The sequence below is a fragment of the Xenopus laevis genome, chromosome 3L (assembly GCF_017654675.1).
Source record: "Xenopus laevis strain J_2021 chromosome 3L, Xenopus_laevis_v10.1, whole genome shotgun sequence".
In the NCBI taxonomy this organism is placed as follows: Eukaryota; Metazoa; Chordata; class Amphibia; order Anura; family Pipidae; genus Xenopus; species Xenopus laevis.
This window is the reverse complement of record NC_054375.1, coordinates 145,654,202-145,942,559: the sequence shown is the minus strand read 5'-3', so window position 1 is coordinate 145,942,559 and position 288,358 is coordinate 145,654,202. Positions and strand designations below refer to the sequence as shown.

The following is a 288,358-nucleotide window of genomic DNA, read 5'->3' as shown; positions in this document are numbered from 1 at the left end:
TGTGTGTTTGAAGTTGTGCAATGGGAAGCACCTATGGTTCAAAACACCCTTCACTTTCACATGAGCACCTATATAATGCAACATGTAAAGGGTAAACTTGAACTCTGGTCAAGGCAGGTATCTCCTGCATCAGAGCTTGCTTCTTCTTCACCATGCACCAAAGTAAGTGAACGCTGGCTCTAGTATAGAGAAAGGGCACAATACATTTATTATCTAGCCCTAGCCATACATACTATACATAAAGAAAAGCCCCTCAAGCTCTTTGGTTAGTTCAAGATTATAAGAATCTTCTGGAGGCCAATATGTAGGCATTTCCCTTGGCCCCTATTTGGACAGTGCAGATACTACACATCAGAGGAGCCTTGTTTTACTCATAAATATAAGGCATACAAAGAAAATACATTAATTATTTCAAAAGTTCTTTTGTGACATTAATTTAACTTTCCCTGCCTAACAAAGACTCATCCATGCATATGCTCCCTCACCGAACCTTAGAACATAATTTTTTTCCCCTAGCTGCATTTTATAGTCTGCAGTGCTTTAACTCATTTAAATTACCATTTTAGCCAAAAGGAACAGAACTGAAAGGTACTGAGATGATGTTAACTGTCCTATTGTTAGCATTCCATTATTCTTAATTGCAACATTGGGCAGCAGAATGTCACTGATAGCCTTGTGAGCTTTAAACAAGAGTCTGTTCAGACTTCCACGTTATTTGTCTTCTGTAGATTTACTACAAGGCTTGAAACTTTGCTGGAGGAGCAATATTTAGTTTATCTTTTTATTATTTTATAATTATAAGGCAATAATTCATCCCAGCATTCCATGTGCTGCAGGAGCAAATTTTTGTGCCTGTTGTCTGAAGGTTGTGAGTTGTGTACATTTGGGAGAATGTGCGTCTCCCATTATGGAGTCAACCAGCTGATCTCTTCCTTCCATTGCATTTCCTCTTTTGGCACCTGTTCTGGGAGTTCTTCGTTCTATTGTACTTCTGCCCTAACTTTGGACCCAGCCTTGTTTTGGGGAGATCTCATACCAAACCATCATTCAGGGGTTACCTGATATCTTCTCACCAACTTGACAGCCTCTTAATCCTGTGCTGTGCTCATTGTAAGACATTCCTTTCTTTATATCACCTTTTGGCTTTGTCATGGTAAATATGCATCATTCCCTTTTTATAAATGAATAGCCAGTAATCATGAAAAAGTTCTTCCTTATATGACAGGTCTATTTAGTTTTTGAGAATTGCTTCCAAATTTTGTCTTCATCCCAAAGTTTGCTCCCTTGTAGGCTGCTGTCATGGACCAGTTATGGTATATTCTTGCATTAGTTATAATGTTATTATAATATATATCTGGAACGGTCTAATTCCTATGACGGACGAATGGCTAGTGTCAGAGGGTTGATATTTGTCACCCCCACCCTCTATGACGCCATAACGCTATAGGGCCCAAGGCAGGATGGACTATAAGGGCTAATGGTCTACTGTCGACAATGGTCACTCATATAACTTATACTAGGCCATACAAATAAATTATCTCCACTCTGTTACTTAGAAGAGTGTCAGCATAGTGTCAGCATGTCTCGTATGCCCTTTTGCAGAAGTGTTGCTCAATAGCTGTCTGTACCACAATGGCTTTGTTTAGCCAACAGATGTTTACGAGGCTGTGGACAGTTGGAACCAGAAATCTCTTATGTTGCAAAACTGCACATCTTACAGGAATGTACAAATATATATGTCAGTAAGTCTCCTCGCCAGACCATGTATGGTGTTTCCGTGAACCCCTTGTCACAATTACTGTAAATGCCTTCTGAAAGTTATATAACGCCTGGACCAAGAGGTGGGTCTTTGGTAAGTCCTTGGCTGACATTCTGTGTGTTACTCCAACAGCTTACCCAGACAAAACTGTTATGCTGTATTACGTATGAATAAATTGCCTGACTATTACTAAAGGTTTTCCTTTACTGAGTTTTGTCTTACACGAGGTCAAAAATGGTACTACTAAAAATACTATCAATGCTCAGCTTATTCTGGTAGGCTGGCTCATGCCCAGGATGACTGATGGGTATACAGCTAAAGAATAGAGTGAAGTGGTTTGGGTTATAATACTGTATGTGCTCCATACCATGACATGCTGCTGTTTCATCACTATAGCTGAATGCCTTGTATGTGTTGTTGTTGTCGTGTTCCTTTTCTTTGACCTTTGTACCAATGTGGCCAGGACCAACAACATAGACTTTGTACTAATAAGGACGCTTTTGCTGTCCTTCAGATGGATGATTTATTTTGTCTTCTCTAGGCCAGAAATCGAAATGGCTTTTCATATGTTACAATGCCAGAGAGCACACAGGTGAAAGATTTTATCTTGTGTTCTATTCCATTGGGTGTAAGTGTTGTACATTGTGCCTTAAGAGAGATAAAGGCCAGGTAGACAATCAGAACTCATTTATAAGAGCTTGTGTTGCCCTGTATGATATCAAGTCCCTGTAGATGTTTATTCTTTCCCAACTGGCCTCCATAACCTTATCTGTTTCTTACAGCTTTCCTTTCTTGTAAAACAATAATCTGGGCATAAAAAACTAGGTCCAAAAGGTTATTTTTTTTACTCTTTGGAATATGTTTTGTCACTTTCTCCCTGTTAGTTAGAATTTGGATGTACATTGTGGTTACTTCTATCTTGTTATTCCAAACATTGTACTCAGTTTGTTGACTTAGGATGAAAGCTCTGCGTAACTTGGCGATATATAAATAAATGATGATGATAATGATGAGGAAATGTCAGGTGCATGACCGAGTTATTGGAAATCCATCACACAATAGCTCCCCTCTTTATTTCTGTGGCTGCTAGAGTCACTACTGGATTGTTTCTGGCTTTATTTTGTATAGTTAGTAGAGTTTTCTTTCTTCCAATGGATTTAATATTTCATTCTATATACTGTATTAATCATCAGTTATGTGCCCCATTATTATTTCTATGGTTCATGGCTCATTTTATGGTTTGATGGTTAGTCAGAAATTTCCACATTTTAATTTGCAAATTCTGTCTGGGCAACTATGCATCACTTATATCTTATATGTATTAATACCAGCTACAGTATAGGAGAAAGTTATATGGAAGAATTAATAGGGAGGCGGTATATGGAGTAATAGTTATTGACAGAAGTAACAAGAGTAATGAGAAGTTATAAAGAAAGTTATATGGAGCAATATGAGGTGTTATAGGGAGGCGTTATACAGAGCAATAGGAGGAGTTATAGGGAGGAGTTATATGGAGCAATAGGAGGAGTTATAGGGAGGGTTATATGGAGCAATAGGAGGAGTTATAGGGAGGGTTATATGGAGCAATAGGAGGAGTTATAGGGAGGGGTTATATGGAGCAATAGGAGGAGTTATAAGGAGGGTTATATGGAGCAATAGGAGGAGTTATAAGGAGGGTTATATGGAGCAATAGGAGGAGTTATAGGGAGGGGTTATATGGAGCAAGAAGAGGAGTTACAGGGAGGGGTTATATGGAGTAATAGAAGGAGTTATATGGAGGGTTTTATGGAACAATAGGAGGAGTTATAGGGAGGGTTATGTGGATCTATAGGGAGGTAATAGAAAAGATAATGCAAAAGAAATGATAACAGTTTAGAACAATATAGAAGATAAATGAAGATAAATGATTCTAGGATGCTTACAATGTTTAGAACAGTGAAAATGAGAATTGGCACCAAAGGCAACCCAGCTGGCCACATCGCCACCCTCGAGTGCGCATGCATGCGTCCGCGAGAATGTGCATGCGCCTTATACAACAATTCGTTGAGGGGAACAGAGCACGCACAGAAGAGCGAACACAGAGGCGCAATTAAGAGTGCCGGTGAGAGGACAAGGGTCCGGACCTGAGGTAGGTGAAAGAAGAGGTCTGCGCTTGGCGCCCCCATTTCCATGGGGTGTCTCTTCTGCCTACCCCTAGTTCCGGCCCTGTTAATAGAAATGCTAGAGAAAGTTACAGGAATAATTAAACACACAGAAAGTCTTCTTTGTATAACTATAATATTATTTTCTCACTAATATTTTCCACCAATACAAGTATGTTAATATAAGCATTAACCAGTTGAAGTCAATCTATGGCAATCATTTTCATCTGAGAATTGACTCGTCTCTCACTCCTCCAGTTATTGATCTGGCAGGGACAGCAATCTAGCAGGAGCATGTCTGAAAGGATTTACGATGTCAGGATATTGATCTGTGTTTCTCGTTAATTTGCTGGAATGCTTAGCCCCGCGCGTCCCGGCGTATTATAAAAATCAAATCTCGAGACAGGGAGCAGTACAGACAGGAAACATTTAGAAGGGAAGTCACATCACAATGAAACCCAGAAACTGATACAAGTAATGGCAGAGACCTTGCCACCCCCAGAGCCACAGAGAAGTCTCATCACTCGGCCATATTGTGCGGTTGGCTCCAGTCCACCTCACTGCACCGACCATTAAGATGGGAATTACAATTTAATTGATGTCTCCAGATGGGATCTATTTGGTGACAGTCACGGGTCAAAGATGTGTAATGCATTGCTAATGCCAATCTCATGTAATCTCATTTGGACAACCCAACTGTCCCGGGGTTACCAGATGTGCTCATTTACCGTATCTGACTTTCTTTTCAGAAGGTGACAAAGTGTAAGAGTACAGTGCAAAGTGCAATTTTGGACACAAATTGTCATGTTTATTTACAAAATGTATTGTTTATCTATCTCTCTATGTCTCTCTTTTTTATCTATCTATCATCTATCATTAGGGATGTAGCGAACGTCGGAAAAAAAGTTCGCGAACATATTCGCGAACTTGCGCAAAAATGCGAGCGGTTCGCGAACGGTTCGCGAACCCCATAGACTTCAATGGGAAGGCGAACTTTAACATCTAGAAAAGACATTTCTGGCCAGAAAAATGATTTTAAAGTTGTTTAAAGGGTGCAACGACCTGGACAGTGGCATGCCAGAGGGGGATCAAGGGCAAAAATGTATCTGAAAAATCTGCCTGTGTGTGCTTGGAAGAGATAGTGTAGGGGGAGAGCTGTTAGTGATTTCAGGGACAGATGATAGTAAGCTTGCTGGCTAGTAATCTGCTTGATACTGCTCTGTATTGGAGGGACAGAAGTCTGCAGGGATTTGAGGGACATTTTAGCTTAGGTAGCTTTGCTGGCTAGTAATCTACTGTTCTCTTTAAACAACTGCCATACGTTGACCTTGTAGGCATTGTTTGCCCAGTTTTTTTGGACGCAGCCACTGAAGCACAGTTGCCAGAAAAAATATGCCATATAAATGCTGAAAATAGTAATTTTTCGCCATACGTTGACCTTGTAGACATTGTTTGCCCAGTTTTTTTGGACGCAGCCACTGAAGCACAGTTGCCAGAAAAATTATGCCATATAAATGCTGAAAATATAAATTTTTTTGGTTGCAGCCACTGAAGCACAGAGGCCAGAAAAATTATGCCATATAAATGCAGAAAATATGCATTTTTTTGGTCGCAGCCACTGAAGCACAGTTGCCAGAAAAATTATGCCATATAAATGCTGAAAATATAAATTTTTTTGGTTGCAGCCACTGAAGCACAGAGGCCAGAAAAATTATGCCATATAAATGCTGAAAATATGCATTTTTTTGGTCGCAGCCACTGAAGCACAGTTGACAGAAAAATTATGCCATATAAATGCTGAAAATATAAACTTTTTTGGTTGCAGCCACTGAAGCACAGAGGCCAGAAAAATTATGCCATATAAATGCAGAAAACATGCATTTTTTTGGTCGCAGCCACTGAAGCACAGTTGACAGAAAAATTATGCCATATAAATGCTGAAAATATAAATTTTTTTGGTTGCAGCCACTGAAGCACAGAGGCCAGAAAAATTATGCCATATAAATGCAGAAAATATGCATTTTTTTGGTCGCAGCCACTGAAGCACAGTTGCCAGAAAAAATATGCCATATAAATGCTGAAAATAGTCATTTTTTGCCATATACGTTGAGTCAACGTATGGCAAAAAATGACTATTTTCAGCATTTATATGGCATATTTTTTCTGGCCTCTGTGCTTCAGTGGCTGCGGCCAAAAAAAACTGGGCAAACAATGCCTACAAGGTCAACGTATACACTACTACAGCGGTGGATACGGATTACGTAAAATATATTATGGCTGCTTGAAAAAAGTCACTCCGGTGTTTTTTCTGGAGACGGTAATATTATGGATATTTAGACAGAATGTGAACAAGGTCACACAGCTAGGTGGCGGGTTGAAGAAAACACTGTGCAAATAATGCCTACAAGGTCAACGTATACACTACTACAGCGGTGGATACGGATTACGTAAAATATATTATGGCTGCTTGAAAAAAGTCACTCCGGTGTTTTTTCTGGAGACGGTAATATTATGGATATTTAGACAGAATGTGAACAAGGTCACACAGCTAGATGGCGGGTTGAAGAAAACACTGTGCAAATAATGCCTACAGGGCAAATAATGCCTAAAAGGTCAACTTATACACTACTACAGCGGTAGTAAAATAAAAAAAAGTAAAATAAAAAAAAAATGAATATTAAAAAAAAAAAATTAAAGTTGGTGCTGCTGAACTACTAGGAGCAGCAGATTAGCACACCAGTCCCACTCCCCAACACTGCTAGACTAATAGCACTGGGCTCTTATAGTAGTAGTAGTAGTAGTAGTAGTAAAACAACAAAAAAATAAATAAAAGCAGTCCTTACAAGGACTACTGTTATTGCAGCAGTCAGCAGATGAGATCAGAAGCAGGACAGCTGCCCACTGCAGCTACATACAGAGCACTGCAGTAGAAGGTAGATTACTAGCCAGCAAAGCTACCTAAGCTTAAATGTCCCTCAAACCCCTGCAGACTTCTGTCCCTCCAATAACAGAGCAGTATCAAAAACGATTACTAGCCAGCAAACTTTCAACTGTCCCTGAAATCACTAACAGGCAGCAGCTCTCTCCCTACACTATCTCTTCAGCACACACAGGCAGAGTGAAAAAACGCTGCAGGGCTTCGGTTTTTATAGGGAAGGGGAGTGGTCCAGGGGAGAGCTTCCTGATTGGCTGCCATGTACCTGCTGGTCTGGGGTGAGAGGGCAAAAAAAAGCGCCAACAATGGCGAACCCAAAATGGCGAACGTCGCGCGACGTTCGCGAACTTCCGGCGAGCGCGAACACCCGATGTTCGCGCGAACAAGTTCGCCGGCGAACAGTTCGCGACATCTCTATCTATCATCGAACATCATCATCTATCTCTCTCTATTTATATGTATATATAGTGAATAAAGTACCCCCTCTTGTAAAATATAAGGATATTATAAGTTACCGAGGAGTTTCATGACCATATAAAATTTTTTACAGGTCATTGAACTCCGAGGTAACTTCTAATAGCCTCATATTTTACAACTGGCGGTACTTTATTTATTATAATACATAAGTTTCAGTGAGTCATGTGACAGAAATTACATCGGAACTCACCGTTTATAACTGATGACATCAGAACTCACCGTTTATAAGGATATAATTTACAAAATATTCATAGCTTTTGTGTATTATAAATATATATATATATATATATATATATATATATATACACTATATTTTAATTTTTTTCTAATTTTATATATATATATATATATATATATATATATATATATATATATATCAAATATCATATATCATATATCTATCTATCTATCTATCTATCTATCTATCTATCTATTATCTATCTATCTATTATCTATCTATCTATATCTATCTATCATCTATATCTATCTATCTATCTATCTATCTATCTATCATCTCTATCTATCTATCTATCTATCTATCATCTATCTATCTATCTATCTATCTATCTATCTATCTATCTATCTCTCTCTCTCTCTCTCTCTCTCTCTCTCTCTCTCTCTGTATATCTGTCTGTCTGTCTGTCTGTATATCTCATCTATGTAAACTATACTGTATAATAAACAGACAACACTTTTCTTTTTTTTTTTATATTTTAAACTGTTTACTGAAAATAGTTTATTACATAACAGAGTGTTTCATATGGATGTTTATATAACATGTTAATGCGTTAATAACATCAATAAATATACTTTCCAAATTGACAATTTTCATTTTGTTATTGTGGGAAAAGGAAAGGGGGTTGGGGGTTGGATAGGGGAGGGGAAGGGTAAAACTGTATTTTACAGGCATCTGACATCCAATTGTATTCCCTTCATAACATAGAGATTTGTTACAGTATGTTTGTCAACTTTTCCAGTAATGATTCTTTGTAAAGCAGAGCCTAATTTAACAGACAACACTTTTCTAATCTAATACAAGGAAAAATACATTCCCCTTGCAGAATTTTCTCTTCTTTCTACAAAGGGGTTTCTTAATATCGTTGTAGCTGCCTTTTAAGAGAGTTTTTTTCCTTATCTTTCTAAAATCTTCCAGACCTTACAAAAACGTAAAAACTATAATCATCTCACAGTGTATTCCAGGGTAGTAGATCTTGTTATGTAGACATTGCATGGCATCTTACCTGCAGACAGCTAGACAAGGTACACTGGAAGATGACGATTGATAGAAAACAGAGAAGAATGCATGACCCAGGTTACTCATTTTATTATTATTATTATTATTATTATTAACATGTATTTATATAGCGCCAACATATTGCGTAGCACTGTAAAGTAAATGTGATTATACAACTAAATCACATGAATTATAGACATAGAACATATGGAGTTACAAACATCACAATCAATACAGGTACAAAAGGTCAGGAAGGCCCTCTGCAGAAAGAGCTTACACTCTAAAGGGAAGGGAGTAATACACAAGGTGTGGGAGTGGGCAAGATCGAATTAAGTGGGTGAGAAATGTGGTATTGTATGTGGTGTTACATTTGGTAGTTAAGCAGAGTGAGGGTAGGCTTCTTGGAAGAAGTGTGTTTTAAGAGATTTTTTGAAAGCAGAAAGGTTGGGAGAAAGTCGGACAGACCGTGGGAGAGCGTTCCAGAGGAGGGGTGCAGCCCTTGCAAAGTCTTGAATGCGAGCATGTGAGGAGGTAAAGAGAGAAAATTTGAGTAGCAGGTCAGTAGAGGAGGGTAGTAAGCGGTTGGGTGAGTATATAGAGATGAGTTCAGAGATATAGGGTGGGGCAGAGTTATGAAGTGCTTTGAAAGTCAGTGTCATTAATTTGAATTTGATTCTGAAAGGTAGCGGAAGCCAGTGCAGGGATTGACAGAATGGCGAGGCAGAGGAGGAGCGGTTGCTGAGGTGTATGAGCCTCGCAGCAGTGTTCATTATGGACTGGAGAGGTGACAGTCTTTGGAGGGGGAGGCCAATTAAAAGAGAGTTACAGTAGTCTAGATGTGATATGATGAGAGATATTTTTTATCATATATGTTGCATGCGATCCACCTTGATATATGGAAGCATCTTGGAATTTGGCAACCGAAATTGCATCCATTCTCCTATGCAACAGATGGGCTGGGGTCTGCCTGATAGGACTGTGTCCTCTTGCCCAGTTTGTGGCACATGGTAGCACTACATCTAACTGGGAGTTGAGGCTTTACAAGCAACACTCACCTTCTCTGGCAGTGGTGGTACCAGGTGCAACATATGGATCTAAGGATCTTAGGTTCTCGAACCAATGGTACAGGATAGGCTCCTACTGCTGTTGTCTAGTGTTTGTCACCATTATGAAACTTTGTGACTAACAAAGGTCCAGTGTGTCTGCAAAATTATCAGTTCCTACATATATATATATATATATATATATATTATATATATATATATATATATATATATATATATATTCCCTTTTTTAACCTAACCACAGATAATTTTCTATTTCTGCACTGCAACCTTGAAAGTATCATCTGCAAAGCAGTGAGCAAGCCAGGTTCCTAAGGTAGAAAAGCCAGTTATGATTTACAGATTCTGGAAGTATTTTAGCAGAAAATTAAGGCTATTTAATTAGTATAATGCTGGACAAATCAACGGTATGAATCTGTAAAGGTGATGACTAAGAAATATTATCAGTTCCTCCTGATATCATATAGATATATTCCCCTTTTTTAACCTAACCACAGATACGATTATATTTCTGCACTGCAACCTTGAAAGTATCATCTGCAAAGCAGTAAGTAGGCCAGGTTCCTAAGGTAGAAAAGACAGTTATGATTTTATTAGTATGTTAGCAGAAAATTAAGGATATTTATTTAGTATAATGCTGGGCAAATCCATTGTATGAATCTGTAAAGGAGAAGCATTATTTTATCTCATGAATCACAGCTCTTTTTGGAACTTTCTTTTGGGGGTCTCCAAGCAAGGGATCATTTTTTGTCTCATGTGTATCAGGGTTTTGCATAGTAATGGCAGTGTACAGGAAAGCTCAGCTGACCATGTAGGATTAGACAATAGCTTCTGGGGTTTAATTGTGACTACCGAATATTTCAAAGTCTGCCTGGCATCATTATCAATGTTCTCCATGAGAGCCACGTCTCAGTGTAAAACACAAGGCACAAGTGTGTGTACCCATTGATGCAGGGCATGAAGGGAACTCTGGAGCTGTCGTCTGGTCAGGAGGTTGCTGTAGTTCCAGGGTTTCCCCACCATAAATAGGTGCAGCAGTGCCCAATACAGGACGGAAGAGAGGAAAAACTAAGTTGCACTATATGGAAGTACCAGGGGTGTATATTGACACCAGTACCATTAATAAAAGTGGTTTCAGACAGTGGCGTAACTATATAGTTACCAGGCGCAGATTTCTCCTCACGGTGCCCTAAGGCCAGTGTTCTCCGGCGCCCCCTCCCTCCTGCAAGATTGCTCCCATGCGCATCTTTTGACACTGGAGCACCCCTTAATTTATGTCGCCCTAGGCCCAGGCCTTTGCAGCCTCACCGCAAATCCGCCCTGGATGTTACTTGGCCCCACTGCAAATTCATTTTAGTGCCCGCCAACATATCTAGAGTTTGTCTTTTTTTTACCAATACTGTATATGTTTAAAGTGCTCATTATTTAGGGCCTCATGGAACCCCTATACCTTCTGGGCCCCTGGGGTTTTTCTGTAGTTACTCTCTTCCTTTAAGCCACAGCTCCATGCAGAGAAAAGCACAAGTGCAAAAGAAAGATGCTGCCTATTGTAACAGTGTGATAATAGTCTCTGGGAAGGGAGTGTGACTGTGGGATAGCAGGTATAGTAGGGAGAGATGGTGCCTATAGTAACAGTGGGATAATAGTCTCTGGGAAGGGAGTGTGACTGTGGGATAGCAGGTATAGTAGGGAGAGATGGTGACTATAGTAACAGTGGGATAATAGTCTCTGGGAAGGGAGTGTGACTGTGGGATAGCAGGTATAGTAGGGAGAGAGGGTGCCTATAGTAACAGTGGGATAATAGTCTCTGGGAAGGGAGTGTGACTGTTGGATAGCAGGTATAGTAGGGAGAGATGGTGCCTATAGTAACAGTGGGATAATAGTCTCTGGGAAGGGAGTGTGACTGTGGGATAGCAGGTATAGTAGGGAGAGATGGTGTCTATAGTAACAGTGGATAATAGTCTCTGGGAAGGGAGTGTGACTGTGGGATAGCAGGTATAGTAGGGAGAGATGGTGCCTATAGTAACAGTGGGATAATAGTCTCTGGGAAGGGAGTGTGACTGTGGGATAGCAGGTATAGTAGGGAGAGATGGTGACTATAGTAACAGTGGGATAATAGTCTCTGGGAAGGGACTGTGACTGTGGGATAGCAGGTATAGTAGGGAGAGATGGTGTCTATAGTAACAGTGGATAATAGTCTCTGGGAAGGGAGTGTGACGGTGGGATAGCAGGTATAGTAGGGAGAGATTGTGCCTATAGTAACAGTGGATAATATTCTCTCGGAAGGGAGTGTAACTGTGGGATAGCAAGTATAGTAGGGAGAGATGGTGTCTATAGTAACAGTGGATAATAGTCTCTGGGAAGGGAGTGTGGCTGTGGGATAGCAGGTATAGTAGGGAGAGATGGTGCCTATAGTAACAGTGGGATAATAGTCTCTGGGAAGGGAGTGTGACGGTGGGATAGCAGGTATAGTAGGGAGAGATGGTGTCTATAGTAACAGTGGATAATAGTCTCTGGGAAGGGAGTGTGACGGTGGGATAGCAGGTATAGTAGGGAGAGATGGTGTCTATAGTAACAGTGGATAATAGTCTCTGGGAAGGGAGTGTGACGGTGGGATAGCAGGTATAGTAGGGAGAGATTGTGCCTATAGTAACAGTGGATAATAGTCTCTGGGAAGGGAGTGTGACTGTGGGATAGCAGGTATAGTAGGGAGAGATGGTGTCTATAGTAACAGTGGATAATAGTCTCTGGGAAGGGAGTGTGACTGTGGAATAGCAGGTATAGTAGGGAGAGATGGTGTCTATAGTAACAGTGGATAATAGTCTCTGCGAAGGGACTGTGACTGTGGGATATAACACTAAATAAATAATAATACTAAAAAACATACTACTATGACTTGGAAAGTAGCTTAAACAAATACAGCTATCTATTAAAAGACTAAATTTTCATCCTCAAATGAGAAGGTCCCACCATTCATACACATAATATTTGGTTTTGCACAAGAACAAGACTATTCATGTCCCTGGAATTAAAGCCGGTTACTGTTTGTTTCTGGATATTTTTGACATGGCCAAAACACAGACCACCACTTACAGAATTGTCTTTCTGCCAATATTTGTAGATACTGGGGCTCATTTATCTACATTGGGCAAATCTGCCCATGGGCTACCTATAGCAACCAATCAGATTCCTGCATTCATTGTTCTCTTGCAGCTGGCTTTAAAAAGCTAATCACTGATTGGTTGCTATAGGTAACAGCCCATGGGCAAATTTGCCCAGTGTTGATAAACGAGCCCCTCTGTGTTTATTTGGTGTGTGCACACTTCTATTGTACAGTGCTCTGGAATATGTTGGAGCTTTATAAGGACAAGGGTGGAGAATTCTAATTACTGGGCCCAGAAATACACTTTGTGTGATCAGAAAGAAAACATTCACTTCAAATGGGTTAAGCATTTTCTAAGACTTTATGGTGCCCATCCATTTACAGACGTGCACAGCCCTGTCCAGCAATTAGCATCACAGAGTAATGTATTGTTGCAATTTCACAAGATAATTAAGGGAATGTCAGTTTCATCAATATCAATCTCTGCTGGCATTTAGTCTTTTAGAGAGCCAGATTTACTAAATCCTGGAATATTTGGGATCCCATTAAGTAAGGCTTCTGGGGTATAAACACAAACCTCGGGCTTGGTTTATTTATTCAAATGGGTTCTTGCAGTAAAATCCATTGAGAGACAGTAAATTCTTATAAATGTCACCCCCCTCCACATCCATGATTTGTCCCAAGGGGACAGCGAGAAGTAACCATAGATGGAGAAACTCCTGGGACGTAAGAACAGACAGTGAGCTAATCACAGGCAAAAATAACCACTGTTCCTCTGCCAGGTGAAGAACGTTATTCTTATTATAACGTTATTATATTTTGTAACCTTACTGGAAATTGGCATTCAGCTAAAGATGGAGGGCTACAGGCTAAACCTTGTCATTTGTCTTCTTAGTATAAAATGTTCTTTGTGTTTTAATACTCCACTCCACCAATACACCACTATTTATTAATAATAATAATAATAATAATAATAATAATAGTGGTGTATGGAGGAGAACTTTGGGTTTTTAGAGAAGTGGGATGATATTTCTGGTGCAGCTGTTTTGAGGGAGAGGATGGCTAGAAGGTTGAAGGACATTGTAGAGATGGGAGCAGTAAGAATTATTTTGGATTATAGGCTGGGTGGTTGCCTGGCATAGAAGATGAGATGGTGGTGAGAATGTGGTTGTACCATATGATAGGGAATGCAGAAAGCCTAGCCTTGTAGGCAAATGAAAACTGTGTACAGGTTGGCACTAGTATGTTCACCAATGCAAGAAGCTTGACTCCTAAAAAGAACACACAAGATGAAATAACATGGTTGAGCAATATGATGTCACCGGCATTGCTGAAAAAACATAGTTGAACAAATTACTTGACTGGACAGATTATGATAATTTACCATTGATAATGACTCTCTGTACGTGATCCTTTAACCAGTTCCTCATTGATTTACAAACAGTACCACCAAGTTTAGAAGACCTTCCCCCATATGTAATAAAAGGCACTAAGTTTGCCCTGTAGCATTAACCAATAGCAACCAATAAGGTATTTGCTTTTAAACATGTGGCCAGTAAATGCAACCTGCTGATTGGTTGCTATGGGTTACGACCCCTGGGCAAACTTAGAGCATTTTATTAAATGAACCCACTTGTGTCTAGAGAGCAAGCTTTTATGCAGCTGTGGCAAAATCTAAGTAGACCTTAACCATTGTCCAACTTACTATTGACAACACCATAACAAACAATTTACTTTGTCTGCCATGATCTGTCCTTTTAAATCTATGTCGATTATTACCTATACTACCATTTCAAGGACACATGAATGAGAGTGATTTCTTAATAGATGTTCAAATAGTTTCTCAACAACAGCTTTACAGGCCTGTAAGTGTCACTATGAGTCTGTAAACCCTAATGACCTTTCCTCCAATCGGTTGGTGCCGTATCAGATCATATGAGTTCAAGAGAGAAAAGTAGAAGTAATGGATGGCTGAAATAAGTTCTATAGGTACTTTTTGGTTTACACTTGCTTATATGTTTAAGAAAATGCCCTGTTTTAGAAATGATATGCACTTGCACAGATACTAAATTACTAATGAAATAGGACCCATTTGCCAAAATTGTTAAGAGGAGGTGATCAATATCTGACAGATAGCCCCAAGCCATGGACATCTTTCTCAAGTGCACCATAACCCTGAGACTTATTGTTTACCAAGGCTTGGGCAGTTTTGGATATGCCAACTGTTATTTACATGCCCGAGATTATAATTTATGACCACAAGTGCAATAATTCCAGAAGCAATTTGCAGTGATTTCTTTTACCCTTAAAGGGCACCAATCATGACCAAAATCATTTACTAAGTAAATACACTATGTGAAAGTTCAAGAAATCTGATTTTTAAAACAGTTTAAAACATTTGTTTGTATAATGTAATTCATCAGCTCACTATTCCTTCTGCAAGATCTCCCCTATCTCCACTGCAGTTCTAACTGAGGCAGCCATCTTGGATTTCACTGGCTCCTCCTACCTATATCTTCCCAGCCAACTGTAGCTCTGAAATCTCGCACATGCTCAGTTGAAATTCCTTGCTTGCTTATCAACCCTTCTAAGCTATTTTCAAATCAGCCAAACCTGTGTGTTAGCTGCTGTTCAGTAGTGCTGCCACCTGCTGGAAGTTAGTGTGTGCCCTTCATTTGCATAATAACATCACCAGCAGGGGACAAGATAGGGAAATCTCATGATACTTCTAGTGGAGGGGTTTACTTAAACAAGGCATTCTGGGTAGAATACTAAAAGCAGTCTTACAATCTAAGCATGCTCCTGAAATTTGCATATTAGAGTCTCTGTTATAGTCACAGTATGGCCTCCCTCAGTGAAAGAACCCATTTGACAAAGTAAGGGATTTTTTTAAAACCTGCAGTTTTTTCAAAGAACTATATACGTAGTTTGATTAAACGTGTTTAGATTGTACTGGTCAGATTGTTAATATGTGTTTGATTTTGGCTGTGATTGGTGCTCTTTAATGCATTATTTGACCAAATCAGTCGCACCATTGTACTTAGTAAAATATATGATTGGGTGCTGCCGCAACCCCCTTTTTTGTGTATATTAAATATTTAAGATCATGTCCTGTGTCAGCCCCTGAAAATGTATTAATTGTGTGTCTTCTTTCATACTACAATACATGCCCTTCCACACTCGCTTTGTATACATATGAAAAAGAAAGTCAATGACAAATTGGTACGTTGATCCATTACTTTTAGTTTGGCCATCATCTTTTTGGACTCAAAGGCAGTCATTGGGTGGAGAGGTGCAGAGGGTGCAGTTAGAAGGAATGACCAAATACTTACAACTGTTCAGTATGGAAGAGGGGTCCTAGATCTTAAATAGATCCTGATAAAAAAAAAAAAATGTTTCTAATAGTGGTCCTGCTCACAGACAAATATATCGTAGAGCAGTGGTCTCCAACTAACATGTTGCTCACCAACCCCTTGAATGTTGCTTCCAGTGGCATCAAAGCAGGAGTTTATTTTTGAATTCCAGGCTTGGAGGCAAGTTTTTGTTGCATAAAACCCCGTATACTGCAAATAAGGGCCCCTATAGACTGCCAGTCTAGGGGCTACTAAATAGCCAATCACAGCCCTTTTTTGGAACCACAGAGATGTTTTTCATGCTTGTGTTGCTCCCCAACTCTTTTTCTATTTGTATGTGACTCATGGGTAAAAAGGTTGGGGACCCCTGTGCTAGGGAGTGGAGCATTGGATCTATACAGTAAACAGGTAAACTATAACAAACAAGGGAAAGTAATACTCAACAATAATTTTTAAACCATTAAGCGGGGGGTGCCATGAGGCTGTACTGCACTCAACCCATTATCAATACATTTAAGACAATGAGACATTTTGTGCCTTGCGCTACCAAAAATGCTCCCCCCTTTAAATAAAACAGGAATTGTTTGTACATATATTGCAATATATATGTCCAACTACGTCAACATCATCAATGTATGGCCAGTCCTACACTCAACTTTTATCTGATTCATAAAGAATTCTATTGCTTCATTATACATTTTACACAGTGATTACGTTTTACCTGCAATTTACTTGCTGCTTTCAAGGTTAAACCTCGCAAACATGGCTGCCCTTTTATTCGGCACCAGTGGGATCACCTGACTATAGCTGGAAAGGGTGGGAGCTACAACATGGAGCTGGTCACTGCTCCTGTATAAACTATGACAGGGAACGGTTTTATTTAAAGGGTAAGGCATTTTTAGTAGCTAAAAATGTCTCAATGTCTTAAATATATTGATAATGGGTTGAGTGCAGAGGACCTCTTGTATTTGTCAATGAAAAGGTAAAATAAGTTGAAGGATAAAAGTAACTAACATTAGCAACTGCCTGAAGCTTAATTTTTTTCTGGTGGAAATAATAAGGAAGAAATTAGTGTCTAAGTGACTTACATTTTAATTACGCAACCTTGCTTTGTGGTACTGAAGTACTTGTTCATGCATCAGGAGGGTCCTTCAGGATATTAACTGTCTATTCTGTTTTCAGGGATAGAATCCTGGACATCATCTTTGTTATCCCAAAGCACCACCCATCGTAAGGCTGTTTTATGCATTCACATGAACACCGAATACGAAACATAATGTCTATCACATTTTCAAGCCCTCCCTTTGGTCCTTGTAGAAGCTGAAAGCAAATGCAACATTGATCAATTGGGTCTTGTTTAGAAAACAGAGTTTTATGGGAAGTGGAAAATAACATTTTCTGGAACAAATGCCTACCTTATATATGGTTCCTTTTGCAAGGCAAGTTCAGCACCTCACTTGGTCATCCTGATGGTCTCCTTGACCAGACATGGCCTTCATGAGGAATATACCTGTTATTTGCCATCAACAAAGTGGCAGCTGTTTTTCCCCCGGAATATATAAGACTAGGATTCTACTTAGTAATGCCCTGCAAAGTTTCCCTAGCATAAGTTTGCTTAATGTTTTCATATTGGTGAATAAATAAGTCTTTATTGCTTTCTTCCCTGTGAGCAGATTCCACTGCTGATATTCGGTGATAAAATGCATCTGCAATTAAGCCTTCCCTGTTCTCCTTTATTTTAGAAAGAGACTTCTACACTGAAGGAAATCAATTGAACTTGATAGATGCATTTCATTTTTCAGCCTCTATAGCTACGCAACGTATCTTTTCAATGCCAGACAACTTTCATTTTATTTGACGTTGACCTGAATCTCTGATACTGGTTGAGTAACTCAGTCTGTTCCCTTGATAGTTGTATAGACAGCTGCTTTTTTTAGGATGATCAAATTCTTCACAGTCAAAATTGGGTGCTAGGACCAACAAAGAAACCTTATATGAAGTGTTCACTTACCCCTCACCCCTTCCATTTATTTCCCTTATCTCTTCCCTTCTACTGTTATAATTTTATCCCACCCTTCTGTTCTGTCTTAGTCTAGCTCTTCTTTCTGTTTTGGATCCTACGTATTTTTACCATTCTTCTCTGGATCACATTTGTTCTCCTTTTCTTTTTCTGTTTACCCATTATCTTCTTTTTTTATTTTATTTTCCCATCCATTTCCTTTTCTATTTCCCTAAGCTGATCCATCCAATGCCTACATATCCCCTTCAGAAGCAAAGCATCTCCAAGAATGCTAGGGGGATGACTATTGTACAAGCTCCCATAATTTAAATTATTATATTTAAATGGGTCTAATAAATCAGAGCAAGGGCATAACTTTGGGGGGTCCAGAAACCCCCCTGAAACCCCCCGCAAAAAAAAAAAAGATTGAGGTCCCTTTTGTATATTTCCCACGATTTCCTGCTGCACATACACTGTGGTCACCCGCAATCCCCTGAAGCACATACCCGTGGGTCACCCAAAATCCCCCCCCCGAGCTCATAATTCTTAGAAACCAGACCCCCGATAGTAAACTTCTAAACTTATGCTAATATCCCATGACAATATTGGGGGAGAGGTAATCAACATCAGACAGATAGCCAAAAGCCATAAACATTGGTGCATAAACAAATGCACCAAAATCGAAGCTTAAGTAATTTTGGATATCCCAACTGTTATTTACATACCCCAGGTAACGAGGGTAATTTATGACTTCAATTACAGCAGTTCCAGAAGCAATTTGTCATGTTTGTTTACCCTGTAATGCAGTTCTCTGTGGGGGCAGAGTAGGGGGCAAACTGGCTAACGCTAGTGACTTTTCGCCAGCGTTGCTACCCACAGGGACATCGCCAATTCACTGGACCGTCGCTAGCGTTCATTCGCACTCTATCGCCAGCTGACTTTATGCTCCACAAATTCACTAAACTGCGGATTTTACTGAATGTTACCTCTTTCGCCAGAACCACCTCAGACCAGGCGAAGTGCTAAAAAGCATCTAGATCTTCCTCAATCTTCTGTCACTTACATCATATCCTGTAGCCAAAAATGCATTAAAGTTAAAAAAAATGCTGGCAACTTTTCCTTTTTTTAAGTGTGATTGCCTGCAAAAGTCCTAACTTAGACTTTTTTTGGGTAACCGGTTTTGTCCAGATGTTTCATATCATATAGAAAATTAATTTTACAGTGGGCTCAGGTGTAGGGCATTATATTAACTCTCTTGTCTTTATTAAGGTTCCCTGGACATTTGTAATAAAATGCGGTAACTTCAAGCATTTGCACCAACATTTATAATAAAGACGTCCATACAACTTTAAATTTCCTGCCGTATGCAAATTGACCTAGATCACTAGCGAATTTTCGGTAGGCACAAATGAATGCTAGCGCATCTTCTCTATGAAATGCTCACACTGCCGAAGTAACGCTAGCGAAAAGTCACCAGTTTTCGATGCCTTCATATTTTAATGAATTACCGTATTCGTAACGCATTTAAGACTGACGCTGGCGAGAATTCACCCGTTAGTGAATCCTGCCCCTTCTGATGATGAATAGCGTCCAACTTCACCTAAGGGTACAATGCAACCCACACTCTGAAAATGCCAGAAGCAACTTGAGTCCATTTTGGCACACTGTGGAAGTGTCAGGGAGCCGGAAGCTCCCTCCAGGGAGGTAGTCAGGATCAAGGAGGAAGCCCTCTTGAGGGAACAAGGTCGCGGTATCCAAAGGGTTAAGCAAGCGGATGGTCAGAGTCCAGGCAAGAGTTCAGTGGCAGGCAGATCAGGATCAATAAGCAAGAGTCCAGGCAAAGTTCAATAACACAGGCAGGTAACAGGAAACACGGCCAGGGAGCAGGAATCAAGGTTGGAGCAAGGATCAAGGCTGGAACAGGGATCAAGCCTGGAACAGGGATCAAGGCTGGAGCAAGGATCAAGGCTGGAACAGGGATCAAGGCTGGAGCAGGGATCAAGGCTGGAGCAGGGATCAAGGCTGGAGCAGGGATCAAGGCTGGAAAACAGGCAGTACAGGAACCCAGGATCAGCAGGGATTTGAATCCTATTCTTGGGCGCCATTCTGGCATCCTGGGCGCCCTTTTATATTTGAATTTGGCGCCAAAACCAGCGTGGCACGCAGGTGACATTGCGCCAGCATGGGTGCCGCCATTTTGGGAGCGACTGGAGATCCTGGGACTGCTCCGGGCGCAATCGTGACAGGAAGTTGTGGATGATACAACTTGGATCCTTGGTGCAATTATGCCAAAAGTAGTGGGGCTAATTTATATGCTTGTTTTTTCCTAAGCCAAAAATATAGCCTGCATTTTAAAAAACTCAATTTGGATCAACCAAATGGTAGGTGAGACTCATCTACGTAACAATGACTACATGTATGTAATAATGTCCCAAATGATAACTTTGGTTCTTCAGGACTTGCACATTTGTAGTAAATTCCACAGCATTATACATCTGATTAAGAACAATATTATTTTAGCTCCTACCCTGCTGGCACTGTATCTTCTGCCACTTTCGCACATTTCTTGTTACATACAGCCGGCTGAAAGGCTGTAAAAGTTATGGAAAAAGCTGAGCTGATTCTCACATCGTCGTCACTTAGAAGGAAACTGAGAATTTTCTTTGGACTTTTCTTTTATTCCTTGTGTTACACTTATTGAGTTGCTCCGCCGTGAAGAAACTGAATCCCCAGAGAATACTCAGAATAGCATGAAAACAACTTCAATCTCAAAACTCTTTTTTTTAAAAAGTCTGAATGTTTTTCAAACTGATCATTTTTTAGAAACTTGGTTTAGTTTTTAATCCCCCCCCCATCATTTTTAAACTATAATTGTGAAACTTACCGTATCATCATTATAAAAAGACCTTGTTTTTGCCTGAAACCCATGTACTGTATAGTACAGATTATTCGGAAACCATTTATCCAGAAAGCTCCAAGTTACAGAAAGGCCATCTCTCATAGACTCCATTTTATTCAAATAATGCCGACTTTTCAATATGATTTCCCTTTTCTCTGTATTAATAAAACATATTTTATTGTACTTGATCCCAACTATAAAATGATGAATACTTATTGGGTTTATTTAATTTTTACATTATTTTCTAGTAGACTTAAGTAGGATATCTGAATTACAGAAAGACCCATTATCCAGAAAACTCCAGGCCCCAAGCATTCTGGATGACAGGTCCCATACATGTACATGATTTAGTGAATGTGATAAAAGTTGTAAGAAAAAAACAATTTGGCTATTCTTCTTTTCTATTCCTGGTACACATATCTACTTCCTTCCAGTCATGAGATTTTGGATTAGTTTTATCCTATAAAAAGTCTGATGTGCATTAGTTGGTTAGAGATATAACAATTTATACAGATATGAAATCCGTTATCCAGAAAGCTCTAAATTATGGGATGGTCATCTCACATAGACTCTATTTTAATCACATAATTCTAATTGTAAGCATTATTTATTTTTTCACTATAGTAATGTAGCGCCATAGTAAACTGCTTTGTATTTAGCAGTTTTAGCTACTTTCCTTTGTGGGCTGATACCACAGATGAGCTCTATTTCTCAGGGGCAAGCCCTCACAGCGGGGTGGAGGCAGGGTGTAGTGTAACTGTAACTGTGTGCGATGCACAAGAGATTGGGCGCCAATAGTTTTATTTTGCTTAAACAATGAACTGAGTTTATTAACCAAAACCAGAGTTCACAATGGAATCATGGAACATAGAGTAACACATAGATCAATCAATGTAACAAGGTATACTCACTGTATCAAACATAGAATGACTCTCTGAAAAGTAAAGAGTACACGTAGAGAGCTAGGCAGCATGTCAGAAGGTATTTCCCGAATCTTCAGGATTACCTTAGGTAGAACTCAAAAGACTACATACTTCCCTGAGCCTAACACTTAGGCCCTACTATGGGGTCAGTAATACCGGGATCTTAATCCCTCTAATATCCTCGTCGGAGCTTTCAGCTGCTCAACTACATACCATATCTATCACTCCTAGAGTGATCTATTAAAAGGTATAACTATCACTTTCTATACTCAGGCTGAGTTCCACCACCCCTAACCTCTGTGGCCTAACAGAGGAAAGGTTCAGCAGCAATGGCCACGACCTCAAGCCCTTTTATATTATGCCACAGTGCCATCTAGCCTCCACTATGAGAACTGCAGGGATGACATAAGCACAAGGCCCCCATAAGGACCCACTTAGGCGTCAATATCAATAAGAATGTGCCTGTCAACAAAGAGTAAGGGTGTCTAAATTTTCACATCCCTTACATTAATAAAACAGTACCTTGTTCTTGTACTAAGATATAATGCCTCTATACCTCTATAGCAATTTTAGCCGTAGAATTTGATTATGATACTTTCCCTTTACTTTCTGTAATCTCAATAGGACACTGGGATGTAAAGAAGGAATAGCTGGTGAATTAGATAAGGATTAATGTTGTTAAACTGGCCGTACATAGTGAGATCTGCTCGTTTGGCGATGTCACCAAATGAGCAGATCTCGATATGTCCACCTTGAGGTGGGCGGTATTGGGTTGAGCCGATCATGGACCCTAGGGCCGAACAATTGGATCACAACGAAAAGAATACTGGTGATTGGATTGAGGGTCACATTAACAAACCAATGCTATCCTCGATCCGACAGGATTTTTAAACCTGCTTGATTGACATCTGGCCGACTTTCGACCAGTAATCGATTTGGGAAGCCCGTCGGAGGGCCCCATTCACTGCCCAATAAGCTGCCGACTTAACCTGTCAGCAGCTTATATCTATCCATGTAAAGGGTAGGGTTGCCACCTTTTCATAAATTTTCTACAGGGGCGGGCCATGATGAAAAGGGGGTGGACCATGATGAAAAAGGGGTGGGTCATGATGTAAAAGGGACAGATCCACATCAAGGCGATGGCCAGAAGGAGGAGAACAGTTACCTTTCCAGTGCATTGGGGGCGGGCCAAGGGGTTTTGTTAAGGGTACTACAAATTTACAAACAACTACACTGCTGGTAAATTTAAACACCGGCTCCGGCCATGGCAGATGTTTTACCGGCTGGGTGGCAACCCTAATACAGGTATGGGACCTGTTATCCAGAATGCTCGGGACCTGGGGTTTTCCGGATAACGGATCTTTCCGTAATTTGGGTCTTCGTGCCTTAAGTCTACTAGAAATTCATGTAAATATTAAATAAACCCAATAGGCTGGTTTTGCTTCCAATAAGGATTAATTATATCTTAATTGGGATCAAGTACAAGCTACTGTTTTATTATTACAGGGAAAAAGGAAATCATTTTTAAAAATTTAGATTATTTGGATAAAATGGAGTCTATGGGAGACATTCATTAATTCGGAGCTTTCTGGATATCAGGTTTCCGGATAAGGGATCCTATACCTGTACTAAACTTTAGCAGCTACTTTAGCAGCTGGCAGATAGTAGATAGACAAACAAGTAGAAAAAAATTGGGGAAATTAAGGGGTGCACAGTGCAAAATATGGATGCTGTCCTCTTTGTGCCCGACTACAGGTCTCTGCACTGCAAAACGAAGAACAGAGGCTTAAATCTCCCTTTATATTCATTGTTCCTGCATTTGGCAGCACTGTATTCTTATGTGGTGGCTGGGGGAAGGCACATAGACAACCCCCTTCCTGCCCATTCCCTAACTTGCTTGTCATTAAGTACAAGTACCTGCTGTCCTATGGCACAGAAACACACATTTTTATATTTATTAACATTATTTAATAATAATATTAAGTCTTATTTTCCCATATTGTAATAGCCAACACTGATAATGCAATATCAAGGCAGAAAAAGAAATGATATGCTACATATAACTATTATAATGTATTTATATGGCACAATATTCTGCAGCCCTGTGTAACAGATTGGAACATACACAGGGAAACAAACAGCCTAATTTTCAAACAATGGAAAAAAGCAGAAACAGACAGAGCAAGACATGAGGTCGAAAGGCCGGGCCCAGGAGCTTACTGTATGATATATATTTGTACACAATGCCAATTTCCCTGTAAACTCATTTTGCCTTTCGCTAAAGTAAGCTGTTCAATCAGACATGTTCAAATTGCGGCTCCCCTGCTGCTGCTGCAATTAGGCCCAGGAAATATCATCTTATTTGCTCGCTGTGACAAACACAGCACTCGTTATGCATATTGGGCTTTGTATAGCAGCCCCGGAAAATTCATTTCAGAGTGTTTAAGTCATTCATCCTATGCTGATATAGAACATAAAACTGTTAATCCTTGCGGAAATACCAAGGGACAAATTTACTAAAGGTCGAAGTGACTAACGCTGGCGAAAATTTTGTGACGTCATTTCGGTACTTCGCCGATTTACTAACGGGCGCTGGTGTAACTTCTCTAGCGAAGGAGATAGACTAGTGGTAGTTCGCTCCCTAACGCAAGGCGAATTTGCGCTCTGGCGAATAGACGTAACTACGCAAATTCACTAAGATGTGGATTTTACTGAATGTTACCTCTTGCGCCACCTTTGCCAAATAACGCTAGCGTCTTTTCCTTTTTTCAGGGTGATAGGCTGCAAAAGAGCGTATTTTTTGGGGGGTTAACCGGCTTCCCCCCTACATTTCCTAACATATGGCACATAAACTATACACTGGGCTCATGTGTAGGGCAATATAACAACTTTATTTTATTTTATTAAGGTTTCCTGGGCTTGTGTAATGTAATGTATTTGCAGCAACATATACGTCCATTCAACTTTAACTTCCGACCGTATGCAAATTAGGCAACACTACTACTTCGCTTCGTGCAGTAACGCTTGTACAATTTCGCAAGCGTTCGGCGCCCTGGACGCAATTTTGGATTTTAGTGAATTAGCATCCTGGCGAATCTACGCCTGGCGAAGTGTTGAGCTGTGAGCAAAGCTGTTGCTGGCGAATTTTCGGAGGTTAGTGAATGTGCCCCATAGGCTCTTACATATATATAACAACACTCTATAAAATGCCACCATTGCTTTGAACTTTATATTTTCACCCTGTATGAAATTAAATCATCCTGTGTTCCTATAGTACCTTGGTTCTGTCCAAGAATACTGGATCCACCCGTGTTTTCCGTTTGGTACTGCCCTGTATGATTTCAACTAATGATGGACGAATAAATTCGCCAGGTGCAAATACATGATGAATTTCCGCGTTTTGCCGCCGACAAAAAATCTGATGCATCAAAAAAGATTAGCCGCGGGCATAAAAATTGCTGCATGTCAAAATTATTTGGATGCCCATTGACTGTAATGCATTTGGACAAAATAGACGCATGTATAAAACTTGTTGTGGGCATCAAAATTGACGCACGTCAAAATAATTTTGACGCCCATTGACTTCCATGCTTTTCGTGAATTTTTTGCCATTTCGCAAATTTTGATGCAAATTTGCCCCCGAGACGGGACAAATTCGCCCAACACTAATTCTTAGTGTAATCTGCTGCTTACCAAATTATTGTCATGTAAAGGTGCACTGCCTTATTTCCATAAAGAATATACCTCCTCTAGTCAAACCATGTTTAGTCTTCTTGTGTCCTTCCAGAGTCTCCATCTTCTTTGATCTTTCTCATTTAAACATAACACATCTCTGCTAGGTCATTATCTAGTTCATATCAACATACCAGTAGGCCCAACCTAAAGAAAATGGAGTCTATTACAACTAGGTCAGATAGTGATGGGACTGACAAGACCAAAGTAGGGAATCAACCAGCAGTTTTTTTTAATACAAAGAGACCATAATCATCATGTTTTGTTGTGATAGTTTGTCCTCTTGCTAAGGGGCACATTTACTAAGCTCGAGTGAAGGATTAGAATAAAAAATACTTCGAATTTCGAAGTATTTTTTTGGCTACTTCAACCATCGAATTGGCTACTTCGACCTTCGACTACGACTTTGAATCAAATGATTCGAACTAAAAATCGTTCGACTATTCGACCATTTTATAGTCGAAGTACTGTCTCTTTAAAAAAGACTTCGACGACTACTTCGCCATCTAAAACCGAGCACCAATGTTAGCCTATGGGGAAGGTCCCCATAGGCTTTCCTAGCAATTTGGGATCGAAGGAAAATCGTTCAATTGATGAATTAAAATCCTTCGAATCGTTCGGTTGAAGGATTTAACGATTTAACGATTTTTCCTTTGATCGTTTGATCGAACGAATTGTGGTAAATCCTTCGACTTCGATATTCGAAGTCGAAGGATTTAACTTCGATGGTCGAATATCGAGGGTTAATTAACCCTCAATATTCGACCCATAGTAAATGTGCCCCTTACTGTTGTTATTGGAATAAAATTACTGCAAATGTTTTAGTGATGAGCCCATTTTTTCGAAATGTATTGTTTGGCCATGAATTTCTGAGTTATACACCAAGTATTTGCCCTGGTCCCCAAGTACATAAGAAAAACATGTGCGTCATATTATCCTCTCCGCTCCTTCCACAGTAACCTAAAGGATTTGAGTACCCAGATATTATCTGTTGGTGGCTGGATTTCTTATTTGTGCCAGGATTTGTAATATATAAACTATAGATGTTACTCAGTGGCGTAACTAGATATTACTGGGCCCCACAGAAAATTATTTTTCAGGCCCACAAAATGTTTAGAGGTTGACTTGTTTCTCCAATATTTATTGAAATTGTATATGAATTAGGGCCTCGTGGGGCCCCTATACCTCCTGGGCCCCCCTGCAGCCGCAGGGTCTGCTTCCTCTATAGTTACGCCCCTGATGTTACTTTTTGGTTAAACGGCAACATACTTACTAAGGCAGTCAATTATCAAAATCCTGATTTGTGTCGTTTTAGTGGTTTTTCCAACCTTGAAAAAAACTCACATTTTAAAATGTCAAGTTATTTATTAAAAGATTCAAATATTAAAAGCACGAAGGAAAAACTAAGAGGAACGAATTTGGAAAAGCTCGAAATCCTTGTTTTAGTAGGCAAATTGCCTCTTCTTTGGGCGACTAATCTCCCCGCAATGCCTTCCCGCCAGCTAGAATCTAAATTGCCTGTGAGATGACATTCAGAGCGCTTTGTTTTCTGTAGTCGTCCAAAGTCTCCTCATGAGGCAACTTCGGACGACTCCGCAAAACGAAGCGCACTGATTTAGTGATTGGCAAATTTATTCTCCAGGTGCGAATTCACTGCGAATTTCCGTGTTTTGCCACTGGCGAATAAATTCTGGAATTTGCCACGAAAATTCACTGACGCCGCCGCCGACGGTTCAGACACCGGCGATGATTAACGCTTATTGATTTTAATAGGTGTCCAATGTCGCCGGCATCGAATTTCGGTGAATTTTTCACGGGAAGCAGGAGAAATTCGCCCATCACTACATGCTAATTCCGCCAGTGATTTACATTCTAGCCGTCGGGAGGCAGTTCAGGGAGATTAGTCGCCCCGAAGAAGAGGAGATTTGTCGCTGGGCAACTAATCTCCCCGTATCTGAGCGTGTCTCTGCCCTTAGAAAGACAACTATAGTTCATGTAAATAGGCTATTGTTTAGCCATGGGGGCCCCTGTCTGACACCATAGCCTTTCTGGTAGTTGGCCAAGACTACATGTTCCAGTAACCTATACCTTGAGTGTGTCAGGTTCTCACCTTACCAGAAAGCCCAGGACCCAAAAGGTTGTAAATAAATAATGATAAGGGTTAGGATCCTTGAAATAGTTAGATGGGACCATTGGTGATCTGGGATTAAATTCTCTCAGCCATCATGGTTCTCTTCCATCTAATATAACATATTCCAGTTTGTGTGTGTGCGTCTAATTACCATGTCCTTTAACAAAATTTGGCAGGTTATGAAATTTCGGACACATTTCTGGGAGTTTTAGTGCAATGCTTTATGTGTTACAATAGTTTTGCTAATGAAGCTGAAATTGCCCTTCAAGCTGCTAGTCTCAGTTCTCCCAAGAGACCTGCTTATCTTAAATAGTTACAATGGTATCTTTGCTTATCTTAAATTGTTACAAAAGTATTCAAGTGCAGCTGCTGGGTGTTCTGGGCTCTCTGCCAAAAAAAAACCTCTTATTTTAATTGTTTCAGAAATTTTGTATCTTTTTTCTGGCTGTTCAGTGCAGGAGATCAAAGAGAAAGTCGGGACATTTCAGTAAGAAACCCAGGACTGCGGGCTGAGCTGTCAAAATCGGAACTGACCTCCAGTTGGGAGGTATGCCTAAGGGGCCCGGCAAACCCTATCACCCCCCTTTTCTCCACCCACACATGTTCTGCCCACTCGCCAATAAATTGCCGCCCGCTCTCCTACCTGACAGCTGGCGAGGAGCAGGATTTCTACAACGATCGAGGAAGCACCAGAACACATAGCAGGATAAATACAGTGTCAGCTTTAATCATATTACCTCCTTCCAGTGTTTTGTAGGAAATACATGATTGTTGATTTTAAATCACCGCTATCTAAAGAAACATATTTATACCTGTGTTTATATATATATATATATATGTCTAAGTTCTTCCTCTTGAGCTGAAACCTCCTCCTGGCGGGATCCTCTGTATTTGTTTTATTTGTTTTTCCCCATTGCTCAGCTCCTCTGAATTTGTCAGCACATTATTAATAAATGATGATAACAACCTTAATGCGCCTACTGAAATCAAAAAAAATCCCTTCTGTCTCTTTAATTGCCTCCAGCACATAAAACACTGGCGGAGACAGTAAATTGGGTTTATTTACACGGATTTCAGACAGAGCTGTTTGCCTGTGATTCATAAAGACACGGCCTTTCTATCTTATAACCTTGATTTGTCTCACGATTTATGTTTAACAGTGTGTCAAAATGAAACCTTAATATCTAATCTCACATGCACATGGGACCGTGGTTGTTTTTAGACGCCATAAATCAAATTGCAATATCTTAGTTAGAGGATTATGCTGCAGATAGTGTCAAAATGTAATTTCAAGTCACAAGATAAATTGTATCCTCTTTAATACAGAATGTGCTTGTTCAGACAGGATTATTGGGATATCCCCATGTAATAGCAGCAACCTACTTAGCCAGACATGTTTAATAGGCTTAAAGGGATAGTGACGCTACAATACCAATTTCTTTTGCAGTTGAGAAGGCATGTGGCAAGACTTCTAGAAGAGGAATGTGTGTTGACCATGTTGTTCTTTTATGTGTTTGTTTATAGCATAGAGACCCCTTATTCATTATATTATCTTTTAAAGGCTTACAGCCATTAAAATAAAAATGATCAGTGACGCTACAATGCAAATTTTTACAATGTTTTAACACATTTGACATGTATGGAGATGGGAAATTTTAACTAAGGATATATGTTCAACCAGTATGAGATTATAGCGGTATTTCTTTATTATATTTAATTTAAAGGGATAGTGACGCTACAATATAAATTGCATGCACAGGAGAAGGCCTGCAGTAGCACTTCTAAAAGAGGAGTTTGTGTAAACCATGTGGTTATTTCATAGAGACCCCTTATTCATTACATTATCTTTTTAAAGGCATATTGCCATTTAAATAAAAAGGATCAGTGACGCTACAATGTGCGTGTTTACAATACTTTAACAGATTTGCTATGTATGGAGATCATCAGAAATTTTAATTAAGGATACGTGTTCCACCAACATGGGGTTATAGCAGTATTTTTTTTTTTATTATGTTATTATTTAAAAGGACAGTGACGCTACAATACAAATTTCTTGCACGTGAGAAGGCATGTGGCAACACTTCTAGAAGAGGAATGCGTGTAGACCATGTGGTTCCTTCAGGTGTTGGTTTATAGCATAGAGACCCCTTATTCATTACATCATCATTTTTAAGGCATATAGCCATTTGTGACGCTACAATACAAATATTTACAATGCTGACAACACATTTGAGATGTATGGAGATCACGGGAAATTTTTTATTAAGGACCCATGTTTCACCAGCATGGGGTTATTGCAGTAGTTCTTTATTATTTTACACAGCCCTTAAAGGGGACACGCAGCATTTTTGAAAATCACCCTAATTACGTGAAGTTATAAATAATATATAGCACCTGATTTAAATGTGGGCTAAAAAGGATCATTACCTTTAAAAATAGTTCCTCAAATGAGCAGGGGAGGTATGCTAACAGTCCTTCCCAATAAATATGGTAGGGTGTGGATAGCACAGTCCCGTCCTCAGTGTATACACTGGCAGGTGGTAGTTATAGGGATCCCTTTGGAAGTTGCACCTACAGATGCTCCTTGAATTGCTTGTACAGTAACTCAACTGCAAACCAGATCCTAGAGACCCGATTCCAAGCCAGCAGCTGGCAATCACAATCACAGGCAGAAGCAATCACCTTTTATTTAATAAACCCTGTTAACACTCCGAGACACAATGTGAGGAAGGTCTAATAGAGTGTCAGGAACATGAAGATTAAGTGACTTTCTAAAGGACACGAGAATGTCATTTTGGATTTGAAATCCCACTGATCATGTTTTGCGCAATTAACCCTTTCCCCAAAACAACACAGGCTTCGAGGCTGCGGGACAAATGAGGGAAGAGAGAAGAATTATGTCATATGGATTAAATAAACATTTATGTATGTCTTTTTTTTTTTATCAAATATGGGGGCCTCAAGGATAACTGGAAGTGCCTGAATAGTTCCAAAGCCAGGCAAGCTGCATGCGTCAGCTCTTACTGATCTGCAATCTTCCTTCTGCAGAACAATTGATAAGCCTCAAGGTGCTGCACGACAGCACTAATCCCCTTATCTATCCCTCCTTCAGGCTCTCTGTCATTTATAGGGTTAAATAACGTGTTCCGCTGAAAGCCAGCTACAATTATTCAAAGCCGACCATTCAACCAGTCTGGCTTTGGAACTGTTCACTTAGCTAATTCTAAGTCCGGTACATCTTTGCCCTCCTGTTATCTTATGGAGGCATCTTAATGTAACAAACATATACTGTATGCTTCTCTAAGGCATGATCAGGCAATCTAGCCAATCCTCTGCACTAACAATAGGAACTAGAAAACCATTGGACTAGCCATAATGGTGGAGTCCAGTCTTTGGCTCTAAGTCCCTTCACAAGAGGAACTTCTTCAACCCTAAAGTATCTCTCTCTTTAGGTGAGGTTGCTCCCAGGGCCGGATTTACATAGCGGGCGTCCCTAGGCCCATTGCCATTCGTTGCCCCTGTCCCTTCCCCTTTATTCCTGCAAATTTTCATCATCGGGACCAGAGCAATGGGGGTTGGTGCACAAGAAATGTAAAAAATTATTATTTCTTATGCGCATCCCCAGTGTTTTTGAACCAATGTGGGTGTGATTGGGCAGCATGCCGCCCCCTAAAATCCTGTCACCCTGGGCCCAGGCCGTGGTGGCCTTTCCACAAATCTGGGCCTGGCTGCTCCTGCCTAACAAGAACAAACACACACACATGGGCCACCTAATTGTAATACTCTCAGTAACAGTACTCACTGGCTTACAGGCTGACTTACTGGAGATTGTAGGCAGCTCCCAAAAGTGGTTTTCGTCTTCTATAGGGTTACCTCTTGGGTGCCTCAACAGGTCCATCTTCCTCTCTGCTCTCCTGGATATTCAGTCTAGCTTCTGGTGGTGCCTTCATATCTCTGGGCACCTGAGAAACATTTAGGGGCCCATTTACTAAGGGTTGAAGTGAATTCAAGTTAATTTTCTAATTCAAAAACTTCGAATTTCGAAGTAATTTTTGGGTACTTCAACCATCGAATAGGCCAAATCGAATTGAAAAAACTTTGAATATTCGACCATTCGAAAATCGAAGTACTGTCTCTTTAAAAAAACTTAGACTTTGACACTTCGCCACCTTAAACATGCCAATGTTATCCTATGGGTACCTCCTAGAACCTATAGCCAGCATTTGGCTAAGTTTTTAAAAGTCAAAGGTTTTTTTTTGAAAATCATTCGATTGATCGATTAAATCGTTTCTACGTTCAATCGAACGAATTCGATCGAAAACGCATAAATTTAATCAAAAAAAACTTAGACTATCGAATTTCGAACTTTTACCACTTCGAAATTTGACGCTTAGTAAATGTGCCCCTAAGAGTGGAAAGTAGAAGGAAAGACCCAGTCAACTCACAGTCAAAGTACAAAATGCGAGGCAGAGTGTAAAAGTACAAGAAACATGGCAGCTGTCTTGCTCTTTGTATATCTTCTTTGCATACAGGTTATTCATGGGTCTTGTCTATTGGAAGAATACATTTTAGGGTGTCTTCATAACGTATTATACACTGTACTTAGACTGCACACAGACATAATGTAATCAGTGCAACAACAGGTCATACTTTATTTAACACAGAGGTCTTCTTCTTGTGTGGGTAAGTAGGCCCTAACATAGGCACATACCTATACATATTGGGATGCATGCATGCACATATCACAAAAGGATGCCTGAAATCAGGGACATATGTAGATACAGTCTATTCATGACAGGGGCAATGTCAATTTAACTGCCCCTCCTAGTCACTTCTGTAGCATTTTTTCAGTTGGCTGCAGTTCTAGATAGGTCTATTGCCAGTGACAGTATTGTTTCCCCCATAGGTCAGTCTACACTACAACATCTTTGAGAAATGCAAATTTGAGGAGATATTTGTCCATAAATGTTTTCCCTGTTGAGCCAACATGAGAAAACTCTTCATAAATGATATGTAAAAGCTCCTCCCACCTCAAGACTATCATAGTTGTATTGAAGGTAAATAGATTATGGCGACCCATGGATAATGATACACATTACCATGACCTATAACCTCATCAGCAGATCTTTTCAGCTCCAGTTGATGTTGTATCGTTGGTACTTTGCATGCAGGAGCTTTTTATAGTATGTTTATTACATGGCTCCCTTATGGTGGCTTAATGGATTGATAGTATCATCTGGTATGTTCTGAGATTTCTCATGGCTTGTGAGTGTGAGATTATGTAGCACACTCCTGCTATCTATAATGTCACTAATCAGCACAAAACACAGATGTATCATAAGGTCGACCCCTATTATTGCATTTTTCTCATGATACTCATAAAATCCCACAGAGGTTTTCTACCACCATAAATCGTCCAACCAGCCAGTCCTTGTGCAGAAGCATTTTCAGCAGTGATCTCAAGAAAGGAAAAGGATTGGGAAAGTCACATGAAAAAGAAATGTTATATCATTATGCTTTAATATCTCATACTGTATGTGCTGTGCTCCTTAGTACAGGGGAAGCATGGAATTACAATGGAAGAACCAACCTTAGAACCCTTTGTATAGGTGGGAAGAGACCTTTCTTGTCCAGAGTCATATGATTTAGACCCTGGCAACTCACAGTAGGAGGCCAAAGACCATGGGTGGGTTAAGTGATGGTGAGATTTGGAGAGTGCTTGTATTTATACCCTGAAAATGTATCCTAATGGACAATTACAGTACAATTTAGGCCCAGCTCTTATTTTCTGTTCTGTACATTCTGGCAATAACAATGTCATCCTAAATCCACAACTATCATAAAAAACTAATGTAAAGCTACAAATTTTGGGGAGCCACACAATAGTAGCATGAAAATCACTGCCCTATGTGCTTAAAGGTTTGGATGAACAGATGGGTGCTTGAAGGAGACAGGTCATCGATCTCTCAGTAGGTCCATGGTTGGGGAACAAGCAGTAAGGGTCCATCAGGTTTGAGAAATACCAACAAATGTCTACAAACTGACTCCAGTAGGTCCACAAGTAGGTCCATCAGGTTTGAGACATACCAACAAATGTCTACAAACTGACTCCAGAGGATGCAACCTTGTTCTATAGTCACATCTTGACCAGCTATTGGTATCTTGTCCTACTGCCTCTATCTTGCCCTACTATAGCCACATTAATAAACCCCTTTCTTCCTGTGTACAACTGCTGCTCTGTAATCCCCACTATGTTAGGGACACAGAGCCCTCAATCATAGTTGAACCCTCCCTAAATTTTAGCTAAAAACGGCACCCACTCTATTTATGATTTCTTCTTAGGTCCATCTGTTAGTATATACCAATATAGACGTTGGGCAGTGGGGATAGAAGAAAAAAGTCAAGTTTCTATACAGGGCAAATACTATGCAGTTGTCACAGATAGTTTTCTATTGGTTGATTTACCAAACAATTGTTATTTGTGTAACAGGTCTCTCAATCAATGGCTGCTTTAAATGTCTAACATGGCTTGTTTCTTTCACCCACGTCACCCACTTCTGGGCCATTTTTCATCCCATTGATTACATGCTCTTTAATATAAATGAATATACAGCTACCCTTGAAGCAAGCCAGCACACTCGCTCCTGCAATTGAGTATTAAGGCAATTGAGGGAAAAAAAGGTTTTGTTCTAGTAAAGGAGGTGAGACACTTACTTTATGAAATCAACGGGAAGTATATTGGATTTTTTCCTTTCTTTTACGCAAAGGCCTCTCCGGGGTTTAACCAGAAATGGGACAATACTGGCAAGCTTAAATATAGGATAATTTACGGTTAAACAAGGTTTCTTGTGTTGTTGATGAAAGCATTTATGTGTGTTTTATAAGCTTTTACTTAAGTGACAATAAAGGTTGTGAATTTACTGTAACTCTACGGTGATTAGATTTTGTGACGGCAAGTGCACAATGGGATTGTGATTAAAGATTTCAAGGGGATTTATTTGAGGGTCTCAGAGCTAGAAAAGGAGCAAGAAGTAATCTATAAGCAATTTGCCCTCTTCTAGTATCCAGCACATTTTATCCATTAGTAAACCTTTTCAATGATCCCAGAATAAAAGGCCATGTATACATTATATTGGTGCTACCTACAATCACGAATTGCATAGGACCTAAAAAAAAAAAAAACTAAAACCTGATGTTATGTTGGAAGTATTATTGCTGTGAACAAAATACAATGGAGTGGGCCTGGACACAAAATTTGCACTTTGGGCCCTTCCCTTGCCTGATGCATTTGACCGGCCAGGTGGTAAATCACCAGCGAGGGCCAGCACCATTATTCCAAATATACTGGCAATGTAGTTGCCAGTAAATCTGTAATGCCCTATAAATCCCTCCCTTCCCTTTCCCCTTCCGATGCCCATCTCGTCTTCTAACCCTAGATCTACCCCAGCCCCACCCATTTCACCATCCACTCCACCCATTTCACCATCCACTCCTCCCATTTTCCGGTCCTATCCACCCTTTCCAACCCAACACACTGATTTCTTGCCCTTATGCCCTTATAACTCCACCCGCAAGTGACGGCACAACTTGCCCCCCAACATGAAGGCCAGTATGAAAGGGGTGGCTCACCTTTAAATTAACATTTAGTATGTTATAGAATGCCTAATTTTAAGCAACTTTTCAATTGGACTTCATTTTTTATTTTCTGTAGTGAATTTTCTTGAATTATTTGCCTTTTTCTTATTATTCTTTCCAGCTTTCAAATAGGGGGGTCACTGACCCCATCTAAGGATACAAGTGTATTTGTATTACTCATCTTTCTAGTCAGGCCGTCTCTTATTCATATTACATCCTCTCATTCAAATCAATGCATGGTCGCTAGGGTAATTTAGACCCTATCAACCAGATTGCTGAAATTGCAACCTGGAAAGCTGCTGAATAAAAAGAGAAATAACTCAAAAAAGAATTAAAGAAGAATTAAAAATGAAAACAATAACAAATTGTCTCAGAATATCACTCTCTATATCATACTAAAATTTAATTTAAAGGTGAACAACCCCTTTAAGGGAGAAAAAAGGTGGTAACCCTACCTGCTCCCTATCTGATGGTTAAGGGATAGAAGACCTTTGAAGTTCCCTGCAAGCTGAAGTTCTAGAAGTCTACATACAGACCAAGATTCAGAGCCATAGTTTTGACCTCTTGGCCGTAGTAGAACAAGATACTGTAAGCATTTAGGACTGGGGTGAACTTTTAGGAGGCCTCTGAAAGATAAACATATTTACAGTACAGGGGTGCAAAAATTCACAATTTTAGAATTTGGCCAAAATTTAATCCACCACTAAAGATTGACCAAAACCAAATCTGAACCTTAATGTGCAAAAAAACTAAAATTGTCAGCCTCTAGGGTTTGGATTCAGGTGGTCAGTCACTGAGATTCAGCCAAATTCAAATCCTGCAAAAAAGAAAAAGCTCAGATTTTGGCAGAATCCCAAACTGATTTCCAAAGATATTGTGCTTTCCTAATTTAAATACCTTCTTCATTTTTGAAATGCTCATTGGAACTTTTTGAAATTAAAGTATGCATAATAATGAATGATAAAAGGATCTACTCACTGGGTGAGAGCAACATTTATTAAAATGGACATACGTTCCATTAGAAAGTGAAGAGAATACCAGTGAATAATTACATTAAGAGCTTTATTTACAAAGCATCAAAGTCGGAATATTTACTTCTCGAATGAACTTTGCCAGTTGCTGTTGATGTTGAAACTTACTAATTATAACGCTTCAAAGAGTTTCCGGCAATGTAGTAGATACGGTAGTATTTGAAGTTCATTATTTTAGTTGCATTTTAATGACTTCAGCTGGAGTATCAAGGGATATTAAAGCACCAATGACATCTCCTCTCACTTGACCAAATTGAAGGAAATACAGTAAATGGCATTTTCAGGGTCTGCTTCCCAGATGTCCCACTAGTCTCTAAGCTTGATCAGTGGTAACTGCTTCTAGGACAGTTGTCCCCAACCAGTGACTTTCAAGCAACATGTTCCTCTGCCCTTTGGATGTTGCTCCCAGTGGCTTCAAAGCAGGTGCTTATGTTTTTTAATTCCAGGCTTGTTGAGGCAAGTTTTGGTTGAATAAAAACCAGATGAACTGCCAAAAAGAGCTTCCAGTAGGCTGCCAGTCTACATAGGTGCTACCAATAGTCAATCACAGGTGATAATTGTCACCCCAGGAACTTTTTGCATGCTTGTGTTGCTCCGGAACACTTTTTTTTTTACATTTGAATGTGGCTTGTGGGCAAAAAAGGTTGGAGAACTCTGTTCTAGGCTGAGATAATGGGGAAGGAAGGCCCCATACAATGCATTGAATTGAAAGAAACAAAATAAGTTCCTGGCTAGCTTTGTAGGGATAACTCTGTCCAGGACTCCTAGTATGCAAGTAATCAGCTACTGAACACCAGGGAACCATAAATAATGAATCTAGTATCGTTCTAGTATCTGGTTATTAGGTGCAAGCCCAAAGCACATGGGAGAACTCAGGTGAACTGGAGAATTGCAAAGAGGATAGCATTTCTTCCTATGGCATGGAGGCTTACGTCGGCCATGTATAAGTTATCCATGGAATTAATTGCATAAGTCTGTTTCAAAAAGAAATCTATAAATCATAACATATTTCAGTAGCTTCCATCCTCTTGAGATAATTCAGGGATTGTTGCAATCCATCAGGCTTTGGCCAAATAAAATGGCCCAGGGCTGGAGGCCAACAGAGACTGATATAGCCTTAAGGCCAGCTTGGATGTGAATATTCTATAATTTAAGTTTAAACCTGGGCATGATGAAAGTATCTATATGGAAAGGAGGGGAACACATTCTGATGGTAAAGTTTTAGCACAAGCCAGTTTTCCAACGGTTATTTCTATGTATTCTTTTTTAATGGACAATGGGGCAACACTGACTCTTGGTCACCATGAAGGCAATGAATAGGGATTGTGCTGAGCATCCACAATTCCTAACGTTTTATGGCTATGAGCTTAAAGGGCATGTAAAGTCTAAAAAAGAATAAGGCTAGAAATGCTGTATTTTGTATACTAAATATAAACATGAACTTACTGCACCACGAGCCTAATCAAACAAATGATTTATGCTTTCAAAGTTGGCCACAGGGGGCTGTCATCTTGTAACTTTGTTATACATCTTTGCAAGACTAAGACTGTGCACATGCTCAGTGAGGTCTGGGCTGCTTAGGGATCGTCATAAACAAAGCTGCTTGAGTTCTGCATGGCTGGGAAGTAAGGCGGGGGCTCCCCCTGCTGTTCATAAGTATGATTTTTTCACTGCAGAGCAGTTAGGGACCGTCTGACAATTCCTATCCACAGCAATAAATGAAGGAAGAATTTCACTGCATACAGTCAGGTTTCTTATAAAAACGGTACACATTTTTTAATTAAAGTATATTGGATATAGGTTTCTTTTTCATTAAAAAAAATAAAAATGGGATTTTATTTTTTTGACTTTACATGCCCTTTAATGAGGCAAAGAGGGAAATCTAATTGTTTCTAACTTCCTGATTCTTGCCTTTGTAAGCCAAAGCAGTCACACGAGGGGGATCATGGCAGGGGTTTGTTTATACAGAGCTATTTGAACTAACTCAGCGAATTACTGGGGAAGTGAAAATGAAACAATTCTCAATTGTAGGCAGAATGTATTTTGCCCATCTTGAAAAAAAATATTGATGCGTATCGATGTCTGTCTCCCCTTTGAGTTTCGTTCAATCCATAGCAACCAATCAGATATTTGCTTTCATATCCCAACTTGTAGCAGACTGTTCAAAATGAATTCCTGGTGAGGGGATAGGGCCACTCTTTGAAGTGCCAATCAACATCAATAAAGCATTTCTGTAGACATTTAAGCTCAACAGAATCTGGAAAACTATAGGCTTCACTTGTTTGATCCAGTTCCTCCAAGACTTGTGCTTTGAGGTACATGAGAAAGATCTTATTAAATTCAAAGAACCTCTGGGCTTTAAGCTAAAGGTCAACATGACAACTGCTCAGAGACAAGCTCCGGGAGGAGTAGAGAGATAATGTTACAACGGCCATTAGAAATGGCAATAAATCCACAAGTGTAGTAGTAGGATCTACTAAACAGCATTCATTAATAGCTCATAGGCAATTCTCTGATGAATGTACCCATCAGATATGTCTGTGCACCTGACAGCCTTTGTCAAATGGAATTGGAATACCTTGTGAGAGGTAATCATTCAGCCGGGGTGATTGCTTACATGGAAATGATATTCTTACTGTAGAGGAATTACCTGTGACCCCCTATATTCCATCATCGGCTGAAGGTCTGCGATTTCCCATTGAACCCAAAGGAAAGGTCTGTTCTTCTCATTCATACTCTTTCCCTTAATGAGCTGTTGGAGAATTAGGGCAGATGAGTGCCTACAGCAACTGGGCTTGAGAGGAGGGGGATCTGCATTCACATCATGTACAGATATCGTTCGTCAGTATTGGAGAGGCTTCTTTCTATTTAAATAGATAATAGATAATATAGACAATAATAGATAATAATTTTTTGTTATATTGGCACGTGGATTCTTCCATCTAGTTTCCAAGGGATTATACCATTCAAGTTACTTATTTTTTTTACTATTGCAAAGCATTCTGGGAAACTGCATGCTCATCAGATCCTTCACTAATGGAGCTAATTATAGAAATACAATCAGCGAGGCTGTGCTGTTCTGAGCATGAAACTCTCACCAAAAAATTCTAGGCATCAGTCCAGAATGTGCCAGTTACATATTTGAAGTCAGCATAAAGGATCTTTCTATAATTTCGTCATACCTTAAGTCTACCAAAAAAATACTTTTTTGTTTTGCCTCTAATAAGGATTAATTATATCTTAATTGGGATCAAGTAAAAACTACATTTTTATTATAACAGAGAAAAATATATTTTTTTTAATTTTAATTATATGATTAAAATAGAATGTGAGATGACCATCCCGTAATCTAGAGCCTTCTGGATAACAGGTTAAGGATAATGGATCCCATACCTGTCTACACCTTTGTTTAAGGTGGTTATTTGCTAAAATGTATCTCATTATTTTATTAATAAAAACATGACCAAACTCCCATGCCCAATTTGACTTTATTAATAAAGAAAACTCGAATTAATCAAATAAAATCAAGCAAAAAGCCAAATTATATGATTTCTCTGTAATTTTTTGCCTGAAAAACCTGAATTCATTGGATTATCGTTAGTGATGGGCGAATTTGCGCCATTTCACTTCGCTGAAAAATTCGTTTTTGACGCTGCCGAATTTTTTGTCGCGAACTTTCGCGGGCGTTTCGCGGATTTATTCGCTGGCGGCGAATCGCGCAAATTCGCCGCGAATTTGCGCCTGGCGAATAAATTCGCCCATCACTAAATATCGGGCTAAACCCAGTGCAAACCACAATAACTAATACAATAGAGGTATCTCCCATTGACTAATACAGGACCTCGGCAGGTCTGAGATGGCAGATTTTCAAATTCTGGCTTTTTGTAGCTTCAGCTACAGCTTCAGTCTTTGCCCGGTTTACTGCGAGAAATAACAAAAAAATATCTTTTTTAAAAAAAATTTGCCTTATTTGGATAAAATGGAGTCTATGGGAGACAGCCTTCCCGTAATTCAGAGCTTTCCAGATGGAGGGTTTCAGGATAACAGATCCCATACCTCTACTTGATACTTTTAAAATACACCAACACCATAAAAACATTCAAAAATGTCATTGATTGCTTGCCTGCCGTATGTGATCCTCATTCTCCTTCCCACCCTCTCTTAAGTTATCCTTGGGGTGCCCATGAAATTGTACATTCAGTCGTGTAGTTATTGCCCTTAATGGGGCAAAATGCTAGATTGAACATTTAATGAAAATCCGGTATAGGTAATTCTACAACAACTGGTCTTGCTGAGTTATCATTGAAGATGTTTCACTACTCATCCAACAAGCTGCTCTGGGTGGAGAGGAGATCAAGAAGCAGTGCAAAGAAGTCTCAGAGTGGGACAGATTCTGGGCCCACTGTTTTTTTTCCAGTCTGACCTGCTCGAGCTTATCCTTTAGTACTGATGTCTATGAACAATTGTGGGGCGAGATGTATGATACAATATCCATTGCAGCTACATTGGACTTCTAAACTTGCTTTGTGCCCCTGCCCAGAATGGACAATGCAGCTGAGACAGTTCATGAAGGAAAGAAGAAGCACACCATCTCCCATTAAGGCAATTGCTGGCCCGGATTTGCGAAAAGGCCACAAAGGCCCAGGCCTAGGGTGGCAGAGTTTTAGGGGGGCGGCATGCCACCCAACCACACTCCTATTGGTTCAGATGCACTGAGGATTCACAGGAGATACAATATTTTTCAAAATTTTCCTGTGCACCAATCCCCAGTACTCCGGACTTGATGCTGAAAAATTGCTCATGTGCACAAAGGAAGGAACAGCTGTGGGCCTAGGGGTGCCTGCTTTGTAAATCTGGTGAGACTCTGGTGTTCTGTACATTCCCTGATGTCCCTTCCAAAACACATTATTCTTGGAGCATCCAATGCAGTAGGAGGGCAATGAGGCTTGGCATACTATTGAAATGCTGCACAATTTGACCTACCCCATGTCTTCCAAAAAATCATTATCGGTTAGAAATGCTGACAGCTTCTGAGCATCTAAGGTGGACTTTTAAGGGTATTACGCCCGGGCAATTCCCTCAAGTTATAAAAAATTGCTCTGCTGAGGACCACTTTGACAAACACGCTTTAGATTTGAGGCAGGCATGGTTTTCATAGAGATTATCCAAAACAATTTGTTGAGTAAGCTGATTTAGGGGCACGTTCCCAGAAGCAATATTTACTGCTAGAAGGCATTCCAAAAACAAATTCAGCGGAGGTATTAGAAAGATTATTCTAAGACCAATGCACATATTATTTAATGACTTTCAGCTTGAACACAACATATATTTACTTGTAAATGGGATTTAGTTTTCCATTTATTTTCTATTAAACACGTAGTGAAGTGTAAGAGCCAAGCTTATTTTGTAGTGTTCCCAGAATGCTCCTTATCTTAAAATTTGTATTTATTTATTCAAGAGACCTGCCGTGCTGCTTGCCAAACAGGTATTCTCCATCATGTTTACATTAACCCGAGTGTGTAATACAATCGCACAGTTGTTGAGTTTGAAAAAATTAGACATATCTACCTCTCACTCCAAAATTCATCCCTATACCAAAACTAAAATCAAACCAGTCACATGGACCAGATCTGCTCTTCCAAAGGACCAGAAAGTTAACTGAATTTTCAGGTGGCTTCTCCACTGAGAACATCTGCAAATGGACAGTCCTATTTCCTCAACAATTACTGATTAAAGAGCTGTAGAGATGGAGTAGGTTCCCTTTACCCCAGCAGAGCTCTTGTTGATATAACTGAGTGATTGCATTGGTTAAAAGTCTTATCTCAACTTCTGTTTCCTGGCATTTAATCTTTTCATGTGACTTCCTAAAGCTGGTTATGAACGGAAAGACATCACCAAATCAATGGATCTTTGCTTGAGTTGGCGCCTGGTGGTGGGAAAAATCAGGATCATATGAATGTTTGACCTATAGTCCAGCGATAGAATCATTACAGAGGTCTAGGCATACCCACCAGTAGAGGACTGAATCCGCATTCATGGACTTTCAAAGATGACAATAGGTTGTCATTTTGGCCCCATATTAAGGCCAGCAAGCTGCTGGTTTGGTCTGGAGTGATTGATTTGACAGTTAATGTTGACCTGTGCATGGTCACTATTGTGAAGGGATAGTAAAACCTTCCACAGACTTGCCCAGTGTTTCTGTAGCCCTAGATCAGGGGTTCCCAACCTTTTTTTCTGTGAGCCACCTTCAAATGTAAAATAAAAGCTGGAGCACAAAACCAACATGCAAAAAGTTCCTGGGGGTGCTAAATATGGATTCTGATTGGCTATTGGTAGCACCTAGGTAGACTGGAAGCCTACAGGAGGCTCTTTTTGGCAATATACGTGGTTTTTATGCTACTAAAATTTGCCTCCAAGCCAGGAATGAAAAAATAAGCACCTGCTTTGAGGCCACTGAGAGCAACATGCACTTGCCACTATTCATCAATTGCAATTACCTTTATTGAATGGTATTGATATACACAATAATTGTGTCTGTTTAAGATAGATCATGCTGACCCTTAAAGTCTTCTAAAACAAATGAAGCTGTGTTCAGATCTATTGTATTAGGCCTTTTTTTAGGCACTATATGCAGCTTTATTGTACCATCTACTGGTCCTATCATTTTCTGATTCCCTTATATAAAGCAACTCAAGATGAGAATGACCTGTAATACAAATTACCTTCCTAGAAAATAATACTAAAGAGACCTGATTGCCCACTTCAAAGTCAAATATTCTTTTTCAATTATTAAATAATTTTTCTTTCTTAGAATGAATATCTGACTCAGACACTCATCTGGACGTTCCTTTTATTTTATGAATAGGTGGAGGACATCTCCCAGAAAGCACTTATGCCTCAGAATAAAGAATGAGAATCTTATCTTGCAGAGCATGAGAACTCAACAAATTACTCATCTAGCTTCTCCATTAATATTAACAAATGTAGAGGTCTATTTTCCAACATTTTTTAACCTTTCCCTACTTCCATGTGTATAGCCACTCGATGGCCAACTTAATATTCACAGTTGTTAAACAGTGCTGATGTAACTTAGCAAAAGCATTGGTGGAAAGTCCTATCTGAACTACTATTGTCTTTTTAGGGTTTTATCTTTTCATGAGACCATACACTGAAAGGTCTTCTTGTTTGGGGTGTTGCCATTTGAGTAGATCTTTGCACAAACTGGCCTGCCAGATATCTACACCACTGATTCCCCAATCAGTAGCCTACGAGCAACAGTTGCTCACCAACCCCGTTATTTTACTTCCAGTCAATGTTCCCTCTAACTCCTCAGCTATGTGCACAAAAAATTTATTTTGTGCGCAAATTTCAAACATTTTTAAAAAAAAATGTGAGCAGGTCAGAATAAATGCAAAATAGTTACATAGATACATAGTTAAATTGGGTTGAAAAAAAAAGTCCATCAAGTTCAACCCCTCCAAATGAAAACCCAGCATCCATACACACACCCCTCCCTACTTTCACATAAATTCTATATACCAATATCTATACTAACTATAGAGTTTAGTATCACAATAGCCTTTGATATTATGTCTGTCCAAGAAATCATCCAAGTCCCTCTTATAGTCATTAACTGAATCAGCATCACAACATCACCCGGCAGTGCATTCCACAACCTCACTGTCCTGACTGTGAAGAACCCCCTACCTTGCTTCAAATGAAAGTTCTTTTCTTCTAGTCTGAAGGGGAGGCCTCTGGTACGGTGATCCACTTTATGTAGTGCTTTCATTCAAATTTCTTTGTGCATGCCACAATTTGTTGTCTGCTCTGGTTTCAAAATTTAGAGGAAACATTGCTCCTAGCGGCTTCAAAGCAGGTGGTTACTTTTGAATTCCAGACTTGGAGGCAAGTTTTGGTTGCATATAAACCAGATGTACTGTCAAACAGTGACTCCTGTAGGCTGCCAGTCCATATAAAAAAGTTTGGGGACCACCTGATCTATACAGACAATGCCTGATGGTATTTTCATATCTGTTGATAGATATCTTGTAATCAAAAAATGACCACCATAGTTCCCTGATCTTGGGGGGGGGGGGTTCTGATGTCAAAGCAAATTCTTGTCAAAGCAAATGAGTAGATAATGTGGAGTATGATAAGATCATCGTGTGTTTGGACTAGGAATGCACCGAATCCACTTTTTTGGATTTGGCCGAACCCTCGAATCCTTTGTGAAAGATTCAGTCGAACACCGAACCGAATCCGACCCCTAATTTGCATATGCAAATTAGGGATGGGAAGGGGAAAACATTTTTATTTCCTTGTTTTCTGACAAAAGTCATGCAATTTGCCTCCCCGCCCCTATTTTGTATATGCAAATTAGGATTCGGATTTGGTTCGGCGGACAGAAAGATCCTGCTGAAAAAGGTCGAATCCTGGCCTTATCCTTAACTGAATCCTGGATTCAGTGCATCCCTAGTTTGGACAGATTTCTAACAAGTAATTGATGGAATGATGCTCTTGTTTATTGGTATCCAGATTTGGAGGGATATATCTGCTGATACCTGATATCAGCAGATATATGACTGATACTCAGCAAGATATATATTGGGTGGGCTGTCATTTTGACCCCATAACCCTGCTTGTAAGCTGCTAAATAGGTGTGTAGGTCAGCAGCTATTGTTCGCCTATTTATTGCCCTCTTTTAGTAAATGGAAGGTAAAACTCTCCAAACATTTGACCTTTAGCCCTAGTAGTAATGTGCCGGTCAAGAAAAACTCTACCCCATTCCCAACCCCTGCATCATCTTGTTCTGTATTTATGTGTGTACTTCTGGTTCCAAGACATGGAATATTTGGGAGTAGTGGAATAGTGTACTTCTCCGTTTTGACCCACACCTAACCATAACCGGCAATGGTCAGACCAATTTCAACCAGAACCTGCCCAACCAGTGGTCAACCTGTGGGTCACTGCAGATTTTGGGCAACTCACACATCACTAAGCCCTGGATACACACGGTCTACCAACTCTCTCTTCTTTATTATATCGTCACCCAAATCGTTATAATGTCAAAAAGAAATATTTGCATTTCTTTATTTTTTTATTTCCTTATATAAAGCAACTTGAGATGACAATGATCTCTAACTAATAAAAATTACCTTTCCAGAATATTATACTGAAGAGACCTGATTGCCCACTTCATAGTTAAATATTCCTTTTCTATTATTAAATCATTTTTCTTTTTCAGGATTCTTTTATGAAGAGACATCTCCCAGCATTCAAACCTGAGTATATAGGGAGGGAATATAATAAATGGTGTTCATGAAAAAGATTTGCCCAATGCCACTGATTTTTTTTGCTGCAACTTCTTATTCCTACTATTAAGCTGCACATGAAGTTTGTCTGTAGTTCTGTCAGGATTTCTTTAGTTGTTGTAAACTGATATTGAAGCCACCGTTCCTGATGGTATTGCATTCAGTTAATGACTTCAATAATGATTTTCTGATGAGAAACTAGTGCATAGTATGGACATCCAGACAAATGGAAGCTGCTTCTCCAAGGGGGGGGGGGGTTCCTATGAGGACCTTGATAGTTCATGCACCTGTACCAAAGCCCTTATAGAATTTAATCTACTTGCTGAAAATAAATGGTGATATTACCAACATACTGAAGTGGAATTAGGTTTTGATAAAAGAATACAATTTTCAATTACTGATTTCACTTTCCATCAATATCAGTGGAACACCTACCAATGGTTTATAACCAGGCAAATCTGTTTTATGCCCCCTAAATGCAGAAATATATGGTAACAGAATTAATTTGTTTTTTAAATCCTTTCCAATAGGCCCTTACTTGTATGTCATGAGTAATTGCACATGGGGAATTTCAGGCATTACCAATCATTTAATAGAGGAGCCATTTCATTATGCAGGACACCACTATCACTCCAAAAATGTATTTTAGGTCAGGGAACCCCAACCTTTTTTTACCCGTGACCCACATTCAAATGTAAAAAGAATTGGGGAGCAACACAAGCACCTGGGGGTGCCAAATAAGTGCTATTATTGGCTATCTGGTAGTTCTATGGGGACTGGCAGCCTACAGGAGGCTCAGTATGGCAGTACATCTGGTTTTTATGCAACCAAACTTCAGAATTCAAAAATAAGCACCTGCTTTCCAACCAATGGGAGCAACATCCAGTGTAGTGATGTACGGGCCGGCCACCGTTTACCCTTGGGTAGGGTGGGCTCGGCCCGAACTCCGACCTTACAATGCCAACTTCTGATTTCCGGGTTCAACTTTTATAGGACGAAGTCCTGCTCCTTTTGTGACGTCAAATATATAAAAATATATAAAATAAATCTATAAAAGGAACCCGGAAATCAGACTCGGACGGGTGCGGGTGGAGGTAGGGCGGATATCGGGCAGGTGCAGGTCCGTTAAAACCCGACCCGCAGATCACTAATCCAAGGGTTTGGTGAGCAACATGTTGCTCACAAGCCACTTACTGAGATCACTGCTCTCGGTTGTAGAGTCAGGGGTTTAAAGAAAATAATCCTATACTGTTATTATTGTCAAGATAATTATTATAGGGACCTTTTAGCAAAAGATATTTATGTACAAGGGAGCCCATGCCTCAGTGGATAAGGAGCTTGACAGTCTTCTGCTGCTCTATGTTTCCAGCCCTTTTTCCAATCGTATCAAGGGCAGCACATGCTCCTATTGCTACTTTGCATGCCCTAGCTCTTTCTAACCGATTAGTATAGGAATAATTGTAATGCCAGCAAATTCGATAAATGATTGGCTAAAAGGTTAGTAAGAGCTGAAGCATGCTAAGTAGAAGAAGATCATACTGCCCTGACTCTTGCAGGACTCAACTACTGTCATATTACTTGTTCCTTTGACCTTGAACATAGATATCCTTGAATGGCGCAAACAGAGCAATGATCTGGAGCCTAACCCCCCCCCCGCCCCAATTGTTGTGCCCTAGGCATGTGCCTCTTCTGCCTACCTTTAGTTCCTGGGCGCAAATTTTCATTAAGTGCTCCCTATATAACAGGGGTAACATTGTAGAATTTTTACCCATCCCTTTTACCCACTTCTGTTGCTAAAATAATATCATACACATGATGCATCAGGCCTGATATTCGAATTGGTTAGTAGCTGATTAGTCTTATATTCAAAAACAGTATATTTTAGGGTCGGTAATGCAAATTCCTTTTGGCTTTGGTGCTTCTTATCTAAACAGTCATGGCCACCATAGTTGCACATGCTCTCCAATGAAAAATGCAATTTATTTGTCATTGCATCTCAATGAATGTGACATTTCCCAAAGGAAATAGCAATAATTAGAAGGGGCAGAGAAGACGCATTTGGCCAGATATCAATATGAGCAATCAGTGAGCTCCCTATCCCACTTAGTCTTGGGCTCAGTGAAATTGTACAAAATCTATATTTCCCATATCCAGCTTTCCAATCTAATGTCATATCAATCGAAGACAAATATCATAGTCCAGTGGTTTAAATGTGAAGTGAAAGACTAAATTGTTTCTTGTTTTGCAGAGGCAGAAATTCTGACAAGACACATTGGGGCTCATTTATCAACACTGGGCAAATTTGCCCATGGGTAGTTACCTATAGCAACCAATCAGCGATTAGCTTTTTAAAGCCAGCTGCAAGTAGAACAATGAATGCAGCAATCTGATTGGTTGCCATGGGTTACTGCCCATGGGCAAATTTGCCCAGTGTTGATAAATGACCCCCATTGGGACCTTGTTGAGGTACAAGAGCTGGAAATGTCCCCTTAAAAATATTAACAGAAATACATGACTCCAAAGCACCGGAGCTCATTTAGGGGTTTCACAGCAAAGAAGTTTCCAATTTACTATTATAAAATATGGGCATTTATCAACATTCTCATTTTAGTGGTCTTAGAGGTTATTAAAACGATCAAACTCTATTGGGGTTCTGTAATAGAAGGCACGTGGAAGCCTATTTATCAAAGGTCAGATTTTCTTGGTCTTAGAGGCTTTTGAAACTGCAACTAAACTTAAAACTAAAACTACGAATGTCATGGAATTCCTTAAAAGATCTGAAGAAAAAAAAGTATGAATGGAAAATATTGAGTTAAAAAATATGAATACCTCAAAAACCTCAAAAAAGTTTACAGATAATTCCTAGCAAAAAAAAATTCCAAAAAGTCCGAAAATGGTCCAATAGGATCAGCGCAACTCCCATTGACTTCTATAGGACTTCGACAACTTTTAACTGGCAAAGTTTTGTATTAGTGGTTTTCATGGTTTTTACACTTGATAAATCTTGAATTTCTAGAGCTTCTAAAAAAAATAGGAGAACCAATCATTTTTAGAGATTCATGGAAAAAAGGAAATTCGATTGTTAGTAAAAGGCCCGCTAAGTTTGCCCAGGAGCAGTTACCCATAGCAACAAATCAACAGGTAGAATTTACTAGTCACATATTTAAAGTTCTCGATTCGAATTTTCAGCCAAAACCCTCCGAAAAAAAACCTTGAACATCAAGCAGGCGGTTAACATCTTCAAATGGTTCCAGGGACCTCTGCCATTGACTCCAACAGAACCTTGACAGGTTTTAGATGGTGTATTTTCCAATTCGAGCTATTTCCAGGGTCGAATTATAATAAATCTTGAATATTCTTGTTTTTTAAAAAAAAAACATGATCAATTCCAGTTATGTTTGACTCGAAAATGTGAGTTTTGACCAATTCGAATTTTCGTAGAAAAAACAACTCGAATCATAATTAATCTGCCACTTAGTATGTTAGAGAATGGCCGATTCTTAACAACTTTTCAGTTGGGCTTCATTATTCATTTTCTATAGTTTTTGAATTATTTGCTTTCTTCTTCTGACTCTTTCCAACTATCAAAAGGGGGTCACTGACCCCAGCAGATAAAAACTATTGCTCCGTAAAGCTACAATTTAATTGGTATTGCTTCTTTTTATTAGTTATCGTTCTATTTTGGCCCCTCTCCTATTCATATTCCAGTTTCTCATTCAAACCATAATGCCCATAAATAAAATGTATTACATAATGGCAGCTACAGATGTTTGTGATTCAAGACTGGCCCAGTAAAAAGAATGTTACTGGAGGTATGGGGTAATATTGATTATAAAAAGTTTATTTTTCTAAGTCCATCCATTTGGATTTCCCGTCAGCTTTACACTGTTGAGTTGGCAGTTGATTTGTGAGGATGTTGTAGACAAGGACAGCTTATAATGGACTCACATCTACAGAAAGGAAAATGCTCTGCTGCACAAGTGGAGAAAGCCACAGAGGGGTCTTCACATGATAATAATAAAGATAGAGTCAAGCAACGGGTAATAAAATACACTTGTATCAAACCGGCAGAGGTCTACTGAGCTTCTAGCAACCATTACAGGCTCCAAGTCCCTCACGTCTGTCTGTGCCATTTTATCAGTTGATATATGTCTTTATCCAAATGGAAATGCTGAAAGTTAAAAATATATATATATTGCTACCTATTCTAAATATATGGGCGCAGGGGTGGAAGAGTGGAGTGGGATTTATGCAGTGTGTTTGGCTGATTAAGTTATTCTAACCACACGGAAAGAGCTCTCGGTCATTATAATCCGACTGTACTGCGAGAAAATGATGATTAAAAGTCACGCCAAGGGAGCGCATGTAAAAGATCATGCCTGATGGATAGCACAGTTTCTTCTATGAAGCAGCCAGTAGAAGACATATTGATAATTCTGCCTTTTTTAGTTTTTTTTTTTTTCAGTCCCCAGCAGTTTAAGGTTATAGATGATCAGAGGGGATTTAGCCTTGAAATCCTTTTATTTTGTCTTTATTTGTGCAATGGACTGGGATATGGAACGATAGCTTCAACAGCAATGTGCTGGAACTTCTAAGAGTACTATAGTTACATGGCAGCTCTGGTGAGAACAAAGACATCCATCAAGCTCAACTTTTTGCTCATATAAATCATTTTTAACTTTTAGTTCATCCAGAGGAAGGCAGAACCCACCTGAAACCTCTCCACTTTGCCTGACTCTATAACAACTACATCAACTTGATCTGCCCATAGTTCAACTTTGTACTAAAACAGGGAGGCCCATGTATCAACACTGTCATTTTAAAATAGAATAAGGCTAGAAATGCTGTATTTTGTATACTAAATATAAACATGAACTTACTGCACCACAAGCCTAATCAAACAAATAATTTATGCTTTCAAAGTTGGCTACAGGGGGTCACCATCTTGTAACTTTGTTAAACATCTTTGCAAGACTAAGACTGTGCACATGCTCAGTGTGGTCTGGGCTGCTTAGGGATCGTCATAAACAAAGCTGCTTGAGTTCTGCATGGCTGGGAAGTAAGTCAGGGGCTCCCCCTGCTGTTCATAAGTATGATTGTTTCCCTGCTCAGCAGTTAGGGACCGTCTGACAATTCCTATCCACAGCCGTAAATGAAGGGAGAATTTCACTGCATACAGTCAGGTTTCTTATAAAAACAGTACACATTTTTTAATTAAATATTTGGAGATATGTTTCTTTTTCATTAAAGAAAGTAAAAATGGGATTTTATTTTTTTGCCTTTACATGCCCTTTAAAGAACATAATCCACAAAGGAGTTCAGGTAGAGATAAACAGGAACATAAAAACAGTAGATAGGCATATACTCAAGCACCAATGGTCAATGTTTAGACCCCTCAGGGCATGATGAGAGAGAAAATACAGTGTAGACAGAGGTACTCCCAGCTATTAACCTTTACTCTAAGCACAGCTCCTGGCTATCTCTCTAAATCCTGGCTCAACACTTAGGAGGTTATTTACTAAACTCTGAATGCAAAAATCAATTCGTCATTTTTTTTATTAAATCTGACTTGTTTAAAAATTACACATTTTTCGGAATTTATTAAACCCAGAGGATGGGAAAAGTCTGAATCAGAAAATCCGGCATCTCAGACCTGTCGAGGTTGCATATTAGTCAATGGGAGAAGTCCCAATGATTTTTTGATGTTCGCTGGGTTTTTGGTAAAACCCCAAAGTTTTCGGGCAAAATTCAGAGTTTTCGAGTGAAAAATCCGATAAAATCGTGAAAATTGGATGAAAAACCCCAAAAAACTGTCAAACAAATTTTCGGGAATGTGGATTAATAAATAAACCCAAAAAACCCGTGCGGATTTGGTCGGGAGTTTTTTTCAGAAAATATTGACTTTGATAAATAACCCCCTTAGTGCCTACTTCTGGGCAATTTGTACCCGGGATCCTAGTCCCACTCAACACTCCTCGGTGGAGCCTGTACTGCTTGGCTAAATAGCCCTGTCTATCACTCATAGAATCACCTGTTTAAGTGAGTAGCCTATCCTTACTGGACCTGACCTTGTCTTGGTTCCACTTCACCCTTCCTACCTGCACATGTGTGCTCAGCTTATATATTACAACACAACTTGGGAAAGCTAAGGGTCATGCTTTGACCCAGGAAATGGAGCCTAGCTCCTATATAACTAAGGGACTCTTCTGTGGCCAAAAAAATGGGGAATACATTTATCAGTCCCCTACAAATGTTTAAATTATTTTTACATAGATAAGGTTAATCTTAAGGTATGGAGATAAATATTATGGAAAGATCCATTTTTTGGAAAACCCCATGTCCTGAACAAATGTGTGAAAGCAACTTTCATAGAGACTTTCATAGAGTTGTAGTTAGTTTATTTATGGGAACTTTAAGAACCTATGGAGAAGGACCTTGTTTTGTCAATCTGCACTTTCCTTCCTGGTCAACCAAAATTACATCTCCTGAGACTTGTATTTACATCTGCAAGGCCTCCTAGGCAGGACTGGACTGGGATTCAATATAGGCCCTGCCATTCCTAGTACACAGAGGCCCAAACAGACCCCAACAGCCCACTTAATAGTCACTTTCTATGGCATCTTACAGCAGCCCCTCTGGCATTTGCCAGAACCCACAGATTGCCAGTCCGGGCCTGCTCCTAGGTGCACTACCTTTTTTTAAAGTCCTTGTCTTGCGTCCTCTTGTCAGTGACATTAAAGATGATGCCAGACATCATGGTCCTTCAGCCTCTACCAAACTGAGAGACGCTAGTAAGAATAGGACAAGTCAGGTCATTGGAATTTGAGAAACAGTTGGAGACCAAATTTTAGCAACAGCTGGTGGGATCCATAGAAATAGCCGGGCTGGTCCGTAGATTAATCCTTTAACCTACATCTCTCTCTCTATTCCTTGTTTTATGGGACAGAATCAATCCACAAGTGTCTTATAACATTAGTGCCTTCAACCTGCTTCTTAATCCCCTTTCCATTTAAGAATGTTTCCCTGTAAGAGGGCTTTTCATTGAAAAGAGGCTTAGAGCTGCCCATCTTGATTTACTGTGTCAGTCTGCTGTCATTAAAATGGATTGCAGCTGGCGAAGCTCGGCTTCTATGTTTAGACATAATGGGTGTAATATAATGTTCTGACTCACCGGTTTCTACATGCCGACTGGCCCTTCCTTGTGGAGCATAGACTAATATTGTACATAGATCACTCCAGGCAGGATGCTAGCAAAGACATTATATTAAGCAATATTAATAGATTCTATTTGTCCAAACAGTGACCTTCATACCTGTAGGAATGAAAGAGGTTGCAATGGAAAATCAATATTTCCAATTTTTTTGGTTCAGCGTCTGTAGCCAGGCTATACTACACACACATAATTTTGCTAAGATCATTCTAACCTCATTCAGCTATAACCATCAGTAAGTGTTAAATTGGAGGCCTGTGCATAAAGCACTTGTGTGTAAGGCTATAACTGCTCTGTACAGCTAGCCTTGCCATTAATGGCTTCCATTGGGGGTCCAATGACTTTCTGTTGTGTCAGCAATATGGAATCCATACTATTTAAGAATTCCTAGCATGTTGGGCATTGAGATTTCAGATCAATCGGGGGGAGGGAGGGGTAAGGGTCTGGTAGGAAAAAAATGGACCCAGGGTAAATGGGTCTAGTTCAGGACTATAGAAGTTGGATCAGTGGTAGAACAAGCCAAAGCCCATTAACAGAAAAGCAATAAAAGAACAAACACACTATTAGGCACAGTAAACAGAAACCACACTTGGGTGCTGAACCCTTTTCAAGGAGATTAACAGTAGCAATTATAATTATGACATATTGAGCAATACATCTGTAGAAATAAGTCAAATCAACTGGACTTGCTGAGTTTTTTTCTTTGAAAACATTTCACCAGTCATTTAACTGGCTTTCTCAATTCAGAATAACTATTTATTCTGAATTGAGAAAGCCAGTTGGGTGACTGGTAAAATGTCTTCAAGGAAAAAAAACTCAGCAAGTCCAGTTGATTTGACTTATTTCTACAGATATACCATGACTTGGATGAATGAGAATCTTCACAAACATTGAGCAATACATTTAAGGGAGAGTCACGAGGATGCAATCAATAGATCTAATAATCCTACCGTTCACATTCAGATCATTCTATCCCTGGTATTTCAACATTGTATTGAGCATTATTTTAAGGACACCCCTTGTTTTCTATATATTGTCTCTTCTAACTTATCCATTCTGCCCCCCTCATGCAGTCATTCACTCTACACTGTATCACCATGTCCATGGTCGGACTGGGCCAGCAAGACATCATGAAAAAACCTGGTGGGCTCCACGTTGGAGAAATATCTGTGTAGGGAAGACCTTATTAAACCAACGTCTTGGTTCTATAACATTTTGTGTCAGGCTTGCCCAGACCCCTTGGCCAAAGTGAGAGTGAAATGGGTTAGAGATATCCCAGAACTGGAGGAGCAAAAGTGGGTAGACACACTCAAAGAGGTTTCTGACATCACAATGTTGATCAGGGACATATACATACAATTAAAATTTTTGAACAGAGTATACCTTACTCCGTATAGACTTGCAAAAATATACCCAATGACTTTGGACCAGTGTGTGAAATGTAATCGTGAGGTCGGTTCATTTATGCATGTGTTTTGGAGTTGCCCACTTATCCAGAGATTTTGGGGAGAAGTTCTGCACTACATTTCCAGCACTCTATCTGTCCATGTGCATTAAGACTCCACTGGTATGTCTCTTAGGAATAGCAGATGACTTAGGGCTTCGGTCCAGTGTCAAGCTTTGCTACCTCCAACTGCTATACTACGCGAAAAAGGCAATTCTGCTACAGTGGAAATCCACTGCTCCTCCAACCCTTGAATTTTGGCGTGCATTGGTAAATGACACCCTCCCTAGCCAAAAACTGACCTATATAGCCCGAGGTTGTGCAAAAAAATTTGATACGATCTGGGGCATGTGGCTAGAAATGGAGGGCACCCGTGCAGATAATTATGTACAATAATGCTGATTTGAATAGAGACATGTCAATGTACAGCAATGTATAACAAAGGTATGACAATGATATTACAATAGATAAAGTTGTATTTTTATTATTTGGCTCCACTGGCAAAAACAATGCTTGTATGTCTTCTTCTTTCCTTTCTTTCTTTTCCTGTTAAAAGCAAAATGCAAAAATAAAAACTTTAAAAAAAACCTGGTGGGCCCCGGCCCCCAGTTCGACCCAGGGCCAACCCAGACCACTCCCCTCCTGAAACCTTGTGCCTGCCCCCTGGCCTCCTGCCTGCCCCAAGGAATTAGGGAACATGCCAGAGGGAGTTGGGGGGGTTGTGGCTAGGGTGGGGAGCCCAGGGAGCTGTGGCTGGGAGTCCGGGGCCTACTGGGGCTGCTGCTTCAGGGGTCCCCAAAGTCCCCCTGGGCCCCAACCACAATCCCTCTCCTACATGTACCTCATACTCTTCTCACAGTCTCAATCTTGGCCCGGTGGGAGATCGGGGCAGCGCACATCTACACATTACAGTCAATCTATCTGGATCTTTAAATCATACTACCCTGTGAATTTCTAATCATTCTGTCCCAATCATTCACACTACACAATATTCAGTAGTTTATACATCCTACACTGTACAGTTTGACCATCACTAATATATATATATATATATATATATATATATATATATATATATATATATATACTGTATATATATATATATATATACTGTATATATATATAATGGCTTAACAAATTCTGAAATCAGAGAAGGTAAAGTCAGTGTTTTTCTGCTTTATGAACAAAATAGCATTTTCGAGAAATATTGGGCTTACAGCTTTGGTTTAGAGTGCAATGAAGTTGTGTGCAACATATACCAGAATAATATGCAGATAGGAAATTAGGACTGTTCAGTATGAGATCCTTCCATTGTTGCCAAACTGAAACCTGTGCTTCAACGCAATTACAGTTGCCATCTTGCCCTATGGTTGTCCTCTAATATATCTGCTAATTGTTCATCTTCCCACCGACCACTGCTGTTTTGGACTCTTGGGACTCCTGAAAGAGCCTTGAAATTAAACATTTATCATATGGAGGCTCTTCAAGCTATTTTAATGCAAAGAGAAGACTTATTCACCTTGACTGTAGTGGGAAACTGAAACCAACATGAACCTTGGCCGTATTACAGTTCATTCCCAGGTGCATCTATCGGTTTTCACAATGTTATTGGTTATTATGAATATGGACATCAATATTTGGGGCAGAACTTGAATTCGGTAGCAGAGGAACCTACCAATTAGAATTGTTGTGATTGCAGTTTATTCTGCACCCAGTGGGTTCACCAACAACTGGACAACCCTTTCTTAACAATAATCTTAATTGGTCAATTGATGGAGGTCACCTCACCCAGAGGCCACAAAGATCTGGGCCTAGGGTGGCAGGATTTTAAGGGCAGAATGCAGCCCGGCCAAATCTGCATTGGTTCAGAAACACCGAGGATGCCTAGAATATTTCATTTGTTTTTAAAAATTTTCACACCCAACAAAGAAAATTAGCTCATGCGTAAAAGGGAGAGTCATGGGCAGGGGAGGTGTCTGGCCTAAGGGCACAACTATGTAAAATCGGCAGTTTAGTTCTGCCACTAATGCTACAAATCAGGGGCTAATAATGTTGCCACTCTTGTCTTCAGTCATAAAGTTGTGTTTTGGGTAGAAATGATTGATATTTGTGTTTTTTCAGGCTCAGTAACTATGCTGCTAAGTAGTTCTCAGAAACAGCTCCAAATCTTCCTCAACCTTTGATTTGTGGGCTAGAGCCGCATGTTGCCTCCCTGTGCAGCGAATAAGATTCCGTCTGCTCTGTGTCTTGCTCAAAATACCTGAAATACAAGCCTCTTTAATCAATGCTTCTTTTGACACTTTTACTTACCAGTGATTAAATATTTATACCACAGCTGCTTTCTCCAGTCTAGGCTTAAAGTCAAGGCTGTGAAGAGGATTAATCACGCTCTCCCATGTGAATTTATCGTCTCTGCAGTGTTATCAGGATGGGGAAGGGGCTGAGATGTCTGGTCTCATCCAGGGCATACAGTATGTGTTTGTGTGTGCATATATGTATTGTGTGTGTATTGTGTGTGTGTATATATGTATACATATAGCAGGAATTCACTCAAAATACAGCAGCTCTTGACTGTGCCAGATTATTCACAAGGCAAGGCATTTTTTATGTTTTGTACAGCTTATGCAACAGACAAATAAAGTTCATCCCTCTAGAATTCGAGTAGTCTGAGTAACTAAGAAACTCTCTGCTTTTTGTATTGTGTCTTATGGCTTGTAATGGCTTGTCCAGCCTCAGTGAACACCACCTCTGATATTCTCCCAGGTTGCTGTGCGTCTCTGCAAACTCCAATGGTGTTCAGCATCCCCTTCATTGTTGGACTGGGCTGGCAGGACACTGGGAAAAAAACCCAGTGGGCCACAGTTCTTTTCCTTGCTGACCCGACTCGCTCCCTGGCTGGAAACCCTTATAACCCTTATAGCAGAGAGGGGGTTGCAGCTGGGACAGGGGGCCCACAGAAAAAGAGGGGTTTGTGGCTGGGGGTGCAGATCCCTAAAGCTCCAACCCCCCAGTCCGACATGAATCCCCTTCCCAGAAAGGAAATTCATTTGGGGGTAGCAATACAGTTTCTGTACTTTATATCTTTATACAGTTACTGTTCTACAAGGCTGAGAGCACTTGGGCCTATTTAAACTTCCTTTAACCCTAGTGGTGACTTTTTTCATTCCTTTAAGTATATACAGTGTCAGACTGGGACACCAGGGGCCCACCCAAAATCCTTAGACCAGGAGTCCACTCTCAGTACTATTATTATTCCTCTCCTCCCTCAAACTCTATTCTCCTAGTCTTTTCTTTACATACTATAAACTATTATTACATCTATATAGCCTCTTTGTTTCCAAAAAAATGGTGAATGGCCTTGAAATATGCCAACTGTTTAGCAGCATCAGGGCCCACACACACCTGGGCCCATCGGGAGTTTCCTGGTATCCCGTTGGGCCTGTCCGACACTGAGTATATATACTGTACATATATATATATATATATATATATATATATATATATATATATATATATATATATATATATATATATATATATATATACATACACACACATATATACATACACATATATAGAGTAGGATATGGAGAATCTCTACTCCCTATCTACCAATGTACAGATAGATAGAAAAAGGGAAAAGATGCACATCTATACAAGGATATTACCTAGGTGTCAGTCTATAATGTAAGAGTATAAAATGGACAAAAAATGTTTGCAACATTTCATAAAACATCAACGGTATCTCACAAATAGGTGCCAATACCTGTTGCTAGGCAGATCCTGCAGTTGGGCTCCAGGGTAGTTGGAGAAGGAGAGCAGGTACAGTTGTACAAAATGATAATCTAAGCAGAACAAGATGGCAAATGGCATGGAATCAGTAAAGCTTCCAGCACCCCTTAGTATGGTAATGACCTGAGGAATTAAAGGCCGGACAGCCCTACAATATTTTTATAAAATGAATGAATGTCTTCATTGTGGTGGGCCCACCACAATGAAGACATTCAGATAGAAGATAGATAATAAATATATATATATATATATATATATATATATATATATATATATATATATATATATATATATATATATATATATATATATAGGGATAGGAACTGAGGTTTCTTTCCCCTTGGCTCAAGAGAAAGATCAAATAAAGTAAGCTGCTAGTTCCTATCAATTAGTTAGTTAGCCAGAATACTTATCTAAGTATAAAATCAACTCTAAATTCCCTCTCTTCATCCACCAGAATCATCTAATTTTTCCCATTTAATATATAATCCATCCCTTGGGTACAACAGCTGGAGAATCAAACCTTGTATGCTCACTGGAGGAGCCAAATGAATGAATAGGCTGGGCAACACAAGGAGAATATTGGTTCTTTTCTGGACTGGTGGCATTTTCCAAATGCTAACAAGCCCCCAGAACAAACCCTATCAGGGTCATGTCCCACAGGTAGCATAGGACAGGCAGAGTATAACACAAACAGGGAGCATAGGACAGGCAGAGTATAACACAAACAGGGAGCATAGGGCAGGCAGAGTACGACACACACAGGGAATATAGGGCAGGCAGAGTATGGGGTAACTTCAGGGGTGGAGCTGATGAATACAAAAGGTAAGGTTATCACATATAGGGCCGGAGTTGTGATGTCAGGGGGTGGGACTATGGCACATCAGTCGATGATTGGCTGACTGCAGCAACAATCAGGGCAGAATCCTGTCCAAAATTCAGACAGTTTTAAACTGGACAGCCCATGCAAAAACAGAACATCTGTAAACCACATGCCCCCCTTTAAGGCACAGTTTCCCTTTGATGTAAAGTATTTCTCCGCAGTGCACCAAAATGATTCCTTGTCTCCTATTTATTGGCCCAGAAATAGAATTTGTACTGATTCACAACCAGAAAGGAATGAGCCAAAAAAACTAAACAAAAATGAGTAGAGAAAATGAAGGAGAAATTGCAGTTGGGTAATTGACGGGTTGTACAGTGTAATCTTTGTACATGACAGGAGGGCTTGTCTCAGATAAAAACTATCATTCCCAGTGATGTATGACTCCTGTCACTTACTCTCCTGGGGGTTTGATGGCTGCATCACTATCTCTCACATTTCTATGGAAATAAAAGTTTTCTTAACAAATATCATGGGATTTCGAGTATATAATAACAGGGGAAGCTCTGGCCTGGTTTAGCAAGTCCTACCTTTTGTTTTTCTCACCGAATGAGACCAATAATAGCTGACTGCAAATTCAACACATTTAAAATTAGGGTGAAGTTTTTTCATACCATTTTTCATTTTCAGCAACTTTCTAATATTCATAATGATTAGCAGTTTTTCAGTGATCTTCAAGTTACGTTTTAAAGTGATGGTTCACCTTTGGGTTAACTTTTAGTATGTTATAGAATGGCTAATTCTAAGCAGCTTTTCAATTGGTCTTATTTTTTTTAAATGTTTTTTTAAATTATTTGCCTTTTTCTTCTAACTCTATCCAGCTTTCAGATGGGGGGGGTCATTGACCCCATCGAAAACACAAATGCTCTGTAAGGCTACACATTTATCGTTATTGCTATTTTTTATTACTCATCTTTCTAGTCAGTCCCTCTCCTATTCATATCCCAGTCTCTTATTTAAATCAATGCACGGTTGCTAGGGTAATTCGGACCCTAGCAACCAGATTGTCAACATTTCATACTGGTGAGCGCTGCCTGGATAAATAGTTAAATAACTGTAAATGATAAAAAATGAAAACCAATTGCATATAGTCTCAGAATGTCACTCTTTACATCATACACAGGGAGGTTTTCTATCTCATAATATTAATAAAAAAAGCTTGACCAAACTCCCATGCCCGGTTTTAGCTTATTTATTAATAAAGAACTCGATTTAATCAATAAAACCAAGCAAAAAACCCAAATAGCTTGAGTTTTTGCCCGAAAACCCTGGAAAAATTTGGATATTCGGGCGAAACCCACCAAAGACCACTATAAGTTCAAATTGAGATAGGTGCCTCTCCCATTGACTTAAAGAAGAAATTAGTCGCAATCCCGCCAGCAATTCTCATTCTAGCTGGCAGGAAAGCAGGGAAGGCAGTTTGGGGAGATTAGTTGCCCTGAAGAAGAGGAGATTTGTCGCCGGAATACTAATCACCCTGCCTGTGTGTCTCTGCCCTAAGGGCTCTTACTCACGCGCGTTTTTACCTGCGCTCCCCTGCGTTCCCTTTTTCGGCGTTCAGCCGCAGGGGAGCGCAGGAATAGACGCATTTCATTAATAAAAATGGGGCTGTACTCACACAGGCGCCGAACGCAGGAAAAATGCATCATGTTGCGTCTCAACCTGCGTTCGGCGCCTACATGCGCCTGTGTGAGTACAGCCCCATTTGAAATAAAAAACGCGAGTAAGAGCCCTTATACAGGTCTTCTACAGGTCTGAGATGGCAGATTTTCAGATTCAGGCTTTTTACAGAATCTGGGATATACTGTAATATAAAAAATGCAAGTTTTTTTTTTCTTCAAAAATTTCAAGTTTTGCCACAAAAAGCCTGACAAGAAAAATTTGAGGATTTATAAATAACCCCCTAAAAGTTAACTCAAAGGTGAACAACCCTTTTAATGTAATCAGTATCTGACTGTCCCTTGTTGTTCTCTGCACTGCTGGGCCTGACCACTAAAGCAATGTAGCATTAATCACCTCTTTTTTCCAGCTTTTTTCACAATCCCTTGCACATTTATTCAATTCTCCATCGTTATGGCTCTATCAGTGACAAAATGTGCAGTGAAAGGAGGGGGCAAACCACTGCTACCCTGTATCCATTGTATCTGCAGTCAGAAACAGCAGTGAAAAGAATAGTAAAAAAAACACACATATCACTTTCAGTAGTGATTACAATCACAAACAGCTTTTTGCTTCCTGTGGTTGAAAGGAATTATGAGAAGATTATTGAGCCACCGTCCAATAAACCAGAGCCCCCAATAGACTTACTATTAACGGCAGCATGGGATATACGTGATATTGCCAGTCAATAACTTTTGAATTAATCATTGCTCAGAATGGGGGATGAATGTTATGACTCATGTTCCCAGTTCTGTTTTGAAATAGTTTGAAAGTGGTTTGCCGGACCCTCACTTTCCTAGTGCCCAGGGTTCCAGAGTGTTCTAGGTGTTGGGATACCAGATAAGGGGTCTTATACGTGTACCTACCAAGCAGGAAAGAAATATATAATTTAGGGTGTTCCATAACGGCTGGTGTCATTGTCAGCCAGTTGCATTTATCTTGCCTTGGGTGCTCTGTTCTATATGTTACAGAATGCCGAAGCTTGACAGGGACTATAAATCACAGCTGGACTTTGTGTTTGGATGTAGATAAAGTGACACGGATACCAGGAATTCTGTGTTCCATGCATGCAGCAAAGCTGACCCCAGCAATACACTGTTATATGTATGTGCGCACCAAGGAAGATTACATTATGGAGCAGTGAAATCATTCAGAATGATAAATATTTACAGCTCTTAAAGGAGAAGGAAAGCTATCAAAGCAGTTAATTGCCAATTGATTAGCCACAATAGTGCAAGCTATAACACTATATTTATTTTGTAGAATGCTTTACCATACCTGAATAAACGGCTCTAGAAGCTCTCTGTTTGTTTAGGATAACAGCTGCCATATTGGCTTGTTGTTACATCACTTCTTGCCTGAGCCTCTCCCTGCTCCCTCATAGCTCTGGGCTCAGATAACAGCAGGGAGGAGCAAACTGAGCATGCTCAAGCCCTAGCCCTGGAGGTTTAAGCTGAAAACAGGAAGTCTGATACAGAAGCCCATGAGTACACAATAGAAGGAAAGAAATGCAGTTTCTTTTGACAGAGGACTCAGAGCAGTGTTACTTTGAGGGTTTACTGGTGTATTTATATAGAGCTCTCTGATAAAGCTTTCCTTCTCCTTTAAATTAAAAGGAATCCCTTTAAAGGTACAGCTATAGATGGGGTAAGTTGTAAAACTATCATGGAACCGAGTATCTTATTTAGGGGCAGGGGGTAGTTGCCAGACTGGCAAATTATTCTTCTATATAAACACTTCTAATTAGTGATTTGCGCGAAGTTCCGTGTTTCTCCACCAGTGAATAAATTCGTGAAACTGCCGCAAAAATTCGCCATCGTCCCAAAAATTGGAACGCGTGTCGGAATAGTCGCTCGCGTCAAAACTGTCACTCGTCAACATTATTCAGACGCCCATTGACTTTAATGCAGGCGTCAAAATTTACACTAATTGATGCGGTTTTCGAAATTCACGCTTCGTGAATTTTTCGCATTTGGTGATTTTTGTGGGAAATTCGCGAATTTTCCGGTGAAGCTAAACGGGACAAATTCGCCCAACACGGTTTACAACATTTAAAAGAGCTGTTCACCTTTAAATTAACTTTTAGTATGACGTAGAGTGATATTCTGAGACAATTTGCAATTGGTTTTCCTTTTTTATTATCTGTGGTTTTTGAGTTATTTCGATTATTATTCAGCAGCTCTCCAGTTTGCTATTTCAGCCATCTGGTGGCTAGGGTCCAAATTCCCCTAGCAACCATGCATTGATTTGAATAAGAGACTGGAATATGGAGAGGAGAGGCCTGAATAGGAAGATGAGTAATAAAAAATAGCAATCCGTAACCTTACAGAGCATTTGTTTTTGGATGGGGTCAGCGACCCCCATATAAAAGCTGAGAAGCGTCAAAAGCAAATCATAAAAAATACTATGAAAAAAATAAATAATGAAGACCAATTGCACAGTTGCTTGGCCATTCTAATATACTCTATATACATACGTTTCTAACATACCTAAAGTTAACTTAAAGATGAACCACCTATTTTAATATGAATTAAACCCAATAGGATGATCTTGCAGTGGTCCAACCCTCAGAGCAATAGCAAGTCAACACGGGCCAATAGACATCAGTTTGCCAAGCATAAGTCACAGTAATGGACAGCCCAAAGCTCAGATTCACCATCCCAGTTAGACGTCAAAAACTAAGATGGGCATTTCATCTGATTTATGCTTCATATTTATGGGGAGGAGGACAATTTATTGGCATTTCCTGCCATCCGGAATGTATCTTGATCTATATTCAAATAAGACGAGAGAAAATGATCAGACTTGTTCCATTGGACAGTAAAAAGTAATGAATGGCAAATGCAGTTTTGATACATGTATTTTATCATTGCCTGCTTGGGAAAATATTGGAAGTGGAAATTAAATATGCACATAAAAGGGCAGAGACGTAATAAAGGCAGCGGGGGAAATTCATCATTGACTGCGCTCACTATGTTACAGAAGAATAATAAGCATGTGCTAAATATATTATAGGTGCTGGGGCCACAGTAAATCATGTGTACATTATTATCTCGTATGGGACTTTGAAGGCTCTACTGCAAATGAGGTTTTCCAGGCACAATTCCTGTATGGAGACGCTGGCAGTTTTATATTCGAGGTCCACGGCATGATGAAAAACTGTTTTTCCTAATAAAATAAATCCTGATATAGATCAAGGTGTTATAAGCCAGAATTTACTGAGTCCTGAAAGCTCAGCACTGTGTTGAGAATTTAAAGGGCTACTATCAACTTAAATTTGCCCGCTGAAATGTGTTTAGGACAAGGCTATGCCTGTAACGTTATAGTGCTTACTTATCTCCCTGTATCAGCTATTAGACAATTTAAGTAAATGGGCCTAATTTACAGCCATGTTTAGTTGGCCACACCTCCAGTTATTTAAGGTCACACCCCCAGGCCCCTAGGTCAATCCTCTCCTGCTAACGTCCCCATACACAGGCCAATAAAAGCTGCTGACACACCGAGTTGGCAGATTATTGGCCAGTGTGGGGCCCTCCGACAGGCATCCCCGAATGATATCTGCCCGAAAGTCGGCCAGATGCCGATCGGTCAGGTAAAAAATCCTGTCGGATTGCGCCCACATCTTTTCGTTGATGAGGTCCGGCAATCAGACTGCCTGTTTGGCCTCCATGCTGATCCATTCATTGGGTCCTAGGGCCCACAATCAGATCAGCCCAATATCGCCCTCTTGGGGAGAGATCAGCTCGTTTGGCGACATCGCCAAATGAGTGGATCTCCCTGTGTATGGCCACGTTAAGAGAACAGGTATGGGACTTGTTACCCAGAATGCTCAGGAGTCAGGACCTGCTGTGTTTACACACCCAGATTTGTGAAAAGGCCACCAATGCCCAGGCCTAGGACGGCAGGATTTTAGGGCATGCTGCCCAGCCACACCCACATTGGTTCAAAAACACTGGGTATGACCAGAAGATACAATCTCCCATGATGGCACTCAGAGTGCTTCGTTTTCTGAAATTGCCCGAAGTTTCCTTGCGAGGCAACTTTGGAAAACTAATCGATAAGAGTGCTATCCCGCCAGCAATTTACATTCTAACCAGTGGGAGGCAGTAAAAATGTGGCTTATTTGCATAAAATGGAGCATGGGAGACAGCTCTTCCGAAATTTGGAGATTTCTGGATAATGGGCTTCCGGATAACGTATCCTATACCTGTACCAGCTGAAGACAATTGATGGGATGTTATTTACCTCATTAAGGACACTTGCCCCCATGACCAAAATACGCACACCCTCAATGTGCATTTTTTTGAACTAGAAACAATGTTTTAAAGGTGAACTGCCCTTTTTATTATTTCTTTTCTTTAGAGTATACAATAAAGGAGCCAGTGTTACGCTGTAGTTATAGAGAAAGCTTAGCTCAAACAAGTTGTAAGTGGGTGAAACGGGATTTGGTAGTTAAACGTTTAAAGAAAAGGTTGTGAACAACTTGTGGGAAAGAGGCTGGAAGTCCTGATGGAATGCACCCACTATTAGGGTCAGGACACACAGGCTGATTCAGGGAGACAAATCTCCTATTCTTCGGGCGACTAATCTCCCCAAACTGCCTCCCCTGCCTTCCCGCCGGTTTAAATGTAAATCTCCGGCGGGATGGCACTCGGCAGGATTCGTTTTCTGAAGACGCCCAAAGTTTCCTCAAGAGGCAACTTCAGGCGACTTCGGGAAAACAAATCGCACCGGCGGGAAGGCAGGGGAAGCAGTTTGGTTAGTTGGCCTGAAGAAGAGGAGATTTGTCGCCGGGCCCTAAGGTGAAGTGCCAGATCATGGAGTGTTAATTGATATACTCACTGAGCAACTGTCCGGCAGTGTTCATCTAGTCCCGCCCAGGACCAAAATGTAAAACAGGCCCTGCCATTTCAGACAGTCCCCCACATACCCAATAAACTGTAACTTTCTATTGCCCTAAAGGTAATATGGAATAATAGTTATCACTAATGAAGAATAACAGAAGGGGTAGGATTATGTTCTAGGAAGTAACAGTAATTGAAAGTAGCAGCATTGCCCCTTCCCTTGGGTTGTGGTTCTTCTATGCCCCATTCCCTAAGCCAGTAAGTGAGAGTCAATGGGTAGGGGAAAGCAATTTGCAGTGGGAATTGGCATTTTGAGCATATAAGTGGCAGTTACAACTTCATGTGTCAAGCCCTTTGCACCATTGCTAACTTGACGCAGGCAGATAGAAGCTTTAACAGCTGCCCAACACTATATTTCTAACCCGATACACAGGCAGACTACGGACCTGTAACTGCTGCTTCTGCTTCATGTTAAATTAAAATGGCGATTCATTTTTTTTCTCTTAAAGGGATCACAATATCCCTTTTCAAAAATAAATGCCCTTGTTGAAGTCCCATTAAGACACTGTATAATGAGTGTAATACTGAATACAATGCACTCGGGACAAATTCAGGACTCAGTGCTTCCTCTCGCTGCCTCTCTAAGGCTGAATATTTTTAATTAAAACTCTAATACCCAGTGGTGCTGTATCTGCTGCATAGTCCACGGAAATATATTTTCTAAGCCTGATGCTCTGGTAATGACATTTGTATGGGGGAAAGGACAAGAAAGGTTAGCATTACATACACTTCAGACACTTACAGAGAAAGGAGCCACAGCACGACTAAACCTCACAAATCAATTGTGCTGAATAAGTCATATAGAAACTTCGGCTCAGGCTTCCAAAAAGACATAAAGAGTGCTCTGTGAATTAGTGATGGGCAAATAAATTTTTCAGGCATAGATTTGTGGCAAATTTCCACGTTTCACCTGCGAATAAATTCGCTGCCGAAAGATGCGTCACAGCAAAAAAAATTGGCGCACATAACAATTGGCGCTCACATAAAAATTGGCGCTTCAAAATTATTCGAATGCCCGTTGACTTTAATGCATTTAGACAAAATAGTCACGCGTATAAAAATTGACGCATGCGTCAAAATTGTTGTGCGTCAAACTTATTTTGATGCCCATTGACTTTAATGCGGTTCACAAATTTTTCACCGTTTCGCAAATTTATTTGCCGTTTTGCGACAGATTCATCCATCACTTGTCACGACCGCCACCCAATACCAGAACAAGTGCCAAGTACCCTGGTCTCGGCTCGGCTTCACCAGTAGTGTGACCACTATTGGGCTTTGGGAGGAGCCCTCAGCTTACTTGGGTGCCACCTGGACTTAACAAGAGGTACAAGGCGAGATGTTCTGGCTGGAGAAGGGCACAGCTGGTAGCAGAGTCTTTTGGGCCGAAGGTCACAGTACAAAAGGATAAGGCAGAAGGATGGTCAGACAGGCTAGGTCGAGGCAGGCGGATATCAGAATCGTCAGGCAGGCAAGGGTCAAACTTGGTAGTCAATCAAGGGGCTAAGCAGGAGAGTTGTCGTAGGCAGGCAAAGGTCAGGATACAGATTGTCGGAGAGTCAGAAAGCAGGCTGGGTCAAACACGGATAATCAGATCAGGATACAAAACAGACGCTCAAGGCTCAGGAAACCACAAGAACAAAGTTGTATCACGGGCAAAGGGCTGTACACTGAATGGGCCTTAAATAGAATTCAAATTTCGCACCAAAATGGGCGCCAAAACATGCGCCAAAATGCGCTGACGCAACACGCCAGCATGCGTGCGCCCTAAAACAACATCGCACACCCTAAACAACATGGCGCCGGTGCTAAGGACCATGCGGCGGGCATCCCCTCCGATGGCGCAACGGGCGTCCACGCCGCACAGGTATTTTTCTTACATTACTACTGTGAATACATTTATTTACATGGAGTCAGTGGCGTAACTACAGGGGGTGCGATTGGACCAGGGGGGTGGGCCCGGCTACACGGCCCGCACAAGGGCCCGCCCCCACCTAGTTACGTTGCTGTATGGAGTCAAAAAAGTAAGCCTATCCCCATTTATCACGGTAGTTGCACTGGCCAAAATATATATATAAGTGTTGAAGCAATGGTACTCAGTTAAAGGGTCCCTACGCTCCCCCACTATCTTTGCATTATAAACTGAAATTGTCCATCCATTGATAAACCCTTTATTTTGCAACTAGGTCCCCTATATCAAGTGCAGAAACATGACAATATCAAATGTGTTGAGAAGATGGTTTAGTAGAGCGAGCAGCACTGGGCAAGCAGAGACTGGCACACACAAGCAGCACTGGGCAAGCAGAGAATGGCAACACAAGCAGCACTGGGCAAGCAGAGAATGGCACACACAAGCAGCACTGGGCAAGCAGAGAATGGCACACACAAGCAGCACTGGGCAAGCAGAGAATGGCACACACAAGCAGCACTGGACAAGCAGAGAATGGCACACACAAGCAGCACTGGGCAAGCAGAGAATGGCAACACAAGCAGCACTGGGCAAGCAGAGAATGGCACACACAAGCAGCACTGGGCAAGCAGAGAATGGCACACACAAGCAGCACTGGGCAAGCAGAGAATGGCACACACAAGCAGCACTGGGCAAGCAGAGAATGGCACACACAAGCAGCACTGGACAAGCAGAGAATGGCACACACAAGCAGCACTGGGCAAGCAGAGAATGGCGCACACAAGCAGCACTGGGCAAGCAGAGAATGGCACACACAAGCAGCACTGGGCAAGCAGAGAATGGCAACACAAGCAGCACTGGGCAAGCAGAGAATGGCACACACAAGCAGCACTGGGCAAGCAGAGAATGGCACACACAAGCAGCACTGGGCAAGCAGAGAATGGCACACACAAGCAGCACTGGGCAAGCAGAGAATGGCACACACAAGCAGCACTGGGCAAGCAGAGAATGGCACACACAAGCAGCACTGGACAAGCAGAGAATGGCACACACAAGCAGCACTGAGTAAGCAGAGAATGGCACACACAAGCAGCACTGGGCAAGCAGAGAATGGCACACACAAGCAGCACTGAGCAAGCAGAGAATGGCACACACAAGCAGCACTGGGCAAGCAGAGAATGGCACACACAAGCAGCACTGGGCAAGCAGAGAATGGCACACACAAGCAGCACTGGGCAAGCAGAGAATGGCACACACAAGCAGCACTGGACAAGCAGAGAATGGCACACACAAGCAGCACTGAGTAAGCAGAGAATGGCACACACAAGCAGCACTGGGCAAGCAGAGAATGGCACACACAAGCAGCACTGAGTAAGCAGAGAATGGCACACACAAGCAGCACTGGGCAAGCAGAGAATGGCACACACAAGCAGCACTGGGCAAGCAGAGAATGGCACACACAAGCAGCACTGGGCAAGCAGAGAATGGCACACACAAGCAGCACTGGGCAAGCAGAGAATGGCACACACAAGCAGCACTGGACAAGCAGAGAATGGCACACAAAAGCAGCACTGAGTAAGCAGAGAATGGCACACACAAGCAGCACTGGTCAAGCAGAAAATGGCAACACAAGCAGCACTGGGCAAGCAGAGAATGACACACACAGTGAGGGAAGACAGAACAGAGCAGGAGACAGGGAAAGCTACAATTCCAATATGTACTACATACAGTGACACAGTGCTGGTGCCCCATTAGCATTTTGAATAAGGTGTGAACAGGTGACAATGTGGGCAGTTTCAGTCTGGATCTCAGGTGTGAATAGTACAGGGCTGTAGGGGTGTGAACAATAGAGGTGTCACAAGTGTGAACAATACAGGGGATAAATCTTAATTTTTGGTTTAAACAATGCAGGGGCCAGTTAATCTCTGTAGTGATACCTTTTAAATTTTACACATGGTAAGCAGACACAATATGGGGGGGGGGGGCACAGAAGGGCGGTCGTGGGCCGCCAGTTGGACAGCCCTGATCTAGCTGATAGTAGCACAGGCGATAGATGTGAGAGACCAAAGCTATATTAAACAAAGGTATAAACCAATAAATATGTAGCTATAAATATAACCTTCACAAGGGTATAGGGGTGAACACGACAGTTATTACTCCTAAAGTCTGAGGCGTGCCTTCCCAACCTATGGAATCTATGCAATGCCAACATCTAAAAACATAGATACATACCTATGAGCAAGTAGAAACAAAGCAACTTCTCTTGGGGAAACATTTAATACAGTGTAAATTTTCTCTTCCTGAAAGTTCACCTCAACTTGCCTGGGGTATTTTCACAACCCACCTCATGTTTATTAAAAATCGTATGGTGAATTTTCTCCTGGTGTAGATTCTCTGTGAAAATTTGCCAGTATATATTCCCTCATACAAGTGTAATAGAAGTGGGGAAGGAGGGGGTACTCCATCTTTATAATTTGCCAGCCTTAAGATGGAGAAATTTCTATTGTTAAAAAGTTGTTCTTGTGCTCTTAGTAACTTGAAACAATGTAACTTTAAATATGTTAATCATTAATAATAAGGTAAACTATAACGATTTTTTTTCTTCTTTCTCAGATTCCTTTAAAACTGACACATTAAAGGGATTCTATCATGATTTTTATGGTGTAGTTTTTATTCCTAAATTACACTGTTGACACTGCAAATAATTCACTCTACCGTGTACAATTTAATTCCTAATCCAAGTGTATTTTTGTTTAGTTGTAATATTGGTGTGTAGGTGCATCTCACGTCATTTTGCCTGGTCATGTGATTTCAGAAAGAGCCAGCACTTTAGGATGGAACTGCTTTCTGACCGGCTGTTGTTTCTCCTACTCAATGTAACTGAATGTGTTGCACTGGGACATGGATTTTTACTATTGAGTGCTGTTCTTATATCTACCAGGGATCTGTTATCTGGTTACCTTTCCATTGTTCTGATGATGGGCTGTTGGGGAGGAAAGGGAGGGGGTAATATCACAGGTAATTATACAATTTTTGGTGGTCCCTCACTCCAATAAGTATTAGGGTTTTTCTCAACAGAGTAATGGCACTGTCAAGGCCACTGTATTTCGAAGATCAGATTAAAATAAAATTAACCCTGGAGAACCACAGTGAATTCAGTGTGTTTATTCCATCACAACATGTTTCGGATAAACATATCCTTCATCAGGTGCTGTAATCTGGTTACCTTTCCATTGTTCTGATGATGGGCTACTGAAAGGGAGGGGGTGATATCACCCCAATTTGCAGTACAGCAGTAAAGAGTGACTGAAGTTTATCAGAGCACAAGTAACATGACTGGGGGCACCTGGGAAACTGACAATACGTCTAACTCCATGTCACATTTCAAAATTAAATATAAAAAAATCTGTTTATTCTTTTGAGAAATGGATTTCATTGCAAAATTCTGCTGGAGCAGCACTATTAACTGATGCGTTTTGATACTGTCTTCCCATGACAGTATCCCTTTAAACAGATATTTGTGTAACTTTGTTTGTATGCCATTAAACCATGTTTTGTTTTTCTGTGTCCTCATCTATTTCTTTTGTAAAATTATTTGAAAATGTGATTAAATACAATTATGGGGGAAAAATCTGAGAATATTCACTGGAGAAATTTCACCTGGAGAAGAGAGGTGAATTTATGCCAATGCAAAGAGAATTTTCACTGTTGCGAAGTTAATTGTCCAAAATTCACCATCGCCAATTTACTACTCTCCTTTGAGAATTCTCCCCCTGTTCATTTTTTGGTGAAACTACTCCAAATTTTAACTTTCACCCTTTAGTAAATATACCCCTTCATCTTTAACCATTCTGTGTGGTCCTTGTACTCCTTGTACTGTCAGCTGGTTTTCTGGTTCCTGATTGGCAAAAAATAAAAATCTGGGGATTGAAGCTCTGAGAATTCTCCTTGAGTCCAAACATCAAACCCCCTCTCCTCCTACTCAGGAGGCAGCTACTCAATTTTCACCCTATTAATACCCTATGGACATCATCCTTTCAATCATGTTGTTCTGGTCATGTAGCCAGTGAAACAGGATCATTACAGGGTGTTCTATTATCCTTGCCATTACTGTATATCTTCCATGGGTTGCAGGACAATACTGGTAACAAATGTAGAGTAACTTACACCATAGTCATGATAGGAGGAGATAGGAGAAGATAAGGAAATTAATCAGAGGTAGCACAGAGAAAGTTGAGAATTGTATTGTGAAGTTAGATATGTAAAAGATGGAGCTGCAGTCTGGTATTTTTGGAGAAGGAACAGGAAGGGTTAATTTTGGCACAAATGGATGGTCTCTGAGGAATAACAACTAGATCAGTCTTTGACGTGTAGAGTTTCTGTTTCAAGTATGAAATAACCGTGAGACAGTTGGAGACCTGAGGCTGAACCGGCAATGTGCATGGTATAATGTGGATTTGAATATGATTCATGTAAAAAAGAAGGCAACGTGCATATTGTTTTTCAATTTGGTAATCATATTCAAATTCTTATGGTTTCTGGCCTGTATGAATACAAATCAGGCGAAGATGCGCATTGCATGACAATTGCACACACATATTCAAACATATACTGTACATAGTAACATAGTAAGTAAGGTTTAAAAAAGACACATGTCCATCGAGTTTTTTTATTAACTACCTATCTGCCAGTTGATCCAGAGGAAGGCAAAAAACCCATCTGAAGCCTCTCCAATTTGCCTCAGAGGGGAAAAAATTCCTTCCTGACTCCAAAATGGCAATCGGACTAGTCCCTGGATCAACTTGTACTATGAGCTATCTCCCATAACCCTGTATTCCCTCACTTGCTAAACACCATCCAACCCCTTCTTATACCTATCTAATGTATCAGCCTGTACCACTGATTCAGGGAGACAACTCCACATCTTCACAGCTCTCACTGTAACAAACCCCTTCCCAATATTTAGGCGGAACCTCTTTTCTTCTAATCAGAATGGGTGATTCAGGGAGAGAATTCCACATCTATATATACGTAGATATATGAAATAATATAATAATAAAACATGTTGTTTAATTCTAGGTTCCTGCCTTGGGGAATGCATAAATATTACATAGGGTGTTGTATTACTTTATAAAACATTGAGTAGTCCTAGGATAAAGCTGAAATGGTGGGGTGTGGACTTTTCATTGTAAGGTTTCATTTTGAATACATCTTATTAGATAAAGTGGCCCCACTGCTTCCCTTCCAAGTACTGTACTTAGAATTACTCATGGGACAATATTTCTCATGTCCAGTTGATTAATTGGGGGCCAAAATGCTGAATACTGTAGGCTTTGACCACATGCAGACTTTAATAATACACAGGGTATACACAATGAACTCAGCTCTTCATTTATTTCAGAAAAAGATGCAATTTTCTTAATTTAATCCAGCCTCATCTGTATGTGGATTGTCAAATTGCATGAAATCAATTAACTGACCTGACAGGTTGGACCAATATGTGAAATGAAGTCCATTCATTTCTGGCGTCCCTTCCATCAACATATGAAGTCATTGTTTGTCTTTCAATATCAATATTAGTTCAACAACACCAGGTGGTAGGTTGGACTATATGTGAAATGAGACCCATTCACTTCTTGGTTTCCCTTCAATGAGCTGCCATTGATTGTCTTGGATTTTCATTTCAAATGATGAGTGTTAGCTCAACAACACCAGATCTGTGAAATTGTTCATTAGAGGTCCCAGGTACGATTGATGACAGGTTGGACCTATATGTGAAAATGAGGCCCATTCAGTTCTGGTTCCCCTTCTATGAGTTGGCAAAGTCTTTGGTTGTTTGGTTTTCCATTTAAAATGATCAACATCTATTCATTAACATCGGAATTAGATCTGCAAAATTATTCATTAGAGGTCCCAGGTATGGATTGGCAACAGGTTGGACCTATATGTGAAAATGGGCCTATTCAGTTCTAGTTCCCCTTCTATGAGCTGATGAAGTCATTGGTTGTCTTGCTTGCCATTTAAAATTATGAACCTTAATTCAACAACACCAGAATTAGATCTGCTAAACTGATCATCAGAGGTCCCAGGTATGGACTGAAGATTGATTAGACCTGTATGAGATGGAGATGAGGCTCATTTGGTTCTGGTTCAGTCAATGGATCTTTCTGTGAGCAGATGAAGTTGACGGTTGCCTTCTTTTCCATATTGAATTCTAAAAATTAATTCAACAACACCAGCGTTATACCTTCTCAACTGTCCATTAAAAGCTCCATGTATACATTAAAGTGATTAGGGCCCAAGAGGCCATCTAAATACTATCACCCCCTTCACGCCTGTTAGAGCTAAACCCTATTCCATGGGTATACTAGCAGAAACAATGTAATAGTGCACAGTACGGGGATATTTGTTGATTTTTGGCACCTCTCTGCATTTTCACATGTGGTTAACTAACTAGGACAATCTCCTCAAGAAGAATGCACTTAACTAACTGGGTACAGAAGTAGTGATGGGCGAATTCGTGCCGTTTCGCTTCCCCGAAAAAATTGCGGATTTCGCGAAACGGCGAAAAATTTGCCAAACGGCGCTGGCGTCTCGTTTTTGACGCCGGCGCCCGTTTTTTCGACGGCGAATTTTTGCCGCGAATTTTCGCGGGTGTTTCGCGAATTTATTCGCTGGCGGCGAATCGCGCAAATTCGCCGCAAATTCGTGCCTGGCAAATAAATTCGCCCATCACTATACAGAAGTACTGGAGTATAAAAGCTCTAAAGAATCCTTTAAACATATATGGTCTCCTTATTTTGAGACGTGTACTTCTAATACCAAAGACCAAGTTTTAAGGTTTCTCCAAATCTAATTAGGTAACTGTATAATTTTATTCTCCTGAAACAATGGGATTTTTCTTTCTTTCTTTTCTTTTTATTTGTCTTTACATCCACTGGTTTAGTTAAATATTTTTATTTTTCTATATTTTACTATTGTTGTTATTAATCTTTGAAAATGTTATGCCACTGTACTTTCTTTTTGCAGCACATTCTCTAAGTCTGCTAATTTATGCTGTCATATTAATTTTTCTTGTTTATGTAAAATCAAATAAAATAGGGGGGGCGTGGCTTGGCGCCGAGAGTAATGGCCGCATGTTAGGGGAGCTCTGATAGCCTGCCGTCGGTTGAGGCCTGATCCGCACAGCATACCATGGGGAAATCTGGTAAAACCAGAGCTGAGAAGGAGCAGACACCAATGCGGAGACAATCCTCGGCGCAACAGGATTTGGCACCGCTATTTGTGAAGAAAAAGCCGGACCGCGCGGCTTCCAAAATGGCGCCGATGGCGGCGGCCAGAGAAGCGTACGCGGAGGCAGAGAGAGATACCACAGAACCGGAGAGCGATGCGGACGAGGAGACAAATATCCGCTCTTACCTGGCTAACCTCCCATCTCGTTCGGAGCTTAAGACCATGCTTCAGGAGGTCACTGCTTCATTAAAGGAGGAGCTGCAGGAAATAAAACGGGACATGGTGAGCATTGTATCTCGTACTGATGATATTGAAACTAATCAAAACAAGCTGCTCCATAATGAAAAGCTTTTCCATAACCAACTGACAGCCCAAGCTCGTATCATTTCCGATATGCAGAGACAATTGGAAGATGGCGAGAATAGGAGCAGGCGCAATAATATAAGGGTTCGAGGCCTACCTGAATCAGTACTGACTAATGAGATCCAGCCTGCACTATTGCAAATTTTTAACGGAATTTTGTTAAGGGATGCTGGTGCGGACATTGCGATAGAAAGGGCCCATAGGGTCCAAAAACCGAAGGCTGCCCCATAAAACGCCCCACGAGATGTGCTGTGCTGCTTGAACAGTTTCAAACTTAAAGAGGAAATCATCCAAAAGGCAAAGGATGCTGACAGTTTGACCTATGAGGACAATTCTTGAGAAAGCTGCAACTTCCCCCGATACAGCTGCCGGGCTGGTCCACGGATACCGCGGGGGCCCAAGTGCCAGATTTTGAGTTAGAGGGGAGATGGTCGGCCCAACGCACCCCCAGACAGACCCCGAGGACACCGAGGAACATGTCTTCTAGAGAGAGATTCGCCTCTCCCACGGCACCCCCCCACTGAGGGAAGGCCTCTATTGTTTTTGATTTATGTCTCTATGCCTATCCAGAGGAGTGCCGATCGTTCATTGGTATTGAGGCCGCTCTCTTCATTGGACTTCAGATGACATTTCTGTGGATCTCCTGCTTGATAAGTTGTTGTTTTGTTTTCTATTTTATTGACAAGTTTTTGATTTGCATGATTATTTGCCTTAGTTTTTCCCTTTCTTAAGTGTATAGGCCATCAGGCCCACCGACGGTTAGACTTCTTCTACGTTCTCTTGACAGTCTGACCTAGTACCCTCTCGACTGCCAATTTCTCCCCCCGAGTTACAATGGCCAACAGATTTGATAACCAGACTTGGGTTATTTTCATACCCATCTCTGGTTCGGCCAATTGGGAACGGTTTGTTCCCCATACTTTTCACCCACTTTCTTTTTCCCCCTCTTTTGTCCTATCTCCTGGGATTCGGGTAATAGTGAGTAATACACTTAGCTCTATGGTTGTTTTTTTATTTTGGACCATGTGTACGTTCGATAAGACTGATCCAATAATTTATGCCTTCTAACATGGAATGTAAAATTATTAGTTACAATGTTAATGGTATGAATGAGCCCATTAAACGTTCACAAATATTGCATGAATGTAAGAGATTAGGGGCTCAGATTGCTCTGATTCAGGAAACCCATTTTAAGGATACTAAAGTCCCTCAGTTTTCCTCCAAATACTACACTAGAATGTTCACTAGCAACAATCCGGTGAAGAAAAGCACAGGTGTGCTGACAATGATTCACAAGGATCTGCCGTTTGTTCTTACTGATCAGAAAAAAGATTCTGAAGGCAGGTACTTGTTGTTAAAGGGTAGATTGGCTAACGCTACAATTACAATAGCTAACGTTTATGCTCCTAACTCAGATCAGGTGCAATTTTTATGCCACTTTCTTTCCACTTTATCCTCATTTGCGGAAGGTATTATTTATTTAGGAGGTGATTTAAATGTTCCTCTCAACCCTTTGACTGATACATCTAACAAAAGATGCCATATCTCTTACAAAGGCCTTAAAAAAGTGAAAAAAGCCTTAATGGACCTACAACTAGTGGATATCTGGAGATGCCTTAACGTTCACAGTATAGATTTCTCTCATTATTCGAAAACATATGCTTGCTATTCTAGGATTGATTATATTTTTATCTCTCATAAATGGCTCCAGTTTTGCCAGGTTGCTACTATAGCTCAGGGAACTCTCTCTGACCACTCGCCTGTAGTGGTGCTTATGTCTATTCCAAATTCCACTAAAACGGAGTTTCAATGGAGATTCAATAGTACAATGCTGTTAAATGACACCACAAAGACACAGATAAGATCTATGATAGAGAACTTCTTTTTGGATAATGATGTCCCGGGTACGAATCCTGCCATACTGTGGGAAACTCACAAATGTGTGTTGCGGGGTCATCTTATAGCATTATGTTCGAAACTCAAGAAGGACAGAGAGAAAACTATACACACTTTATTGAAAGAGATTGCCATTCTGGAACAAGCTCATAAGCAGACCATTGCGGTTGACACGTTGAAGGCATTAGAAAGTAAACGGTTATTATTGAAATCCACTCTAGACCAATATTCCTACAGGGCCTATCTTAGATGTAAGCAAAGGACATATGACTTAGGTGATAAGAGCACTAAACATTTTGCAAATATTTTAAAGAGATTGGAACCGACCACCTATATCTCTTCCGTTAAAGGGAAAGACCAACATACCTGCTTTACTACGCCCAAGATAGCCCAGTGCTTCCATCAGTTTTATCAGTCCCTATATAAATTGCAGGATTCCAGCCCATCAACCTCTCTGAAGTCCGAAATAGAGAAATTTATTCAGGAGGCCAATCTACCGCAGTTAACGCAGCTCCAATGCCACCGTATTGACGCACCCTTTACTGTTGCAGAAATTGAAGAGACTTTAAAAACAATACCGACAAACAAAAGTCCCGGCCCGGATGGTTATAATTCTTTATATTACAAAGTCTTCTCTACTGAACTGCTCCCCTATATGCATAGGTACTTTACTGCGATAGACAGTGGCAACCAATTCCCAGCCCAAGCGAAAGAAGCCCACATAACAGTAATACATAAACAAGGGAAAGACCCGCAGAGTTGTGGGAGTTACAGACCTATCTCCCTCATTAATGTAGACCTAAAAATATTCGCTAAAATTATAGCTAATAGATTAAAGACAGAGTTGGCGCACTTGATCCACCCAGACCAGTCGGGTTTTGTCCCTAAAAGGGAGGGTAAGGATAACACCTATAAAATGTTCTCCCTCATACATTATGCCAAAACGAAACAGATTCCTGCCCTGCTTTTAACGATTGACGCCGAAAAGGCATTTGATAGGATTTCTTGGGAGTTTCTGTATCAGACGTTGATAGGATTTGGATTCAGTATTACTACAATTAATAGAATATTTGCGTTATACTCTGAACCCACTGCCAGAGTCCGCATTAATGGCACTCTTTCTCCCACTATAAGCATACATAATGGCACACGTCAAGGATGCCCTCTCTCCCCTGTGTTATTTGTGCTGGTTATGGAAACTTTGTTGGCCACGGTAAGAAACAAGAAGGATATCTCGGGATTGATTGTGGGAACTACAGAACATAAATTGTCTGCTTTTGCAGACGATCTTATGTTATTCATAACTAGGCCTGTTATTTCTCTTCCAAATCTTATGGTTTTATTCTCACGGTTCGGGAAACTTTCAAATTTTAAAGTCAATGCCAGTAAATCCGAAGCTTTGGATATAAACTTACCCGGCCCCTGCAAAACATTACTAGAACACAAGTTCCCCTTCCACTGGCCCAAGGGTGGAATAAAATACTTAGGTGTGCAGATAACTTCAGATCTTTCCTTATTATATCAGATTAATTTCCCTCCCTTACTTACCAAACTAACCAAACAGATACACTCCTGGCAGACGCTAGGACTTACCTGGTTTGGGAAAATTCAGGCTATCAAAATGTCTATCATGCCGCAAATTTTGTACTACTTTCAAACCTTACCGATTAAAATACCCCAAAAAATTTTTTCTAAATTAAGAGGGCTGTTTAATAAATTTATTTGGGATAGTAAGCCTCCGAGAATTAAATTAGACACACTTGCACTGCCTAAGGACAAGGGTGGAGTGGCACTACCAGACCCGTACTTTGCTTCATTGGTGTTTAAAACCTACCGTAAAGAAATGGGCTGAGGTGGAACAAGCTATGACAGACATTCCTCTTGGTAATATACTATGGGCCCAGAAAGCTAATATACCTAAGGCCCTCATCTCTCACCCAACCATATCGGCAACTGTGGAGGTGTGGTTTAAACAGAGGCGGTCTTCTCACCTTATGTCTCAGTTGCCTAAACAACAACCTCTCCTACTTAACCCTGATTTTCCTCCTAGCTTGGATCCTCAAGCTTTTGGTAGATGGGGCTTATTGGGAGGCAGGGAAACCAAGCTGACTGATTTTTACAAGGATGGTAGGATAGTCCCTCTTGCTACGATACAGAGAACATGGGGTAATCACCCTAGGGATCAATGGTGTTATACCCAACTACATCATTATTTGGACACTCTAGAACTCCACTCAATTGCTGCTCACCCTACTATATGGGAAAATTTATTAGACGCTAACAAACTCCCATCTCGTCCGCTTTCTCTTTCATACAGGATATTGCAACAGGGTAAAATCTTATCCCACCCTAACTATTTTGATTCCTGGGAAAAGGAATTGGAGGTTGTACTTTCTCAGCCGGTGAGAAGACAGATCTTATTGAGGTTGCATAAATCTTCCAGGGCAGTTAGGGTCCGGGAGATGCTGTATAAGCTTGTTACCCGATGGTACTATGTACCGAAGAAATTGCATAGGCTTTTCCCAGGTACTTCTCATCTATGTTGGAGGTGTAATTCAGACTCAGGTTCCTTTAAACACATATGGTTTACCTGCCCGTCCATCACCCCCTTTTGGGAGGCGGTATGTTCAACGATTTATTCTATTACGGGGACGAAATTATGCCACCTAGATATTCCCCTCCTACTGTTTGGTGTCGATCTTCATAACCAAACTTGGGTGACCGACAAACTCACACGTTACCTGGTCCATGCAGCATTAGCTTTAATCCCAAAAAATTGGAAATCGCCAACTTCCCCCTCAGTAATAGAGTGGATGAACTTATCGGAGGAAACCAGGAAAATGGAGGAAATAACTAGCTTACTTAACTACACTACTGACCATTACACAAAGGTATGGGAGCCTTGGGTGACACATTTGAGGGGAAATGGATTAGGTGCTCCCGATTAGGCTTCTATGGGAACGTCTTGAGGCTTGTCCTGAGGAGTTAAATGTGTAGGGCACACTATGGTTTATAAAAGGTTGAATGCTTTTGTCTTATATGTACTACGACCACTAGGTCCTAAGACTGAGATGTAACTTACTATTAACCCTGTGTTGATTGTACTGGATTTATGAATAATGTTTTATCCTTCCCTGGTCCCTCTCCCTTCTTTTTTCTTTCTGTATCCTTTCCCCCCCCACTTTTTGAAAATCAATAAATAAAGATTTATAAAAAAAAAAAAATCAAATAAAATATATTCAAAAATAAAATAAGAAGTACTGGAGTAGGTGAGAATGTCCTTTTTATCCCAGCATTTGGGCAGTATTACAGTTGATCTTTTAAGTATTATAATCAGGCAGTACTTACCTGCAGTGGTTAGTGATGGGCGAATCTGTCCCGAAAAATGAGCGAAACGCATTGAAGTCAATAATAATAATTTTGCTGTGTGAGAATTTTGATGCAACCAACAATTTTTATATGCACAACAATTTTATCCAAATGCATTAAAGTCAAAGGGTGTCCGAATAATTTTGCAGAGCGACAATTTTTTATGCGCACGACAATTTTGATGCAAGTCAATTTTTTTTAAACTGAGCTTTCGCAAATTTATTTGCGGCCATCAAAATGCGGAAATTTGTAGCAAATCCATGCCTGACTAATTTATTCACCCATCACTAGCAGTGGTAGGGGCAGTGCACAGACTTCTTGGATACCACGTGCTTCATCAGTGTAGAAGTCCAAATTCATACACTTTCTCTTACACTTTAATATTTCTATAGAATATTCTACGTTCTGCCTCTTCCTCAGGCCAATTTGTATATTCATGTATTTAGCCCATGTTCTATAAATATCAGACTCTCACTCCACCCCTAACACATTTCTTTCTGTTGATGACATAACAACATTGTCCAGATCATTCATCCAACACTTTTCCATTTGCCTGATATAGTCCCTTGCATGAAGAATGATATCTGGCCTTTATCCGGACATCCAGAATAATACATTACCCCTAGAAATGAAAGGAGCAATGCTGTGTAGGAAGAAAGACATTCTGTTGAGGGTCTTTTCTGGTTTCAGTTTATTACAGTCATGCAACATGGTACCAAATAGCCTCAGTTTTTATACAACTCTTAGTACTTATTTAAAATATATCCTCAGAAAGCATTTCTCATTTCCCACATCTCCCAATGCAGTGTTTTTTTTCCAATAATGCAAATTGCAAGTTGTGTGCATTTTAAGAAAGGAAGGTTTCATCACTTGTGGACATTGAGTTCAAAACTGCATTTCATTCTGATTAAATAGGAGTTATCTATCACACCTATTGATGAAACCTTCGGTGGGAACTCTGAAGATTCAGCCAGGACCTGGGTGCCGGGATCAAGAGTTCACAGAGTCAATAGGTGCAGTTGAGTATCATGCATCAGAAGAGGCCGGATGGAGACATTGGCAACCATGTGGGAGTGCAGAAGCCCTGTTTGGACACAAGTCAGTATGCACTATCCATTGTATCCATTTTGGAGCACCCCTTACGGCCCCTTATGCTTCTGCTGTCTGACTTTCCAAAGGGAAGACACAATGTCCAAAAAGGGGTGAAATCCACCATTTTTTGCCTTTTTTGTACACTTGTTTTAAAGAATACCTGCAGGTCTTGGAATGCAGAGACCTGTGGTTAACCCATCAATACAGTGGTAACTGAGTTCGGCAGCTCTGTATTCATGAGGGATGGGCCTGGGAGGCACGTTGCAGTCCCTTCCAATCCCTTAGACAAAGTAGAGATTGGGATTAAGACGGATGCAGGAAGCAGGCTGCAACGGGGCCCTAGATAGATAGGACTGACTTGTTCAGGAGGTAGGCAATCCCTGGGTAGAAGTGTGCTCTTGGGCCCCTTAGTTCTGTTGCTGTTTTGCCTGCAGTCTGTGTAAATGACCCCTTACATCTTTAGTCCACCCTTCCTATAAACACCATTCCAAGATCATTTAGCATACTTACCTGTGCTTGAATTGGGTCATTAAGACAGGGCAGTATCAACAAGAAGAGTTTGAGGGCATTAACTGAGGCCAAGGGTTATAAATCTGCCAGCGGAGAAAACGCAGCATGTGGAATAGCCCTAATTGTACCCCAAAACAGGGGATATTCCTTAATAACAATCAAGGGGAGAGGACCCCGAGGCAGCAGCCCTAGAGTTCTCTAGTCTGACGCTAGGGGGTCCTGTATTTTTTATGCTAAGAGCATGTCTTCCAGGGCCCACAGATTTGGTTATTCTCTTTAGCGACTCTTCCATTTCCCCTGCAGTAACTTTTCTTTACTGTTTTTGGCTTGGAGTCACTAATTGCCTGACCAAGAAATACACTTTCAAGGCTACAGCAGTTTATTAGTGAGCGTTATGTGCCGCCGTGTCAGTGAAGGTGTTAATAAACCTTGCTTACAACAACACCGCATGCAGATTTCTACTCTTGCATTCAAGTTATTTATTCGTCAGACTCAATGCTCTAAAAATATTATAAATCAAAGGCATTTTCCTGCAGAGAGTGTGATGTTTTAATGAACTTACCCATCTGTTTTGCTTTTATCCTTACTAGGGAGGATTATAAAAGCAGGGGAAGAGGATACAGTATGCTAGATATCTCATCTTATATTGCCAGTTCTATGAGGAGCTATCGAAAGCGAAAAAAAAAAAAATTCTAGAATGCCAGAGGGGCTGTTATAGGGAACAGACTCTACAGATCAAAAGGAGTTTAAAGGAAATTTTTTTCCTGAATAATAGAAAAGTTATAGTCCCTAGCAGTGCAAAGCCAAAGCAGTGTTATCGGGAGAGATTTAATGCTTATTTAGATGTGATTATTGACACCATTTGCTTCAGCAGCATAAAGTGTAATACGTGCAATATAGGGAATATACACATTTTGGTGCAGTTGTAAAAATGTTTGTAGCTGCACCTCTGTAATGAATTTTACCAAGCCAGAATGTATAATTGCTCATATACCTGAACTGTACGTCCCTCCCTCTGTGCAGGGAAATATCAATCTCCTTCAATGGTCAGAGTACTTAAGGGATATTGTCATGGGAAAAAAAATTTTTTCAAAATGAATCAGTTAATAGTGCTGCTCCAGCAGAATTATGCACTGAAATTCATTTTTCAAAAGAGCAAACAGATTTTTTTAAATTCAATTTTGAAATCTGACATGGGGCTAGACATTTTGTCAATTTCCCAGCTCCCCCAAGTCATGTGACTTGTGCTCTGATAAACTTCAGTTACACTTTACTGCTGTACTGCAAGTTGGAGTGATATCACCCCCCTCCCTTTTCCCCCCCCCAGCAGCCAAACAAAAGAACAATGGGAAGGTAACCAGATAGCAGCTCCCTAACACAAGATAACAGCTGCCTGGTAGATCTAAGAACAACACTCAATAGTAAAAACCCATGTCCCACTGAGACACATTCAGTTACATTGAGAAGGAAAAACAGCAGCCTGCCAGAAAGCATTTCTCTCTTAAAGTGCAGGCACAAGTCACATGACCAGGGGCAGCTGGGAAATGACAAAATGTCTAGCCCCATAGCAGATTTCTTTTGAATATAAAAAAATCTGTTTGCTCTTTTAAGAAATGGATTTCAGTGCAGAATCCTGCTGGAGCAGCACTATTAACTGATTCATTTTGAAAAATTTTTTTTCCCCATGACAGTATCCCTTTAGGACTCAAGGGACTTAGAAGAAGTGGGTGGGGTTTTAGGAGTATCAAGGGCTGAACACTAATTTCCCAAATCCTAAATTCCTGTAGAGAAGCCAATTTCCCCTACTGGTTGTGGAAGTCAATTTCTGTTAGCATGGTCCTGTGGGAGAGAGGTTTCCACAATTGGCCTGGAGATCTGTGATTGTCATTTCCGTCCCTAGGATATATAATGGGAGGAAGCGCTTGACTCTTCCTCTTTGGACTCCACCTGGTGCTTGGGGTGAATGTGCTGGGAAAACGGAGCATCATTGCGGTTGTTAGAGGAAGTTGAGCCTAACACAATTACAGCAGTTGCACTGCACTCATATGTGAATCATACGCAATTGCATTTCACATCGGATTAAACTAGGGTTGCCATCTGCCCAGTATTGACCCAGACAGCCCTGTTTTTGGGAGAGCTGTCCGAGTCAACACTCACTGACGATTAGATTGACGGGGTGATGGGCCAATTGCTCATGGCCATATCATAACCCCAACATAATTGGACATGCCCCCCATCGTTACCCACACTTGTGAATTCACACCCCCCCTGCCTGGGTTTCCTACTGTCGGAAGGTAGTATTCCTATTTTGGGAGCCTGACATGAAAATGACGTGTGCACCCTATTCATTTGTGGCTGCATTGCAGGGATTGATGCATGTTTGAGAATGCTGGAGGCTCCTAGAATAATTAGCCAATATTAATTGATCAGTGTTAAAATGTGAGGTTTTCTTCACACATCCATTGATCAACTCAACCTTTGTAGTAGTGGTATTGGCCAGGGGTAGGTGAAAGAGGCAAGTGCCTAGAGCAAACAGTGTGTGTGTGGGGGGGTCCTAGGCATGTACCCCTCTTCCATCACCTACCCCTAATCCTGACCCTTGTCCTCCCATTGCCCGCTCTTCTTGTAGCTCCCGTGGTCTCTCCATAAACACGCTTGCTTGCACGAGATTGTTCTCACATGAGTGTGCCTGGGGTGCTCGGCTGACTAGGGCCAGTCCTGGAATTGGTTATAATTGCTGATCTCTAAACAACTCTAAATATTTATTATTTAATCGATAAGCGGGGCCTTTTCCTACTCTTCTCCAAGTGAAACCGACTTAATTCATTTTGGAGGTTTCTTCCTGCTGCCGCTACTGCTGTAAGCACAGTACCCAATGAGCAATAATACTGAAGAATTCTGCTATCAATTTTGACAAACAATGGTGCCAAGAAATGTTCCTCAGTGATCCACGTTTGGGGATCTTCTTACAGACGATATATGATTTTGGGGCTTAATTTGTGCTGTTGGACTCCCAGGCAATCCATAAATGTTCTGCCTAAAATTCTTGCAGCATCGGCCCTTAAGTAGCCAAACAAGAGAACCTGATATTTGCTTCTTCCTTTATTTTTTAGTTGTTGAGTTCTGTGTAAAAATGTAAACACACACATACATGAAAAAAGCTGAAATCTTTCAACTCGGTCTCTGATGCCATAGACTTAACAGGATCAGTCCCCTACAAGGTCCACTGGGAGCTTAAATACGTAACAGGCGTATGGGTCAGGGTCTGCCTTACCATTCCGTGAGTTACTATACACTGGTTCCAGAACCCGGGCAAGGGGTCCAACTCCCAACAACTCCAGGTAGACAAAATATAATTAGATTTGTTATCTACCCACTCTGGTATAAGCACACCGCATTCACTCTTGATCAAATAACTTTGGGTGCCAGTGGTTCTTTAAAACAGCAGAGCAATTTGTTTATTTTTAACGGCCAATCACACATTCAAGGTGCATGCTCAGATGTTACAAGTAGTGGCAGCAGGTCATTTACACAAATGTATTACTCACGGATACTGTCTGATCCTGTGTTAGTCAGCTTTCTCAATTGAGTCGCCTTGCCTGTCTTTGGTGCACGATCCCCATTGAAGGTGAATCTCACAGCTGGTCCCATACTCCAAGGATCTCTCTATCCCTGAGCCTAACCACTTGAGTCCCTAACCTGGAGGCCTTGTCGCTGCAGGGTGCTAACCCTTCACTAATCACCTCATTGGAACCTTAGCTACTCACTAACTTTCCTGAACCTATCTGTCGCATCTTTATTGACCTATTACAGTTTCTGACCTGACACTTGCTTGCTCCTAAACTGAGGCCTACTTCCACCTCAAGCCCTCCCATCCACACACCACCTCTTCCAGCAAGTAGGTGCACCAGAAAGCAGGGTCGTGCCAGGCCAGCCGGACACCCCATGCCACCTGACCGGCAGCATCACCCCTTCAGCTGCCCATGAGAACATGAGCGCGCTTACTTGAGAGCACATGCATGTGCGCACTTACGTGAGCTTGCTAACCACCAGCATCACCCCCCTCACCTTGCAAATGTGCGCAAACAAGCACAACTAACCGGGCTCTGCAGACCGGACTGGGGAAGGCAGCAGTGAAAGGTACATGCCTGGTGCCCCCTAAGTTTTTCACCCTAGGCACAAGCCTACTCTGCCTACCCCTAGTTCCGGCCCTGCCAGAAAGAGAGACATAACACATGGGAGCATCCCTTTTTATAACCTCTGGGAACTACTCCCCCTCCCCTCTGGGAAAAAAGACCCAGCCTTGGGTCCTATGGAGCATAGGAAAACCTTACACTCCTATATATATATATATATATATATATATATATATATATATATATATATATATATATATATATATATATATATATATATATATATATATATATATATGTATATACAGGGGCGATTCTGGCCCCTCTGCCGCCTGAGTTGCTGCTGCCTCCCCCGGAAATTTGCTCTTAAAGTACCAGGAGCAGCCCCTGGTACTTAGTGGGGGGAGACGACAGCCTCAACTCGCCTCATTGGCAAAGCACCCCTGTATATATATATTTATATATATGTATATAAACATGTAGATATATATAGATATATACCGTATAACATCTTGTGAGACTTTAGGGCTCATTTACAATCATAATGCTAAAGTGGATGCAAGCATTGGGTTTATTGATACTAATTATTAAAGTGGACCTGTCACCTACACATAAAAAGCTGCTTAATGAAAGTCCTTTGCAAATTAAATATGAAACCCCAAAAAAATTTTCATTAAAACATCCATATCTGTTATAAAGGTGTTTAAATATCTAAACTGTCAATAAAATATTACCTGTCCCGCCTCTATGCCCGTGGCATAGAGGGGCGGCAGTCAATTACTTTCACTTTCCATTCAGCACTTCCTACATCTCACTGCTCTCCTCACATTCCCCCTTCCCTCCTCAGGCTCTATAATTGTGTAGGGCACTGCACATTGACATTAGCTCCCCCATTCTGGTGCATACACAAGATTTTGGGGTGATACACAATTTCCCTTAATAACCGTGTCCACAAAATGGCAGCTGCCTGCTTGCTGTGATTGTATAATTCCAAGACAGAAGGAAACAAAATTTAAATAATAAATACAAGTAAAGTTTATTTTGCTCAACTAAGATGATAGAAAAGAATTTGAAATTATTTCTTAGGGTGACAGGTCCCTTTAAAGGGACTTATGTCCAAATTTGGTTGGGGGGCTTAGGTGTGCACACTGCTGTTTGAGGGGTTCTTGCTGGGGGCTAATATTGCTGAATTGTTATAGTTATTGCAGTTTCAGCCCGCAAGGTTTTCTTTAGATTCTTTCCAGCTTTCAAACGGGGTCATCTAAAAAACAAATTCTCTGTAAGGCTACAAATGTATTGTTATTGCTTTTTATTACTCATCTTTCTATTCAGGCCTCTCCTATTCATATTCCAGTCTCTTCTTCAAATCAATGCATGGTTACCTTGGTCATTTAGACCCTAGCAACCAGATTGCTGAAATTGTAAACTGAAGAGCTACTGAATAAAAAGCTAAATAACTCAAAAACCTATATGTGTTTTACTTGCCCCTGATTGTTGGTGGTAGCTAAGTTATGGGCAATGTCAGACCACTTTAGACTCCATATAAATGCTGCCCTGCTCAGCACAGTGGATATGGAAAAACCTAAGAGCTGCAAAGACACTTCACCCATAATATAGAGATGTTTATTATTTGTATGAAAAATTCTCAGTCCTTTCGTTGGGACCAGTAAAATGGTCTTTTAATGTGAAAGAAATGATATTTCTAACTGATGATATTTCTCAGTGATATCCCATTAAAGTGATGACAGGTCCGCAGTTAAAATTGCTGGAGAATAAAATTAAAAAAAAAAAAAAAAAATTATTTTTTTTCCTCTTCTTTCCTCTTCTCTTCTTAACTGCTTTGCCTGCAGTTAACTGGAAACAGATGGGCTTGAATAGGCTCAGGGAGGCTGTGTTTCTATGACAACAAGACCTCAGCAGCACCGCAGGCCACACGCTCTTCCACCTCTGATGTGTTAGGAGGCAAAGGGGGGCTTGAAATGATTAACTCACATAACATGGTATGAAAGAAGGAGATCATGAATAGCAGATACAGTATTTATGGGACTTCCCAAAAAAGCCTACAATGAAATAAAATAACATTTTCCAGTCTATATTTCTGTATCTCCTATGGAAATCCCACATGTTGCTCCTATGTAAAACTGTAGTGGGTCACTCCTGTGGATTATCTCCCCGCCGCTAGAGTATATAAATTCATCTACCTTGCCTTAACACTGGAACTGCTTTATAGACCTAAGGATACCAAGGATGAATAATGATGGGCATCCCATGGAGACAGGGCTGATATATATATAGAAGTATATAAAGTATATTTAAAGTATGTGCCATGTGCACATGGGCGGGCAGTGGTAAAAAAATAGATGTTTCAGAAAAAGAACTGTCCAAATTGATGTGTTAGTGTTCACTGCTGCTGCTGGGCTCTAACACAGTGATCAGAATTAGTGATGGGCGAATTTGCGCCGTTCAATTTCGCGTGAAATTCGTGAAACGGCCCAAAATTCGCGAAACCGCGCCGGCGTCTCGTTTTTGAAGCCGGCGCCGTTTTTTTTCAACGCCGGTGAAAATTTTTTTGACGCCGGCGAATTTTTTCGGGCGAATTTTTTCGGGCGAATTTTCGCGGGCGTTTCGCAAATTTATTCGCTGGCGAATTTGCGCCTGGCGAATAAATTCACCCATCACTAATCAGAATGGTTTAATGTCTGGTTTAATGTCTGGTTTAATGTCTGGTTTAATGTCTGGTTTAATGTCTGGTTTAATGTCTGGTTTAATGTCTGGTTTAATGTCTGGTTTAAGCCACAACTCTTGCTTGATTTCAGTCAATTATTCTCAGCCCTTCTACTCTACCTTGGCACCTCCTTCATCTTCTTGAATGGGACTCACATTGAAAGCTGTCCAATATAACTAAACTGAAAGGTGTGGTTGGATGGCCACTATGAAGTTAAGAAGCACCCTCATTTCTAATCTAGCACTAGGTATAGAACCCAACCAGACCCTTGATGCAAGTACTTTTTAAGGAGTGCATCATTTCTGTATATCAGTGTGAGAATTTCGGCATAACTACAGTACGGTGGGTGACAGAGGCTGCTGTGAGAATGCTGGAGCTAACCCTTGGAAGGCAGCTGCGCCGAGCCCAGCGATATGGAGATCCCTCCTATATCTTAAAGCAGAAGCAAACCCTAAAGTTAAAAAAACCCTACCCCCCACCTTACATAGTATACTGTATATATATAATTTTAGTAGTTATAAGGCAAGAGTCTTCCTTGAAGAACAACTCTAAGCAGATGTCCTCCTCCCACCAGCAGTTCCCAGAAGGGATATAAACATCATTATATAGACATATGGATGCTACTTGCAAATATGTGTATGTTGGGTCCCAATCTGAAACCAACACCTGCTACTTTTAGGCTGTTATGCCAATTCTGTTACCTCTACCAAGAAGGTGGCCAGAAAGCTTTCAGCTGTCTACTCCTTCATATTTGTCATGCCTAATGTATGCAATAACATATGTTGCAGATGGCCATATCTCTCCTGAGCAGGAGTTTGCTTGTTTATTTGTTATTACTGAGATAGTGTTTTTGTCTACAGCCAGAACAGTCAATTTAATTACTCTCCCCTGTTTTTAGCAGAGCCCGTAAAATGCATTTGCAGCACATATGTCAAGGTTTTTCTCTGCAAATCACAGTACCAATTATAATAATCAGGTGTATTGCCCTGGGAAATTACACGACTTGCAGCGTGTCCCTTTTGATTGAAAGAGTTTAACCAGTATATATGCAAATCATAGCTGCAATTCTAACAACACCTTAGGCTAAAGTCTACAGAGAACACGGGCACATGGTACTTTGCAAGGATTATTGTTATTTTGGAATTGTATGCCTGGTCATATCTGCATCTGTAGATGGGAAGTTCATTTACTTATAATGTAAAGGCAATGACCCAAGACCTGTATGTGCTTTACAAGAAGAGTAAACTAGTGATTATCTAAAGTACAGTATTTCATAATGCAAACTTCAAAGCAATTAACCAAAAGAACAATATATCCGATTTTGACGGAGATGATAGACTTAGCTATAGAGTAAGTAATGCAATGCCTGCAGCTACTGAAACATAGATATTGTGCTTTATTAAATTCATCATTGACTCACAGGAGTTGAGTGCAATTCTGCCTCTTGATAGTGATTTGGCCCTACTTAAGTATGATGGACAATTTGGATGATTTTAGTGGGGCCTACTGAACTTATACTTGGATACGTGGACTGTCAGAGAACAGACTTGCAACTGCCCCAAAGAATATAGTGCTGCCTCTGTTTGACAGTGATCTTGAGGGACAAATAGGAGGAAACACATAGGCATCCTGAATCTAACCAGTCCCCTAAGTATCATGTCATTTAGACTTGAAATTTAGGGAGTGGCAGAGGATGAAGGCCGTGATAGGGTCCTGTCCTTTCTCCTGCCCTGGGGAAATGATAATTTATCCATATTGTATTTCAAGAGCAAATGGTGCCGGTTAGCCTGAAGTTTACTATAGTAAAATACCCTAATAGTTAGATTAGCTCATAATAAATAAGAACTTTAGAGCGGACTGTAGGTGGTGAGAGTTAGTTAGGGCAGGTAGTTAAGCAGCTGAGGCTCCAGCAAGAAGTAAGGAAGGGGCCCAGAGTCCAGGCGATACCTAGCCCCCAACCTGAAGAGAAGAGACAGTAAGGTAGACAACAGGCAGGCTCAACGGCCTGGGAATCTTTGTTCTGTTTATTAATAATAATATTGGGGTTTGTGTGACAACAATTATTGGAGAAGCTATACTAGTGACTGTCAATTAAGTGTTTCTGTGTTCATCTACAAGATCATGTGGATCTCCAGTTTATTCTCCACTAAATTTGCAACTACACATTTCTTCTGTTCTGTGACTGTGGCACTTACCCTGAAAGGTTATGTTGGCCAGTTACTTGAAAGTTATTGTGCACTACGTTACAGGTTATTCGAAAATGAGTGGGCTGAGGAATACCTATGCTGGCTTAATTTGATATCTTCTCTCTACAGTGTGCAATTTTATAGGATGAATTTGTATGTTCTCCTTGTGTTTGAGCCTGATTTATTTTACACTACAAAATGATACAGGCAGGTTATTTGGCTCCTGATAAAAATGACCATACTGTGTGTAAATGTGATAGGGAATTTAGATTTTAAGCTCCACTGTGGCAGGTACTTACCTACATGATGAACTGTCTTTGTCATTGTAAGTAATGTATCTGTGTTTGCTGATGGCACAAAACTAATCTAGCCAATTAATTCCATCCAGGATGTGGCATCCTTTCAACAGGATCTGGACAAACTGCCAATCTGTGTCGAAATGTTGATAAATGTAAAGTTATGCATCTGGGATGTAAAAATATGCAGTCAATTATACCCTTCATGGGAATGTGTTAGGCAAATCAATGATGGAGAAGAACCTGGGGGAGAGAATAAACTTGGCTGAAGCAAGCAATGCCAATCAGCAGCAGCAAAAAACAGCAAGGTTTTGAGCTTTTTTAAAAGAGGTATATATTCACAAGAGGAGAAGGTCATTCTTACACTTTACAAAGAACTGGTGAGGCCCCATCTAGAATATGCCGTACAGTTTTGGTCTCCAGTGCTCAAACAGGACATTATTGAATTAGAGAGGGTACAGAGAAGGGCAACTAAGTTGGTAAGCAGCTTGGAAAGTCTATGTTGTGAAGATAGTAGATGCTTAAAGGAGAACTAAAGCTTAACTAAAGAAGTAGTTAAAAATGTTTAATAATCAGCTCTGTAGCGTCAGCTTACTGTATATTACAGACCAACCTCATTTTCTGCTGGATAATTAGTGACGAGCCCTAAGCTTAGCTTCTCAACAGCTGCTCAGAGCCCACTGAGCATGTAAGTGTCACAGACACTTTCCAAGATGGTGACCCCCTGTGACAAGGCATTTTAAGTCATATTCATTTTTAGGGTTTTATTCTCCTTTAGGTGGAAATATGATAACTATGTATAAATATGAAAATATAAAAATGAACTCTCTGATGATTTATTTATCAGTCGGGCCTTCCAGTAGACACAAGGGCATCCATATTAGAAGAAAGAAGATTTCATCTTAGTATTCTAAAATGGATTGTTACAGTAAGAACTGTAAAGTTGTGGAATAGTGATGTGTGAGCCGGCCCGATATCAACAGAACCTGTGAGCTGGGCGGTTTAGGGCCAACTTACACACACAGTTTACCGGACTGTCCTGTGCCAGGTTCTTCTTCTGGCAGTGCCCCCTTTCTAAATGCCAGAGAAGGCCTATAAGTAGAAGTAGGCGGGTTTGGGTCGTGTCTGGTTTGGGAGTGGGCTGGTTAGGGTTGGGTGCAGGTCAAGTTTTTGTTAACCTGCACATCATTATTGTGAAATACTCTCCTTGAACCAGTTGTACATTAGAAGCTTTAATAACGGGTTGGATGGTTTTTAGCAAGTGAGGAAATAGAGGGTTACTGTAAATAGCTCTTAGTACATAGTTGATCCAGGGACTGGTCCAATGCTCCTCTTGAGGGTCAGGAAGGAATGTTTTCCATCTGAATCAAACCGGAGAGACTTTAGATGAGTTTTTTGTCCCATTCCTCTGGTTCAATTGCCAGTTAGGCAGATTTCATTGAGGCCAATGTCTGTCTTCTTCTGACCTAATCTACTCTTATGGCTTTGTAAAATGCAGCACAATGTGTCAGCCCAATATTGGGTTAATAAGGAGTGTGAGAGGCAGCCAGACTCAGAAAATATGGCAGTTTAAGCAAGACACATTGGGGTATATTTATGAAAGAGTGAATTTAGAGCTCACCACAGTCCACTAGAGTGAACTACCGCCTCTCTCAATTCATTTCTATGGGAGTTTTAAAGGCATATTTATCAAAGGGTGAAAGTGAAAGGAAAGAGGAGCCCATAACAAAAATATTTGATATTCATCTTTTAATAAAACATATTTTAAAGTAGAACTAAACCCCCTCCATAATATATTTAATTTTGAGGGCCGCTTTGCAGTCCCTCTTGACCCTTCCAAAAACAAACCATAATTCTTGCTCCTAAAGATTGCCCTACTCCACCATAACTGACCTCTTAAACCAGAGCTGAGAAACATGGCTCCAGGTTTTTGTTCCCTGTTGCTCATACAGCCGAGCAGGTTCAGTAGAAACTGATCTCGTCTTTCATTCAATTGCACATTTCTGGACGGACGGAGGGCACTGATCATTAAAATTTCACGCAGGAGAATTCTTCTTTAAATGACATTTGTTTCTGCTCAGGCAACCAATGATTTTACCTTTTATCTGCATTATTAATGGGTCGCTGATAACAACTTATATGTGTTGTGGACATAGAAGGGAGACTGTCAGAGTGGTACTGATCTATGGGGGTGACTTTGTCCTCCCTGGAGCTAAAATGAACCAAACTGGACCTGACTGCCATTATTATTTATGTTGCTGTTTGTCTTTCTGCTTCTGTGCTTTGGCTCAGATATCTGCTCAACACTGAGCCACTGCTGACTAGACTCTTTCCTTAGACAATAGGCTTGTGTCTATGTGAACAGAAGGGAATATTCCCTGAAGTTTCTGGTTGGTCTGGTCTGCTTTTTTGCAGAAGGATTTTTTATATTTACCTTTGCTGTACCCTGTGCCGTGATATATCCAGTGTCTGTTGCCCATAGATATGTGCAGCCGTCTGGCATCAAATCCACATCAGCCTATCACTGCGCTTGCCAAAAACCAGCCTTGCACTTACAAGATCCAGTATTGCTAATGTCTTTGTCATCATGTAAGCTTTCTGGCTCAGCGCTGTCACCCGGCTGTGCCTCACTTGTTAGATATAATAGCACAGCCTGCTTGTGCCTCAAATGATTAATGTTAAATGGACGCGGGGAAAGCAAGACACATCTCATTGGCAGATCCTTTGCTATAGTTTCTCAGAGCAATAACATCCCTCTTTTCTCAGTACCATTACCTCAAATAAACAATTAGCATCAGACTTGTGCTTAATTTAAGTACTCAGTACTTAGGGGGCTGTCGCAGCCCCTAGACCACCTACCCCTGCTGGCTTTTTGCAAGGGGATAATAACGGGGGGGGGGGGGGGGCAGAAAACAGTTGGCAGGATCTGCAAGCAGGAAGAAGAACACGTTTACAGAAGCTAGGGAAGGCAGCCTTTATATAATTATACTGTATAAATCAATCTCTTAAAGGAGAAGGAAAGGCTAAAACTAAGTACGCTTTATCAGAAAGGTCTATATAAATACAACAGTATAACAGCTGCTCTGAGTCCTCTCTCAAAAGAAACACAGCATTTCTTTCCTTCTATTGTGTACTCATGGGCTTCTGTATCAGACTTCCTGTTTTCAGCTTAAACCTCCAGGGCTAGGGCTTGAGCATGCTCAGTTTGCTCCTCTCTCCCTCCCTTTTCCCCCTCACTCCTACCCTCCCTGCTGTAATCTGAGCCCAAAGCTATGAGTGAGCAGGGAGAGACTCAGGCAGCAAGTGATGTCACACCAAGCTAATATGTCAGCTGCTATCCTAAACAAACAGAGAGAGCTTCTAGAGCTGTTTACTCAGGTATGGTAAAGCATTCTGCAAAATAAATGTAGTTTTATAGCTTGCTCTATTGTGGCTAATCTATTGGCAATAAACTGTTTCGGTATCTTTGCTTCTCCTTTAACATTTCAAAGAAAATGATGACAGTATTAAGTTGTCTTTTAAGCCTCAGGGTACAGCTGACATGGATGTATGGATGAAGCACAGCATCTGAAGCCAGTGCTTTATGGTAAAGCAATAATCTATGGTGTACTGGAGTGATCCCCAACCAATGGCTTGCAAGCAACATATTGCTCTTCAACACCCTGGATGTTGCTCTTAGTGGCCTCAAAGCAGAGGCTTATTTTCGAATTCATGGATTGGCGGCAAGTTTTGGTTGCATAACAACAGATGTAATGCCAAACAGAGGCTCCAGTAAGCTGCCAGTCTACATGGAACTACCAATGGGCAATCACAGACCATAACTGGCACCCTAAGGAAATTTTTGCATGCTTGTGTCGCTCCCCAATTTCTTTTATATTTGATTGTAGGTCAGGGGTAAAAAAGATTGGGGATCCCTGATGTACTGTATTACCCTTTTCCAGATGAGTCCCCACTGTACGTGGAAGGTGCAACCAGTATGGGCATGTCTGTAGAACTTATTGTCCTCAACCTATATCGCTCCTTATAGACTACATTCTTTCTTACTACTTGGAGTGCACAAGGGTTATTGACCCTGATTCATATAACATCCTGTATCCCTTATGTATGAGATAACAGACGTGTTTATAAATCTAGCCTAAGAGCAAGCAACACTTCGGACCCATCAACCTAGCACTTGCTCCCATGGTATTTGCACAAGATGCTCAACTCAACACTTTTGGACACCAAGAAATTTTGTACATAATAGCTGCAATAGGTAGGTGTAAACCCCCTACTTTTTTGGGATGGTTGCAGGAAGGGGTAGAGCTTCTATTCTCACAACTTCAGCATGCCCCTGTTCCTGTCAGCTGTTGTCGCGACTGTCCCACCTGGCAGTCAGTGGTGTGGAGGCATCAGCGATGGGTAGGTTAGGCATAGGTATAAGTAATGATGACTTACTGGGTTAGGTTGGGAGAGGTTGACTTATTGTAAACCCATGCATCACTTACCTATACCTATGTTCCTACCTTAAGAAGATGGTAAGACAGGCAAGGTAAGACAAGTCCATGGGGATACCCAAGTGCTTCTCATAGCTCAATGCTCATAAATACATTGGTTTGCACCTGTTTTTTGCATTTTGCCCCCTGTCCCGTCACTAGTAAAGAAGCCATCATGTCTTCATAACTATACAGAACACTATTTCGTTGATGCAAAACCGTGTTGAGTGCCTCCGCAGGTGACCATTGCCAACAATGGCAACAGCACCCCAGCTGATAACAAATGCAGTGTTGATGGTACTGTCACCTGCTGAGGGTAAGCAAAATGGCCATACTCATTGTGCCTGATATCCTTTCTCCTTTTAGGTTTTAGGCTCTTTCGCGTATGGCCCTCTTTATCTCTTTTATCGGTTATTGGTTTATATTTTTGTATGTAATATGTATGTTTATTGTATACAGCTATTTATTTTACAGCGATGGGGAATATGTTGCTGCTATCTAAATACGTCAATGACAATAATAATAATCTGAGTGATATAAGTAATTTGGTTTGCTGATACCTTTCAGCCTTATGATTTTTTTGATATTGGCTAATTTGGTCCGTTGGCCCCCAAAGGCTAGTAACTAATTTAATTTATACAAGAAATGTTTCAATAATAAGTCAAGTGTAAAGGCTGGAAAAAAAATAATCTGAGACATAATCAATGTCAAATACTGTCTTTATTTGCCACCAGAAAAAAAGTATATTTTATACCATGCTCACTCAACCACGTGATAGTCTTTTAGTTTTCTGTGCGTTTCATAGAAATAACGAGATCAGACTGTAAAAAAAATGAAACCAAGAAATAAAAAACAAAAAATAGGTGGGATGATTGTCCATACAGTCAACATCATTCCCCATTAGTCTTTATCACATGGAACAAAGTGACATTATAGAGGACTTGATGACCATTATTCCAAGTGTAAAGGACTCTCTCCCGTGGATTGTAGTCCAGCATGGATATGTGCGAATACTGATTATGGAATGGAATATCTGTATACTCATAAGTAGAAGAATTTGTATAATATGCAAAGTAGATTTTGGCTCCTGCCAAATGAGAATTAGTTACATAGAGGGTGCCGCAAATCATAAAGGACTCTCCAGCACTGCGTTTTGGATAACCTGTGTCCCATGTCTGCAGGATCTCCAAGGTTTGAGGGTCCATCTTGCTGACAACGATGTTCCCGGCATTCTGGTTGGTTGTGTAGACTGCCCAGAGTCCATTTTCATCAACCATGAAATCAATGTCAGAAAAGCCACCCCAGGAGTATGGGAATGTGTTGTTGTAGCCAGCATTGGTGAGGCTTCTCTGCACAGATACGCTTCTTGATCTGAAGTGATACTTCACCACAATGTTGCTCTGATACTTGTTGTAGTACAGGGAACCATTGTAGACCACATGGCCAGTGCCAGCCCATGGGTGTGGAAGAAGATGTTGGACAAAGTTCTGGCCTTTGATGAAGTCATTTAGGCTTCGGTATTCTAGGACTCTGCGGCCTTTGTAGTAGCCATCCATGTACCAAACCTTGAAAAGAAAATAGAAAGGGTCAATAAATAGGAAACATTTGTGGAAACTTTAATACAGACTGTCATGGAGATCATGGAATGGCTGTGACTTGATTAGATTTGGTGATGACTTTGATGTTGAACAAAACAAAAGTTGAGCAGTCATATGGAACCATGTGAAGGTTAGATAGATAGGTTGGCCGATGAGGAGTCCATTCGACACACGTCGTCAGATGCATTAAAGGGCATGTAAAGTCTAAAATAGAAGGCTAGAAATGCTGTATTTTGTATACTAAATATAAACATGAACTTACTGCACCACAAGCTTAATCAAACAAATAATTTATGCTTTCAAAGTTGGCTACAGGAGGTCACCATCTTGTAACTTTGTTATACATCTTTGCAAGACTAAGACTGTGCACATGCTCAGTGTGGTCTGCGCTGCTTAGGGATCGTCATAAACAAAGCTGCTTGAGTTCTGCATGGCTGGGAAGTAAGGTGGGGGCTCCCCCTGCTGTTCATAAATATGATTGTTTCCCTGCAGAGCAGTTAGGGACCATCTGACAATTCCTATCCACAGCAGTAAATAAAGGGAAAATTTCACTGCATACAGTCAGGTTTCTTATAAAAACGGTGCATATTTTTTTATTAAAGTATATTGGAGATAGGTTTCTTTTTCATTAAAAAAAGTAAAAATGGGATTTAATTTTTTTTACTTTACATGCCCTTTAAGCTGTAAACCTTAACAGGCACTCAGTGTACTCGTCAAGACCAGTCTCAAGACTAAATTTTGGTGGCATTGGTTATTTGAGTACCATTTTGCACAGTATAGCCTTGGTCAATAAGAACTCACTGGGCAGAATCCAGACACAATTTTACTTTGTAGATGTAAACCATAGAAGTCAGGCACAATGTTATTTTGGATATGTATTTGTAGATGGCCACTACTGGGAGTCGGACATGGAAACCTGCAATGGAACAATGTTACAGAGAATAGGCAAGATAGAATCCAATGGCTATTGCAAACTCTGATGCAGAAGCAAAGATAATTTGTTCTACCTGAAGCCTCCAAGCATTTCAAAGGGAGAGAAAACAACTGGCTTTTTGTACAGTTAGAAATCGTCACACAAATTAATGCTGGTACTCAAAACTTGGTCAGTATTAATACTACTTAAGATCATTTGGCTTGACGTGGAAACTATATTGCATGACCACACAGAAAGAGCAATGCCACAGTTAATTGTGCCCTGGCATTTACTGTAGCTGTAATTGGATTTTAACCAATATTCAATCCAGTTATCACTTAGAATTCTGGTTGTTGCAGCCACAGTATCAGCGGATTTGAACTGTCGAGTCGAGACTGATGACATAACGACTGGAAATGAATTGTATTACAAGCTCTGATCGATACCCTTACTGCTCAGAACTGATGGTGCCATCTCGTTCAATAGATTGTGCCCTGCCAAGAATCAATAGAGTTACACTAGTATTCAGTAATAAGGGTAATGCCGCTGAGGTTGAAATGGTGACTGGTATACGATCAAAAGTCGTCTCAGTATTTATTGAGGGTTAATGATGGCAACAAAAGACGTTACTTTATAACTATGGCAACTGATAATAGAAGGTTGAAATAATTGACTCCATGGAAGAATACTTTTAATGACAGGGATTTGTTAATATTATTCTAAAATAAATATAGGTTATGCTGCAGCTGTTTTATCCCAAAGAGAAAGTTAATATTACAGTAATATCTTATAGAAAAATGTAATACAGTTGGATTCTAAGGTGAGGGAAATTAGCACCCAGAGAGCTGCTTCATTGTGAGGTTACATTTTATTTATTACTTAAAGTTATACTCATATCCTATCCATCACCCTACTTGCCATTGATACCCAAGCCTGGATGCAAGGGCATGTCTATTTGGTCATCAGGTTACAGTTATATAAATACCAAACTGATGACCTGTGCCTGTTTTTCATAATGGCTGTCATGTTCAAAACTGCTACATCCAAAGAAAACTGTAGCACACCGATCAAACTTGTCTTGTGAAGAAAAGTGTTTTTATTGGCTCACGGCAGACATAAAGTTTGGCAACGTTTCGGGCCACGCAGGGCCCTTTATCAAGCCTAAACTTACATTCAAAGTACTGTGTTAAATACCAAAGAAAAAGAGGGAGGAGTGGAGAAACAATGGTAGTGATCCTTCACGGATTGGTTAAGATTGCGTCTTAAACGCCATTTCTCTAAAATCCCACCCCCTAGTGAAGTTGTATATAGTAATGTGGGGGCAGGTCATTCGCAACTATCCCTTAAACGGGTGGGTCTCCGGAACAAAAGTATGTTTGTGCCTCCCATGACAGATAATGTAGTGGAGGCTTACATTAAATTGGTACAAACGGATGTGGATGTTTTAAAACAAAAAATTAAGCGAAGACCATTGATGGGACAGAGGTCCAATTTAACGTACAAGGAGGGGCGATGTTTACAAGATCTTATTAATAATGACAATTTAATCATAAAACCAGCTGACAAGGGGGGTGCCCTGGTGGTAATGAATAAACAAAAATATATGGATGAAATTTATCTACAATTGGCAGATGGTAATGTGTACAAGAAAGTCGATTCGGATCCACTAGCATCCATACAACAGTGCATTGCAAATTGTGTGCTTGATGCAATGGAGGCTGGCATTGTGGATGACGATCTAAAAAAATTCCTGATTAAAGACAATCCTATTACGCCAATATTGTACACATTACCTAAAATTCACAAAAACTTGGAGAATCCACCAGGTCGCCCCATTGTCGCTGGTACTGATTCAGTCTTATCACCATTGGCTGTATTTCTAGATAAGATATTACAGCCTCTAGTGCAGAATACTAATTCTTTTGTGAAAGATACCACACATCTACTGAATATATTGGATCGGACCATATTAACCAACAATAATTTTCTATTAGTCAGTCTTGATGTGTCAAGCCTTTACACATCTATAAATCATGACACAGGAATATCAGCTGTGACTCATTTTTTAAATACCACTGAATATACTGAGGAACAAAAGTCTTTTTTAGTGGATTTATTGCAAATAGTGTTGCATCAAAATTATTTTCTATTTGGGGCAATTTCTACATACAACAGAGGGGTACCGCTATGGGTAGCAACGTAGCTCCCTCTTATGCAAATCTGTATATGGCCCACATTGAGGAGGAGGTAATATATAAAAATTCCCTATTTAGATCTCATTGTACGTTGTATCTGCGGTACATTGATGATCTTTTGCTGATCTGGGATGGTGACTTAGAGAGCCTAAATGCCTTTCATCATTTTCTCAATGGTATAGAAGAGACTTTAAAATTTACAATGGATTTTAATCCAACTTCCATCAATTTTTTGGATGTAAAAGTGGTCAAGGATGGAAACATACTTAAAACTGAATTATATAGGAAGGTGACTGATAAAAACAATTTATTGCATTTTGCCAGTTTCCATCCTGATGCTTTAAAAAATTCTCTTCCTTACTCGCAATTTATGAGGGTGAAGCGAATTGTAAGTGATTCAAAGGACTGTGACTTTTATTTAAAAGAAATGGTGGATCGGTTTGGTGCTAGAGGCTACTCTAAACAGATTTTAAAGAACAATTTAGAGAAGGTGCACCAGCAAACCAGACAGGAATTGTTAATTGCCAATGTGCCAAAGCATAAGGATAATAACAGGATAGCCTTTGTAAGCCGGTATAATACGGCAAGTAAACAAATTGGGAACATCATACGTAAACATTGGCATCTGTTACAATCCTGTCTGACAGAAGTCCCAAGTTTTCAATTACCACCAATGTTGGCCTACAAAAGGGCAAGGAATTTGAAAGATCGTTTAGTCAAAGCTGATGTTGGCAGCCTAAAATCGCAGAAATGCTTATTTTTACAAAGGCCTAAATTTGGAACTTTTCCTTGTCTACATTGCTGTCAATGCAATTCAATAATTAAAGGGAATATTTTCAATCATCCCCATTCTGGTAAGCAGTATAAAATTAAACAGTACTACACATGTGAATCTACATATGTTGTTTATTTATTGAAATGCCCGTGCGGTTTGCTATATATAGGGGAAACAACCCAGAGAATTAGAGATCATATCTCTAAACACAAATCTACTATTCGCACAGGACAAACTTCTCTACCTGTACCGGCACATTTTCGATCCGCAGGACATGCAATTAGTCAATTAAAATTTCAAATAATTGATTCTGTTCCAGTTCAGAGGAGAGGGGGCAATAGACTGCTAGCATTACAAAAATTAGAAATGCAGTGGATCCATAGGTTGGACACAGTGTGGCCGAGGGGCCTGAATAAAGACTATACCCCATCTATGTTTATTTATCAGTAGGTAGGCAGATTTTTTACCAGTGCTGGTTTTTTGAAATATCTACTATGTGTATACATATGTATTCTAACGAACAATTTTTGTCTTTTTAAGGTCCTTGAATGAACCTTCTGAGTGCGGGTACCATCATCTGCATAACCCAAGATTATTGGGGAGAAAAATGGGCTGAGTATGCAGTTAAAGTACCGTGATTGCGCCTCAGTTCATTCATTCATATTCTCCCTGATTGGGAATTACAAATTAATTTTTATACATGTATGCACTTTAAGGTGATAGTATTTTCATATGTAACTTTTTTACACTTGTGTCATAATGTTCATACTATTTTTTTGTTTTTGCTATTTATGGACTTTTTATGGATATTTTATTATATGGGTGCACAAAAAATTTCCAATCAAACATAATGGTCTGTGATTATTGCACTAATTATGTATGCAGGGTTTGAATTTTAACCTATCTCTGAGGATTCACTAAATTATTCACATGTGTCACTCCATTATTCAAATTTATCAATTAATTATGTATATTAGCATTGAATCTTAACCAATCCGTGAAGGATCACTACCATTGTTTCTCCACTCCTCCCTCTTTTTCTTTGGTATTTAACACAGTACTTTGAATGTAAGTTTAGGCTTGATAAAGGGCCCTGCGTGGCCCGAAACGTTGCCAAACTTTATGTCTGCCGTGAGCCAATAAAAACACTTTTCTTCACAAGACAAGTTTGATCGGTGTGCTACAGTTTTCTTTGGATGTTCGAGTTATTTGGACCTTGAGCAGGAGGTCCTGTGGACTGTTTAGCACCCGGCACCCGAGAGGGTAATTACGTTCAGGTGAGCACTCTAATTCTGTATGTTCAAAACTGCTGTCTGAATTTCCTACTTTGGACATGTGCTGAATGATGTGGTGACAATCTCTGACCACCGTGTTATAGCCCCACTCCTGACTCCATATGTTCTCCCTAAATGTCATCATCCTGCCCCTGAAATCACCCACTCAACCTCTATTGTTACCCGCTCTGCCCCCTGCCTCCTGCCTGGATTATTTTATTACAAAAGGTACCAACCCTATGAGTGACAGTGGCATCTATGGATCTCAGTGAGGTAGGACAGCAAGCCAATCAACAGCTAGTAGAACAAGAGAGGTAACTGTAAATATTTGCCTTTGAGTGAAGGGTACCTTCTGTGCCTCAGGAGAGGACTATTAAGATACACACACTACATATTTGTAACCTAGGCAGGGAACAGGACCAGAGAGGATGTGTGGGGAGCTTATTTTACTAGCATTTGTAAAGTTAACAGTCCTTTTTAGCCCACACTGAAATCAGGCACCATATTGCATTACTATTATTATTATTATTATTATTATTATTATTATTATTATTAATAATTATAATAATAATAATAATAGTAATAATAATAATAATAATAATAACCACTTGCATAATAAGCCACATGTTCCCATTAATGTATTTTTAGGATCAATGGGACTTTTCAACTGGCATATTTAAGTTGAAAAGCCCAGGAACGTTCTATTGACAGGTGCAGAAGAAGAAAGGCTCTATTTTTGCTGGAAAAAACACTGTGTTTGTCATTGGCCTAAGGCTGGTGAAAGGACCTCTCAGGCAAGGACTGCATCTATGTACTGATGTGGTCCTCACCTGATAGAGTTTTCAATCCTGCCAATACATATCTAGTGAATTTTTGACCAAATCTTAGTTGGGCAGGTGGCCCTATTTGCCATACATGGGCCAATAATTTAGGTGCTCTAGGGCTCATGCAGTTTATTGAGTTAAAATAGCCATACATGAGCCAATAAAAGCTGGCAACCCAGCTCCTTCAGACTGCAAAAGTCCTAAGACCCAATTTTTGACCAAATCTTAGTTGGGCAGGTGGCCCTATTTGCCATACATGGGCCAATAATTTGGGTGCTCTAGGGCTCTTGCAGTTTATTGAGTTAAGATGGCCCTGCATGACCCAATAAAAGCTGCTGACTCAGCTCCTTCAGACTGCAAAAGTCATAAGACCCAACAACTTTAGGCACAGTATTGTTTTGAAGTAGAGATCGCATTAGCTTTTCTGGAGAATTGCAGATAGTAGATTTGGAAACCCATTCACACAAGTCCTTAAGAGAGGTTAATGTATGGGTAGAATGCTTGACTGGACATGAAATTAAACACATTCTTATTGCCAATGATACGATAAACTGAAGCATTACATTCCAAGGAGAAACTTCATTAGGCAACATCAATGAGCTTAAAACATCCATTCTATCTCTGTCAATGGGCTGTTCCCTGGAAAACCAGAAAGGCATAATGAGAATCGCACATCAAATGAGGGGCTTCTGAGGGACACTTCCAATTATTAAATTTTCTAAATACAATGATGTTACTCTGTAATTATTAATCTTGCTAATTGGGGTTGGAAATACAATCCCTTTTAAGTGGTCTCTCAAGCTCTTCAATTGCTTTTGCTGTTAAATTCTAGCTGCAACCAAGATACAATAACATCAGGCATAAAATCTTCTATTGTGGATTGTAAAATGAACACGTTCTCCTTACATTTAATTATTGATGCCATAATGCTCATTAGCATATCATCAGATAGAAGTGGTGATACGGCAATACAGGGGGAAGATAATTAATGTTCAGGGTGGTTTGATGAATGTCTCAGGCAAGAAAAAACTTTCCAATGTCAAAGCTATTCAGCAGAATTGCCAATGGGTCTATAGTAGCATGGCGGTGCTAATATTTAATTTCTGTGATATAATAAAGCATTTTTCTAGTTTTTCTTTTTAATACCTCTTTCTGTGGAGGAAGTATCACAAGGGATACTTTTAGGATGTTTGTAGATACCTTAAACCAGGGGTCTTCAACCTTTTGTACCCGTGAGCCACATTCAAATGTAAAAAGAGTGCAGAGCCTCACAAGCATGAAAAAAGTTCCTTTGAGTACCAAATAAGCACTGTGATTGGCTATTTGGTAGCCCCTATGTGGACTGGCAGCCTACATAAGACTCTGTTGAGCAGTACATCTGTTTTTTATACACAAAACAAGTGTCTCCAACCAGAAATTCACAGATACGCACCTGCTTTGAGGCCACTGGGAGCAACATTCAAGGGGTTGCTTGTGAGCCACTGGTTGGAGATCACTGTTAACCCCTTATTGTAATTTAACTTTTGGGGCTTACATAAACCCTTGGTTATAGCTATTATAAGCTTGTAAATGCTCTCATCCTATCCAGACTAGATTACTGTAACCTTCTACTAACTGGCCTCCCTAACTCCCAACTTTCCCCTGTACAGTCTGTATTAAACACTGCTGCAAGAATTATCCTCCTCTCATCCAAAGGGTACAGGCCCCTCTGCTGCTGAAGTCCTTATCATGGCTTCCTATAAAACAAAGAATAACTTATAAACTCCTCCTCATAACCTTCAAAGCCCTTCATTCCTCTGCACCTAATTACATCTCATCTCTTGTCTCTCTATATGTTCCTGCCCAAAACCTCCGCTCCTCTCAGAGCAACAGCTTGGTTGTACCCCCCACTACTGCTGCTGTTCCCCGTATCAAACCCTTCTCTCTTGCGACTCCTTATATTTGGAATGCCATTCCTGAATCTCTCAGGAGAGAATCCTCCTTCAGTGTTTTTAAAACAAAACTCAAAAACTACCTCTGAGAGCACCTGGATAACACCTGAACTGGCACTTATATAACAGTGTAACAAACTGTAACCCACAGCACCTTAATACCCCTCTGAATTGTGTCTGTATGTTACCCTCCCATTTAGACTGAAAGCCCTACGGGGTAGGGTCCTCTAGCCTTTTGTTTCCTTGACACTGAGCACTTAATCTGTATTGTAATTATATTTATGTGAATTGTATTTCTAATAATGCACTTATTGTTATTTTTTATTCCAATGACCCCTTGTTTGTTACTACTAATTTATTGTTTTGTTGTACAGTGCTTTGCCCTTGAGGAGCGCTTTACAAATAAAAATATACATACATACATTGTAAAGCTTGGGAGGAAAAAAAAAGTTGAGCCTCCGTCATAAAGAGTAGCATGGGTGTCAATAAGAGTAGTAAGTGCTACAGTCTGAGAGTTACCCTCAGTCTGTCAAGAAACAACAGCATGCTGGTGCGATAAAACCTGCCGACTCCAAGCTTCAGAACAAGTTGGTAGTTTATCAGTATATGTACGTGGCCCTCGGAAGGTCCTGCCTAATCATTGTCTGGCTTAAAATCAGGCAGTTTTGAAGTCCTGTAAGGAGAGGACTGCAGTTTTTTTACGGCAGGTCTCCTTAGGCCAAATGATCGGATCATCCCAATGTGGCCCACCATGCTGGTTCCCAAATTGACTAAAGATCTGCATTTGGTGACCTCACCAAACGAGTAAATGTTATCATGTATGCCCAGCTTTAGAATTCGGTAGAGCACAATCATCCTTGCTTTTCTTTGGAAGTATCTCAAAATGTTATAATTTATTCAAACCTGAAATCTAGTTGTTCGGCAACTAACCCCATTGATTGCCACAATGAAAAAGCAACAGATTAGTCACAGTCTGCTTTCTGGTTGATTCTTGCAACCAGAGAATTTAAAGGTAGTGATGAGTGAATTTGTCTAGTTTCGTTTCACGGGAAAATTCAGCTGAGAAATTTCCAAGAAAAGTCAATGGGATTTTCTTGTGACATTTTTCATACACAATGCATACAGTAGACGTCAAAGAGTGTTTTTCTCACTTCACAAGTCAATGGGAGTTATTGGGTGTTTTTCCGTACTCCAAATGCATTGAAGTCAATGGTAGTTTTTTCTCATTATAAATGTATTAAAGGCAATGGGGCTTTTTCCTAAAGTTTTTACTCTCTCCAAATGCATTGAAGTGACTGTGAATTTTTTGCTGCATTTTTCTTGGTAAAAAATGTTGTCACAGTTTCACGAAAAAAATTCCCCAATGGCGAAACACAGAATTTCGCTGCAAATCTATGGCTAGCAAAAAATGTGCTCATCGTTATTTGTTAGTTCTCTTGTGCCCATCATCAACCATAATGTATATACCTATGTTTAAAATTCCTCTTCTGATTAAAAACAGTTTGTTCTGCTATAGGGAATTGCCTAGGCAGTATTCAAGTTGCCTCTAAGCACAACAGCCAATCAGCATTCTCCTGCCATAGACTTCTTCAAATCTGATTCAGAACATAAGAATTCTATGAAGGCATTCTGTTCCATGGTATTATGCTTTATCTAGAGCAGAATTACAGGAATGCTGAGAAAGCTGATTTTACTGATATCGGGAACTATTGTAGCCATGTCACTTTCCTAGACAACTTAATCTGCTGTGAGCGTTCGCAGCCTGCACAGCCTTATTGACACAAAATATACTCCGTTAACAAATATGACTATTTAACACCTAAGAGCTGGGCTAAAAATATATAAATGCTCCAAAAGAAAAATGTATAAGTGTGGAGAAAAAAAAGCGATTGTGTTACTCATTTCAGGTTAGTGAGAAAAGAATGAAAAATAATTCAATAACTGTAATTCTGTAATTTCGTTCATTTTGCATATGTTGAAAAGACATAATTAAAAATGAATTAAAAAAAATAAAATAATTTCCTAAATAAAATAAAAAAAACGTAATCCTTGAAAATAAAATTGCAGGGATCAGCCACTATTCTTTTCCCTAAAGTACCAGTAAACTACCGATGTTGCGCAGACTTCACGGTTCAGCAGACAGCGGTGATTTTTAAAACCGCTTTATATCCCCGACAATTCTCCTAACACGTTTCGTGTGGTCTCCCACATACTCATAGGCAGGACTAAAAGCAGCCGTTTTCCTTGCTGAAGGCTCTTCTTTCATACTAGGCACCTTCAGGTTTGATATAATGAGCAATGAACATTTGATTTATGAGTAGATCTGTTTTTAAATACCTAAAATATATGCTCCTAGCTGAAGCAGAGTCAATCTAATTCTGGCCTCAGGCAACCAAAAGGCTTTTTGGCCAACATAACATTGTCTTCCCCAGAGGTGAGAAGACATAGAAACATATAGATGACAAATAGTGTAAAGTCCCAACTAGTGATGGGCAAATTTCTCCCATTTTGCTTCACGAAACTGTGAAAGATTCACGAAACACAAATTTTGACGCCCGCGTAAAAATATGTTCGATGCCGGCGACAATTCTGACGCCCATTAAAGTCAATGGGCACCTAGAATTGTCGCCGGCGTCAGAATTGTCACCGGTGTCAAACATATTTTGATGCTGGCGAATTTTTGCGGCAAATTCGCAAATTTTTTTGCCGGTGGAAATTCATAGCATATCCGCGCCTGGCGAATAAATTCGCCCATCACTAGTCCCAACATCAAAGGATGTTTAAGAGGGCTAAGAACTTGTCTGTAAATGTACTACTTACTTTCTACTTACCTTAATTAACACAATCAAACCAAAAGCAGGCATGGATAGAAATGTGGAAAGGTGAAAGCGAAAAACGAACAAAAAAGTAACTGAAGTTAATTTTTTTTTTTTACAAATTCTTCGTAAAAAACTGTGGCCGATACTGATGTGCGGGCCGACCCGATACCCGTGGTCGACCTCGCACTCCTCTTCATTGGTGGCGTGCGTTGCAGTGTCGGCTTCCGACTTTCAGATTTTTCTTTTATGGATGCTGCGTCTGCTCGCCCCAAAATGTTGCTTTTTTGGTGTGTTAAATAAATAGGATAAGCTCCCCTACTGCATCTAATAGTGTGTGTGTGACTCTGTCTACTGCACACTAATGACCTAGTTGCAATATTGGTGTGTAGGCAGCCAAATCAGGGACTTGGATTTTTACTATTGAGTGCTATTCTCATATATACCAGGGAGCTGTTATCTTGTATCCAGGAGCTGTTGTCTGGTTACATTCCCATTGTTCTGATATTAGGCTGCTGGGTGGGGGAGGGTAATATCACTCCAACTTGCAGTGCAGCAGTAAAGAGTGACTCAAGTTTATCAGAGCACAAGTCACATGACTGAGGGCACTTGGGAAACTGACAATATGTCTAGCCCCATGTCAGATTTCAAGATTAAATATAAAAAAAATCTTTTTGCTCTTTTGATAAAAGGATTTGAGTGGAGAATTCTGTTGGAGCAGCCCTATTAACTGATGCATTTTGGGGAAAAAGCATGTTTTCCCCTCACAGAATCCCTTTAAAAAAACTGGGCACCCACATGCCAATTGCATTTGCATTTGAATTTGAAATTGCGCTTTACTCACTGAGTAAGTAAATGAATCCTATTTTGTGCTAGCGATGAGTCAAAGCCTCGCTCTGGGAAAGATATAGTGAGTAGTGATGTCATCAAGAATTTAAATTTATATACTTTTATGTACTTTCTGCTGCAACAGTATTCCAGAAAGAGCATCCGGATGTAAAGGTTTTAAATTGTTTAATAAAAAGGTAATCTGGATAGTTAAAATGCCATATTTTGCATGTCCATGTCCTCTACAGGAATAAAGCATTGGAAGGAATGGAAAAATATAATACACACTTTGATCAGTACCCTATGCTAAAAACTGAAAAACTGAAAAAAAAGGAAATCCATTGTTTAAGATGAAATAATCGGAAGAATGGACTCCATGCAACAGTAAGATAGAGATGTGAGAGTTATGCTGCAGTGAGGCCAATCAATCAGCCTACTGTAGAGTCCATCAGCCTGCAGTGCTTTTCTTCATCAACAAGAGTCCTGATCTGCTTGTATAGTATGAGAGAGAGAAGAAGGCATAAAGAAGCGTGTATACATTGACTATTCAGTCTATCTGAGTCCGATTTTTATGAGTAGGAAACCTTCAAAGGCCCTATTGGCGCCATACGGGACTTCAGAGACTCAACTGTGCCAGGCGCAGTCCAGAGACACCACAGTGGATAAAGCTCTGAATTATTCACATGTATCACAGGTATCCAGTCCTCTTTGCTCACACAGCAGAGCTTTGAAAGACTTTTTCTTAAATCAAAAATAAACCCACTTTGCATGTTTACGTGTTCTGTTAAAATGATTTAGCTTCAGCACTACAAAAATGAAGTTCTACTAGATTTTATGGGGACTAGGATGGACAATGATCCTAGATACAGTCTGTAGGAAATCAAATTCTTCTGAACGCGTAATAAATATGCAAAGTAGTGATGTGCGGAGTGCGGGCCATCTGGATACCCACAGGACCCGCGGGTTTGAGCTGACCTTGCACTCCTCTTGGCAGGTGGTGGGCGGGTGTGGGTTGAGCTCTTCTCCTGCTCTCCCTGCCCACCACCTTCAAATTCCGGCTTCCGACTTCCGGCTTTATAGCCGCGCACCTGCTGCCCCGCCCCTTTTGTGACATCATCGGTGAGGCAGGTTTTGCGTGGGTCTATTAAAGGAACCCAGAAGTCAGAAGCGAGCAGGCGCGGGCTGCGAGACGACGGATTAGGGTCGAGTGCTGGTCAGGAAAAACCTGACCCTCACATCACTAATGCGAAGCTTCCAAATAGCTCTACTCCTTTGATTAAGGTCTATTTATGAAGGTATTCATTTGTGTTGATTGAGTGATAGAAATAGGTTTAGGTAGTGCTGAGCGGAAATTTTCCTACCTATGGATCCCCAGTGACATTCTTAATTTTTCAATCGGCTGAATTTTCCACAAAGCTGGGCTACATAAAATTTCTGCAAAACACCCGTTCACTTTAATGCATTTGGAGAGAGACAAAACTTGAGCAAAAACTCCCATTGATTTGAATGCAATTTGAGTGAGGAAAAAAATCGCCCATAGACAATGATACATTTGGAGTGATATTACCCCCCCACCTCCATACCCTTCCCAACAGCCCATCAGCAGCCTATCAGCAGACCAATGGGCAGCTATTCATTTGCATTGCAAAAGCCCTAGATCCACCTAGTGGTATACATAAGAATAACACCCAAGTAGGAAAAACCCTGCACAACTAGGGTTGTATTGAACTTTAATAAGAACCAATATCCGTCTCAAAGCACTTCCATCCTGAAGTTCTAGCCCCTTCTCAAAGCTCAGAATAAGGCACAATGACGTGAGAGCGCTGTCTCCACACCAATATTACAAATAAAGAAAAATACATTTGTTGGTTCAAGAATACAATTTTAAATGGTAGAGTGACGTATTTGCAGTGTAAACATTGAGAAATAAAAAAGTAAACCATAAAAATCATGACAGAATCCCTTTATTATAAAGCACTTAGATCAATGGCATAAAAAATGCACTCATGTATTTTGTAGTTTGCATTTCTAAATGACAATCGTTTGTCAAACAGTTGCATTTGTGCTTACAGAATATTGACAGTGGAATGGGGGTCATTTCAGGCTTTATGGCACCTCCTGAGTTATTAAATTGCTTCCCCATGTGTCATTGCCATTGCCCAAAGTTGCTATTCCCATGCTTTCTAAAGCCTCATTTGGGATGTTGACCAAAAACTGCAAATCTCTAGCACACACACATATATTTTTAATGTACGGTGAACCCTCAATTTTACATCCCCTGATTTTAAGTTTTCCCTCATTTTAAATTGTTGTTTTTTGGTCCCACCTATATATTATGCAGAATGCATTTCCCCAGATTTTACATTTTCCTGGATTTTACACCATTTTTATTCTGGTCCCCTGAAAAACTGTAAAATAGGGGTTCTACTGTATTTTAAACATTTATAAACAGCCCAAATCACGTGTGACATTCTCAGCTCCTCGGTCTCATTTTCTATGTCCTGCAAGACTGAAACTGTTTCATGCATGGAGATATTCACTCCGTCATGCCATTTAAACATCTTCGAAACCCTTTAATTGCATTAGTTACGCCTGACTGCTCCCACATGGGATAATGCCGATTAAATATAAGCAGCCAAAATATTCCCATCCAGATGCATTTCCACAGTTAAATGGAGCAGACTATATTCATTGTGGCTTGAATTAAAAACATTTCGTTTTTTTCAGTAATGGAAACATAATGATATGTAAAATGATGGGCCAGGGACTGGCAGTGTGAATGTATATTTAGCATGAACAGATAATGCCTGGTCTATTCCTATGTTTCATTATCTGTTTATCTAAGCAGTGTCCTGTAGGTGCTTCAGTTAAAGACGTTTAAGAAGTATATGTCTGACCTGACAAGCAAATGCACATTTATTTATTTGCCTTCCGTCCCCTAACCTGTATAACTCATTTAACTATTCAGTAATTTCTAATATCCTTATAATTCACAGTAGGGGATACAGTATCACTTGTCATACATGAGTGCTACTCAGAGTTCCCTGTATAATTCAGCCTGCAGCCTTGTGCCTTTATATGGTCACAGAACAACCCCTCAGTGACTTCTAATATCCTTATCATTTACAGTAGGGGGTACATTATCCCTTATAATACATGAGTGATACTCAGAGTTCCCTGTATAACTCAGCCTGCAGCCTTGTGCCTTTATATGGTCACAGAACAACCCCTCAGTGACTTCTAATATCCTTATCATTTACAGTAGGGGGTACATTATCCCTTATAATACATGAGTGATACTTAGAGTTCCCTGTATAACTCAGCCTGCAGCCTTGTGCCCTTATATGGACACAGAACCCCTCAGTCACTTCTAATATCCTTATCATTTACAGTAGGGGGTACATTATCTCTTATAATACATGAGTGATATTCAGAGTTCCCTGTATAACTCAGCCTGCAGCCTTGTGCCTTTATATGGTCACAGAACCCCTCAGTGACTTCTAATATCCTTATCATTTACAGTAGGGGGTACATTATCCCTTATAATACATGAGTGATACTCAGAGTTCCCTGTATAACTCAGCCTGCAGCCTTGTGCCTTTATATGGTCACAGAACCCCTCAGTGACTTCTAATATCCTTATCATTTACAGTAGGGGGTACATTATCCCTTATAATACATGAGTGATACTCAGAGTTCCCTGTATAACTCAGCCTGCAGCCTTGTGCCTTTATATGGTCACAGAACAACCCCTCAGTGACTTCTAATATCCTTATCAGTTACAGTAGGGGGTACATTATCCCTTATAATACATGAGTGATACTCAGAGTTCCCTGTATAACTCAGCCTTCAATTTCATGTCTCCTCAGTGACTACTAATATGTTTATATTTTACATTATGGAGATAGATTATTTCATATAGTATTGACTTTAAATAAATCTTGCCTCTACATAAATAAATCAGCTATTTGTTTCAGTATTCTATGTGCAGCAGACAGATCAAACATAATTACTGATGGGTGGCTATGGGTTTCTGCACCAAGGCAGTTATGCTGCATGTTAATAAATGGGCCTATGTTACTGCAAGCTATGAGCTATTGTTTCCAAAAGCTGAGAATCTGCATGTCTAACCCCTGCCCTTTTTTTAAAAAAAAAAAAAACTATTTTCAGTCTTTGGGTTTTCCATTTTGCATAATGATTTAGAACTAGCTGCAGTGTCAGTGCATATTGCTTGCTTATTAATCTGACCTCTTCAGTGTCCCTGTCCAGTGATGGGGAGGGATAAGCACTAATAGGAGAGATGGATCTTATAAATGAAACCTCGGGGATGCCTAGTGATTTTAAATAAGTAGAACATTGGCTTTGGGCATCCTGACCTGCTCTACAGGGTAAATGTCATGTTATTGACAGGTAATAGAACATATTAAAGGACCATTAAATATAAGATGAAAATGACTTTGCCTTCATACACTATTTACTGTATTTATATCCTGCAAGTGTATGAAATATTTTCTTTTTCTGCACTGTGCTTGTTATCAGCTCTACTTTGTTCAGCCATAAAAACTTAAAGGGATTGTATTCTTGTCAGTGGCTCTTCAACTTGGTCTTCAGAGCTTGTTGAATTCTTCTCCATCACCTATCAGTGATAATGTTTCCTTTTTCTGTTTTCCTTCTTTCCCCAGATTTTCCTTTGCTCTTTCTTCCTCTTTTCTTCATTTCCATCCCTCAGTATCACTGTTTCTTTTCCGGAATTTCTCTCTCTTCTCCTTCCGCTAGGTCTTTTCCTACCACTGCTTCCAACAATCATTTTCTCCCTTCCTCCATCACTTTCAGCACAAAATCACATCTGCTATCTATCTATCTATCTATCTATCTATCTATCATCTATCTATCTATCTATCCATCAATGCAATAATCTATACATCTATCCATTCATCTGTCAATCAATTGGTCTCTATCATTCCCGTTTTCTCTATATTGCTCAATCTTATGTCTTTCTCCATTAGTTTCTTTCTCTCTTCCCTGATTTCATACTCTTTCTACATTTCGCTCTCTCTCATCCCACCTTACACCACCAATATGCTTGAACTTCCTCTCCTTTACTTCTTCTGAGTCGCTATCATCTCATCTACCTTCTACGGTTTTGCTCCTGAGATAGCTCAGCAATATCTTCAGGGCTACATGTTGCCCATTCCTGAACATGGATATTTAAGGACACATTTGTCTTGTTCCACCCCAGAAGATCTTTATATCCAATGCTGCAGTAAATCCATGGTCATATCAGTGGGTGCTGTAGGTAATTCTTCTGCATTTTGCCAATTGTTTTTTTTAGTACAAGTAACATATAGATGACATCGTTGATATATAACTCACCCTGTTATCTGCACTCGGAGCCATGGTGTCTGTCATCCAAGAACCAAATCTGGACCCTGAGGCACGTACTGTGATTGGGTTACTGACACCTGTGAGCTTTCCACAACCTGCAATTAAAAGAAACTCAATTGGTATGCATATCAAAGCCCACACATGAAGATGACTGGGGTAAATACCATACAAATGTAATTGTAAACTAGCATGGTCATGACTGTGGTAGACCATTGACTTGAGTATGTTTCCAACATCATTCCCAAATGGTATCTGATCACTCATATCAATGCGGCAGGTTAAAAAGTTCTGCCAGGATAGAACTTGATCTTGTCTATGACCTAAGTGTTTTCATGGGCTCCCCAATGTCATCCATGCATTAGCCTGCAAGGCAAACTAAGTGGTCAGCACTATTTGATACACCAAACTTTGAGACCAGATTGTGTAAAGGTTTGTAGATAAATGATTTGTAGTACCTTGCAGGTAGTATGTTCCCCTTAAATACCTTTCAAGTTAATGGTGGGGTAATAACTGAGGCTCAAGGGCTGCTAGCTAGCAGCAGCTCTGCATCAAAAAGGCATCTCTGTAGGGTGGTGCATGTTGCAGAGTGCTGGGTGGGGCCTGAGGTACCAGGCCACAGAAGTCTCCAGTGATGTCATTGGTTCATGGTTCTTGTGGTTCTCTAGTACAGGGTCCAGGTTTTACATTGGTACCACTGCATGACCTGAGGTAGCAACACCTCATTAACCATATTATGTGCACAGAGTGCTCCCAATTTTTAGTATTAGTAAATTGTCCTTTAACTTATCATTTGGTGAGGGAATAACAATTATATAGATGTTGTTATAGATAAAAATGTTGGGTGTCAAGTTACCAAAAAAAAATCCATCTTTCAGCAACAATTCTAAAATGTATTGATACCTCACCCATTGAATCAAATGGTTGTAAATAAATAAAGCCCCATGCCTTGTCGTTTTTTGGGAAAGAAAAATGATTGGGTTGACCCTTAATGTCAACAAGAATTAAGTCAATCGAATCCTTCTAGAGATTCAGTCTGAATGGATCGATATGAAATTGCATGAGCCAATACTTCCAACATCAAAGGCAATAACAAGGAGGAAGGAGGGGGAGGGGTTTGGAGAAATATGTCTAGAAACAGGCAAAGAGAAATTCTTTGACACAAAGAAATGAACTGTGAGATGGATTCTGCATATCAAACACGGCAATAAATTCAAATGCTGGAACCTGGCTTCATGTGTTTGTTACATTTCTCTAACATGATCAGAAGTGAATTAATGAGTACTAAGATCAATGGGGCTTGACCTTATTAGCTTTATTGACAGGGCCACCATATTAATAATTCCATATTGAAGTAATTAATCATCGGTAGGCTCACCTAGCCTCTGCATGCAGGCATGTAACCTGGACTCCAGGACCATCACCCTTTGCTGTAGCTCCTCGTAATCATAGGCCCCCATTTCTTCTTGTATCAGGAGGAGGACATTGGAGAGGTTCCTCACCTCCTCTTTCAGCTGGACTATCATCTTTGTGTCTGACTTATATTGGTCAAGAACAGGAATTAAGGGCAAGAGCTGTTTCATCTTATCCTTCAACTCCTGAGAAGAAGACAATAAAGTTGCATTAATTTTAGGAGAGCAACAGGCCACCGTGTTGCATGAGCTAAAGAACAAGGGTACATCATTAGATATGTATCACCAAAAGTGTAACATAAACAGTGTGGGGCAAGGAACAATAGCTGACATCACCGTATTGCTTGTATGGTAGGCACTTAAAGAGCAATCCTCCAGGCAGTTGTAGTAAAAAGGTCTTTATTGAAGTACAAGAATGGATAACAGCCTCGCGCATTTCGTGTTCTCACAATTTTGTGAGTACACGAAATGCGTAAGGCTGTAATCCATACTTGTACTTCAATAAAAACCTTTTGTCGCCTTTGTTCTCAAAGTGTTGTGAGAACATGAAATGTGTAAGGCTGTAATCCATACTACAACTGCCTGGAGGATTGTTCTTTGAGTGCCTACCCTACAAACTATACAGTGATGTCCACTCCCTTATGCTGAAAGCTTGGGGCAAAACACCTGAGCCTCCTTATTTACATGGTGGGTCTCTCTAAAAAGAAATGTTTTGGTGATGTTATTAAGGAACAGTAGCTCCCAGAATGTAGATTGTATAGCTGGTGACCAGCATAACCCAGAAGCAAACTGAACCAATTTGTTATGTTCTTTTGATTATACAGATATAATAAGGCACTTGAGGGTAGGTTGTGTTCATTCAAGCAGAATAAAATATGGGCTATTGAGAGAAGAACGTCAGTGTGAACATAGGCATCCCCCTTCCCACAGTCCTTCATAAAATCCGGTTGAGTGTGGATCACATTGCAGTTCTCCCTGATAAGACTGTATTGTCCCATATCTTGATCCAATTGTTGTCCCCGAGGCCACATCTGTTGGCCAATCAGGTAAAGATCTGCTAATTTGGATACCTTGCCAGACTAGTAGATCTTTAGGTCTTTTGAAGGACACCTGTATAAATTAGGGGATGCAGAGGTTTAGGGAAGTATGGGGAAATAATAGTAGCCAAGTGGGTTGCCAAGTCATGTTGTATCTTTGCTGTAACAAGGATTCTCTGATAATTAAACTCACTGATGGAGTAATCATGTTGATTTTATTCCAAATACAAATATGATTTCCGACATGAAACTCAAGGCGCAAGGACAAAAAAAGACGGGGCCATAAAGGTATTCTATATGACTCCATTAGCATAACTGCTCATAATGCGCAGTGTTCTGGGTAATAAAGGGAAAATCCACATTTCTTTCCATTATAAAGTCAACGGCTTGTGACTCCAGTGTTATCAGTGCAGATGTTATCAAGGGAGCACGCATAGTGACAATAATCTCTTTCGACTCCTGTCAAGCTCAGATTACAAATGCATAGCACAAGCTCCCAGCATACATTCACCTTCGTTATTATCGCACATTACTGTTATTATTCAAGCACTACTCTACAAAAAATGCACAGAATGCTTTTGTATAACAAAAAAAATCGAATGACGGCTTTCTATCATTCATCGAGTGCCATTCCTAATTGAAAAATATCAAAATGGATTTTCTACTTACAAGCTTATTATCATCATTCGTTCCTGATGTGTTTGTTACACTGAGAAGCCCTAAACAATTCTAAATAATAGTCTGGTTATAAAAGTATTCGTATTTATTAAAACTGGTTGCAATGTACTGTATACTGCAGGTTCCTGCTTGATCAACTCTATTATATACCTACCTCATTCTCTTTACATGTTCAACTACTAATGCTGGCTACACATATTTGGCTTGGTTCAGGGTACATGATACACCCATGCACTGGTACCTTGCCAACAGTCCTGGTGGAACCAGGAAAGATGCATGGTTGGTTTTTTGTGTGGCGCAGAGGTCATGGGAATTGCCATAATGGCACAATTGGAAGTAATTAATATAGCCCACTTTAAATAGTATGTTAAATCCAGGGTATTGTGCACTGGGGTTTAGTGACCTTGCACTATTCTGCAGTGGTAGGGTGCATGAGTCTCTGGCATATCTATTGATAGTCCTTCATATGCTTTAAATTTCTCCTTATTGTGTCAGTGGGGGTAAGGTGCAATGCCCTTTTCCATGAAAAATCTAGTGTTATTAGTTCCAGGGTGGGCATCTATGATTTTGGTAATCCATCCTGCCCTCTTGACCAAGCCTTGTCTGATGATTCTGTGCTCCTATTTCTGATGTGGTTTGACTTCCATCCTCAGCCAACTTACAACCTAGACCTTCATCCTCAGCCATTCAACTTTGGACCTGGCTTGTCTGACTTAACTAAAACTTGAATTTATCTTATTTTTTTCTGAAAACAAAGTTGACCTAACTCCCTTCCACAAATTGAACTCATTTATCAATTATTTTTATCAAAAAAATTGGAGAGACAAAATATCATGAAAAAATGGAGTGTCAATTTGTATTGTACGAATGACGTTCAGGAAACTCGACTTTTTTTAAATTATCGGCCAAAAATCATGATGTCAAGAAACAACTTCAGGGACATCTGCTACTGACTTTTACATGACCTCGACAGGTTTGAGATGGCATATTTTTGGATTCAGATTTTTAGCAGCTTTGGGGTATGATAAATAGCTAAAAAAATTCAAATTTTCCCCCTAAAAACCTCGACCAGAAAAAGGTTTAATAAATGAGCATGAAAGTTCTTTCATCCTCATCCAACCTATGTACTTCTTGCCTACCCAGTGGCCATCCAGTAAACCATTACACAGAGTCTTTAGATCTCATGAATAGCAAAGATGGTGCCTATTGAATAGCAAGAGGCACTTAAAGTCAAAAGTTGCTGTTACAGATGAAGCCACTTTGATTTGTGAGTTAAATGCGTCATGACTCAGAGTTAATTGAATAAACTGTGTTATCTAAAGTCATCTTAACCCATTTAATGCATTTAACCTTTTCATTAGCATACCAATGCACCATTGTTCACAATGGGGAATGCTTTAATTAGATGGGATGTTGTGACGCAGTTTTCTGTGTTAATTGAGATAAATGGGATATCTGTGTTTAGTTATTCTGTGTCAAACACACAAACCAAAGTGGCTGCATCTGTATGTGTTGCTGATGTTCACTGCAGATTCATTGTGTTGGGTTGATGTTTCTTTGATCTTTCTTCTCTGGCCATCTCCCATAAATATACAAGGTACTTGTATCTACCCTGCCAGTGGTGGCATCAGCAATGGGTGCGTAGGGTGTAGGTACATAAGTGAGAAGACGGGGTGCCAGCTAGTCAGGTTAAAACACAAGTTGCAATGGTAGAATAATGTCCATTAGTACAATTTACAATGATATGCTGTATATATATAAGTGAAAAACATTTTCTTAGAATTTCTTAAAGCCTTACTTTTGTTTGTCCCAAGCACTGATGAGTTAATGAGCATGAAGCAGATCGAGGCCATGCAGAGCTGGTAAGGTAATTAAACCTGGATTCAGAGCCGGTGAGTATGCAAAGTGAAGTATTACATCTGTCTCACCCCACAGTAGAACAGGATGAGGCCACAGTCAGAGTAATGACTTGCAAATATTAGGCAATTTTCCTTACACCGCTAGTCAAATGAGAACTTGCGGCAGATGATAAAAACTTCTAAAAAATACCTTGCTTCTTCAACAAATGCCACTGCTCTTGATAAGAAACCTTGTGGGCAAAGTGAGACCAACTAGCTAATGTAGGACAAATCAGGGTACTGTTGGACATTACCATCAAACATATGAATGGTGGACTGCACTGGGTGTGGGTTTAGCCTGTTTCTCTGCTATTTCCAAGGATGTATAGAGTGTTTTTATTACAGATCGGCTACAGGTAGGTTACCCTGCCTGTTTCTAGCAGCCGGGTGCTCCTCATATTTCTTTCCACTTTACAACACAGATCAATTTGTCAGGATGTCATATTGAAATTCCCTATGACAATGGAAGCCCTGTGTGCTAATAATGAGTAACATGAATGCACATCAGGGTTTAACCTATGGTAGAAGTTTGCATAGTGCCTCTCACAAGTTACTCTGAAGGACACTTTGGAATGAAACCAAAGCCATACAGTTTCAGCCATTTATCATAATGTAGCTTAGGGCCATAGACTATAGGAGACACATTGGATCACTTGAATGTATGTAGCAGTACAATCATGTAGAGTTACTTTGTCACCCTGAAAGCCTCTCCCCAAGAGCAAACAGGGACCACTCATTTCCAACCCTTAGTAGGAGACATTAATGTTGCACACGGTGCAATTATAGATTCCTTCCATTTCCTGAACAATGTCTTTCCATGCAATGTTTATGTTATAACGTTTGAGTCCTCTGAGAAAGGACTCCATTAAATTACTCCATTACATTTTAATTTACTTTGCCCTGCACAAGAACAAGTAAATGAATGGAAACAACACTGTTTAACTTCACATAAAACTGTAAACAGTTTATAAAAACCTTTTGGTCCAGGAGCAAGGTCTCAAGAGTGTCATTTCTAACCATCCAATCAGCAGATTTTCTGTTTCAGGAAGAACCAATAATTATTCTAAATGTTTGCTCTAAAGCGGCAAGTATTTTTTGCTTGCTGTAGGAACTGACGTCTAATGAGGTTGGAGGTAGCCTCATAGCAATATTTGTGGTCACACTAACTTGTGTGTTACTGTTCTGTGGCTTCAGGTGACAATAATGGTTGAGAGTCACAAAGAAATCCCAGCATAATGGAACTGCCATTTATTTTTACTAGCAAACTGATATTGATATTTTAAGGTACCTTACAAAAGTACTTCCAAAATTCTCCAATATGGATGACAGCAGACCCTTTCTATCAGAAGATGTTACAAAATTGATATCAGTATTCAGTGTCCCCTGAACCTCGATGACTTTGGGATAAATAAAATTATTTTAGATCTTTTTTTGCAGTACAGTGAATCTGCCCTTGCTGCAGTAATAATATATGCAGCGTTTCAGTTGGTGCATGGGAAGGAGTCTCTGATAATGCCATGAACAAACTGGCATACTGTGCTGCCAGCATAGGAGTATCAAGGAATATTGGAAGCAATGTTAATATTCAGGTTGCATAACATTCACAACTATAGGCATAAATTGAATAGACTGTTTCCCATAGCTACATGTTAGCGTTGCTGTGACTACATAGTAAATCCGAGGGAGAATTTCCATTTTAACAGTGTTAGAGGATATGATGAAAAGTTTGCTCCAGTTGTTTTAAACCAGTGATCCCCAACCAGTAGCTCGTGAGCAACATGTTGCTCTCCAACCCCTTGGATGTTGCTCCCAGTGGCCTCAAAGCAGGAGCTTATTTTTGAATTTCAGGCTAGGAGGCACGTTTTGGTTGTATAAAAACAGGTGTACTGCCAAACAGAGCCTCAATGTAGGTTGAGAATCCACATAGGGGCTATCCAATGGCCAATCACAGCACTTATTTGGCACCCCAGGAACAGTTTTCATTCTAGTGTTGCTCCCCAACTCCTTTTACTTGTGAATGTTGCTCACGAGTTCTAAAGGTTGGGGATCCCTGTTTTAAACCATAGCAGCAATATGAATAATGTACTGGGCTGCCGTTTTACAGCAAACATCTGATAATTGAGTTGCCTGCACTGAAACACCAGCATATGTATAGGATGCTTATCTATGTACAAAATATAAGCCCAAAGTAGTGAAACAAGAGTTTCCCCTTTCCCACCACTCATCAAAAATATCTTTATATGGGGCAGGTGTTGTGTTCCCAGCTGAACCTGTAGGAGTAAAAAAGTTCTACATGACAAATCTTCAGACTTTCGGTGGTTCATGGTTCACTTTATGGTCCAGCATATCATCAAGGTGCCTCTTTTGATGTTAAAAAACATTGTCTGTAATTCATCTATATATGCATAATTTAACAATGTATGCATGAATAAGGAAATCAAGACTATAACATGTAAAGGTAAACAAAAGTACAGAACCAGATGGTATTCATCCCAGGGTACTAAATGAGCTTAGCTCTATGATTGACAAATGATTTACTTGTAATTTTTCAGGATTCATTGAGGACTGGCATGGTACAGAGAGATTGGTGAATTGCTAATATGGTGCCACTATTCAAAAAGGGATCCCCTTCTCAGCTTAAAAACTATAGGCTTAACTTGACATCGGTGATAGCGAATCTTTTGGAAGGGGTAATAAGGGGCAAGATACCTTAATACATTGAAAATCCCAAAACTGTGAGCTTGTGCCAGCATTTAATTGCCTTCTAAGAGAAGGTGAGCAGAAACCTAGATGCTGAAGTGGCAGTGGATGTGATATACTTAGACTTTGTTAAAGCATTTTATACAGAACCAAACAGAAGGTTACTGGTTAAGGAATATTGGCCTGGAACATAATATTTGCGCTTGGATAGAAAACTAGCTGAAGGTTAGATTACAAGAGTGATGGTAATGGAGCATTTCCTAATTGGAAAAGTGTTGTTAGAGGAGTACCGCAGGGCTCTGTCCTTGGCCCCTTTGTTTCTTAATGACCTGGAGGAGGACATTGAAAGTACTGTTTCTATTTTTGCTGATGATACTAAATTGTACAAACCTATACGTTCCATGCAGGATGCTGCCACTTCAGTGATTTGACTAAATTGGAAAACTAGGTGGCAAACTGGAAAATTAGGTTTAATATTAATAAGTGCAAGGTTATGCAACTGTGTAAAAATATTATAAATGCAAGTTATACACTAAATGGTAGTGTGTTGGGGGAACCCTTAATTGAGAAGGATCTTGGGGTTTTTGTTTGAAGTACAACCTCTCCAAATGCACCCCAGTACACATATAAAGAACGTTCAATCTTATACAGACCTTTTTTATGGCAGTCTTGTCTAAGATAGACATTTTTAACCCAAATTAACTTAACAGGACATAAATATATTGCCCAAATCTCACTTTAACTTCTAAACTATTTTTCAATTAAGTGGTCTTCAGCCTGGGCACCATTGCTTTGATCCCTCTATAATGCCCATCTCAAAGTGGGAACCTCTATATGCAGCATCAGTAACAGTGCAGAGAATTGCTTTTGGGTGAGGTGACCACAATAACATTTTGTTGAGGTCTCTCACCTGTCCATCATTGGCCTGTCAAGGGATGCTGGGTATAGTATTTGTGGCCCACAGACTGGTCAGCCATGCTTTGTATCCTATAGGCTGCTGCTTTTCACTGCATCACTTACCAGCAGGCGGTGACACCAAAACCAAAAGGGGAAGATTGCAAACTGTGCATAAAGAGCAGAATTAATGACTTCTTATATTAGTCTATAAGCAAAGAAGCTGCTACTATGTAAGAAGCAAAAAGATCAAGCGTAATACATTTTTTGGCTTTACAAAAATCTGTCCCAGAGGATAGAACTAATTAAAGTCATGCTATGTAAAGTGACACAGAATGACACCTATTACAAATCTTCTCCAAGCCGCCAATCTTTCCATTCCAACGACCACAAAAGCTCCTACATAAATTAATAACATGGAGGTGGTGCTGGGACTTCAAGGGCAATCACAGTGGCACAAGGACATGTAAGATCACGAGCTGAAAACCAGGGAATAATCAAGGCTCTTGGGTTCTAATGGGCAGCTAAAGCCCTAAGGAAATATTCCCCTTAATAATGAATACACTGCACAAAGTTGGCGCAAACATCTGCTGGTACTTCAGTTCTACATTTTAAGACTTTAAAAAAATAGACAAAAGCCTCAAGAACTTTTATTTAATCATAAATTGAAGATGCTCATTGCATCTCTTTCACTGTATAACCATTTAGTTACAGTGCCTATGTCATATAGATACCCGATTTATGTATTGTACCCCAGTAATTACATTAATTGAACGTGATGTGTTATATAACCATAAAGCTAACAGGGGTTTCTCACCATAGAAAGACAATAGCTCAGAGACTCAGATCCAAGCATGCTTGATGGATACCATTTGTTCCAGACCCTCTTAGCTCATAATAAGCTTACAGATGTAAGATAACACTGTTGTATCAGTAATTCAGCTATTGATCCTGTAAACTCTATGTAGATAATGTCCTAGTAAGAGATTACATTGGGGTGGAGTTATGGCATTTGTAGTTAAAGCGATGACATCACTGGGGTAATTACATACAGCCAGGGGCTGGCCAAAATACTAGAGTCATACTGGCAAGGGTTTCAGATCTGTTCTGCAACCCAGACATTCAGTTTTGAACCTGATTATCCATGTAAAAACAAGATTGTCTGTTTCAGAGCCATGCTAAACTAATGCCACCATGTCACTTAGAGGAGTAGTCCACCTTCTGAATGACCTTTAGTATGATGTAGACCAGTGTTGTCCACATGTTTGGTCCAAAGTGTGGGCCAGTTATTTACTATACAAGAGGTTCACGATATAGATTATAATGAAATTACGCCACCCATAGCCAGTTAGGTCTGGGGCCATAAAAACCTCTTGGAGGGCCTCCAGTAGGACAGCCCTGATGTAAAGAATGCACCAAATCCACTATTTTAGAATTCGGCCAAATCCTGAATACTTTTTGAAAGATTCGGTCGAAAACTGAACCGAATCTGAGCCCTAATTTGCTTATGTAAATTATGGAAACTAGGGGGAAAGAGAGTAAAAAAAAAGCTTTACATTTTTTAAATTAGGCTATGGTTCAGCCAGGCACTTGGATTCAGCCGGATCCTGATGAAAAAGGCAGAATCTTGGCTGAATCCCGAACTGAATCCTGGATTAGGTGCAGTTTCACTAGCAAGCAGGCAGTTTGAAAGTCAGAGTGGATGAAAAAAAATGTATCATAGCAGAGCATTCGATTTTTTTTTTTTTATTGCCGTGGTCAGTGACCCCCCCACCCCCAACAACGAATCAGCATTTTATACTGCAAGCTGGAAAAGGGGAAATGCTCAAATAATTCAAAAACCATAAAAAATAAAAGATAAACTGATAAAAGATCTTGAATGCAACATAGAATAAATAAAAGGACCCTCATTTTGTAGGCAATAATGTAGACTATATGGTGCTGGTTTTACTTTTGGCTGTAAATTAATATTGTCTTCAAAATTAGCCCATTTTCTCTGGTCCCTCTCCCTGTTTTAAATGAAGGGTTGGCATGTCCTAACGTCCCTTCCAGAAGCACAGTAGGTTGGGGACAGCCAATCACAGCCCTGCAGTCACACACGCAAAGACAGATTTCAGTTTCCTATCAGGTCCACTTAGCTGATGATTGGTTCCCATCCTACAGTGCACTGAACCCTTCCTGAAGCACAGTGGGAGGAGGACAGCCAATCACAGCCCTGTAGTCACACAAGCAAAGACAGACTTAAGGTCCACTTAGCTGCTGATTGGTTCCAATCCTACAGTGCACTGAATCCCATTAATAGAGGAATAACATTCTCACAGAAGAAGGAGGAAGGTCTAGGCATGACATGTCAGGTGGCCTTTTTCTGTGCCATATTTCTGAAATTTAATCTTGGTATTTGACACAAAAAAACGATTCTTTATTGGAGAATAGCATCAGACACTGGACATTACCTTGTATGAAGCAGTGGGTAAATGGTAAAGTTGATTCACTCCATTGAGCTGGCCAAGGTTGCCTGTAGTGGGACGTTAGGGTTGGCAGGACCAGGGGAGAACCACAATTGAACATATTACACCTGTGCTGCTAAGAAGTAGAATTACCAGTGTGGGAGGCCTAGACCTGTAATGGTGCCCTGAGCTTAGCTCTAGCAAATCTGGGGGGTTTATTGGCCCATAGGAAGGTGGTCTGCACTTTGTCAGTTCAAAATGTAGAGATAATTCTTGACTCTCCTTTCAGGGAAAATTGTTTGTACGAGGAAATATGAAACATCTCATTGTTGCTGTAAGGAAATGTCCATGGGGCTGTAGGACTGAGGAAACTCAGGAAGGTTTGTTAGTATCTTGTCCAGTAACACAGAGTTTGTTAAAGGTGAACCAAAGCTTAACTAAAGGCTAGAAATGTTGTACACTATGTTTTGTGCTTCTGTGCCAGCCCAAGGCAACCACAGCCATTTAGCAGTAAAGATCTGTGTCTCCAAAGATGCCCCAGTAGCTCCCCATCTTCTTTTCTGCTGATTCACTGCACATGCTCTGTGCTGCTGTCACTTACTGAGCTTAGGGACCCACTCACAATATACAGTACACATAGAATAGAAATGTCACAATATAAGGCTGATTAGTAATTAATACAGATAATTACTACATGGCAGCACAGAAACCAGTGCAATTAGCATCAGAATTTAATAATCAGCAAACCTGTAGCATCAGCTTATATTACAGGGGAAGCTCATTTTCTGCTGGATAATTAGTGACGAGCCCTAAGCTTAGCTTCTCAACAGCCAATCAGAGCCCACTGAGCATGTGAGTGTCACAGACACTTTCCAAGATGGTGACCCCCTGTGACAAGTTTGAAGTCCTGGATCATTGCTGCTATTGACAAGCTCAAACTTTAGCCTCGTGCAATAAGATCAGTATATAAAATAGGGAATTTTTAGCCACATTCATTTTTAAGCTTTAGTTCTCCTTTAAAACAATTAGGAAGAATCTTGGATATGAAGTTTTTCGCAACATAACTTTTTAAGAAATGGCATATGGCATTTGTAAAAGGAGTCGGCATCATGATAAAGGAACCAATGTATAGCATGCTTGCTACAATTAGATTTTATCTGTGATGAATGAGATGCAAAACATCCCTTGGTGAGGAAGGTTCAGTAGAGAGAACAATTAAAGTTATTTTACATGAGATTTTCTTTGTTAAAAATGCAAAAATTAAAGTTGCAAAAAGTCATGTAAAACTTTGGAGGCTTGTAAATTTGTCCTTTAAAGGTCTTGGTGGTTCTTCTGGTAGTCAGAACCAACAGGACAAGAAATCAATCTACTGGGGGTAAATTTCAGGAGAACTCTGCTGCCCCGTTGTGCCGTTGCTCAGCTCAAGCCCAGGGAATAAATTCAAGAGAATCAATGAAAATGTTGGAGGGTAGTGATGGGCGAATTTGCGCCGTCTCATTTTTTACGCCGGCACCCGTTTTTTCTGCAAATTTTCGCGGGAGTTTGGCGAATTTATTCGCTGGCGGCGAATCGCGCAAATTCACCGCGAATTCGCGCCTGGCGAATAAATTCGCCCATCACTATTGGAGGGCTGACATCTCTGGAGTCAACGACTGGACTTGACTTGAACTTTAAGATAGTTTTTGCATCTCTTGGTAGAAAATATGAAACTGTGAGCTTTATAGATGGATATATTTATAGGTCTATTTTTCCTATCTGTTCCTTCTCTGCTCACCTCGCTCTTCTCCGCAGGCTTCTATCCTTTGCCCAGAGTTTACTTCTTTCTATTATACCTGGTTCTATTTTATTATTGTGCTTTCTGCCTCTCTGGAGTTCCGGCTAAATCTTTGATCGTCCTTGTTTTGTGCACCCACTGTTTCAATGAAAGACTTTTGTGAACTGGTACAGCATGACCCGCAGATGAGTGCCGGGCCGCTGAAAGCTGGTTCCATAATAGGAATTGTTAGCCCAAATACAAAAAGGCATCTGTGAATAACTGAAGAGCTCGTCGCTTTTCTGCACTGCTGAGTCTGAGTTAATACAGCGACTGCTGCCGGAACAGACAGTACAAGCTACTGAGTGCAACCCCAGTGAAATGAGTCTGTGATTTATCTTGAAGTCAGAACTTCAAGGTTTTGAATGGGGGGAAATCATGCTGTGCTAACGTAATGCTTATATCTCTGAAATGACAATATCATAGGGCAGGCATGAGAGGAACCGGTACATTTAGGACATAAAGCAGAATCTATTCCATGCCACCAGTCTACCTTGCAAATTACCTACTAAAACTGGGCTGATATAGCAGACTGACGGGACAAATTCACCCATCACTACTGCCGAGCCCTGTTATATCACTGCGCAACCCCCTTGTCACATACCTGTTTGGAAATATGGCAAACCTAAATATTATTTTCATTATCAGGGCTGGTGGTTTAAGCAAATAACCCCATTAGTGATGGGCAAAATTTGGGGCGTTTCGCTTCGCCGAAAAATGCGTGAATTTCCAGCGAAATTCACGAAACGGCGAAAAGATTGCGAAATGGCACCGGCGTCTCATTTTTGAATTTTCGCAGCGGTTACGCGAATCAGGGGAATTCGCGCCTGGGAATACATTCGACCATCACTAAACCCCATGTCACACATATATTCAGTCAGTATACAATGCGTCGGACTGGGGAGGGGTCTAGTACCCGCAGGGCTTCTGTCTTAGGGGTCCCTAGCCGCAACTCCCCAATGCAGCTGCAACCCCTCCCGTGTACCTCTTCCTGCAGCCGTAATCGGGGGTGGGGAGGTCAGCAAACAACCCAAGTGGGAGTGGGTTTTTTTCAGGTGTTCCATCGACCCTGAATTATAAAACCACTGGCATGTCCAGTAAGCACCCCTCTAGCTTTTGTTTAAATACATGTTGGATTAAATATAGCAGATTTATGCCCAGCCCCTCAGAGTCCCCAGATTTCTGTCCTTGCCGACGGACCTTTCTTTATTATATAATTATGCAAAATGGTTATAAAAAGAGAAAATAAATTTTTAATATTTATATTTGTCCCTTGTAGCTTACTCTGCTAACTATGCCTATTACTCATGCATACAAGTACAGGTATGGGACCTGTTATCCAAAATGCTCGGGGGGTTTCCGGATAACAGATCTTCATGCTTTAAGTGTCCATGTCCAGTAAGCACCCCTCTAGCTTTTGTTTAAATACATGTTGGATTAAATATAGCAGACTTATGCCCAGCCCCTTTAGAGTCCCCAGATTTCTGTCCTTGCCGACGGACCTATCTTTCCTAATTCTGCTTATTATATAATTATGCAAAATGGTTATAAAAAGAGAAAATACATTTTTAATATGTTTATTTGTCCCTTGTAGCCTACTCTGCTAACTATGCCTATTACTCATGCATACAAGTACAGGTATGGGACCTGTTATCCAAAATTCTTGGGGGGTTTCCGGATAACAGATCTTCATGCTTTAAGTCTAATAGATAATCGTTCTGCCTCCAATAAGGATTAATTATATCTTAGTTGGGATCAAGTACAAGCTACTGATTTATTATTACAGAGAAAAAGGAAATCATTTTAAAAAATTTGGATTATTTGGATAAAATTGAGTCTATGGGGGTTATTTATCTCAATATTTTCTGCTACAAATCCCGATTAAATCCACTCGGGTTTTTTACGCTTATTTATTATTACATTTTCCCCAAAAAAAATTTGCAGGAAAAAAAATCAGATTTTCATGATTTTTTCGGATTTTTCACCCGAAAACTCAGATTTCTTATCCTTTTTGCCTGAAATCTTTGGGATATTGCACGAAACCCAGCGCACATCAAAAAATCTTTGGGACTCCTCCCATTGACTTATATGCAACCTCGACAGGTCTAAGATGCCGGATTTTCAGATTCTGACTTTTCCATCCTCGGAGTTTAATAAAATAAAAGTCAGATTTTATATATAAAAAAAAATCACAAATCTTAATAAATAACCCGCTTAGGGAGACTGCATTCCATAATTCGGAGCTTTCTGGATACGGGGTTTCCGGATAATGGATACTATACCTGTATAACCAATCACAAGCCTGCAAAAAAAGCAAATGCTAAACCAAAGAAAAGTTTAGTCATTTTTAGGATAGAAAAAAAAATCAGTACTACTCTTATGCATATTAGATATATCTCTTGGCAGGCTGGGAAATGAGGGACTGAGTAGGATATATCATGGAAAAAGCAAGTTGCACTTTCACAAATAAGCCTCACAGTGTTTGCAGGATATTCCTATGAGACTGCAGTATGTCTCCTTATATAATGTAAACACTCATAAAACCATCCTCCGTTTTATCTTGCTTTAATTAAAACTGCATAGGAAGGCACTGTACGCCGGCACTTAGGAAATCAATAAAAATGATATGTAATTAAAAGTACAGGAAGCAGAATATGGAACAAGAGAAGGCATCACCCGGCATTGGAATACAGACAGCAACGTTGTATCAGTTTACTGCCTAGGCAATTAACTTTGCTCCTTATGGGGTATTAACAGAGACAGAAACACACAAAGCTGACAAACGCGAGCGAGAAAATGACATTTTAAAAAGTAATGAGCTACATGATTATTAGACACGGCCTGACTTGTCTCATTCTCTTTCCTTCACTAACTGAACGCAGCGGGACTGCAGCCATCTCCTACACAATGTCTGACTTCTTGCTTCATTGACCTTTACTGCAATGTGTAAGCTCTTGTGACAAGGCCGATTATCAGAACTCCCAATGTTAGAAAAAGTAAGACATTATTGACTATGGTCTGCCTCGCCCCCAGCTTGTCTTCCCCTGTCAGCAAATCAGACTGTCCTGCTTAAAATGAGACCATTGTGAGGTTTAGACTGTGGAGGTGAGCCTTTTCACGTTGCAGTATTACATACTACTTAAAGGAGAATTAAAGCGTAAAAAAGAATATGCCTGGAAATGTTGTACTTCTATATACTAAACTCTCTGTGCCATCCTCTGAACCTCTTGTTCAGCAGCTCTATAACAGTTAAAGAGCATGTAAAGGTAAAAAAATAAAATCTCATTTTTACTTTCTTTAATGAAAAAGAAATATATCTCCAATGTACTTAAATTAAAAAATATGTACTGTTTTTATAAGAAACCTGACTGTATGCAGTGAAATTCTCCCTTCATTTACTGCTGTGGATAGGAATTGTTAGACGGTCCCTAACTGCTGAGCAGGGAAACAATCATACTTATGAACAGCAGGGGGAGCCCCCGCCTTACTTCCCAGCCATGCAGAACTCAAGCAGCTTTGTTTATGACGATCCCTAAGCAGCCCAGACCACACTGAGCATGTGCACAGTCTTAGTCTTGCAAAGATGTATAACAAAGTTACAAGAGGGTGACCCCCTGTAGCCAACTTTGAAAGCATAAATTATTTGTTTGATTAGGCTTGTGGTGCATGTTTATAAGGGCTGTGGTTACCTTGGGCTGGTAAATAAGCCCACAAGATAACGTGTTTCTTTGTTAAGCTTTTGATCATGTTTTTGCTATATGCTTGGTTGTAACAATAGAAGCCCCATACAGTTCATTGACCCCATTGTTCACCCATTTCCTTTTCCCTATATTTTGTTGCAGTAATGGATGTAAAACAATGAAACTGTACCCAAAAAAAACCTTATGTTTTAAATGTAAATTTTGCACATTTGTGTTTCACTGAGAGCATTTACCAATCTGTTAAGATCAGATGTCTGACAGAAAGAAAAAAGATTGCCTAAAGCCCTTTACATTGCAATGTGGCATTTTCATTATAACAGTAGGGTTTCCAAAAATAATACAATGTGTAAAAACTGTAAATTACAGAGAGACGAGATGAATAACCTGTAAGGAGATGGACAGGAAGCTCTTGTAGAGATATTCAAAGTATCTTGAAGAATAGTAAAATTACAGAACTGACAAAGCAAATCTCATATAAAGCAAAAAAGACAAAGTAGCCTCAAGGAACATCAGGCTTATTACATACACAGGATTGTCATGAAGAGACCACAAAGCTTGCTGCGGAACATTATGTTAAGTATAGAGAGCCTTTGAGTGGAATTCTAGCATTATGAATTCCACTTATGTTTCTGTTCTCTAAAGTCTTGGATTTTCCCCTCTTTATGGTTCCATGGCAGACCGGAGAAGCTGAAATGGTATTATTGGTTTTCTTCCCTAGTGCTGGAGGCCTCTACGTATGTTGTTTTCTTATTCTGTTGCTTTCTTGTGTTACAGTTTACAGGGAGGCCAATTTCTTCATGTTGAAATTCAAGTTTTTTCTCTATTACTGGCATCTTTTCAATTGTCTCGTAATTAAAAATTGAATTCGGAATTGCAGAGATTTTGAAAGATTTTGAATTTTAATAAATTAGCCCCAGACTGTGGATTTGTTACAGTGTGGGGCCCACTGAATACTACTTGTAGGTATGAAGAGTACAATAAAGCAAAATAACTCTCCTCTTGACTGTGCAGGCAACATGGATAGTAGCCTCAGTTAAAGGGCATGTAAAGTCTAAAATGGAATAAGGCTAGAAATGCTGTATTTTGTATACTAAATATAAACATGAACTTACTGCACCACAAGCCTAATCAAACAAATGATTTATGCTTTCAAAGTTGGCTACAGGGGGTCACCATCTTGTGACTTTGTTATACATCTTTGCAAGACTAAGACTGTGCACATGCTCAGTGTGGTCTGGGCTGCTTAGGGATCATCATAAACAAAGCTGCTTGAGTTCCTTTACTGTTTTTTTCCCCACCACAAGAGATCTGAGAGGACCTCTCCTAGCCGCCTTTCTAGGGCAATGTCATGGCATGGGCTAACAGCCTGGAAAGCTGAGTCATTGAAGTCAAACCCATTATCTAAACTTCTTCAAGTGAATACTTAACCGTTTCCCATAGTATCCTTGAATGTTTTTTTAAATCATTTTCTTATTTTTTTGTAATAATAAAATAGTAATATGTACTTGAAGTAACTCCAGAGTTTTTTTTTAGTAGGCTTAAATCATGCTACTCCGTATTTCATAAAGAGCCCTTATTCCCAGATCCTTGGATTCCATAAATTAATTATTTTAAAAAACACTCCAATGAGGTCACTTCAGAAAGTGTTCATTCTTCTATTCATATTTACACATAAAAGAACAAAGGAATATAAAAGAATGAAAACATTCTGCATCTGATTTTGTTGTTTACCTTGGATCAAGGATTTCACTTGTTTCCTAACAAAAGGGCCAGTGATGGCTGAAACCATGTGCAATGTTTTCATTTTCATACAAAATAAAATCATTTAATTTGTGCAAGAAAATAATTTGCCCTGTAAACTTGCATCTCTTTTGAAAAGATATCATTTTTTTTAGCATCCATTTTGATCTAGATAGAAATTCGGAAGCCACAGCATCACAAGATTCATGGAAATGTCAAGAATTGAAGGGGGAAATTGATCAAAATTTAAGGTCATGATTTTTCTCCGATACAAGAAGTTACAGCCCAAAAATAGCTTTTATATTTTTTTTAGAATTATTTATATTTTTTTTAGAATTCGAGCTTTCCAAACTCAAATTTTAAGGATTTTTTTTTTATCTCAGAAATCCACTTGAAAAATGTTTTAAAACACCTGGCAAGCTTATAAAGAAGTTAACAGATGTATTTTTTTTTAACGCTATTTGTTTTTTTATTCAAATTATTTTATTTTATTTTTAATTTATAAAATTTCATTGAACAGTGCATTTTTTGTCGCAATCAAGTTTTTTTCCTGACTTAATGCGATTGAGTTTTTCTAATTCAAAAATATGCTAATGATGACTGAAAATATTGTGATCAAAGAAAAACTTGATTGTGTTTTTTTATTCATGATCAATGGGCAGCTTTAACAAAGGTTGAATTTCGAATTTTAGTGATTTTTTTTAAAATACTCAACTCAAATGGGAGGTTATTTAAGAAAAATTAGAATGTCTAATATTTAATCTATTAGTCCTGACCCGAAAATTCCAATCAAATTTGAGCTCGAATGTCAGGAAGGTAATTAACATCTTCACATGGTTCAAAGGAATTCTGCCATTGACTTGTAAATGAACTTGCCAGGTTTTATCTGGTTAATATTCAAATTAGAACTGTTTCTGTGGTTGAGGTTTGATAAATCTCACATTCGAATTTACATTCGAATTGGGGGATTTAAATTCAAATGTGTGAATTTTGACACCAACAATAAAAATTCTAATACTATTCAACCCTTAATAAATCTGCCCCCAAGTGTTGGAAAAACTTGAATCAGAAAATGAATTATCCTCCCTGTATCCAGTAAGACAAGATGGCAATTATATAAGAAAACCCTATATAGGCTTTCAACACAAGGGATAGGGAACCAGCATTGGTAAAGTCCAATTTGAGTTTTTTTCTTAAAAAACGCAAGCGAGAAAAAAAAATAATCCAGAAAAAGACTGGTCAAGTTTGGTCATCATTTTTTTTTTTATTTCATAACTCGGCCTTCTTAAAATATTCGATGGTAAGAGTTAAAATAAAGATCTGAATTTATCAAACCATGTGTTCCATTTTATATATTCTCAGTTCCATCAACACCTATCTATGCTTTTATTCTGTATGTGTATGATAAATATGTATAAACTTTTTAAGCACATTAAAACAAGCAAGTCTTTTTGTCCTGTTTGCTCTCTGCCTGGTAGGGTTTCGCATTAAGAAATCAGTATTTAAGATAGCAGCTGTCTCCTTTCTTCCTCTGAATCATGAAATACGGCCAGCTCCCCGCTCTCCTCTCGCTGCATAAATTTAATAATCCTGAAAACTGATTAAGTATTTGAGCAGTGGCAGCTTTATTGCGTGGGAGTAGGGACACTGGGAGGTCAGGACTGAGTTCTGAGAATCCAGTTCTGGAAAGACGGACCAGCCTCCAAACATGATATATACAATAGGTATACCAAAACAAAGAAGCACATGATAAAAAAAAACAGACGGAAGTGAAAATAAATTGGATGTTGCAAAATATGTAATTTGTAAAACAAATTCTCTGTAAATTGCCAATTATTTGTACCTGGAAGTTTTTCGCATTAATATTTCTCTGGTTGTCCGTGGCCCTCAGCTTGGTGTCTAGAACTTTCATTAATGACTCAGTGTTCCGTAAATACTGAAGATCTCTAAACGTCCTCAGGTCCAAAACCTCCATTGACTGGGAAATATTCTGTACCTATTGGGTAGAGAAAAGCAAAGGCAATTAGTGGATACATTTTAGTGGAACTGTTTTGACATGTCACACTGGGAGATTAGTAGCTGCTACTTGTATATGACTAGAAAGGTTTTTATAATTTTTTATTAATCCCCTAGAGAAATCAAATAAATCCAGTTTCTACCAGTCTCCTGGTCTGTACTTGTCTGTAAACTCAAGACCCAAGGAGGCCAAATTAATAGATTGGTGCTCACTCTGAAGGCCAATATGGGTGGAATTATTGGTCAACTATATGGTCTAGTAGACCCCAGGAAGCCAAACCTGACTAACAATTACGATGATCCAAGATAAGGGAAGATAACTGGTATGGCAATTTTTTTGTAGATCATTAATTTATCATCATTTATTCATCATTTATTTATTTAAGTAAGAGGGGCCCTGACAAAAACTTCAATACTAAATGGGGTGACACCTACTGATATAAACAGTGAGTTATTGTTGGTTTTACTAAACATGTTGAAACAAACTTGAGGCATCGTCAACAGCTTGTGACTCTGAATATCTCATCTACATTTACAACATGAGTAAAACCATCTGACCCTGATATTACCTTTAAGTCTACTTTTAGAATGTTATAGGTTGGTTAATTCTCAGCAATTTTTCAGTTGGTCTTCATTATTTATTTTTTATAGTTTTTGAAACATTTGCCTTCTTCTTCTGACTTTTGGGTACAGCCTCTTGACTCTTCTTTATATATTTTTGGAAGCAAACTGTACTACTGTAGAGAATCATAAATGCTACTAAACTCCTGTTAAATATCAATTCTTTATTTTTCCATTTTAAATATATACACAAAAAAAAAAAAATTATACAAAAGGGGATGGGGGGAAGGGGTGTACAGAAAGGAAAACAGGGTAGGAGAGGGTGGTATATGGTTCCATTCCATATTGTGTACAAATATTTTGAAGAAATAGTCATTCATCGTAACTGACATCTGCTATAAATTCATATATTTTATCTCTATTTGCGGTCACCACAATTCTTATAAAGAGAATTCCGAATGTATATTTAATTTATTTCCTTCATATAGTCTACCCAAGGAAGCCAGATTTCCCAATACTTCTCACTTTGGTTATGAATTAAACCAGTAATTTCTTCCATTTGCCTAACTTCCTCTACTTTAGATAACCACTCTTTACAGCTTGGGGGTTCCGTTGATTTCCACCTTAATGGGATTATAGCTTTTGCTGCCTGTAATAGATGGAGAGTGAGTGGATCTTTTAAAGTTGTACTCCTATCAGAATTCAAATTTAACAGGATTGTATAGGGCATATCTATTTTGATCTCTTGCTGTGTGACCTCATTTATAATCTCAAGAACACCTTTCCAATGCCTGAATAACTGGACAGGTTAGCCATATATGAGTGTGGTTCCCCTCCATTATGTTGCATCTCCAGCATTTCCCATTATTATTAGGATAACATTTTTTCAACTTCATTGGTGTATAGTGCCAACGTGTAAGCAGCTTATACACTGCTTCTCTAGTTCTAGCGGCTTTAGATGTCTGAAATGTGGCTTTAAGAATATCTTTCCACATATTGTCATTTATATTTATATTTAGTTCTTCTGCCCATTCCTGACGCTGGGTCTCTGGGCCTACCGCCAAGGTGTCTACTAGAAGTTTATATAATTTAGAGAGGGGTTTTGACAAGACCTCTGTAGAGGAGAATAAAGTTTCCCATTGCGTTTCAGGTCTATGCCGATCCATAGATAATTTTGATTGGTAATACGTTTGTAATTGATTATATCCCCATACATCTCTACGGTGTTGGTTCCATCTTTTTTGTATTTCAACTAGAGAGACTAACTTTCCATTTTTAGTAAGATCTTTTAAGGTAGTTTCCCTAGTACCCATTTTTCCCCATCTATTAAATGACCCTTTTTCCAAGCTCGTGGGAATTCCGGATTAAACATTAAAGGTTGTAGTATATAGGGGCTATATGTTAATCCTAATCTAATTTTATTTTTATTCCATACTCCTAACGTGGCCCCCACTAAGGGGTGTTGCAATGCAGCTTTAGGTGTATATTCCTTTTCAACCCATAAATTGTTAATTAACGGAAATCCTGTCGTTAAATGTTCCAACTTAATCCAATCTTTTTGTGGATTAGTTGCAGACCAGTCTATTATCCTTGCCAGATGTGTTGCTACATAATATAGATAACAGTCAGGTAGACCTAAGCCCCCTTTTTCTTTTGATGCTATCAATAGGGTATGCTTTAACCTTGATTTCTTGTTGCCCCATATAAATTTGGAGATCATGGATTTAATTGATTTAAAAAAGGAGATTGGGATCTTTATTGGTAATACCTGAATATAATACAAAAGTTTTGGCATGAAAACCATTTTAATAGCCTGCAATTTGCCAAACCATGATAATCTAAATTTATCCCATGCATCTATCATTTTTTGGAGAGATATCATTAATGGGAGATAATTATCTTGGTATAGTTTCCCCAGATCTGCCCTTATTTTAATGCCCAAATATTTTATATTTGGTTCCGTCCACTTAAAGGGGAAACTAGATTTCAGGTGGTGTATTCTAGCAACTGGTATATTTATATTCAAAATCTCAGATTTATTATAATTCACCTTAAAATTAGATAATTGCCCAAAATTGTGCATAAGAGCCATGACCTTTGGTAATGATATAATTGGGTTAGTAAGATATAATAATAAATCATCAGCAAATGCAACACATTTATACTCCTTGCCATCTACGATGATCCCTGATATGTCCTGGTCTTTTCTAATATAAGAAAGAAGTATTTCCATAACCAAATTAAATAGGACAGGCGACAGGGGACAACCCTGCCTCGTCCCATTACAAATTTGTACTGTTGGTGACAATGTCCCATTAATTCTAATTCTAGCCGTGGGTCTCTCGTAAAGGGCCATTATTCTATATGTAATTGCAGGGCCAAAACCAAAACTTTGCAATGTCTGTTCGAGAAACGACCATGACACCCTATCGAACGCCTTTTCAGCATCCGTACTGAGAGTAATTGAAGGTACTTAAATTTTAGCATATATTTTTAAGTCTATATTTATCAGGGAAATTGGTCTATAACTTTGGCATAATTGTGGATCCTTATCCGGTTTTGGAAATATGGTGATATGCGCCTCCTTTGCTTGGGAATAAAAAGCATTATTCTCACTAATACTATTATAATAGCTAAGAAGTTGTGGTATCAAAATTTTTTTGAAAGTTTTATAAAAAGAAGCAATATAACCATCTGGTCCTGGGCTTTTCCCCGACGATAAAGCCTCTATACACTCTTCGATTTCCTTCTCTTCAAACGGGGAGTCTAACTCTCTACCTTGGTCACCACTTAATTTTTGGATACCTGCATTTTCAATAAAATCCCTCAATGTATTTGTGGTCTGTTTCTGTGGCGAGGGAATTTTTAAACAGTATAATGTTTGATAGTATTCACAAAAGGCTTCAACTATACCTTTAGTATCATGTCGCGTTTTATTTCCCTTATCTTTTATTGATATAATATGTGTTTGCGGTTGAATTTTTTTAATTTTCCTAGCGAAATATTTATTACATTTATCTCCTAACTCATAGTGTTTCTGCTTAGTCCTTATATAACTTTTCTGAACTTTTTGGTTTAATAACGCCTTAAGTTGTAACCTTTTACATTCTAAAGAAATAAATGTTTTTTGGGAGATATTTTCTTTATGAGATTGCTCTAGTATTGATATTTCTTTTATTAATGCAGCTAATTCCTTTTCTTTTTCCTTCTTAAGGTGACTACCCATGGCAATTAAGTTGCCTCGAAGGACACACTTAAGAGTTTCCCACAATGTTTTTGGAGATATTTCTGCTGTAGCATTATTCTGTATTATTGTTTCTATCCACTTTTGTATTTGATTAGTCCCTCCTTTTGTATGTAGAAAAAACTCATTAAAACGCCACATATGTTCCACTTTTAGTATTTTTGGTATGGTAAATTTTACTATGAGTGGGGAATGATCTGATAGGAAGATGTTACCTATGTCTGCTTTTGTAAATAATTTTAACCAGTACTGAGATACAAATATGTAATCGATACGAGAGTAAACAGAGTGGACTTTCGAGAAGTGTGTGTAGTCTTTCTTTGTCGGATTTAGTACCCTCCAAATATCTATTAACTGCATCTCTGTTAAACTTTTTTTAATTTCTCTAAGGCCCTTATATGAGATGTTTGTTCTTTTAGAAGATGAGTCTACTAAGGGGTTCAAAGTAACATTAAAATCTCCCCCTAAAATAATAAGACCTTCCATAAAATTTTCTAGGGTATTAAAAAAAAATTTTAAGTAATTTACTTGGCCTGAATTAGGGACATATACATTTGCAATTGTACAAATTTGATCTGCTAATTTCCCTTTTACCATAACATAGCGGCCCTCCTTATCTGTCACTGTCTCTAAATGCGTGAAGGGGAGGTCTTTATGAATTAAAGTCATTACTCCAAGGGATTTCCTATCTGGGTTGTTACTCATAAATACATGGGGGTAATTATATAGATGAAGCGCTGGAATATGGTTAATTTTAAAGTGAGATTCCTGAATCATTACGATTAGTGCCTTTTGTTTTTTGCAGTGATGTAGTATCTGCGCCCTTTTGACCGGTTCGTTCAGACCGTTAACATTAAAAGACAATATATTGCCTTCCATATTATTTGTGTTAGCCATAGGCTTCTACATATAAAATCTGCCCAACATCATATGTTTCCTTACATTTATCTTTTATTTGCAAAATAGATGGAAAGAGCCACAAGGAGGTATAGGGATTAAAAGGGAAAAAGGGGGGGGAAAGATTTTGCCGCGGTACGCTGGTCAGGGTACAGTCCCTGAACTGTGGTGACTTAACAGCGGCTCGGGTGCCACGCACCCTATAATTGGGGGTATGTGGTTGGATGATGTACCTTAGGGTCATAGCCAGTGCAGTCACTCCCCTGATCTTAATCCGCTGTTCTTATTCCGCCTGCTATTTAATTCTATGTTGAAATTTTTGGTGGTGGGGGGACAATATCATTATTAGCACTTTCCGTTGATTAAGTGAACCTGAAACCTGTTACACAAAAAAAAACCCATGTATACTTTAAATCCTATATTCCAGGTCTGCTACCCTAAAAGAAATATTTGTAGTAAACAACTTTTCCTACATTTTAATTCATAAAACAAGAAAGAAAGAAAAGAGAGAGAAAAAAAAAAACTCCTGTTAAATATAAAGGTATGGGATCCATTATCCAAATGGGTTTCCGGATAACGGATCCTATACTTGTATTAGAAACATCCAACAAGTCAGGACCTAACCTTAGAGCGGGGAGATCCAGTGGCAAATGCGTACTCCTGGAATTAAGAACATCTAGAGAATGTCCAACGTCAGTATATTTCCATATATTAGTCCAAAGGCCAGCGTCTTCCTCAAGTTGGCATTACAAAGAGTTTGCTGTGGGTCCTGCAAACTCTATAAAAGCTGAGTATTTTGTTTGAACAACTCACCCTTATTTAAAAGGGCCTCTTCCAACAATTGCACTAGTAAGGGACTAATAAATTGTTTCCTTATTTATTAGGCATTCCCCTAAAGGTTTGGCCACTACGAGGGCCTTTAGTCTAATGGAGGGAATAACTCCCCTCTTTGTGGGTCAAAGCATGTCCCCTAGCTTTTCAGAGTTTGACCACTAGGTGACAGCGTGCTACAGTATAAAAGGGTAAGCCATGTGGATCCACTGCAGGGGTCCCCAACCGGTTTCACCCGTGAGCAACATTCAGATGTAAAAAGAGTTGGGGAGCAACACAAGCATAAGTTCCTGGGGGGGCACTGCCAAATAAGGGCTGAGATTGGCTATTGGTAGCCCCTATGTGGACTGGCAGCTTACATGAGTCTCTGTTTGACAGTACATCTGGTTATTATGCAACCAAAACTTGCCTCCCAGCCTGGAATTCAAAAATAAGCTCCTGCTTTAAGGTCACTGGGAGCAACATGTTGTGTTCAGACAACCCAAGGGGTTGGGGAGCAACATGTTGCTCACAAGCTACTGGTTGGGGATCACTGATCTAGAGACTTTTTGCCAGAGACTCCCCTAAGTGGAAGTCAACCGTGCAGTATATTATTATTGCAGGATTTAGTACGGGGCAGCTAGATCCTGCCATATGTCTTTCTAGGAGAGATAGCCAGGTTCAGGGCTACCTATATTAGCAGCTGTTGGCTCCACCAAGGATTATTAGGAGGGGTTAGACCCTCCATTGGTATTGTGGCCTAGAGAGGGAACCAGCAGACAGGTTATAGGGATTAGATTGATTCCCATCAGATTTCCCCTTAAAGTGGAGTCCCCCGAGGAAGAAAATAATCTCTAGGTGGACGGAATGATTTTCTCTCATGAGTTCTATTGAATGGTATGCTCTACTCCTATTCTGACTTGTGAGTATATAAGGACTATTCAATGACTGTACTTACATTATAATGTACCGTGCCTCCACACCATTGTGAGGGCTCACCCCTGAGGATAATAGGTCTCATCCATGAGGGTGAAGGTAACAGAGTAATAGTGCCCTCCAACAACTATAGCCTTACACACTTTATCAAATACAATTTTAAAATATCAGCAGCCCTAAGGAAAATATGAAGTCAGTTTCAATACATTCATTTTTCTTTTGCCCTGCCATTTTTTTTTAAAGTTTCTTATAAGCAGAACTAATATCTTTTCTTTGAAATCATCACTGTTTTGATTTTCTCTGGCGTGCTGCCCGGCTAACGATACCATTTTAGATAAATCTAACACATTGTTTATGTGTTCCAGAAATCTCGTTAAACACAACACTTCGCTAAAAAATCTTGTCACCCATAAAATTGCAAAAAGGCGCAGTATGTGTTCATTCTGATTGCTGCCATTTTTTAAAACCATGCGTTGCTGTATCAGGAATCCAAATAGAGTCAGGGTAAATGACTGCTTCTCAATTCTATTTTCCTATTTGCGGGGGAAAGCTTTGTAATGATACATGTGCCGAGAGCCGTCATTTTTTATATCTATTGTTGCAGGGATATAAAAAGTCAAAGAAATGTCTTCATCGGCTACACCAATGCAACGTAGCTGAGAAAAGAATTCTGAAGTTACTCTGCTACTCTACTCTACTACTTAAGGTCAAGAGAGGGGTGAGTGGTAGGCAAAACAATCTCTTCAACATTTAAGAATTTTTAATTGAAGATTTTTAATGCACCCTACAACATATCAAAATGTAATTTGTATCAGAATGTGGGGCAAGTGCAAAGAGGAGTTTCCAACAGAATTTCAACATATTCTTCAAAAACAGATACTTTAACATGGGTGTGCATAATGGTCTGGCAACTATTTAAAGGAGAACTAAAGCTTAAAGGGGAACGCTGGCTTCCAAACCAAAATTTTAAAAGAGGCCCATATAACACAGAAACCCCTAATATACCCATCACAATTACCTGTTTCTTCAAATATGAATAAATGGGATTTTCTATGCTTAAATCCAACTGTTTAATAACAGTTCTTCTCTTTCTGCATCATTTGAAATCCTGGCAGGGAAGGGGGGACTAAAAAATTGATGTTACAAATTGTAACAACTTCTCAACAGCTTACATACAGCAAGCCTGAACTACATAACCCACAATGTATTGCACTGTGATGCTCTATTGCTTATTGAAATCTCGTGTGCAGGCAATGGAGGGTGTTGGAGGATGCAGGCTGAGGACAGATGGCTGTTGATACAAAGAAACAGTAGTCAGACAGCTCAGCAAAGTAGTCAGATAGATCAGCAGGAGAGCAGGGGGCTAGGCTTAGGGAACTGTTCTAAATCTATAATAATCATGAAAAATCTGCACATTTTTTAATTAATGTATATTGCAAAGTTGCTTGAAATTATGTTTACTTTTGAAAAAGTTTAAGTTATATTTTTGTGGCGTTCCCCTTTAACTAAAGAAGTAGCTAAAAATGTTGTACATTATGTTTTGGGCTTCTGTACCAGCCCAAGGCAACCACAGCCCTTTAGCAGTAAAGATCTGTATCTCCAAAGATGCCCCAGTAGCTCCCCATCTTCTTTTCTGCTGATTCACTGCACATGCTCTGTGCTGCTGTCACTTACTGAGCTTAGGGACCCACTCACAATATACAGTACACATAGAATATAAATGTCACAATATAAGGCTGTTTAGTAACTAATACAGATAATTACTACACGACAGCACAGAAACCAGTGCAATTAGCATCAGAATTTAATAATCAGCAAACCTGTAGCATCAGCTTATATTACAGACCAACCTCGTTTTCTGCTTTCATCTCCAATTTTGCCTTTATGTTAGCCTCCCATCCACTTAGACTGTAAGCTCTGTGGGGCAGGGACCTCCTTCCCACCATGTTTCTTACTACATAGCACTTAAGCTCCTTGTCCTGATATGATTCTGTATATATTTATTATGTGATTTGTCTTGCCTGTATATACTTTTATATATATATATATTGTACTTTTATGCACTGTACAGCACTGCAGCTCCATAACAGTGATATCTAGTATGGGTAAATCTAAAACAACTGGACTTGCTGAGTAATCATTGAAGATGTTTCACTACTCATCCGAGCAGCTTTGCCTTTGTCAAAACAGCAGCAACCAAGCCCAACAGGAACACCAATAGAAATAACCCACCCAGAGACACATAGTAGGCGAAACACAGTCATCCCATATGTAGCTGGAAACTCAGGAGGATTTCCAACAAACACCACGTCCCTGTGTTTTTCAAACCTAGCAACACAAAGGGGTTGTTCACCTTTGAGGTTGTTCATCTTTGAGGTCCCAAGCATTCTGGATAACAGGTCCCATACCTGTACCATTATACATTTCTGCTGCCTTACAGTTCTTATATTGCACTAAATGCAAGATACTAGCTGGTATTTGAGGCCATCAAGCAGGGCCGGAACTAGGGGTAGGCAGAAGATGCACGTGCCTAGGGCTCAAAGGTAGAGGGGCGCCAGGTATGGACCTCTTCTGATACCTTGCCCTAGTTCGGACCCCTGTTGAGCCTCACCAACTGCATCTGCGGTGAGCTCTTTCTCGCATGAGTGCTCCGGAGTGTATTTTCTTCCACGCATGCTTGCGCATTTAAGCATGTGAGCACGTCTACCCTTCTGCGCATGTGCGCACTTGCGCTTATTCGGCATGCACACTAGGAGGGGAGGCATGGTTGGCTGGGTTGCCTAGGGCCCCTGACCGACTTGGCCCGGCACTGTCATCAAGTCACTGAGTTGAGTTGAGTAACCAAGCTATTGAAGAAGTAGAGCGAGGTGTGTCTTCTTCTTGTGCTACACAAGAACATACAAACTGATTTACCTGATGCCAACTTGAATGGAATTACTCTTAATATAACCCCACTGAAATAAATCTGTAAGGAAGCCAAAGCTATGGAAGCAATGGAAACAGAAAGATAGAGAACCAAGAGAAGCAAAAAAAGCCTCATTAGCTGACCCCATGCTGTGTGCACTGGGCTGATAGACAAAGCTTTCATACAGTACACGGGCTATGACAACTAGAGGCAGGAACAAGAATGTGGGTTTAAGCTGTTTCACCTTCTTGACAGCGACATAGACAAACACTCATGATCATCTGTATTCATGCGGATCTGAGTCATTGCCCTGTGCACACAATAAGCCGTGCCACCTTGCATTGCTAAAGAATTAGAAGTTAACCTTTGCTAATTAATAAGCCACTTGTTTCCTTTGTTGTGAGTATGCGATAGATTTGTTTCTATCTGCCTGTTTTGAAGGCAAGTCTCATCTTGGGTCTTAATACTTGGTGTGTCATTTATTTAGCTCAAGGTAGCCATATGTACCAATGCAAACTGTATTTTGGTAGAGGGGAAAGGGTATTTACACATTACCAATAAGGACAGCAATTTAGTCCAGAGGTCAAAAAAAAAATACTCTCTTTGCTATTTATGATGAGTGAGTCACATATGACCCCTTAGCCAGAAATTATAAATATGAAAAGTATAAATTATTCATTATTTTGCACATTTATTATTTAGATGGCTGTCAAAGCTTACAAGCTGGATATCATAACCAAACAAGATTTCTTTTCTTTCTTTTCCTTGACAGGGGCAGCATCAATCTGATGGGCCCCTCTCAACAACTGTAGAAGGGAGAGCTCTCGCACACTCGTGCTAATTAATTAGATACCAAGTAGCTTGGTGCCCAGTGATAGAGGCAACAGCAATCTCCAGTAATCTGTAGAAAGCAAGCACACTGGCACACACAGCTGTTGTTACAGGTTAACCCATGCAACGACCAACACTAACCAAAACAGTTTAGTGTAGGGCAATGTACAATTATATTTATATAATATTTAATTATCATCTTTCTTAAAATCTGAGGATGCAAATAATTGTACCCAATAGCAAGGGACCTGAGTTCTGTCCTTCCTAGGCATCGCTTTCCTCCACAACTTACTCCCCTTCCACTGGGCCCTTTTACATGATATCACTTAAGTTATAATTAATCATTATTGGAGGCAAAACGAGTGCCCCCGAGGCTGTGTAGTCCTGGCGCGGTCCATACCCCCCTCCAGTGCAAGTGCTGCCCCTAATATTCTGCCGCCCAAGCCCATATCTTTGTGCCCTTGCCACAAATCCAGGCTTGGGCAAAACCAGGCAAATGGGTTTATTTAATGTTTACATGATTTTCTAGTAGACTTAAAGGGATACTGTCATGGGAAAACATGTTTTATTTTCAAAATGTATCAATTAATAGTGCTGCTCCAGCAGACTTCTGCACTGAAACAGATTTTGTTATATGTAATTTTGAAATCTGACATGGGGCTAGACATATTGTCAGTTTCCCAGCTGCCCCAGTCATGTGACTTGTGCCTGCACTTTAGGATGGAACTACTTTCTGGCAGGCTGTTATTTCTCCTACTTAATGTAACTGGATTCAGTTACATTAAGTAGGAGAAATAACAGCCTGCCAGAAAGTCTCAGTGGGACTTGGCTTTTACTATTGAGTGTTGTTTTTAGATCTACAAGGGAGCTGCTATCTTGTGTTAGGGAGCTGTTATCTGGTTATCTTCCCATTGTTCGTTTGTTAGGCTGCTGGGGGGGAAAGGGAGGGGGTGATATCACTCCAACTTGCAGTACAGCAGTAAAGAGTGACTGAAGTCACAGAGCACAAGTCACATGACTTGGGGCAGCTGGGAAACTGACAATATGTCTAGCCCCATGTCAGATTTCAAAATTGAATATAAAATTATCTGTTTGCTCTTTTGAAAAATGGATTTCAGTGCAGAATTCTGCTGGAGCAGCATCAGACAGGCACCCCTATCTATACCTAGCTATTGTATTGGATAATTGACATAGGTGAATGTTCTGCAGTGCAGGGCAGTTATTAAGTGGATACCATGCCAATTATTACTCCAGAATGCAAGGGGGGGGCTTTTTGCAAAAGACCAGCTTTGGGTGTGGCATGGTAAAAAACCTACCCAAAATTATTTTCTTGTCTACCGTATACCAAAAAGCCAATATTAAATAAGTAAATAAATAACAGTGCAGCCTCTTTTCTGTGGAGACCTCTAGGGAAAAACGTGTAGACCACACAAAATTAAATTTACAAGTGTCTAAGCCAAACTATAAAAAACAAATGATGACTTTTAGCAAGAGGAAGACATTTCACACCCGCCTGATATTGTTGTGCATTAGCTGTAAAGTGAATCAGTCTCTCCATGTCACAAAGGAACAAAATTAAGCTTTTATTCCGTATCTATTCTGGCATTTCCATGGGGTCCAACTAATGGGAATTCATTAAGCCCACATTAAATACATCTTTTAGCAAGGCTTAATTAGCAGAATTACAGATGCCAACCTGGTAATTAGAATTGTCTGAAAACATTCCCAACCCGGTGCAATAAACAGGCTGCACCGTATAATTACGCCGAGTATGTGTGTCCCTTGGTAATGAACAATCTGTATCACCCAACACGTAAATATGTGCTGTACTGCATCCTTCTAATGAGGAACACCATACACTGACAATAAACCAGGCACACAATTCAGCTTTGCTTATGCCGTAATGATAATGGGAATAGGCACAAATAATCAGGCCAGATTAATACATAATACAGTGTACACCCGGGGTTGGAAATCAAGAAAACCAGCTGGCTGCTGGAAAGGGTTTTTAGTTGTTAAAAAAATAATACAATAAGAAATTAGTAGAATTCATGCAGGGAAAATCAAATAATTAACATATTGAAATCCCCCCCCCGTGGTGACGGCACGTACAGTACATCTCTTGCTTTGTTTAAATGGATTGGATCTCTTTATTAGGTAGCAAGGCCAATGTAGATGTACCCATTAAAGTATAATACATGACATACAAGGTTTATAAATATTCATTTCACTTAAAATATAATAAAAGGCAGAGTAAACGGCTCAAGAATCATTTTGCCAAAACAATGAACCTTAACAGGAACTAAAATCAGTGGGGAGGGCTATGTCACTTTATATGGATTGTACAGGGTCCTATTTGGGTCATTTTATGGCCCTGATCCAAAAGTAGAGTCAAAACAATGCCCTGCGACATATTCATTAAAATTTCAAAGCCTCAAAACTTGCTTATTATATTAGGGGTCATTTACCTAGACCCCAGACTCTGCACAGAATAGGGCCTGCAGGTGCAAGGCAATAGTTCTTCACCCCCTAACTTGTCGTCTGAATGATGTACAAGTTAGGGGAGGGTAGAGATCATATGCCCGTCTGCCCAACCCTTATGAATGCAGTGCTGCCGAATGCAAGCACCATTGTATTCATCAGGGGATCAGTGTCAGACTTGGGGGCCATTGGCCACTGGGCTTCCACATTAGGGACACCTGCACACACATTGTGCAGCCGCAATTAGGGTCAGGGGGGAGGTCAGTAGGCAGGTAAGTCTCAGCCAGTTCTAGGTCGTCAGGGCCCACCTGGTTCTTTACCGGTACCCTGATGGCCCAGGCTAACCCTGTTGCTCAAAGTGGAAACCTCCCAGAAAAGTAGGGCCTGTTATAGCAGATAAGAGAGGAGCAAATTCAAATGAGATGGAGTTGAGATGAGATGTTGGATAGATAAGTTGTCCGTGTACTTTTTTGGCCATTTAGTGTATAAGAAGCATCTTGCTCATCTATACATTTCTTTATATCACAGTGATAGGCAAAAAATCCGCCAGCTCTCACCAAGTTTTCCAAACTTCCAAAAAATAGAGGTGCTCGTCTAACGGTGTCCACTTCAATTATATCACAGTGATCTCCAACCAGTGGCTCATGAGAAACATGTTGCTCACCAAGCCCTTGGCTGTTTCTCTCAGTGGCCTCAAAGCAGGAGCTTATTTTTGAATTCCAGGCTTGGAGGCAAGTTTTGGTTGTATAAAAATCAGGTGTACTGCCAAACAGAGTCTCCTGTAGGCTGTCAGTCCACAAAGGGGCTACCAATAGCCAATCACAGCCCTTATATGGCACCCCAGGAATGCTTGTGTTGCTTCCCAACTCTTTCTACAATTGAACGTGGTCTGATATATCATATATACATTTTAGGAATGATCAGTAACATTAGGAACTCGTTTCTCCAATATCTCTCCAGTAACTATTGGGCCTCTCTGGCAGGGACCGTTAGGACACGCCCACTCCTCATTTGAAACACAGACAGGGACCAGAGAACATCTATAGGGAGCTCCAATAAAGGGGCTATTTTTAAAGATAATATTAATTTTTAGCACCATGTAAAAGCAACACCATATATTACTTAGAATTGCCTACAAAATTAGGAGTTTTTCATTTATCCTATATGTCTCCTTTAATAACTTGGCTCTGTGCACTCTCATAGTCCCCTCCAATCGTGGCTTAAAATGTCTAACTTTAGAAGCTTTTTGTTAAAGGTTAAACACCAAATGTCTCATAAATAGCATTTCTGCATCCTTGGGAAAAACTAATTTCTGAAATAAGTCCTCAGCCCTTCATCCCTATATCAGACCCATTGAGCCTATAATGAAATCATCCACTCATACAACATGTATAACTGGCATAATGTAAAATGCATCTATGTCTCTTTTATACAAAATGGTATATTTCATCTTATTAAAGTTTCAATTATTAATTGCAACACTTACACTCTCTCATTAGCAGAGGCATGCAAAACCCGTCATGCTGAATGATGGCTGAAGGATTCTCAATAGACCCCAAGAGAATTACAACATGGATTTATTTCCAATAACAGATTTGCAGCTATCGGGGTAACTAGGTACAGTGATACCAAATGGGCCACTTGCTCACCAAAGGTTAGTTATAAATGCAAGTGTAGCGCTATAGTAAATTGACACTACTGTGGTGTGAAACCAAAAATGAGACTCTCTTTACACAGGGGTGTGCAGGCAGGGTGTAGTGAAACTGTAACCATGTGCCTATGTACATGAATTGGGTGCCAGAGGTTCTTTTATGTTTAACCAAGAATTGTATTTATTTAACATAGCACATATCCACAATGGAGCTTAGAACACAGATAGCATAAAGGTAGCATATACTCACAGTACCAGTATAGGCTGAACCCTGCAGGCCAGGGAAAGTTTGCCCAGTTTCAGGGCAGTTTTAAGTGGCAGCTAGGGGAATTCCTATCATCCCTAGTCTCAACACTTTGTCCCTACGCTGGGTCAGTAATACCCTGGGATCTTAATCCCTCTTATATCCTGGTCAGAGCCTTGAGCTGCTCAACTAAATAACCTCTCTATAGCTCCTAGAGTGATCTATGACAGAGTATGCTGTCACTATGCTTTACATGGGCCACTGGTCCTAGGATCACACTACCCATTCCCTTCCAGCCTGCTTGGTTGGGCTAAAGTAATGGACCCAGACCGCATGGTTCCCAAGACCTTTATACTACTGTACAGTGCCATCTGGTGTACACTGTGAGAACTGCAGGGGTTACATAAGCACAAAGTCCCCATAAGGACCCACTTAGGTGTCCATACTACTAGGGATGTGCCTGTCAAAAATATGTGAGGGTGCCTAAATTTTCATATAACTGCACAAGCACAACAGGGATGTGAAAATGCTATTCGCAAAGCTACTTATTTTTTGTTATTTTTTATTGTTGATGGCAAAACAAGTTGAAACTCTGAGCAAATTTTGCTCCCAAATATCCCAAAGGAGGAGCACAAAAATATCAGATACAGATATGGTATCTGTTATCCCGAAACCATTTACACACAAAACTCAAAATTATGCCAAGGTTGTCTCCCATAGACTCCATTTTTATTAAATAATGAATTTTTTTTAATAATTATTTACTTTTTCTTTGGAATAATAAAACATTTTCTTGTATTTGATTCCAATTAAGACATAATTAATACTTATTCAAATAAAAACAATCCTCTTGGATTTAATTCATGTTTAAGTTATTTTTTTAGTAGGCAGGGTGATCCAAATTTCAGAAAGACCTGTTGAGCGCTGTACTTCGTGGGTCTATAAATATCTAAATATATATCTTTATATGTATATGGTCTTGAGAAAGGTCTTAGGAACAGACTGAAACAATGACCTGCTTTTAAGATGTGTTGAATAAATAGAGATTTTAACTTCCTTTAAAAGGTCCCGGTGTGCGCCTTCATTTTTTTGTTTTTATAAATATATACATATATATTATATATAATTATTCATTTATCTAAAATCAGTATAGGCAGCATGCAGGTCAGCTGCTGGGATAAATTCAAGTACAATGAATTGAGGATGTTGTCTGGGGACCACAGCTAATACCTTGGCACAGTCTCCAGTTAATTCCTGACACTCTAAACCAAATTATTCAACACTCAGAGTGCCTCTCTTGCTACTGAGAGAGAAGAAAATTATCTGTATGTAGACCTCCCGCCACCCATGAGTCCCCCTGACTTGGATGGATTCTTTTCTCCAACTAGCCTTGGTCACTCGTACCTTGACTTGAGGCAGAACCACCCTTTTGGCTCTCAGAGCAGCTCTTTGCTTTGTTGTGCTGTTGAATGATATCTCTATGCTCTCCCACCTTTAACTCCCTTTCATTTCCATATGCGTATGTTCTCATGTCTTACGTTCCCAAGTCTATAAAATTCTGTGATGCCTTTGTTCAGGGTTTTGACTCTTTGTTAGTTCAGAACTGAATTTCTACGACAGTTCTAAAGCAGAAAAACTACATCTGCAGCTTGCAATAAATGATAAACACCATCTTGGGTTTTGCTACAGCTTCATATTATCAATCAATTTTAGGGCAGGATGGTTGTAATGTATGTTTATAGTGCATGGGGTCAGCCCTATGTCACAGATTGTATCATTGAATTACCCCTAAATCTATATTATTCTAGGAGTGGGAGGGAGCAATTATAACGTTGGCAATACAAGACGGTTGTGATGGATAAAAGCAGATCTAAAGGTCTAGAGAACAAGGCTAATGGATGTAACAGTCTAGGGCAGTGCTTGCCAACTTTTTCCATGTAGTGGGCAAATGCTAGTTTTAATTGCATTAAGTTTGTCATCGGCTCTCTTCATTCAGCTGTGTTTTATACTTTGGCTAATATAAGTCTCATCTGGTCTTCAGATAATACAGTATATTATTCCTTTCTGTAACTAGGCAGCAGTCCCACCATGCTTTAAGGCTGAGATGCTAATTATCTGTATAGAACAGCATTGTGCTCCATCTGAAACCTGTACTTTACATCCCTAAAGTCCTTTTGCGCTAGTAAACAACGCTTAAAATGTAAAGTATCCCCATGTGCCTTTGCTCTAAACAGGGCAAAATCCAAATTAGTTATGCCGTTGTATGAAAATTGGATCCCCTACATAGAACTAAGTGAGTGGGTTGAGACAAGGAAACAAGAATGTTAAAGCGTTGCGGGAGACGACGGCGGTATGTAAATAATAATAATAATGTTAAAAAGGCAATTCTATGGGATGAAGGAAACCCTCTGAGCAAATAAATAGAAGGCAAACATTATGCTAAATACGCTCCATTAACATTTAACACTGATGTTGCATTAGAAGAGGTTATAATGGCTTTAGGCCTCGGAGCAAATTATTATAAAGCAAATTCTTTACTTTGCATTATCATTTTGTTAAAGGTTCTGCGCCCTACAAGTCTATCCAACATAAAGATATGTTTACTAATATGCATTTTACAAAGTACCAAAATCTTAACTCAATGACATAATTCTACATTCAAGACTCGGATAAGTTAGTTACAGTGGCGAGAAGTCTTATGGGACTGTGATGATTGGCAATAGTGAAGGCCAAACTCACATAGAATGAGTTCTCATACTTTTGCAGAGCGAATAAAGGCTTAACACCTGTCAACTGGGAGCTCCAGTGAGCAATGGTTACTCGAAGTGCTGAGAAAAGAATATTGCATCCACAATTTCCCCAATACTTCACTTATCCAGTAGAGCAGTGATCCCCAACCAGTAGCTCGTGAGCAACATGTTGCTCTTCACCCCCTTGGATGTTGCTCTCGGTGGCCTCAGAGCAGGTGCTTATTTTTAAATTCCTGACTTGGAGGCAAGTTCTGGTTGCATAAAATCCAGGTGTAATGCCAAAAAGAGCCTCAATGTAGGTTGACAATCCACATAGGGGCTGCAAAATGGCCAATCACAGCACTTATATGGCACCCCAATAACATTTTTAATGTTAATGTTGCTCCCCAACTCCTTTTACTTCTGAATGTTGCTCACGGGTTCAAAAGGTTGGGGATCCCTGCAGTAGAGAATTGCCAAGCCCCCAGCATGCATTGAGGGCTACGACCAGTGCTGAAAATATGGAGCCATATTAGTTATGGAACCACTGCATCACTTTGCAGTGCAGCCAACCACTGGGAGCAATAAGTGATGCCAGCAACAAAGCAATGCCAACAGCCAGGCCCTGCACTTAACTCTGCAGGTGGAATCTAGCTCCTCACCAAAGTTATATTTATGTCAGATAGGACCATGAAGGGTCACTTAAACTGGCTTTTCCCCTTTGCGTTAACTTTTAGTTTGATGTAGAGCAGTGATCCCCAACCAGTAGCTTGTGAGCAACATGTTGCTCCCAGTGGCCTCAAAGCAGGTGCTTATTTTTGAATCCCAGGCTTGAAGGCAAGTTTTGGTTGCATAAAAAACAAATGTACTGTCAAACAGAGCCATAATGTAGGTTGACAGTCCACATAGGGGCTACCAAATGGCCAATCACAGCCCTTATTTAGCAGCCCAAGAACATTTTTCATGCATGTGTTGCTCCCCAACACCTTTTACTTCTGAATGTTGCTCACGGGTTCAAGAGGTTGGGGATCCCTGATGTAGAGAGTGATATTCTGATAATTTGCAATTGGCTTCTTTTTATTATTTGTGGTTTTTGAGTTATTTAGTTTTTTAATCAGAAGCTCTCCAGTTTGCAATTTCAGCAGTCTGGTTGCTCGTAGGACCCGCACCTTACTCTAAACCGCCATCAGCCACTTATATGCCTTCACCCACCCCACTGTAGTGTCATGGAAGGGGGCGGGCATGAAAGTGTTTGAGTATATAAAAAGGAGTGCTTCTGGCAGATGTGGGGCACTAGGGCGTTGCGGGGTGGATGTAGGATAAAGTGTAGCCTGTAGCCGCCGGCATATCACTAGTTGCTAGAGTCCAAATCATCATACAACCATGAATTGATTTGAATAAGAGACTGGAATATGAATAGGAGAGACCTGAATACAGAGATGAGTAATAAAAATGAACAATAACTGTGTAGACTTACAGAGCATTGTTTTTAGATGGGGTCAGTGACATTAGAAGCTGGAAAAAGTCAGAAGAAGAAGGCAAATAATTCAATAACTATAAAAAAATAAACAATGATGGCCAGCTGAAACGTTGCTTAGAATTACCCATTCTATTATATACTAAAAGTTAACTTAAAGGTGAACCACCCCTCTTAGTTTTGAATTACTACAAATTTTGGCAAATTCATCACATCGTCCCCATTACATTATTTCCAAGCAATTTGCTTCATTACCTTCTCCATCAACTGTCGCAGTTGCCGACTCCTCGGGTCCCTGGAACAGGTGGTTTGTGCGGGGGCCACCACTGTACATATACATTTGCCGTCTGGGGCTTGAGCCGATGTGTAAATTTGCCACCCATCTTCAGGACTGGGGAAGAGAGTCTGCACAAGGAAGACATTAATAATGATTAAACATGTCAAGCAAAGAAAATAAAGGACAAATGCTATAAGGCAGTGAATATCTACTTTTCAGTCACTATAGGAGGGGAGTAGTACCATAAAAGAATTTGACCCTCTCCCGTGTAAAGTTCCACTCACATTAAGTAACAATGGTGCATACCTTTTTAAATTAAATACTATCCTACATAGAGTATTACTAAAAATAGAGTAATAAATAGAGTATTTAAAAAGTTCCTTAATGCTATCCACATGGACAAAAGAACATGTTATTTGATAGACTCTTCTGAAAGTTGTCTTAATTAATGAACTTAAAGGTTGTCTTAACTAATGAGGCCACTAGTAAGTTGAGTGAAGATCTGTATCCAGTGTTTCACAGACAGTATTAGACTAAATTAACTTTCAATTCCAAATGTACCTTTCTTCCAATTTTCCCAGACCCATTAAATTACACAAGGTAGAGAAATAACAATATCTGACAATCGTTTAGTTAAAGCATCATATCCAATATCTATATCGCTTTTACGTTCGAATCAAATTCGGATCGTATTCGATCGAATTTGATTCAAAGTTTTTCTCCAAATTCGCTAAAACAGAAATTCGGCAGGTTTTAGATAGAGAATAGTCAACGTCAAATTTTTAAAGCAACAGTACATTATAAATTTCAATATTCTAATTTTTTTCAAATTCGATTCGAATTTGGACTACTCCCTAGTCGAAGTACACTAAAATTACCTCGAAATTCGAATTTCAAGGGCATGTAAAGGCAAAAAAATAAAGTCCATTTTTACTTTCTTTAATGTAAAAGAAACCTATCTCCAATATACTTTAATAAATAAATGTGTACAGTTTTTATAAGAAACTTGACTGTATGCAGTGAAATTCTCCCTTCATTTACTGCTGTGGATAGGAATTGTCAGACAGTCCCTAACTGCTGAGCAGGGAAACAATCATACTTATGAACAGCAGGGGGAGCCCCCGCCTTACTTCCCAGCCATGCAGAACTCAAGCGGCTTTGTTTATGATGATCCCTAAGCAGCCCAGACCACACTGAGCATGTGCACAGTCTTAGTCTTGCAAAGATGTATAACAAAGTTACAAGATGGTGACCCCCTGTAGCCAACTTTGAAAGCATAAATCATTTGTTTGATTAGGCTTGTGGTGCAGTAAGTTCATGTTTATATTTAGTATACAAAATACAGCATTTCTAGCCTTATTCTATTTTATACTTTACATGCCCTTTAAAAATTAGATTTTTCAATTCGACCCTTGATAAATATGCTCCCAACAGTTAGATTTACAAACTGACCTCTTCAAAATATTTGATCACTGGTTCTACAATTGGGACAATTCTAAAGCTCTTAATGGCAGCAAAGTCCTTCCTACTTTAAAGTTGATGTTACTCAAGTGATTCATTACAAGTGACTGTCTTAAATAATGAATTAGGCAATTAAGAAGTTGAGTGAAGACCTATTTCCAAGTTTTCACAGACTAAAGTAACTTTTCAATACCAAAGTCACATTTCGGCTCACCCAAAATCCCGGATCCATTAAATTACACCATATAAAGCAACATATGCTTAAAGGGATAGTGTCATTTTTGAACCTAAACCGACAAATGTATTTTATTTAGCTGTAATATTGGTATGTAGGCAGCCATCTCAGATCATTGTGCCTGATCACGTGCTTTCAGGTCATATCACTCCAACTTGCAGTGCACAAGTCACATGACTGAGGGCACATGGGAAACTAACAACATGTCTAGCCCCATGTCAGAATTCAAAATGAAATATTAAAAAATCCATGTGCTCTTTTAAAAAATGAATTTAGAGCACCCCTATTAACATTTTGGGGGGGAAAAACATGTTTTTCCAGTGTTTTTCCAGTGTTAGAATCCCTTTAAAACCTCTACATGTTATAAATCCCTGCAGTCAGTTTCATAGTACCGGTAAATGAATAATTGTTATAATTTATCCCTTTAAGAACTAAATGCCATTTAAGGTTCAATTTCAGATTTCCCCATAAGTCACAGTGACCTTTTCATGAGATCATATTTTCTCCCGGTATTGAATCAGGTCTTGCATGATACATATTTAAATATTTACAACCCTGCTTTATTTCAGTTACAGCTTATCTTTATGTTCCTTTGTTTTACTTGGGTTCAGATTCCCATTTACACTCGGATTCACCATAGAGCGCTTAACACATTTCATCTCACAATGTTCTTCTAAAAGCCATTTCTGATTTACTCGGCTCTCTGTGTATGTACTTAGCCAACTGTGAGAGTCGAAGAGATCTGTCTTCCCAGCAGCCCTGCTCTGAGCACTGTATGGAGAACAAACTGCTGACGGGGCACTAGTTTCCCTCTTCCTTCCATTAGCAGGATTGGAAACAAGAAAGACCAATAAAAGAACTGAAGTTAACATGAATTACGTTAGTGACTAACTCTGGAAAAGTACTCTTAGATGATGGCTTCGACAGAGAAATGTAACCCTTTCCCCGTCAAAAAAGAGAGCAGTTAAAAGACCTAGAAATGGATCAGAAAAAGATCTACAATGTGGAGTCATTGATTTAGTGACTTCTTCTTTGTGCAGGACTATAAGTTTTAAGGGCCATAAAATCTCTAAATTGCTTGTATTGCGTCATAATACAGTCGTGACTGTGACTATTCATTTCTGACTCTGGACATTGGATCATGAAAAGCTTAAAGGGCATGTAAAGGCAAAAAAATAAAATCCCATTAATTTCTTTAATGAAAAATAAACATATCTCCAATATACTTTAATTAAAAAATGTGTACTGTTTTTATAAGAAACCTGACTGTATGCAGTGAAATTCTCCCTTCATTTACTGCTGTGGATAGGAATTGTCAGATGGTCCCTAACTGCTGAGCAGGGAAACAATCATACTTATGAACAGCAGGGGGAGCCCCCACCTTACTTCCCAGCCATGCAGAACTCAAGCAGCTTTGTTTATGACGATCCCTAAGCAGCCCAGACCACACTGAGCATGTGCACAGTCTTAGTCTTGCAAAGATGTATAACAAAGTTACAAGATGGTGACCCCCTGTAGCCAACTTTGAAAGCATAAATCATTTGTTTGATCAGGCTTGTGGTGCAGTAAGTTCATGTTTATATTTAGTATACAAAATACAGCATTTCTAGCCTTATTCTATTTTAGACTTTACATGCCCTTTAATTACAAAACTGTCTCAGTCTTGTCTTACTGGCAAATATACAGTATTTATCCTGTATTATCCTGATGCATTGGCATCTGCTATAGCTCACATGAGCACACTGACCTCTAACAAAATGTTGGGTTATAGCACTGTATATTCTTTGGGAGTTGACCCACACTTCTTCTCTGCAATCTCTAGTGCTACATGATAAGCTTATAGTCTCTCACTACTTCCGTAGGGTAATATTTCCATTAATTCCCTCTATCTCTCCTACAGCTCTCTTCCTCAATTTGACCCTGTGTTGCACTGTTAACCATTAGATTCTATGCAGGGTTTAGTGCTCTCCTTTGCCATGAACATATAATAGTCGGCTCGAGACTCAAATTCTCATGTTAGTTTTTGGCCTATTTTTTTGTGATACATTTCACAATTGGCAAACTAAACTTTTTATTCCCATATTCAAGAATTGTTTTGGGGATGGCAAACCTGCAAATGATAATAGACTTTCTAATGCAGGTATTGGACCTGTTATCCAGGATGCTCGGGACCTGGTGCTTTCCAGATAATAGATCTTTCTGTAATTTAGATCATCATACCTTAAGTCTACTAGAAAATAATGTAGAAATTAAATAAACCCAATAGGCTGGTTTTGCTTCCTTTAAGGATTAATTATATCTTAGCTTTGATCAAGTACAAGCTACTGTTTTATTATTTCAGAGAAAAAGGAAGCAATTATTAATTAGGATTATTTGGATAAAAAAGTAAGATGGTCTTTCTGTAATTTGGAGGTTTCTGGATAATGGGTTTTCCGGATAACGGATCCCGTACTGTACTGCTGAAACATTGTGTTCATCTCTACTGGTAGGTTGTTAGCCTAGGGACAGTTTTAAGGCAAGGCAAAAAAAAATTTGGCCCCTGCATTGAAGGAATGGGGCCAAGATATTCTTAGGCATCAACCAGTATTGAAGATTTCCCCATAGCAAACCTGCTGCGGTGAACTAGAAGCACTTTTTTTGTGTGAAAAATTACATTCTCCTCCTCCATTTGGTCACTATATATTGTGACCTCAGCAACAGCAACTGAACTCTGGGAACCCAAAAATGTGAAGACACAGACCATTTACAACCATATCACAAAGGTCCAGATAAATGACATGAGGTCTCAGTATTACTTCCCAGGGGGCCTTGTTATTGCTGTTGTTGCACAAGTTGCGATCCACAATGCAGTCGTAGAAATGGTGCATAACGTAGGCTTGACTGACCACACAAAATTCCACTTGCTGAAAGGAATGGTGTACTGTGTGTTTACATTTAAATTCTCCAAAATGATGGTTAGTACAAAGGAATATGTGTGCTCATATAGTTGTATTGTTTCTGTCTTTAAGATTGAGTATTTGTTCTTGCTAATGTTATGGCTATGAATAATTCCTTCTATGGATGGGAGATGAAGCCGATGAACGGCTACACAGCCAACATTTAGCTGCCTGTGAATCATTGCTACAGTGCAGGATAATCTCTCGCCGATACATTTTTGGACGCCCGCTATCCATTTCTCTCTCATTATCAGCAAATCTCTGGCCTGCAGACAGAGCAATCCATGAGGACCGACTGGTAACAAGACTAGCAGGATCACATGAATAAAATGAGGCCCAGAGGGCAACCAATTAGCTGAGTCCCTGAGCTCTGAGTGATGCATTTCCCATCCGGACACAAGTCCCCTGAGAGTGACAACAAAGGGAGCCTGGTCTCCTGTGTTCTTCTGTATTACAGCAAGTTGCCATGGATTCCATTTAATGTCAGTCATGTCTGTTCCATCTCTATCCAGAACTGTTGCTTTCCCTGCACACTCCATTGCCAAGGCTGCTTTTTTTTTTTTTGCATATCCTCAAAGATCCCACTTTCTGTCTCTTTATCTCCATCTCATTTTATCTTTATCTCATCTCAATTTTGCAGGATGCCCTTCTCTGTATCATAATTAGGAATCTCTCCGCCAAAAGTATTATGCTGTGCTTCATACAATTGCTACTCTATAACAACGATGGAGACTACATCATCCTATAATTGCATCTGTTCAAATATCCAGGGCGCTTCAGCTCATTTCCCTTAAATACCGACATTCTGTATTTATCTAAATGGCCTGTTTTTATCCATTATCATTTTCCTTTTCTCTTCTGCATTTCCACCCATCCCCAAAGGGGACTTCCATATGTCCGGTGTTTGCTCTTCCAAACTGAGAGAGACTAGACTAGACTATTAGAGCGTAACCATGGTGATAGTCAGACCATGGGCCTCGGGGACAGAGACAGACCTCAGTAAGGGTAAGTTATTTGGGGAAAGGTGGACATAAACTCACAGAGGGAAGGCTGACAAGGATAAAGGATAACTAGAACAGGCTAGAGGAATAAAGATACTCGTGAGAAATTATGTTTAAGGAATGACCAAGCAGATGAACACTGACGTGATGTAACACACATTGTAACTGTCACTTTCACAGCTCTTTCACTGACACTGGTGGCAGTTTGATATCTGGCCAACATCTCCCTCACTGTAAAATGTACAAAAGCGGTATATTCCTCTCTCATTGTATAATACTCGGTTATATGTCACAAGATCTCTGTCACCACTGCAAACACACAGCAACCAATCAGGTGTTTGGTTTCATTCGTCTGTCTGTGCCAGCCTGATGAAAACTAATTGTTGATTGCTCATATACCCAGTGAATCTGATAACAGCTGTGTAACACTGAGACACAATCTCACTGCTAGGAACAGGGTTAGGCACAGAAAATTAAACACAATTGTATGTATTAAAGGAGAAATCTACCCCTGAACATTGCAGGTCTCTATCAAAAATATATACAATAAAACAGCCTATTTATATAAAACACAAAGCCTTTTTTGATTGTGTGTACCATTGGATAATACCATAGCAATACTATTTTAAATAATAGAGTCTGTCCCACACACACATAAACCCAGGGCACACATACAAGCTAGGTTACATCAGCCAATGAATGGCCAGAGCTGCGTCTTTTACTTCCACACTACTTCCTGTTTCAGGAAGACATCAGAGATCAACTGACAGGAAATAATACAATTTCAGTTAGACGCTGTATTATTTCCTGTCAGGTGATCATCGCAAAATGGTGGCTCAATGGAAAAGCTGTAACGGGAATATTAACTGACATCTTAGCGCCGACTTAGTACGATTCTTTAATAGGTCACTTACTGTATGTATATTGTCTGTTTTTTAAATTAAAACTATACCACCAATATAATACTTGAGCAACAGATAGTTTGTATCAAATGAAGTGGCATATTAAAGAATCTTGCCAAACTGGAATATATATTTAAGTAAATATTGCCCTTTTACATCTCTTGCCTTAAACCCCCATTTTGTCATGGTCTGTGTGCTGCCTCAGAGATCACCTGACCAGAAATACTGCAGCTCTAACTGTAACAGGAAGTAGTGTCTACTATTAGCTCCACTCCCAATACTTTTCTCCAAATGAGATCTTAATTCGAGGGAGTAAGCCCTCGCAAACAGGGTGGAGGCGGGGTGTAGTATAACTGTTCTTATAAGTTAATCATGAACATTTTTATTTAAAAGGAATCTTTGCAAGGAAATGGTCATACAGAGAAAACAATATCCTACAGCAACAGTGGATAATCATATACTCACAAAACCTTAGGTTAATATCAGTCCCCACAGGTAAAAGAACATGTACATCAGCACTTTCTCAAGGTACATCCAGCTGAGAGGAATCTCTACATCCCTAGGTCTGAACACTTAGTCGCTACTTCTAGGCAATCAGTACCCGGGATTATAATCCAACTCACCATCCTTTTAAAGTGAGTAGCCTATCCTTAATAGACCTGACTGTCTAGGTTCCACTGGAGCTCTGTGAACTGTTCAGGCCAGAGCTAGCACAAAATGGACCCTCAGTTCATGGCTTCCCAGGACTTTATACTTTAGCACAGTGCCATCTACTGGTCACTATTGTGAACACCAAGTGGCATAGCTTAAAGAGCATGTAAAGTATAAAATAGAATAAGGCTAGAAATGCTATATGTTGTATACTAAATATAAACATGAACTTACTGCACCACAAGCCTAACCAAACAAATAATTTATGTTTTCAAAGTTGGCCACAGGGAGTCACCATCTTGTAACTTTGTTAAAAATCTTTGCAAGACTAAGACTGTGCACATGCTCAGTATGGTCTGGACTGCCTAGGGATTGTCATAAATCAAGCTGCTTGAGTTCTGCAAGGCTGGGAAGTAAGGCGGGGGCTCCCCCTGCTGTTCATAAGTATGATTGTTTCCCTGCTCAGCAGTTAGGGACCGTCTGACAATTCCTATCCACAGCAGTAAATGAAGGGAAAATTTCACTGCATACAGTCAGGTTTCTTATAAACATTTTTTAATTAAAGTATATTGGAGATAGGTTTCTTTTTCATTAAAGAAAGTAAAAATGAGATTTTATTTTTTTGCCTTTACATGCCCTTTAAGGCAGAATTCTGAAATAGGTCCCCTGTAAGGACCCATTTAGGTGTCTATACCACTGGGGATTTTCCTGCCAATTTATTATGGGTGGCTAATTTACCAGACCCCTACAGAAGCAAAAGACAGAACTGTCTATTAATTGGCTCATGTAACCTAACATGTATGGTTTGTTTGTGTGCACCGTGAATTCTAGGATCCCATTTTAAAATGGCAATTTTTTATTTATGATTACCCAATGGCACGTACCACTAAAAATGTATACATGAAATGTATATATGAAAACGGTTTATTTACATGAAGCAGAGTTTTACATATGAGCTGTTTCATTCAATACATTGTTCAGGGGGTATAGTTTTCCTTTAAGCATTCATTACAAAGGTATAGTCTTCCCTTACACAAAGTTCTCGCTTGCAATGTAAGCAATTAAGATAGAATAATGGGAAATAACAAAAAAATTTACATTGTGGGGAAAAGCACAGGAAGTTGCCCAGAGTTTTTGCACTTTGCACCTGTTTTGTAAATGAGCCTTATTGTGTATGAGACACACACACACACACAGCTGCCTGTCTCTTTTGCCTAAAACATACATATCGATCACTGTGACACACACACAGCAATCTGTCGGCTGCTCTCCCTTTCCATGATAAATGCTTCCTTACTAATGAGCGCTGCTGATGATTTCAGTTCTGTAGCCTGAAGAAGATTTAACTTCTAATGAGATAACGAGTTTGGAATCACAATGGGTCCTCTATGCAGCTCCCTCCCTCGTTCACCCTCACCTCATCCATCACTGCAGGCACTCGGTTTACAACTAAGAGACAGTCAGCAGGATTATATCTCATATACGAACAGCAAATAGAAACAGGTGTGCAGTAGAGTTTGCTGTGGCTTCTAATGCAATGCACTGAATGACAAGCACCCCAACACATCAATTTAAACCCCTTTTGACTGTAAGCAATATTTTTGTTGCACTGATTCCTTCTCATTGGGGAATTCACATTATTGTTGTAATGTATGGTTTTTCCTTATACTATATCCCTATATCTCCTCCTACCCTAATAACCACTCCTTATAACTTCTCCTGTTGCTCCATTTAACCCCCTTCCTATAACTCTTCCCATTGCTCCCTATAACCCCTCTCTATAACTCCTCCTATTGCTCCATATAACCCCTCCCTATAACTCCTCCTATTGCTCCATATAACCCTCCCTATAACTCCTCCTATTGCTCCATATAACCCCTCCCTATAACTCCTCCTATTGCTCTATATAACCCTCCCTATAACTCCTCCTATTGCTCCATATAACCCCTCCCTATAACTCCTCCTATTGCTCCATATAACTCTCCCTATAACTCCTCCTATTGCTCCATATAAATCCTCCCTATAACTCCTCCTATTGCTCCATATAACCCTCCCTATAACTCCTCCTATTGCTCCGTATAACCCTCCGTTTAACTCCTCCTGTTGCTCCATATAACCCTCCATATAACTCCTCCTATTATTCCATATAACCCCTCCCTATAACTCCTCCTATTGCTCCATATAACCCTTCCCTATAACTCCTCCAATTGCTCCATATAACCCCTCCCTATAACTCCTCCTATTGCTCCATATAACCCCTCCCTATAGCTCCTCCTATTATTCCATATAACCCCTCTCTGTAACTCCTCCTATTGCCCCATATAACCCCTCTCTGTAACTCCTCCTATTGCTCCATATTACCCCTCCCTCTTTCTGTTGCATACCTCCCAACTGTTTTGAATGGGACAGTCCTGATTTTGACAGCAGTCCCAGCTTATTTTCTCTTTGATCTCCTGCACTTAACAGCCAGAAAAAGATACAAAGTTTCTACCTTAATTGGCTTTTGGCAGAGAACCCAGAACAGCCACCAGGTGCACTTGGATACTTTTTTAACAATTTAAGATAACAAACAAGTAATTGTAACAATTTAAGATAAGCAGTTCTCTTGGGGGAACTGACTTGCAGCTTAAAGGGCAATTCATATGCATTAGCAAAACTGTAATAACACAGAAAAAACACAGAAATAACCAAAAAACTAAATTTTGAAAAATTAACATGGTAATTAGGGGCTGTGGCCACAAAAATGGGTGTGATCAAAAAATTCTGCAGCAAATCTTCTTGTCCCTCTTTATATTTCAAAAATATAATACATCCCCTTTCATTGAACTCTTCTTATAGCTCCAAATAAGCCATTCAATACTTAAGTAATTGTAGCTCATTATTATATCTCCATATAACCCTGTACTGTTGAATCATACACATTGTCCCTGTTTCTAACCCTGTGATTTAAATTGGGGTTAATCCACAGCCCTTTTCTAAACGCCCTGCCCCATTTAACTCATGTCCTACTGCTGAGCATATCTTCTCCTTTAATGTTACTCGTAGCCTCACACAGGTGCTGCTGCCCTTTATTGAATAGGGTGCTGTGTGCAGGGAGCTTTGATCCTAATTCACAGTGAAGTCATACAGCTGCCTGTTTGATAGATGGGGACTCGCTCTATTGTGTGTGTGTGTGCTGGTGTGTGTGCTGGTGTGTGTGTTTGTGTGTGTGTGATGGTGTGTGTGTTTGTGTGTGTGTGATGGTGTGTGTGTTTGTGTGTGTGTGCTGGTGTGTGTGTGTTTACTGGTGTGTGTGATGGTGTATGTGCTGGTGTGTGTGATGGTGTGTGTGTGTGTGTGTGTGTGCTGGTGGCAGGAACAAGCTGCTCTGTCTCATCACTTTCCTTAAATTCTCTTTCTAATATCAAGGCATTGCCCATTGAATTTTATGTCACCAGCTGTCTGCTCTCACTTAAATATCAATTCCTCAACATCATCCTCCAATATTTATTTTTACCCCTTGATTGCATGTTTTATACTTTAATAATTCCTGAAATGTTTAATTTCATAGTAACATAGAAACAAAGTAAATTAGGTTGTAAAAAGACAAAAGTCCATCAAATTCAACCTTTTAACTTTTTTTAACCTGTCTAACTGCTAGTTGGTCCAGAGGAAGGCAAAAAAACTGAAGTCTCTCCAAAAAAAAAAAAAGTTCTTTGGAGAGATGAAACCAAGATCAACCTCTAGCAGAATGATGGCAATAAAAAATTATGGAGAAGGCGTGGAACAGCTCATGATACAAAGCACATGATGTATAAAACATTTGGGGGGCAGTGTGATGGCTTGGGCGTGCATGGCTGCCAGTGGCACTGGGACACTAGTGTTTATCCATCATGTGACACAGGGGGGAAGCACAAGAAGGAATTCTGAGATGTTCAGAGACACTGTCTGCTCAATCCAGCTAAATGCAGTACATTTCATAATGACCCAAAAAATACAGCCAAAGCAACCCAGGAGTTTATTAAAGCAAGAAGTGGAATATTCTTGAATAGCCAAGTCAGTCACCTGATCTGAACCCAATTGAGCTGCATTTCACTTGTTGAAGACTAAATGTCAAACAGAAAGGCCACAAACAAACAGCAAGTGAAAGCCGCTGCAGTAAAGATTTGGCAGAGCATTAAAAAGGAGGAAACCCAGAATCTGGTGATGTCCATGAGTTCAAGACTTCAGCCTTTCATTGCCAGCAAAGGGTTTTCAACCAAGTATTAGAAATGAACATTTTATTTTCAGTTTTTTAAATTGTCCAATTACTTTTGAGCCCCTGAAATGAAGTGATTGTGTTAAAAAAAGGTCTATATCTCCATTATTCCCACCAACATGAAACTCAAATGATGCCACTCTCTCTTCTGTATTTCATTACATAACACAACATGTATTTACATTATAACATATTTTACATGAGTCCAAGTTAATTTGCTGAAATCGGCGCGTCTATGGGTACAAGTTTGGCACATCACAGGCTTTTAAAGCCTTCTTGTACAATTTATAGCAGTATCTTTGTAACAAACCTCAGCCCATCATAAAGGAAAAATGTCTGGAGTCTCCAATAATCCCCATTTAATTTCATCCCTAGCATTATTTTCCATTTTATTTGCAGCTATAGATAGATCTAGAAGTGTCTAGTAGGTAACTGATAACTGAAATAGTAACTGTCAGTAAATAGAATATAAAATCTTAATATTGTTCAGCCCAAGGTCAGCAACCTCTGACAAGATCAAAGTAGCATTGCAAGTCCTTTTCATTTCCAATCCTTAAATCATTTGGAGAACTATGTGGTTTTATCCTTTTATTTAAAAAAGAGAGTTGTATAATGGAAACCAGTGGACCTGGTGCACAGAAACCTTAATGCTGAATACAGAATGAATGAAATGTAATTTTAGGAGACTTAAATGTAACATAAAGATGTCATATTTCAGTGCTGGAAGCAAATCAAGTATAAGGGATACGTAGCAGATGGAGAGAGGTTATATGGGAACCTCCTAGGTTGTAGGTTAGACCTTACATTGACTACCGTGTTTAGTTATTAATAAAATACTGTCTAAATAAAAAATATCATATCGGGAAAGGTTTCAAGATCTTAGCAAGGTTAGAGGGGATGTGAAATTGTGAGAGAAACATTCAACTTTATCAAGGGGGTCTACAGGGTTCGAGTATTTTCTATCAACAAATCGTGGCAAGACACAGAGGAGCCGACATGAAGCTGGAGAGAGGAGAGCTCAAACATCAGTAAATACTTATTTATAGAAAGAGCAATAAATATATGGAAGAGCCTCCCAGTCCATATTGTAGAGACAAATTCATTCAACAAATTTAAAACACACATGAGATAAATATGAGAAAGGCAACATGAGGGACTTAATATCTGAATTAAGTCTTTAATGGACAGACTAGATCAGGGCTCCCCAACCTTATTTAACTGTGAGAAACATTCAGATATAAAGAGAGGGAGCAACACAAGCATGAAATATTTTAGGGCTGTGATTGGCCATTCGGTAGCCCCAATATGGACTAGAAGACTACAGGAGGCAGTACATCATATTTTTATGCAACCAGAGCTTACTTTCAAACTAGGAATGCACCGAATCCATTATTTTTGGATTCGGACAAATCCAGAATCCTTTGCAAAAGATTCAGCCGAATACCATGCCAAATCTGAACGCTAATTTGCATATGTAAATTAGAGGGGAAAGGAAGAAACATTACTGCACATGCAATGTGTGGCTAAAAAAAATATTTGACTTCCTTGTTTGTGTGGTGAAAAGTCATGTGATTTTTTTGGATTCTGATTTGGCTTGGCCAGGCACTTGGATTCAGCCGAATCCTGCTGACAAAGGTTGAATATTGGCCAAATCCCAATTCTGGATTTGGTGCATCCCTTTTTAAAACCAGGAATTCAAATATAAGCAACTGCTTTGAGGCCACTGGGAGCAACATCTAAGGGTTTGGAGGGCAACATGTTAGTTGTGAGCCACTGGTTGGGGATCACTGGACTAGATGGATCTTTTGAGTTCTATGCCCATAAAGGGATGATTCGAGTTACTGAAAAGTACCAGTTGTCCAATGGCAGAAATTAGGATGAATAATTGAATGCCACTATGATGAGCCCCAGAAGTATTTTCATATTCAACATTAATTGTATTCTTGTTATCAACAAACTTTAGAAAAGGTGCCTTGAATGGGTGTTCCAACCATCAGACCATTGCTGCTCTTGGGGTTCTGAGACTATTCCTCTTGTTTCTTTTGAGCCAGTAAATGCTGCACTATGGGATGTTCATACTGAGAGATCCAGCTGTGTAGCAAGCACTGCTAGAACCCACTAGGGCACCAAGACATCAGGTATCTTCAATGAAAGTGTGGAGTAATGTAATCAATGGTCTATGTGTCCAGTAACCCGTCAGCAGACAGCATTTACTGGTCAGCTAATTGGTTAGTGTTACTAGATGGGGAATATGTAAGACTTATTATTACATTATCCCATATATATTGTGCCCCAAATGCCTGGGAGCCAACAGGGGAATCAACTGAAGTCTCTGCATGTACATACTGTATGTTTCTATTGTCCATGCCCGATCAAGGCACATTTTTCTGAAGGCCCCATCAAAGCAACAAGTACTGCATAGGGTGGAGTGGTTTCATAGTAGTAAATTAGGAAAGTCCAGTTTATCTTTTGCTTCAGTAATAATAATCTCTAACTTGTTTGTGTATAAAAAGACTTTGTCCTGCTCCTCTTAATAGCTACATACATGTCTGAAAGGTATACAGTATATGGTTCACATAGTGACTAAGACCATTCTGCTTCGATAGATCTATGCCTATAGTAACAGTGGATAATAGTCTCTAGCAAGGGACTGTGGGATAGCAGGTATAGTAGGGAGAGATGGTGCCTATAGTAACAGTGGATAATAGTCTCTGGGAAGGGAGTGTGACTGTGGGATAGCAGGTATAGTAGGGAGAGATGGTGCCTATAGTAACAGTGGTATAATAGTCTCTGGGAAGGGAGTGTGACTGTGGGATAGCAGGTATAGTAGGGAGAGATGGTGCCTATAGTAACAGTGGTATAATAGTCTCTCTCTGGGAAGGGAGTGTGACTGTGGGATAGCAGGTATAGTAGGGGGAGATGGTGCCTATAGTAACAGTGGTATAATAGTCTCTGGGAAGGGAGTGTGACTGTGGGATAGCAGGTATAGTAGGGAGAGATGGTGCCTATAGTAACAGTGGTATAATAGTCTCTCTCTGGGAAGGGAGTGTGACTGTGGGATAGCAGGTATAGTAGGGGGAGATGGTGCCTATAGTAACAGTGGTATAATAGTCTCTGGGAAGGGAGTGTGACTGTGGGATAGCAGGTATAGTAGGGGGAGATGGTGCCTATAGTAACAGTGGTATAATAGTCTCTGGGAAGGGAGTGTGACTGTGGGATAGCAGGTATAGTAGGGAGAGATGGTGTCTATAGTAACAGTGGATAATAGTCTCTGGGAAGGGAGTGTGACTGTGGGATAGCAGGTATAGTAGGGAGAGATGGTGCCTATAGTAACAGTGGATAATAGTCTCTGGGAAGGGAGTGTGACTGTGGGATAGCAGGTATAGTAGGGAGAGATGGTGCCTATAGTAACAGTGGGATAATAGTCTTAGACATCTTAGAAGATACATGAAAGTAGCTTTATATTCTTATTTATTAAATTGTTTATTAAATGTTGAATTCTTGTCTGAGAGTTATCCTTGCCTAAATGACTATAGGGCACACACTTATATATAGACTTTTCAAATTCTTAAAGTCCCCTTTCTGGAAACCAGGGCAGAGACATCCATCCATTTGAGGATCACTCTGCCCTGGAGGTATTTTTCATATTAAGGCGTTGCTGAAACATATAGATAATTAGCAATGCTTCTAATGTTTTCTAATATAAAGTATATCATGAAGCGGAGACACTTTTTTCCTGTTGCCACTGAAGTAGTTAATGACGACGCTTGCCCTCCCCTCTTTTCACAGTTCCTATAAAAGTGGAGACAGGGCTAGCAGCCAAAGATATTTATAGAGCTGCCTTGTGCGGGTGGTGGTTTATCCACCTTGTGGCTCTCCTCTCAGACAGAAGCTATTGAGCTGAGTACCAGGGCTTCCCATAATCCCTAGCTCTTCAAGAACTTCTTGCCCTAACAAAGATGTAAAAAAAAACTAAGAAGATAGTCGTGTCCTTATGTATTCAGTAAGGGTTGCACACTTAAAGTTGCTGCTCAAAGACACTGAATCACAACGTTGGACCCCCTGAAGAGGAAACATTCTTCTAAAACCGACAGGTTGAGAGCTAGGGTATGAACTTTCTTCCATGAAAGTGAGTCTCATTTAGAAGGATAATAGAGAACTAGTTGCACTCAATGGAAGATGCTTATCTGGACAGAAGTGTCCACCTGCATTTGGTCAATGGAACAGATGTCCAGCATAGAAGATAGATATTTTTTTCCATTCCTGGGCCCAAATTTGACCAAAAGCCAAGAAGAAGGTTACCTTGGGATCTGCTTCACCTTTCTGTTTCATAAAGTCCCAGGAATCGCTAGACAGATCCATAATGTGAGTCACAGGAACCCCTTTAAGCCTCATACAAAAGGATAAGAGCTATCATTCTAATATTGAATGGATATCACTTAATGAGACTCAGCTTCACACATATTAGAATGATCGAATTAAATGGAGGTTTCAGGTCTTTTCATATCGAAGATAGGGACAGTTCTGCCTCATTCGCCCAGACAGAATTACTCGTTAGTAAGAGCCTTAATTACTATACTGTACTGTTAAAGGTTCATTGGAGAACATTCATCTTATGGTCATCCCGAGAGAGAGAGAGAGAGAGAGAGAGAGAGAGAGAGAGAGAGAGAGAGAGAGAGAGAGAGAGAGAGAGAGAAAGTGACAGGGCAGTGGGAGGGAGCAAGTTGAGATAGAAGGGTAATGTAAGGATAGATGATGAGAAGTATGAGAGAAAAAGGAGAATGTATATAATAAAAGAGAGATTAAATAATAGAGTAAGGTTGCAGAGTGTGGTAGTAATGAGGAATCCCTTATGTGAGGGTTCTACCACTACAGTTGTCCACAGAGTTGTCTTCAGTTCGTTTCAGTGCCCTCCATGTATTAAATTAAAATTACATTGTGTAAAATGTAGGTATGTATGTAAGTATGTAAAATGAAAGATATCTTTAGTACGTTCTACAGGAATGTCCCTATAGTAGTCCAGCAGCCTCTGTTTGGTTGAAGGTTGCCCATCCCTGGTCTTTGCAGTTCTTTTATTCTCAAATTGGAGGCTGTTGCTAAACCCCAAGCCCCCAATTCTGTCATCACCATGCCCCCAATTTTGTAATCCCCAAGACCCCAACTCTGTAATCCCCAAACCCCCAACTCTGTAATCTCCGAGACACAAGCTCTGCGATCCCCAAGCCCCCAACTCTGTAATCCCCAAGATTTTGTAATTCCCAAGGCCCCAACTCATTTATCACCAAGACCCAAACTCTGTAATCCCTATACCCCCACATCTGTAATTGACAAGCCCCCAACTCTGTAATCCCCAAACCCCAAATGTTGTAATCCCCAAACCTAAAATTCTGTAATCCGCAATCCCCTAACTCTGTTATCCCCAAGCCCCCAACTCTGTAATCCCCAAGTAACCGACTATATTAATCACCAAGCCTCTAATTCTGTAATCTCCAAACCCCCAACTCTGTAATCCCCAAGTCCCCAATTTTATAATCACCAAGACTTCATCTCTGTAATCCCCAAACCCCCAACTCTGTAATCTCCAAACTCCCAATTCTGTAATCCCGAAGCAACCGACTATATAGTCCCCAAGCCCCCAATTTTGTAATCCCCAAAACCCCAACTCTATAATCCCTAAACTCCCCAACTCTGTAATCCCCAAACCCCCAACTCTGTAATCCCCAAACCCTCAACTATGTAATCCCCAAACCCCCAACTCTGTAATCTCCAAATCCGCAATTCTGTAATCCCCAATAAACCGACTTCATAATCCCCAAACCTCCAACTCTGTAATCCCCAAAATTATGTGCAGATTGTGCGGTTACATTTGTCCCCTATAAATGTAGGGTTATATTTGCATAGTGTCATTTAATTAGTGAATGTTTAGTACATATGGATGCCTATATGACACCTGCAGGATCCCGAGTCAGGTAAGATGTATTAGTCGGCTCTGACTCATTGGCCCTTGCTGTGAGCAGTAAACATATATTGCAGTAACAATCTTCATAGCTATCTTCCAGCAAGATTTAGAGTCAGTTTCTGGGTTTAGACTGAAAACTGATTTGTATTGAAACAAATTCATTTAAATATCAATACAGATTTGGTAAAGAAAAAAAAAAGATTTACTTATAAGCACAATCTCCCCTTTAAAAGCTTCCCACCTGCTGCTGCCCTGCCTTATACACAGTCTTCTCTTCTCTGACGTTCAGCTCAGCAGCTGCTGCTCACACTGAATGCACAGCCAATAGTTTAACCATTCGTTTGGCTGTGATGCTGAAATCTATACCATGCCCATAATTTAACTCTTTCGTTGTCCAAGAGATAATAGATACAGAAAATATTTAACCTCTTGCTTCTACCCGAAAGGTTCATCCATAAAAAATCACTTAAAATACAACTGTCCTATCACCTATAAATATATAAATATGGATCCAATCAGCAAATCCAGGCTAAACATTAAAAATCCTGGTTTTCCCAAAAAAAATATAACAGTCCCAACGTAGGACATGAAGGGTGGTTGATATCATCTCTCGGATCTTTATACAGGGATTTCCATCCAGCAGGGCTTGCAACTAAATTATATGCATCTTTCTGCAGAGATGTAATTCTCATATACTACAGAGGGAGGGGTACCGTGGGGTGAATTGCATTGGCCCTGCAGAGCTTGCACTCCAATTTACAGACATAAGAAGAGAAATCCATTAAGCAAAGGAAATCCTGCCCTGCAGAGCTTGCACTCTAATATACAGAAGGACACAGATACAATACAGGGAGGGGGGACTATTGAGAGAAGGGAACCTCACACTGCAGAGCTTGCACTCTAATATACAGAAGGACACAGATACAATACAGGGAGAAGGAACCAGTGAGAGAAGGTAACCCCACCTTGCACTCTAATATACAAAAGGACACAGATACAAAACAGAGAGAGGAAACCACTGAGAGAAGGAAATCTTGCCTTGCAGAGCTTACACTTTATTAAAAAGAGGGGCACAGATACAATACAGGGAGGGGGAACTATAGAGAGAAGAGAATGCCACCCTGCAGAGTTTGCACTCTAATATACAGAAGGGCACAGATACAATACAGGGAGAGGAAACCATTGAGACACGGGAACCCCACCTTGCAGAGCTTACACTCTAATATACAGAAAGATACAGATACAATACAGGGAGAGGGAACCATTGGGAGAAGGAAATCCTGCCCTGCAGAGCTTAAATTTTATTAAAAAGAGGGGCACAGATATAATACGGGGAGGGGAACTATTGAGAGAAGGGAATCACGTCCTGCAGAGCTTACACTCTAGTATACAGAGGAACAGATACACAGTACATGGAGACTAGACCATTGGGAGAACTGAGTCCTACCCTTGGGGGCTTACAATCTAACATACAGAGTGGCACAGATATAATAAAGGCAGAGGAAAGCACTGGGATAAGGGAATCCTACCCCGCAGAGCTTACACTAATATACAGAGGGAAAGGGAACCATTGGGAGAAGGTAATCCTACCCTACAGAAATTAGAAATTAGACTCTAATATACAGAGATACAATAGAAGGAGACTAGACTATTGGGGAAACCCTACCCTGTGGGGCTTACAATCTAACATACAGAGTGACACAGATATAATAAAGGCAGAGGAAATCATTGGGGTAAGGAGATCCTGCCAGATTTACGTTCTAAATTTCAGACACAGATATAATATGGGAAGGAGAAGAACCTTTGATTATAGAGAAGCTTGTCCTGTAGGGCTACATTTCTAAAGAGAAGTAGGTGAATCAGTGGTAGAAGGGAATTCTGTCCTGATGAGCTTACACTTTAATGCAAGAAATTAAAACCTTTTATACTTTAACATACCAAGGAACAGAGCCATAACTCCTGCAGAGCTTGCAATCTATAATCCAGGGAACAACAATCATCAGGAATAGAATCTTGCAGGGTTTCCAATATTTTATATTGCGGGACAATATAAACCCCCGGAGCTTACAATCAAATATTAGCTAATAAATGTCCAACATAGGGAGAATATGAAACCCAAACATGTAGAATCCTGTTTTGGTTGATCTCAAAATATTATAAGGGGTGGATTTTTGCACTGCAGAGCTTACACTCTAATAGAAAAGTGATATACGGTCAGGGGGAATCCTGTTACTGTAACACACTACGTACTGAATATTTGCCCAGACTGACGGTTATTATCCAACCTATAAACGTCAATATTAGGGAAGATTGTACCGTCATTATAATGATCCCGGAGTTCCCTGGAGTTTCATTAGCCAACAAAATGCACAAGGGGTGGGACAGTGTATGTGTGTCTGTATATATATATATATATATATATATATATATATATATATATATATATTCACACACCCATGAATATACATGCCTGTAGTTACTCTATTTCATCTATCGATTGCCATGATATTCAGGAATAGAATTTTAAATTCCAGTGGAAATATATATATATATATATATATATATACTTGCTAAAGTAAAAGAGCAATTGGATATAGAAGCTCGTTTTTCCTCTTCCAGTCACTATCAGACTATAATCCCAGTTTAATCTGAATACATGGGTTGGAGCCCTACCAGCTACACATATATATATATATATATAAATATAAATATCTATAGATAGATAGATATAACTGTTCAAGCAGGAGAAATGCACAAATACAAATCTATACACAGAAATATCCATCGGAACTCCCACACATGCACATGGGTTAGTTCCATATCTACAAGAGCTCCTGACCCCAAGAGCTTGCCATCTAAACTGGTTATCATTATTAGGGATCAAGCTATCCCATTTCCAACTACCTATAACAAAATGGTAAGAAATAGAAGAAGAATAAAAAAACTCACAATTTTCTCAGAAGTGCCAGCTCTGGTGCCATTGAGACCAACGAGGGAGGGCAATGTCTGTGACATCCAGTTGGTGACCATTGCCATAGTGCTGAGCACGGCCCCGATTTTCAATAAAGGGACCGTCATTGTGCCAGGAGGGCCACCATGCTCATGGGGTGGGCATCTTCACTGCCACCACCCCCCCCCTTTCTGTCCCTAGTGTAAGAGTGAGTGTGCGTATGAGAGTGAGTGTGAGTATGAGAGTGAGTATGAGAGTGAGTGTGAGAGTGCCAAACAGCAGCAGGCATTAAGGTGCCCCGGGGAGGGAGAGCTCGGCTGCACTGCAGCTACTGCCTGTGTCAGACCTGGACATAGAGTGAGGGGAGGATGAGAGAGAGAAGAGAGACGCTGTTACTCCCTCCTTCTGTCTCTCTCTCTCTCTCCCTGTTCTCTTCCTTCTTTCCCCCCCTCCCGCTCTCTGTCCCTGCTTGAGACTATCTTGTATATGTGTGTGTATAGCCAGACAAACTGGTTATCTCTATCTATCTATCTATCTATCTATCTATCTATCTATTTATCTATCTATCTATCTATCTATCATCAATCTATCTATCTATCTATCTATTTATCTATCTATCTATCTATCTATCTATCTATCTATCTATCTATCTATCATCAATCTATCTATCTATCTATCATTTATCTATCTATTTATCTATCTATCGTCTGTCTATTATCAATCTGTCTATCCATCTGTCTGTTTATCTCTCTCTCTCTCTCTCTCTCTCTCTCTCTATCTCTCTCATTATCTAGGTATCTATTTATTTCCTATATTTTGTCTATCATCTATCTATCTATCCATCTATCTATCTATCTATCTATTTATCTATCTATCATCTATTATCTATCTATCTATCTATCTATCTATCATCTATCTATCTATCGATGTCTATATATATAGCCTATCTTTCATAGTTATTTGTCTATCTATCTATCTATCTATCTATCTATCTATCTATCTCTATCTATCTATCTATCTATCTATCTATCTATCATCTGTCTATCTATCTATCCATCAACCATCATATATATATATATAAATCCATATCTACCATATCTATTATCTATCTATCTCTCTGTCATCTATTATGTATCATCAATCTATCCTTAAGCTACCTTCTCTATCTGTCTAATCATCGCCCTATTAATTTCCCAATCCATCATTGAAACTGGCTGTTAACACTCCCTTTCTGTCTCTTTATATATTTATATATATATATATATATATATATATATATATATATATATATATATATATATATATATATATATATATATCTCGCTTGATGCTTGAGCACCTGCTACATCAGTGTAACTGTATAATGTAAAAGTGCATCCGTTGCTTTTTGTTGTGGATCATTTAAACCAAGACCCGTCATTTCTCCAGCTCTCAGTGACTTATGACTCCGAGCATCTTTAAGGCTGTCAGGGGATACTGGGAATGATAGTTCAACAGCTGGAAAAATGGAGGGGCTCGGTTCCCATAAGCCGTGTGGTCTGATTAATCAGCAGTTATTCCAATGATGTTTATCAATCTGCAGAGGCTGTTGTTTTAGGGCCACCATTGAGTGCCAAAATATTAAACCACGGGGGGGGGGGTTCTCATTAATTGTGGTTAAGGCAGTGACCCATAAACCCCCACTGCTCCCTCCATCATTCTTCTGTACATACAGGATCCCATCTCCTGTTATGGACAGAGGCAAAACCCATGAATATGTATGAAATTCCCCGGAGCAGCAATGTAAGAATGAGTTACTGCAGATGTGAGCAGGGTGTCAGCCGGGGTCTTTCCTTTAATAATATCAGAGAGGAGAGTGGAAATCCCTTATATACTGTACATACATATATATATATACATATATAAAGTGTGATGTGTATTTTATCCTCACTCTGCAGATATTTACTGTATAAGAGCCTCTGACTTGGTGGTTGTTGACTCTACAATGGATCGTACGGAGAAAATAAATCCAACAGGTCAGCTATCCATTCCTTCCTAACCCCCAAATGACAGTCAGGATTCTCCCTGTGTCAGTTATTACTGTACTTGATTCTTTTTACCCTTTTATGATTATTTTTTGTAACAGCCCAGACAATGAATGGTTCATTACCACTTCCCTTGGAGATTTCCCTAACCCTAATGCCTTTAGTAACATGCCTTGTAAACTGCATAGCGCTCCTTAAAAAACAGAATATTTCTTTGTAGTCTCAGAAATTGCCATAATGCTCATTAGGCTATGCTCATTATATATATGAATGTCTGATGGTACATTTCTCAGAAATAGAGGAAAAATAGTTCCAATTTCGAATGTTTTTTTTTTGCTACTTCGACCATCGAATTGGCTACTTCGACCTTCGACTACGACCTTCAACTTCAAATCGAACGATTCGAACTAAAAATCGTTCGAATATTCGACCATTCGATAATCGAAGTACTGTCTCTTAAAAAAAAACTTCGACCCCCTATTTAGGCTTTACAAGGTTTTTTTGATCGAAAGATAATCCTTCGATCGATGGATTAAAATCCCTCGAATCGTTCGATTCGAAGGATTTAATAGTTTATCGATTATTCCTTTGATCGTTCGATCGAACGAATTGCACTAAATCCTTCGAATTCGATATTCGAATTCGAAGGATTTCAATTCGACAGTCGAACATCAAGGGTTAATTAACCCTCGATATTCGACCCTAGGTAAATGTGCCCCTTTGAGTTCTGCTGGCTTCCTCACATTATGTTGTCAAAATAGTAGAATATGGTTTTAGATAAATAAACAAAATAAACAAAAATGGTGTGCATATCTGCTCTTGGAAAAAAAATATAATATATATATATATATATAGTTACAGGAGATGTAAATATCCCCATATGGTCTCGTAATCAAACCCCAGTTCCAGGTTTACCAAAACTGGATTCATTCAAAAATAATTGAAAGAGACCCATGGATAGTAAATACAGTAGCAAAAATAAATATAACATATCTAATAAGATATTTATTAGGACAAGTTTAGCCTAACGCATTTCATGCCAACTGGGCACTTACTCATAGGCTTGGTTTTAGTTACCCTTTATCCTGTTCTTCCCAGGCTTTAAAGCGATATTGAAGGGCCATTTATCATCCCTTATTTTCCCCAATATATTTATAAATACCTTAAGTCTACTAAATAATCATTTCAACATTAAAGGGCATGTAAAGGAAAAAAATAAAATCCCATTTTTACTTTCTTTAATGAAAAAGAAACAGATCTCCAATATACTTTAATTAAAAAAAAGTGTACCGTTTTTATAAGAAACCTGACTGTATGCAGTGAAATTTTCCCTTCATTTACTGCTGTGGATAGGAATTGTCAGACGGTCCCTAACTGCTGAGCAGGGAAACAATCATACTTATGAACAGCAGGGGGAGCCCCCGCCTTACTTCCCAGCCATGCAGAACTCAAGCAGCTTTGTTAATGACGAACCCTAAGCAGGCCAGACCACACTGAGCATGTGCACAGTCTTAGTCTTGCAAAGATGTATAACAAAGTTACAAGATGGTGACCCCCTGTGGCCAACTTTGAAAGCATAAATTATTTGTTTGATTAGGCTTGTGGTGCAGTAAGTTCATGTCTAATTTAGTATACAAAATACAGCATTTCTAGCCTTATTCTATTTTAGACTTAACATGCCCTTTAAATAACCCCTATAGGATTGTTTTGCCTCCAATAAGGATTAATTATATCATAATTGGGAACAAGTAAAAATCACTGTTTTATTATTACACCCAATTCGGAGCTTTCTGGATAGCAGGTTTCCATATCCCATGCATATATACAAATATATATATATATATATATATATATATATATATATATATATGTATGTATATATAGATGTATACCACAATTTTTTTTCAACCATAAATAGTGTCAATCTGAACAACCTTTTCTTTCATTATGGTGACTATGGATGTCCATAATTTGTAATCTGCATACCTCATGAAGAGGGTATAGAAGCCACTAGAGACCTAATGAGTGGTAACATACGATGGACCTCCTGTGGAGTTTATGCTAACACTTCCGGAATTCATATTAAATAAGAATTATTTCAAATTTGAGAATCAATTCTTTCTTTAGCTCCTGGGGACAGCCATGGGCTCTAATGAAGCCCCTCTGATGCTAATACATACATGCATAAGTATGAAGTGCAGTACATTTTGGGTCATCCTCTTTTATGCGGGTATGGAGCTTTTTATAGAAGTTATATAGATGATTTATTCTTTTTATGGTTTGGCTTCTTTGTGTCTAAATATAAAGTGTAGGGAAGTCCAAGTGGTAAACCACAGAGGCACCTTCCCCTTCCCACAACTCCCAATGGAGGCAAGTACATCAAACAATTGTCAAGCCAACTACAGATGCAGAATCTTCCCATGACTGCCCAGACCCCACACAGCTCCCTTCATCTTTAAAGTAGAGAGAAGGGGGAATCAGTGTGGGGTGGAGGATGAGTGTGGATCCTGATAGGAGAAACCAGGAAAAAGCAAATAAAAAGACAAATGTTGCACACGAGAGAAAATAGAAGAGCTGGAAGAAAAGAGCACAAAGAGATATAAGGGGAGAACAGGAGATGGGAAATAGGAAGAAGAGGGGCAGCAGGAGGTGTATGAAGGGAATGGGGAGAAGTAAGAAGGAGAGGGAATAGGTGAAGTAGAATAGTAGAAAGAATAACATTCAAGAAGGGAGTGCAGAAGGCTTGTAATCTGAATTATTTCTAAATAAGTGTAGGTATATCCACATACAGTAAAGTGAGTATAACATACTTTCCAACATTTTGGAAATAGAAAGAGGGACAAAAAGATTTGCCGTGCGGAGCACGGTGACGTTTTGACCACGCCCATTTTTGTGGCCACACCCCCCTAATCACCATATCAATTTTACAAAATTTGGAGCTTATGAAAGTTTGAACACGTCTGTGGTTTTTATGTGTTATTACAGTTTTGCTAATGAAGGTGAATTGGCCTTTAAGCTGCAAGTCACAGTTTCCCCAAGAGACCTGCTTATCTTAAATTGTTACAATTGTTTCTTTGCTTATCTTAAATTGCTACAAATGTTTCTAAGTATCTATTCATGGCTGTCTGCCGAAAAGCCAATTTAGGTAGAAACTTTGTATCTTTTTCTGGCTGTTCAGTGAAGGAGATCAAAGAGAAAGTCGAGACATTTAAGTAACAATCCGGGACTGTGGGTTGAGCTGTCAAAATCTGAACTGTCCTGCAAAAGACAGGGAGGTGAACTGTGAATTAATTACATTTATCACATACAGCAAGGCCCACCCTACCCCTATAAGCATCCGCTGTGGGTATGACCAGAAAAGTCAGGGGTAGTTATACGAGGAAAACTTCCCCAGATTGAACTCCTCTGCCTAATCAGAACAGCAGGGGGAGCTCCTGTTACACCAGCATAATACCAGCAGCATAAAACTGCTACTATCATGAAAATGAAAAGGGAGAAGTTCTCTGATCAGTTCTACATGTGGTGTTACATATAACCTTTGAAATAGAACAAGCCAAATGTGGGTGTATTTGTAATAAAAACTCCACCGCCCCACAGACATTATTTCAAATAAATATCCTTACAGGGACTTACACATCAATATTATTCCAAAAAAAGAAGCAATTTTTCCACCAGCACTAAATCTCTATAAAGCCATTAAGGCCCCAGGCTTGCATATATAAACCCAAATGTAAATGATTTCCAGTACATCAGTGTCTGAAATATTTAAATATATGTGACGATTCTTTTCCTTTCTTAGTCTGTCTCACCGGGCAACATCCCAAGTGCGTGATTGAAAGAGCAGTAATGGTTGTCTGAAAGCCAAGTTCTGACTTTAACTAATGTAACCTCTTAAAGTAAACGGCAGTGACTGAATGATCCCGCCAGACCCGAACTGGCAGTCAGGAAGCTCTGCAAATGCCAGACTGCTGTACGTTGCCATAGACCATTGCCCCTATGGGGGTTGGTTTGGGCCTTGGTGTTCTTGAAATGCCAGGGCTTATTTTGAGTTGTAGGTGCATCTCAGGTCATTTTGCCTGGTCATATGCTTCCGGGAAGAGCCAGCACTTTAAGATGGAACTGCTTTCTGGCAGGTGTTGTTTCTCCTACTCAATGTAACTGAATGTGTCGCAGTGGGACCTGGATTTTACTATTGAGTGCTGTTCTTAGATCTACCAGGGAGCTGTTATCTTGTGTTAGGGAGCTGCTCTCTGGTTACCTTCCAATTGCTCTGTTGTTAGGCTGCTGGGAGGGGGTGATATCACTCCAACTTGCAGTACAGCAGTAAAGAGTGACTGAAATTTATCAGAGCACAAGTCACATGACTGGGTGCAGCTGGGAAACTGACAATATGTCTAGCCCCATGTCAGATTTCAAAATTGAATTTAAAAAAATCTGTTTGCTCTTTTGAGAAACAGATTTCAGTGCAGAATTCAGCTGGAGCAGCACTATTAACTAATAAAGAAATGTTTTCCCGTACAGTATCCCTTTAAGGAGCTCTGTGCTTGTCCCTGGAGAAGGGTTGCCACCTATTCACAGGTATTATAGCGGCAGGGGGCAGGTCTCAAAGTGAAGGGCAGTGACGTAAATCAGTAGGGTAGTGATGTAAAAAGGAGGAGTCTTAATATGAGGGGGTGGAGTTGTGGCATCAAAGGCTGAATCGGGAGGATATTTGGTGAGTAGGGCTGGTGCCTCTGGGGGATGGTAGATTTGGACAGCCTGGGGGTGAGCTGGGGGTGAATGAACTGTAAAGTACATTGCTGGTAATTTTGTGATACCAATGCCTGGTATTTTACTGGCTCGGCCAATAACATACAGTCCAGGTTGCACCATTACCCTGTAGAGAACCAGAAAGTAGAACATCTTGGCAATGAGAGAATATAAGTAAGTACTGCAGCCTCTTGTACAATGTACCCACTGTCAATGGCACTAACTGCCCCCCAGGGGAACCAGCCCCGCAGGTTGGGAATCACTGATCTAGAAGGAAACCATAATAACGATGACTTTTCAGCAATGGCATTTTCCAAAAAACATGCCTCTGTTGCTACTTTTTATGAATAACCCACCTAGTGGCAGAATGCAGGATCTGTTCCTAAATATTTTCATTTGTTAGAGGAGACCATGACTGTCATTGCTATACTGTATTTTAGACAATCACAATTTACAGCCAATGCAAAACAAGAACCGTGCTTTTTCCCTCGAGTCCTGTCTCCAGCGTGGAGCTCAGAGATGATGCCCATTGCTGCTGAAGGGAGGACAGTCGAGAATCCGGGAATACAATTGCCCATTAGGCTTCAAAATGGAAATAGAATGGTGCCAAAAACAGTATGGGACATGTGTGATGTTTATACAAATGGCCTGTACATACACAGCACTGTTATACTCTACTCATCCTCGGCTACCCAAACATAACTACAGCGCTATATAAATAAATGATGATGATGATGATGATGATGCAGGATAGTGCTAACTTCACCCTCAGCACATCGTAATGCAAGCACAAAGGGCTGGGTTCCACATCCAATATGGCGCTGATGATTTCACAAGGCAGACATTGCTGTCTATGTATGAGTTTATTATTTGTTCTCTCCACTGCCTTACCTTCAGCTGGAATGGGAATAATCAGTCATTAAGGGAAATGAATATTTTGGCAATATTTTTTGGTAAATATAAGTTATTTTCAGGGTAAATTACTCACAAGTGCCTCAGGGCAGGGCAGTTTTCTGTTAACAGGAGCACAGGCCTGGGGTATCAGGTGAGTCATTACAATTTCTTGGGGGGAAGGGGCTCTAAGATTTGGCACCCCCCCCCCTTATCGATTGGAGCTTTTCTATCCATCTATCATCTGTCTATTTATCTATCTTTCTGTCTTTTTATACATCTATCTATCTATCTATCTATCTATCTCTCTATCATCTATTTTGATCATCTCTCGCTCGCTCTCTATCTATATATATATATTCAGTAAAGAAGGTCCGCACTCTCAGGATTTAAAAATTAGATATTGTTTTATTAACAAAAGACTAACGTTTTGGCCTCTCCGAGGCCTTTCTCAAAGTAACAACAGACAATGAAAAATGCATTAAATACCAATGATGGCGGGAAACGTTAATTGTCATCTGTCTATCTATCTATTTATCTTTCTTGCTCTCTCTCTGTCTCTCTCTGTCTCTCTCTCACTCTCTGTCTCTCTCTGTCTCTCTCTCTGTCTCTCTCTCTCTCTCTCTCTCTCTATCTATCTATCTATCATCTATCTATTTATATCTATCTATCTATCTATCTATCTATCTATCATCTATCTATTTATTTATATCTATCTATCTATCTATCTATCTATCATCTATCTATTTATTTATATCTATCTATCTATCTATCTATCTATCTATCATCTATCTATTTATTTATATCTATCTATCTATCTATCTATTTATTTATATCTATCTATCTATCTATCTATCTATCTATCTATCTATCTATCTATCTATCATCTATCTATTTATTTATATCTATCTATCTATCTATTTATTTATTTATATCTATCTATCTATCTATCTATCTATCTATCTATCTATCTATCTATATATCTATCATCTATCTATTTATTTATATCTATCTATCTATCTATCTATCTATCATCTATCTATTTATTTATATCTATCTATCTATCTATCTATCTATCTATCTATCTATCTATCTATCTATCTATCTATCATCTATCTATTTATTTATATCTATCTATCTATCTATCTATCTATCTATCTATCTATCATCTATCTATTTATTTATATCTATCTATCTATCTATTTATATCTATCTATCTATCTATCTATCTATCTATCTATCTATCTATCTATCTATCATCTATCCATCTATCCATCTATCTATCTATCTATCATCTATCATCTATCTATCTATCTATCTATCTATCTATCTATCTATCTATCTATCATCTATCATCTATTATCTATCATCTATTTATCTATTAGAAGAAGGATAGAAATAACAATTTATTACATTTCCTCTATATAAATTTTTACTCTCCCATTTAAACTCCAGTGTCCCTCCTCCCTCCTCCCTCCGGCTCCTCCTGCCTCTCCTCGTTCCCCAGATGACGCCACATACAGGTTTGTCGCAGGGAAAGGCTAGTGGGTCAGACTCTCTCATACATGAGCCGTGGATTCTATTGAGGGGTGTGGGTAGTGTGTCCCACTCAATTATAGGCACGCGTGTCTCTGCTGGAAACTGTGCAGAAAGCAGAGCTAATGAGTGAACACCAGGCTGGTTGAGGATTAACAGTTGCAGCTAATCAATGTGCACAGCAGCAAAAAAAATATATATATATTCCTTCCTCCTGGGCTAAGCAGTACCCACCCTGTCATAACCAGTGAGATGCCGTTGGCTTGTGCAAAGAGCAATTCTACATTTCTGTAGGAGATGGAAACAGGTACATTTACATGACTGGGGTAGATGCCCCAGCGCCACCATGTGTTCAATATGAGATATAACATGCTCGGGCCATGCATAGGAAAAGCAATGGAGACTGTAGGTAGGAGTGTTGCATGATGTCTCCATAGTGTGAGATTCAGTCAGTTATGTCTCTCGTCTCAGCACCGAATTCAGCATCAGTTTGGAATCCTGCCATCATCAGCCTGACGTCTCTATAGATCCCATCACTATGCACTGCCTTGGCTACAAGATCTGGGCCTGCTGATATTAGGGGCCGAGCAATTGAGCCTTCCCAATAACACTTCTCCCTGAAACAGATGCCTACATACTGTTAATGTTGTGACCTGGGATGAACTTTCTGCAAATGTCTATTTCTAGATATGTTAGTGGGGAGCTGTATTGTGGAGCTACCCAGTGCTCTCCATCCATTCAAGTGCTTCTCTAAATCAACCCCTAACATTATTAATAATAATACAACTAATAATGTATATATAAAGCGCCAACATGTTCCTCAGTGCTGTACAATAACTGGCTTTATACACGACCAATAACCGATGCAAGAGTTGAAAAGAGCTTACAATCTAAAAACCCCTAACCCCAAGGATAAAATCAATTCTCCATCTTGGCAACTGCAGGCAATATTTTTAGGTTTCAGTTTCCCTTGAATAATATATGAATTTGGTGCCTGTCTTTAAGTTAATGTTATAGAAAGGCTAATTCGAAGCAACTTTTCAATTGGTCTTCATTATTTATTTTTTTATAGTTTTTGAGTTATTTGCCTTCTTCGTCTGACTCTTTCCAGTTTTCAAATGGGGGTCAATTGGTCTTCATTATTTATTTTTTATAGTTTTTGAGTTTTTTGACTTCTTCTTCTGATTCTTTCCAGCTGTCAAGTGGGGGTCACTGACCCCATCTAAAAAACAAAAACTCTATAAGGCTACAAATGTATTGTGATTGCAACTTTTTATTACTCATTTTCTATTTAGCTCCACTCCTATTCATATTCCAGTCTCTTATTCAAATCAGTGCATGGTTTCTAGGGTATTTTGGACCCTAGCAACCATATGGCTGACACTAAAAATGGGAGAGCTAATGAATAAAAAGCTAAATAACTCAAAAACCACAAATAATGAAAATTAAAAACCAATTAGAAATGGTCTTAGAATGTCATTCTCTGCATCATTCTAAGGGTTGATTTAAAGGTGCACAACCCATTAAATTCCATGGCAATTGGATCTGAGTAATATCAGGCTTGAACCTTGCAGCCCTGCGTTTCTTGCTATTTTCTCAGGCTGTAAAGTAATCATTAGTAATTTTGATAATTTTGACAATTGCTCATGTCTTATGCTGTGCTACAAACAGACTCATTATTATGATAAAAAGAATTACAAAGCAATTTAATTAAACTGTTAATCATTGTTTTTCATTTTTTCAGTATCATACTGAAGTCTGCATCATAAACACTAAGCAACCCCTGGCTTTTTACGTTACGGTCGAATAAACAGAAATTAAAGATAAAGGAAGGTATGTTTTCCCTATAAGTGTAATTTGCTCTCCATGAAAGGTCACGTTGTAGCGTGTAACATTTTCCTTGTTCCAATAAAACCTGAGACTTTCCACAACGGCAAAACCAAGCCGAGACTGAAAAGGTCAGATGAAACTGCTTCTCCGGGGGCTTGGAAACCCGAAAGTGCAATGTGAAATTATCTTAATGTCATTTTAACTATATTCTTACTGTTCCTTTAAAATTAAATTCCCCAGGGAACAAATAAGCACTCACCCCAAATCTCCCCATAACTGGCCTTCAGACTGGACCCCCTTAGCTCATAACAAGGTTACAGATATATAGAAACATTGGGGTAACAGTCACCCTGCTATAGTTCCAGGGATACCCAGGGCACAAATAATCACTCACCCCAAATCTCCCCCTAACTGACCTTCAGACTGGGCCCCCTTAGCTCATAACAAGGTTACAGATATATAGAAACATTGGGGTGTCATCCTGCTATAGTTCCAGGGGTACCCAGGGTACAAATAAGCACTCACCCCAAATCTCCCCCTAACTGGCCTTCAGGCTGGGCCCCCCCTACCTCATAACAAGGTTAAAGATATATAGAAACATTGGGGTGTCATCCTACTATAGTTCCAGGGGTACCCAGGGTACAAATAAGCACTCACCCCAAATCTCCCCCTAACTGACCTTCAGACTGGGCCCCCTTAGCTCATAACAAGGTTACAGATATATAGAAACATTGGGGTAACAGTCACCCTAATATAGTTCCAGGGGTAGTCACCTCAAATATGTGCATTAAACCGCTTGACTTTCAGCTTTTCCTGAGTAAATGACCTCAACTTTAACCCCTGAACACTTTAACACCTGAATGCCAGGCACTGATACTGGAATGATCCCCAAACAGTTAATCAGTCTGTCAGGCTATAGGTGTCAGTGACAGATAATTCTACAGATAATTCCTCATCAAGTCTCCCGTGAGTCAGTAAATGGCTGCAGGTGCTCGAGAGGCGGAATAAATAATCTATAGTAATAATTACGCCGCTGCCAGGAAAGGCCCAAAATGTGCAGCCCCCGTAGTGAACACCTCGCTATCAATTTGTAAGACGTTACTCGGTGGCGTGATGTGAGAATGGGGTAAATAAGAAGGAACCTGCAATGGGTTGGGAGAGATAATAAAACTGGAAGTGCTGGTCTTGTCTGCCACCTAGTGGTAATATGTGTAAGTGTCTGTAATTCCTGATCAGAGGAGTCTGAGGTTTGGGGGGAAACATTCATAATAACGACTGATAAAATATGTGATGTATAATTATTTATACACTTTATACTACAATCTAGGGATGCCCCAAATCATTAGATGCATGGGATTTCAACTGAAGTCCGATCATTTGTTCAGGCTCACTTTTATTATTATTATTATTATTATTATTATTAATAACATGTATTTATATAGCGCCAACATATTGCGTAGCACTGAACTTTGACAGTGGTTTGTCATACTGCATTCATTAAAGGGATACTGTCATGGGAAAAAGTTTTTTTTTCAAACAGTTTATAGTGCTGCTCCAGCAGAATTCTGCAGAGAAATCCATTTCTCAAAAGAGCAAACAGATTTTTTATATTCAATTTTGAAATCTGACATGGGGCTAGACATTTTGTCAGTTTCCCAGCTACCCCAGTCATGTGACTTGTGCCTGCACTTTAGGATGGAACTGCTTTCTGGCAGGCTGCTGTTTCTCCCACTTAATGTAACTGAATCAGTCTCAGTGGGACCTGGTTTTTACTATTGAGTGTTGTTTTTAGATTTACCAGGGAGCTGTTATCTTGTGTTAGGGAGCTGTTATTTGGTTACCTTCCCATTGTTCTTTTGTTTGGCTGCTGGGGGGGGAAAGGGAGGGGGGGTGATATCAGTCCAACTTGCAGTACAGCAGTAAAGAGTGACTGAAGTTTATCAGAGCACAAGTCACATGACCAGGGGCAGCTGGGAAACTGACAATATGTCTAGCCCCATGTCAGATTTCAAAATTGAATTAAAAAAAAATCAGTTTGCTCTTTTGAGAAATGGATTTCAGTGCAGAATTCTGCTGGAGCAGCACTATTAACTGATGCGTTTTGAAAATAACATGTTTTCCCATGACAGTATCCCCTTAAAGTAAGATTAGTCATTGTATCACTCTAGCAGAAGTAGTATAAATGCATTTCCCCCAGTTCTAAAATTTCAAAAAATTATGCCATAGAGAATGTGCCAGGAAAGCAGCCAGAAATATGGATGTGACCCAACAAAAACTCAGTCTGATCAGCATAAGCTTTAGAAATAAATAAGATTTGGTGCCTTTGGTGGGAATTGGGGCCCTAAACTCAACCCCCCCCCCCCAGTAAGTTCAGTCTCTATTCCATGCATACGCACATCATGTCAGTGGGTTGCTATAGGGGCTACATCCTCTGATATTTAAATGAAGGCTTCAGTTCCTTATTTATGGCTTGTGGTATCAGTGTGTGGGCTACTGTTCTGTGCTCATGAAATCTGTTCTAATAATACAAAATGTCCCTGGAACAAGAAACGTTTAAATGTTGCCAATATATAAATGCCAACCCACAACCAACCTGTTTCTGATGGAAAAGAAAATAATGATGAGCTTCCAGAATGTTCCCTGGGAGTAAGAAGAAGCATTTTTTTTCTAAATTTTTAATTTAGTGCTATAGTTTCTAGGGAGTGTGACTGTGGGATAGCAGGTATAGTAGGGAGAGATGGTGCCTATAGTAACAGTGGATAATAGTCTCTGGGAAGGGAGTGTGACTGTGGGATAGCAGGTATAGTAGGGAGAGATAGTGCCTATAGTAACAGTGGATAATAGTCTCTGGGAAGGGAGTGTGACTGTGGGATAGCAGGTATAGTAGGGAGAGATGGTGCCTATAGTAACAGTGGGATAATAGTCTCTGGGAAGGGAGTGTGACTGTGAGATAGCAGGTATAGTAGGGAGAGATGGTCCCTATAGTAACAGTGGATAATAGTCTCTGGGAAGGGAGTGTGACTGTGGGATAGCAGGTATAGTAGGGAGAGATGGTGCCTATAGTAACAGTGGGATAATAGTCTCTGGGAAGGGAGTGTGACTGTGAGATAGCAGGTATAGTAGGGAGAGATGGTCCCTATAGTAACAGTGGATAATAGTCTCTGGGAAGGGAGTGTGACTGTGGGATAGCAGGTATAGTAGGGAGAGATGGTACCTATAGTAACAGTGGATAATAGTCTCTGGGAAGGGAGTGTGACTGTGGGATAGCAGGTATAGTAGGGAGAGATGGTACCTATAGTAACAGTGGATAATAGTCTCTGGGAAGGGAGTGTGACTGTGGGATAGCAGGTATAGTAGGGAGAGATGGTACCTATAGTAACAGTGGATAATAGTCTCTGGGAAGGGAGTGTGACTGTGGGATAGCAGGTATAGTAGGGAGAGATGGTACCTATAGTAACAGTGGATAATAGTCTCTGGGAAGGGAGTGTGACTGTGGGATAGCAGGTATAGTAGGGAGAGATGGTGCCTATAGTAACAGTGGATAATAGTCCTCTGGGAAGGGAGTGTGACTGTGGGATAGCAGGTATAGTAGGGAGAGATGGTGCCTATAGTAACAGTGGAATAATAGTCTCTGGGAAGGGAGTGTGACTGTGGGATAGCAGGTATAGTAGGAAGAGATGGTGCCTATAGTAACAGTGGATAATAGTCTCTGGGAAGGGAGTGTGACTGTGGGATAGCAGGTATAGTAGGGAGAGATGGTGCCTATAGTAACAGTGGATAATAGTCTCTGGGAAGGGAGTGTGACTGTGGGATAGCAGGTATAGTAGGGAGAGATGGTGCCTATAGTAACAGTGGATAATAGTCTCTGGGAAGGGAGTGTGACTGTGGGATAGCAGGTATAGTAGGGAGAGATGGTGTCTATAGTAACAGTGGATAATAGTCTCTGGGAAGGGAGTGTGACTGTGGGATAGCAGGTATAGTAGGGAGAGATGGTGCCTATAGTAACAGTGGATAATAGTCTCTGGGAAGGGAGTGTGACTGTGGGATAGCAGGTATAGTAGGGAGAGATGGTACCTATAGTAACAGTGGATAATAGTCTCTGGGTAGGGAGTGTGACTGTGGGATAGCAGGTATAGTAGGGAGAGATGGTGCCTATAGTAACAGTGGAATAATAGTCTCTGGGAAGGGAGTGTGACTGTGGGATAGCAGGTATAGTAGGGAGAGATGGTACCTATAGTAACAGTGGATAATAGTCTCTGGGAAGGGAGTGTGACTGTGGGATAGCAGGTATAGTAGGGAGAGATGGTACCTATAGTAACAGTGGATAATAGTCTCTGGGAAGGGAGTGTGACTGTGGGATAGCAGGTATAGTAGCAGGCCCGGACTGGCAATTGGCCTGTTCGGGCATTTTCCCGACGGGCCGCTCTTTATTTAGTGCAAGTGGGCTGCTACTGATTGATCCAGCGGGCTCTAGGACCGCTCCTCCATCCTTTTTCACAACTGTGGCTCTGCCCCTCCCACTCCTCTCTGCTCGGACGCTGCTGCCTCTGCCGGCTGTTTGTATGTCCCAGCACGCTCAGCAAGAGCATGGAAGCAGGATGAATAGGAGATACTGCAGCTGCTGGCCTGCCTGCCTGTGCTGAGCCTGCACATAATGCTCCCTGCCTGTGAACGCACCACATCAGTAACATCAGGTTGGTGTGGATTTCTGTAGAGCAGGCTGCAGGCAAAATCACTATGGGGTAGGAAGAGTCAACTGTGCTGAAAGTATCAGGTACTGACTAAATCTGTCTTTTTAAAAAATTTAACCTGGACTGTCTGTTTGTTTTCAACACTTTTTCACTTCAATTTTTTTTTATAAGAATGAATAAAATAGTAAAAAAAATGTTTTGTTGTCCAATGTATTCGTGTTACTAGGGTGGGCCCTGCTTGCCCAGACCCAGTCCGTGCACTTCCCCCTTACCTCCCGGACCCTGGTCGCACCGGCAAAAGGTATGTATACCCGGTGGGGCCCCTGCCAGCCCAGACCCACTCCCTGTACTTACTCCTAACCTCCCGGACCCCAGTCGCGCAGGGAAAAGGTGTGCACACGCACGGAGGTGGTTTCCCAGCAGATTGGACTTTGCGGCTGTGGGGCCCCTCAGTCCAACGCTGCTTGGCCCAGTCATGGTTCTTGTGCCGTACAGCCCACTATATTTATCAAGGTATATAAAGGCACAATGCTGCAGAATCTTAAACATATTTTACAAGGCAGCTCTTTACGCACATATTTTTTTGCCGTTTTACCCCAATATATGAGTGGATGTGTACAAAAACCATTACATGTGGGCTGCTTTTTTTTTTTTGCCCGGGCTGCTTTTTACCCCCAGTCCGGCCCTGTATAGTAGGGAGAGATGGTACCTATAGTAACAGTGGATAATAGTCTCTGGGAAGGGAGTGTGACTGTGGGATAGCAGGTATAGTAGGGAGAGATGGTGTCTATAGTAACAGTGGATAATAGTCTCTGGGAAGGGAGTGTGACTGTGGGATAGCAGGTATAGTAGGGAGAGATGGTGCCTATAGTAACAGTGGATAATAGTCTCTGGGAAGGGAGTGTGACTGTAGGATAGCAGGTACAGTAGGGAGAGATGGTGCCTATAGTAACAGTGGATAATAGTCTCTGGGAAGGGAGTGTGACTGTGGGATAGCAGGTATAGTAGGGAGAGATGATGCCTATAGTAACAGTGGATAATAGTCTCTGGGAAGGGAGTGTGACTGTGGGATAGCAGGTATAGTAGGGAGAGATGGTGCCTATATTAACAATGGATAATAGTCTCTGGGAAGGGAGTGTGACTATGGGATAACAGGTATAGTAGGGAGAGATGGTGCCTATAGTAACAGTGGGATAATAGTCTCTGGGAAGGGAGTGTGACTGTGGGATAGCAGGTATAGTAGGGAGAGATGGTGCCTATAGTAACAGTGGATAATAGTCTCTGGGAAGGGAGTGTGACTGTGGGATAGCAGGTATAGTAGGGAGAGATGGTGCCTATAGTAACAGTGGATAATAGTCTCTGGGAAGGGAGTGTGACTGTGGGATAGCAGGTATAGTAGGGAGAGATGGTGCCTATAGTAACAGTGGATAATAGTCTCTGGGAAGGGAGTGTGACTGTGGGATAGCAGGTATAGTAGGGAGAGATGGTGCCTATAGTAACAGTGGATAATAGTCTCTGGGAAGGGAGTGTGACTGTGGGATAGCAGGTATAGTAGGGAGAGATGGTGCCTATAGTAACAGTGGATAATAGTCTCTGGGAAGGGAGTGTGACTGTGGGATAGCAGGTATAGTAGGGAGAGATGGTGTCTATAGTAACAGTGGATAATAGTCTCTGGGAAGGGAGTGTGACTGTGGGATAGCAGGTATAGTAGGGAGAGATGGTGCCTATATTAACAATGGATAATAGTCTCTGGGAAGGGAGTGTGACTGTGGGATAGCAGGTATAGTAGGGAGAGATGGTGCCTATAGTAACAGTGGATAATAGTCTCTGGGAAGGGAGTGTGACTGTGGGATAGCAGGTATAGTAGGAAGAGATGGTGCCTATAGTAACAGTGGATAATAGTCTCTGGGTAGGGAGTGTGACTGTGGGATAGCAGGTATAGTAGGGAGAGATGGTGCCTATAGTAACAGTGGATAATAGTCTCTGGGAAGGGAGTGTGACTGTGGGATAGCAGGTATAGTAGGGAGAGATGGTGCCTATAGTAACAGTGGATAATAGTCTCTGGGAAGGGAGTGTGACTGTGGGATAGCAGGTATAGTAGGGAGAGATGGTGCCTATAGTAACAGTGGATAATAGTCTCTGGGAAGGGAGTGTGACTGTGGGATAGCAGGTATAGTAGGGAGAGATGGTGCCTATAGTAACAGTGGATAATAGTCTCTGGGAAGGGAGTGTGACTGTGGGATAGCAGGTATAGTAGGGAGAGATGGTGCCTATAGTAACAGTGGATAATAGTCTCTGGGAAGGGAGTGTGACTGTGGGATAGCAGGTATAGTAGGGAGAGATGTGTCTATAGTAACAGTGGATAATAGTCTCTGGGAAGGGAGTGTGACTGTGGGATAGCAGGTATAGTAGGGAGAGATGGTGCCTATAGTAACAGTGGATAATATCTCTGGGAAGGGAGTGTGACTGTGGGATAGCAGGTATAGTAGGGAGAGATGGTGCCTATAGTAACAGTGGATAATAGTCTCTGGGAAGGGAGTGTGACTGTGGGATAGCAGGTATAGTAGGGAGAGATGGTGTCTATAATAACAGTGGATAATAGTCTCTGGGAAGGGAGTGTGACTGTGGGATAGCAGGTATAGTAGGGAGAGATGGTGCCTATAGTAACAGTGGATAATAGTCTCTGGGAAGGGAGTGTGACTGTGGGATAGCAGGTATAGTAGGGAGAGATGGTGCCTATAGTAACAGTGGGTTAATAGTCTCTGGGAAGGGACTGTGGGATAGCAAGTATAGTAGGGAGAGATGGTGCCTATAGTAACAGTGGGATAATAGTCTCTGGGAAGGGACTGTGGCTGTAGGATAGCAGGTATAGTAGGGAGAGATGGTGCCTATAGTAACAGTGGATAATAGTCTCTGGGAAGGGAGTGTGACTGTGGGATAGCAGGTATAGTAGGGGAAAACAGTTGCAGTGACATTTTATAACAGTGTAATGGGGCCTTTAAGCCTTCAGTTGATTTTGATGTACAGTATAACGATCGAGAGCCACAAACAGACAATAGATTATGGAGAAAACCTTAGGTTGAGGGCCCACTTTCCAAACTATTATACCTCCTCTCCTCAATCAATCTCTTTATTCTCCTAGTCTCTTTTCTCTACATACTATACTCCATTCTTCCATTATTTGGCCTCTTTGTTGCAATAAAGAAATAGGTAATGACCATGAAATAGGCCAAATGGTTAGAAGCAAGAGGCCCACTGACACCTGGGCCCACCGGGAGTTTTCCTGGTATCCTACTGGGTCAGTCCAACACTGGTCCTATACACTGAACAGTTCTGCTTAATTTATTTAATTAATAAAGGTCCTGAACATTTTCATCTATATCACTGAATTTTACCCTTCCCCCTACAGCTACTGATAGCTGCTATACGTTTTCTTTTATTATATAATCTCTTACCTAATGTTATTGTATGTATTATTATTGTATGTATTATTATTGGTGCTTAGCATTGTGTATAACACAACACTACAGGCTGAGTTATACAGGGAACTCTGAGTATCACTCATGTATTATAAGGGATAATGTACCCCCTACTGTAAATGATAAGGATATTAGAAGTCACTGAGGGGTTGTTCTGTGACCATATAAAGGCACAAGGCTGCAGGCTGAGTTATACAGGGAACTCTGAGTATCACTCATGTATTATAAGGGATAATGTACCCCCTACTGTAAATGATAAGGATATTAGAAGTCACTGAGGAGTTCTGTGACCATATAAAGACACAAGGCTGCAGGCTGAGTTATACAGGGAACTCTGAGTATCACTCATGTATTATAAGGGATAATGTACCCCCTACTGTAAATGATAAGGATATTAGAAGTCACTGAGGAGTTCTGTGACCATATAAAGACACAAGGCTGCAGGCTGAGTTATACAGGGAACTCTGAGTATCACTCATTTATTATAAGGGATAATGTACCCCCTACTGTAAATGATAAGGATATTAGAAGTCACTGAGGAGTTCTGTGACCATATAAAGACACAAGGCTGCAGGCTGAGTTATACAGGGAACTCTGAGTATCACTCATGTATTATAAGGGATAATGTACCCCCTACTGTAAATGATAAGGATATTAGAAGTCACTGAGGGGTTGTTCTGTGACCATATAAAGGCACAAGGCTGCAGGCTGAGTTATACAGGGAACTCTGAGTATCACTAATGTATTATAAGGGATAATGTACCCCCTACTGTAAATGATAAGGATATTAGCAGTCACTGAGGCGTTCAGAGACAACTTTTTTTGGTTCTGTACATGACCACAATGAATTTTAAATGAAACAACTCAGATGCAGTTGAACTGCAGACGTTCAGCTTTAAGTGGGTTGAACAAAAAGATTGCATAAAAATGTGACAAACTAAAGCTTTTTTTTAACACAATATCTTCATTTCAGGGGCTCAAAAGTAATTGATCAAATTAAAAAACTGAAAATAAAATGTTAATTTCTAATACTTGGTTGAAAACCCTTTACTGGCAATCAGATCCGGACTGAGAATTAAAATAGGCCCTGGCATTTCAGGTACATAGAGGCCAAATCATCCCCCACCAGCCCAATAAATACTGACTTTCTATGGGACCTTATAGCAGCCCCTCTGGTATTTGCCAGAACCCACAGATTGCCAGTCGGGCCTGCTGGCAATGACAGCCTGAAGTCTTGAACTCATGGACATCACCAGATTCTGGGTTTCCTCCTTTAATGCTCTGTTACTGCAGTGGCTTTCACTTGCTGTTTGTTTGTGGACCTTTCTGTCTAAAGTTTAGTCTTCAACAAGTGAAATGCAGCTCAATTGGGTTCAGATCAGGTGACTGACTTGGCCATTCAAGAATATTCCACTTCTTTGCTTTAATAAACTCCTGGGTTGCTTTGGCTGTATTTTTTGGGTCATTATGAAATGTACTGCATTTAGCTGGATTGAGCAGACAGTGTCTCTGAACAGCTCAGAATTCATTCTTGTGCTTCCCCCCTGTGTCACATGATGGATAAACACTAGTGTCCCAGTGCCACTGGCAGCCATGCACCCCCAAGCCATCACACTGCCTCCCAAATGTTTTATACATCATGTGCTTTGTATCATGAGCTGTTCCACGCCTTCTCCATACTTTTTTATTGCCATCATTCTGCTAGAGGTTGATCTTGGTTTCATCTCTCCAAAGAATGTTTTTCCAGAAGATGTTTTTTAGCAAAGTTGTCAGGGCCCGAAGGCTCTGTTGGGATGTTGCGGACCAAGGAGGAAGCTACAAGTTCAATACAGTTTGCGGTATCAAAAGGGTTAGGCATAAGAGTAAACAAAGTCCAGGCAAAGGGGTCACGCCAGGCAGCAAGGTTCGTAATCCAAATAACAGGCCAAGGTCAATAACAAGAATCAAGGAATTTAGCAATAGATCACACCAGGAACAAAATGGGCAAGGTTTGTAATGTTCTGGACACGCTGGCGTCCATTCTGATGCGCTGGCGTCAAGCCGTTGCACACGTTTGACGCACTGGCGTCAGAATGTGCCACGAGGGAGTCCTGGAGGCCGACATCTTTCCGGAGAGAACCGGAACTGTCATCTTGCCGAAGAGGACAAGGGGGTGAGTATTCCTTACAAAAGACCAATCTAGCCTTTCTATTCTTGATGCTTATGAGTGGCTTTCACCTTGCAGTGCACCCTCTGTATTTACTTTCATGCAGTCTTCTCTTTATGGTAGACTTGGATATAGATACTCTACCTCCTGGAGAGTGTTGTTCACTTGTTTGGCTGTTGTGAAGCGGTTTCTCTTCACCATGGAAATGATTTTGTGATCGTCCACCACTGTTGTCTTCTGTGGACGTCCAGGTCTTTTTGCGTTGCTGAGTTCACCAATGATTTCTTTCTTTCTCAGGATGTACCAAACTGTAGATTTGCCACTCCTAATATTGTAGCAATTTCTCGCATGGTCTTTTTTCTGTTTTTGCAGCTTAAAGGGCATGTAAAGTCAAAAAAATAAAATCCCTATTTTACTTTCTTTAATGAAAAAGAAGCCTATCTCCAATATACTTTAATTAAAAAATATGTACCGTTTTTATAAGAAACCTGACTGTATGCAGTGAAATTTTCCCTTCATTTACTGCTGTGGATAGGAATTGTCAGACGGTCCCTAACTGCTCTGCAGGGAAACAATCATACTTATGAACAGCAGGGGGAGCCCCCGCCTTACTTCCCAGCCATGCAGAACTCAAGCAGCTTTGTTTATGACGATCCCTAAGCAGCCCAGACCCCACTGAGCATGTGCACAGTCTTAGTCTTGCAAAGATGTATAACAAAGTTACAAGATGGTGACCCCCTGTAGCCAACTTTGAAAGCATAAATTATTTGTTTGATTAGGCTTGTGGTGCAGTAAGTTCATGTTCATATTTAGTATACAAAATACAGCATTTCTAGCCTTGTGTTAAAAAAAGACTTTAGTTCGTCACATTTTTATGCAATCTTTTTGTTCAACCCACTGAATTAAAGCGGAAAGTCTGTAGTTCAACGGCATCTGAGTTGTTTCATTTAAAATTCATTGTGGTCATGTACAGAACCAAAATTAGAAAAAAGTTGTCTCTGTCCAAATATTGATGGACCTAACTGTAAATACTGCTTTAATACTTTTACAGCCAGCTTACATATGATTATTACTATTACTGGGTAGTTTAGCCCAACATCATTGCTTTGAGCCTGCAGAGCTCATTATGGATCGTGTGCTTGTTTTCTATTTCACTGCATTTTAATTTGAAAAATAAATTATTCATATAATAAAACGAATGGAACTTCAATTTATGTTTGAATAGCGAATATAGCCAGACGCCATCCAGACATGGCAGTAACAAGGCAACTTCAAAATACTAAGGAGAAAATGAAACTGTAGGTCATATCAGTAAACAACAGAGGGCGCCATTGCTCCATGGCTGCACCATAGCCACAAGGGAAAGAATTCTTTCTCAAGCAGCCGCTTAAGGAATTACAATTAGCCCACGAGCCCAGTATATAACTAAATAACTATGTGCTAAATGAATGTAATGATGTTGATTCCAATAAACCAATACGAAGGACCTCCTTAAACAGCAGCTAACCAACATTAATAGGTGAATGACCAGATGCGAAGTGCCATGTGATTAAGGGTTAATATACCAAAAAAATGCAAAGGTTGCTTCATTTCTGGTAACCCTTAGCAACCAAACATCATGGCATCCTCCAACCTCTCTGCACTCGAATAGGAGGTACAGGGGATCTGTGGATGTGAAGGCCGTCAGGGTGTTGTGGATGGAGAGGGGTAGGGTACACTAGCTGTTTAAAGAAAAAAACATGACACTTAGAAAAAAAAGATGACATTTAGTAGATCTATCTATTCTATTAGCCGCTGCCATTGCTTACAAGAGATCTTGGGCCATATTTACTAGTACCAGCAGAAACCAATCAGATATTAGAATTCATTATCCTGTTATTGATTGGTTGCTACGCGTTGCCGCACTGATGCAAATGTGCCCAGTGTTAGTAAATAAGCCCCTGATGCCAAGAGACATTAATTTGTTGAAGGCCAGAGGTCCTGGGGTTCATTAGATATTCGTGTACCTCTTCTCTCTCTTTCAACGACACACAAACACTTGAAAATCCCATCGTGGAAAATAGGGGGAGGAAAATATTGCTCAGTCAATGATTTGTCATCAACCAAAAAAAAAAAAAAACACTTAGAAAAAAAGATGACATTTAGTAGAACTATCTATTCTATTTATTTTCTTTGCCCCTGTCATTTTTTATAAGGGATCTTGTGACATTTTTACTAGTATTGGGCAAATTTGCACCAGCAGAAACCAAACAGATATTAGAATTCATTATCCTGTTACTGATTGGTTGCTACGCGTTGCCGCACTGATGCAAATGTGCCCAGTGTTAGTAAATAAGCCCCTGATGCCAAGAGACATCAATTTGTTGAAGGCCAGAGGTCCTGGGGTTCATTAGATATTCTTGTACCTCTTCTCTCTCTTTCTCCGACACACAAATACTTGAAAATCCCATTCTTGCCGGTGGAGGATGGGGGAGGAAAATATTGCTCAGTCAATGATTTGTCATCAACCAAAAAAAAAAAAAAACACTTAGAAAAAAAGATGACATTTAGTAGAACTATCTATTATATTTATTTTCTTAGCCCCTGTCATTTCTTATAAGGGATCTTGTGACATTTTTACTAGTATTGGGCAAATTTGCACCAGCAGAAACCAATCAGATATTAGAATTCATTATCCTATTACTGATTGGTTGCTACTCGTTGCCTCACTGATGCAAATGTGCCCAGTGTTAGTGAATGAGCCCCTGATGCCATCAATTTGTTGAAGGCCAGAAGTCCTGGGGGTCATTAGATATTTTTGTACCTCCTCTCTCTCTCTCTCTCTCTCTCTCTCTCTTTCTCTCTCTCTCTCTCTCTCTCTCCGACACACAAATACTTGAAAATCCCATTCTTGCGGATGGGGGAGGAAAATATTGCCCAGTCGATGATTTGTCATTATTGCTGAGGATTTTGCCAATGAGACAGACCCCCGGGATCTGGACGCCGGAGGTGCATCTCTAGTTAATGGAAAAAGAGATGGAGAAATCTTTTATTGAGACTGCCTTTTACCATGACAACCGTCGTGTCTGTGCGGTGGAGAAAGTCTCTTGAACTCTACGGAATATTCATTTGCTGAGAGCCATTAATCACTATGCAGGAGATGCTCCTCAGGGACACTAATCCCTCATACCCTCTCCCCCCGCAGGGCACAATGAAGACATCAATACTGCAAGGCCTCATTCAGCTCCACCGCTCCGACACCTTCCAGCTGCATGACTAATACCAAATGTTTCTGTTTTTTATTGGTACCAATATGATTGAGGAGAATAAGGTACTGATAGAGACCAAGGGATGAGTCTAAGTCCTTGTCTTGTATCCATACTTCATACATCTCACGTTATTGACATCTACACCTACGTCAGCACTTCTTTGTCTCCTTTCAGCAGGGTTGTGATATTGCCAGCAAGCTGGTTGTTGTTTTCAAGATGGACTGGACATTGATTTGAATACCAGTAAAATCCAACAAATAAGCATTGTATAATTGTAAAGGCAAAGCAAAACCACAAAAAAAACTTCCCACTTGCCTGACGGGTTCCATTAGAGAGCTCGAAGTCAATCCTGCATTAGACGGGTCATTTTTGTGCAAAGTGAGTTTTGGATATAATTTGCCATGGTTTTTACTCACAAAGCAGCAGAGCGGGGGGGGGGGGGGTCGTATCCCACTATTCCAGCACTGACTGCAGCCAAGTGTAACAAATCCTTTGCATGTCTTGATAAATGAATGCACTTTTATGCAACCCAATTAACCCCACAAGTCTAAGGACAGTGGTTTTGAACTTTTTCATTGCAAGCCCCTATATAGGTTCAACTTGGTCAGGGCCCCTATAGCTATCAACAAGGTTACAGGTATAGCAAAAAAAAAAAAAGTCATTCAGCCCAAGTTTTTAATGCCAATGGCATCTGCCTGGAGAGTACAAGGCTCCCCAGTCCCAAGCCTCTCCAGGCTCTTGCCCCTGTGACAACGCCCCTCAGACACCCCCATGTGTACATGTTCTCTTGCTGCAGCCCCGATTGGGACCAAGGGGGAGGTCAGAGGTAACGCAGTGTCTTGGGATGGAGTGGGTCTGGGTCACTGGGACCCAAGAGGGTCAGAGTCTGACCCTGTATGCCAATTCTCACCCTAATTGACCTTCAAGCTGGGCTTTTAGATGTATCTAGGAGAGCAAATAGGAACTCTCCCCAAATATTACCCCATTTGGTCTACAGACTCAACCCCAAGGCAGCACTCCATGCACCTCTGGTCTAGGACTTAAAAGAGCAGGGCTGGGCTAAATGTGTCCTGCAAAGTAAGCAAGGGCAGATTGAAGGGGTCTGTTGGACCTAAGCACAAAGAACAATGACTTCTATAAAGTGGGTTTGGTTGCCCTTTAAATTTCTTGTATTGTTAAATATAGACAAGTAAATCAAAACTGAGCAGAACGATGCAAAACCAGCATGTGGGTTGACTGCACAGACTGTATCAGATGAGACACATCTCAAGGCACAGCTGCCTCTTGCACAATGTGACACCTGCTCGGCTTAAACACTGCCCTATTATTATGGATAAGTGACTGCCACGTAAATAAGCAGTTTGATGGCAGAAAATCACCAACTGGTCCTTCTGCTCTGTCCATTTAAATGCACGCTTCCTTGGTGCTTTTTGTTTGCGTGGTTGCATCTAATTTATTCTTAAAATTGCCCAATATATTTCTCTGCATGTTGAGATGGCCTTTACTCAATATTCACTGCACTTAGGGTTGGCCAAGGCACAAGCATTGCTCTTTAACATGTAGATTCAGTCTAGTATCTAGTTGGTTGGACCCTATAGACTGAATGTTGTCTTTATCCATAAGCCTTGGGAAAAAGAATTGTGGAACCAAAATTAATCCAGCGGCACAATCTATATTTTTTCACCTGATCAGACCCATTGCTAGCTATGACCACAAACTGCTTTTTCTGCCCCCTGACCCATAAACAAAGAGTGATGTCACTAAGGACAAGATGTGACATATTCTTAAACCAAGGAAGGTGACAGAGAAACCTAATTTGAGATCCATGACCAGCAGACCCACCTATAAGCAATTCCTACCTGCATATGTGCATCTACAATTTCTACCTGCAAAAATGCACACATTTTTGTAGATAACCTGTGGGTAGCAACACCAAAAAGCTACCTGTAGGACTCCACACCATATTCAACCTCCACCAAAGCCTCTACTCACGGCATATATTTCTTACCAAAGGGTCAGTACACAGCCAACTCTTTCTATGGGATTCCTTTCAAACAGAATCGTTCCTCTAGGGCAGTGGTTCCCAAACTGCTGGGGCTGGCTAGCAGCAGTGACAGTTTGGGTGAGTTTTGGAGCTAACACTGTATAGTTCTCCTTGATACACCTGGAAAGCAAGCTCAAAGGGTAGTTGGTGTGAATAGACCTTTCCTCCTTAGAACCCCAGCCTTCGCTTCCATAAGTTCTACCCCATTATAGTCTTCTCCTGACATTCCAAAGATGAAATAAAGAGAATGACTCTTCTCTGGTAAAGGACAGGCTTCCCAGTTACTAGGAGATGTACAGTATATACTGATTTTGAAAGGATCCTGTGAACAAGTTGGGTTCCCCCTGGAAATAAGAGGGTATCAAAAGAAAATTAATGATCCAACAATTTATTGCTATTATTGATATAGAGCCCTAGTCTCCTGCAGAGCTTTACAGAGTAACTCAAACACATACAAACAAATAAAACACATCTGAAACATCAAAGCATCTATAGCCAATTAGTGCAGTTTACAAGAGCTTGCAATCTAAAAGCAAAGGGGAGTGATACATAAGATATCCATGAACTGTTTGGTAGTAGAAATCCCTGTCCCAGCATAAGATCCTGGTGGTTCTGGGAAGCCAATTCCAGAGAATGGGTTCAGCACAACATAAGTCATGGAACTTGGTTCTAGAGGTTGAGAGAAGTGCAGAATAATACTGAAAATGAAGAGTGCAACAAAAGAGAAGTCCTGATGGCATATGGAAGGGAGGATGGGTGCAGCATGGAAGAATCCCTGGAAGTGGGGTGGGGAGCAGTAGGCTGTAGGTACCTCCGTAATGAATGAGGGCCAAACATATGGAGAGTGTACAATGGGCCACCTTTCTATTGTTCCCATCGTTCATGCATGAGTGTCCAAATTTTTGGAACAGTATATTACATGGATATTAGTTGGAATTGGCGGGTTGCTATACACATACCAATAATGGCACAAAACCTCCACAACTAGGTACGACATTGTGGAAGACCACAGAAAAATGTGGTACAGTAATTTTGGCTGCCTCACATATAAGGAAAGGTGAAATACGAGTGAATACACTGATTCAGTGTTTGCAATTTTTGTTCCCATCAACACATCTAATGTCAGCATATACCTCTTGTTATTGAACTCTATAATCAATTTGATCTTTACTACCATTAGCACTTAGGGGCAGATTTATTAAAGGGTGAAGTGGCCGTCGCTAGTGAAAACTCGCCAGAAATCCCATCTGCAGGGATAGCGCCAATTTACTAACGGGTCTAGAAGACAATTCGCTAGTGAAAGAGACCGTCGCTAGCGCAGTTATCGACAGGTGCATTTTTAAGTGTGAATTTTATAGAACGTTACCATTTTTCAGTTTTTCCTTGGCCACCTTAGACCTGGTGAACTGATAACATGAAGCTAAATCCTCCTCAATCTTATGTCAGTGACATCATATCCCATACGCCCGAAAATTTTTTAAAAAATGGGTGCGTTTTTTCATATTTTAAAGTTCGATTGTCTTTAAAAGTTGTATCTATTAAGCATTTCTATTTTAACATTTACCATTTGAGGGACATGCCACATTTATTTTAGGGTGGGCTCATGTCTAGGGCATTAGAGGATCTCTTTTGTCTTTATTTTTCTTCCTTCAACATTATTATTAATAAGTGGCCACTTCAAGCATTTGCACCAACATTTCAAATAAAGACATTTATACAACCTATACCTGTACCCGCCCTATTCAAATTCAAAAGAGTACTAATGAAGTTTCGCTAGGCAGAAACGTATGTTACCAAAAGTTCGCTGTGAAATGCTCGAATTAACGCTAGCAAAACTGTGCATTTTAGTGAATTAGCGTAGTGGTAGCAAATTTGGGCCTGGTAAAGTGGAACAAAGTGTGCCGAAGCCTTTGCAGGTGAAAATAATGAATTTGCAACTTAGTTTTATGCATTATCATTTAAAAAAAATATTTTTAAAAAAGATTAACCACATATGTAATAGAATACGCAACATTTGCCCAGGTAGCTTGCTAGAACTCATGTGTAGAATGAGGACATGCACAAAAAATCAGGAAGGGGGTCTTGGGTGTATGTGGAATCTGGAACAGAAGTGTGTACAGTATGTGCGGAGAGGGTCTGTTTCGGTTTGTAGTGCTCCTGGACATCCCTGAAGGGCCTGACTCAAAGGGGCAGATTCACTAAAGGGCAAATTGTCGACTTTTCGCTAGTGTTACTTCGGCAGTACGAGCATTTCATAGCGAAGATGCGCCAGCGTTCGTTTGTGCCTATCGAAAATTCAGTGATCTTGCGATTAGGTCAATTTGAATACGGCAGGTAATTTAAAGTTGTATGGACGTCTTCATTATAAATGTTGGTGCAAATGCTTGAAGTTACCACTTTTAATTACAAATGTCCAGGGAACCTTAATAAAGACAAGAGAGTTAATATAATGCCCTACACATGAGCCCACTGTAAAATGAATGTTCCATATGTTAGGAAATGTCTGGAGAAAACTGGTTCCCAAAAAAAAGTGTTAGGACTTTTGCAGGCAATCCCGCTTCAAAAAAGGAAAAGTCGCCAGATTTTTTGTAACTTTAATGCATTTTCGGCACACAGGATATGATGTAAGTGACAGAAGATTGAGGAAGATGCATCTTCTTTTTAGCACTTCGCCTGGTCTGAGGTGGCGAAGTCAACTCTGGTAGGGATGTAGCGAACTGCCGATTTGGTGTTCGCGAACGGGCAAAAAATGCGAACGTTCGCGGACAGTTCGCGAACTTCGAACACCCGCTAAAATCGTTCGATTCGAACGATCGAAGGATTTTAATCATTCGATCGAAGGATTTTCATTCGAATCGAACGATCGAAGCCATTCGATCGAATGCTTTTCATTGAATCGAATGCTTACAATCGTTCGAACGAATGGAAATCGTTCGATTTTAGCGGTCGAAGGAATTCGAATGGTCGAATGGTCGAACGACTTGTATTCGAATCGAACGCGAACTCAAAATGCGAACGTTCCCAAACGTTTGCGAACATTCGGCGGACGCGAAAGGTCGAAGTTCGCGCGAACTAGTTCGCAGCAGAACAGTTCGCTACATCCCTAAACTCTGGCGAAAGAGGTAACGTTCGGTAAAATCCGCACTTTACTGAATATGAGGAGTAACCACCTTTCCAGAGCGATCAAACGAACGCTAGCGACGGTCTCTTTCACTATCGAATTGGCGCTTGAGTCTGTTAGTGAATTCCCGATGTCCCTGCTGGTGGCAACGCTGGCGGAATTTATAAATAATGAAAAAGGAAAAGAAAGAACCCCTCTTCTGACTAGTAATTCATGGTTCACTTCTAAAAATCAAAATTCAAAATTCATCCACTTGCTGGATACTTTTAATTCATTATATAAATGCATGATCTTAAAATTATAAATAGTCAGTATTTCAATTAATTAAAATTTTGATTTTTACTCATTATAAATAGTGAGTATTTCAATTAATTAGAATTTTGATTTTTAGAAGTGAATTTTGATTTTTAGAAGTGAACCAATGAATGACTAGTCAGAAGAGGGGTTCTTTCTTTTCCTTTTTCGTTATTTATAAATTGCACTGATTGAATCAGACCTCTCTACCGACTGAAACGATAAATTAAGTATTAAGAGTATCTTCTCTTTCGATTAACGCTGGCGGAATTGTCACTAGCCTTTGCACTTGGTCCTTTAGTGAATCTGCCCCAAAGGCTCCTGTCTGCTATACAATAACAACGAAGCGTAATTCATGGATTTAGTTGGCATTCAATAACATTTGACTTGTTGAGGCTACGTCTCTAATCTTGTTTCTACTACTCAACAACAGCTGGACAGCAAGAAGTAACCCACCACAGTTAAAGGCAGTTATTGAATTGATACAGTAGCTCTCAGAATGCTTATTTAATGCTCCCGGGACCACGCTGATTTTTGTGAGGCACGTTCTGAATATTCTTTCTTTTTTTTTTACACTTTGGATACATTGCACTTGTCAAAATTCACAGAGATGTCTTTGTCCTCTACATATTTGAAGAGATTTTCTTACAACGAACAAATGTTTTCCAGAGTAAGCAAGAGAATTCTGATTGTCTTTGCAACATCAGAGGGAAAATAGAAAAGGAATAAAACATTCTTCTGGATTTTCTCCCAGTGGCATTTTGCGAGGAAATTAAACGCTTGAACAGATGCCACAAAATTTGTAAGCTAAAAACAACATGACAATAACAAAACCCCTACAACAAACCAAGCACAGTATAAAGAATAAATGCAGGGTGAGAACAAAGGACTCTTTGCTCTGGTCTCTCATACTGCCGATGGTGTGAAGCTTCTCCTGAAAGAGATTCTACCTGCAAAGTCATAAAAGAATCGGAAGCAGGGCAAGCACAATAATATTATGGGGCCAGATGTATGAAGATGTAAAAGAAAAACTAGATATTTTGTTGATAAATAAAACTTATCATTAGTTCTAGCCGATGAATAAAACTTATCATTAGTTTTAGCCTCAACCTTAACTCCCATTAGAGCTAGAGATTGAGGATTCCCAACCTTTTTACCCATGAGAAACATTCAGATATAAAAAAAAGTTCAGGAGCAACACAACAATGAAAAATGAAAACAAGGGCTGTGATTGGCTATTTGGTAGCTCCTATATTGACTGACAGCCTACAGGAGACTCTGTTTGGCAGTACACCTGGTTTTTATGCAACCAAAACTTGCCTCCAAGCCAGGAATTCAAAAATAAGCTCCTGCTTTGAGGCTATTGGGAGCAACATCCAAGGGGTTGGTGAGGAACATGTCGCTCACAAGCCACTGGTTGGGGATCACTGTTCTAGCTATTCCTGGAAGCTTGAAAGATCAAATAGAGAGGGATTTGGTGGTAAACACGTACCTGCTAAAACTATATATTGATGTTATTGTGGCCAAATGAGTGATGCAGCAATATTTACCATTACCTGTAATCTTTTTATGATCAAAGGTTTAACCTCTAATGGGGGCTTGAACTGAAGTCTGACCATCGTTGCTCTAAAGCAGTGGTTCCTAAATTGGGGGGACAAAAAGCCTGACGGCCAGTTAGATTGAGAGAGAATGGAAATTCTGGAGCGGAAAGTCCAAGTTGAAGGCCAGGTAGGGTGCGATTTGGGTAAATATGTATTCGCTGCTCTTGATATTCTTGCAACTGGGCCTGAATGACTGATACACCAATATTTTCTTATAACTGAACTAACTTGATGAGCTATATATGACCCTGTTTGACCTGCAAGAAGGCCTTAAAGCAAAAATAGTAAAAAAAAAAAAAACCCTGGTTTAGATTAACAGATATTAAACATTCACTGATAATGGTGCCACTACTACTTTTCTTTTACTGTTCTTTGGGGTTCTTTAGGCGCCATCTCAGTGCATTGTGCCTGATCCTGTACTTTCAGATGGAACTGCTTTCAGATAAACTATTGTTTCTGCATTCAGTGTAACTGAAGGAGTCACAGTATGACTTGGATTTTGACTATTGAACGTTATTCTTATTTACCTGTTATCTTGTTTTGTTAATATGCTGCTGGGGGGGGGAAGGGAAGTGGGTGACAACACTCCAAATTCTGGATTCCAACGCAGCAGTAGTGAAACTAAAGTTTATCAGAGCACAATTCACATGACTGAGGGCAACTGAGAAACTAACAACGTCTAACCCCATGTCATGTTTTAAAATGAAATATTTAAAAAATCTGTTTGCTCTTTTGAAAATCTGATTTCAGTGCAGAAGTCTTCTGGAGCAGCACTATTAACTGATGCATTAAAAAAAAACATGTTTTCCCATGAATGCCTTTAAAAGTAATGGTACAGAAGATGATGTTGGGCACTTTCACCAGAGAGGGAGATAGAGGTCACATTTTCTAAATTTTTCTAAATGAAGTGCTCCTCACTGTCTGGTTTTAGGAGTGTATGGTGTGTAAGTAATTCTGGCCAAACTGGGACATATTATCTAACCAACTCTGTAAATTAACTGAGTGCTTGGCACACTTTTCAACAGTTATAGACAAATCCTCCATAATCCAGGTCTTCCTTTTGCCAAGGTATTGACCTGGTTGAAACAAGAGAGTAGACAAATATGCCTGAGTCTATAGAACCAACCTTAAAGGAAAACTATACCCCTCAAACAATGTAGGTCTCTATTAAAAGATACTGAGTAAAACAGCTCATGTGTAAAACCCTGCTTCATGTAAATGAACCATTATCATAATAATATACTTTTTTAGTAGTATGTGCCATTGGGTAATCATAAATAGAAAATTGCCATTTTAAAAAATAAGGGCCACCCCCTGAGATCGTACGATTCACTGTGCACACATACAAACCACATGTTAGGTCACATGAGCCAATTAACAGACAGAGTTCTGCCTTTTGCTTCCTCACTTCTTCCTGTTACAGTTAGTGTTGTAGTATTTCTGGTCAGGTGATCTCTGAGGCAGCACAGATAGAGTCACGAAATGGTGGTTCAAGGCAAGAGATGTAAAAGGGCAATATTTATGTAAATATATATTCCAGTTTGGTAAGATTCTTTAATATGTCATTCAATTTGATATAAACTATCTGTTGCTTAAGTATTCATTTTGGGGGTATAGTTTTCCTTTAAGTTGAGACAATAAACTGAGTATCCTTACCCCAATCCAAACAATGCTTTGAGACCATACCTGAGTCTTTAAGTCCTTCAGACTACGACATGAGCATAAATGATAACATCTTTAATCACAGAATTAAAAAGAACTGTATAACAAAGAGACCCTTTTAATGTCTCCATGCAATGTGGGGATACGTGGGTATAATGGGTGCAGAAAAGAAACTGGTGGGTTTTGTTAGCAATCAGAAGGAGCCGTGAACCAATCTCTGCACAAACCTCTATTTAAGCCTTCTTCAAGTGATCACAGAGAGGTGAGTGACTTGGGTGCTAATTTTACTGGATAACTCATAGCAGCCAATCAGAATGTAGCATTTACTGGCCACCTGTTTAAAAGAAAACATCTGATTGGTTGTTATCAGTTATAAGAACCAGTTCAAGCTTTGTGGTATTCATTACACTACTCCAGCCCGAATGAATATATTAAAGTAGGACACCACAAGGGCAAGTAAATGTAAGAAAAATAGATGGAAGAAATGTCCTTATCTCTAGCTGTGGAGCCACATCTAAAATGAACAGTACCCTCTCTCCCTTATTACTTGTGACTCAGTAGATACATTCTTTATGCTAACACTGGCCTTTCCGAGCACCAAAGACAAACAGATGCGTCAACCCGTTGACAACATCAACAAAGCTCCGCTGTACTCTCTTAAAAGAGCAATGCAGGTTTAAAACGAATGAAGGAGTCTATCCCATATGTCAATTAAGGAGCATAAAGAAAGGAAACGCAGCAATTGACACGGACAGCTGTTCTTCATTCGAGCTCCATGACAACCATTAACAAAGGAAATCATTATAACATCATCGTTAGAGAAACAAAAAGCACCGGTGAATTCATGCATCATTTTAATGGCTATGGAAGGACTTCGCTATAAACCCACGGAGCTCAGGTATTGAGCCTTACCTGTCACCTGCTTAAATGCCCCCATGGGTCCTAGAAAAAGACAACTTGGATGGATCAGTGGTACAGATGGATTATCAGTAATGGAGAGATGTAAAAGTAAGAGCCAAACCAACATACTGAGAGGTCCCTTGCCCTAAATACAGAACATAACATTGTACCTGCTCATGAGGCTCCCACTGGGCAGTGAGAAAGGCAACATGGATGAACAGGGCAGGTTGAATGATGATTTTCTTTAATGTTGAATTAAAAACAGGCAAATCTTCTTTACTATGCCAAGACCAAGGTCGGACTGTCCTACCAAAGTACTGTGGGATGGCATGGTGGACTCCATTCTAGGAATCTTCTTATCAGCCCTTCCTAATTTCCACCATAGACCATCTTGAACATTTAGCACTGTCTATAACAGTAGTGCCCATACTTTACTAATGCTAGGTCTACTTTTAGTCAAGTTGTCCCATTATGATCTGTATCCATAAAATAGTGTTAGCATTCTGTTAACACTGAAGGAGTCTAAAATATTGCTTAAGGATTGATTTATGGGAAAACATATGTTGCTCTATTTAACAAACAACTATTTCTTATGTAACCTTAACACAATAAATATGTGAATGAAAAGCATGAAATTAGAGGCTGATTTAGACACGTTTTTTGACAGTGTCTTGAGATCTACTGATCACCAGCTAAGGGTCTACTGGTAGATTCCGATTGGGTACCCCTGGTCTATAGCTAACTGTTGTGATTATGGGCCTGTCATTTCAGTTTTTGTGGACCCTAGGATCCAGTCCAACACTTTCCAAGACCCTTCTAAGCATTAAGCACTGAGTCCTGAAGTCAGGCCCGGGCCAAGCCAGCCGGGCACCCAAGGCAACCCTTCCAGCTGCTTCACCCCCTTGCTGGCACGGCCTCGACTACGCATGCACACACATCCGGAACTGCTCATGTGCAAGAATCAGAGCCGGGCCACACTGAGTTGACGCAAGTTGACACCAACTTTGCATGCACACAGAAGCAAAAGCGCAAGAAGACGGGTAGTGAGGGGACCGGACATGGGGTAGGCGACAGAGCAGGTACGTGCCTGGCGCCCCCCCAGCTTTACACCCTAGGCATGTGCCTTCTCTGCCTACCCCTAGTTCCGGCCCTGCCTGAAGTTCTTCTTCCATCCAGAATGATGTAGTGCCAACTCCATAGACTGCCTACTATGGATACTAATTGCAACAGCAGAACCCCATTGATATAAGGGAAACCTTAATAGGGAGGTCATGTCTAATTGTCAGCATTGACCTATCAACTAGTCAGTATTAAGTATCTTTTCACAAGAGGCAAAGAGAAACAAAGATGAAGATATAGGTTAAACAAATGTAAACATAAGGTGCATATATAACAGATGCCCATACATACAGAGTACGATAAAAAAAAAGTTCTACAGTTGCACAAAACTAACGGTATTTTATATATACAGAATATAGTCATGAGCAACCTCTGATGTCATCAGTTATAAATATTACGAGTCACGTGACTCACTGAAACCTGTATATTGTGGCATATAACGTGCCCCCTACTGTCACAAAGCAAGGGATATATTATCTTCTCTATAAACAATACTGAGCATTGATAACAGCATCCTGTAATTAAAGAACAATATGGAATAGTTATAATAAGACTCATTTCTATAAACAGGTCGGCTCCATTCCAGAATATATCGATTCACAGCTGCAGCGATGATACTGAAGTAGAAGAAGAATGATCTCAATGGAGAATTGAATGGCGAACTGAATGACTTGTGTGCCGTGGAGTTTAGACAGATGCTAACGCTGCTTGAAAACAATAGGTATCGACTATAAATAAAGCTTGTCTAATCCCATCGCAGATTCATATCTCATACAGAACTTCTTTTGAGTGAATATTGCTTCTGTTGTCTAATTTACAATATTGAACAGCGTTTACATACTATATTTATATTATGGATGCAACAAATCCACTATTATAGGATTCGGGTGAATCCCAAACCGAATCCGAACCCTAATTTGCATATTAAAACTATTGAAATGAGGAGGGAAGAGAACTGTGCACACAGCACATGGTAAAAAATAAATGTTGAATTCCTTGTTTGTGTGGCGAAAAGCCATGTGATTTTTTGGATTCTAAATTGGTTCAGCCAAATCTGTTTCCTGCTGAAAAAAAGCCAAATCTTGGTCAAATCTCGAACCAAATGCTGGATTCAGTGCATCTTCTCTAGTACATATACAGATGTTAGAGTTGCAGCTTATTTATTTGGTGTGGTCTGGCTGTCATTTTGGGCAATGCCGGGCCAAGTCGGCCAGGTGCCCTAGGCAACACGGCTACTACCTCACCTCCCCATTGTTCGCACCGAGGATGCGCGAGTGCACATGTGCGGAATTTAATTCAAGTAGATATCAGAATGATCTGTCTATGATGGTTTTCATTCATCCAGGTCATGATATACAGTATCTAGTGGAGAAAAGTCTAAAGTAACTGAACTCAGACCCCAGCAGGGGTGATTCTAGCAGGTGCTGTTTGCAAAGTACTCAACTAGATACAAACCTTGAGCACATACCGATGATTCCCATATGCAAGGTTCATAGTGGGCTTCTGGATGATGTTGACATTTTGGTAAAAGACTCTTTGTTGTGGGCAAAAAACATGGTGAATGATGTCTAAATAATGCACTTTGCACTTGCAATTCATCAAATTTATAAATCAGCCCTGATTTGGCCCCTGACATAATGGTACAATTAGCTCATTATGAATTACAACAACAACCCTGCAGCGATTTCTGGATAAGGTGTTCCTGCAATGCTGTACTCTATTGATAAACATTTCTATATATACAAACTACAGCTATGGGACCTGTAATCCAGAATGCTTAGGAGCTGGGGTTTTCTATATGAAGGAAGTTTTTGTTATTTGGATGTTCATACCTTAAGTCTTCTAGAAAATAAAACCCAATAGGCTGGTTTTGTTTCCAGTAAGGATAAATTATATCTAAGTTGGGATCAAGTACAAACTACTGTTTTATTATTACACAGAAAAAGGAAATCATTTTTTAAAATTTGGATTATTTGGATAAAATGGAGTCTATGGGTCAGACTTATTAAAGAACAAGTGGCTAGCAAGTTTTCACCCACGTTGCAACCTGCAGGGACATTGGCAATTCACTAACAGGCGCAGGCCTGACTTCACCACCTCAGACCAGGTGAAGTGCTATAAAGCATCTAGATCTTCCTCAATCTTCTGTCACCTACATCATATCCTGTGTGCGAAAATACATTAAAGTTCCAAAAACGCTGGAGACGTTTCCTTTTCTGAAGCGGAACTGCCTGCAAAAATCCTGACTTGAACTTTTTTTGGGTTACTGGTTTTCTCCAGACGTTTCATACCATATGGAACATTCATTTTACAGTGGGCTCATGTGTAGGGCATTATATTAACTCTCTTGTCTTTATTAAGGTTCCCTGGACATTTGTAAGAAAAAGCGGTAACTTCAAGCATTTGCACCAACATTTATAATAAAGACCTCCATACAACTTTAAGGGGCCGATTCACTAAATTCGAGTGAAGGATTCGAAGTAAAAAACCTTGAATTTCGAAGTATTTTTTGGGCTACTTCGACCATCGAATGGGCTACTTCGACCTTTGACTACGACTACGACTTCGAATCGAATGATTTGAACTAAAAATCGTTCGACTATTCGACCATTCGACCATTCGATAGTCGAAGTACTGTCTCTTTAAAAAAAACTTCGACCCCTTAGTTCAGCAGCTAAAAGCTACCGAAGTCAATGTTAGCCTATGGGGAAGGTCCCCATAGGCTTTCCTAAGTTTTTTTGATCAAAGGATATTCCTTCGATCGTTGGATTTAAATCCTTCGAATCGTTCGATTCGAAGGATTTAATCGTTCGATCGAAGGAATAATCCTTCGATCGTACGATCGCAGAATTTGCGCTAAATCCTTCGACTTCGATATTCGAAGTCGAAGGATTTCAATTCCTAGTCGAATATCGAGGGATAATTAACCCTCGATATTCGACCTTTAATGAATCAGCCCCTAAATTACCCGCCGTATGCTAATTGACCTAAGCGCAAGATCACTAGCGAATTTTCGCTAGGCACAAACGAACGATAGCAAATTTTCGCTATGAAATGCTCACACTGCCGAAGTAACGTTAGCGAAAAGTCACAAGTATTCAGTGCCCAGGGCGCAACTTTGCATATTAGTGAATTAGTGTAGTGGTAACTAGTGATGGGCGAATTTGCGAAATCGCGCCGGCGTCTCGTTTTTGACGCCGACGCCCATTTTTGATGCTGGCGCCCGTTTTTGACGCCGGCATCCGTTTTTTTGGAAAAAATTTTTTTGACGCTGGCGAATTTTTGCCGTGAATTTTCGCGGGTGTTTCGCGAATTTCTCTGCGAATACATTCGCCCATCACTAGTGGTAACGAATCTGCGTCTGGCAAAGTGGTGCGATGTGTGCGAATCGGTCGCTGGCGACAATTCGCCCTTTAGTAAATCTGCCCCTGTGGGAGCCTTTCCGTAATTCGACAAACAAGTTTCCGGATAACGGATCCCGCACCTGTACTTGATCCTCTTGCCAAACCCTGTATGCCAAGCTGATATAACTTCAGTTTGAGGCTAGTGCAAAGTTTCAAACTGTAAATCCAACAATACCAATAGCAACCGGCCTCACAACAAATAAATCAATTATTTCTAGCGACAGAACTCCGCAGCCTCAACCTGGAATTTAGTCGCTGATTTAGCTTGCCGTGGACATGAATGCACTCTAAATATATTCTGATCTGCAAAATAATAATATAACTGTAAAGCAATTTCCAAAAATGGCAGTGAATTTGAAAAAGCCATGATATGTGCATCAGCCTGCCATCTGCTATCATCTTATATGAAAGTGAAAGGATCCACACGCTGAATACCAAGTTCCCTGGGAGATCTGCCACAGTAATACAGTAAATGTACTTTATGAGGCTGAAAGAAGACACAAACACATCAAGGTAAATCCATTTTTTGCCAGGGGAGTTTTTTTTTTACATATATAAAGTTTTCAGTTGTATTTTTCTTACGTCCTACGCTAGGATTCAGGTTCTGCCATGGTCAGGCTCCAGTCTAATTGTGGGGTCTCAGACTGCTAATGGGTGTTGATTCTTAAACTATTTTTATTTTTTTTGTAATTATTATTACATTGTTGTAAAGGTAATATTCCCCAACATGCAGATAGCAATTGCAAAGTGCAATTAAGCAAAGGTCAAAGAAGAACATTGTGGAGGGATTTTTAATCTCTACACCAAAGCAGAAAAGGTCAAATCTGACCCCTACTGCACCTTGTGTTGCTCTATGGATTCTACATAATATGCCAAGCGTCTCTATACTCGCTGAGAGCACTGGAGGTATTAGATTCAACCTTTTATTGCTAAATAAAACAGCTCGTCTATCCAGAGGAAGGCAAAAAAAACCAGAAGAAGAAGAAAATTCCCCCCTGACTCAAAAATGACAGCTTGAAACTGACATTTTCCATAATCCTGAATATTCTGGCTAAAATGCCATCCAACCCCTTCTTGAAGCTATCCAATGTGTCTGCCAGTACAACTGATTCAGGGAGAGACTCCTCTGGAATTGAACTCTCCAACAGATCTCACATATACAGTATATCTCATCCATCAATCTTGACATGTGCTCAGGCAAGTCAATAACTATAAATATGTCACCAAAGATCAATGGGGCTTCTATGCAGCCAAACAACAACCTTAAAAGAGAACTAAAGCTTAAAGGGCATGTAAAGGCAAAAAAATAAAATCCCTTTTTTACTTTCTTTAATAAAAAAGAAACATATCTCCAATATACTTCAATTAAAAAAATGTGTACCGTTTTTATAAGAAACCTGACTGTATGCAGTGAAATTCTCCCTTCATTTACTGCTGTGGATAGGAATTGTCAGACGGTCCCTAACTGCTGAGCAGGGAAACAATCATACTTATGAACAGCAGGGGGAGCCCCCGCCTTACTTCCCAGCCATGCAGAACTCAAGCAGCTTTGTTTATGACGATCCCTAAGCAGCCCAGACCACACTGAGCATGTGCACAGTCTTAGTCTTGCAAAGATGTATAACAAAGTTACAAGATGGTGACCCCCTGTAGCCAACTTTGAAAGCATAAATCATTTGTTTGATTAGGCTTGTGGTGCAGTAAGTTCATGTTTATATTTAGTATACAAAATACAGCATTTCTAGCCTTATTCTATTTTAGATTTTACATGCCCGTTAACTAAAGAAGTAGCTAGAAATGTTGTACATGATGGGGGGTTATTTACTAAACTCTGAATGCAAAAATCAGGAAAAATTTGTGATTTTTTTTTTTTTAAACCTGACTTTTAAAAAAATCAAAATTTTTTAGAATTTCTCAACCCCCGAGGATGGAAAAGTCTGAATCTGAAAATCTGGCAAATCTCAGACCTGTCGAGGTTGCGTATAAGTCAATGGGAGGAGTCCCAATGATTTTTGATGTGCGCTGGGTTTCGAGCAATACCCCAAAGTTTTCTGAGTTTTCTGCAAAATTTGTGAAAATCTGGAAAAAAAAATCAGATTTTTTCCCGCCTAGCAAATTTTTGAGAAAATGTAATAATAAGTAAGCGTAAAAAACCAGAGCGGATTTGATCTGAGTTTGTAGCAGAAAATATTGAGATAAATTTGGACTTTAATAAATAACCCCCTATGTTTTGTGCTTCTGTACCAGCCCAAGGCAACCACAGCCCTTTAGCAGTAAAGATCTGTGTCTCCAAAGATGCCCCAGTAGCTCCCCATCTTCTTTTCTGCTGATTCACTGCACATGCTCTGTGCTGCTGTCACTTACTGAGCTTAGGGACCCACATATTTCCTTACCTGCGAATTTTGACTTCTAAAGTCTCCGCCATACTTTGTGTAACTATTTCTGACGTTATTTTGTGATGAACATGGGTATTCGTGAAAATATGAAATTACGTCTCAGTAAAAGAACGTTGGCGTACTTTTGTCAGCAATCATTTGTTGGAATGAAAATTTCATAACGAATTTACTCGAAACTTCCTGTCTAAACTTCGTTAACTCACACTTACGTCAATTTCAATTCTGCGGGTATATAAAGGTCATATGTACGAATTTATTAGCGATGTTGGTTAAATTGCTGGAAGTGGCCACTTCTTTTTAAAAATTTAAGCAAAAGGAAGTCCAAGATCTTGAGCCATGAGCCCACCCTAAAATAAATGTGGCATGAGCTTCAAATGTAAAAAAAAATGTAAATAAGATTTAACAGTTATGACTTGTAAACAGAATCCCACTTTAAATATGACACAACGGCAGTGTTTTGACTCATGCTTATGGAATGTTTTGGAATACAGGAAATGATGTCACTGACATAATAATGTTGAGGATGTAGCTTCATAGTATAATTTCGCCAGTCAGAATCTGGCGAAAAAGATTTTCGCCAGGCACAAATTGGCAGCGCATTTCCACGTTTCGCCACCGGCAAATAAACTCATGTAACTCCCACCGGCGTCAAAAACGTCAAAAACTCGGAGAAGTCAATTGCATCAAAACCAGTGTACGTCAACACTATTCGACACCCATTGACTTTAACGCCGGCGTCAAAATTTACGCGGGTGTCGATTTTCAAGTTTTGCAAATTCTTTCACAACAATTTCGGGAGAAATTTGTCCGTCACTAGATTTTGGGGAAAAGGCAATGAATTGAAATTTTCTTGCTTTTAAACAGGTAACCAGTAAATGTTACCTACTGCCTGGTTTCTATAGGTGACTTGAGCCCCTAAACTGGCAGAAGCTCCAGTAGCCAACATACTGTAAATACAAGCAGCAGAACTGGGCCTAAAGAATCAGATGTAGTTGTCTCCAAGCAGCCAATTTATTCCCTCACTACCCCTTACAAATGTATTATTGAATAGTGATGGGCTGTGAGACGTGCCGGGAGATTCTCTCCGTCTCTTTCCTCCCGGCGAGTCTCTCTTCGCAGGCGCGCACCGAATTTGAAATCTTGGCGCCAAAACAGCTTTAAAAGCCCAGTCTTCCATTTTGAGAGTGCCCAAACGGGCTTCAGTTTACTGATCCTGCCAAAACGTATTTATCCTGGTTTTTTACTTCTGCCTGAATTTTTGACTCTGATTCTTGCCTTGATCCCTTTGCCTGACCTTCAACTAAGTTTTTGCTTAATCCTTGCCAGTACCTTGTTTTGGACTTAGTATTTTGCACTAGTCCTTGTGATTCCACAGCAGAAAGCCCGGGGCCACAAAAGGGAGTCGGTGAACACCAGAATCAACAGGGGCGCCCTGTGCATCGGTGTGTACCCGCAATCACCAAAGGTTCCAACTAACTAGTACGTTACATGGGCAAATTTATTTAACAATGTTGACGCTGGCGACAATTTATTGACTAATGCAATTGGACAAAATTGTAGCCGGGGTCAAATTTAGCGTTTGGCAAGTTTTTCACCGCAGAAAATTAATAATTTTTCCTTAATATTGTAGTAATGGGGCAGTATTCTGCTATAGAACCTTACATAATAAGCTTCTATGTTGAGGTTGATATTATTATTAACATGTATTTTTAGAGCACCAACATATTACGCAGCGCTATAAAATAAATGTGTTTATACAAAGAAATCATATGAATTACATGCATAGAACATACAGAGTTATATACCTAACAACTAGTACCAGTCCAAAAAGTGAGGATAGCCCTGTGCAAAAGAGCTTACAATTAAAAGGGGAAGGAAATGAGTAGGGATGTCGCGGACTGTTTGCCCGCGAACTAATTCGCACGAACATCGACTGTTCGCGTCCGCCGAATGTTCGCGAACGTCGCGCGACGTTCGCCAATTTGGGTTCGCCTTAGCTGGCGCTTATTTTTGACCTCTCACCCCAGACCAGCAGATACATGGCAGCCAATCAGGAAGCTCTCCCTCCTGGACCACCCCCACACCCCCTGGACCACTCCCCTTCCATATATAAACTGAAGCCCTGCAGAGTTTTTTCATTCTGCCTGTGTGTGCTTGCAAGAGCTAGTGTAGGGAGAGAGCTGTTAGTGATTTGAGGGACAGTTGATAGTAACTTTGCTGGCTAGTAATCTACTTGATACTGCTCTGTATTGTAGGGACAGAACTCTGCAGGGATTTGAGGGACATTTTAGGTTAGGTAGCTTTGCTGACTAGTAATCTACCTTCTACTGCAGTGCTCTGTGTGTTGCTGCTGTGGGCACTGATCTCTTCTGATCTCATCTGCTGACTGCTGTAATAACCCAATAGTCCTTGTAAGGACTGCTTTTATTTTCTTTTTTCTTTTTTTACTTTGCTACTATAAGAGCCCAGTGCTATTAGTCTAGCTGTGTTGGGGAGTGGGACTGGTGTGCTGCTCCTCCTAGTAGTTCACCACTACCAGCACCAACCAGAGTCAAAATTGTTACAAAGTATCTTATTTGCACCTGTTAGCTGTTCTGAGCTCTCTGCCAAAAGCTAATTAAGTTAGAAACTGTTTTTTTTCTGGCTGTTCAGTGCAGAGAAAAGAGGGACTTTCCAGTACAAAAGAGGGACAGGGGGTTGAGTGGTCAAAAGAGGGACAGTTGGGAGGTATGCAAGTGCCACCTAGCTGTGTGAGCTTTTTCACATTCTGTCTAAATAAGAATAATAATTCCGTGTCCGTAAACATCACCTGAGTGATGTTTTTACAGCAGCAATAATATATTCCGTATCCACTACTGTATACGTTGCCCTTGCAGGCATTGTTTGCCCAGTCTTTAACCAAGTGCCACCTAGCTGTGTGGGCTTTTTCACATTCCGCGTCCAGAAACATCACCTGAGTGACGTAGTGTGATTTCTGCCCTTTACAGCACAAAACGCAGCGCTGTGTCAACAATGTATTTTTCAGATACATTTTTGCCCTTGATCCCCCTCTGGCATGCCACTGTCCAGGTCGTTGCACCCTTTAAACAACTTTAAAATCATTTTTCTGGCCAGAAATGTCTTTTCTAGCTTTTAAAATTCGCCTTCCCATTGAAGTCTATGGGGTTCGCGACATTCGCGAACCGTTCGCATTTTTTGACGCAAGTTTGCGAATATGTTCGCGAACATTTTTTCCGCCGTTCGCTACATCCCTAGGAATGAGACACAAGGTGTGGGAGTGGGCAAGATCAGAAATAAGCAGTTGAGAGATTTAGCACATTGTATTGCATTTGGTAGCTAAACAGAGTGAGGGTATGGGGTCGATAAGTGGTGAATTCAGTTGAAAGCCCAAAAATTCATGCCATGGCCATCTTCAGTGTAATTAAACTCTGATCTCAAGACCAGTGAAGTACTGGAGCTTCTAAAAATTCTCACTGATCATGTCATGATGGGAAAGACTAGGGAAGGGAGTAGAAGGTTTATCAAAGAAAGCACTGTATATATTAATATTTATGATGCACAATGTGTACTTAGTACTGGAGGATCATGTTAAGCCAATTGAGTGTATCATTTCTGACATAGTAACTAAACTGGTAGACTGGCATGGAGAAGTCAGATGTGTATTATCTCACCAAGGATCCCCAGTATAAGGAGAAGTTGCAACACGTCCATTCATCTCTGTTGCATTGCATGGAGCTCAGATTTACATGTAGTTTCCATGGGACTTATTAGGCCTGATATAACTACAATAAATATGGACAGTATATCAGGTTTTTTTCCTCTGAAAATCATGACCAAATGAGTTGCAGGAAATTGTGGAATAATCATGTGTCACAGCCAGTGGGATCCAATTTTACACTTGACCAATCAGACCCGAGCAGATGGAGCGGAGGCTTTATTATGCACAGGACCCTAAGCTGATTAATAAGCAACAAGGCCCTGAAATAAACTCAAAGGCAGGGGAAAGGGTAGAGCTAAAGAGACAGATGAGGACCAGTTAATGGTGCAAGTTGAAAGGAAGGGCAGGGAAGGGAACAAAGGCAGCAGCAGTGTTTTAACATATGTTTATAATTAATGATATCACTTGGGCAATTAAACATGAGGTTAATATGGCTTGTATACTGCCATATACAAGCCATAATGTAAGGAGGCTGGTATACTGCATACAGCAGCTCTAGTCATTCATTTACCATGGTGAGAGAGAGAGAGAGAGAGAGAGAGAGAGAGAGAGAGAGAGAGAATAGATGATAGATAGATAGATAGATAGATAGATAGATAGATAGATAGATAGATAGATAGATAGATAGATAGATAGATAGATAAATGATAGAACAGAGAGAGAGAGAGAGAGAGAGAGAGAGAGAGAGAGAGAGAGGCTGCTCTAGGCATTCATTTACCATGGTGCAAGTGCTGGAGCCCATGGGATTGGTGGTGCAAGGGCAGAGAAAGCACAAACTTAAGAGAGAGAGAGAGAGAGAGAGAGAGAGAATAGATAGATGATAGATAGATAGATAGATAGATAGATAGATAGATAGATAGATAGATAGATAGATGAGAGAGAGAGATAAATGATGAGAGAGAGAGAGAGAGAGAGAGAGAGAGAGAGAGAGAGAGAGAGAGAGAGAGAGAGAGATATCATGGGCACATATCCCTCAAGGGATCCCTGTTATCTTAGATAGATGATAGATAGATAGAGAGAGAGAGAGAGAGAGAGAGAGATAGAACAGAGATAGATAGAGAGAGAGAGAGAGAGAGAGAGAGAGAGAGAGAGAGAGAGAGAGAGAGAGAGAGAGAGAGAGAGAGAGAGAGAGAGGGAGAGGGAGAGACTAGATAGATGATAGATAGATGATAGAGAGAGAGAGGCTGCTCTAGGCATTCATTTACCATGGTGCAGATAGATAGATAGATAGATAGATAGATAGATAGATAGATAGATAGATAGATAGATAGATAGATAGATAGATGATAGAACAGAGAGAGAGAGAGAGAGAGAGAGAGAGAGATGATAGTAAATAGATATACTGTATATATAGATATTATGGGCACATATCCCTCAAGGGATCCCTGTTATCCTTAAAGCCTGGGGCAAATGGCCTCTCTCCACTGCCCTGAAACCAGTCCTGCTGATAGCAGCCAGAAGTGAAAAAGAGTGACAGCTGGCAGTTGGAATGAGAGACTAACTAGAAGAGTGGAAGGTGAGGACTGATGCGGAACGCGTTTCCAGACAGTCAATCCACTGCTGCCAGATATCATAAAACCCTTTCTGGCAGCCTCTGCTAAAGTAAATGTGTAGTTGGTCAGACTGCTATTGGCTTTGTATATCCATTGTTGCGTGGAGAAGTGGAAGACTTCCAGCTCTGTGTGATGAGTAATGGAAATATACAGAGCACCTACGTGAGTGGGAACTCAGATCCAGCTCATCCATGAGTATCCCGAGATGGAGGGACAGCTCCATAATGACTTGGGGTGGTCTGTTTTTCATCTTTATATATTCATACTTTTATGTGTATCAAGAATATATTGCCTTCTACTTTTTGTCCCAGCTAAGCTTGTTTATCACAGGCATCTCTGGACAGCAGTGCAGTAAATGTACAGTAAAAAAATAAAAGGCAATGTATCCTGCCCTGAGTGTTGTGCATTTCTATCTTGAGCATGTATATGTACAGCCTTGCACTGCTACTGTCAGCCAGGAAGTAGAAGCAGTCACACGTGCACCAGAAAATACATTCCCCAGCACAACTGCAAAATCTGATTTTGCAGAAGTAAAATAAAACATCCCTCACCCAAAAAAAGCAATTCCCTTTGCTTTCAGGTGTTGAAATTTTACATTACAGGCATACTGTCCCTTTCAGCCATTACTGTGATTGGTTGCTATGGATAACTTAGATACCAACCCAGTTGTTTTGTATTCCGGATGTATGGGACCTGTTATCCAGAATGCTCGAGACCTGGGGTTTTCCAGATAATAGATCTTTCAGTAATTTGGATCTTCATACCTTAAGTCTACTAAAAAATCATGTAAACCTTAAATAAACCCAATAGGCTGGTTTTGCCTCCAATAAGGATTAATTATATCTTAGTTGGGATCAAATACAAGCTACTGTTTTATTATTACAGAGAAAAGGGAAATAGTTTTTTTAAAAATTTGTACTATTTGGATAAAATGGAGTCTATGCTTTCCGTAATTCAGAGCTTTCTGGATAACGGGTTTCTGGATAACAGATCCCATGCCTGTAGAACTTGGCCATTGCATCTTTCAACCCTGACTTGACTTGTTTCAACTTGGCTAGAAACAGCTCTACCAATACCTGACACATACTGAGATATTCGGGTTCACTTCAATGTTCAACTACAATTTGGGTGTAAACCCATGGAGTGGGCTATTGAGGAGGTACTGCAGGTGAACAGGTTGGGGGTTGATGTAAATAGGACAACCCTGAAAACTTTGTTTGAGTTGATATACCTGGTAACTGCACAGAGGTGCACATGTATGGAGCTCATTCCCCTACTGGCTTCGGAGGCCCCAGTTCTGTCACCTAATCCCTCTTGGAGGAATTTCCATATTTGGCCCAAAGATCTTGTAACTAATTTCTGCTCTAAGTGTGTATAACGTGAGGGGGCACACGACCCTCTTTCTCTATCCTAGCAGCAGGTGGATCTCCCAGAGGGCCCTAGATAAAGTTTGGCCTCAGTAAAAGTCCAAGTTGAGCCTAAGGTAACCCAAGCCTTAGATAAATCAAGGAACAGGGAAATGTTTCCATCTTAGCACACTCCTAGGAGTTGTAACATAGCCAGGGCAACTAATAAGTAGCACTCCTAGGTGATACCTTGTTTAAGTATAGGGACACTTAACTGGAAAGGGACAATTTCTAATCCCTGAGATGTTTCCACTGGAGGGAATTTCCAGCAGGGAGGAAGCACACAATACCTTCGGCAATGCCTTTCAGCAGAATGTGGCAAAAGCTTTCGGGGATCAACCCCTTCCTCAGGTGAAATACATATCCAATGAACACAATTGCATTAAATACCCTTAAAGGACAAGGAAAGTTAAACTAAAGAAGTAGCTATAAATATTGTACGTTATGTTTTGTGCTTCTGTACCAGCCCACGGCAACCACAGCCCTTTAGCAGTAAAGATCTGTGTCTCCAAAGATGCCCCAGTAGCTCCCCATCTTCTTTTCTATTGATTTACTGCACATGCTCTGTGCTGCTGTCACTTACTGAGCTTAGGGACCCACTCACAATATACAGTACACATAGAATAGAAATGTCACAATATAAGGCTGATTAGTAATTAATACAGATAATTACTACATGGCAGCACAGAAACCAGTGCAATTAGCATCAGAATTTAATAATCAGCCCTGTAGCATCAGCTTATATTACAGACCAACCTCATTTTCTGCTGGATAATTAGTGACGAGCCCTAAGCTTAGCTTCTCAACAGCCAATCAGAGCCCACTGAGCATGTGAGTGTCACAGACACTTTCCAAGATGGAAATAACTCCCGTACTGTTGCAGGTAAAATGTTCTTTAATTCTTATTGGAGAGCCTTTTATACAATGTTTCCTCCCTGCTGGAAATTGAATATGGTGACTGGTTTGGAAGTAGCCTGAGGAGTTGACTGCAGTCGAATAGTGTGCCGAAGAATTGTATATTGAAATCCACTGGAGGGGACACATTTCACTAAAAGTGTATGTCTACTTCCCTTAGACCTTAGGTGGATCACCTACACCTATGTTCATAACTCAACCCCAGTTGCACAGTATACACAGTATAGAGAGCAAGAGAACAATTAGGGGCACATTTACCTTGAGTGAAGGATTCGAAGTAAAAAAAACTTCGAATTTAGAAGGTTTTTTTTGGGTACTTCGACCATCGAATAGGCTACTTCGACCTTCGACTACGAATCTATTCGAACTAAAATTCGTTGATTAAGCCTCGATATTCAACCCTTAGTAAATGTGCCCCTTAAAGTAAGACAGCTCTAAAGCCAATTAATTAATTAATTAATATAAATGATCTTCTGAGCACTTTTGCCTTTTACAGTCATTTCCTATTTTTTGTGGTGTCTGAGATCTTTGCCATTTTGTAATGCAAATGCCAGGCTTTCATCTCAACAGCTCAAACTGAAGTTCAGAGTATCGGTGATCCTATTTGTCTTTGCACTTTCTATGCACTTCCCGTACAGTCACTTAACCCTAGAGTTGTGGACTCATCACTTTACGAGACTGTTAAACCAAAAGCCTGGCAATAGCGATGTAAAACTGCTAATGTCTCAGAAATTGCTAAAAACAGAAAACAAATGTATACTTCAAAATTGCTCAGACAGGTAATCAGTAAGTTTACTTTTAAGTTTAATTTTTGGGGGTTTAGATGCCCTTCAGCACCTGGCTGGACACGCTCTCACTTCCAGGGTTACTGTTGGACGTTATGCCTACACTCGCTAGGATTCTGGGGTAAAATCCATGCATTGTGGTTAAAGAAATGCAGCTATTTCCCATACAGTGTCCTTGTTTAGCACAAAAATTAGATTAGAAAGTCCCCGGCTAAAAAGGGCAAGTCCGAGGCTTAAAGTGGCATAAAAGTACATAGGCTTTTCAATTACCGTATGAAAAGCAAAAAGCCTGTCCGTGGTCACATCGATCGCACAGAAACCACATTGCCTGAACTTTCCACAGGGTTAATGTGGGCTCGGAGCGCTGACGGAATCTGCTGCCTTGTCATTTTACTTCTCGAAATAGGCACTTATAGATGAGAAATGAGCAGCACTTTGTTGCTGAATGCGGGTTATTTGTTCAGTTAACCCCCGATACCGCCGAATCCAAACCTACCCTGAAATAACCTGATAGAATGAGTGGAGCCGAAAAAAAGAAAGTTGTGTGATACATTGAATTTCCCAATACAATGAAAACCACTGCCTTGTTACTAGGGATGCACCACCGAATCCCCTATTTGGGATTCGGCCGAATCCCAGAATCCTTCATGAAAGAATACCAGCGAATACCGAACCAAAATACTAATTTGCATATGCAAATTAGGTGTGAGAAAGTAAATTAGGTGTGATGAAAAGTCACGTGATTTCCCTTCCTGACCCTAATTTGCATCTGCTAGGTGCAGCCAGGCACAAGGATTCGGCTGAATCAGAATCCTGCTGGACCGAATCCTGGATTTGGTGCATCCCTACTTGTTACTCGGGTCATTGACACTGGCAACCATTTTTTGATTAGTACTTGTAAAGACTTAAGAGCATCAGTACAGAATAAAAGCTCTCACCACCAGCACCCCCATAATTCATTATTTTGTTTCCGCAGAACAAAATAACAGGGCTTTCTTAGAGGGACCCAAGGTAGAGTCCTGCGGGGAACCAATTTCTAAGACCTGGACCCAAACTCGCAACCCACAAATTTACCCACTTTGATCCGCTACCCGACCCGGACCCGCAACTGCCTTATCCGCAACCCAACCCACAACCCGCCAACTACCATCAAACAGGAAGTGGTGGTGGTGCAAACCGGAAGTGACATCATCAAAAGTGGGCGGGGACAGAATTTTTAAAAGGAGTAAAATATAGACAATATTACATAAGATAAGAAATTTGGATGAGACCCGTGACCTGCATCTATACCCACACCTGAAAATCCTCCCCTCGTTCCGCAGGGTGCCTGCTTTTTTCGCGGGTAACCCGCGGGCACCCAACCCGCTGCAGGACTCTAACCCAAGGGACCTGTCTATATAGTAAAATACTAAATATATATTGTGCTTACTGTCTCATTACTTATAGTCAATGTGCTCCGGATTTAACCAATGGAATCAAAGCTGTGAGCTATAAACTGTCTGCTGCAAATAAGACATTGTAAGCAGGTGAACCTTCACTGGTGTATAATGAGTAAATGTGGCCCAGAGAATTATTAAATCACAATTCAAACAATGCATAAATACTAATACACGAGTGATACTCAGAGTTCCCTGTATAACTCAGCCTGCAGCCTTGTGCCTTTATATGGTCACAGAACCCCTCAGTGACTTCTAATATCCTTATCATTTATAGTAGGGGGTACATTATCCCTACATGAGTGATACTCAGAGTTCCCTGTATAACTCAGCCTGCAGCCTTGTGCCTTTATATGGTCACAGAACAACCCCTCAGTGACTTCTAATATCCTTATCATTTACAGTAGGGGGTACATTATCCCTTATAATACATGAGTGATACTCAGAGTTCCCTGTATAACTCAGCCTGCAGCCTTGTGCCTTTATATGGTCACAGAACAACCCCTCAGTGACTTCTAATATCCTTATCATTTACAGTAGGGGGTACATTATCCCTTATAATACCATACCTCCCAACTGTCCCTTTTTCTTTTGACAGCTCAACCCGCAGTCCCTCATTTGTACTGGAAAGTCCCTCTTTTCTCTGTACTGAACAGCCAGAAAAAGAAACAAAGTTTCTCACTTAATTGTCTTTTAGCAGAGAGCCCAGAACAGCTAACAGGTGCAAATAAGATACTTTGTAACAATTTTGAGACACAAAAACACAGTTAAGATAAGGAGAAATATTTCATAACCTGCCAAATTTTTTAAAACAAACATGGTAATTAGGGGGTGTGGTCAAAAAAATTGCTGCGCTATGTGCGGGAAAAGATTTTTTGTCCCTCTTTTTACTTTCAAAATGTTGGGAGGTATGTAATACATGAGCAGTTTGCTGGCCTCAGTCTGCAGTCTTGTACCCCCGTATGGATTCTATTTGCCGTACAATTTACTGTAGGGGGTTATTTATACTCCAGCATCTAAGGTCACAGAACTCCTCAGCAATGTAATGTTTGTTTATATTTCAGTATGGGGTTAATTGTTATATATAAATACTGTTGAAAGAAGATGAAGTGCTTGTTAGGAACGCAGACTCTGTGCAATGACAGAACAGGTAAAAAAAAATCAGTACCGAGTGTTACGATCCAGATAGTAAGTGCTCTGTGACCCCCATTTCCCACGTGGCAAATACATGCTATTTATCAACACGGCTCACCTTCCCGTTATTTATCTGTGAAGCAGACAGTGAAGTATGAGGGCAATGCTATTTGTATGTACATGGCCAGCCCTATATAAACTGGCTCCCCTTAAGGTAAATTAAACTGATTCTACTAAACTAGAGAAAAGACATTAACATTATATCATTATTACACATGTTCTTGCACATTCTTATTCTCCAGAGAATCAAAATAACAAAATTGGATGTGAAACACTGAATATGAAAATAGTTATATTAGGTCAAATAGACTGTTCCCATTGCCAGACCCATTTATAGACTACAGACCTCTGGACTTTCCCCTCTTCCACAACCTTTCAGGGGATTCCTAACAGCTGAATATGTGCAGTGTCGAACTGGGGTGTCACCTGGGGGCCCCCCATCCCCATCTCCAGCTGCAGCTCCTCCATATGGTACTGGCCAGCAACCCCCGTACCACAGCTTGGACCATCCTTCCTCCTTGCAACTGGGATCAGAAGAGGGGGAGGTTCCAGCACCCACATGTCCCATCAGGGGGGGGACCAGGGGCAACAACGTTTTTCCCGATGTCCCTGGGAGAAGTAGTGGTGCATTAGTTGTTATTTAAATTATTTTGTGCAGTACAGGAAACATAGTTAACAAAATACAGGTATGGGATCTATAATCTGGAAACCGATTATCCTGAAGCTCCGAATTCTAGGCTGCCCATATCCCTTAGACTTCATTTTATCCATAATCCGAATTTTAAAAAAATAATTTCCTTTTTCTCTGTAATAATAAAACAGTAGCTTGTACTTAATCCCAACTAAGATAAAATGAATCCTTATTGGGTTTATTTAATGTTTAAATGGTTTTCCAGTAGACTTATGGCATGAAGATTATGGAAAGTTCCATAATCAGGAAAACACCAGGTCCCGAGCATTCTGGATAACAGGTCCCATCAGGGTCGGACTGGCCTGCTGGGGACCCGGGAAAAAGCACGGTGGGCCCCGGCCTTGGTGGGCCCCTAGGCCCTTGTTAATTTGCCATCACACAATAATAATTCATGTTGTACCGTATGGTTTATGAGTTACACGAGGGCATGAGAGCCCGTATCCATCACACTGCTTCTGCCCATAAATCACAGACCTGATTGCATGTCCCACCACCTGCCTGCAGTTCACCATAGCGCTCTCTCTCTCTCTCTCTCTCTCTCGCCCTCGCTCTCGCTCTCTCTCTCTCTCTCTCTCTCTCTCTCTCTCTCTCTAGGCTGCGTCAGAAGATAACAAGCAGGCAGCTCAAAGAACAGCAAAAGAGCTGCGGCGTCAAATCCCGCCTACATTTCGTGTGTTCATGCTGCTGTGAGTTCTGAGAATATTATACATGGAATTGCTACCAGGCCATCGTTTTATGAATTCTGGGGCTATTTATATATGAAATTGCAACTGTGTCATGCTGCTATGGATTCTGGGAGTATTATACATGAAATTGCCATTTGAATTGGTCATTTTTTAGTTTTCAGATTATTTTCCATACTTCTGACTCAAACCACTGCCTGGTTGCTAGGGTAATTTAGACCCTAGCAACCCGGTAGGTGCCGAAATTTCAAACTGGAGAGTTGAACAAGAAATTTGAATTTGATATTGTTACAGTCATTCCAGTTCTTTTTAAATAAAAATTTATTATTAATTTTGATATTTATTTGTGGGCAGGGGCATAACTATAATCATCATCATCATTTATTTATATAGCGCTTTAATGGAAGCAGACCCTGTGTGTAGGGATGGGCGAATGTTTTCGCTTTGTTTCACAGCGGAAATTATGCCCTTAGACTTGTATGGCATCGTGCGTCAAAAAAATTTCGCCGCACGGCAAACATTTTTTTACCTCCATAGATTTTAAAGGGCGTCCGCGACATTTCGCTGGCAGCAAAATTATAGTGAAACTAAATGGGTCGAATTCGGCCATCCCTACCTGCAGGTGCAAAGGGGGCCCAGGAGGTACATGGGCCCCATGAGGCCATAATTCATGTACAGTTTCATTAAATATTTTGGGAGCCTGAAAAATAATTTGCAAAGGGGCCCAGTAATATCTAGTTACGCCACTGTTTGTGGGCATTCTTTTTTACTGGGGGGCTGTGGTTCCTTCAGATGAGGTTTCCTGGTGGGCCCCAGGCACCCCAGTCGGACACTGGGTCCCATACCTGTAATACATTTAAAGGGCATGTAAAATCTAAAATAGAATAAGGCTAGAAATGGTGTATTTTGTATACTAAATATAAACATGAACTTACTGCACCACAAGCCTAATCAAACAAATAATTTATGCTTTCAAAGTTGGCTACAGGGGGTCACCATCTTGTAACATTGTTAAACATCTTTGCAAGACTAAGACTGTGCACATGCTCAGTGTGGTCTGGGCTGCTTAGGGATCGTCATAAACAAAGCTGCTTGCGTTCTGCATTGCTGGGAAGTAAGGCGGGGGCTCCCCCTGCTGTTCATAAGTATGATTGTTTCCCTGCTCAGCAGTTAGGGACCGTCTGACAATTCCTATCCACAGCAGTAAATGAAGGGAGAATTTCACTGCATACAGTCAGGTTTCTTATAGAAACAGTACACATTTTTTAATTAAAGTATATTGGAGATAGGTTTCTTTTTCATTAAAGAAAGTAAAACTGGGATTTTATTTTTTTGCCTTTACATGCCCTTTAACCCAATTAACACTGGCAGAATAGAAAGTCAGTGGAATATACACTAGGCTAAGCACACCGGTCGGAATGGATATAAACGGCCTAAATCGACTTCAGACTGACTGTAGATAAAGCTTAGGGAAGATAAGAAACAGAGAAACAACAAAAGCTTTCGATTTTCACAGTCAGGAAGGGCAGATGCATTATTCACAAGCTGCCAGTGCCACAAATCATACAAAAGCTTCATCAAATGAGCTTGCATGGGCTGAATGCACAGAGAAAAAAGGACAAATCCAGAAAAAAGCCAACTAGTTGGGCAGGATATATGGGATTCCTGGGGTGTGAAATGAGCAGGTCACTGCATGGAATTCATTAATTACTTGGCGAGTGGCGGCTAAAGAGGAATGAGGAGCTATTGCCTTGTTACTGACAATGATGCAGCTGTCTTTCTAGCCTCCAGTCCATCCTAAAAGCCAGTTGCTGACCTACTTATAGATCTCCCACTACTGCACATCTGCTGGGCCCAACTGCAAATTCCTTTACTGGCTCCTACAATGCCCAGGGAATTCAGAAATGCGATTTCCGCCTTCAATCCTCATATAATCACATTTTGTCTCTCTACAATCCTGTAAACTGCTCAGCACCTCGACAGTCTGCTTCCAACCGACTGCTAGGGCGGCCACTTCCAGGCCCACATGGATTAAATGGGTTGTTGTTCACCTTTGAATTAACTTTTAGTATGATTAAGAGAGTAGCAATAGCAATACATCTGTAGACTTAAAGAGCATTTGTTTTTTAGATGGGGTCAGTGACCCCCATTTGAAAGCTGGAAATTATTATTTGTGGTTTTTGAGTTATTTAGCTTTTTATTCAGCAGCTCTCCAGTTTTTAATTGAAGCAGTCTGGTTGCTAGGGTCTAAATTACCCTAGCAACCACGCACTGATTTGAATAAGAGACTGGAATATGAATAGGAGAGGCCTGAATAGAAAGAGGAATAATAAAAAGTAGCAATAGCAATACATTTGTAGACTTACAGAGCATTTGTTTTTTAGATGGGGTCAGTGACCCCCATTTGAAAGCAGGAAAGAGTCAGCTGAAGAATTAAAATAATTAACCAAAAACTATAATAATTAATTAATGAAGACCAACTGAAAAATTGATAAGAAAGAGTCAGATGAAGAAGGAAAATAATTTTTTTTAAAAATTATTATTTGTGGTTTTTGAGTTATTTAGCTTTTTATTCAGCAGCTCTCCAGTTTTTAATTGAAGCAGTCTGGTTGCTAGGGTCTAAATTACCCTAGCAACCATGCACTGATTTGAATAAGAATAAGAGATTTGAATAAGAGACTGGAATATGAATAGGAGAGGCATGAATAGAAAGAGGAGTAATAAAAAGAAGCAATAGCAATACATTTGTAGCCTTACAGAGCATTTGTTTTTTAGATGGGGTCAGTGACCCCCATTTGAAAGCAGGAAAGAGTCAGATGAAGAAGGAAAATAATTAAACAAAAACTATAATAATTAATTAATGAAGACCAACTGAAAAATTGCTAAGAAAGAGTCAGATGAAGAAGTCAGATGAAGAAGGAAAATAATTTTTTTAAAAAATTATTATTTGTGGTTTTTGAGTTATTTAGCTTTTTATTCAGCAGCTCTCCAGTTTTTAATCGAAGCAGTCTGGTTGCTAGGGTCTAAATTACCCTAGCAACCATGCACTGATTTGAATAAGAGACTGGAATATGAATAAGAGAGGCCTGAATAGAAAGATCAGTAATACAAAGAAGCAATAGCAATACATTTGTAGCCTTACAGAGCATTTGTTTTTTAGATGGGGTCAGTGACTCCTATTTGAAAGCTGGAAAGAGTCAGATGAAGAAAGAAAGAAAATAATTAAAAAAAACTATAATAAATAATTAATGAAGACCAACTGAAAAATTGCCAAGAATTAGCCATTCTATAACATACTAAAAGTAAACTTAAAGATGAACCACTCCTTTAACTTTTAGTATGATGTAGAGAGTGACAATTTGCAATTGGTTTTCATTTTTTATTATTTGTGGTTTTTGAGTTATTTATTCAGCAGCAGCTCTCCAGTTTGCAATTTCAGCAGTCTGCGAGGATCACTTGCACCCTATTGATTTGAATGAAAGACTAGAAAATGAACAGGAGAGGCCTGAATAGAAAGATGAGTAGCATTAACAATACATTTGTAGCCTTTGAAGAGCATTTGTTTTTTAGATGGGGTCAGTGACCCCCATTTGAAAGCTGCAAAGACTCAGAAGAAGAAGGCAAACAATTAAAGTATAAAATATAAATAATGAAGACCGATTGGAAAGTTGTTTATAATTGACCATTATATATGAAGGCCCCCGTCCGTTAACAGATGCAGTTAAGGAGCACAAAGGAAGTATAAGGGCAGAGACACTCGTTGCGATTCGGGGAGTTTAGTCGCCCAGCGACAAATCTCCTCTTCTTTGGGGCGACTAATCTCCCTGAACTGCCTCCCTTGCCTACCCGCTGGCGAGAATGTAAATTGCCACTAGGGTGGCACTTGGAGCTGTTAGTTTTCCGAAGTTGCCTCACAAGGAAACTTGGTGCGACTTCGGAAACGAAGCGCTCTGAGTGCCAACCTGCCAGTTATTTCCATTCTAGCCGGAGGGGAGGCAGTTCGTGGGGGGTTAGTCACCCCAAAGAAGAGGAGATTTGTCGCCGGGCGACTAATCTCCCTGAATCGAAGCGTTTGTCTCTGCCCTAAGGTGTGCGTCATGGCAGGGGGAGGGGCGAGAATGATGCCTGGAGGAGGGCCCCTGAGGTAGGGTTGCCATCTGGCAATGTTATTAATAGGGAAAAAATATAAATTTATGGGAAGTCTCCGGTATTTTTTTCCAAAAAAGGAGGCAACCCTACCGTGAGGTCGCAAGGGGGCCCTTCAGAATCCAGCCCCAGTGGGTCCATGCGACCCCAGTTCAACACTGTTACCACCCATTTCGGACCTGTATCCTCTGCTGCTCCCTAACACCCCTACATTACTATCACCCCTCTGCGTGTCTGAATGAGGCACATGTTATGGAACAGGTAGGGGGTCCCTCAAAGCACTACAGGGTTCAGAGACCTGCTGCATTTCTTTAAACAAGGAAAAATTGCAAAAAAAGAGTGTGTTACATTATCTACACCTTGCCCACTGCCTTCCTAAAAGCAAATACCCTCTGTTGCATTTGGTTTTATTTTTCTAGTAAGTTTTGCCTCCTGTCCCGTTATTTCTAAAGGTATCCGGCTTCATAGCAGTGCAAAGCCAGTAATCAATAAGCAAGTCATTCTGTTTGTATTATTGGTTGCTATGGGTGCCCACCACACTGCCCACCAATTTAGCAAGCGCAACGGGGCATAATTCACATCAGTGGAACGTAACTCAATCTTTCTGAATTTGTTGATATCAATGCACACAAAACGGAGTTAATAACAACATAAAACCTGTTGTTAGTTTGCTCTGACAAATCCCTGTGATTGGCAACTGGTACCTGCAATTCATGTGCCTCGAACAACAACAGTTTAACTCTAAGTCACATAATGAAATACCAATAACATGTTGGGTTCGGGAAGAACAAATTGCAGCTTTCAGCGGTCGGCAGTAGGTGCTGGCAGCAATTACGTGCCGTAAGCTCGGCTGGTTTCGTCCATGGAACGCAATGGATCTCATAGGGTTTGGCATAATGCAAGTGAGCAGTTTCTTTACAGGGAATGCGAGTCCTGTAGAATGGGAGGAGTATTGAGGGAAGATGTTGTGGAATACACATTGTGTGAATAAAGGCATAGAAGAGTTAACAGAGGAATATATAGGAACCAGAGCTGTATTGGACCAGAAGAAAGCCCCCTGAGGAAGAATTAATAACCTGTCTGTTCCAGAGTAAGCGCTTGAGCGCACAAGTACCCGCCATGCGTGCAGTTTGCAGGAATGGATTCCATGGGCAACTAATGATTCCCATAACATAAATATCTGGAGCATTGCCATGATAACAGATGATATTCTCATGTCCGCGCTTCTTCCCAAAGTTGAGTTCCTTTTGCTCAAAGATCTGGAGTGATTTGCACCTTTGAGATTTGAGAAGCTGAGAAATGGTTCTTCTCTTCAAGCAAAGCACGGGGGGGGGGGAAATATGATTGAAATTATAGTTTATAGCCACAACGTGTGTAAAAAATGATCAATGAGTGTTTCATTAGTCGGAAGTCACCACGGTGTAATGGAAGCACCAGATACAATCAGACTTCACTGCATCAATATACACAGTATGGGTCAGTTATAAAGACCACCAAGGGGTGTAAAAGCAACACCCCCTTAACTCTCATTCAGGGGCCTCTGTTTTAGCTCCACTAGCTGATGAAAAAATTCCAGTACAAGTATGGGACCTGTTATCCAGAATGTTATCCAGACTTGGGGTTTTCCAGATAATGGATCTTTCCATAATTCAGATCTTCATACCTTAATTAAGTCTACTACAAAATCATTAAAACATGAAATAAACTCAACAGGCTGGTTTTGCCTCCAGTAGTTGGGATCAAGTACAAGCTGCTGTTTTATTATTACAAAGGAAATTATTTTTTTACAAAGTTATTTGGATAAAATGAAGTCTATGGAAGATAGCCACTCCGTAATTTGGAGCTTTCTGTGTAAAAGGTTTCTGGATAATGAATCCCATACCTGTACAAGGTGCAGAGCACAGGAATCACAGCACAAACACCAACTTGCATAAAAAGTAGGGTGTAAGGTCAAAAAATTATTGCACTTTGCACCCTGTCTTCCTGTCCTCCGCACCATGAATGACCCTTAGTGTGCCTCACATTCCAAGCCTCCAATAGCTCCATTAGGCTCCTCCGAGTGTTGGGATTACTTGGAATAACTCAAGGGCAAAGTTTATCCACAGAATCCTAGCTACAGCAGGGGTCTTAATATTGTCATAGATTAAAGTCTTAGGGGCAGATTTATCAAAGGTCGAGGTGAATTTTCGAATTAAAAAAATTCAGATTTCGAGCAATTTTTTGTGTACTTCGACTAGGGAATAGTCCAAATTCGATTTGAATTTGAAAAAAGTTTGAAAATTCCAATATTGAAATTTATCATGTAGTATCTCTTTAAAAATTTTACTTCAACCATTCGCCGAATTGCTGTTTTAGCCTATAGGGGACCTCCTAGAACCTATTTGGAGTCAATTGGTGGACTTCGAAGTTTTTTTGGGAAAAACATTGATTCGAATTTGTTCGAATGCACTATTACTTCAATTCGTACGATTTGGCCGAATACGGACCTATCCGATCGAACACCGACCGATTCGGCCAAAAAAAAAAATTTCAACTAAATTTCAGTTTTCGGTTGGTAATTCGAAATTAGACCCTTGATAAATATGTCCCTTACAGATGGAATGTCGGAGGGAATGCTTGTGGCAAGCAAGCAGGGCAGGTATCAATGAAACATGAAGGAGACCCAGGAGTTTAATATATGATCATAGCAATACAAAGAGGTGGGAGAAATACATTGGAATTCAAAGAAAACCATGAAAGGGAGGGAGGAAATGTTAGAAAATGAAATGTGCAACATTGAATTAATGGGGTCTTTTTTCACTCTTCCTTACTTTCTCTCTTCTCTTCTTATAATGAAAAAGTGTCATTTTCAGCCACCGACACCTAATTCCTCATGTCACTGACCAAAGTACCCACCTCCCTTCATTGTGTTTCTCTTGCGTCTCTCCTCCTCTTATATTTTACTGATGTCAGTATTCACTACATTTACTGCACAGATCTACAGTTATTTTGGTGCTTTATTTATTTTTATGGTGTAGTTTTTATTTCTATATTACACTGTTTACACTGCAAATAATTCACTCTCCCGTGTAAAATGTCATTCCTGTGTATCATTTTAGTTGTAATATTGGTGTGTAGACTCATCTCAGGTCATTTTGCCTGGTCATGTGCTTTCAGAAAGAGCCAGCACTTTAGGATGAAACTGCTTTCTGGCAGGCTGTTGTTTCTCCTACTCAATGTAACTGAATGGGTTGGAGTGGGACTTGGATTTTTACTATTGAGTGTTGTTCTTAGATCTACCAGGCAGCTGTTATCTTGTTACATACCCATTGTTCTGCTGATGGGCTGCTGGGGGGTAAAGGGAGGGTTGATATCACTCAAATTTGAAGTACAGCAGTAAAGAGTGACTGAAGTTGATCAGAGCACAAGTCACGTGACTGGGGGCACCTGGGAAACTGTCTTGCCCCATGTCAGATTTCAAAATGAAATATAAAAAAAAATCAGTTTGCTCTTTTGAAAAATGGATTTCAGTGCAGAAGTCGGCTGGAACAGCACTATTAGCTGATGTGTTTTGAAAAAAAACATGTTTTCGCATGACAATATCCCTTTAAATATTAGCTAGTAACAGGAATACATAATGCAAGAGGCTCTGGCCTCTTCCTATCCTGCTTCATTCTGCCACTGTATTTGTTCATCATTTCCACTCCTCCCACACTGACTCTGCAGATTACAGAGGGAATTCGTATGCAGTGTCTATGCTCAAAGTGAGCTATTTAATAAACCAAGCTATTATCCAAGCTAAATTTATTTCAATAATACAATAGATAGAACAGATTTTAAAGGCCCATTGAAGGGACGAATGCAGAACATGCTGCCTCTTTAATGACAGATTCCCAGTTCACGGCTATTATCCCCACGGAGAGTTCAAGGGGTTAGTGGGTCAATTATGTACAGTAAGGGAATTTATCGTGAAGGCTGGCTGAATCTTAATAACCTCAATCCGATATAAGCTCCAGGGATCCTTTTTTTGAAAGGCAAATTAAATACAAAAGCATTTGGGCAGATTAAATGGTCAAATTACCTATGTAATGAATGGCAGAGTGGGAAGGATATATATGATAGTGTGGAATTAAATCCTGCAAGAACTTACCATGCGTAACATCATTTTTCCTCCATTCCAACATCTTTTCATAAGAATCCTTCTGCCCCTTGTATACTAACGTTTCTAGATCTAGCCATACATAGGGGCATGTTTGCTAACATTGGAGATAAATACCTGGAGAGTTTTCTGGAGATGTTGCCCATAGCTAGCAATCAGATCTTTGCTTTTGTTTTCTAACTTATATGTGGCTGTTTAAATCTAATTGCTGATTGGTTGCCATGGGCAACATCTCCAGAAATATCTCCAGATATTTATCTCCATCTCCAGTAATATCTCCAGATATTTATCTCCAATGTTAGTAAACATGCCCTATAACATGCAGATTGCTGACTCCTCCTCCTCCTCCTCATTGAATCAGTCATTTATTGACCAATCAGCTGGGTTAAATCTATGCCTCCCCGCTTCCCACAAATATATGGTTGATACTTGGCCAGATATTTTTGGACTGTCTTAAAGATCCCAATATGTCTTCATAGGTCTACAGCCAATGCTCAGGCCAATTTGAACCACCATCTCTGTGACCGTATTGGACAGAAAATGCCCATTTGGTGACATTATCAAACAAGCAGCTCTAAGTTCTCAACAAAATCCATTTAAAAGACCATTAAATGCTGCTCAATGGCATTTGGTCTCTATGTTCAGGCCATGAGAAAGTAAGAAAGTAGACCCTGCTGCCTGTGAGGGCTTGTGGCTGATTGTGGCCCTAGTGCCCTGAGACTGCATCTCTGGCCATTCCCATTTATGAGGGTTTAAACCAATAGGAGCCAGAAAGAAAAGAAAACTTGCTTTGAGTTCCTAATATTTCCATTAGAATAACCAAAGAAAATGTAAAAATGGAGGAATAGTGGCTCTTTAAACCTGCGCCTACTCCTCCTTTTTCTGGGAATGGAATATAATACCCTACTACACTTTCCCATGTTGCCTATTTTATGGTTATAGTGTAACAATTCTATCATTTTATGCTCTTGATACTAACTATTCTATCCCACTGTTTCCAACTATTCTCTCCCACTGACTGTAACGGTTCAATCCAACTGATTCTAACCAATTTATCCCGCTGATTCCAACTATTCTATCAAACTAATTCAAACAGCTCTGTCTCATAAGCCATAAAAAACTCACCCATTATTGTAACTGTTCTAATCCTACATGTTGTCATTTTATTAGCCTTCTCGTTTATTCTGCATTGCGGGATGTATGCACCTTCTATTTTAATTATTCACTTTACTGTTTGCTAATTATTTTATCCTCACTGTTCAAAATATTTAGTTTAACTCTGCTTGGGTGCACACGCAAATGTACAGAACATGCATCAAATTATGCAGACGTTCTGCTCTCGGCTTGGTACAAAGAAGAAATGAGCTATCTACACTATTTTGTAAAAAGTATCAAGACCCACAATGTTGTCTCAATGATCCAAGTGCCTTTTCAACTGTTTGGGGAGGGCCCTTTGTTGTTCAAGTATAATTATTCTCCATGCATAAAGAGAGGTTCATTGAGAATTGATTTGCTGCGGTTGGAGTAGAAGAACTGGTCTGGCCTGCACCTTAAACTCAACCCTGTAGAACACCGGTGAGCTGAATTGGAATTCCAACTGTGAGATGGGCCTGATCCCCAACATCAGTGCCTAACCTCAGTAATGCTCTTGTATCTGGAAGTGAATCCAACAATATTCCTACACGTAGCCTGCCCAGAAGAGTAGAAGCTGTTATAGCATCAAAATGAGGACCAAGTTTATATTAACAACCTTGGTTTCAGGGAAGACAAAGCTGGAGCAGAGCAAATGACAATAGTGAGGGATTACTGTGTTGTATGGAGTTAGGTAGAAACACTCCTGTGCCCCACCTACATCACCGTAGCCTCATTCTCCAATAGAAATGAACTTGCTGTGTATAGCTGCTGTAGGTAGCAACATTTAGCATAATTTAATGGACCATTCAGCACCTTATTTCCTGCTCTGGGCACCCCTAGAACTATAGCAGCATGGCTTTACCTGAATGTTTCTTTATATATGTTCCATAAGAGGGCAAACGTGAAGGCCAATTAAAGTGGGATATGATGAGTGCTTCTTTGTACCCTGGGACTATAGCAGGGTGACTGTTACCTCAATGTTTCTATATATCTGTAACCTTGTTATGAGCTAAGGGGGCCCAGCCTGAAGGCCAGTTAGGGGGAGATTTGGGGTGAGTGATTATTTGAGTCCTGGGTACCCCTGGAACTATAGCAGGGTGACTGTTACCTCAATGTTTTAGATATCTGTAACCTTGTTATGAGCTAAGGGGGCAAAGACTAAAGGCCATTTAGGGGGACATTTGGGATGAATGTTTATTTGTACCCTGGGTACCCCTGGAACTTTACCAAGGTTACACCAATGTTTTTATACATCTGTAGCATTTCTATAAGCTAAGGGGGCCAAACTGAAGGGTGACATTTGGGTGGTACTTTTGAATTTCGTTCCTGTGCATTTTTGATGCTGCTTAGTGCCCCCCTTGATGTTCGATGTACCAGCCAGGGCCCAACTGGCCGTCTGTATTTGATGGAAAATATTGGTTGCGCTTCTGTTAAAAGCCATAGCAATGTCTTCATCTTAATAAACAGGGCATATTTTGAATTTCAGATATGGTTTTGTCTAATGACATCAGATGAGGACTATGGTAGGAGATTTATGAGGTTTTTGTTGGCATAGAAAATAAGCCACATGTGCTTTGAGCTTTAGTGTAAATCACTTGTTGTGAAATTAAAGTTGAAAAGCAGTCAGGGTCTGCTTCACTAATATATAATTCTCTATATAATATAAAGCGATTTAAAGCAACTGGGTTGTACGAAACCAGTCTGGCATAGAATTTCATTTCTCTGGCATAGTTGCTGAGGTTAAAAAGACAACAGCCTATCGAGTTCAACCCATTGCTCAAATCATTTCTAATAAGCTTTTAGTTGATCCAGAGGAAGGCAATAAAAGCTCTCCTTGCGATGCTGAATTCTCTCACTTGCTAAAGGCACCTGACCCTTTCTGGAAACTATCTATTGAATCTGCCATTATAACTGCTCTTGTGAGAGAATTGTACAACTTCAGTGTTCTCCCTCTACAATACCATTTCTCCATTTGAAGATGAAATCTTCTTTTTTGCTAAAATTAAGGGATGCCCTTATGTCCTCTGCTTAGATGGACTGGAAAATAATCATCGGGAGAGTTTATTGTAGGGTTCTCCTGTGTATTTATACAAAGTGATGGTATTTTATTCCTGCCATTGACTGGAGTCAGAAGCTAAGTCTCTTATGGCTCAGGGGGCAGATTTCAGGTTCTGCGTTAAACTGTTTCAGTCGAAGCTCAACTTGAAGGTCTAGCCGTTGGCCAAGGTCCTTTTCAATATCCAACCATTGGTCAGGGCTCCTCTTAGCTCATGTGATTTATACAAGTATAGAAAATGATCGGTGTATCATTCCAAGGATGTCTAGGACAGCAAATACCTATTTACCCCAAATCTCACCCTAACTGACCTTCAAGATTGGCTTTTAGGTTTATCTAGGAGAGCAAATGGCCATTCTCCCCAATACTGATCCTGGTCTTCAGGTCCCCTGGCTGCCACCATTCATTAATGCATCCAGGCCAATTAAAATTTGTAGATTGATTCAAGGGAACAGATTGAGATCAATATCCAGGTAAGAAGTCAGGGCAGGCAGCGAAACAGTGTGGTCAGTTACAGGTAGATGGGTCAGGAACCAATACAACAAATAGCGCACCCAGAAACTCATTCAGGAAGAACCTATAGTCTGGCATTGAATCCAGGTCTCTGGTGGCCTTTGATTTTGAAATTTTGTTCTGGTCCATGACGTGGCCATGGGCATCACCATCTTGAAAATGAAATGGAGAGCTGCACAATGGAGCGCTCCTGACACATCCATACATACATATATACAAGCCATTCAAGCACAGGATACACAGTAGGCTACTGTATCGCTATGGGGGCAGCCATTCAATTCTGAAAAAGGAGAAAATGCACAGGATACACAGCAGATAACAGATAAGATCTATAACCTACAACAGGATTCTTCAAAGCTTATCTATTATCTACCGTATATCCTGTGCTTGAATGGCTGCCCCCATGGCTACACAGTAGCTTGTTTATATAAACTATAGTAGTACTTATCTGTTATCTACTGTGTATCCTGTGCTTGAATGGCTGCCCCATGGCTACACAGCAGCTTGTTTATATAAACTATAGTAGTACTTATTTGTTATCTTCTGTGTATCCTGTGCTTGAATGGCTGCCCCCATGGCTACACAGCAGCTTGTTTATATAAACTATAGTAGTACTTATTTCATATCTACTGTGTATCCTATGCTTGAATGGCTGCCCCCATGGCTACACAGCAGCTTGTTTATATAAACTATAGTAGTACTTATCTGTTATCTACTGTGTATCCTGTGATTGAATGGCTGCCCCCATGGCTACACAGCAGCTTGTTTATATAAACTATAGTAGTACTTATCTGTTATCTACTGTGTATCCTGTGCTTGAATGGCTGCCCCCATGGCTACACAGCAGCTTGTTTATATAAACTATAGTAGTACTTATCTGTTATCTACTGTGTATCCTGTGCTTGAATGGCTGCCCCCATGGCTACACAGCAGCTTGTTTATATAAACTATAGTAGTACTTATCTGTTATCTACTGTGTATCCTGTGCTTGAATGGCTGCCCCCATGGCTACACAGCAGCTTGTTTATATAAACTATAGTAGTGTTTCTGCAGCAAACACATCAGTTTTTCCAGTTCAGGGCAACACTACATTATATTTTCATTACTTTAAAATACTTTTATTTTTTTGTTGTTACTATTCATTTAATTGGCTTTTGGCAATCGTTTTGTCTCTCTTCCTATTTACAAAATGTTGGGAGGTATGCCATCCAGTTGCAAGGTATTAAAATAGACTCCTATGGCAAAAAAACTGTCTTTATTATCTTTTCTTGCTTTTAATACCACTGGGAATAATAAAACACCAGCCAGGTGGCCACCCAGTTCCAACATGGTGGAGTATTTTTCTGTAGTTCTAGTTAATTGGTTCATTTTGGTGCCAATTTATAGTCATTTATTAAACGGCATCCCGCAGTGGGCAAGACATTTTCCCTGACATGTAACTGAAGATAAGGCCTGCCATAAAGCATCACAGAGCGTTGCCTTCCAAAGCCGATGAGACAGAAGTGGACCACGTCTCTTGACTGACTGAAATTAGCCAAATGCAATGGATCTTCTCTTTAATGGCGACCGTGTATATGACAAGCCGCTGAGTATCGCAGAGGTTCCAAAAAGCATCAGTAAGAGTCGTTGCCTGGGAGTCTGGATGAGCACCAGGTGGAATCTTTAGGAGGACACACAAGGCTTTGAATGGTGTGTCTGTGTCACCAGGCCTCAGAGCCCATTCATCTTCCCACAGCAGCCATTGATTTCACAGCGTAGCTATAATTACACAGCAAAGTGTACAGGGCTTGGATGGGGCTCTGCGGATAATAACAGGGCCCAGCTGACAGGCAAGGGAAATAACAGCCTAATTGTTCTGCTGAGCGGAGTAGTGTAATCCTGACTCTGATTTATTGCAGGCCTGGTAAATAACACTAGTGCGGGGCGAGGAGGGAGAGCCAGAGACAATAGATACGGGATGATTGAAGTATAGGCATGAAAACAATATACATTTATATGTTACGCTGCCAAACTACAGGAAGAAATGGTTTTTTTATATTAGATTTCATTACTACATCTCTGTAATACAATCTAAGTCTGACTCACACGTGATACCGACATTCTACATTCTGCAACTTGCACATTCCTAAACCCTCTTTACCTACATCAGGTTCACTTAAAGGAGAACTAAACCCTAAAAATGAATGTGGCTTTGAAAATGCCATATTTTATATACGGAACAGCCTAAATGTTCAGCTTCTCAATAGCAGCAATGATCCACATACCTCCCAACATATTCAAAATAGAAAGAGGGACAAAAAGTGTTGGTGCATGCAGCGTGGGGACAATTTTTGACCACGCCCATTTTATGGCCACACCCCCTGATGACCATGTTCATTTTAGAAAATTTGGCAGGTTATGAAATTTTTGAACATATTTCTGGGTTTTATGTATTAGAACAGTTTTAGTGAATGTGAATTGTCCTTTAAGCTGCAAATCACAGTTTCCCCAAGAGACCTGCTTATCTTAAATTGTTACAGTTGTTTCTTTGCTTATCTTAAATTGTTACAGTTGTTTCTTTGCTTATCTTAAATTGTTACCATTGTTTTTTTGCTTATCTTAAATTGTTACAATTGTTTCTTTGCTTATCTTAAATTGTTACAATTGTTTCTTTGCTTATCTTAAATTGTTACCATTGTTTCTTTGCTTATCTTAAATTGTTACAATTGTTTCTTTGCTTATCTTAAATTGTTACAAATGTTTCTTTGCTAATCTTAAATTGTTACCATTGTTTATTTGCTTATCTTAAATTGTTACCATTGTTTCTTTGCTTATCTTAAATTGTTACAATTGTTTCTTTGCTTTATCTTAAATTGTTACAAATGTTTCTTTGCTTATCTTAAATTGGGCCAAAAGCCAATTAGGTTTTACAAACTTTGTATCTTTTTCTGGCTGTTCAGTGCAGGGGATCAAAGAGAAAGTTGGGACATTTCAGTAACAATCCGGGACTGCGGGTTGAGATGTCAAAATCGGGACTGTCCCGCGAAAAACAGGATATGGATCCAGGACTTCAAACTTGTCACAGGGGGTCACCATCTTGGAAAGTGTCTGTGACACTCACATGCTCAGTGGGCTCTGATTGGCTGTTGAGAAGCTAAGCTTAGGGGTTGTCACTAATTATCCAGCAGAAAATGAGCTTCCCCTGTAATATAAGCTGATGCTACAGGTTTGCTGATTATTAAATTCTGATGCTAATTGCACTGGTTTCTGAGCTGCCATGTAGTAATTATCTGTATTAATTACTAATCAGCCTTATATTGTGACATTTCTATTCTATGTGTACTGTATATTGTGAGTGGGTCCCTAAGCTCAGTAAGTGACAGCAGCACAGAGCATGTGCAGTGAATCAGCAGAAAAGAAGATGGGGAGCTACTGGGGCATCTTTGGAGACACAGATCTTTACTGCTAAAGGGCTGTGGTTGCCTTGGGCTGGTACAGAAGCACAAAACACAATGTACAACATTTCTAGCTACTTCTTTAGTTATGTTTTAGTTCTTCTTTCAATAATTCCTACTGAGTTACTGTGTCTGTTGAATAAGGCATCACAGTTTATATGGACTTCTACTCCTTATACAGATATGGGACCTGTTATCCAGAAAAAAGGAGAAAAGCACAGGTTACATAGTTCATAACAGATAACCTCTGTCCAATACAATGGTGTTTTATATGTTATATACTGTGCCTTTTCTCCTTTTTCCAGCTTAAATTTGTTGCCCCGTGGCTACGCAGCAGCTTGTTATGTTATAAACTATAGTAGTGTTTCTGAAGCAAACACACCAGTTTTACCAGTGCAGGGCAACACTACATTATATTTTAATTACTTTGAGAAACTTTCAGTTCTTGGTGTTACTGTTTCTTTGAGAAATATGATTATATACCTACTTAAGCATTTCTTCTTCAATATAAGCCATATAAACCAATATAAATCTTGGCCAGCCTTTGTTCATCATTCCCTTTTTTAGTCATATTGCCTTTCTCTGCACTAGCTATAATGTATTTTGTGCACTTTATGAAACTAGAGCAAGTATTTGGCTCCGCATTTGTTATTTCTTTCAAACAGAGAAATGCATGAAATTGTTGTTGGAGGAAAAAGACAAAGGTTTGGAAATTCATTGAAGGAAAACTATTTATATGGGAATGTATTTCTAAATGAGCTTGTGGCTGGGCCCTGTAACAAGTTTACAGATATATAGAAACATTTGTATAACACGCACCGTGATATTATTCCAGGGTATCCAGACTAGCAAATAAGCTCTCACCCCAAATCTCCCCATAACTGGCTGGATCTCTTAACTTATAACAAGGTTAAATGTAAATATATATATACATACATATATATATATATATATATATATATATATATATATATATATATATATATATATATATATAGAAACATTGGGGTAACAGTCACCCTGCTATAGTTCCAGGGGTACCCAGGGCACAAATAAACACTCACCCCAAATCTCCCCCTAACTGGCCTTCAGGCTGGGCCCCCTTAGCTCATAACAAGGTTACAGATATATAGAAACATTGGGTAACAGTCACCCTGCTATAGTTCCAGGGGTACGTAGGGCACAAATAAACACTCACCCCAAATCTCCCCCTAACTGGCCTTCAGACTGGGCCCCCTTAGCTCATAACAAGGTTACAGATATATAGAAACATTGGGGTAACAGTCACCCTGCTATAGTTCCAGGGGTACGTAGGGCACAAATAAACACTCACCCCCAAATCTCCCCCTAACTGACCTTCAGACTGGGCCCCCTTAGCTCATAACAAGGTTACAGATATATAGAAACATTGGGGTAACAGTCACCCTGCTATAGTTCCAGGGGTACCCAGGGAACAAAGAAGCACTCACCCCAAATCTCCCCCTAACTGGCCTTCAGACTGGGCCCCCTTAGCTCATAACAAGGTTACATATATATAGAAACGTTGGGGTAACAGTCACCGTGCTATAGTTCCAGGGGTACGTAGGGCACAAATAAACACTCACCCCAAATCTCCCCCTAACTGGCCTTCAGACTGGGCCCCCTTAGCTCATAACAAGGTTACAGATATATAGAAACATTGGGGTAACAGTCACCCTGCTATAGTTCCAGGGGTACCCAGGGCACAAAGAAGCACTCACCCCAAATCTCCCCCTAACTGGCCTTCAGGCTGGGCCCCCTTAGCTCATAACAAGGTTACAGATATATAGAAACATTGGGGTAACAGTCACCCTGCTATAGTTCCAAGAGTACGTAGGGCACAAATAAACACTCACCCCAAATCTCCCCCTAACTGACCTTCAGACTGGGCCCCCTTAGCTCATAACAAGGTTACAGATATATAGAAACATTGGGGTAACAGTCACCCTGCTATAGTTCCAAGAGTACGTAGGGCACAAATAAACACTCACCCCAAATCTCCCCCTAACTGACCTTCAGACTGGGCCCCCTTAGCTCATAACAAGGTTACAGATATATAGAAACATTGGGGTAACAGTCACCCTGCTATAGTTCCAGGGGTACCCAGGGCACAAAGAAGCACTCACCCCAAATCTCCCCCTAACTGGCCTTCAGGCTGGGCCCCTTAGCTCATAACAAGGTTACAGATATATAGAAACATTGGGGTAACAGTCACCCTGCTATAGTTCCAAGAGTACGTAGGGCACAAATAAACACTCACCCCAAATCTCCCCCTAACTGACCTTCAGACTGGGCCCCCTTAACTCATAACAAGGTTACAGATATATAGAAACATTGGGGTAACAGTCACCCTGCTATAGTTCCAGGGGTACCCAGGGCACAAATAAGCACTCACCCCAAATCTCATCCTGCCTATTTTCTAATTGATATTATTGTTTTTTTCCCCTGATGAAGACCATTTAGCGGTCGAACCGCGTAGAGACTTTTCGTACTATATTCTTGTATAATAAGTTTTTTCTTTCGTGCGGGCAATCCTCTTTTGTGATTTTTTCCCAAATCTCCCCCTAACTGACCTTCAGGCTGGGCCCCCTTAGCTCATAACAAGGTTACAGACAAAAAGAAACAAGATATTTTCCAACCATAATCAGTAACAGAGAATGTAGGGCTGCCGTGCAGGTACTGGAGTCGCAGGTCAGATGTTTACACAGATTATAACAATGTTGTAGTGTTCATCAGTCTGTCAGTAGGTACATGACCTTTCTCACCCCTCTCTCTCTCTGATCTGTAGCACAATTGCTCCTTGTACTTGAGCTGTAATTGCAATTATCTCTAATGCCGGATTTGTCTCTGGTTCCAATAAGCCGTTGGTATAGGCAAGACTTATTAAACAATTGGTTCATTTACAGGGCTTCCATATATAAACCAACAATTCTTCTTCTTTCAATAAACTGCTGTGTTGCTTCAAATAACCTCTTCCTGGACTTGCTATCTCTCCATATAACTGCCTCCTATTATAAATCTTATCTTTTACTGATCAGACACTAAAATGTCTGCCTGCATTGTACATATGGGCTATAATAAACCTGAAATTTATGGGGGAGAGATATAAATCTACTCAAGGGTCTGAAACGGTTATGTACAGGCTGCAGGCCAGTAACTGTAAATCCAGAACTTCTGTCATCCTTATCCAGCAAATGCTAGCTGAGCATTCTGGGAGTTTTACTTGAATGAGATCTTGAGGTCCATAGCTTGGATGGTCTAGGATTGAAGGACACGTTCATGAGATATTATGGTCTGAGGCTCAGATGAAGCCCTCTAAGGAATGTTTATTGTCCATGGCCTGCACAAAGTACTTATCATGAAATTAAAGCAAAACTCACAGAAATTCCAGTTCACAAATTACCATCAAGGAGACCCCTGGCTGTTTGAAGACCATATTACATTTTATAAGCAGCAGTAACGTGGAATAAGGTAATTAAAATGGCAGTGTTGGACCATGATCTCCTAGAGAACATCCAGTTGAATGATGGGACTACTGTCTTCTTCATACATTTAAACTCAGCTTCAGTTTTTAACAGAAGCATCCATTAGCTTTTGCTGCATTGTAAATTTGCATTGTTCTCAACCCAGAACTCCTAACTCGCGTCTCCTCCTGCCTGTCCGCTATCTCTACCTGGATGTCGCAACGCTACCTTAAATTAAACCTCTCTAAAACTGAAATGGTTCTCTTTCCTCCAAGAAACACCAGTAGCATCCCCGAAGTATCCATCATAGTTAACAATTCCACTATCACCCCCTCTCCCCAGGCCCGGTGCCTTGGGGTTATCCTAGATTCTGCCCTGTCATTCACTCCTCATATCCAGTCACTTATTAAATCATGTCACTTCCACCTAAGGAACATATCCAAAATACGATCATTTATCACCCAAGACGCTGCCAAAATTCTTATTCACTCTCTCATCATATCGCGTCTAGACTACTGTAACTCTCTTTTAATTGGCCTCCCCCTCCAGAGACTGTCACCTCTCCAGTCCATAATGAACACTGCTGCGAGGCTCATACACCTCAGCAACCATCATCCTCTGCCTCGCCATTCTGTCAATCCCTGCACTGGCTTCCGTTACCTTTCAGAATCAAATTCAAATTAATGACACTGACTTTCAAAGCACTTCACAACTCTGCTCCACCCTACATCTCTGAACTCATCTCTATATACTCACCCACTCGCTTACTTCGCTCCTCTACTGACCTGCTACTCAACTCTTCTCTCATTACCTCCTCACATGCTCGCATTCAAGACTTTGGAAGGGCTGCACCCCTCCTCTGGAACGCTCTCCCACGATCTGTCCGACTTTCTCCCAACCTTTCTGCTTTCAAAAAAATCTCTGAAAACGCACTTCTTTCGAGAAGCCTACCCTCACTCTGCTTAACTACCAAACGCAACACCACATTTCTCACCCGCTTACTTCGATCTTGCCCACTCCCACACCTTGTGTATTACTCCCTTCCCTTTAGACTGTATGCCTATGCATAGGGCCTTCCTCACCTCTTTGTACCTGTATTGATTGTGATGTTTGTTACTCCATATATTCTATGTATGTAATTCATGTGATGTAGTTGTATAATCACAGTTACTTTACAGTGCTACGCAATATGTTGGCGCTATATAAATACATGTTAATAATAATAATAATAATAATAATTGTACACCCACAAACATCTATTAATTCATGAGTACCTGTCCTGCCTTATTTACTGGCTAGAGAATTATAATCTAAATGTTCCTGCTCACCTCCTCCATTCCTCTCTGTTTCTCACCTTGTTGCTCCTTACCTCTCCCATTCATTCCATCTCTGAATTCCTCTCTATGCTCTGTATGATATCCTCCTTCCATTTTTTTTCAAAATTAAACTCATAAAAGGTCATTTACAACTGCAAGTGCAGTGTGCAAAGGACAATTCTGGATACATATAGTCATGCTTTTTACCCAATACAACATTCCCCCAGAATTCCACCATAATTGTGGCCACATGGGGAGCTACACCTGCAAATTTAACGCAACTTGTGGATAATAGCTTCGGGGTTACATCACTTAATATATTGGCACAAGTCTACTTCACCTATTGACACAACTCATTGTGGGAAACCTTTGTTACAGAAGCTCTGTGGTTCCACAGTGTCACTTTCCCATGATGAACAGAAGAGGCAGGATGGACATAATGAAGCTTAGCACAAGTATATGGTAGTGCAAGGTGAATGCTTGGATGTAAGTACCCTTAATAAACAATAAGAGCAACAAGTGGTTCCCAACATGTTGCTCGCCAACCCTTTGGATGTTGCTCCCAGTGGCCTCAAAGCAGGTGCTTATTTTTGAATTCCAGGTTTGGAGGCAAGTTTTGGTTGTATAAAAAACAGGTGTACTGCCAAATAGAACCTCCTGTAGGCTGTCAGTCTATACAGGGGCTCCCGGTAGTCAACCACAGCCCTTATTTGGCACCCTCAGATCTTTTTTCATGCTTGTGTTGCTCTCCAACTTTTTTTTTTAAATTTGACTGGCTCACGGGTAAAAAAGGTTGGGGATACCTGAGCACAACATGTAAAGACCACTTATTGGCGCAACTAGACAACATCTGATCAGTCTTGACAGGCATGAGGGGATGCATCATTGTTCTATGCTTATTACTTATAGTACATAGTACTCTAAGTACAAATGCCACCCCAAACTAAACGTTGGCCCTGCTTTACCCTATCAACCATTGTGATCATGTGATCAATACTGCTACAGTATATATTCAGTCATGCTTTATTTAAAGCTCAAAACAACTCCCCTTAATATCCTTCTTTAATGCCTGGTACAACCAACCTAACTCAAAAAAAGGGTTAACAACTCATCCACATCTGCCTCCCCCACCCCCACCCTAGAACTACAGAGGAGACACTTTAAATAAGTGAGACATGACAAGCTTATAAAATGAATGTTCAAATACACCCAGCGATGATCCATGCATATTGAAACTCCGCGCCGCTTATAGTAATTTTTTGACCTGAATGCAAATGTTTTGTTTCAAGGGCAATGTAACTCACGCAGGTATTTTAATTAGGCCCTGTGCCGCATTAACACCTTTAAATCGTAAGCCCGTCTGACACTCGGGGCTCCGGCAGAGCCAGCAGCAGCTTTGGGAGATCTTGCTAAAGGTGCATTTTGTAACATAAAATATTAACAAGTGGAAAAACAAAAATAATGAGTATGAACGGGAAGCATTAGCAAATGTGTTCTGGTTATGTTGCTTTTGATAGGCGACATAAAAAGGATCCGTGCTTAATCTCCTAGAAGCAATGGCGCCTTCATTTTGTTGTAAAACAAATCTTTGGAACGATCTAATGTTACTTTTTGACAATATAATTATATTTACTTTTTTTGGTTTATCAGTACAAACGCTTGTCAGGGAGTTCCAGAAGAATTCCTTTATCATATTTATCTGGGCTACAAAAACATTGCAAGCATTGGTACTTTATCCGGATAAAAGAAAGGACAGTGAGAAGTGGTCACTTAGTGTAAGAAGTTTTAGTGTTCTGTCCTAGATCTTATAGGGGGCATGGGAAGAGACAGCAATGTATATATATATATATATATATATATATATATATATATATATATATTCTCTTATGTTGTCTATGAAAAGACACATTCCCAGCAGAAAAGACAGTTATAGCTACATGGTTCTATTTGGGCCCACCTGTCCACTGTAGGGATTCACCGAATCCACTATATTGGATTCTATAAAGTTTGATTCTGGCTGTAATCTAGGGAACACCCCTGAGTTGTGTTCCCCGAGGCTCTTGGCATTACTCTCCTCCCATGATCACCTTTCTCCTCCTTATATGTCTTCAGCAATCCCGACCCATGTGACTTCCCTTTGTTGGAACATTCCTCACTGTTGACAATTCCCTTCCCTAAATCTGACCCTGAGATAAAGGTTTCATGGAGATGTATTCATAGCGTAAGCATTTCGATTTCCATAACTGAGGGAAAATGGTGTGAAAGCATTTTTTCTTGGTCACTAAATTTCAATTACCCCTGTCAGTATTGCTCACATTTAAATATATGGAAAAAAGGCAACCAATGAGGCAGCTTTCAGTACTCAGTGAAGATTTATTGAGAGAAGGTATGTTCTCTGCAACATATTTATTACTATATGAAGATGAATAGTGGCCAAGGTCAATGGAAAAGCAAAATTTAGGGAAAACGCTGCACCTGTACTTCTGGTTGTCTTTTCGAATGGGGTCACCCCACAGTGTCTAAAGCACTGGTTGGGGGGAATACTACGACTAGAGGTTATTTATGATGTGATCTATAGATAATCAGTGGCAGAACTACTGGGGGTGCAACTGCACCAGGACCCGCACACCCTCGGGGCCCACTGGCAGTTTTCGGGCTTGCAAATACACCACAATGTTCGCTTCCAGAGGAGGGGGGCTCAGCTGCATGGTCTGCAACTGGGCCCCACACCGGTTAGTTACATTACTGTAGATAATGCCTGCGTATATTTTAGAAGACCATTGCCTAGGGACTAGAGAGTGAGCATTGAGAAAGAGGATACAGATATCCAAGTTCTATTTGCAGACATTCTTTCCAACTCTTTGGTGCTCTCCAACGATTTTAATTAGTGGGCCTTGTACTAGAAGAATAGATATCAATGCATTAAAATTTAACACAAGGAAGCCTGTGAAGCCCTTGAGCAGCTTTGGAGACCATAAAGGTCCTGTGAAGGTCTCCATCGGGTCTGTGGGCCTCCATTTGGACAGCCCTACCATACATTATCAAGGGAAGTGGCTTATTTAAAATAATTGCATGGATTTCGTATGTTGTTATGCTCACTGTGAAGATAGTTTGGTACAAAGGCAGATCTGAGTCAATCATCAAGAATGCTTCATTGGGCGTAATCTTACTCCTTCCACAGGCTCTGTTTTATACTAGAGCCAGGGGTGAACTAGTAGAGGAATCTACTTAAATGGATGTTCTATTGTGCACAAGAAGCAGAATGTCCGCTTTAAAAATGAGATTCCAGCCCTTAAAGACACAGGACATTTCTACTACAACAAAGTATTTGCCTACTGGGCATCATCTGGGACATCAACAGACAGGACATCCAGAACTATTGTAGGAAGCCCAGTAAATATTAGGACCAGGGGACGTGAGCTTATAAAGGGCTCACTTTTAAACGGCTCATGCTCTGCCCATGGTGTTAGAAGGCCCAAACATTTAGTTGTATGGGGCCTCAAAACAATGTATCAGAAACCAACTCTTCTCTGGCCAAGACTCCAACTCCCACAATACCTTTCACTTTTCTTTTATTCTCCATATTTCTAGGACTATTTATCACAGAACATGCAAGGCATGTTGGGAAATGGAGTCTTAGATGTAAGAAAGCTGATGTTGCAATGGAGTAGTGAGGGAAAGGGAAGAGACAGACAGGCACAGATTTTAATAGTAAATACATTTCCAAATAACTCTAAAATCATTGAAAATGCAATGCATGTATTTTGGAAAATCGATTAGAATTTTGCAAAATGAAAACTAGTTTTTTTTTGGGGTTAAAACCCCCTGTAATTGGGAATCTTGTGGTCTGGGGAGCAGTATTTGTCAGCCTCAGACCTTCCATAAATTCCATGACCAATGTCTGTAACAGTAAGTGGCAGCGATCCCAGGCAGGAACATGAGGTTTTAGGACCTAATGTACACAGAACATCTGGATATAAAATATGGCTAGTTAATTCCCTTCCCCATGGGCACTACAGAGAAATATGACAAATATTATGGGGTTTACATATTCCCTTTAACATTCACTGGCTTATACTTAAAGGTTCAGATGGCTTTGGGAAAGGACTTTACAAAAAATAAAATGCATGTGCATTTTAACAAAACAGACATTTTTGACAACTTTACAGCATAATCCTGGTTGCATGACTAATCACCAGATACTTCTTTTATTTTTGGGCACGTCTAATTTTACCAGATACTCAGTACTAGGAAGTGGGACTATTACTGGAGTATCTGAGTCACGTCTGATCTTTACAGGCATTTAACTCTGTAACAGAACGTCAGTCTCTTTGTGGCTGTAATTGATTACATCAAGAAGGCATTAATTACAGTCTGAGATCCAACAATGACGAGGCAGACTTCCTACAAACAATGTAATTAAAAAGTAACAATATTCATTACTCCGCCAGGGAAATTTGGGCTTCTGTTATTTTGATGAGAATTAATGGCCAAATGCCTCTTTGGATATTTATTTATAAAGCTGGCTGGGACCCCTTCAAGCTTGTAGCAATGGGAGCAACGATAAGTGATTTACTAGGGCCCAAGCAAAGGTACCCCACTTTCTGAAAAGTTTAAAGCAGAGGGAAAATAAAAGAACTCCAATGTGCCTCAGAGATTAAAGGGATACTGTCATGGGAAAAAAAAAAATTTCAAAATGAATCAGTTAATAGTGCTGCTCCATCAGAAATCTGCACTGAAATCCATTTCTCAAAAGAGCAAACAGTTTTTTTATATTCAATTTTGAAATCTGACATGGGGCTAGACATTTTGTCAATTTCCCAGCTGCCCCAAGTCATGTGACTTGTTCTCTGATAAACTTCAATCACTCTTTACTGCTGTACTGCAAGTTGGAGTGATATCACCCCCTCCCTTTCCCCCCAGCAGCCAAACAACAGAACAATGGGAAGGTAACCAGATAGCAGCTCCCTAACACAAGATAACAGCTGCCTGGTAGATCTAAGAACAACACTCAATAGTAAAAACCCATGTCCCACTGAGACACATTCATTTACATTGAGAAGGAAAAACAGCAGCCTGCCAGAAAGCATTTCTCTCCTAAAGTGCAGGCACAAGTCACATGACCAGGGGCAGCTGGGAAATTGACAAAATGTCTATCTCCATGTCAGATTTCAAAATTGAATATAAAAAAATCTGCTCTTTTGAGAAATGGATTTCAGTGCAGAATTCTGCTGGAGCAGCACTATTAATTGATTCATTTTGGAAAAAAAAATAAAAAATCCCATGACAGTATCCCTTTAATATCCAGGCTGTGCAACCTTCAGCCTTCTACTGATCCATCAAACTGGTCAACAGCTGGAGAATGGCATAGTAATGGCATAGTAAGCTACTCACACACAATTGTTTCTAGTTTATTGGAGATGCTGACTTGCTGCTAGATAGAATACATGGCGTGAAAGACATTATTCTTTTATACTGTGAATGCAAAAATAAATGGCTGCATTAGGCAGTCTATCAAGCATGTACATCTATTAGGTCCTTTCTTCTGACTTGCCTGCCTCCCAAATCTGCAAGGTGCCCCAACTCAGTTATCTGCAGAAGTGCCCGGGATTTTCTTTATTATCTGCCATTTATGTGCACAGCGTATTACAGGATCAAATATACATGCGGAGAAGCACAGCAGGGGCATCCTCAACAATTAGTGTTTGTACAATTATGCAATTAATCCATAATGTAAACATACAGAAAACATCCCCAATCCAAAAGAGCTCACAGTCTTATTATGGCTAATGAAAGTCACGTTGACAGAGCAGTGTTTGTGCCTACAACTGAGTGTACTGGATCAATGAGTAAGTGCTCTTTTGTGGGTAGAAATAGTGCCTAGTTGAGAAAATGTGTCTTTAGAAAAGTCGTTAAAAAGGTGCCATTGGAGAGAGATTTGAGAATGTGCCTTTCCGGATACGTGGGATGCTCAGACCAAAGGCTGGCAATGGAGAAAGGGCTCTTGTATATATAGTACAGCTTTAGTAATAGTATATATATATATATCTATAAATTGCAAATATCTAACAATATATACTTTTAGCTACATTAGGGTTATTGTATATTATCAGGGAAAGTAATAAAAGTCGGTAACGGAAAAACTATTCGCAATGCGAAAAGTTATGCCTTTGCGCAAACAAATTTTGCTTTGCGCAAATGTAATATAGCTTTTGCGAACCCGGAAACTGTTTAGCGACCACTTCCGACAGTGGAAGACCGTTTGCGAATTGTGTAGTTTGCGCCAATGCTCAGTAAATGTAATAAAACTTCTTACTGAAAAAGTTGTTATGTTTGCTCCAAAAGATTACGACACTTTCAAACACTTCTTAAGAGTGCACAATTAAAATTCAAAATGCAATAACAGTTTAAGGAACAATATTACATTTGGATTTTTATTCTTATTGGTGCGAATTGTTTTGCTCTTTGCGACTTTTATTACATTCCCCCCTATATCTCTAAGAGGCCCTCTGATTTCCTGGATCAGGACAATTTCCCTCTCTTCCCTTCCCTAAAACAAGACCTGGTGAAGAAGTAGTAACCGCTCTCTGATGCACGAGGAGATGTATACTCCAGAATTCCACTTTTTCTCTGATCATTCTTTACATTTGTGACCCCAAAAAGGAACAGTACTGAATATCTTTTACGCTGTATTTGTGAACTCATGTATGCATTGGAACCCTTGTGCATAAGTGCATTAAAGGAATCCAGAGGTTATGGCAGTATTCCCTAAGCATTGGCTAGTGAGCAACATGTTGCTTCCCAACCCTGCCAAACAGAGCCTCCCGTAGGCTGCCAGCCCACATTTGAACTACCAAATAGCTAGTGATGTAACTAGAGATGCACCGAATCCAGGATTTGGTTCAGGATTCGGCCTTTTTCAGCAGGATTCGGATTGGGCCGTATCCTTTTGCCTGGCCGAACCAAATCTGAATCCTAATTTGCATATGCAAGTTTGGGGCGGGAGGGAAATGGCATGATTTTTGTCACAAAACAAGGAAGTAAAAAATGTCTTCCCCCTTCCCACCCCTAATTTGCACATGCAAATTAGGATTCGGATTCGGTTCTGTATTCGGCTGAATCTTTCGAGAAGGATTCGAGGGTTCGGCCGAATCCAAAATAGTGGATTCGGTGCATCCCCAGATGTAACTAGAGTGCGCCGGACCCCCATGCAAAAAAATCTTCAGAGGGGCCTGTTGCACTCCGATCCCCATCTTCCCGCCCACTTCCAGCCCTGCCTCCACCCACTCCCCACCCCGTGCCAACTTGCATCCCCCTTCCTCATGGCAGGAAAGAGAGCGACTGGGGAGGTGGGGTTTTTTTTGTTGGCTATAGTTGAAGCAGATCCTGCAGTCTGGGAGCCCCTGTGACTGTGGGGTCTGCTTCCTCTATAGTAACACCACTGCAAATAGCCAATCACAGCCCTTTTTAACACCTCCTGGGACTATTTTCATGCTTGTGTAGGTCCCTGACTCTGTATATTTATAATACACAAAAGACATTAATATCTTGTAAATTATATCCTTATAAACGGTGAGTTGTGATGTCATCCGTTATAAATGGTGAGTTCTGATGTCATTTCTGTCACATGACTCACTGAAATTTGTGTATTATAATAAATAAAGTACCCCCAGTTGCAAAATATGAGGATATGGTCATGAAACTCCTCGGTAACTTATAATATCCTTATAGTTTACAAGAGGGGGTACTTTATTCACTATATATACATTTACAATGAATGGGATATAGGCATTCAACATTCATAATACATAGAGGTCAGCAGGTGTGCTACCAGCATAGAGATGCACTCATGAATGCACAATGCAGCATTTATTATCACTGTAACCCATATATACAGTCACGAGTGTTCCCTAAGACCATAACTCATTAGCAGTCTTCCCATACCCAGAATGAGTATTCACTGCCCAAGTGTAGGCACTGCCCTTCAGCTGTTGCTGGACTACAACTCACAAGGGGGTGGGGGCTGATGACAGTTCCAGTGCAACAACATCTGGAAGGCTGTGGCTTGGAGACACGTATTGTGTGTAGTATGATCATCAATGTACAGGTACGTGGAATAATGATTAAACTGGAGCTACTGAGTACATACTCCATACTACTGTACATTGCTGTGCATCAATACTATTTTACATTGATGTATATCAGGCAATTGATTAATTAAGCTACTTTATCTCCTACTTAATAAGTCAGTTTATATTTACACGGCTCACACAAGCAGCAGAATAATTCCCTTGGCATCTGGGGGGAAGCGATTGGATTGTGTTACATTGACATGCACAATACACTACCAAGACTGCCCAGCGCTCACTTATTTCTTATGCTGCTCTCTAACAAGCAGCTTTTATGTGCGGCCCCTGTAAGTCGAATGCTCCAGCACTAGGCATTTCATAGGCAGCCGAGCAATGAATTCATTTGTCCTGAATAAATGTAGATGGGAGCTGCTGTCCTGCAGATTGAGCGGATGCCCAGGCTATACTGGGTTACTATACACACTCACATATTCAGAGAGCACTTTTCATACATATACATTGAGAGAAGTGTTTATACACAGCGTATTTAGACACACACCTCCCTGCCCGTCCCCTCCCCAGCCAGGATCTTTTGTCAATGTCAGCAGTAGCCTCCCCCCCCATACCCACCCCCTCCCTGTGTAACAGACCAGCTTCAGCACCACTGAGCATGGACAGCGATAGATCCAGCAGCAGCAGACAGACACACAGACAGACAGACAGACAGACAGAGAGCCTGGGCTTACCTGAGTCAGTCTGGCCTGTAACATGAGCAGCAAGAAGATCATGGTGAAGAGGTGCATCGTATGGGGTGCAGGGGGGCTCCTCACACCTCTACATAGACCCCCGGGGCTAATCCTGCCCTCTTCTTCAGACTCACTCCACATCCGCCTCTTCCTTTCACCCACCCTCCCTTCTTCCTCCTGTCTCTGTTTTTTTGTCCCTTCCTCTCTCTCTCCCTCCCTCCCCTTCATTCTATCTCTCTCCACCCTTAATTCCTCAGTCCTCTCTTCCCTCCCTCTCTCCTTATTTTATTTCTTCCCTTCTTTTTTCTGTTCTTGCCCTCTACCCCTCCTTCGTCTCTCTCTCTCTCTCTCTCTCTCTCTCTCTCTCTCTCTCTCTCTCTCTCTCTCACTTCTCTTCTGCCAGTTTGATCTCTTCCTTAGCAATTCCTGTCTGTCTGCTCTCTCCTCTCCTGCTCTCTCAGTCCCATCACTCTCTTCCCTGTCACCTCACCTCTCCCACATTTTCCTTTATTCCAAATATATTTCCTTTTTCCTCTCAGCTTACCCCCATTGTTCTCCGGCTCAAATCTTACATCTATTCTCCCATATGATGATTCTTTCTCCCCCTTCCTTGTATCTTCAGTGCATTGAGCGTGGTGCCTCTTATCTCTATCCTTCTTCATGTAAGATCTTTCTGCCACTTCCCGGTGTTTAGATACCTAATTTCCCTCTCACCCTCCCTCTTCAAGCGCATGTCCCTCCTTTCATTTCCCTCTCCCAATCTTCTTTTCTCCCACAGTTAGAGTTCCCATCTATTCTCTCATCTGCCTATTGCAAGTGTTTCTCATACCCCAAACACATTGCTTTAATACTCATACACCAAACACATTGCTTTAATGTTCATACCCCAAACAAACACATTGCTTTAATGTTCATACCCCAAACAAACACATTGCTTTAATGCTCATACCCCAAACACATTGCTTTAATACTCATACCCCAAACAAACACATTGCTTTAATACTCATACCCCAAACAAACACATTACTTTAATGCTCATACCCCAAACAAACACATTGCTTTAATACTCATACCCCAAACACATTGCTTTAATACTCATACCCAAAACAAAAACATAGCTTTAATTCTCATATACTCATACCCCAAACAAACACATTGCTTTAATGCTCATACCCCAAACAAACACATTGCTTTAATACTCATACCCCAAACAAACACATTGCTTTAATACCCATACCCCAAACAAACACATTGCTTTAATACTCATACCCCAAACAAACACATTGCTTTAATACTCATACCCCAAACAAACACATTGCTTTAATACTCATACCCCAAACAAACACATTGCTTTAATACTCATACCCCAAACAAACACATTGCTTTAATACTCATACCCCAAACACATTGCTTTAATACTCATACCCCAAACAAACACATTGCTTTAATACTCATACCCCAAACAAACACATTGCTTTAATACTCATACCCCAAACAAACACATTGCTTTAATATCATTGTATATTCATATTATCCATTGTATTTTCTTTGATGATTTGATGCCCGTGACTCCCAGAATTTTCATAAGGCAAAAAAGCTGAATGAGCAAAACCTTGCTCCCAAAACTGTACAGATCTCTAATGTTAGAAACATCTCCCCTGTATTCACAGTTATACAATATCAAAAGAGATACATCAGACACATATTTATCACTCTCTGATGTCATAAAGTAACACATTTATACCTCCCTGATGCCGGACAGACCAGATGATCAGTAGCCTGTGTGATGTGAGCAGTCATGGCATTCATCCTATTGATGTGAAGAGTCAAAGTTAGGGGAATTTCAAAGCATGTGTGTTGATATATAATATAGAAAAGATACTTTTATTACTGGCTTCTTGTTAGATATACGCAGGCCACATGGACAAATTTCATGCTTTTTACAGTGGGGTTACATTATGGGATACATAATCCTTTACGATACATGAGTGAAACTCAGAGTTCCCTGTATTATTTTATATGGTCACAGATGGGCACTCCTCAGTGACTTCTAATATCCTTATCATTTACAGTAGGGGGTACATTATCCCTTATAATACATGAGTGATACTCAGAGTTCCCTGTATAACTCAGCCTGCAGCCTCGTGCCTTTATATGGTCATAGAACCCCTCAGTGACTTCTAATATCCTTATCATTTACAGTAGGGGGTACATTATCCCTTATAATACATGAGTGATACTCAGAATTCCCTGTATAACTCAGCCTGCAGCCTTGTGTCTTTATATGGTCACAGAACTCCTCAGTGACTTCTAATATCCTTATCATTTACAGTAGGGGGTACATTATCCCTTATAATACATGAGTGATACTCAGAATTCCCTGTATAACTCAGCCTGTGTAATTTTACCCAATAGCCAAGCACAGTATATGATATAAAGAAGGCATACACATACTGTTATTGGATTAATTCTTAAACAGGACCTGTTTCCATGACAACACAATAGACTTTTATTTTTCTGTGGGCTCCTGTCATACACATGCGTGAGGTGCATTGAGCTTGCCCGTGTCTGCCCTGTCCCTGTGCCCTGTATATCAGTATATACCATTGTCCTGTGTATTGGCTGAGGGGAAGGCTGACAATGCTTCTGTCTGTTTGGCTCTAAAGAAAATACATGTGATTATAAACTAGTACCTGTGTGTGTTTGGCAGTATGTGGACTGTTAGCATCTTGCAGGTATGGGACCTATTATCCAGAATGCCTAGGACCTGGGCTTTTCTGGATAACAGATCATTCCATAATTTAGATCTTCATACCTTTACTCTACTAGAAAATCACATAAACAAGCTACTGTTTTATTATTACAGAGAAAATGGAAATAATTTTTAACAATTTGGATTATTTGGATAAAATAATGGGAGACGCCCTTTCCTTAATTCTGAGCTTTCTGGATAATGGGTTTCCAGATAACGGATTCCATACCTGTACTCTGCAAGGCTACACATGAAATGTTATCGCTACTTTTTATTACTCATCTTTCTATTCAGCCCTCTCCTATTCATATTCCAGTGTCTTATTCAAATTAATGTATGGTTGCTAGGGGAATTTGGACCCTAGCAACCAGATGACTGAAATTGCAAACTGGAGAGCTGCTGAATAAAAAGCTAAATAACTCCAAAAAATAAAAATAAAAAATGAAAACCAATTGCAAATAGTGTCAGAATATCACTCTCTACATCATACTAAAAGTTAACGCAAAGGTGAACAACCCCTTTAATTCTTATTGGAGGCAAAACAATCCTGTTGGGTTTATTTAATGTTTACATGATTTTTTTTAGCAGGCTTAAAGTATGGAGATCCAAATAACGGAAAGAACCGTTATCCGCAAACCCCCCAGGTCAGGAGCATTCTGGATAATAGATCCCATACCTGTACTCTGCACATGCCTGGCTTTAACAGGCAACTGATCGACTAGAATTACTAAGGGTGTCTAACAACCTGGCTTTTCCCCCCAATTATTTTACCTATCCTTCTCCTTTAATACCAGATTAATTGATATTGTTTTTTTTTCATAATAATTTGTTTCATACTTATTATGTTTTGGTAGCTGAGGATGAGTAGAATACTAGAGTATAACAGTGCTTTATTAGCAGGTTCATGCAGCCATTACACTTCGACAGTAGCTTGAACTCTAATACTTTTAAACAGTATAGAAAGTACTATGTACACAGTATAACTCTTGTGCACAGTGACACCTACAGGCCCTTTGTATAAACACCACAATACTAATGAGTTCTTCTAGTCTTTCCCAGATCTGTCAAGTGTCTACACAATTTGACACTCACTCATTACAGGTAAGAAGCCGAATCTCATGTTTTCCTTCTCCTTTAAGAACAGGGCAGCTTTGTGCCTATAGGGGCGAGAAGTCAGTAGGGCGGAATCGAAAGTCTCTTTCGAGTGCCACCCTATTCACTATCAAGCACTAGTGATGGGCGAAGTTTGTCGGCAAAAAAAGTCACAAATTACCCGCAAATAGTGATGGGTGAATTTTAAACTGCGGCGACAGTTCGCCGGCATCAAAAAAAAATGGACGCCAGCGCAATTTTGCCAAAAACAGAAGCCGGCGTAAAAAAAACGCTGTTTCGCGATATTTCGTCCTTTCGATTGAAGCAAAATGCTCCAAATTCGCCCATCACAAACCCTGAAAATTTCACGAAACTGCGAAAAATTAGTGGGGAAAAATGGTGAAATCGGAAAGTTCACAAAAATTTTGCGGAATTCGGACAGTTTCACGAAAAAAATTCGAAAATCTGAAATTTGGAAATTGACGCTGGTGAATTTTCACAGGAAATAATCGAATTTATTTGATTTGAGCTGATTTGAGCTAGACAAGTGTGGGTGCAATTCAACTGGGGTACAACCTTGTAATTTAGTTAATACTTTGTACTTGGGTGCAAATAATATTAAGTGCTGGACATAAGGCAAGCCCCTGGCTTGCTCCTACATAAAGCAATAACATAGCCAGGAATTTCCGAGAGTCGGAATAATTTTTTTAATGGATCATATCTACAGGCAACAGGGGAGAGTGTTTCGTGCCGCGCTCTCTGCACTTTTTCACAGCATTTGTTATTAATCTGTCGACTCTTCCCGTTGATGCTGATTTACTGAGAGAGACCCCCCTCCTTTGACATGTTATCATCGCAAGTCATGAGAACATGGAGACTGCTGGAAGGAATTGACATGAGGAGTTATGATGAGCTGGAGGGTGAGCAAGCTGCCACTTACGCTTTCTTGTGCCAAGGAAATGATCATTAATGTTGGTCTGGAAATTATAAGCCTCGTTGGTGAACCCAGTTAATAATTAAAGGAGAACTAAACCCTAAAAACGAATAGGGCTAAAAATGCCATGTTTTAGTTACTGAACTTATTGCACGAGGCTAAAGTTTCAGCTTGTCAATAGCAGCAATGATCCAGGACTTCAAACTTGTCACAGGGGGTCACCATCTTGGAAAGTGTCTGTGACACTCACATGCTCAGTGGGCTCTGATTGGCTGTTGAGAAGCTAAGCTTAGGGCTCATCACTAATTATCCAGCAGAAAATGAGCTTCCCCTGTAATATAAGATGATGCTACAGGTTTGCTGATTATTCAATTCTGATGCTAATTGCACTGGTTTCTGTGCTGCCATGTAGTAATTATGTGTATTAATTACTAATCAGCCTTATATTGTGACATTTCTATTCTATGTGTACTGTATATTGTGAGTGGGTCCCTAAGCTCAGTAAGTGACAGCAGCACAGAGCATGTGCAGTGAATCAGCAGAAAAGAAGATGGGGAGCTACTGGGGCATCTTTGGAGACACAGATCTTTACTGCTAAAGGGCTGTGGTTCCCTTGGGCTGGTACAGAAGCACAAAACATAATTTTCAGCATTTCTAGCCACCACACCAGGCTGTATCACAGGATCATGCGAGTCCTTTGGCTTTTTCTTATTGTTGGATCCATGGCGCATAAAGAGGAAGATATTTATCCATAACCCCATAAGAAGCTGCCTTCATAAATATCCTAGAAGAAAGCCACTACGATCTTTTGGGTCCTTCCTTGTGCGGACGGTTGTATACAGGGGGAGCTTCCAGGAGGACGGTGCATAGATATGCTTTTTAGAAATTTTTGCCATGTGAGTGCATTTTAATCTTTGTTTTTAAAATATTAAAGAGGTATTTTTACACTATTAGCTGCTGCATGTCGATTTACAGTTCATACCAGGAGAAGTGCTTCATGATTCTTTACGTGCAAGTTGATACTCCCTGTTTGTGAGTACCCACCTAAACAAGTACTTAAGGAAAGTTCTTTAACCCTTTGGTGGAGGATAATATTAAATGAAGGTAACACTTATAAGGTGAAACCAGTTGGTTTGCTTTTCACACAAGAGGTGGCAACATTGTGAAACAATATTACCCTATATTCTGTTTTGTTTGTCTGTCTCCTGTGCCTTTGGCGCTGGCTTTTTATTTTTAGTGACAAATTTGCGGACTTGGAGGGATACAAGTGGGAGCCGGCTGGGATTTGTGGACACAATTGAAGCTTGGGCCTATTTTTCTTCTAGGATACCTCCGGAGCAGTGGTGTCAGGGCCATTTCCTAAATTTTGACCAATGGCAGATGTTAAAGTGGCCATAGATGCACAAATAATATTGTACAAAACAAATTTTCGTACGATATTTGGTGCGTGTTTGATGGGAAAAGAGCCGACCGACATTGGCAGAAGACTTGGATGGCGGTCGGCTCGTCGATCAGGCTGGACGGAGAATTTTGATCGGGTGCCTTTGAAGGGACCCAAACATCGTCCATTGTTAGTGCTGAATCGTCAGATACAGGTAGGATTCTATTGTTTCTTCCTGTATATCTGACAATTCAGCTCTACACGTGTGTATTGAAACTAACAATCTTTCTTGGAAAGATCCTTTCCAAGAAAGATCATAATTGTTACGTCAGTGCTGGACTATGTCTTCTGCAACAACCCCAGTGGGTGCAAGTTCTACTAAAGGAGACATATAGGATAAATGAAAAAACCCTAATTTTGTAGGCAATTATAAGTAATAGATGGTGTTGCTTTTACATGGTGCTAAAAATTAATGTTATCTTTAAAAATAGCCCCTTTATAGGAGCTCCCTATAGATGTTCTCTGGTCCTGTCTGTGTTTCAAATGAGGGGTGGGCGTGTCCTAACAGTCCCTGCCAGAAGCACAGTAGGAGGGGGACAGCCAATCACAGCCCTGCAGTCACACAAGCACAGACAGACTTCAGTTCCCTCAGTTCAGGTCCTGCTAGCTGCTGATTGGTTCCTGTCCTACAGTGCAGTGAGCTGAGTGCACAGCCTGGGAATTCAGGAGCAGGAAGTGGAAGAGAAGGGAGGGATTATTAGGGTTTTTGCAGAAATATTCAATAAATCAGCCTGAAACACTACTTTTTAAAGCACAATTCTTCTATATCTAAAAGAGTATAATGCACTGGTACGTTCTTATTTTTTACACAATATGTCTCCTTTAAAGGAGCACTTAGGGAAAGGGCACACCTGGAGATTCAGGGAGATTTAGTCGTCTGTCTACTAATCGCCTCTTCTTTGGGGCGACTAATCTCCCCGAACTGTCTTCCGCCTGCTTCAATGAAGAAACGACGGCAACAGACAGAAGCACTTGCAGCGCTTCATTTTCCGAAGTTGCCCAAAGTTTCCTCACGAGGAGTGCATTGCCGCTGGTGTTTTTTCATTGAAGCAGGCGATAGACACAGAGAAGCAGTACTGGGAGATTAGTTGCCCCAAAGAAGAGGCGATTAGTCTCTAATGGGCAAGCAATTGCCCCCCCCCTTGAGCTTTTAAATGAGCTCTAGATTGTGCTTTTGAGATAGGCTCAGCCCTAGTTTGTGCTTTTACATAAGCCTGTAACCCAGCTTGAAAATCAACAAGAGTGAAATTTAGATTGAAATCCGTTCTAGATATTTTATATAAAGAACTATAAATAATTGATGATACACACTGTATACCTGCCAGGTAGGGTTGCCACCTTTTCTGGAAAAAAATACCGGCCTTCCTAAATTCTTGACGTTTTTTCCTATTAATAACATTGGCATCAAGCATCAATTTTACCGGCCAGGCTGGAAAAATACCGGCCAGGTGGCAACCCTACTGCCAGGAGGGCTTAAATTGTATTTATGTTTTACTCTTTCGTTTTATGGAATCCATAGACAGGCTGGAGGTTGTTTAAAACACTAGAAGGCCACATTCAGCCTACAGACCTCCAATTATTATGCCAATAATACATTCATTTTAGTTTAGACAAACATATGACCCGTTCATTGAATGAGTTCTGTGCCTTGTCCTGGCAGAGGGTTACATACTGGGGGTCAGGGGAAAAATGAAGGGGATTTTAGAAATTAGATTTAGGGCACCAGTATTTCTGGATCATCTTTTGTAAGGCTCTGATCTTAGTGTTAGGCTTTCATTGCTCACCCATAAAGTAGGGGCTAGTTTACAGAAGAGGAGAGTGGGGGGGGTACTCACTAATTACCAATGCAGTTATCTATAAGAATACAAGTAGAACATCTGTCTCTCAGAACCAACGAGAGGACGACTGTTGAGCTGTTGTGTGGTAAGCAGAAAAAATATCAGGCACAGTTCATATATCCAACTAATTATAAATCTGCTGGTTAATAGAATGCTGGGCGCTTTAGTGAGTCCTTGCCTTTCCTATTGTTTTTGTCTTGAAACTTCTTACTAATTAAAATAGTATCTTAGCAACATTGCAGAGGGGTTGTAATGATCACTTTCTATCCACAGCCCAAGGAAACTAAATGGCATATGGAGGCGGTGAATTTGGTCAAGGTTTGGGCTTATATTAAATAGAAAGCAGAATTATGTTCAGTACAGCAGACTATGTGCAAACTCGGAAGGGTTGTAGCTACTACAGGTTTAATTGTTGTTGGGTTAACATGATCCCTGGGAGCCTAAGTCAGGAGTTACCAGTGAGCCACAGTCAAATGTAAAAAGAGTTGGAGAGCAGCACAAGCATGAAAAAAAGTCCTGGGGTGTCAAATGAGTACTGTGATTGACTATTGGTAGCCTCTACATGGACTGGTAAGCCTACAGGAGACTCTGTTTGGCAGTACATCTGGTTTTTATACAACGAAAACTTGCCTCCGAGCCAGGAATTCAAAAATAAGCACCTACTTTGAGGCCACTGGGAGCAACATCCAAGGGTTGGGGAGAAACATGTTGCTCACTGGTTCTGGACCACTGGTTGCTCCTATTGTTTATTAAGGGTACTTACATCCAAGCATTCACCTTGCACTACCATATACTTCTACTAAGTGTCATTAAGTCAATCCTGCCTCTTCTGTTCATCATGGGAAAGTGACACTGTGGAACCACAGAGCTTCTGTAACAAAGGTTTCCCACAACGGGTTGTGTCAATAGGCGAAGTAGACTTGTGCCAATATATTAAGTGGTGTAACCCCGAAGCTATTATCCACAAGTTGCGGTAAATTTGCAGGTGTAGCTCCCCATGTGGCCACAATTATGGTGGAATTCTGGGGGAATGTGGTATTATGAGTTAAAAAAACCATGACTATTTGTATCCAGAATTGTCCTTTGCAGATCACTAGGAAAAGGTGATTCATATTTGAAAATTGCAAAACAACTTCTGAAAGTGAGCAACCCCTTTAAATACTTCCATTATGTGAAGGTATAGGAGTACATTAATGGCTAATGCAGATCTGTTGGGGTTAGGGCTGGTTTACATTGGGGTCACTAGTTACACCTTGGACACGTGACCCAGTTCATATAAACTGTCCTAAGTAATGAAATAATGTCCAATTTCAGGTTTCTTTAGGCTGCCAATAATGCAAGCAAGGATGGGTAGTTGATAGGACCTTAAACTAGGGATGCACTGATTCCATTATTTGGGACTCGGGCCAATCCCTGAATCCTTCATGAAAGATTCATCCGAATACCCAACCAAATCTGAATCAAACAGGAAGGGAAAAAGTGGGGATATACTTTTTTACATCCTTGTTTTGTGACAAACAGTTACATGATTTCATCTACCTCCCCGAATTTGCATATGCAAATTAGGATTGAGATTTGGTTCGGTCAGGCATGAGCAATCCTGCTGAAAAAGGCTGAACCCCACATAGCCCTCATTCTATTCTTCAGACACAAAGTACACACGGTAGTTATCCTACTACCAGATATGAGGTAGGGAGATGCCTGCACATCAAGTATGCCATATACTGGGGTGGCACAAGCTGGTGTGGATAGAGGGTCCAAGATAGTAAAAATGCAGGCTGTGAGTCTGGGGGTGGTCCAACTGATTGACTATCATATGGCTAATGATCAACTTGACTGATGGCTTTACTTACCTTTAAGTGGACTATCAATTATTTAAAATGGGTGATAGCCAGGGTCGGACTGGGCCGACAGGACACCGGGAAAAAACCCAGGAGGGTTTGGGGGCCCCAAATCAGCTGCACCGGTGGGCCCTGGGCTCCCCTGTCTGACTCTGATGATAGCTATGACAATGCAAAGATTGTCACAAGGCCCATGAGCAAGATGTGACCCACCAACAATATTTATATGGCTCCCAGGCCGCCCAAGAACAGTTTGCATGACATCATTGCATTGTGTTAATCAAGAACCTAGCATGTGGTATATTGGATAATCAGCATGTGGTATATTGGATAATCAGTGCTTGACATGGAGGCCACTGGACAGAGCTGCTCTATGGGATGGGAGGAAGGCTGTTTGCAAAACGGATTATGGATTTAATGCAAACATTGTAGCACTGCTGTACAGTAGCTGATGGTATAATAGGAGAGAGATGTGCAATAGGGAGTCTGTGCCGATGAGAGCTAAGCATTTCCCTGAGACAGCATGAAAGCGAGTCTGAAGCAGTAACAACCCTACTCCATACTGAGCCCGGTGACAGTCAGTGCAGACACCTAACAGCTGATCACAGTGTGCATCAATCTGACGGCTAATCACAGAGCCGACTGTCATCCTCGTGGTCTCTGGAACTGCGCCTATCATTCCCAACCACATATCAAGTCACAATAAAAGCAGGTAGATCACAGGCGTGCAATAAATATCACAAATAAAACTCCAAACGCACTGTCTGTGCTAATAATTATTGGATTTACCAAGAGACTAAACGAATAAATTAAGCCCTGCTGCCTTTTTATAGCCATACGGACTCTACTGGAGATGGGCATTTTCTTTGTGGGTTAAAGCAAAGAGTCCAGGTTCTCATGATGGAGTTTTTAAAGGGTCCCTAAGATTGATAGTGCCTTCTGACTCTTCTAAAGGCCAAGCACAAGCACAGTATCAGATTCAATCATGGCAATGCACATGCTCAGGGTCATCTCCCTCTTCTGTCTCTAAAGATTTGGACCTTGGGGCACATACAATTGGTCAGAGTCATGCAAATATCCCATTTTTTGTGCCTTTGTTTGTTTATAAAAGTTCAACTGATTTAAAAGAACATTGTAACACCATCCAGCCCAGTTACAGGCTGGAGAGCCATATGATTGGCTGCGCACCCCAGTGTATCCTTGGGAGAGAGGGAGTGCCTCACTTTGGAGCCTTTTGTACAGGGTCTCTGACATAGTTTAACAAGGTTTTTATGCTGAAAGATCCAGCCAGAACCAAGCCTTGTGAAACTGTTCAAGCTGTTGAATCTGCGGAAGTACAGAGAGAGTCCATCCTGTTCCCTGCCAAGCTGCTAGAGACTTGGGAGGCCCACTGGTGAGATTGATCCTGCTGCAGAGCTGCCTGTAATCTCCAGTGTGACTGCCTCTGAGAGCATCCTGGTGAGTGAGCCACCCAAGGGAGGATACTGGCAAGGATACAAGCGTGGGGCCCCAATTTGAGGACAGGTCTTGTGAATTTACCTGCTACGTGGGTGCGGCTGCTAAGTTCCAATGGGAGAGGTACTTTTGGGAAAGGTAGCGTTACCTGGGGTATAAGAGCTCTTGGGAAGGGACATTTCAATTGAACTGAACTGTGTGGTTATTAACCCCTTCCAGAGGATTGGGACTTTTATAATAAAAAGGACTGTGTTGGAGAAACAGTCAGGTACCTAATGGTGATTTAGGTAGGTCTCACATGTCCCCAATGCAGGAGTGTATTGTGTATTAGTTCTTTCACTACTGTTTTATATAAAGTTTATATTTGTTTCATTTGCAAACTGTGTGTTTTATTTTTCCAAGTGGAAATTTCCTGAGGTGTTCCCTAGGTGGAGGCACTGCGCTGTAAATCCCAGTTCCCAGTATTTTTCATATGAAAAAAGGGACTCAGGGCCCCTGGATTGGGTTAATTGCAATTTAAAGAGACAGTAACCAAATTAGGGTTACACTCATTTATTAGCTATTGTTCTGTCCGTTCATGTTAAGCCCACAAACAGTAGCTACATTGACATTGGGTGGAATTAGAGAGCCATCATACACGCAATGATAGTTTCATATGTGCATAAACGGCCACCTTATTCGTTTATATTAGACACAGGTTAGACTGCATATTGAAATCTTCCCATACTTTGCCTTTCCCATAGTCCCACTTTTTCACACAAAATACATTAGGGTCAATGGACATTTTGTTACCACAGTTTTGTGATGATATTAAGCAATTCCGCTAAACACTTGAATCTGATACCGGTATAGGATCTGTTATCCAGAAAGCTCCGAATTACGGAAAGGGCATCTCCCATGGACTCCATTTTATCCAAATAATCCACATTTTTAAAAAATGATTTCCTTTCTCTCTGTGATAATAAAATAGTACCTTTTACTTGATCCCAACTAAGATATAATTAATCCTTATTGGAGGCAAAACCAGCCTATTGGGTTTATTTAATGTTTACATGATTTTCTAGTAGACTTAAGGTATGAAGATCCAAAATGAATAAATTGGTTTCCCGAAGGTCCCAGCATTCTGGATAACAGGTCCTATACCTGTATAATATAAATCTGAGAAGGTTATAGCCACATTTCTACTCTCCTATTTCCTTTCATTTTAGCTGGAAAAAAGAGTCAGTGGTCTGAAATGCCTCTTATATCTCCGTCCTGCATATGATTTTTTTTTTGACAGAAGAAAAGTGGGAGATAGGGAGCAAATAAACAAAGTCATATGATGAATCTTTTCTCATCTCTTCTGCCTCTTAATTAAGATAAGGACTACATATTGAGCCTCGACAGAAAAGTGGAAGGGGAGGAAGAATAAAACAGTTTCCCTTATACAACTAAAAATTTTTATAATTTATAAATTAAAAATGATTTAGACACTAGATTAACCTGATTTTAGAGCTACTTTTCAATTGTTAGTAAAATTATTCCTTCAGATGATCATTTCCTTGTTAGCAGACTGGGGTTGCTGGAAAGTGAAGTTCATTAGCAGCCATATATCTATCAAATGTTAGATGTCCCCGAATTTAACAACATTGAAATGCTTGAGCTCTATGGAAGGAATTCTGCAGGTTTTCAGAATTTTTTTTTTATATTAAATTGGTTCCAGCTATGCAAATAGAAATCTGTCCAAAAAATCTAATGAAGGCAGTTCCAACCAACGCACAGAAGTCGAAGATTTCAAATGGAAGAAATGGGCCAACGTTCAAATCTCTGCGATACGGGACAAAGTCATTACCTTATTCTCATGAAGCTCTGAGAAAAAAAACATCCTTCATTTATGCTCTCAGGGTAATTTCACTGCAAATAATTCACTCTGCAATATAAAATGTCATTCCTAACCCAACAATTGTATTTTTTTCTAGTTGTAATATTGGTGTGTAGGCTCCATCTCAGGTCATTTTGCCTGGTCAGGTGATTTCAGAAAGAGCCAGTGCTGCACTATGAAACTGCTTTCTGGCAGGCTGTTGTTTCTCCTACTCAATGTAACTGAAGGAGTCTCAGTGGGACATGGATTTTTACTACTGAGTGCTGTTCTTAGATCTACCAGGAAGCTGTTACCTGGTTACCTTCCCATTGTTCTGCTAATGGTCTGCTGGGGGGGTGATATCACTCCAACTTGCAGTGCAGCAGAGTGACTGAAGTTTATCAGAGCACAAGTCACATGACTCGGGGCTGCTAGGAAACTGACAATATGTCTAGCCCCATGTCACATTTCAAAATTAAATATAAAAAAATCTGTTTGCTCTTTTGAAAAATGGATTTCAGTGCAGAATTCTGCTGGATCAGCACTATTAACTGATGTGTTTTGAAAAAACATGTTTTCCCATCGTAGTATCCCTTTAAGATTTGCCAAGAAAACAAAATCTTTTTTTTCTGCCTAATTTACTTGGGTGCCAGTATTTTACATATTTCTGCTGCTGGAACGTCAAGCAACTTTCTGGGTTTGGAACCGTGAAACAGACAAATAAAACGAGATTAATGGAGCATCTAGAACATTTACAAAGACGCATTTAAAAGGTATTTAAATATAAGGTTACCGTGGTTTGACTGGCCATATGGCAGCTGCTGGAAAATTAATTTAGCTTGTGACTTAATACCAAACAATTACCGTTAGAAGACAATGAAGGTTGCCTTGTTGGGAAATGTTATAGGTGTATATTGTGTCTGATTCTGTTGTTTTACTTGTTTTTTAAGGTGAGCCAATGATCAATTCTAAATTTAGATCACCTTTTTTGGGGGGGCAAGGGGTTCAAAACGATGATGAAACCTGCCGGCTGATTCTGCAAGTTGCAAGTTGGTTTTGGCCAGAGGTATTCCTGTATTTTGCAGAGGAGGCAAGATTTGCTGCCTGATAAATATGGAGTGTTAAGAGCCTTATTTAGCCTTATTTTCAATTAATAAATATGCCAACTAGCACTTAAGCCTTAAGATTACTCCAGCACATGAAACAATAATCAACTCAGATTTATTGTTCGGGCTGGCGTTGGGATATTGTATCAGAAAACGTTTTAATTAAAATGTACAAGATATACTGGATTCTTGTTTGCTCAGATTCTGTAGAGCTTGGGCTGGACCGAGGTTGGTTAAAACAAACACCTAGGGTTGCCACCTTTTCTGGAAAAAAATACCGGCCTTCCTATATATTTATATTCTTTCTTTATTAATAACATTGGGATCAACCATCCTTTTTACCGGCCAGGCCGGTAAAATACTGGCCAGGTGGCAACCCTACCTACAGCCTTAAGTGCTGGGACACCAGGGCATACAGCCTCAATTGAGATTAGTTAAAAGCTGCATATTTAGGATGGAGCATCTGGATTTGGGATCTGGATAACAAAATAGGATAATTTCCTCTCAGCTAACTATATGTAGGGACCCCTAGGGTTAACTTCCCCAATGGTTTGAAAATCTCCTAGCTGCTAAGTTCTGTATCCATGGCAGCTGGTTAATTGTTCCCCATTGACCAAAGGATATGTATGACCACTTCCTTTTAACTTTGATAAAGCAGTTGGGGGTTTTCTTTCTCAGGCCGGACTGGCAATCTATGGGCAAATGCCAGAGGGGCTGCTGCAAGATGCCATAGTCAGTCACTATTTATTGGGCTGGTGGGGGGCCTTTTATGACTCTTTATGGGCTGTTTGGGCCTCTATGTTCTTGATATGCCAGGACCTATTTTGATTCTCAGTCCAGACATTTTCTGCTCTTTGGTTTCCACCTGTCAGGCAGGGTAGATGTGTCTGGGGAGCCCGGGACTTAGATCCCAGTAAAAGTGTGCCCAAAGGGAGTTAAGTCCTTAGTGAAGTCAGGGACTGGGTGAATAAAGAGTAACCATGGATAGCAGACCCTGTTATAGAAAAGTCAGTGTTAGACAGAGACAATAGCTAGATCAAGCAGTCTGTGCTCCACCTAGGAAATATGTGTGGGATAGTTTCCCTCCCTAATGGTACTCACTAAGTGTAGGTACTCAAGTGGGTAGGGAGTTCTTCATGTAATCCCTTGGAGCACCCTTGAGTAATCCTGGAACACCTGGAGCAAGTACCTGTGGTGTGGGAGTAATACTCCAAAGAGAACTCAGCAGTGTCAGACTGGGATGCCATGGGCCCCACCAAAAAATCTTAGACCGTGCACCCACTTTCCAAACTATTATTCCTCCTCTACTTACTTTATTCTTCCATATGCATTTTTCCCATAAAGAAATAAGGAATGACCATGAAACAGACTAAATGTTTAGAAGCAAGAGGCTCACTGATACCTGGGTCCAGCGGGAGTTTTCCTGGTATCCGAGTGGGCCAGTCCAACACTGGAACTCAGAGTATATTGGGCCATTGTATGTTGATTATTTGTTTACTGAGAAGTCTTACTGAGAAACCTTTGTATTCCTGTTTAAGAACCACGGGTGTCCAATTCAAGTTATTTCAGCAGCTGGGAGGTGTGTTATACTTGATAGGACCTTGCCCAAAATGTATTGTGTTTTCCACTAACCCAATAAACACTTGCAGTCTAAGCTGACTGTGTAAGTTTCCTCTCACTATCACTATGTTGCATTGGATTGGCTCTACTTGGTGATCAGCACAGGATACTCCATGGGAGAACCTTATCAAATTGTGTGCTACAGCTAACCATTATTTCTTATGGAAGAATCTGAATGTAAGTAACCCAAGCTCTACACCAGCAATACCCAACTAGTGGTTCGTAAGCAACATGTTGCTCTCCAACCCCTTGAATGTTGCTCCCAGTGACCTCAAAGCAGGAGCTTATTTTTGAATTCCAAGCTTGGAGGCAAGTTTTAGTTGCATAAAACCAGATGTACTGCCAAACAGAGTCTCTTATTTGGCACCCCCAGGAAATTCTTTCATGCTTGCGTTGCTCCCCAATTAATTATAAAAATGAATGTGGCTAATGGGTAAAAATGGTTGAGGACCTCTACACTATTTGAGTTGAAGCTAGTCCTGGGTGGAAAATAAAGGTTACATATATACAAAAAATTATGGGAGTTATTTACAAAATGGAGGGCACTTGTGCAGAAAGTGGCTCAATCGGCCATGTTTTTCTGCTTCTTACCCTGAACTTCTGTCAATGTACGCAGGTTTTTTTGCTCCAGAACTGTTTTCAGAGACCTGTGCTCTCCCTCTGAATACAGCAAAGCCTGTTTTAAGTAAGATCAGGCTCGCAATCCTAACTCAGCCACCCCTAGGCCAGAGAGTCCACTCGCCTGCCTCTCCTTTTTCAAGCACACTCAAGCACCGGGTGCTTCTGAAAAAATTAGAATGCAGCTGGGTGGCATGTCACCCCTAAAATCTTGCCACCCTAGGCCTGGGCCTTTGTAGGCTTCTCACAAATCCAAGCCTGAATAAAGGTGGCCATAGACGCACAGATAATATTGTACAAAACAAATTTTCGTACGATATTTGGTGCATGTATGGGGGGAACAAGCCGACTGATATCGGCAGAAGACTTGGGCTTGTCAATTGGGCTGGACGGAAAATTATTATCGGGTGCCTTTAAAGGGACCCAAAGATCGGCCATTGTTAGTGCTGAATCATCAGATGCAGGTAGAATTCTATTGTTTTCTACTTGTTTATCTGACTATTCAGCTCTACATATGTGTATTGAAATGAAGAAAGATCGTAATTGTTACATCTATGGCCACCTTAAGATAGTGCCTCAACTTCACCCTCACATAATTAAAACAAGCAACAGTGTCGTCGGGCACAGTCCACAATAATACTTCATAAGGATAAGGCTGCTTTTTACCTTCCAGGGCTGTGCTTAGTACATAGAGCTAGGTACCAACCTACGTCTATTCCTTAATAATCCGTGCTAAGTGCAGAATATAGTTATAGCATGGACGCAAGTATTTTTTTAAATGAGCACAAAAGTGTGTGTATTTGCGACTCTTTGTGCTCTAGCACTTCTAGCACTAGACCTCCGTGTCTTGAAGATTTTTCTATTGCTCTAGCACTTTTACCTGGGGTCATAGTAAATGTCCCCCTTTTTTTTTTTTTTTTTTTTTTTTAAATGAATATACAATAATGCAATAATCAGAATCACAATATATTCCTTTATACTCCAGGGTCCTTCAGCAGCTGCTTCTCATGCTTTTAGGGAATTCAGGATTATTTTTTATGCTGATATTTCTGAATGTTGCCAAAAGCTGCCTTGTATCCATTAATAGTTATTTTAAAAAAGGGAATTTTAGTGTTTACTGTACTATTCAAATAAAAACACTCTGGACCTTTTATATAATGGATTAAGTGAGGGAGATGGTAAAAATGCTGCACTTATCTAAAGTGGCCCACAATGTAATGGGGCAGTTGGCGTAATGAAGTGCTCTGCAGAATAAGTGGAAACAGCAGAACGCCACCGTACCCGGGTGCCATCATAACTAGCAAAATAAAGAGAAGGAAGCAATTGGGTAACTATAGAAACTGAAGAGACAAACTTGTTTTGGGCATTTACAGGTCCCCAGAACAACAGGAGGAATTAGGCTGCCTTCGAGCAAGCGATGTTTTCTTTCCTCGACTCTAAGCATGTTTAAATACACTGACTTCTAACAGAGGAATTCTAAAGTGCGGTTAGAATTTGTTCCAGCTCTGCGCTCCAAATATTATTTAAAGGGATTCTGTGATGATTTTTATGGTGTGGTTTTTATTTCTAATTCACACTGTTTACACTGCATCTGGTTACCTTCCCTTTGTTCTGTTGTTAGGCTGCTGGGGGGGAGGGGTGATATCACCATATCACTCCAACTTGCAGTACAGCAGTAAAGAGTGACTGGAGTTATCAGAGCACAAGTCACATGACTGGGGCAGCTGGGAAACTGACAATATATTTAGCCCCATGTCAAATTTTAAAATTAAATATAGAAAAATCAGTTTTGCTCTTTTGAGAAACAGATTTCAGTGCAGAAGTCTGCCGGAGCAGCACTATTAACTAATGTGTTTTGGAAAAAAAACATTTTTTTCCCATGACAGTATCCGTTTAAAGGGCATGTAAAGGCAAAAAATTAAAATCCCATTTTTACTTTCTTTAATGAAAAAGAAACATATCTCCAATATACTTTAATTAAAAAATGTGTACCGTTTTTTATAAGAAACATGAGTGTATGAGTTTTTTTTGTTTTTTTTTAAATCAAGGTAAGTTTTTTCATATCTTGCGTAAATTGCGTATGTGTAGGGGGACCTATGTTCTTGCTATCTGGCCCAATAATAAGTCAGGAGCAGTTCATAAAAACATAAAAATAATTAATACGATAATAAGTCGCTGTATTGAGCTTTAGTGGAAATGATCTGTAGTTTTTAATTCATTGGTGGTCAATGGAGTTTGGCCCTGATGCCCCTGTTAAGCTTCTCTGCATTGTCTTTGCTTACTACGCAATGACGTAACGTAAGCCTCTGTGTAAGTTGGCGTTAAGCGCCTAAGAAAGTCAAGCTGTAAGTTGCGTAAAATATATCGTAATGTAATTTTATCCGTAATATACACAATATGCACAGCTTTCACAATGTGGACCACCCTTCCGAAGCAGATTTAATTGGCACAGCAAGGGCCACCATCAGAATTCACAGGGCAAATATAAAAGTTTTAAAAAGCCCATAGAAAATGTAAAAAAACTTTGGTGGTCAGGGGCCCCATAGAAATTTAAAAATAAAAACATTGGTGGCCAGCCCCCACCCCTTACAAGTTTAAAAAATAAAATTGGTGGTCAGGGGCCTCATAGAATTTTTTATTTGGTGGCATGGGGCCCATAAAACATTGGTGCCATGGGGAGAACAAGAAAAACATTGGTGTTCAGTGGAATTTACCTCAGGTTCTTTTTCCTTGTCTTTGGCGATAGCAGCTTCTTGGGTGGTTCAGCTTTCACAGCCGGGCCCCCCTTTAACCTTACATTTTCCCAAGCCCAGGACAACTGACCCCCCTGTGCCCCCCTGATGGTGGCCCTGGGCACAGCACTAACTCCTCTCCCCCCTAAAGGCTGACTAAATTTGGAAATGCTATATACATAAGGGGCAGCAGGAGTGGGAGGCCTGAAGTTGCTCCCTACTAGGGTTATAACAAACAAGGGAAAGTTGTGCTCACCACTAGTTTTTAAAATCATTAGGCGGGGGTGCAATGAGGGTGTGACCACAAAATACATATAGACACATACAGGAGTCCTCTGCACTCAACCCATTATCAATATATTTAAGACAGAGACATTTTGTGCATACTGCTACTGAAAAATGCCTTATCCTTGTTTTGTTTAAAGGGTAAGGCATTTTTCAGTAGCAGTATGCACAAAATGTCTCTGTCTTAAATATATTGATAATGGGTTGAGTGCAGAGGAATCTTGTATTTGTCCCTACTAGGGTTGCCACTTTTTCTTGACTGGAAAGCCTGTTAGGGGGGTGGGATGTGACATCATAGGGTGGAACCTCGTCAGGGGCAGTTCCAGTGACATCACAGGGGTAGGGCTATGATGTGGTAATTGGCCGATCACTGCATCAATCTAGGAGAGTCCCACAAGGTTTTCCTTATTTTGAAAATCAGACACGCAGTTTTGACCCAAACAGGCCTTCTGAAAACCTGGGCTGTCCATGTCAAAACTGGACAGGTGCCAATCTTAGACTCTACCTATGGGGGGACTCACGCAGCAGATGACACAGGCCCTGTCCTTATTGCACTGCCCTATGACCAGAACCAGACTGAGAATTAAAATATGCCCTGGCATTTCAGGTACACAGAGGCCCAATCAGCCCCCACGGAGGCCCATACAGCCCCCACCAGCCCACTAAATACTGAATTTCTATGACATCTTTAGCAGCCCCTCTGGCATTTGCCAGAACCCACAGATGCCTATGACCATCTTTAAGGATATGTTTTACATGTTATTCCGGGTTCCTATGTTCTAAATACATATATATTTGTGTTCTGTATTTTCATCGCTCAGATTGATGGGCCTCCTTAGCCTATAACCTACCAGTCTGTAGACACCATAGAACTGCATAGAAGTGTATCATGTTACAATGGACACAAATGTTGAGCTTATTGAAAGGATTAGAGGTTCTTGAAGCCAAACATGTTCCTTGTTCTTGTGTATAGTAGTGCCAAACACCCCTCCTGTCAAAATGTGCATAAGTGTGCTTACTGACACCATGGAATTCTGGAGTTGATAATTCCTGGGTTTCCACAGTGGGCGGCATCAACAGGCAAAAGAATCATCTGCAAATATAACTTTAATGCCAAAAATAACTCAATCTTGACTCTGAATTAATTTTAGGGCCAATATATGTTGGCATTGCTTTATTTGGGCCTCATGGGACCCCCTATACCTCGTGAACCCCCCGGCAGCCACAGGGTCTGCTTCCTCTGTAGTTACTCCCCTGCACATGGACACACAATTACATTCATTTTGAATGCAAGCGTCATATAACTATCAAAGTCAACAGCCAGGCCTCACCCATTGAACCATTTCTTCCAAAATCAAGATTAGGGTTACATGAGTCTGCAGCCATCATTGTTACTTATAGGTGACTATATCACCCTCATACAAGAATGATGTGTCCAGGCCCATTGTAATGAAGTGATATTGTAATGAGCCAACCTCATCAGATTTTCCGGCAGGCGTTATGCGTGAGACCCGTCTGACAGTTTGGGAAAGGTGATCTATCCGGGAGTGATGAATATGCTGAGTGGCGGTTGCATTTTCTGCATGGTCTACCCGGTGGGAAGAGGCCCAGTCTATTAATAAGCATTATGAGTCGACATTAGAAAATATAAATACATACATTTCTATTAATAGTATAAAAATCAGTGATATGTCTTTTTATAAGAAAGAGGTCCCAATCCATAAACCTCCAAAAATAGGGACATTTCTTGAACATCATCAACATTTTCTTCTTGTCCATTATGTTGCTAAAGTTGGTGAAATGTTGTTGTATCATCAATATCTTACTAGTTCATTGTAGTGTCCATTGTGATGTTGGCAACTGTATGGTGTGTATGCGCAGGCTCTATCACTTTGACAGGACACATTACCATGCCTTATGAATATACAATACTATTCCCCTGAACACCACTGAAGTCCAGGATTCCTGGTGGTTTAGACCTAGGCCCAATATATTTTTATTGTGACGGGAGGTGATTGACACTTTTCCAGGTTGATTCCCCCAGGGCAGATGAGTGTGGGGGCTGCAGAGTAATTATATGGATATACAGAGAGAAAACTGAGATTCTGCCCGTGCTCCAGTGAAAATGTCTCATATGTCATAAAAGCAGCACCAAATAATAATAAACTAGGGGAGTAAGGGAACTATTTAAGTGGAATTCTGTTGCACAGCCTGTGCCACAGTGTCAGACTGGGGGGGGGGGGGGGGCTGCAACATTAGGGGCACACACACAACCACTCTGGGCACCCAACTCCACAAATTCATTCATTTTTTTCTTCTATTGAGAAGGCGGATAGAGGTGAGAGAGCACAGAATTTCAGGTAGGGGGAGCAGGTCTGGGCCAGCAAGGACCGGGACCCCCTGGGTTTTTCCTGGTGTCCCACCAGCACAGTCCAATCCTGTTGTGCCACAGCCTAATTTGAGCATGGCCTCTTTTTAAAGTGACATACTAGATTATTATACAATATTATACTTTTCATTATTGTTTCAGAGTTAAACAGGAACCTGTGACACTTAGTTCTAAAGGTATTTTAGGACAATAGGGCTTTAAGAGAAACTTATTCATCAGAGCAAATTCTGATCCCCAATCACCACCAGTTTCTAAGTCCTACATTTGTCCCCCAATTCTTTACCAGGTGGCTTTTCACTTCCCAGGGTCCCATAGTCTTTGTGACTTCCATACCTCTCCACATGTCCTGATTTAGGCTGACCCCCAAAGCAGGATAAAAGACATGGCTTAATCATCCCAATATTAAGTTCTCCAAAGTTGGGAGGCTCAGGCACTGTAGATCCTTCTTACAACTACAAGAAGCTGGTATGAGTGGTATATTTAAATGTCTAAGAACTATGATGGAAAAGTTGTGGGTGTAAAGGATTATATATTCTTGTAGTGGTTTTAGTTGGAGAATAATGAAGCTTTAAAGCAGGGTCGGACTGGGAGGCGTGGGGCCCACCGGGGCTACTGCCTCAGGGCCCCCTCCGGACGCCGCTGCCGCTCCGGAGTGCTTTAGGGGACTAGTGCGCATGCGCGCGGTGCCGTGTTTGTGCGCATGCGCGCGGCGCTACCTTTATGCGCATACGCAGTTACTCTATTATACCGCGACCCCGAACAAAGTGGGGTCGCGCCGCCCCACTAAGTAGCGGATCTGGGCCGGCGTGGCCCAGAAGAGCCCGGGGCCCACCGGGGTTTTTCCCGGTGTCCCGCCGGCCCAGTCCGACTGCTTTAAAGGTTAAATCTAAGTAAGCCTTATCAAAAAGGTCCATCTAAATATACTAGTAAACCCTCAAAGTAATGCTGCTCTGAGTCCTCTGTCAAAAGAAACACAGCATTTGTTTCCTTCTATTGTGTACTCATGGGCTTCTGTATCAGACTTCCTGTTTTCAGCTTAAACCTCCTTGCCCCAGGCGTGAGCATGCTCAGTTTGCTCTTCTCCCCCCCCTTCTCTGCTGTAATCTAAGCCCAGAGCTATGAATGAGCAGGGAGAGACTCAGGCAGGAAGTGATGTCACACCAAGCTAATATGGCAGCTGCTATCCTAAACAAACAGAGAGAGTTTCTAGAGCTTTTTACTCAGGGATCGTAAAACATTCTACAGAAAAAATATAGCATTTTTAGCTTGCACTATTGCAGCTTATCTATTGGCAATAAAATGCCTCTTTAGCTTTCCTTCTCCTTTAAGCCTCCCCAGAAGAGATCAACTGTAATATAGTTCCTTCTTCAATAGAAAGCCTTCTAGTGATAACTTCCACTAACAAAAAATGTCACCCTCGTACCCCAGTGGTGATCTAGCAAAGAAGTGTATAATGATTCCTAGGGTCGGACTGGGCCAGTGGGATACAGGAAAAAAACCTGGTGGGCTATAGCCCTCACAGGGCCCCTGTCAACCAAGGTCTGATTCTTCTCCTCGCTGGGAACTGAAGGCATTGATCTCAGAGCTCCATCTTCCCCTCGCACAATTGAGTCTGCAAGGAGTACACAGTTAGGTATATGATATGGTTGCGGGGCTGTGGTGGTGCTTGCGGTTGGGGCTCCCAGCTGGAGTCCAACACTCCTACTGGGTACCAATAAATACTATATAATCCAGAAACATGTATTGCTGTCATACACTAAAGATGAAGGAAACTGGAGAGCAGTGGCGTAACTACCGGGGGAGCAGGGGGTGCGATTGGGCCAGGGCCCGCACCCCCTCAGGGCCCCCCCGGCAGCTCACGCCACTGTTCTAATGCGGCCGTTTCTGGCCGTACGGAGGGGGGTGGGGCCCGGCTGCATGTCCCGCACCAGCGCCCGCCCCCTCTAGTTACAGCTCTGCTGGAGAGCCTTCCAGTGTGAATAAATGTAGTTTTTATTACAGCACTACATGTTTCAGACCTCAAAGGTCCTTCATCTGGTGCAAGGAAGGACCTTTGAGGGCCGAAACATGTAGTGCTGTAATAAAAACTACATTTATTCACACTGGAAGGCTCTCCAGTTTCCTTCATCTTTCATGAAACTGCTGTGGAGATGGCTACTCTACTAATATGTTGAAGAGCCTGACCAAAAGTCATTTGGAGGATCTGTTGGGAAATAATTGATTATATTACTGTCATACACCTTTGCTCCTCCAGGGAGGGGTAAATGGCAGCCGACAGAATTTTCAATCCAATTTTTAAACCAATGGGAAATTTGGATCTTAGTGCATTAAACTGCTGCGCGCTCTCTTCTTTATAGCAGAAGTTTAAGAAAATAAGCTGACATTTTATTTCATCTTGGTTTGTAAACAAGACCCTCATTGCATTTCTATATGATTTCACAAACCATTTGACAAAAAATGTCAATTATATCAAACCCGCCGTCGATTGTGATCAATTTGCTGATAATTTCCACCATCATAAAAAAGTCAATATTCCCTCTGGACACTAGAAAATATAGTCGGATAAGCTCCGATATCTCTGCGTGGATGTTTCAGTCCTAAAATCTATTAGGCTGGTCGGTGAATTCTGATCAAGACTTAATCAGGTCCCTTAGAGACAGTAATATGACTGTGCATGTTTATTCCGGAAATTTGCCTTTAAAGGTGGTCCTTAAAAGTAAGACCTTCAGCGAAATCAAATTAGTTTCAGTTAATATAATTTGCACGCGAATGGTTGGGCCCGGTTTAATTTCTTCTAATTTCTTTAATTGCCAGCCCCGACTGAGCTAACGAGGAAAATAATGGCACAATTTGCATATGCCGTTTCTCGGCTCTGCCCTGGGATTTTTATTTTATTTTTTATGAACTTAAGCAGTTCAGTTAATTACTTCCAACTGTGATACAGGCCTGAGATTCCTCCCCGGGGCTAATGTATATGATAGCATCTGTAACTAGAGAGTCTGCACTGTACAACTGGAGATGGAGAGTGTCTAATTTTTATCAGCAATGATTCTCTCAGATTATATAGAATATTTACCCTGTATCTGAGACTGGAAGGAGGGTTTATGTATCACACTGGATGAGAGCAGGCCAACAAGCTGTTTCAGAGTGTCAGGAGCAAGTGTTTTCATTAGTTTGTCAGTTAGGGGCTTATTTATAAAGTGGAGACGGAATAATGATGCCTATCGAGCTAAGGCTACCTTCCAAATTCCAGAAAAATACAGATAGTTTAACTGGCTCTGGATCAAACTGATACTACTGTGTATGAATGTGATACAGCCTTTAGATTGTAAGCTCCACTGGAACAGGGACTGATGTGAATGATGTATAATCTCTGCAATGTACTGTGTAAATGTGCCTGTTTATAAAGTTTCAGAATGTTCCTAGAGAAGTAGGAGGCAAATTACATAGTCAATTCAAAGTTTTCTGCACCCGACCTTAACGCACCACTGAAAACCTGATCCGAGCCAACCCCTGGGTCCACTTTGACCTGTATACGCAGGGCCATATTTATATATAGGCCCCGAGGGCCTGTGCCTAGGGCGGCAGGTTTCGGGGTGCCTATTTTTTTCGTTTTTTCCATAGGAAATCCGGTGTCGGAGGTGAGGGGTAGGGTGGCCGAGGAAGAATGCGGAAGTGACATCATGTGCGCGGTTTACTGACGTCACTTCCGCTGAATACGTTGTGTGACGTCAGCGCACACAACGGAGGGGCGTGTTAAGGTCCAATGCCTATGGCGGCACCGGACCTAAATACAGCCCTGTATATATGCATGCCCCGCCCATGTCTCTGATGTCATGGAGGAGGTGGGGCAGGCACATGTATATATAGATGCTGGCAAATGCAGAAGTGTTAGATCATGGTGGAAGGAAGAGCTCGCCCCAAATATTTTATGCAAGTGTCAGCCTGAACCATATCTGAACCTAATGGGTCCCACTGGTTTAGGGACAGCCAGTACATCACTAGTACCAACTTTTTACTAAGAGTTGAGTAGCCTTGTGTGTTCTCCCTTGCAAAACAGGCAATCATATAATGTGTCTGCCTTAGGTGGAGAATTTCCCAACTCATTGTAAAAAAAAACGAACGCTTTTTGCACCTTTTAATGGAACCTCTAATCTAATCTAAAAGGGTTTCCTGGCATCATCTGAAAGGATAAAGTGATGAACTCAGAACAGAAGAGTTTATTGTATGGTACCCTTATCAGAGCTATCAACCCCACCAGATGTGGGCTCTATCCCCCGAGCTCCTATCACTCTTAAGCATGCACAATACAGAATCTTTGGTTTCAGGAAAGGTCTGTGTATGCATGTGACATCACATGCATACACATGCATACACACGAGCATTTGAGGTTGACAGCTCTGCCTTATGTTTTTATATAGAGTTATCTAGTCCCCCCTTAAACCAAGGTAGCAATGTGCTTCCTCACAGCTCTGTTAATCAGCTGATGAGACTGCTATGTTGTTTCAAAAGTGGGACAATAGAAAGCTCCAGTCAGATATTACTTTCAATAGCCTTTATATTTACCAATAACCTTGAATTAGGTTACATTAGTTTAGTTTTAGTTCAGTCAATATCCCATAAGCTTTGGGAAAGTCCAAGGATATCACCTCTTTAGCAGCCTCACTTTTCTACTTTGTAAAGTATACGTCCATGCTGATTACTGCCTATAATGCCAGAACATACTCTTACATTTCTTCACATTTCTTCGAAGGCTTGTACATGACAAACCTAAAAACTTTCAGACAAATAATTTCCAGCTGGAAAATCATATCCTTTCCTGTGTGTAAAAATCTACTTGAACAGAATCATCTTACTACTACAGAGTGGGCTATTCTATTGCTTATACAGACAATAATAAACATTTTTTTCGAGAGTCTCATGTGAACTAAATATTTCTATTTTTTAATGGAGCCACACTGCCGACCCACATATTTTTACAATAAATTTACTTATGGAATTAGTCTTTGTAAGTGAATCAATTAGTTCCTATTTCTATATTTAGCTTTTTTGATAAGGCAAATTTTGGAAACTTTGATTATTAATCCAACATCGAAATTATTCCAATTTACATTTTTTTTGCAACATTAGTCTAACCTCTTGCCTTGCTTTTCTCTATTTGAACTCTCCTGCCTGTTCTTTTTTCCATACTGTCCAATCCTATGGGGTAAATTTATCAAAGAGTGAAGTTGCGACTAGATTGAAATTCCGCAGCTCTCTATTCATTTCTATGAAATTCCGCAGCTCTCTATTCATTTCTATGGGATTGTGAAAGGCGTATATATCAATGGGTGAAAGTGAAAGTTCACCCTTTGAAAAATCCCATAGAAATTAATGGAGAGTGGCGGAATTTCACTCTAGTGGCGGAACTTCACTATTAACTTTACTCTTTGATAAATTTACCCCTATGCCTTCATTTTTCCATGCTGTCTTATCTTCTACCTTTTGATTGCAGTAGCCCAGTGTTCTTCATAAATTAAGACCTGTCGTTTTTGCCTATCTGTATTTTTTTTACAGTGAGAGCTGTGAAGATGTGGAATTGTCTCCCTGAATCAGTGGTACAGGCTGATACATTAGATAGCTTTAAGAAGGGGTTGGATGGTGTTTAGCAAGTGAGAGAATACAGGGTTATGGGAAATAGCTCATAGTACAAGTTGATCCAGGGACTGGTCCCATTGACATTTTGTCGTCAGGAATGAATATTTTCCCCCTCTGAGACAAATTGGAGAGGCTTCAAATGGGTTTTTTTTCACCTTCCTCTGGATCATCTGGCAGTTAGGCAGGTTATATACAGACTTAGGGGCAGATTTATTATGGTTCAAAATGGAACATTGAATTCCAATTTTTCGATTTGTTTTTTGGCCAAAACTCACAAATTTGAATTGGGAATAATCTAAACTCGAATTCAAGCTTTATCATACCTGGACCTTGGGAACAATTCAAATTTGACTATTCACAACCTAAAACCTGCCGAGTTCAGCTAGAAGTCAATGGCAGAGGTCCAGTGACCCATTTGTGACCCATTAATAGCCTTCCTGACATTCGAGCTTTTTTCTGAGCAATGACTCGATTTGGGTTTAGTCTAATTCTATTCAAGTTTTCGGGTTAGTAATATTCATTCGAGTTTTAGATATTGGAGTTTTTTCAACCAATAATACATTAATCGAATTTCAAGGTCATCCGAGTTCATTCGAATTAAAAAAAAAACTCTAACATTTAACCTTTGATAAATCTGTCGAACTTGATGGACGTGTGTCTTTTTTCAACCTAACTTAATGTAACTGTATATTGTTGATCAGACTAAGCCAGCTTCCTGTAGGAAGGTAGGAAGGAGTTTAATACAATTATGACACTTGCAACTATAATTATCACACCCTCCACAAACACCCATATGCTCAACAGCTACAGGTTTGCGCTAATATGTATTGTTAAAATTGAAGAATTTGGAAGAAACCCATCATTCCTGACATTTATATGATGTAACGGTGGTACCGTCCCAATAAATCACAGGAAAAAATTACTTTATGCATGCTGTGTAATAATTCATAAATAAGAATTTTATTTAATTAAAAATTAACTTCATCTTATTATTTTTTCTGCTTTTCAGATATTTTTCCAATACATTTCTTAGGATTAAAACATATAAAGCAGATTCCAAGAAACCCCTCGTGATTTGGATATGGCGAATAACAATGTTATAACGCACTTCAAGCAGAAGGTTTGTGCTTTCAAGGGCAAAATCGTACATATTGCATATGAAAATTAAGTTGATTTTGATCTCATATTCTCGGTCTTTCTCACATTATTTACATTGCAGATGAGCGCAGGATCATCCTGCTGTCAATTCCTGTTAATACCACTGATCCTGGCTTATTAGGGGAATGGAGAAAAAAATCTACTTCTGAGGCAAGAGAAGAAATTCTAAGGACCTTGACTGTGAAAAAAAAACATGTCTCCTGTAAATATCGTAATAAGCACTGGATATTACCAAGAGCCTCATAAATATTATAAAAATGATACACATTACAAGAGCACAGTAAATATATGTAAATCGTCTGAATTATCAGGGGCTTAAATAATGTTAAAAAATTAATAATGACCCAAAGCTCTGCGTTTTACAAAAAAAAAACCCTCATAATTCTGAAAGAGCTTAATAAATATTAATAAAATTCTAATTACTATGAAAATATATATTTTTTCATGTCATTTGCCATTCATTTCATTTAATATCTGTTAGCATTAGCATTGCCGAGGTTACAACAACTAACATTTTTGCAGTTGAATTGTATCACTTCTAAGAACGGAAGGAGACTATTAAATGTAATTCATTTACTAGACTGGGTTCGAAGTGTTTGATGATTATATAAATAGATATGCATAAATTTGATACATTGTTGGTTTCGGTTTTTATTCTGGGTATTTATAGGTTGAAAAAAGACAAACGTCTGTCAAGTTCAACCTTAAGTCTATATATAATCTGCCTAACTGCCGGTTGATCCAGAAGAAGTCAAAAACCCCATCTGAAGTCTCTCCAATTTGCCTCAGAGGGGGAAAAAGTTCCTTTCTGACTCCAAAATGTCAATAGGACCAGTCCCTGGATCAACTTGTACTATGAGCTATCTCCCATAATCCTGTATTCCCTCACTTGCTAAACACCATCCAACCCCTTCTTATACCTATCTAATGTATCAGCCTGTACCACTGATTCAGGGAGACAATTCCACATCTTCACGGCTCTCACTGTAAAAAAAACCCCTTCAGAATATTTAGGTGTTACCTCTTTTATTCTAATCGGAATGGGTGACCTTGTGTCAGTTGGAAAGACCTACTGGTAAATAAAGCATTAGAGGTTATTATATGATCCCCTACTATATTATACATACACGTAGTTATCATATCACCCCTTAAGCTCCTCTTTTCCAATATGAACATCCCCAAGTTGGCCAGTCTTTCCTCATAGCTAAGATTTTTCATAGAGGCAGATTCATTAAAGGGTGAAGTGGCTAACACTAGTGACTTTTCGCCAGCTTTGCCACCCACAGGGACATCGCCAGTTCACTAACAGGCGCCTTTTCACTAGCGAATGGGACAGTAATTTGCATTCATTCACAATCTATCGCCAGGTGACTTTTCCGCTGGCGAACGATTGTTACTCTGCAAATTCAGTAGAATTTGACTTCACCACCTCAGACCAGGAGAAGTGCTAAAAAGTAGCTACATCTTCCTCAATCTTCTGTCACTTACATCATATCCTGTGAGCCGAAAATGCATCAAAGTTCCAAAAACACTGGCCACTTTTCCTTTTTTGAAGCGGAATTGCCTGCAAAAGTCCTGACTTTTTTTGGGTAACCTGTTTTCTCCAGACATTTCACTAACATATGGAACATTCATTTTATTGTGGGCTCATGTGTAGGGCATTATATGATCTCTTTTGTTTTTATTAAGGCTCTCTGGACATGTGTATAAGAAAAAGTGGTAACTTCAAGCATTTGCACCAACATTTATAATAAAGACGTCCATACAACTTTAAATTACCCATCGTATGCAAATTGACCTAAGCACAAGATCACTAGTGAATTTTCACTAGGCACAAATGAACGCTAGCGCATCTTTGTTATGAAATGCTCATACTGCCGAAGTAACGTTAACGAAAGAACCCCAGCATTCGACACTCGGGATAAAACTTTGCATTTTAGTGAATTAGCGTATTTATAGTGAATTTGCGCCTGGCAAAGTGGTGCGAGGGGTGTGAAGCTCACGAAAATGTGCCTGTTATTGAATCTGCCCCATAGTGTTTGGCCGTTGGATATTGCAAATTGTTGACTCATGGACCAAGGAAATTGTTAACAGGTGCACTCTCAACCTAACATTCCTGTGGTACAACCAATTACTCCGGCTGTCTGAGACTGGAATTGGTTGCATCAGCAAAAAATTATTAGTTTGTCTGAGTAAAATGAGGAAATCTTTCTATGTGTTGTTAACTGTACGCTCTTTGTTGCTTCTAGATCTTTCCTACAACGTCACACATTTATGAATTCTCCATTCTGCCACTATTTATACCCACACACAAACATGTTTCTATGCAATTACAATTGCGCTGTGAGCAACTACAGCTTTAGCAAGATCCTAGAAGTGTGTTGCTCGGCCCAGATGCTGAGAATATAGCAGAGTAGGTCTTTTTTTTTGTGATTTCCTAATGGAGCTGTATTACACTGTATGAAGAAAAAAGGCCCACTTAGTGATCTTATGAAAGTAACATGTTTAGTTACCATGGTAACAGCAGACTAAAATCTCGATTGTTCTTCTTACAGGGTTTAAAAAAAAAAGATCTGGAAAGCATAGTTATCTCTGTAGGATTCCCGATACGTTAAAATACTGGAGTAAAAAGAGAGTTTCTACAAGCTGATGTTGGGTCTGATTGAAGGAAATGGTATTCGGATATTTTATTTTCCAGGAGACTGAAAGGCATGGGTGCAAATACACACAATACCACTTACTACCTGCAGAGAGAAGCCTGGAAATATCACCTGCCTGGGCAGTGGCCACCTCAATAGTGCACTTGTTTCTAAACCTGCTTGTGCAGGTTTCAGATCTCAGTTGCTGGATATTTAATGTTGCCCCCTAAGGTTACATTGTTCCTTTAAAAAAAAAACATATTTTTCCAAAATGCATGTATAGTGTTTATATGTAACCAGTACTTTACTTTGGTCCGATCAAGGGGCCAGCAGACTTCTATGCGCACGTTCGTGGATATGACGTCACGGCGCACCTCCTTC

At 40.3% G+C, this 288,358-nt stretch overlaps 1 protein-coding gene and 1 long non-coding RNA gene across 4 annotated transcripts; one reads left to right on the top strand and one right to left on the bottom strand.

Moving 5' to 3' along the window:
* Window positions 1-96,504: 96,504 nt before the first annotated feature.
* Window positions 96,505-256,739, bottom strand: olfm2.L (olfactomedin 2 L homeolog). Of its 2 annotated transcripts, none has more exon segments than NM_001094996.1 (6): window positions 96,505-97,368; window positions 114,331-114,437; window positions 115,718-115,937; window positions 134,503-134,655; window positions 153,697-153,846; window positions 256,601-256,739. In NM_001094996.1, coding segments are annotated over 6 exon segments (1,347 nt in total). In that variant the 5' UTR covers window positions 256,643-256,739; the 3' UTR covers window positions 96,505-96,693.
* Window positions 168,906-285,722, top strand: LOC121401626. 2 transcript variants are annotated; one of them, XR_005966400.1, is made up of 5 exons: window positions 168,906-169,506; window positions 175,988-176,065; window positions 184,995-185,083; window positions 285,190-285,300; window positions 285,400-285,722. It is a non-coding gene; the product is annotated as an uncharacterized LOC121401626 (long non-coding RNA). The 2 variants fall into 2 exon arrangements; XR_005966401.1 differs by lacking the exon at window positions 175,988-176,065 and having other exon boundaries at window positions 168,909-169,506.
* Window positions 285,723-288,358: the final 2,636 nt, after the last annotated feature.

Bases quoted from the DNA above. Each gene is read 5' to 3' on its own strand.
- olfm2.L (XM_018251139.2), bottom strand. From the start codon at position 174,178: ATGACGGTCCCTTTATTGAAAATCGGGGCCGTGCTCAGCACTATGGCA. The intron at 115,938-134,502 runs GTACAAATAATT...TCTTCTTCTCAG, and splicing joins TTAATGCGAAAAACTTCCAG to GAGTTGAAGGATAAGATGAA. The intron at 97,369-114,330 runs GTGAGTTATATA...TTTCTTTTCAAG, and splicing joins CTCCGAGTGCAGATAACAGG to GTTTGGTACATGGATGGCTA.